This window comes from Rousettus aegyptiacus, unplaced genomic scaffold, assembly GCF_014176215.1.
Source record: "Rousettus aegyptiacus isolate mRouAeg1 unplaced genomic scaffold, mRouAeg1.p scaffold_m13_p_16, whole genome shotgun sequence".
NCBI lineage: Eukaryota > Metazoa > Chordata > Mammalia > Chiroptera > Pteropodidae > Rousettus > Rousettus aegyptiacus.
The window spans coordinates 11564618-11852344 of record NW_023416291.1 but is presented as its reverse complement, the minus strand read 5'-3'; the positions used below and the strand labels follow the sequence as shown (position 1 = coordinate 11852344).

Genomic DNA, 287727 nt, shown 5'->3' with positions numbered 1-287727 from the left:
AAACAACCCAGGTGTCCTCCAATGGATGAACGGCTAAAAAACTACAGTATATTCCGTACCATGAAATACTGCTCAGAAATGAAAAGGAATGAACACACATGCAATGACCCAGATGGATCTCCAGGGAATTATGAAGAATAAAATGAATGAAATAAATACTGGAGTAAGTATGACAAAATCAGCAGTATCCTACATTGCCGGTGGCTGTGTCCTTTGAGGAAGAAATCTGATGAACGAAAAAACTTTCTTCTCTTCAATTTTACTTTTACAAATATTTCCTAAGGAGTGATCCTAGATGAGGAAGTACAATTTGTATCAGAATCTAAAATGGCAAAAATTAACACAAGGTAATAGCATAGAAAAGGAGCGAGTCGGGAAACGACGGCTGTGTGTGCCAGATGCGGCCCACAGATTGTCCTTTATAAACAAAGTTTTATTGAAACACAGCTACACTCATTTGTTTACGTATGGTCTATGGCTGCCTTTGCACTACTAGGGCAGCTCTGAGAGGTTGTGAAAAAGATGTATGCCCCACAAAGCCTAAAATATGTGCCCTCTGGCCCTATATGAAGTTTACTGATGCCTAGTTTAGATTATAGCTGTTGGTTAGTAAATCAAGGTCCGGAAGTTTCCTAGACTATGTTGCAGCCATGAGAAAAGTTCCTGGGAGTTTGTAAAGAATGGGAAAATATTTCATGCTATAGGAAAATAAAAGAATACAGAACTATTGATACGATATACATACTATTGCAATTAAATGAAGAAAAACATTTCAAAGGGGAGTAGAAGGAAGCATAACAAAATGTCAACACGATTTATCTTTGAGTGATGGGCAATACATGTGATTTTAGTGTTCTCTTGACTCGGCTTTCCTTCGATTTATATTAATGACTATGTTTCGCTTTAAAGTGTAAAAATAAATACCAATTTAATAATGGAAACTAAAAAAATAAATCAAGCCTCCAGTGTACCGGGGTTTCACGGACTTAGATTATGTGTATGATTCTGAACTGAACTCTGGTGTCTTCATCAAGCACTCAAGTTCCTACCCACTGAGTTAGAGATTTTACTTCCATCCAGATTTATCTGGCGTCTAGTGTTTCTGCTCAAGTGTGGTTAATTCTGGTAACAAAGGACCTCAACCGTCCCTTTCCCTCCATTCGTTTATTATCCGCGTGTGCCCTGCAGTCACTCCCAAGGGAAGACCAGATGAATTGAAATGACTGAATGACAGCGCAGGCCCGAGAAGAAGCAGAAGTGAGCCCTGGAGGGTAGACGGAGAAGAGCGAAGAAGGGGAAGTAAAAGCGGAGGAGTCTCTGCTTCCTTGTGAAGTGAGCGCGGTGTGGACCGGGCCGCCGCAGGAGCCAGGAGCCAGGCGGAGTTCCGCCTTTAATCACCCTCTGGCAGCATGTGAACTTAGTTCAATTACGAAGTAAAACTTTGTAAGGGCCCCCCACCCATCGGAATGTTAAGGGCTTAGCTAAAGGATTAAGCTTAGTTCAAAACCGTCACGCCTGAAGGGCAGAAGGAGTCCCACGACTCAGAGGCAGGCGGGAACAAAGCTAAACCCAAAAGATGGGGTCAGCCGGGGTAACTTCACTTCCCATAATCACTTCCTCTTCTCCGCAAGGCCTGGAAAATCAGCTGCATTAAACCTTCTGAACTGCTTGGGGAACGCAATTGTCACAGCCCCGCACCTCCTCAGTCTCTAGGGGATCAAGGGTAAGGGCTGCCGACTGGGCTCCAATTAGTCACAACTCACTCCGCATCACCAGGCAACCCCAGGCTTTCCTCGCTCCGCCTGCTCGGCCGCTCGGCACAAGGACGCTTTGAGACCCAGTGAACACCAGGCAGCTGTGGGATTGACGACCAGGCAGAAAGAGTGGGCGGGAGAAAATGATGGCCGCACACCCAGCATTGGCCACCTTGGCACTGGCTAGTCACGTCTCATTTTTTAGCCTCGTGAGCAAATTAAGTCCGATTTCCTTCTTGGGCACCGACGGCCACAGTGACGAGCATCACGGCTTCTCTCTGCATCTCTCTTCCTTCACGACTGTCTCCCCCGACTGCCGCCTGCGGCCTAAAAAGGAAGCCGAACCTGGAGGGACTCGGTTCATTCATTCAACAAAATTCATTGAGTACCGACTATATATGCCAGGCGTGGTTCCGGACTTTCAGGATAGAGCAGAGGAAAAATGTTAACGAGTTCAGTCTGTTATAATGATATCGATGAACTTCTGGGCATATGCATCATACTATAATGATGGTATAATGAGGCTCAGGTGAGTTCAAGGTTGTTGGGGCCTTCACTGCGCAGGTGTGAGTGACTGGCTGAAACTGGTACCTTTCTTCGTGTGAGTTAAAAAAAAAATGCCTTCTGGCTTGCTTAATCGTGGGCGGGTTAGGGCAACACCCTTCTAAGATAGGATGACCTCGGTGTCTTTGCAGGCAGACCCAAAATCCCCCAACTAACTTTTCTGCCTACCTCTTTTCTAAGAGCCGTGAACCCCCTTACTAGTATGGATGTTGAGGTCTCTTCTTCCGTGTCCCCTTCCTGCTGAGAATGGCCTAGTCCCTGCCTACAGGGGTGTCATGGAGCTCTTTCCCTTTCTGCCTCAGTTTCCCACTGAAGTGCCACCTCAGTCCCTAGACAAGGAAAAGAAAATACAAACTGGTTATTTAAGTCACGCATCTTTTAATTTCTTTTACCGATCTGCCTATTAAGTGAGTAAAGAGAAACAGGTTTGGTTAATATAGTTCTTAAAGAGTTAAAAAGAAAGACCTTTGGTTTAAAGTTCCCTCCCCCCCTCAGGCTCTAAGGGCCTTGCCTGGTTTAACACCATTTCTACTCAACAATGGGCTGATGACCCTTATCAATAGCCAGAGGTTCTGAGTCACCATGGCAATTATCAGGATTTGAGGGACAGGGCCTTTTTCCCAAGAAAGGAGGGAAGAAAACCAGGTTTACTAAAAAGATTAACTCTGCAAGAGATGTCCCATTTCATTTCCTGCGAAAAGATTAAGCATTTTATAGGTGATGTCCCATCTCAGTACCAAGGTGGGTTTTAGTTTTGGTAAATGGACCTCGGTAATACAAGATGATAACATTAGGAAAGGCTGAACCAGGTGAGAGGTACTTAAGGGCTTACTGTATTACCTTGGCAACTTTTATCTAAATCTAAAAATGTTCCAAGATAAAAATTTTATTTTTAAAAATGACAGGTCAGTAGTAAAATCTAGATTATGGCTTATATGAAGCAATGCTTTGATTGGCTTCACCATTTGTAAATCGACTTTCAAATCCTGTATACACAGTCTCTTGGGTGAATCCTTTACATAAAAGGACAATTCTTTGAGGATTTTCCAAGAGTCCTAATTTAAATGTTACGTAAAAAGCAGGTTTTGCATGGGAGAGTAGCAAGCACTTATGATAGTCTTGCATAAACAGTTAATGAAAGAGAATATGGAAGAATTAAAGCCCACATGACAAGTGATGTCACCAGGCTCTAAGCAAGATGGGAGAACGTGTATTTGAGCATCTTCTCCTGGTCCCCAGTCTGTGACCTAAATTAGGACACATTCCAAATACATACATACATACATGCATGCATACTGAAAGCATTTACTACCTACAGACTCTCACTAAATTAACTTATAAAGGGAACAAAATCATGTGAATTGGGAGGGGAATGATCGAGGTGAAAATATTCGACAGTGTCGATTTATTTCAGGGTAAGGCGAAGATATTAACTCTACCTTCAGTTAAGGCAATGGTGCTAAATTCATTTTGCACAACGAATTGTCAACGTGACCTATAACATTCAAACTTCGACTGCAGAGGGAACTAGACCAAATGCAAGCTCCTCGCTTTCCTCTGTTCCTGTTTTTTGATTCTTCGGTTCTCCCGAGAAATAAAGAATTCTGAGGCCCATGAGAGGCACTCACTGTGCGGGGGGCCAAACACTACATAAAACAAATGAACAAACAAACAAACAAACAAACAAAAAACAGAGAAGAGTAGACACCGATCCAGTGAACAGAAGCTCCAGACGCAGCATTAACAAGACCGAGGCTGTCCCCTTAGGCCACTGCAAAGTCCTGGGGGAGATGTTTGTCAACGTGCTTTCTGCTCTGAGGGCACTGGCCCGCTGGCCGCCACTCCGGCTTGCTCGCCCAGAAATCTGTGGCTTCGCCATGCTCTTCCGTCAATGGCCCGCCTGGCAGGGACCAGAAGCCTGGAACAGACCCTTCTTCTCTCACGGCCCTCAGAGGAAACTGGAAAGTGCTTTGTTACAGATACAAACGTAAACACAGAGCTAGCAAGGAGTATGGCTGGAAGCCGCCTGCTGCTCAGGAAGGTTGTGTCCAGACAATGGCCTCAGCCGAGCGTCCTTTCCAGAAAGCGCACCTCCTACGGTGAGGAGGAAGGAAGCAGAAGGCCTTGAGGGCAGCAGGGTGGCAGGAGATGGTTTTTCACTTCCACATTCTGAAGGTTAATGCAAATGAGGGGAGGCTACAGAGCAGGCCTGCGATGCTGGGAAGAGCCACCTCACTCCTGGGTCCCCGCCTCCCCCATCCACCCGCTAGGCCAGCATAGAGCGGAACTGAAGTGTATGCCTCTCTTTGTCCTGAGAAGGGAGAGGGGACTAACCTTCCTTGGCACGACCCTCTGGGCCGGCACTTGGCAAGATTTTTCTCATTTCGTTCTCAAGGATCGCGTCATCACAGCAACTGGTCTGGAGCTTAAAATCCTGGGCTTGGTAACCATTATTAGCACAGAAGGAAAGCGTAAAACTGTGACATCTCTTTGAAGAGAGAAAAGCCGGTGAACGTAGTGTCGCGTGGCTGCAGAGAAGCGGGAAATGGCAACTGGAAAGGTTGGGGGATTCGAAGCGCATCGTGAACCAGGGCCCTGAACTCCATCTGTTCTCAGGTGCGGCGTGTAGGGGGTGAAGCCGTGGGCTTCGAAGTCAGATCGTCTGAGTCCACCTAGCTGTTTAAACGTCCCGTCGGTATTTATCGGGTACCTACTGTGTGCCAGACTCTACGTTCATAGTGGAGAAAGACAGGTAACGAACAGGCGAACCAGCAGATCTAGAATGAGTGCTATCGATCTGCTCCTTCTCCTAACAGACATTGCAGTTATCCATTCTGGTTATGCAGCAGATGAGGTCGTCGCGGTGATGGAGGAGAGAGCGGGGGTCTGCTGGCCCACCGCGAGGGTTCCGCCTCTCACTCTGAGCGAAAGGGGAAGCTACTGCGGGCTGTGAGCGGAGCAGTGACGTCATCCGACTGATATTTCGAGAGGACCACTGGCTGCTGTGATGAAGAGACCTAGGGCAGAGGCAGGGAGATCCGTGAGGAGATTATCACAATAATTTAGGCGAGAAGCAACAGTGATTAGGCCAGGAGGCTGCCAGAGCGGGGGCGAGGAGGGGTTGGGACCAGGATTGAAGCTGAAGGAAGGTAAAGAACACAGTTTGCTGACAGGTCGGGCGGGAGGTGTGAGAGGAGAGGCATGAAAAGTGACTCTGAGGTTTTGCTCCGAGGGACTGGAAGAACAGAGTTGCCAGGAACTGAAACGAGGAAGGAATAAGATTGCGGGGAAGGCGGGACGGGGAAGCTGAGCTCGCTTTTGGATGCGGCGCCTCTGAGTTCGAAGAGCCCCAGAGAGGAGACGTCAGGTTGGCAGCTGGTCCTCACAGCCTGGAGTCCGGGGCTGAGGTCCAGGCTGAAAATAAGAAACAATTCCTAAAAGGAAAAAGAAGGCAGGCGACTGGAGAGAAAGGTTGACGAGGGTGTGTGGGCGAGTGCCACTCTAGAGAGAGTTTAAAAAGACCTTGGTGAGAAGGTGATGTTCGAGCGGAGACCTGGGTGCAAGGGGGGAGAAGCTCACATGCCACCTGCAAGACGGGGCGTCCGGCCGAGGGAGCAGCCCGTGCGCGGGGTCGACGTGCAGCGTGCGTGGCTTTGCAGCAAGAGCCGCGAGCTCAGCACTGAGTTCGAGTCCGTGCCCCGCCACTTCTTAAGACGAATTACTTACCTTCTCTCGGCTCCACTTTCTTTACAAATCTGGGTAGCAGTGGAACCTCCCCACGGAGGGTCTCGAGAGGGTTAAATGAGATAATGTTGATGGAGTGTTGAACACAGTGTCTGTAACATACTTCACATTCACCGGGGGTTTACTGACTCGCCTGTTTAAACGTCCTGCAGTACTTCCCAGAGGCGCCCATGGTTTCTGGGCGAAGAATTGTGTCCCACCTGCAGTCGGGATGTTGCCATCGGCGGTCAGCTCCTCGGTCTCCGTGTCTGCCGGAGCGGCTGGTGGAGATGGCCACCTGGTAGCTCGTCCTCGATGGCCACAGCTGTGCACGGGCGCACCAGTGCAGGACGGAGACATCTGGAAGAGCCCCCGTCGCTGCCTGCATTGCGAATGGGAAACTGAATACGCCCCCCGACCTCCGGCCGCTCGGCCGTAACAATGGGTTTTCCTTCCTCAAGGGGCCGCAGGTGGGCTGGCAAGATATCCAGGCAGGTCCCCCAACTCCAGACAGGGTCTCACTTAGCTAGAAACCCCGTCACCTCTGGCCTCGACTGACGACATGAGCCCGAATCTCGAGCGGAGCGGCGTTCTCAGAAGTGCCCGCCCGGGCCTGGCTTCTGGTCTCCCGAGCTGCGTGGAAAGGGGCTGCTTGGGGTCCAGCTGTCTTCCTCGGGTTCAGCAGAGCCGTGTTGGGGAAAATGCGCTTCATTTCATACATCAAATAAGAGTTCAGGCCCCCGAAGTAATATTCTGGATACGCTCCGATGCAAAAATGGATAAGAAGAAAGAACAGGAAAGGCTGTGGAACGGAGAAAGAAAAGAGCCCAGAGAAAAGGAATCGATGAGTCTTACCCAACACTGGAATTGGTCGTTCAGAAAAAAAAATCAGAGAATATGCTAATGACCGTCACCTAGCCAAGGCGCCACCACACGCCCGGGTTCGTCCTTCATCGGGGGAGTCCCACCCTCGCACTTCCGTCCTCAGTGACAAAAAGATGAAGACGTGGGGGGAATGAGGACATGTCAAGGGCAGGCGGAGACCGGGAAACGCTGAATACACACAAAACCGACTGCCGAGGATGATCAAAGCTGCACCCCGGTTAAAGCAGTCGGGGCAGAGGGGATCCAGTAGTAACCACCGCGATGGACAGAGAAAGGCCAGCACGGAGGGAACTCAACGTGGCCGAAACAAAGTGGGGAGACCTTGACGTCGGGGGTGCCCGGGGAAAGGCACAGAGGGGCTTGGTCCGCGTGCCTGGGCCGGCTGCCGCTGTTCACCGGTGTTTACCAGGAGGAGAGACAAGCCTCTCTTCTGCTGTGTTTGCGAAGGCAGCAGTGGTATAAATTAGAGCACCGTGCCCCGTGGAGCAGCGTGACTTTATCTCTGAGAATGTTTGCATTCCAGAGAGACAGCTCTGGAGCCCTTGAAATGGCAGTTCCGGGTGGCAGAAAGTTATGTCTCAAAAGGGCAGAGAAAGGATTTCTAATTGCACGCTCTCTAAAGTAACTGCCCTGCTAAGGGGTTCGGCGGCCTATCTGTGACAGAGGGAGGACGGGACCCCCCTTCTGCTCCGTCCTTAGCACCGCAGGGCTCGGGACACGCTGCCACCGCCAGCGGCCTGTAGAAGCCATTTCATTTCATCTATTATTTGTATTTTCCTGATCTTTAGGGAATAATCTCACCTTATTTTACACGCTTTTATTTTACCGTTTTTATATTGATAGGATTTTTTTTTTTTTTAATGTCAGGAAACACTATTAAGGTAATGCCAGGTAACTAAACCATAAGCATATGGTTTAACTTAGTGGATAACTGTTATTCTTTAATGTTTGCACACACTATTCGATCATCCTTATCAGCTCATTTAAACATTTTTATCTGTTTTCACATTGGAAACAGAAAATGTCTTTAAAAAGGAACAGATACCAGTCTACGCTTCAAACCTGGGGATATGCCTTTTCTATACTTGTTGGCCTTTTATATTTCAAAGCAGATGACTATGGGGATGTCGACGAAGACTTAACTAGTCAGACAGGAGACACGGACCGCTGCACGTGGAACCGTTCAGGTTGCTTAGGAGATGGTCTGTCCAACATCTCTGGAGGAAATGCATGGAAACCGTCCCATGATGTGGCCATTTTGTTGTTCCCAAGACCACGCAGTCTCCATCGGGAGATTGTTCCAGGTAGTCAGCCCTGGAACAATCTCATAACAGGCTAGAGGTCAGGCCCGGAGAAGGGGGTGGTCTCGGGCAAAGGCAGAAGTGGTAACGTAGAAACAGAAATGCGGACGTGCATGCCTGAGGACGGATGGTCAGCGGCTTGCTCAGTCCAGGCGCTTGCAGGCCAGGACCTTGCTCTTCAGATGGTCAAAGTGGCAGAGGGCCCGGGCTGGTTCCGGGAGAGGTCTGTGGCATCCACGGCCATCATGGCTGACAGCTCTTCCAAAAGTAAAGTCTTAGAGCAGCAATTCACAAATGAAAAGCCTGCATGAAACTTTACTTATTTATTTTTTTTGAAAAAGATAACTGCCTTTATACTAGCTGTCTTCTCTTAGGATTCTTCAGTGGTTTGATAATTAAAGGTAATTTCTTTAACGTCTAAGAACTAGGATTGAAAATGAGCTTAAGCACAAACCCAATCATTTTATTGGGACTAAGAAGTCGTTCATGAATTTTTCATTGCGAGAAAGAGCTTCGTATTTTAAAACTAGTCTTTTTGCTCTATTCACAAATCTCAAAGGATCCTCTAACTATTATAAAATAAGATTCTGGAGCACAAACAAAAAGTCCCCCGAACAGAATTCTGCGTCAGTGAGGTTTATTTCTGTCAGGTGTGCTACGTGTCACAGATACCCGGCCCCCCTGTCAGGGTACTGGTGGCCTTTGACTTGGGCAAGGCATGGCACCCCGCCCTTTCCCACTCACCCTCATCTCAGCCCCAAAGGGGAACCGAAAGAGGAACCCACAGCCCGATGGATGGAGCCAGGCCAGAGAGTGTGTGCACAGATCTAAAGACCCACACACACACACGCCTCACGCTGTACACTGCTAACCTCAAACCAGTGTCCTGAACACAAGACACCTGTTCCCCTCCCTGGCTACGCAAAACCGAGCAGGAAATGGACCTCACAAACAGAGATACCGGCCACTCACTGCATCGCAATAACAGCTAACATTTACCGCGCTCCGCCCATGTGCCATCCACTGTTCAAAGTACATTACGCCTGTCTCAAGAGAGGTTAAATCATTCGCCTCAACTGACACAGGGCATAATCGACCTAGCTGGGAGGTAAACGCCAGCATCACTCTAGAACTAGATGCCTTTCATCTTTACATCCTTTTCCTTCCCTTCGCTTCTCTCTACCTCAACGTCTTTAAAATATAACAATGGTATCTCATGATAAGACTGTAATGAGAGTAATAAAAAAAAAATTTAAAACACTTGACACGCTGCCCAGTGCAGAGTAAACCTCCGTGAGCGTTAGTTGCTAGAACAGTAGGTAACTTGCCCAGAGTCACAGGTAAATGGCCAAACTGGTTCTCCCACCAGAGAGCCATCTGGAGCACTGCCTGCCCTGCTCCTCAGAGTCTCTGACCTCAGAGGCGAGGTGCCCAGCACTGTGCCCAGCATGCACCGGGCACTCGGGCCCTGTCAGTGGCGTTCCTTCCCACGTCTCCCTCCTCCTCCTCACCGAGGGATGAACCAACGCATAAAAACACTCTTATTTAAGGTAATGGCTTCTCTTTGGAAAAGAGAAGCTGAATTCAAATTCTACCTCATACTTCCTTCGCATGCTCACACACGAGACAAAAAGCAAAGCATGCGAAGCGGAAGACGCAGTTTTTAGAAATGCATCATGCGTTTGGCTTTCATCTTCCTTCCTTGTTGTCATCGTGCTCCACTGTATGAAAACCACCAGGAAGGCATGCATTGCTACTTAGTCACGATGTGCCCTGTGCCTCGTGCCCAACAATGCCTAGATTACTCACACACTCAGTCAGCGACACTAGGCACATCGCACACGAATTGTGCAATGACAGCGTCTGCCGTGACCATGAGCATTCAAGTTTCAGTTTTGAAGGAAGCTGGCCACCGCCTGATAGGTCTTTAGCAATATAATAGGGCACTTCTGCTTTTTTTCTCCTTAAGAAATCTTGTACTCTACCTATTATGGAACACAAGCCCCCTGACTCAGTCCTCTGATTTCCTCCCTCTTTAAAATCCTGAGGACATCACTCTGGCCTTCTCGGCTTACCTAGATCGCAAATCAAACCTTAAATCTACCCACAGGAAAGTGTCCACAGGCCAGAGTGTTTCCATAAGGAAAACAGCATGTGGTCAAGTCGACCAATTACCTAGTTGACGAGTGGAGCATGAGGGGCCTGGAAAGGTGCTAATATTTAACCGATATTTTAAAATGTCGGTTTAATTAATGAACTTCTTTAGTTGTGACCAACAAATACCAAACCAAGAAGGCTATGCGGCCTTCAAGTCAATTCAAAGACTAACATCAATCGAGCCAGTTTTTCATTTCAATTTGTTGTTAGATGAACAAGAACGAGTTTATCAGTCGCAACAGCCGATTTACGTGTAAACTCAAAAAGTTTTTTGAAAAAAGAATAATCTCATTCACTGCAAATATCCTTCCATAAATTGTTGACATACTTTCAGGGTAAATATGGGATTTGATGATAACGTGCAGATTAAGCTTCATTAAAAGGCATGAAATTGGCTGCACTCGGTTTTAGGAACAGAATTTTATTTTTCAAAGTATTAATTTTACAAAGAAAACAAGACTTACTGTTTGAATTATTCATGGAATCTGATTACCCAGACTCCATTTCATTTGATCAGTCTACCCTTTGGCTTCTGCTGAATGCGAGGACTATACAGACAAAATTTTTTTAAGCCAGGAGACCGTACCAGACTGAACTCAGTACTACCCGAGTCCATGGGATACGTTAGAGGGAAATCGGCTAGGACTCTTCTAATTAGAACGAGTAGAATTTACCAAAGTTGAGGCTGCCCTCTCTCAGTCTTAACAAAGTACACAAGCATGCCCGTTCTCAAACACTAAAAACGTTGAACATGCTGAAAAATGCTTGCCATACACGAAATTACATTCGCCGGGGGGTGGGGGGGCGGGGAATTTGAACTTTCACAGTTTCTGTAAGATTTCCCAGAGTTGCACAACTCAAACTCAGCGTTCAGTTTGCTGTATACTCACAAAGTGCCTAGTCGAAACCATTCAAAACATAGCATTTTCATTATGCTCTCATGGTATAGGAGGTCAAGGGCACTTTTTGTATGGTGCAAAGCAATGCTTTTATCTGTTCTTTATGTCAATACAACGTTCTCATACATACTTGGCTTAACATAAGGCGCGCACGCCGACGAAGGCAGTTCCCCTGCCCTTGTCATGGGGAAACATCTTAGACAGCGAGGACCCGGAAGCCTGGTCCAGGCTCTTCCCTCTACCTCAGCGCCCTTAGCCCTGGCTGCCAACGGGCCTTTTTTTTCTCTCTCTCTCAGCTGCACCACAGAGCTTTCCAGGGACCAGCGGCTACTCTAATAGTCTGGTTGGGTTACAATTTTTATTCTCTAGAGTCAAGAAGGAAGAAGGTGCGCCCTAGATTTTAGGGCCAGCCCTAAATCACACTCTGGAGAGAAAAGTCTCCACTTTAAGCACCAATATTTACATTCCCACGTCTCGTTAGGAGCCTGACCTTCTAGGACAAAGCAAAGGAAATGCTCTTTGTGCTGAAAATGGGATATTTGCTTTATTCATTATTTTCCTCACTCCAACCTCTACTACCTATCTACCTCTTCCCCTGGGAACAACCTTAAGACAGTAAATATGTACTTATCACAGTGCTTAGTAATTGCAGATGTTCCAAATCTTCTCTGCAAGTATCCAAATTCTCAAAAAATATGATAGAACATGTTTTAAATCCAATGCAATATAGTGAAGATTTTTAATTTACCACTTTTACTACGTTAACGTATTAAGCTATAGCAATCTCAATTTTGAGAAGAAAAAAATAAAGAAGATTATAGCCAGCATAGGCTTAGATGCTCGGTTGTTGGTTCAGCTGACTTACTAGCTAAGAGTTCATTTTCTCTGACAGACACTTGGGCCTCCTCAGAAAGACAAATCAGTACTTGCCACGTGCCTTCAGGTCAAAACAGAACATTATAAATGCTTGAGGGAAGGATCAGCTGGGTTTGTTTACATATCTGTCAGCCAGACAGGATTGTAAATTCCAGGAGAGCAAAAGTCTGTCTTGTTCCCTGCAGGTAGACCAAGCCTGCCTTCAGGTAAGGCTGAAATAAATGAATGAACAAGTGAGCATCACCCAGTTTCAAGGGTAAAGAACTCTTGGCTTTCCAACTGCTCCCACTGCTCATATTGTGAAGAAGTAGCATTTCTAGTTTTACTTATAGAAAGCAAGCAACCCATCAGGTAAGCAGGCAGGCACCATTGTGCAGTAAACTCCTAATGAGTGATCATATTTCATGTAGGAAGTCCGTTACTAATCCCGAGTCCAGTCTTCTCCAGTCACTAGTTTAACTAGGAGAAAGTTCTGGTTGCTGTGAACAAATACCAGACTCATTAGATAAATTAGTAAATTTGGACTGGTCAGTTCAAAATGTGCTTTTTAAAAATACCTACGGAGTGCCAGGCACTATGCCAGCTGATTAGGGTGCAAAAGTAAGTTAGAGAGACAGGGAGGAAGGGAGGGAAGGGGAGAGAGAGAGAGAGAAGAAAGGGAGAGAGAAAGGTAAAGAGAGGGAGGGAGAAGGAGGGACACCAGAACCAGGAAGCATAGAAAAGAGGTGCTTAGCTTCTGGCCCGAAAAGAGGCTTCCTGGAGGTGATGACTCTTACAGTGAATATTGATATCTTTGCTTTAATAACCCGGTCAAAGCAAAGACATATAGAAAGGAAACTTCAGGCTGGGAATACAGCCTGAATAGAGGCAAAGAATCCAGAGTCAGCATTAAAAGGGTGGATGTCAGCAACCCAGGAGCTCTGTACTGCCAGGGCTTAGAGCAGGAGAAGGGAAGCGTCAAGTGAGCTCCTTGTAGACCAGCTGAGACTTTTGGAAAGCTGTGGCGGCAGCCACTACGGGATCATGAGTAGGGCCAATTGCACCCACCTGAGTTGCCATGTGACCTCTGACTCTGCTTTGACTCTCTTTCTCTTCATCCTTTGCCTCCTGTATTTCTCATGCATGCCGGGTGTCCTTACCGTGCTTTGGGAAGCACTGGAAGCAAAAACATGACCAGTTTGGACAATCAAGTTTTCTCTCCCAGATAATGTAAAGTAGCACATGGGACAAGTCGCTTCCAATGCATCCAGAGGTTAGAAAGCTCTGACAAAAGCAGAGACATTCTCACGGAAGATGCTGAAGGCCTCAACTAGCACATGCAAATTTTGTGCTTAACAACTGACTTGATCCCGCTAAGATCCAAGGTCAGGACAAAGAAGTTCATTCAAAATTTAAAACTACTATGGTTGGAAAACCCACATTTGACAAGAAATATCTATCCTAACAAAGAGGTTAGGGGGAAAGCAATTAAAGTGGCATCACATGCTTTTGTTTTGAGCTGTGAGACATCAGTTTTCAAAACATGTTAGAGTCATCAAAACACTGCGAAGCAGCTGTGCTCGTAGGTGATCCTCTTCTGCGTGAGCCCGGCCTGCACTGTTCAGGAAACGTGGTGTCTTCCTTGGCAGCCGCCAGGAATGTTTACCACAGACTTTACAAAGAATCACGCACCCCTTTTCCAAGGGGAACTCCAGAGCCCTTCCCATCGTCCTTCTCACATTGGAGCAAGATGCTGGGGTCATCACCGACCTTTTCGTCCATGATCACGATTCTTTCCAGCGCCTCGTCTACACACATGTAAGAACGCGGAGATCTCTCCTCCCTGTGCCCAAACCTATCCTTGTAAATGGTGAGAGGAAGAGGCCGTAACTGCTACACGGGGAAAGCTCATCCGAGAAATCTTTGGGATCCAGCTGCAAAGCCATGTTATCTCAAGATAGCACTCAGCCACGGGAATAAAGGAAGTCTCTTTTTCCACATATGTTAATATGAACAGACTGATATTTGCCGATCTTCACCAAAAAGCCGATTGTTACCTCTAACTAGTGAGATCCCTTAACAATCTTGATTACAATCTCTCATAGTTACCTCTAAATGATCCTTGGGGACATTTTACTTTCTTATACTTCTCTATCATGTTCACTTTTTAATAACAAACATTTATTATTTTTATAATCTGAAAACTGAAATTATTTTAATCCTTGAAAAAAGTATTATTATGCGTGTGGAAAGACCTAAAAGGTAATAAAAATTGCACTAAAATGAAGAGTCACGTTACAATGTTCCACCCAAAATAAGAACCAGTGAAAGGTACTTTTGCACAAGTGTATCAGATGAGGTTGTGGAGAAGTAGGCAGCTGGGGGAAAGGCTGATATATGACTTTTCCGGGGAGTCCTCTGTTGATGTGCATCAAGAGCATTAAAAAGGTGCATTCCAGATGGCCTCAAAAGTCTATACGAAGAAAATAATTAGTATACAAAAGTATATGTTGAAACATGTTTGCCAGAAATTTCTTTATAATATTTTTGAGATGTAAATAAGTATGGCAGATGGGTTAAATTAAGGTATATCATATAATTCAATAGTATGCAGTCAATACAAATAATGATGCAAGCGTACATTTTTTAAAAATCTGGGGACATGTTCACAATATTGTTCTGCAACAAAGCAAGTTTCAAAAGTCTCTGTGTAATGTGAACTCATTTCTGTTTGAAAAGAGAAACACTCGCCCCTGTAAATTTAGACTCGTTTCTTGCTTATCTTATTTTTCTGCAACCAACAAGATTTACTTGTGTGATTAAAAATTAAACGTCAGGAGGAATATCGATTGGAGATGTTTAAATTTGTAATATTGTTTATGTGTCTCTCTCTTACACACACACACACACACACACACACACACACACACACACACACCCTTATAATATAGATGGTTATTTGCTCCAGAATCTGGGCTCCCTGCAACCATAAAAACAGGCACGTAGATTTGATTTATTCACAAGCAATCTCAAATCCAGCACTGTCCACTGACCCACCGGTCAGCTATTTTTACCTAGAACTCTGTCTTCTTCAACTGACACATCCGAGACAGATTTTCTCATTTTTCTCAAAAGGCTTCTTAATTGAGACTTCATGTTAAAAGCCGAAGGCCACGGTTCGTAGAGAAGGATGCATTCAATAGGTATTTATTTTTGTTTTCAAAATGTGCTTTCCAGTTCAGCATTCTTTAGGTAAGTAAGGATTGGCTCTGTGTAAACTATGTTTTAAAAAGTTTCATTCAGGGACGGAAGGTCTAAGTTTGCAGTTTGGTTGACTGAGTCATTATGTGAAAAGCAAACAAATTTTCATGGGGGACAGAAATCAGTGTGACTTAACACATCCTTTTTATATATATATATATAGAAGATGGAACTTCACAACCTATAAGAGGATCATGAGTGACAAAAAAAGCAAAACTCTCACTAGTACAATTTTATGAAGAAAATGTCTATTAAGGTCTGTATTTTATATGGGAAATAAAAGACTTGAGCAATATATTCTGTAAAGAAAACCTCAGTGACAAATGCCTGAGAGAAAGTTGAGAGCCTTAAGAATAAATATTGAGGCACTTTTTGCTCTTTTCTTAATTTTGATAAAGATAGCCCAACAGCCAACTCTCTACTTATCTTTCGGAAGTTCAGTGACCTGAACTCTGCTATTTCTCCTTTGATGCTATGAATTTTATTTTATTTTTTTCACTTAATGTTTTATATCTAAAAGTTTCCAAAGATTTGGGATCTTCAGATCGTATTCTGTTTTATGATCTGTAATCTTGTCTGGAAGCTCTGAGAAGCTGGAAATCAAGGGGTAAAGGGTTTAAATACAGCTGACAAATTAGAGGGTTGGAGTGGTAAGTTATTTCATATTAGTATTAAAGCTAAGATATTCTACCAGCTTTTAAATCATTTAGTCAAACACACCATAAAAATGTTTCAAAGATTTGAGATTCAAGATAGTGTTATTTTTCTAATGAGAGTGTCGTCAGTATAATAAAAAGCGCCAACTTGTCTTATTCTGAAAAGAAAACTAGGCAATTTTCCCCTAAAGTCTTGAATTAGAACATCTTTGTAAAATTAACCACCTTCTTTCATCAAAACATGGGTGTGAACAAAGTGTTATTTCACAAAGATCAAGAAAAGTTTTCGTTCTCATCCTCAGAGGAAAAAGACTGTATTCTTCCATTTAAGAGAAAATAAGTATTTATTAGACTTACAGGCACATGCACAATTCCGAGAAGACGCTGCTGTCACCTTGATGTCAATGTCCCAATCTGTTGTTTCACCCGCTACTAGTACTTGTGGTTATTAAGGAAATCCTATTGATGGTGTTTTTGTTTCTGTTTTTCATGAACAAACTGACAAATGAGTCACTAGCAGAAGAACAGCGTGACCACGGGAAACAAGTTCATCCTAAGAGGAACGAGGAGGCTATTTCATAATAGCCAGGTTGTAAAGTACACATGAAAGAGCTTTTGCCTTTATTGACATGTCTAATTGGCTTATGTAAAAAGGGGGAGACTTAAGACATTTCCCAACTAGCAGAATATTTGAAGTCCAAGTCATGGGCCAACTCTCAGAATGACTAATTTTGTAATAAAAACGAACTTTTAGTGAGAGTTTGTGAAGTATCACTTGTACAAAACCCTTACTGCGTAGCTGCCATGTCTTAGTGATCTGACCAGGTGGCAGCCAGCCGGTCACAGGCCAGACAGTAGCACAACCTGGTCCCTGGACAAAAAGATAAAGTGAGTCAATCAACTTCCCTCTTATGAATTCCAGCTAAGAAATACCTAGATAAAGTATTTGGTTAATGGTGGGATCTATAGCTTGAAAGCAACGCTAGAGAGGGAAACAGGCTCTCGTGATTTGTGTGCATGTTTAAGTTATGAAGAACGGAAACTATGCATAAGGAGACAAGGCGGGTCGATGAAGAATAAACGCCAGAACAAATTTATAGAGAAAAGCAGGGATTCAGAGAGAGAGAGGGAGAGGCAGAGACAGAGACAGACTGGTCCCAGAGCTTCTGGAATGTCTACGTCCCAGTTTAGTTTATGTAAGCTTTACAATAACCTCTTTATTTTGTTTTAAGGTAACTTAAATAACTTCTGACTCTCATTATCGAAAGGGTCAAACCACTAGGTTTGTTAGCATTAAACAAAACTAAGCATGTTATATTTTGTAATATAAAATCACACCCAAGAAGATATAATCATCAAAAAAAAAAATTGTCAAATGTAGATTGTCTAGTAGACTCTTGTGCAGGCCTGCCCACAACCCTGTCACCTTATTCTGATAACAGCTCCCTGATTTTCCTTTGGGGACTTTCCCACACCCACTACCTCTCCCCTCTGTCACTACCTCTCCAGGGTGGGACTCAGGTCGAGCCAGTCAGTGGATCCCAACGCCCAGACCACAGTGATAAATAATGGGCGTGGAAGTATTACATAAATAAGGACTCTTAATTCTGGAGAAAAAATTGTGACAAATAATGTGTGGAGAAAGAAGGCGAAGTGGCCATGAAGACCTGGGGCCGTGACAGTCTCCTAAGTAACAAGACCAGCTTCTGATTCTGCCGTAACTCCCCCAACGACTGAGTCCCTTCTGTTTCCTGAGCTTTAGTTTCCTCGTATATAAAATGAGGAGCTCAGTGTAACGGTAATCGGGGTCTCTTAAGGTCCTTTTCTTCCTAAATCGCTACTGCTTCTCAAAGTTAGAAGAATTTCTAAACAGTCATGTAAGCACGTCCTTGTTGGGCATGAGCAAAGAGAGGCTCTGAGCCTGGCTTGGCATTTTAACATGACCTTGTCATCGTCATGGCCCTCAAGGAACTTGAGCGGATGATTTGGAAGGAGGCAAAGTGCCCCCAACCCGTGTTCTAAGCTCTTTCCTAACCACTGAAATGTGCCCCTGTCACAACTGTTAATCAGAAAGTGAATCCCTGCTCATACCTTGCTTCACTTTTCCCTCTGCAGAGGCCGCTATCTTCTTTCCTTCCTTCATTCCAGGAACACAGATGCATCTCACAAAGGTCACCTGGTCACAGTTTCCCCTACATGGACAGAAATACTGTTTTATTCATTTTTGGTTTCCGGGGAATCTGAGTTTAAAAGGTCGCGGAGTGACCCACTGAACAGAGGCAAGGTCCTGGTACAGAGCAGAGCTACCTCAAAGGATCTCGTCCCTCTGATCACACTGTATGTAAGGATGGTCCTGGCTGCAGATCCGTTCAGCCACCTAAAGATGCAAGAACCAAACTGTGGCTTCTGTATCGTCAGCTCTATTAAGTGCAGAGGAGGCGTTGTAGCTGATCTAGTTTTTCCAGTTGGGTTAGCAGCTCAGATCCACTGTGCAGGTCTCTGTATCAGATATAAAAGCTACTGCAAAGTCTTGGATCGTTGAAACAATATTACTCTTGCCTATCCCAATGGCCACTCTCCTCTTTCTCCCTCAGTGGACACTAGACATTCCGAATACCCGCCTGGACAGGGAAGGTCCATGTTAACTAACGCGTTCTCTTTAGCTGGAAGGTGTCGCCTTTTCCCCAGGAAGCATTAGCACTTTGTTATTTTACTGGGTGAATCTTCTCTATAGAAACTAGAACTGAATTTTCCACTGGCCTTACCACTCCTGAGCCTCCTGGGCAATGGAATGCTTGGTAAGGCAGTATACTGTTTGGCAGCCTTCTTGCCCTTACTCCTGGGAGAACTGGGCCACAGAGTGGGCCCTGAAGTGGGAGATGGGTGGTGTGGGCAGAAATGAAGTTCCCAAAACTGCCTGATATTTCCAGGGCTGGGCAAGTCCCTAGAGGGCAAAGTAGAGGACTTATTGGTAGAGGGGTAAGGACAGGGGGAAAAATACACCACTGTGAAGGTAGAAAAGCAGAAAAGGTAGAAGCATTATAGAAAGGAGGGTGAGAGTTGCCAAAGACAAATTCACTATGTTCACGATTTTGCTTCAGTTAGATCTCTGCCCACCACGTAGTAAACCCACTGATCATTTTATGGCGGGACTATCCGAACCCTATGGGGGTTGACACTTGTCATTTGTGAGAGGGGAGAATGGGTGATCCCAGCAAGACACGAAGACCACATGACATCATTTACCCTTATCATATCTAGGCATCTGTTGAGGCTTTCCTCTTTAAATTGTTTTGAGATAATGCTTGGGCTTCGAACCAACAAGAATGAATTGAAAGTTAAAAATACGCACTTATTTCACCAAGAAACTGGTTGGATTAATTAGGTTCTCTTTGTGTTGTTTCTAATTCAGGTATATTTGATTTTTTTTTTAAAAAAAAAAAAACAAAGCCACATTTTAATAAGTGAGCAGTTCGCAGTATGGTAAGCAGCAAACTGCCATAAACTTGTAGTTTCTCTGATTCTTTGCAATGTGAGGTCTACTACTGGTTATCTACTACTGGAGAGAATGTTCCGTAATTCTTTCAAGGAATGAAAAAATAGCTAAGGATTCAAGATTTTCTTCTCTTCCTTCCCGGTGTCCGATCTTGTTCTCAAAAAAAGTTTTTGTAAATTGGTTTTGGTTTTTATTATTTATCTTACATTTTAATCTTCATAAAGGCAGTGATTTTGCGTGTTTTGTTCACTTGTTATTCCCTGGGTCTTGAGTGTAGCAGGCATTTAATAATTACATGTTGAATGAATGCATGCATGAATTACAAAAGTAGGCAGCATTTTCCCACAAAAATACTAATCTAATCTCACACTTCAGGGCTAGAGTGAAAGAGTCAATCCACAACAATTGAGCAATATAGGGATACTCCAAAAAATAGTATGAAGGCAGTAATTTCTTTAAAAATACTAATTACCTAAAATTAAAGAATATTGATGGAAACCCTTCAAAATATTAAGTTATATATAGTTAATACAATTTTTATATACGTATGATTTGCAATCTTATTGCTTATTGTTTTTTCTTTTCAAAACATCGTGACTGAAGGCTCTGTACCAAGACCGAAGGTGCCCAGTGACATTTTGCGGCTCTGTTAAATAAATGGCCAGAGGTCTCAAACGGTTTCTGAAGAGGCAGAAGATCAGTCAATGCCATAAGGGAGACTTTCATTCTTTGAGAACCTATGGGGTGGGAAACCAACAGGTGGAGAGGCCGCCTCACAGAAATGGCTCACCGGCAACCCAAGTGACAGCGACCTAAGTACAGAATGTGAAGTCCACCCAAGAAAGTCTTATTTCTTGAATGCGTCGCTCGTTGCAAAAAGAAGTCCCTAGGACTGTCCAACTTCCATGACAAAGCAGAGCCTAGTAAATTCCCATCATCTGGGAAGAGGAGCCCCTTTTTGCCAAGCTATCCGCAGATCTCCTGGGTGGAAACAGAGGCGTTAAAAGTAATCGGATATGTAGGTAGGTGGGCTGGGGTCACCACAAGAGATTCCAAGCATTGGTGGAGAAAGCAAAACTATCCAGGGATAAGACTGTCCTGGTTTGTGAGTCTCTGATTTCAATGATTTAAAAAACGTTGGTTTTTTGTTTTGTTTTGTTTTGTTTTTTACTCCATCTACTAAGTGTGGCTAAATCCCAGAATTCTGCCCTACCTGGTCCTTGAGGCTCCAAACGCTTGATATACGAACGGCTGTGGTGTGAGTTAGTCTGTCTAAGCTTCTGGGCTGCTTCCAACTTCGTCATTGCTCATGCCCTGCAGGTCAAGAAAAGAAGTGACGTAATGCACTTAGCCGGGCCACTTTAATACAAATGGAATGGAGAGAGGGAGGGGTTACAGGCGGTGACAAGTTAAGCGCATGACTTGCCCCAGGGATGCGGGAAACAAAAACATCGACAGCCATTGGCTGCGGCCACTTCCGACCCGGGTATCTAGCTCCAAGTGTGGAACCTTGAAACACACATTTCCTGGGAAGAGGGGTGGCGCTAAGCGGCCAGAGCGTCTACCACAAACACGCGCGGCTCACACCGCGCGCCCCCTGCCGCGGCCGGCGGCGTCCTCCCTGCTGGGGTGGGCGTGGGGCCGAGCGCCCGCCACACGGCGCCCCTGAGGTTCCCCCACAGCCAGCCGCAGCGGCGAGTGCCGGCGCGCGGAGCCCGCGGAGGACCCGCGCCCCGGAAAACTGGTGGCGCCCGGGCTGGCCGCGAGTGAGCCGCGCTGTCGTCATTCATTCGCAGTGTCCGGAGCGTCCCTGCAGCGAGGAGCCGGGCTTCGCCGCGGGCGCGAGTGGCCGCGACTCGGAGGCCGAGCGCGCAGAGACCTCCAGGGCCCGGAGCCTCGGGGGGGCGCCGCGCCCCGGCCCAGCGCGGCCCTGCGCGCCCGCGCGCCGGCTCCGGGCCTGAGCCGCGCCGCCCCCCGCCCCCCGCCTCCCGCGCGCTCCTCCCGCGCCGCCCGCCGCCCGCCGCCGGGGCCCGGGCGAGGATGCTGCTCGCGGCGCGCGCCGCCTCGCCGTGCTGCGCGGCCGCCCGCGGGGGCTCCGCCGGGGCCTGGGCGCCGCGGGCCGCCCGCAGGTGAAGCCGCTCCCCGCCGCCGCACCTAGCGGGGGGGCGGGCTCGCGTGTGGCCCGGGGCGCGCGCCCGTGCGCGCCGGTGTGTGCAGCCTCCGGCTCGCCGCCCCATTGTGCGTGCGCCCGCGCGCGGCGCCCGGGAACATGTGGGTGAACCCCGAGGAGGTGCTGCTGGCCAACGCGCTGTGGATCACCGAGAGGGCCAACCCCTACTTCATCCTGCAGCGGAGGAAGGGGCACGCGGGCGATGGAGGCGGCGGCGGCGGGCTGGCGGGTAAGGACCCGCGGCCGGCCCCCTGCGGGACGGGGTGGGGCGGGGGCAGCTCTGCGGCGCCGCCCGCGGCCCTGGGCTGCGGGCGCCCGAGACACCGCCCGGTCCCCTGGGGCCGGGCCGCCCTTCCGCGTCGGTGCCGGGCGGGCTAGGGGAGTCGTGATTTTCCGACTGTGACAGGGATACTTCTTTTCTGACCCTGTCGGGCTCTGTGACCCTGGGTGCGCCTGGCGCCCCGTAATGGGGTGATGTTGAGGGAGCGGAGATGAGTGAGTCTGGGGTGCAGGAGTGTCAGCCCTTAGGAATGGAATGCGGTACTTCCTACCCCCGCTCCCGCTTTCAAAGATGATCTCGCTTTGCAGATGGTCAAGAGAGGTTGGGGGCTTCGTTCCTTTTCCTGGTAATGGCAGGGTTCGATATAAAATGCTCTTTTGTTTTCAGAGTAGCAATCAGTAAGGAGCCGGTGTGGTCATTTCCTATGTTAGTTTCTACCACCAAAGAGAATGGATAAGGAGTTTTTTTGTTGCGCCGAATCAGTCGTAGCAAAGCAAGTTATCTGGTTGTAACTGTATTTTAACTTATTTTAACTCAATCACTACTTCCCTGAACCCCCTCACAAGGTATGATTAATATTGTAACTATTAATAAAACCATGCTGAATCATTCAAGATTATATTATCAGACCTATATCCCAAGTTGTACCATATTAGAATGGTATTTCTTTATTAACTATCTAGTTTGCCTGATGGGAGGTTACAAATAATCTTAAACACCTACCATATGGGAGAAATTGGACCTTCCCCCTCATTGCTCGTTAGAATGTACAGAACTAAAATACTTTTCCTAATGAAAAAGTTAGCAGAAGAAACAAGAGAGGTTTAACCAGGAAAGAGTCTGCAGAGAAGAGATGACCCTTGACCTCTCCAGCCTTCAGAATAGATCACCCTCCTCGGGAACTCATATGCTAGGTAAATTGTTGCTGTCAAAATGCCCTGCTATGAATGAAACATTCTTAATGTAGTATGTATTTAGTTGTGATTATAATTTATAAACTAGTTTTCTTAAGATTAAAATTCAGGTGTCAGTCACGTCTTACAGAATATACTGGTTTGAAAGATCTTGCTAGTGCATCAGATCACATATAAGTAACCGATTTTTCTGCACTTTTTCCATCATAAAGGAGAAAGGAATCTGCAGAGCCACAGAGCCTGTTCTGGAAATTCTGATTAGTGTCCTAGAATCAGCATTTTCCAGTTCGTTTTGTAGAAGTTGTCTACCTATATACGTTAATATGTAACTTGCATGAGTAACACGGGCATCAACTCAGATTGTCCTGCAATTCTAAAACAACACTGTGGAGTAGATAATTTATCTTATTTACAAAGAACATTCCCTGCCTGCAGGTAACCCTCCTACACCATGTGACTACTAAGTATTTATTTTCTAGAGTCATTTGCCGTGGGTTATGAAAAATTCAGAGATGCAGAGCCTTCTTTTTCTCGTCAACATTTTTATTGTATTTCTACTGACTCTTAAAGCTATAACTGACTGCAGTCCACTTGGAATCTCATCACCGATGACATTTCAAATAAAGTTACATCTTTTTAGTTGAGAAATCATAGCTATTACGCTTATTGCTAGAATAATTGAAATTACTGTCATGAGTAAAAATAGTCTTGCCAACAGAGTCTATTTTCAACCAACAGAGAAAAAATGTTTGCTCTCACAGATTGCTACCATGTCAAATGTAGCAGGAACATGTTATAAGCCCCTGTTACTGTGTATAGTATATCCTGATTCTAAAATGAATTCATTCATGCATTCATTAACTCACTAAATAAAATATTTGTTGGCACCTTCTGAGGTACCAGTGTCATGAAGGTCACACCCTAGTGGAAGAAGACAGATGTCGATAAAATAATCATATAAATAAGTTAATATAAAATTGCCACTCTGCAGTGTCCCAGCAGAAAATAGAATCCAGCCTAGTTCCAAAAAAGAGAGTTTAGTGAAAAGACAACTTAGAAAGAGGTGGGCAGGGTTACCAGAGCCAATGAAAGGCACTGCAGTGGGGCACTGTCACTACCCTAAGTGGCAGGAGCGATAGTACTGGAGGCTGTGTGAGCTGGCACCAGGCAGGAGGAGCTTGGGCCTCTGGAGATGGGGCCACCCCTAGGAACACGGACCACAGCACAGAGGGAGTGGGGAGGACATGCTGGACTTTTCCCATCCTTCCAGCATCTGCTGGACCGGTTGTCCTGGTGATCTAGTTCCTAGGTATTAATCAGCCTCTAAGGAGAGACCTGGGAGGTGAGTCACACCAAGAATGACCAGCACCAACTTCAAAAGGAGGACCACGAGGTTGTCAGTTAGCCCAGTCGGGAATGGGGATGGGGGCGAGGATGAGGAGAGAGTCTCTGAAGGAAGGACACTTGAGCTGAAAATTGAAGGAAGAAAAGATTAGCCTGTGGAGAGTGGAAAGGAGAGCAAGTGCGGAGTATTGCTTGTTGGAGATTTTCTGGAGGATCTCAGGACCTTTATGTAATGTGCATCATCTGGACCAATCCATCATGATGGATAGATGAGGGGCAAACCTGCTCACGGTGAACTGGCCAGGAGCGCTCAATGGTCCATGGTGCTTGGTGACATGTTTCTGCAAAAGCTATGAAAAATAATGGACCATAGCGAAAACACTTGCCCCCCCTTTTTAAAAAATAAGTTATTCTCTTCCTGATTCCAGACAATATGCATTAAGTATTGACATAATGGCATTTTTTATTGTAAATGCATTTGATTTGTTAGTTAATCCTCTTTAACCGAGGTTCCATAGATGTACAGAAAAGTGGACAAAATAAAGACATAGAATACAATGATTTATCAAAGTCACACCTTGCAACCAACTCCAGGATAAAAAGTAGAGCATTGCCAATGTTCTAGACGCACCCCCCGCCCCCCACCCCCCGACCTTCTCCCAAAGGTTAAAAAAAACTATCTCGATGTTTTTTGGTAAGCACTTCCTTGCCTTTCTTTACAGATTTTTAGACAAAGAACCAATCTCTAGACACAATATTTTGGTTTTGCCTGTTCTTTTTGAGCAAGGATGAATGGAATCAGAGTGTGTGTGTTCATGTGTCCGGCTTCTTTGCTCAGCTTTGTGTTTGTGATATTTATGAATGTTGTCGCTTGTGCCTGTAGTTTATTCGTTTCCGTGTTCTGTACAGAAAACTCTTGTGTGGATATATCCCAGTCATTTGTCCACGGTATTGTTGGTGGACCTCTGGATGATGTATCTGGGGGCATTATATATAAGGTGGCTACGATTGTTCTCGTTTCTTGGTGGCATATATTTCTGTTCGGTGTAGCCCCAGGACAGGAACTGCTGTCTCACAAGTTATGTGTATCATCAGCTTCAGCAGATAATACTGAACTGTTTTCCAAAGTATTTGTGCCAATACACTCCCGCCAGCAGCATTCCCCTTGTGCCACATCCTCGCCAGCATGGTAATTTTAACCATGCTGGGGGTTTTGTAGTAACAGCAAATTGTAGAGTCAGTTTGCTTTTTTCTCTGACTGATGATGTTGAACACTTTTGCATGTGTATCGGCCACTTGAGATATTTCGTGATTTGGTTGCTCAAGTCTCTTGCCCACTTTTCAATTGCGTTGTCTTTTTCTTACTGGTTTGTAAGTATTTTTAATATACGCTGAACATGAGTTCATTTGCCGATGATGTGTGTGGCAAAATATTCATTCTGTTGCTTGCTTGTGAACTCTCTTAAGAATGAACAGAGCTTCTTAATTTTAATGATCGAATCCTTTGTAGATTCTGTTTCTGTTGCGGTTAGTGTCTTATTGTGTCCTAGTCAATTAGTTTTCCTACTCTGAAGTTATAAAGGTATTCCTCTATATTGTCTTCTGTAAACTTTTCAGCTTTCACCCCCAAATTCGTATTTACAATTCAGTAGGAATTAATTTTTGCATATTGCGTGAGATAGGGGTCAGGTTTTATTTTTTAAACATTAAATGGACAGCCAGTTGCCCCAGTGTGATTTAATGCCTACTCCCACTGTTTTGTAGGGCTACCTTGGTTAGAAATCAAGTGCCCAAATGTGTGTCAGTTTGTTTGGGATCCTTAGCAATTTTTTTGTCTATTAGAATATTTTTACGCCAGTACCACACTTTAGCTTTATCATGAGTTTACATTCGTTAGATCAAGCTCCCTTCTCTTGTACTTTGTTCTTTAGGAGTTTCTTGGCGTTTTTTGTCTTTTACACCTATACATTCCAGAATTCACTTGTTAAGCTCCACCAGAACAAAACAACAGCAGCAATGAAGACTTTTAAACTGTTGGAATTTTGATTGAGATTGAAGTTTATAAATAAAGTTGGGCAAAATTGGTAACTTTATAATATTGAGTCTTCTGGTCCATGAACATGGTATGTTCCTCTATTCGTTTAGGTCTTTTAAAATTTCTCTCAAAGATGTATCATAGTTTTCAGTGTCTAGGTCTTACACATCTTTTATTAGATTTACTCCTAGGTATTTCATATTTTTTCACTCTACTGTATATCGTATCTTTTTAAAATTTTGTTTTCTAATTTTTTTTCCTGACCTATAGAAATATCAGTTTTTTTTAATTGTGGATTTTTTAAATATTGGCTTTGTATCCAGAACATTGCTAACCATGAAATGAATTCTAGTAATTTATCCATAGATTCTTTGATATTTTCTACATACACAATCATCATCTGTGTATATAGAATATTGATAGTTTTATTTTTTTTTTCTGATCTTTATGATTTAAATTTTTTTCTTTGCTTCTTTGCACAGGTAAATTGTTCTGTGTTGAATAGATTCGCTGATTGTACACATCTTTGTCCCTTTCTGGGTCTCAAAAGAAAGACTCTGAACATTTGTTCATCACCTATGGTGATTTTTGTAGATAATGTTTTTTTTTTTTTTTTCATTTTAAAGAGTTCTTATTCCTAGTGTGCCAATTATAGATAAATGCCGAATATTTTCCAACGTTTCTTCTAGGTCTCTTGATGTAATTATGATTCTTCTTTTTCGTTCTGTTAGTGTGGTGACTTATATTAACCGATTTTTCAAGTGATAAACTTGCATATATAAAATATTCCATCATGGCTATGATGTATTATTGTTTTTATATGTTTGTTAATATCACGTGCTAATATTTTATTTAGGATTTTTGCATCCTTATAATTGAGTGGGATTGGCTTGTAACTGTTCTTTCTCATAGTCTCCCATCTTGATTTGACCTGAGACTTGACCTTACCCTACGAGGAAGCTATAAGTATAATTCGTTTAGGATCTGAGATGGCCTTTCACATCTGGGTGTTCGTAAACTGGTCTCAAAAAAACAGGGAAGAGAAAGTGTTCTCCAGGCTTCCCTTTAGGAGTTGGAGGGATTGAGGCCAACTGGTCATTTTAGGGGCACTGCATATACTCTCTGCTTTCGTTGTCACGCACGGAGAGGACTCACTTTATGAAGAGATCTGACTCTAAACTGTGGACGGTTCCCAGGCCTGCACACGCAAGCCTGCTTTTTTTTTTTTTTGTAGTTGCATACAAATCAGGAATTTGTGTTTGGGACTAGGCGGTTGTAATTAATGCTAGCAGCTGTGGTAGGCGCCACCTCGAGGTCCGGGGCCCATGCGTGCTTCATGGCGCCATGGTGAGCAGGCAGTGCCACCAGCAAATTGCAAAGTCCCCAGAGCTGCTCTTCGCTCAGCTCTGTGTTCTCCACCCCTCACAGGGCTCTGGTCTTTTTCAGCCCTTCCCTTAGTAAGCGGACGACTGGATTCAAACTCCAGCCCATCTGTTACCAAGAGATACGATTTGGGACGTTTCTCTCCCTGAGCTTGATTTTGTGTTTGTTTGTTTATGTAACATGGTTTAACATCTTCTTAGTAACCATTGCGAGGATTCTCTGAGATAAGTTATATAAAATACAGGACACATGAAGAGCCAGTCATAGACGATGACATGCCATTTTTCTCCTCCCCTTGCTGATGAGCTCATGTAGGTGTCAGGAGACAGCTGGCTCTGATTCCCACCGATGTGTGAGCAGCTCAAGGAGCTCTGCAGTTTACAGACACATCGCATTTTTTTAAAAGGTGCTGTTAAGCAAATGAGTATTTGTATACAGGCAGCTTTAAAAAGTCAAGCCAAATCTTCAGGCTTTTGGGAGAAGGTAATTTTTGATCCGCAACTTTTAATCATTTCTACATACCAACCTTACTTCCTCCTTCCCTCCATCCTTCCCTTTCCTGGATATGCACATTTTGAAAACTCTGCCAGTTGGCACAGTACAGATGCTTCTCGACTTACCAGGGGGTTATATCCTGATAAACCCATACACATTGAAAATATCCTAAGTCAAAACTACATATAATACACCTAACCTACCAAACATAGCCTAGCCTACATCGAATGTGCTCAGAACGCTTGCATTAGCCTACAGGTGGGCAAAATCATCCAACACAAAGCCCATTTTATTTATTTGTTTGTTCGTTTATGTTGGGGTGCGGGGGCTGTCTACCCATATGGCAGGCTGGGCATGCTGGGCAATCAGTATCTCCCAGGAGCAGCCATGACTGATGACCGACCCTGCCAGCACCGTGGCCTCTAGTGCGGGGTGACTGGACGGGTGTTGTACACCTGTCTCTGGAGTTCCCCAGCGGGGCCCAATGTTCTAACGGTATCTCAAAGCCTATTTTATAATAAAGCGTCGAATGTCTCATCTAATGTATTATGCGAATCACTTTGGCACCGTCATATTTTGAAGCATCGTAAGTCGGGGACCCTCTGTACATCCCCTCTCCCCCTCTTCTTCTCCCTTCTCTCTCTCCTCCCCTCCCACCTTCTCCTTACGCAAATGACTCTGTGACAGCAGCAAATAGGACGACCAGGGAGAGGACTGAGGCAGAAGACAAGGGAGGGGCCGCCTTTTCTCTTTACATATAGATACGGATATAGATTTAATATAGATACAGATAGATGGAGATAGATAGATGGTTAATTAGGAATTTGTACCGCGGAAACATTGGTTCTAGGACAGCGGCCTTCCCTACGCGCGATTTTGCTTCCCATGGTTTTCGTTATCCGCGGTCAGCCATGGTCTGGAACCATTAAATGGAAAGTTCCAGAAATAAATAATCCCCGCGCTTTAAGCCGCGCGCCGTTCTGAGTAGCGTGAGGAAACGGCGCGCCGCCCCGCGCGGTCCTGCCCGCCACGCAGACCTTCCCTTGGCCCCGCGTTTCCACGCAGTGCGCGCCACGCACGCCCTAGTCACCTGGCGGCCGTCGCGGCGATCGGTCGCCTGTGGCCTGTCACAGCGCTCGTGTCCGAGTCACGCTTACTGTACTTCACAACGGCCCCGCAGCCATCACACAGCTGTTGTTACAGTGCGTCATTATAATTGTTTTATTTTGTCATTAGTCATGGTTCTTCATCTCTTACCGTGCCTGATTTACAAATTACGCTTGATCGTAAGTTTGTCTGCAGAGGAATAACGTAGAATCCATAGGGTTGGGCGCTAGCCACGCTTTTGGGCCCCTGCTGGGCAAGGGGACTGCTGCGGTCACACCAGAGAACTGCGGAGACGTCCTTAACCCTCTTCGCCCGTTTCTTCGTTTTCCTTTCATACCAAGCGTGTGTTCTAGAGAGCTCCAAGGATGGGCCAGTCGCTTTTTTAAGGCGTTCTGAAATCGCCGCTGGCTTCTGGTCTGCTTCCAATGGCAGTTCGCAGCATTGCTGCTGGGTCGTTTTCACACCCAGTCTGGGAGCTAGGTTTCCCAGCTGTGGGATCCATTTCAGAGATCCATTAAGGTTCTCCTAACTCTGCGTGGGAGATCTGGATGAGAGATTTTCATTGGCATGAGTCAACTCTTCTATTTTCTGCTTCGGTTTAAGTTGCACAAAGCTAGGTGAGTAACTCTCTAGCCTAAGAGGTGAGGTCCGTGAGATGCGCCTCTACCCTTTCAGCTCCCTAAGCCTTGCTGGGCAAGTGTTTGCTAGAGTGAAGGTCGAGTTGAACACTGAGGACTTGAGCTCTGTTTACACCCTAAACGGAGAGAGTGAACTCTCTCTATGTCATTTAGTTTTTTTTTTCTAGATTGCGTTTAATACTTCTGAAAAAGAAATGTATTTACATTTCAGGAGTACAAATGAATTTCTAAAATTTTTGTGAAACCAAGGTAGTCTCTAATAAAAATAAGCAGGACTTCATAAATTTACATTTGGGTCCTTTAATTCAAGCAGAAAGAGAAGAAATCATTAATTCATTTACTCTTGCGTTCCGTTCCGTTGGCATTTCATAACATTTACGTATCTAGTGCTGTAATGAAGAATGTGAGATACATTATTTCTAAAAGCATCTTTGTAGCAAATTTTCAAATCTATGGGGTCTAAAGCTGAATTTCAAGAAGTCATTGTTATTGTAGTGCTATTACATTATTGATGCTTGGTTAAATATTTTGTATTAGTTTACAGTTACCATGGAGAGAGCGTACAGGCCAAGGAGCTGACATTTGCAGAAATCCTTCGTGATGCAGGTGTTCTGCCAGGAACTTTCCGTGCATCTCTAATTTGATTTCCATAACAACTCTGTAGGTTAGACACCACGCCCTCTGTCCTGGATGCGAAAAGGAGTGCTTGGAGAATTTGTGTCTGCCTTGAGGACACCCTGCTAGTCACAGGCGGAGCTCGGATTTGTACTCAGGTTCAGGTTTGACTGGACTTTGGAAGGTGAAGGATAGAAGGCAAGATAAAAAGAAGGTGGGACGTGAAATCGGAACGCGTCCTTTCAGAAGCTGAGGGGAACCGAGGCAGGTAAGTCTCGGCCTCGGAAATGTCATTTTCAGAATGGGAGTGAAGAGAACAGGCAGACCAAGCCCACCTTCTCGTGTTGTGACAATCCGATGTCATGGATTGTGCTCACAGGCTAGGGAGGAAGTCTGAAAACCAATTCTGGACTTTCCTAAAACAGGTTTCCAAACTTTCCCCATTTCCGTCCTTCCAGTTAAAATATCTTCGAGACCACACTATGGAGCCATCCAACTGGTACAGTTAAGAGGCCCTGAACCTTTGGAGAGAGGACCAGACGAGGAAAGGCCTGTTTGTATGTCTTTTTCACAAAGAATAAATATCCACGTATTGCGAGAGAGGTCAGTCGAAAAAAGTTTTTGTCTGCCAAAGGAGGAAAAATGTTAAATTTGACGCACAGTATTGATTTTTATTCATGCGATTTGTGTGGAATGTCACAGAGATTTTCTTTCAGTATCTGCTGCTTTTCTCCTTGTGGATATAAAAATATTATTGAGCTTTTCATAGGATCATTGTAATAGTTTGGGTCCCCAAACTGCCTTTTCTTTTAGAGATTCTTAAAAGGGTAAGAATTTGAGGAGGTCCTGGAATGACATGTGCTCATATGCACGATTTACGGATTCGTTAGGGATGTGCGCTTTTCTGGAACTGAGGCTCGGCCACTTGCATCAGTTCCTTAAAGTGGGTTGTGAACCGAACACACTCAGAGCCAGCGCCCTAGAGTCTGACCTTTCTCAACTCTGAATTCCTCACCAAATGGTTTTCAGGAACTTGTCGCTTGCAGCAGGATTGCTGTAAATTGTGAGAAGTCTTATACCATTTCCAAGTAATTCTGTTAACCTTTACGCCAGTTAAAAAATGTCCAGTTTGCTACATAGTGTTCTAACGAGGGGAGCACAGTGCTGTCTTTGAACACAATGATACCGGTGTCTGCTTCTTTCTTGCTTTTATCCTGGTCCCCAGACGCAGGACCCTTCACTACAGTTCTCGATTTCTCATGGTCCCATTGTGGGGAGTACCCTACTGGTAGAGGTTGTGTGTGTGTGTGCGCATGCACGCGAAAGAGAGACAGAGAGACAGAGAGACAGAGAGAGACAGAGAGAGAGACAGACAGAGAGAGACAGAGACAGACAGAGACAGAGACAGAGAACGCATAGCGAGGGAGGGAGCAGAGGTCGTGGAGGAGGCTGGAGGAGGGGGTCTGAGGACTGATCTTGCCCTGGCTGCCCACTTCCCTGCAGATGGTCCTCTCGGGGTGTCCCGCGCCCCAGTCCAACATAGATCATGTGGTTCTGACAGGTAACTCCCCTGGTTCTCCCTTGTTAATTCTCCCTCCCTCCAGGCAAATGGAGAGAAAATTGGGGTCTGAATCGGGAACGGTGAGTTGGCAGGTTCCCTTCTGCACTCTGAAATTCAGCTCTCGGCCTGACAAGTGTGCAGTGTGATCGGGTGGCATGACTAATCATTACAGACCGTGCTCTCTGCTCCACTTTACAGTTCTCAAAATGCTGAGCCTCCGGATATGAACGGCAAACCCCTCTCTCTTCCTGTCCCCTGTCGTACACCTGGACCACCGCTAGACGCTCACACATGGCCCTGCCTGTGATCTTCAGGAAGAGGGTGCCGTATACCTCTCACCTATTCATCTGAGCGCACTGTGCTCTTCCTCTCCTTTCTCCTCAGAGAAGCTAGTTTTCCCCTTTTCTGACAACCCCCATCTTCAGGACAAATTCCATGGAGTCTTCGTAAGGGCATTATGTAGTTTTGTTTTTGAAAAGATTCGTAAATTTATGTGCTGGTTTTGTTTTGTTTTGTTTTATTTTGTTTTGTTTTTAGAGCCTTGCTAATCTTGTCCATACAATTCCAATTTTAGGTTGGATTTGACCAAGCAAGCACCCCATGACTCTCATAACTTAAATGATTTAGGTCATACCCTTAGTGGAATATCTCCAATCACTCGTGATCTGTCCCCCATTTCTTAGTGCCAGTAACAACCTAGGCTAGTGGAGGACACCTCTTTTTTGTTTTTTATGGACGTTTCCATTTGTCGCAGAGACTATGACTGGATGTCACAGCTGTACTAAACTTTAGCATGTGTGCTTTTAAAGGCCACTTACACATTTCTGTTGTGTCCTATTTCTGATGTGCTTATAACCCACTTTTTTAAAGGTTTAGATGAGCACAAGGATATTAGAAAGCCCTGAGATGAACACTTTTTATTCCCTTTCTCTTATCAGCTAGATCTTTGTCTTAGAGGATCCACCATCCTTACACAGAACAGGAGAGAATATTTTCATAAGGCTTCGTAAATAGGGGTAATCATTTTTGAAAAGGCCTTGGAAGTGTCCTTCTAATAAAATGTCAATGTCAATGAGAATATCTGTGTTTATTTGAGATTGTTTATGACATACAGAAAGAGTTTGATAAAAAGAAATTCTGTGTTTATCTTTCATTGTAAATTATATTTGCGGTTAAACATTTGGGTGGTTGCTATCTTAAAAGATTTTCTGGAATGGAAAGAGACCCAGCAGTGTTGTCTCCTAAATAAGTGACCGTGGTGTTTAACTTTTTTGAGACTGTTTTTCATCTGAAAATGGGGATGGTGGCCCCTTCCAACCTAACATGTTTATTATAAGGGTCAAACAAGATACTGAAAGTCCTTTGAAGGCCAGAAGAATCAGTTAGGTATTAGGATGCTGTTTTTTCCCCAAATGAAGTTCTCTCTTAAAGTACCCTCCATCTACTCAACAAATCAAGATCGACCGCAGTGGTAGTATCAGAAATCTACCTAGCAGCCATCAGTCCGGTGAGAGCAGATACCAGCATGATTTTAACTGGAGGCGGTGTGCCTGGTGCTGCCTAATCACAACCAGTAAAGTAAACATGTAAATGAAACAGCCTTGCCCACAAGGAGCAGGTGTTCATTAGAAAGAAGGAAGGAAAGGAGGGAAGGGTGGAGGAGGAAAGAAGAAAAAGAGAGAAGAAAGGAAAAGAAAAGTGTTTGGTTTTAGTAACTGGGGTAGTAAATTGTCAGGCCATCATTTGTTTTTTAAATCTGGACGCAACTGACTACTCCTTATTTCCTCGCAAGTGGAATAATGCATTTTCTTTACATCACACACAGTCGGACAGTTCCACGTACCTTTAGATTCTCTGTACTTGGTTGCAACTTCATTCTGGGACAGTCAAAGTAGAAACTGGAGCGAAAGCCTGCTTAACTGTTCTTGAGGGGCCTTTGGTCCACGTCCCCTGGGCATGACTGTGAAGGATCTGGGTTTGTGGAAACGAGCGTGTAAATGCATGTAATGAGAATTTAATGTTCTTTAGTTTAGTTGTAGGGTTATTTGCTGAAATTAACAGAAAATAAAGATCCAGGTGGTAGGAATGATCAAACTTACAGCCCCCCATAGTCCCCTGGAGGATCTGAAAACATCGCTCAGAAAGAGCAGTTTCTCTGCAAGGACTTTTCCTTGTTTTCTGGGCAAGTCCGGTCCTAACACCAGCTAAATAAAGGAGGGATTAGTACCTGGATATTTAATAACTCCTGGCATTGTAAACTCAAATAATTATTTTGGAAGGGGCGTGAGGAAGGAGGGAATAGAGAGAAAAGGGATTTGGCCAATATAGTAAAGGTCAAGGTTTTAAAATGTTAAGCACTTAGGAATATTCTTTCTCACACAAAGAAACATCTTTTCCCAAATATCTTAAAACATGTAGTCCCCTCAAATCTCTCTTCTCTGTTTCTCCAGCTTCGATAGAAACGCAGTCTACGGTTAGACATTTCATGACTATGAACAACGACCGTAGTTTGTTAAGAGTAGAAGGTGGTAAATGGAAACTGGCACTTGGCCCCAATGTCAGGGGGACAGGACCAGGGCAAACTGGGGAGCGCGTGCTCTATAGAAACAGCTGTTACTTACAGTGACAGCCATAAGTAACAATGTCAGCACGATGCACGTCGTCGTAACGGACAAATGCGTGCTCTTGACTGGGTCGTGTCAGGAGGAATGCTCAGCCCTTGACAAGCATTCAGTGTCTTCAAAATGAGCCCCAAAGTGTTACTGATTCAAATAGTTGCACTTTCCGCAGAAAACCTGCTTTCCGTGTAGCAGTGAGAGAATTCTGGGGCTTGGTGGAGTGTCGTGTGCCGTGTTTTAGGCGGCTCTGGAAAGACTATGTACTGTGTCTGGAGTCCTGTGTTCTAACTGATTTCAACTGGAGGCAGTGTGCCTGGTGCTACCTAATCACAAGCAGATTTCACTTCAATTAATCGAATAAACTTCATGAGATGAGATGAGAACTGAGCAGTGTTTTATTTAGAAGTTGAGGACGTGGCTCAATAAACAATAACGATGTCCTCATTGGGAAAGGCATTCTGATTTTCCAAAAAGTCTTCTTGTGTTTATACTTGAGACATTGTATATTAGTGTCTAGCTGCTAAGGCGGAATGCATTTGCAACTGTACAAAGTTAGTGTATGGTTTTCCTTCTTTCCAAACAAGACCTGTGACAAGCAATATGGAGATTTGCTGTCCTGGAATTCAGCTAGAGAAGATTATGGTATGATCTACCCCATACCTCAAAATCTCATTCCCTTTAATAACTTAGGACCCATTATATATTATATATTATTCATACATCGATACTCTTTCGAGTTTATATTTTCAACTGGTACTATGTCTAGGGATAGCAGACTAGTTGGTGTTTAAGAGCGTGGACCTATGGTTGAGAGCACGGCTTTGGAGCCGCTACCTGACCAGGTCCCACTCAGGGCATCGTGCACTTAGGAAAAGGGGTCCCTTCTGAGCTGTGCCAACAGGAAGGCACAGCGCCCCCTGCAGAGCTGGGCTAGATGTCAGCACCACCCACCCCTCTTGTCCAGGTACATTGATGCAAGGCACGCACTGCTCAGAAGTACAGAAGAGCTCTGTACTTGAGTTTGAAATCCACTTCTTACTTCCAAGCTGGTGTCATTTGGGGCAAATTGTCTTTCCTGCCTCCGTCTCCTCATCCTTAACATGAGAGTATAAGTAGTGCCTGTGTATTGGAGATGTTTGCATTTATACATACAAAGTGTTGAGAACAGCAGTCGGAAGCTAGCAAGAGCTCAGGAAGTCATGGCCATATTATGAAGGGTACAGAATGAGGAGTGAGAGGAGGATCGTGCACCCCAGGGCCTGAAGCTCCATTCATCTTAGAGGATAATTCCCATGATCTCATCGAAGTAGCCAGGCTTCTCACTGGCCTTGGCTTTGAGGTCCAAAGCAACAATTAAGAAATATTTCCACTTCGTAGTGTAATAGAACGAGAAGAGGATTTGAAGTAAGAAGGGCTGGCTTCGAGTTCCAGCTCTACCGATTTCAGTGATGAGGAAAATGACTGCTCCTTGGGATTTTTGCCGGGAGCAACTGAATAGTGGATCCGGCTGTTGGTTCGGTTTTACTATGAGGTTGCATAGGGTTTCAGACCAGGAATTCATTCCCCGAGACAGGAACCAGCTTGCAAACCATTTACCCTTTTGTGACTCAGTCATTTCGGTGGTTTCAAAAGCTTTTCTTTGTTAATGGCTTAGAAGAAAATTTCTGGATTTCGGCAGCGAGACTCCTCCTAATAATTAGCGATCCTAATAAGATGTGATTCTTGCCACTCGCTAACGCTGAGAGTTTGGGCTCCATCGAGGTCACAGCAAAATGTCTGGGCAAGTCGGTGGTGCCTTCCCTCCAAAACAAGAGTCCTTGCTCGGATCGGAATGAAATAATTTCTCAAGAAAGAGCTTTTACAAAGACATATGGCAAGGGAGAAAACCCTGGTACATCATTAGTTTTTATTCTACTTTGAAAACCAGGAGGAAGGAGAGTAGAGCCTGCTCTATGAGACCAGAGTTGTCACCTCTCTAAGTTCCTTCACTAGGCTCTTGACCGTTGCGATGGATAAGTTGAACTTGGGGAGTGTAGTTGAAGGCAATCCCATTTCAACATCATCGGAATCTTCTAGTATCTGTTAAGTTTCTTTCACACTGTGGGGGCTTGTTCAAAGCTTGCCTATTTCCGATATCTTCAATGAAACAGCTACTGTGCACCTCGACCGTCGTTACTTTTACGAGAGCTTCACGTTCCGAAATCCAGCAACCTCATTTCACTGCGTTGTCGCGTGAAAGATGACGTGTCGGTAGAAAGAGGGGGTGACTAGTGAATGGCAATTTCATGGCTATGGCGAATGAGGACTGTTGACGCAGAGAAAATCCAAAAAAGGGGAAAAAGTAAGAATTACTCAGAGGAACAAAGCAGCGCCAGAAGGATCTGCCATGGACCCCAAAATGCCACTGAATGCTTCCGTCTATTTGCATTTCATACGACTGCGTTTTCATCAGGAAGTAGTAGATTTTTACCTCTTCTAAAATGGCGAATAAATTAACCGAAAGCTTTGGCAGAATGGTTACTTTTCTACCATTTAAAACTATATGTAAAAGAAAACCACATAACTCAGAAACCGCCTGAACTTGAGAGGAGGGTTTCCTTTCCCCTTATGGTGGATGGCGGCCAGCATTCCTGCCTGGTATTGACCATGGTATCGAAAGAACGTGCCTGAAGTCTGTAGCCGGTGACCTTGATAATCACCGCGCACACGTGGCGGGGGAGCGTTTCCCCCGTCCCATTCTTCGGTGCCGTAGGATCTGCTTGTTTTCAGCTTTAGCCTTGGCGACAGGCCAGATCGCAGAGCGACTCCTGTACTGCACCCGCAGATGCTTTAAAAACACGTGCACATGAGAATTCCAGTATGTTTTTCTGGTAGTCTCTGGTGTTGTAAAGAACATTGTTTGTGGAGGAAGATCGCAGTGAGGAAAGGGTAATGCTGCTTCTGTGGAATCGTGGAGAGCTGTCAGAGACAGGAAGAGAGGCTGGCCGAGGTCTCAGGTGGGGTTTGCTGCCTGCGTGCAGTGGCTGGATGGGCTCTCTTTTTGCCTCTTCTCTATGTTTACTCTCTGGTCAATCCATCAGTCATTTCATTTATTCATCCATTCACTCACTCATTTGTCCGTCAAATCAATATTAGGTGCTTCTCACGTTTTTTTTTTTTTAACCGAAGATGCAAAAAGATATGACATCATCCCTATGTTTGAGAGATTGGATTCAGCAGGAATCTGCACAGATGTTTAAGGCTGAAATTATCTTCTTGGCTTTTGTTGAGGCTTAATGAGAGAGGCTTTGAAATGCAGATCGATATGTCCCTGCCCTCTGCGGAGAATTGTTATTTGTGCCGAATGGGGATTGAGTCATCATAGAGTTTTCACTTTCTCATCCTAGGGCCTGGGTGGTCCGAGACTGCCCTGGGCTGGGGTTTGAGAGCCTGGCAGTGAGCACCGGAATGACACCAGGCTGCTCCCCAGTGACAGGAAGAGTGTGCATTGAAGGTGAAGGCGGACTCGGGCCGAAGAGAGTTCCCCGCAGAGCCTTGAAAATCAGGTTCAAGGCAGAGTCTTCGACTGGGACGCCGAATAGAGGCACCGCCTCTCAAACGGATTAACTGCTTACAGCTGTGTTTTTCCAACCAGGCTCTGTTAACCGCCGGGGGCCAACGTACACACTCGGCCTGAGTCTCCACGACGTTTAAATTTGATGCTTCATGTTTGTTATGTTAACAATTAATAATATGAATAAGATAATCTTAGTACAAGTCACTCTGGGTTATCGGAATGACTGCCGCCCTATGGTGGACGCCCAGTGGTAGTGCTCGACTGAGCCCTTGCCTTTCGGACTGTGAAGACTCCTTGGCTCTTGTTTTTGAGCCCTTGAGAACCTGGCAGAGGCAGCCTGAATACACAAAAAGATGCATTTGGCCAAAAGGTCAGTTCGTCATAACACACTGCACAAAAGTTTCCTGAATCTGAGTAGAAGAAAATGGCAGTAGAGTCACCGCATTGCGTGACAAAAGGTAGCACGTAAGCTGAAATTCCTTTGGACCTGTACAGCGCTCCAGCTCCAAGTGGCAAATTTAGTGTCAACAAAACAGCCTCATCTTTCACAGTAAGTTAGTGAGGTGTCCCCCCCCGCCCAGACTATTATTGGTTTTATAATTTCGCTGTATTTTATTTAAAACTGTATTTGGGTTTTCTAATTGTAAGTGAGCTTCGAGCGTAAGAAGTGTAGACTTGGATTTATGTTTGTACGTATGTCACACCACTGTAGGAAAGGCAGTCCTGCGGGTCGTGAGAATGTTCCTCCCTTCAAGGTCCACATTTGGTGACGCTTAGCAGCTGTCCCTCAAGTCTCCTCTAATTGTTGAGGTTAATGATTTATCCATGTTCTCAGCAAAGAGCTCCTTCGGCACAGTCTTGAAGACACTCTTAAAAATATAAATAAGTTTTGGATAATGGTGCATTTACGTGGTTCGGAGATCCAGTGGTATTAAAAGGTGTATGGTGGCCAGTCCCTCAGCCCTGTCACCCGCTCCCCGTAGCCACTGTATCCCTTTGCGTATCTTCCCCAGATCCTTTTGCACATACAAGCAAATACCAGTGTGCGGCTTCATCCCAGCCTTCCCCCAACCCTTTGTACGGAAAGGTTTTGCTGCACCGCTCCCTTTCAGTATATCTTCCTGTATCAGGAGGTGGAGCGTCTTTTTCTTATTTTCTTTTTCTTTTTTATAGCTGCTGTGATCCCATTATTTTTCGGTGCCATATATTTAACCACGCCCCTCTTAACAGACATTTCTGTTATGTCCTATAAAACTGATGCCGCAGTAAATAACCTCATACATGTCCTTCAGCCAAGTGAAACACGTCTGTAGGATAAATACCGAGACGCGAAACTGCAGGGCCGTTGGGTACACGCGTCTGGAAATCCGATAGGCGTTGCCAAATTGCCCTTCTGGGGGTGTTTGAGTAAGTTACACTCTCAAAAGCAGGACGTGAGGAGGGGGCCTGTTTTCCCAGCCTCATTAGCGAGAACGTGCTGTTAAATGTTGGATTCTTTCCATTCCGATAAGTAAAAATGGTGTCTCAGTGTATTTTTAAGTTGCATTTCTCTGATAAGAGAGGTTGTGCCAACCCTTTCTGTTTCCTCGTCTGTAAACCATCTAGTATTGTTCTTTGCCCACTTTTTATTGGGTGGCTGTTCTTTTTCTTACCGGCATTTAGGAATTAATTATGCATCAATTGTGTATTGGGTGTATTAATTGTGTATGAATTATTGTGTATACACAATAATTAATTGTGTATATCCTTGTCTGTGATCTGAGGTCATTTCCTTTTCCTAGTTTGCTTTTGAGCTAACTGAGGGCATTTTTGCCCTGTAGAAATTTGGGGATTTTATTTAGAAGAGCGTATCTTTTTTTATGTAAATAGTTTCTGGTTTGTGAATCATAGTTAGAAAGCCTTCCCACTCCCGGACTCAAAGGGAATTTTGAAAAAGCCTTTCAAAAACATTTACTCACAGATGCTAAGTATGTTGCTTCCCTGGGCTGCCTCATAGCCATGTGACGTTGGAACTCACTGTGGCTCATCCTACATCATCCTTGTCTGTAGCACAGCTTCAGGGAGCTGAAGCTGGATGGGGCTATTTTCAGTTGCCTGTTGAACCAATAACAGACTAACTCTGTCCTTAGCCTATATCCTGTTTCTTTTCTTTTTTTTCTTTCTTTCTTTCTTTCTTTTTTTTTTTTTTTTTTTTTTTTGGCACTTATTGGGAGGATGGCAAGAGAGAAGGGTAAAGCAGAAATGATCAGCCGACCCTGGAAACTATGCGGCGGCCTTGCATTAATCAGGCCATTTCACGGATATCTCATCACTTGATATTTTTGTGACTTTTGTCATCTTAAATTTATTCGGGAGGTGATGCTACCTGTATAATTGAGAAGTAGCGCTTGGGTCATTAAACCTGACGTTTATATGGAGCCTATATTAATATTTTCCCATTTCAGTGATTCTAGGGGCCTGCCCAGATTAGAAGGAAGCTGTCCAAGACTGGGAAGCAGTAATATAAATCAGTTAGTTTGAGGCCAGGTCTGTTGGGGACGCCTCTCATGTTAAACCCTTCGAGGAAGGCCGCGCCGATGAACTTGTAGTCTGCGGAGACCCGTGTGATAGGGTCTTGGGAACAGAAGCGAGTGTATGCCGCATAGACAGGGTAATTACTGGGAGTTATTCGAGTTTGTAATTCGAGATGTCATAATCGCTCAGACACAATAAAGCCTTTCTCATTCGAAGGGACTCTAATGAGTAGGTAGATGTGATTCCTATCTACAGTGTAATCTGATAGCCTAAGAAAAAACGAAAAGCTCACCCCCTCCCCAAAGAAATACAAAAGAGGGAAGGAAAGAGGGGGACAAAAAGAGAGAGAATGAGAGAGAAATACCGAAGGGTAATTAGCCATAATTCAGTGAACAGGGAGGATCATTATTGGCAGAATCCAATATTCTGAGAAGGAATGAGAGGCTCTCCCAGGAAGCGACAAGAGTGACATTTCAGACAAAATGTTGATGGGAGTCTTTTCGAAATAGAATGAAAATAAATAAATAGCAGCATGGAACAGAAAATAATGGTAGAATCGTTTTAATAATAGTTGAGGAGCGAAAGGTTTAGAATGGTATCGTTTTTAAGAATTATCATGAGGCCGGAATCATAGTTTGGAGCATATTTAGACCTCTGACCTAAGTTGAGACTGAAGAAAGATACTTCTGGTCTGGGCTTTATTAGGACAGTGACTTACCTATCTGTAGAACCAGAGGGAAAGGATTTCAACAACCACACTTGGGCGCAGTTCACACTGTTACCATTCTTTCCCCATTGCTGAGCATCCCCCCGCCGCCCCCCATTGATGGGGAATAAATGAATGAGTCGAAAAATGATCGTTGATCCATGGAACTTCTCAAATAACCAAACGTCATTTTTAGTCATGGCATCCGTGCCGGTCCCTTTAATCGAACAATAATTGGTTCATATGCCCGTGTGATAACTATGTTCCCGCCCTTGCCTTCGGGACATCGGAGCTCTTCTGATTGTTGGAGGTGGGCCTGAGTCAACCTTCTCTCATCTGCCAAAGGCCCACCCCCCCCCCCCCCCCGCTGCGGTGGGTCGGGCATCTGTTGTTACTTCCACTGATTGATAAACAGGCTCCAGGGAAGGGAGATGTTGGCCAAGATGCCAGGACAGGCGTTCACCACTAGGAGAGAAACGCTAGACAGACACTGAGTCAAAACGACCCCACTATGAATAGGGCCAGCAAGAAAGTACCAGTATCTCATGTTCCTTCACGCTGGCATTTAGGAAGATGAAGAAACAGAGAAGATGAAGTAGTTCATTGGGGCCGCTGCAGACTCACAGGCTCGGGCAGCTAAACCAGGGTCAGAAACAGGCCAGGCGGTGCCCCCAGCCGGCTCGCCGTTTCCCAGGCGAGCTGTAATTCATCGTGACTCACACGAAGCGTCTTTATTTATGAAGACCTCTTAACAATTATACAAGTGGAGGTTAAGGAGAATGCAATTTTTGTAGATTATAAGTAAAAATAAATCATTAAAGGAAATGAGAAGGACAGTTTACGCTGTGGGATCTAAAGTAAATAAGGCCCGGAGTAAGGCTGAATTTTCTGGAAGCCAGAGCAGATCCGTATTATGACTCTTTTTATTTGTACCTTTTCCCTCTGAGTATCCGCGACGCCCTTAAAGACGTTATTTTAGAGGCCGACGCAGTGCAGTGACCGCAGGCTTTCGCGTCCTCCTGCCTTAAGTAGCCGTGTGCCCCTGGGTCAATGGCTTCACCTCTCTGAGCCCCTGTGTTCTCATCCATCCAGCGGGGGTACCAGTTGTACGGATGCCACAGGGTGGTGTGAGGATTAAGTTAGGAAGTGCCTGCGAAGCGATTAGGTTAGCCGCTGGCACGTGGTCGCTGCTGCCAGCCGTTATTGGTGATATTTGGTTCTCGTTTTAAGGGTCGATTGGAATAATATACGTAGGCTTGGCTTATGTAGTAGTACATTGTCGTTTCGTTTCTCCAGACAGAGTATAAACAAGGCTTTCGGTGGAAATGTGGGGACTCCGTTCCCGAGTCCCTTAAGAACTCTAGCATTGTCCCGCCCCCCCTTTGGGGACAACTCTAGTTAGGTGCCTGGGCAATTCTGGAAATTCCTTCGAGGCTGGCTGTGCTATAGTGAGGCCATTTATTGGGAGGGAAGGAGTGGCGTTTGCTGATTGGGCCACAGTGACCCCCCTCTGGATGCACACACGGAGCTGGAGTGTGGTCCCAGTGACAGGGGTCCTTCATTTTTTTTTTTTTGGAGAATAAACAGAAAATACTAAACTTGCTGAGGGTGGAACTTGCCACTGTTATTAGAAGTTTATAAGTCACCTCGGAAACAAACTCTTCAAAGCCTAGCCTCCTGGGAGAGAGCAGGTTGAAGAGGCTTCCCCTTAATGAAGTAAAAACAGCAGAGAATCTGTCACCTTCCCAGGGGTGGCTGATATCACTGCTCAGGTGATATGGTGGTATTCGGTTTCCTTTGCTGCACCTGGCAGTCCACGGCGCTTGTCACCTTGTGTGCGGGAAGCGATGTAGTGGACTCGCTTGGATAGCTAAATGCCGTCTATTATTATACGTATCCATGAGTAACTGAGCGAGTGATCACTTTAATGGATGCTGTTAGTGGGTGCGGAGTCTCTTCCCAACCAGATCCTATTCTCCTCCAAGACAGCAGAGATGGATTATATTTTCAGTGCCCAGCGAAGTGTCCCATTCGCGATGATAAGATAAAAACACGTGCCTCCCAAACTGAGACCGTCTTATTTCTTCACATCTTCTAGACACCGATAACCATGGTGACGACTTAAGATGCACCACGGAACCGAAGCAAGCACTTTTCATCCAACGTTCACTGCCCTTCTCGGTAGTGCAAGACGATGGAAGTGCCCAACCTAACGCTCCTTTCTTGCTCTACAATTAAGCATTATTTAAACAAACGCTGGAAGCATTATATGGGCAAGGGGCTCTACAGTTTACGGGGCACTTCCATACGCAGCACGCCCTCTGACTCTCCCAACCCTGGGAAACCGGCAGAGAAGCTCAGTTATCCCTGACTTAGTGGCAGACAGTTTCGGCTCAGGGAGGCTGAGTGACTTGTCTGAAGTCACGCAGCCCCCGAGTCCCCGGGGAAGCGGGAGCTTGAATTCACCGTGCCTGATTCCTTTGCGGGAGCCTGAATGTGCCCTGCTGTGTGCGAAACGTTCCCGTTTCATAGGACCCTGCAGACGCCTCAGCTTTTCCCTAGGTTGACTAGGTACTCTTGACTTTTAGTTAAAAGAGCTTAGTTTTTCTAGGGGTTTCCCTGATGATCATTTTGGAAATGAGTTGAAACAGGCACGCTGGGAAACCCCTATTCGCTGGGCTTGCTCATTGTGGTGATTTATTCATTGGATTGTTTGGGGAGGACCAGGTGGCCTGAGATCCTGGGCATAGATTACATTGGGTCCTGGCCCTGGCTCACTTTTCCTTGGGGTCCGTTCAGGGGAGCGAGGAATAAGGATGAGAGATCCTAAACCTTTTACCAAGAAGAGATTTTTGCTATCCTAATGAAAAGTTTCCAAGAACCAGCACAAACAGGAGCAAAGCTCAGGCAAATGGCACATGTACATATCTAGATGTATTTTATCTTATACAAATATGCATATTTCATTTAAATAAAGTAAAGCATCTTTAGTGTAACGATAGGGAAACTATAGGAGAACTCATAATGTCACCTCAACTGAAAGATGTCAGTGTGCGTTGAAATGAAATATATAGAAATTTTGTAGCATGCTGTTATCCGAAAGGCTTTTTGTGCTTTGTCTAATACAGAGCTTCCCACCTATTTTCACATCAGAGCGCAGTTTGAAAATGATAGTGTTTATAGGACCCGTGGGGTGAGGCTACCCAGCTGCCACCCAGAGCTGAGGAATCTGTTTGCTGCCACACTTGTCACCCTCTCCTGGTGTAGATCTGCGTAGCTGTGGCCCAGGAGACACAGAGGATGACGGGGGGAGCACCTGGGAGCTCCTGGAGCCCAGATTTCCTGCTCCTGCACCCCGACTGCACGGTGTCGCACCCCGTGGAGACCCCGCGTGTCGGAAGCACACGGCGCTTCCGCTCACGTAATCTTCCTACACGCGCTGGCTGAGCTATGGGAAGAGTCTGTTGTCCTGATCTGGGTTCTAGATTTCACAGAGGCCCTGGCCCTGGACTGGCGAAGGAAACGTCCTGAAGCCAGGAGGTGCCGGGATGAGAGGCCTCGGGCAGCCCGAGCCCGCTCTGTGGGGAGCGGCTGCGCCAGCATCCTCTGTCCAGCACCTTCCTGGCTCTCGGTGGTGATAGCCGACATGCTGCTGGGAGATTAGGTCGATAGCCGTGAATGCGATGGTGTCACCACAGGAAAAGGGGAGCTGCGTCTGAAAGGGCAAAGGACGGTAAATTAGCCATTAAGGAAAAATCGTCGCCTTTATGCCGTAGCCGTTGGACAGGAAAGGGTGGGCAGCTGGAAGAAGCATCTTCAGTATCGTTTTCTGGGGTGGATGTTGTCGCCTTAAACCAATCAGAGTGTTCACATAAGAAATGTCCAGACTTGTAGAAAAATTCGATAAGAGTTTATTTGAGCCAAGCTGATGACCTATGCCGGGGAGCAAGTCATCTGTCTGTATCTTCTGGACTCTGAGAACATGCTAATTGTCTACAGAACACAATCTTTAGGGAGGCAAAACAGGATCTGAGGGAGAGAGTAAAACTTTTGTTTATTCAAAGAGCATTGGTTGAGAAACATTGACTGAAAGGAATTTTTACATGTGACTGTCTTTTTAAAAAGCTTTTAAATATTTTGATAGAATCGTATGTATTTTGATGGAATTGTATTTTTTGTCTCATCATCCTTCATTAAGTCTAAAGATAAAAACCAAAATATGACAGTTTTTTAGAGCCACTCAGTTTAAGTGAGCTTCGTGTATTATAGTTTGTGTATGTGTGTATGTATGTGTATATCACACATGTGTGTATATATATGTATGTGTACGTGTTATTTTGCTCAGAGATTAAAGAGCTAGGTATAGAAAAGGTAATTCATGGTCCAGGAAATGGACCTTGAACTTCATTACTTTAATTTCCCCATGTATTAATAAAATGATAATATAAAAAATAATTTCCGCCACCTTTCATCTTTGTTCATCTTCCTTCACTCTCTAACTGAAGATCTGTGAGCCGGTGACAATGGTGGTGATATACTTGTGTCACAGCGTTGTTTAGAGCATGAGAAAAGAACAGTTTCTTGGAAATAACTTTGTAATCACTTCGCAAAGAAACAGCTCCTGCCCCAGTGTGTACCGCTCTCATTTCTGCCAGTGATCCTTTCTTTCCATTCATTATCGGTATTTTTCAGAATAGTTTACGAGGTATTTCTCGGCCATACCTGAGCTATTTCTTAGGAAACCTTGGTCGGAGCTAATATATTCCATAAGAGACTCATCTACGTTTGCACATTATTTACAGATATTGCAAGATACCTAACATTATAGTAGACAACTTGACAAATTACGGGCCTTACTTGCTACCGTACACCTGGCTTTGCGGTCAAACCGTCTTTGTCTTGTTTGGAGTCCCCCACTTGCTGGTGCCGTGATTCTTCTTTATTTCAGGTCCTCTCAGGTCAGTTTTCTCTTTAAAGGCTTTTTTTCTGGACCTTAGGTGAAGACTGCTCTCACTTGATCCATTACAAACTGAAATGCCTCCGAAATACCCCTTAGTCTGATCCAGGTACCTTAAGGCTAAGCTAGAACTGGAAATTCTTCTGAAGAAGGAAGGCAAGTGGAATTTCATGCCCTCCACATGATATAAAGCCAGACAGAACTCTCAGTCATCCAGCCGGGCTGCTACTGTATCTTTCCCTTGTAAATAGCAGGGTTGTTTTAATTACAGTTCTATAGCCGCTATTTTTATCTGTTCTGGAATATTTGAATGCAAGGCTAGAAAGCATATTATTAAATTGTTGTTAGTGCCTTGATACTTTGTTATATAACACTTATCTCCGTGTCCTGCGGAAGGGGCTGTTTACTCAGAATCCATCTGAGATGTTAGTTGGGAGCTTTTGGTTGCAAGGAGCGTAGTAGAATCAGGCTACCTGAAGCACCTGGTTTCGCGGCCAGGGTACATGGGAACTGGAGCAAGGCCTGGAAAGCTGACGAGAAGCAAGACAGCAGTAGGGACGGGGCTCCCCCTGTCCCCTCTCAGCTCCCGAGGGTTACGTTGTTGCTTGTCCGCCCTCCAATTTCTGTTCCCTTCTCTTCTTGCTGATGACTGGCTTTCTCAGGCTCCGCTTCCTGTCCTGGCCTCAGTGTGTCTGCTTCCGCATCATCTGGCATGGTTGCTACATCCCTTTCCGTGGAATCCTTTCAGCTTCTGCTTCTGCAGCTTCTTGCTTTTTCTCTTAGCATTTCTCAGCTCAGGTTCCCTTGATCTGCCTCATCTTTCATTCTAGGCTGCGTTTGAGCCCTGCGTGTTTGCCCTGACCATAGTCTGGTGAAAGGCACCCATATTTTGTACCGCGTGACATTCCTGCTCACCACCCCCTAACAGTGTGCTGAGGGTGACCGGTTCTTAGGGTAGCCAGAGCCCGTTACAGAAAGTAGCAGCAGGTTGCAGTCTTTCATCTTTTATGAAATCTTACAGCAGGATCTTCATTATGATATTTGTTATTCCTTCATTAGTTTTTTTATTATTTGTTATACTACATACATTGTAAATAATTGTGAGTACGAAGTTTTATAAAGTACAGTTTCAGCAGCATAATAATTACTTTGACAAATACAATTTTAGTAGTCAAAAGGGTCTGATTCCTTCCCCATGGGGTGTCCCCTATCCATGTCATTGCCTGGAGCTAACCTTAGCAGCTCATGTACATTCTTCCAGACATTACCCATGTAGATATAAGCACATGTAGCCTCTTTCTTTGCCTCGCTTATATCTAGCCAAAGGCAAAACCATAGGTACTTACAGATATGATGAAACTGATTTCATTTATTTAACTTTTGTAGTTTTTACTTGGGGACTGTAAACTTCCCAACTCAAAATATGTTCGTCATTAAGCACCCTGTCCCTACAGCTGGGTTAAGCAGTGTAGTGCTGTGTGTATGAGTATGTATCCATTTGTAGTATTTATGTACTTCGTATACTAGAGGGAAAAGGAACTAAAAACATTCTAAAAAGTAAAGGCCAGGTCCTTCTCCATCGAAGTGTGTTTTTGAGGATACCACTCATTTAGATATTGACCCCTAGCTGACATGTTGTGGCCTCACAGACGATTACTAATCTGTTTATCTGAAATGAGGTAACAGCTTTATTGTAAACACAGTAACCATCTGTTTCCCTGGTGGCATGACTTCTCTCTGAGTAAAGAAAGCCCAAAGCAGGAGGTTGGAAGTAATTGAGAAAAAAAGAAAAGTTTTCTTTTTTTTAACATCATAAATGTATTGAAGGTACATTTGAGAAATGTTCGAAAACACAGAAGAACACAAAATAAAGTAGAATTATCATTTGGGATTTTTGGATCCACTAAATATCATTTTGGATATACCAATATGTTGATTATTGTCATCTTTAAACTAATACATACATTATGATTTATAATGTAGATATACCCTACTTATATTTTGACAGATTGGAATCATATAGAACAAAAATGACAGTTTTGTGCTTTTTTTTCACATAACATACTAGATGCATTTTGCCATGTCATTAATTATTTGGGGACATGATTTTAAATGTCTCAGTATCATCATAGAGATATGCTATAATTTATTTAGACATTCTAGGTCATTTCCTAAATGTAATTTGAAGTTCATAATCGTCTCTATTTCATAATGTTATTTCATTGTGAAGAAGTTCCCATGAATTAGAAAAGTTAGCAGTCAGCCGTGGGCAGTAAGTGGCTCCTGCAAATTCTACCTGACAGAAGGGGACAGACAGGCGGCCATCACGCCTGTCCAGGTTTCCCTGAGCTGAGGTTGTGGGTGTGGCTTCTCTCCCAGAAATGGCTTCACAGTGACGTCCAGCTCCCGCCAGCCCCAGAAGGGCTCCTCCATCCTTGCCTTCGAGGCTGACCTTGGCCGGCCTTGAACTGTCAGTTTCAGGTTTTCAGACTTGTCTCTACAGCCAAGATAAAATCACACCCCTTCCTGCTGCATAAGTGGAAGCAGCCGTAAATGTAACAAAACCTGCATCTTCCTTCCTCCTACCGGACATTTGTTTGAGGAATTGGATCACACAGGTGCCTGGAGTGTTTTTTGAGTAAATTCAATCCATTGTCCTTATCGTTTCTTGTCAGAGCAGACGTGAATCCCTGACAAAGGGCTCAGAGCAGCAAGCTTGTCTGTGGGGATGAAGTCACCGGCCTCCTGGGCATGTGGCCTGTGCTACTACTGTACTGGGACCTGCACTTTCTAAAAGGACTCCAGACACTTAGCTTCATGTTCTGTCACTGTCTTGAAAGTCTTGAAAATTTTGAGCAACCGGTCTTTCATTTGCATTTTTCCTGGGGCCTTGCAAGATATGTTGCTGGTATCAAATAAGGTAGAAAGGAAATAGTTTCATGACTCTCAGACGCCACCTCAGAAAGGAGCAAAAATCAATTCCAACTGCCCTGCCTTTTTGCAGGAGGAGGTACCTGTGAATTTAAGTGACCGGCCTGCAGGGTTAAATGGGGCAGCAGCTGGGGTGCTGGGGCGATCTGAGCAGCACATACTAATTGGCTACGTGACAAAGACTCTGCAGACAAAATGCTCTTCAGATTTTAGTCATCCGCTCTGTTTGCTTAGTAAAAAACCAGCCTGTGCTTGATATTTTGTCGTGGAAAATAGGAAAGGCTTGGCTGCTTTCTCTCCTTTTGAGCCCCGACTTTCTGGGGCGTTTGGAAGCATACATTATTTCAAAGACACTGGGATCCAGACATGGTCTGAAATGCCACGGAAGGAGCGCTCCGCCTCCCTGAGCTTTGTCATCCTGCCCCCTGAGCCTGCTCCTTCTGGGGAAGGAATACCCGGGGCCTCGGGGATCTCTCATACCCGAGTCAGAGTCTCCTCCTCGCTTTAAACCCGCGCCCCTCGGGGTAATAGGCAATGAAAACCTCTCACCCCCTTATGTATGTCTTTCTTCCTGTCTTCCACTGAGGAATAATTGTGTTGAGTTTTATTTTAGTTCGTAGTGGGAAAAACAATAGATTTTTTTCACTTCCTGAATGAAGAGTTATATTATAGAGTTGAATGTTCTCTTTAAAGCTGTAGATATGATTCTGATAAACACAGGCCCCAGAAAAATCACTGCCCCTCGGCCTTCCCTTCTCTAACGTAGTGCTATTTAAAGTGTCATTTTGTCACCTGATTGTTCCCACTGCCTCGACCTGAAGAACAGAAATCAAGATCAAGCATTTAGAAACCTAAGTTAGAAAGAGCAATGTGCCTGTTGAGTTCAATGTAAAAAAACATTGGAGACTCATATTTTCTTTGTCTTTTTTCACATCCCGTAGATATTTTTTAGTATTTCATAAGCATCATATTTTACAAAAGCAGTCTGCAACAGACCAGAAACTCAAAAACCAACAGTAACTAATTCCTGACCACAGATAGTTTGAAAAGTACTGTCCTAATTGATCGAAGTGTATTTCCTATACTACTAGACCTCTCATTAATTTGTGTTTCTACAAAGAATAAGACCAGGAGAAAGAGAGGGACTGTGTGTGTGTGTGTGTGTGTGTGTGTGTGTGTGTGAGAGAGAGAGAGAGAGAGAGAGAGAGACAGAGAGAGAGACAGAGAGAGAGACAGAGAGAGAGAGAGGCTCCTTCCGCTCAAGTAGCTTGCCATATTTTAAGGCAGCCATGATATACTCCTGGTTGGCATGGTGTCACGAGAGGAGAGTGTTAGGGATGGTCTGTTGAAAGTTGAAACCAACAGCGGTTTGAATAAGTGGCTGAGAAACCCTTTTTACCAAAATACATTAGAGGTTGGAGACTATACAGTACTTAGGAGAATAACAACTCTCCCAGGCTGTTCTGCACTGAAGGTAGAATCCCACTATCGGGGTTGGTCTTCCCCTTCGCCCAATCCTGTCTGATTTCCGAAGCTAAGCAGAGTCGGGCCTGGTTAGTACTTGGATGGGAGACCACCTAGGAAGACCAGGTGCTGTAGGTGTAAAAAATAAAAAAAACAAGGGATCGTAAGCTGGCAAGGTCCTTGCAATCTGTGAGATCAACCAAGGGTTGCCTCGCCTTAAAAAACAAACAAAAAAACCCCACACAGGCCTGAAGGAGGTAAGGCCACGCGTTAAAGTCGGAGCGGTAATATCTCTGTTTGGCCATCTCCTGTACTGTTCTGTGGCTTAGAATCATTGTGTTAAAATGTTTAGCACATAGCAGGCCCTCTCCGAATGGGCACTATCACTGCTTCCTTGTCAGGAGCCAGGCCAGCACTGAGCCCAGGCCCCTGCCCTCTGCCTTTGTCTGTGCAGATCTCAGCCTCATCTCCGCCTGGCTGCAAGGCCGAGGGAATGCAGGGAGGCTGGGTAATCCTTTGGGATAACATGAATCATTCCAAGATCATCAGTAGAGGGATTGGTCATTGCCATGAGCACCTGCCTGTGTCCGGCTGTCCCCTGACACATCTCTGCTCCTGGAAGTGGGGGCTCCCCAGAAGTGGGGACATGACTCTGCATGTGTCACACACCCTCTAGTGCCCACAGCCACGTGGGAAGCCTGACGGCTTTGCAGAGTCTTTTCTGAATTTCCTTGAAAACAGCACTTTTATGTTGCAAGATGCTCCCAAACTGATGTAACAGGTAGATGCAGAGAAGAGTTATTTCGAGGGCCGTAATTTGATTCAGTTATCTCAGACGATGGAAGGTTGTTTAACACCAGAAATAGCTGACTAGAGCAGCTGCTAAAACAACGCTTTGTGTGGGAAATGATAAAAGGTTCAGTATTTTGACAGCTGTTTCAGAAGTATGAGTAATAAGACTTCTAAGTAAATCCTGATTGCTGCTGCTTTTTTTTTTGGATACTCTAGACCAGATTTTCCATCTTCTAATGTTCTGTAGGCACAGAGGGTATATAGAAATAGTTTCTCTCTCCCAAAGCCTTAACTCCTTGTATTCATAGAGCTTAGGCAGCACGGTGATAACTCATTATTCAGTTTTTTTCAAAAAACACACCATTTGCCCATTCATCAAACATGTGTGCAGAGCTTTCTGCACTGGCAAAGTGCAGGGCCTGGGAGTCCGAAAGAATCAATTAGACTCTGCCATCAGGGAGCCCCTAGTCTGGAGAGAGGGGGAGACGTGGAACAAAACAAAATGTGCAAATAACTTTAAATAAATCAAGTGAGTATTACAGAAGCAGAACTGTGAGGGAGATCGGGGTTAGGAAAAGGTGGCATTGAATAATTAGGAGTTTGTCATCTGAGGTGCTGGGAAGTAAGATGTTGACGAGTGCAGCATCCCAAAAGGAGGGAAAAGACTGGCCAGTGTTGCCAAGTACTTCCGGGTTAAAGTGGAAGCGTGTTGGTTGATTTGACTGGCCAACTGCGTATCTCAGGTCACAGCATTACTTTCTGTTTGGATATCCAGTTTTCCAAGAATTGCCACAAAATTTTTCTGATTTTATATGCACCTAACGTGGGTATTGCAATATCATAACGTTTATAACTTAACTTGAAAATAGTTTAGCATGGACCCCGTGGTCGGTATGTGTGTACCTGCTCGTTTCCATCTAAACCTTGGAGGAAGTTGGTGGTGCCCATTGTAAATGCACGCCCAGGTTTGGTGAGTGGGCATCTATCTCATCGGAAGCCCTCACTCCAAGGGGGTCTGCTTTAAGTCACCCAGTATTCTTTATCTCCGACACCAGAGGTTTTACTCATTAGGATAATGGACATTGGAGATGGATACGAGTTGGGGACATTTGTAGTGATCGAGACATGTGGATTGACTGGACAGTTCCGGAGGTCTTCCCTCCTTGGTGTTACTGAGTATGGAAGTCCAGAGAGACACTGAGGATGGAGAAACTGAGGCTCAGGGAGCCTGAGTCTGAGAGCAGAGCCAGGCGTGAAGAAATCCGGAACCGGGACGGCCTCTGCGGGCTGCTCTGGCCAGAGAGCGCCTGGAGGATCTTCGTCCCTGTGACCCTCGTAGAGGCACAGTGAGCCACCTAGGCCAGTCCTTGACTGCAGCGCCCTAATGCCAGACTGAAGTGTGTGCACCTCCAAACCAACAAGTGTCACACTTCCTGTGTTTGAGGCATTTTATTTCTCCTTTCGATTCAAGAAGAGGCAAGCGTCATAAGCATTCGGTTATCGTGGGTGACACGTTTGTATTTCTGGTTGAAGGAAACCCAGCTTAGCTGGCCCTCTGCTGCTTTTCCTATTAATATACTTTTCCATCTGCAGATGATTGAGAAGTAAATAGAAGTCTTTGCAGCAAATCCAAGTCACAGTAGAGGAAGGAAAAATGCTCACGCATGATATTGTGGACATTATGTGCAACTTTATCCCTTGGAAAATTCAGCAGATGCTAAGGATTTATTTTTAACATGCTTCATACAACCCAGAACAAACCAATGAATTAGTTTCCATTTTAGAGAAAGTTTGTTTTGTCTGGTGTGTTTGGGTCAGCTAATGGTCACTGTGGTTTGGAATGAACCTAAATGGATTCCGGTCCTTGGACAAAGACCAAGGACAGCTGTAGGACCTCCCCGTGTTAACCTCCTTTGGGCTTCCTGATTAATAACCCTGCTTCAGGAAGGCAGACGCTATTACGGTCACTTTACAACCGAGCTGTCAAAGCGATGAGAGGGTAAGTGGTCTGTCCACACCACGGAACTGGTTATAACAGATTCGGAGTCGTAACTGAGCTCTGCTGGGCTCTAGCTGACTCATGCATAACTCTTTCCGCGACCCTAGACTGCCAGGCCAGTGGGACGTGAATCGCGGTGGTATCGTGCATTTCAAGGCGTTATTCGGTCTGGTGAGAACCAGACCTCAAGCCATTATTGTAAGATGACACATCAAAAGATTCTGGGGGGTGATACTTTCAGAACTGGTGGTTCGGAATCAGCAGAACCTCATAAAAAGCCTGCGGGGGGCAGACACCGAGCTCGGGGTTCTCCGGTGAGCTGTCTTCCACAGTGGCAGAGCGAGGGAGGCTGGGGGCCTTTTGCGTGCCCTCCCCACCCTGTCCATCATCGGTTCCATCCCAGAGCCATCCTTAGTAAACACGCCGTCTAAGTAAACGTCACCTTGAAGTCCTCACACTGCCTCTGGGACGAGAACGCACCGAGGAGCCTCACACACGTGTCCCCTTTCCTGCCCTCAGGCCTGCTGGTGGGTACCCTCGACGTGGTGTTGGACTCCAGTGCCCGCGTGGCTCCCTACCGAATCCTGTACCAGACTCCAGACTCTCTGGTCTACTGGACCATCGCCTGTGGTAAGTAGCAGGATTTGGAAATCCGGAGAGGCATGTGTCAGACGGGAAGGAGTGTTTCTTTGTGGATTCAAATTGCTAGGTATTTGGGGGTAAGTAACCGTTGCCATTTCCAGCAGATGAACCCCAAATCCTGATGGCTTAGCACGGTGGTTTTCTTTCTCGCTCTGGTAAAATTTTGCTCGGATCCTGCAGTCTTCTCCAAAACTCTCTACGACAGTTTTTAAGTTGATCTCTGCTTGGTAGGAAGTCCTGTGCTGGGATCGGAAGATCTGAAGATAATCAGATCTGGTCTCTGCAACACAAGTAAATACTCAATGACAGCCCAGTGCGAGCAGGTACCATACAGAGCCATGTGATTGGGGGGCTGCCGACTAGTACAGGACACTTGCCTGGCCTTCTGCGTGAGTAGGGGAGGTTGTCCGGAGGTGACTTCAGGCTGCTGGAAGGTTCCTTGTCCCATAAGGATTTCGTAGCAGCGGAAATTCTAACCTGTAGTTGCATCCCTTTAAAGTTATTCCGGTTACGATGCAGAGAGCCCCAGGAGAAACGGGAACGAACAGCTGTTCATGCGTTCTGGAGAGTGAAGGGTTCGGGGCATGCAGAGCACCACCTAGGAGCGGAGGATGCGGATCGCAGGGAGGATGAAGGCGGAGGGAAGCTGGGGCCCCGAGGAAGACAGCCTTGCGCGTGTGGCCCAGGCTGAGCGGGGAGCACTCTGCCGTCTCTGCAGTTCAGTGCCAAGGGAAAGACTCGGTAGCTGCTGCAGAAGGGGAAGTGCCGGTTGGTTGGACAAGTGTCACATTTAGTTGGCAAACAGTCTAGAACAGTGTTAAAATAGACACTGCAGCCGGCGGGCGAAGAAGTAAAGAGCAAGGAAATTAGAAATCGGGCAGAGCCGCTAAACCACTCAATGAAGCGGGCTGTGGAAAGGGTGCTTGACACCCGGTCGCTCACCTTCCACCACTTGTGCCCAGAGACTTTGAAGCCCTCTGGAGCCTGGAGCTCCTCTGATCGCTCCGTGGCATTCTCGGCTCCCGGCCTCCCCGGGTCACCGTGCGTTTACCGTGCTGTGGGCAGCTGGTCCGTGCATCCGCGACTCCTCTATCTGTCCTCTCGGCCCTAACCTTGCTTTGCTGTTGCCTGACATTACTACTCGTCGGTCTGTTTCGGCAAGTGTGCCATTCTATGAAGAGGAGCCTACGAATGCCTGTGTGGGAAGGAGCCCAGAGTAACACGGCTGAATTATTCCTAAGTTATTTGCTGAGCCAACGCTGAGGAGCAGTAAACGCTGGTGACAAGACTTATACCACAAAGAGATGTGCTTTGTGATGCCCGTCACAGCTGTACGATCTCAGTGCAGTAAACCCAGAGCAGCTTCAGCTTTGTATCTATTGATTACCCATAGCGATAGCTCCAGAATTCCTTGTGGAAGACCCCACGGAAGTGACAACCATTGTGCAAGTCACACTCACCCATTAGTCCTGCTTATTGATTTCCGTTTAAACCCAAATTGCCGGCTTCCCGATATGGGAAGATTTTAAGAGCGGAAGCAGATGCCTTAAAGAGATTTCTTTGATATACTGACCCTTTGGTTTGTAATTTGAATGTTGTTTTTTCATAAACTGCAAAGTTGGTATTTGGTGGGACAGCATGTTGGGAGCTTCATTTTCTCGTATTTCACGAATCATTCATTGTTCTGAGAGAAGCTTCCGCAGAAAACTGGGTGGGTCCATCCCACTGCCCTGTACAATACATAGTCTTCTTAAACCTTGTTCTGTGCCACATGCTAGAGTTAATGTTTTCACACAGGCCACTTTCTACAGGAGGGCAGTGGTCGAAGTGGTAAACCCTGCTCACACGGTTTGCCTTCGGTTTGAGCCACATGGAACCAGGCAGGGGGGGCAGCAGTTCAGACCTAGTCTGACCCACCACCAATATACCAATCGCCTGGCCCTTGGCGATATGAAACATACAGGAAGGTGGGCGGGAAGCAAGTTCTAGGTAACCAAGCGTTATTTTCATATGCTTTTAAAAAAAGTTATCTCCTCACAGTCAGTATCAGGACTAGTTTGAAGAAATTGATACTTCACATTTCCTTGCCGTTGGCGCCTTTGATTGGGTAGGGGAGCCCACAACCTTCCTAAGTGGTGACCCTTCTCACTACTACCCCAAATGAAGTCACCGTTCCCTTGGGCCGATACGCCACTGTGCCATCAACCGCAGCCTTCTGAACTGCGCTCTGCTTGGCTGGTTGTCCGTAAGTGACGTTTTTTGCCATCTCTAAGAACGTGTGCCGTGGGAGTTCGCCCCGCTTCCTTGAGCTCGTTGTGTCCTACGATTCCGCCTCTCCTCCCACCCGTCGTTGACGGACGGTTTTGCGTGTGGCGCACCAGGGTCACCAGGGCACTAAGTAGCCTCAGGTCTTCCCTCAATAGCTTCTTGGCGACCCAGAGGCAGGATAGAGCCCAGTCTTTGCCCTCCTGGGCCTTCAGTGGACTTATGTAGACGGCAACCCGTTTGGTTCTCCCCATTAGAAGAATTAGAAGGTTCTAACAGGAAGTGGGTTATATAGCCTCTGCAGGAATAATATAGACACAAAGAAAGGAAGGTCATTCCAAGGACATCGTCTGACGAGGAGCTCTGGGACAGCTGCAGAGGAGAGTCGCAAATGGAAAGACGGGAGCTGTTGGCAGTTCCCTCTGGATACGTGGAACCTTCCAACAGGACAGATACAGGAAGTGGGTGGAGGGCATGTGTTTGATGGACACGGCCCTGCACAGCGCCTGGATTCAGCTGCCCGTCGACTTAGTTTCCCTCTTCTTTACCAACCCAGAATCTCCTCTGGGCCCAAACGGTCATTTGTTTTCAGAACTGAAAGCTGTATTAGCTACCATCTTGTTCAACACCTTTAATTTCATAGGATACAGAGGTAGAACGAATTGCCCAAGTTCACGGTGCTAGTCACAGCCAGTTAGTGCGGGGCCGAGGCCAAGTTCCCAGTCTCCCCAGCACCCAGCTCAGCGTTTTTTAAGCAGCACCATGCTGGCTTTGGGGATTAAACATTCTTTTGGTCGGCCGCTGGTAAGGCCCGGAATTTAATTAAAGGTTGCTAATTGGTTCCACTTCTGCTCTTCTTCTCCGGTAGATGGGGGGAAATGTCGGGTCATTCGGTTGCCTCCCACGTGAGACGCACGGGCCGTGGAAGCTGGTCGGTATTCAATAATCCTTTCTTGGTCTAAGGGCCTCAAGAATTAGTCTTGGATCCTTGGGCAGAGAGCAGTTTAAAAACAAAAAAAACCAAAAAACTTGCTCTTTTTTTTTTTCAACAATATATGGTTATTGTAGAAAATTAGAAAGTATAGATAAGGAAAAAGAATAACAATTTTAAAAGCATTAATACCACATCATAAATCACCTTCCAGACTTTATAAACATGTAAAATGTGTCTGTCCGTACACATACACGTATATGTGTGTGTATACATATATATATACACACTTTCCATGTCAATAAAATGTATTTCTGGAATGTCAGTTTTAATAGGTAGATAACATTTTGTGGTATATATAACATAATTTAACTAATCGATATGTTATTGTTGGAAATCTAGGGTTTTCCCCCTAATGTTAGCTGCCTTTTTGAAACAACCTTAGTGAGTATCCTAGGAACAGAATCTTTCCACATTCCCCTAGTTACCACCTTAGGACACACGCGTAGAAGTAGGTGTGCTGAGCCAAAGCACGTGCTCGTATGTAGGGCTTTTTGTGTCTCGCGCCCAATTGCCCTCCAGGAAGACAGCCGTTTACATAATTCTCTCCACCAGGGTAAGCGAGGACCTTGGCAGTGGGGTAAAATGACATCAACCACTGATTCTCGCCAGGGTTGGATAAGTAGTTACCTGGGCCTCTTTTTCCTACCAGTGACTGTAAAGCCACGAGCGCGTTGTCGTGACCTGTAAGAGGTTACGAGCAGAGCTATGTGAGAAGCTTGCAGTAGGTACAGAAGTGGCCGTTCTGGGCCTTCCCTCAGTCAGTCACATGCGCAGGAACCCGGAAGGAAGCGTGAGCAGTCCGAAGCACAGAGCGGTGCGGTGAGGCACCCACAGCCACGGAGCCAGGAGGCGGCGGGGTGGGGACTCGAAAGCAGGTGTGCTTTCTCGACGGAGTCTGTGGCACGAGCCATTATGCGACACTGTCCCCCCGATGACCAGGTTCCTTATCACTTCAGAGGGTCTAACCTCTAGTCCTACTTACCCCACTTCAAAACTATGTCAGAAGGTGGTAAAGGGTAGCCATTAAGAGTGTAGGTTTTGGAGCCGGAGAAATCTGGATTAAACTTTATAGAAATGTGAAAGAAAGCCTCCGATTCCTCCTCTATGAAAGGATTATCACCAGAATGCCTTAGACGGATGCTTTGGGATTACGTTCCATGACATATCTAACGTTAAGCATGCCACCTGCTAAGTACAAATAAGTAATAGATAACGTTACCATCATCGTTAACATGTTTATAATTATAGCTTTAATTAATTTAAATACATCTAATGTAAATCTTTGAAACACAAATCTCCGTTTTGTTTCTAAAAATGTTTTAAATCACTGCATTATTTTTGGGTTCTATCTCTTGCCCTCTCCAAATAAGTCATTTTTCTAGGTGTAGAGACCGCATGGTGGCTTTGTAGCTACTACAGAGACAGTCGATGTTACTCTAGTGTGTTGGGCATTACCCTTGTCTTCATTTGGTATTTAAACTTGAAAATTATCATCTTTGTGGCTAAGGTTATGTTTGGCGAAGGCTGGAAAATAGCCGATTCCTTCATTTGGTTCCCTTTCATTAGCTCCCAGTGCTCTTCACTTGAGGACTGGATCAGCTCCGGGATCCACACAGCCTGTTCTGGTATCTGAAAGTACCAGCTTGGCTGCTTTCTAATCCCTAGGAGGTCTACGGGGTTGGTTTGGCTTAATTTTATTTCCTGCTATGTCATGGGTGAGTTTCTTTTTGCAAACATATACCTACACACGTGTGTACACACAGTCTTGATCAGCGAGGATGTACCATCTAAGGTATCCTGGAATTCAGGTTTTTGAGTCAGCGCTGCAGTCTCGGAACCAAATGCATTATTATTAATCATTCATCACAAAGAAATATCCACCGAATATCTGTCAGGGGGCCGTAAACCTTTGTTCTTAATCCTCGGAGGCCAGATGTGATGGAATCAATCCGTGGTCCATCTCAATGCTTCTTCCTTTTTATTTCAAGTAGACTGTATGTGCTTTAAGATGCCTTTCAAACTAGATGACAGATTAGACTAGGATGACTTAGTATTTTTCATTGTCATAGATAATGCTGAAAATTCCCCCCAGATACAGGCACAGGGCCTATGGCTAGTATTCTCAAAAACAAACAAACGAACGAACAAACAAACAAAAAACAAAACCCACCCCCACACACACTCCACGTGGTATTTGGAGTCTCATTTTTCCAAAGTTCATTTCTAAATACCCTTAAGCCCATCAGGGGCCAATCTCCTTTGGGCCCCTGCGGAGGCTCTAACTTGGACTTCCTGAAGGCGTCTCCTGGCGGAACCAGCTTTGTGTTGTTCCGGCTGATTGCACAGTCAGGTCAGCTCATTTTTCCTGCTGCATCTTTGTATAAAGGAGGCCTTTCCAGAAAGTCGACAGGCGAGTCCTTCCCTTCTCTTCTGAGTGTTCAGTGCATTTTGCTCAAACTGCTGGGTAAATAGTCCCTTTCTGAAAGTCAGGGCAAAAAGAGCTTCATGTTATCTCACTTTAAGCAATGACAAAGAGCTCCAAGGTCTTAAATATTGCAGCATTTGTACTTACTTTCTTGAGAGACGAAAGAGCCCTTTGTAAGGTGCTTTTAGGATTATAACGTGTTTTCTGTGGCGTCTTCCCTGGTTCCTGTAGATTGGTCTGCCAAAAGTGACAGTTACTCTCAGACTGTTAACAGGACCTTTGCTCTGTGGTCGCTGAGAGGTGATGTGGCCCTTTGTATCTTCTGGGGCGAAAAGCAGACAGAAGTGGAACCTGCTTTCAGAAATAGCTTTTACTAAATTGACATCTTCGGAATTTGTCCCGTCTGCTCGGGGGGATGACTCAGCTCTGCCTTACAGGTGTCCTCATACTTTTAGACTCCAGAACCTGGAGCCATGGACACCTGTCCTTATTTATTCTTGGTGCCTTTAGGAAAGTGTTCAGAAGATGCGGTGCATTTGCACAGTAATATTAATGTAAAAAGGCACATTTCATTACTCTCCCTGGAATTATCTGTCGGGTGTAGCAATCCATAGTTAATTCCTGAAACTGCCATTGGCTGATGGCATTCGTGTCTTTTTCTTTCCTCAGAGAGTATATGGTTGCACATAATGGCATACAAAGTTCTTATCTAGAACCTGGCCTTCTGGAACTTTGGGATCTGAGATCTGGACGTAGCCAGAAGAGACCTCCAGGCCCGAGGATCTGAGACTTGCACTCCTGGCTCCTTTCCTATGTGTGGGAGCGATGAGTGGCCAGCGATAAACTCTAAAGGCCAGCCTTTTCACGTGGCCCTGACAGGCGTGCGAGATGCAACAGGCAATGGAGGACAGGCGAGAAAGAGCGCTCGCCGCTGCAGTAGGAGGGAGGACCAGGGGTGGTAATGGAAGACAGAGCTGTGGGGGTTCACACCCCAGGAGGCGAGAAGTCGGAGAGGACAGCCAGCGGGGCATATGGCGCTGGGTGGCGGAAGGTGGAGATTATGGAAATGGTGAGCCGCAGGACAGGGTGGGAGGGAGGGAGGTGGTCCTGGAGCCGAGGCAGTAATTAGGAAACCGTGGATAGTACACCTGAACTCCAGCGTGACAGCGCTCAGATGGCTGGTCGTGTGCGGGAGGTACGGGTGGATGTTGTGTGAACGCACGTGTGTGTGTACCTTCCCCACCCCCAGCTGTGTGTGTGTGTGGGGGGGGTGTGCTTACATGAACACGTGCATAAGGAAAGCCGAAGGTAGCGTGTGCCAAGCCGCAGGCAGTGCAGACAGTCCGTTCTTGAGCGTGTCCACGGGGCTTCCTCTGCACGCAGAAATATGCCTTTCGTCTTCTGCACAGACGTCCCCTGTAGGCAGTTTTGGTGTTTAGCTTAAAGGAAAAGAAAACGGACTTGGGTTTGGTTTGCTGTCGCCTCTCCTCACACAGTGGGTCCGAAGCCCCTAAAGTCTACCTTTTATTCTCTAGGAGATTTTCGTTCTGCTCCCACTGTTCTGAGTGTCACTGTAGACAGATTCATGTCTCCCACCTTTGTCAGGAGTCAGAGTGCGATTCTGAGATGTATCGAATTACTGGTGACAGAGAACAGAGAGAAGACATTTTAAAGAAATCCATGAAAAGATACCTTGGAAATCTATGGAGAGGACTGAAAGGTGCATCAGTGGAATCACTAAATCATTCTTTAATTCCGGAATGAGTAGTGCATACAATTTATATCTATGATAATGACGTATGACCTCTACATAATTTGTATCTGTGATACATGGATGATTTGTAAGACACCGTTTTTCCGCAAGATCATTAACAATCCCAGAGCAAGACAAAAAGGGGAAGGAATTTATTTCAATGTCCGTCCAGCCTCATCTGACGGCATCCTGGTTATGCCCACGCAGTCATGAGCAGAGAGCAGAGCCAGCTACAGATGCCGCAAGTCCGGGGTTGTTTCGCTTTGGAGGTTGCCAGGCGAGTTGACTTGAGCTTCTTTATAACTGGCCCGAGTGCTGTGATTTGGTCCACGGCTGTGAGGATGACCTCATCCCATTACTTCTCAAGGCAGCCGTGCTCGTGAAAGCCAGGCCGCTATTCCCCAGCGACGGTCCATTTTCACATCTCATTCATAATTGAAGTGAGTGGGGATCATTTTTTGCCCATGACAGGAGCGGTTACATCAGCTCTCCAGTGGCCTTCCAAAGCTCTCACAAGCCTTGCAGCTTAACAGCTGTAACCTACTATCCTAACAGGATCTATGTTACCCTGTGAGGTGCAGACTCTAGGAGGGAAAAAAGAGGAGGGAGGAGCTAAACGCCCAACCCAGAAAAGTGAATGGGAGAAATGTTGCCGCCTTCTAATCCGCAAGTATCCCAAAAGTTTCTGGACTCACCTCATCCGACTCAACTATAACACAGTACAGCAGATCCTCGAATAACGTTGTTTCATTATAACGTTGATGGGATGCTCTAGGAGCCCAACTCTTGCTTATATCAATTAGCCTATGGTAAAACTGGTATACAGCATTCAGCTTAAAGTCAAAGAACCTATCGATGACATTAAGTGAGGACATACTGCCCTCATTCTTGAGTTTCCACCTCCTTAAATGTCTTCTGTGTGTCTCTTCTGGAGGAGAAAGAGCATTTAAAGGTAGAGCTGTTGGGACAATCGTCTTCTTTAGTGGCATTAAATATTGATGACCTGAGCCTGATTTTTTCAGTAGCTTGTAAATGCTGACAATGATTACATCTTTACATTTGTCCAGGTGGTTCCAGAAAAGAAATCACCGAACACTGGGAATGGCTTGAGCAGAACCTACTGCAGACACTCTCCATCTTTGAAAATGAGAACGACATCACCACATTTGTGAGAGGAAAAATACAGGTAGAGGATTTTTTGTTGGTGGTGGTGGTGTTAAACTTTTTAATTGGAAATAAGGTAAAACTTACAGAAAAGTTGTAAAAATAGGCAGGAATGTGTGTTTTTTCTTACTTTAGTTCTTACACACGAGGCTTCCAGTATATATGCTCCTCTGCATTTGCTTAATGACGCCTGGGTAAGACTCCATATGAGTTCATAGAGATCGTCCACACATTTGTTCTTGTTGCTTAATTTAAATAGTTTTTTTTTTAATGATTTTTATATTTGCAGAAGAACTGCAAAGATAGAGCAGAGAATTCCCAGACTCAGCTTCCCCGAATGTTCACATCTTACATAACCATGGTGCATTTATCAGTACTAAGAAATTAACATTGACATGATGTTGTTAACTAAACTACAGACTTTATTTGAATTTTACCAGTTTTTCCACTTTATGCCCTTTTTTTTGTGTGTGTTCCATGGTCCAATCCAAGATCCCATGTTGCATTTATTTGTTTTAAGCTGCATATTCTGTGTGTCTGCTCCCTAGATAATTCAGCCACTCTCCTACGCAATATAAATAAGGCTATATATACTTGTACTGTTGGGGATGTGTCTTTAAGATAAGTTGGCAGAAGCGGGATTGCCAGGTCAAATGGTAAATACATGTTCCATTTTGCTTTAATGTTGCCAAATTCCCCATCCCTCGGAGCGGCACTGGTTTTGATTCTCACTTATGTCAGGGAGTGCCTGTTTCCTCATATGGTCATCAGCATGGTGGATTACCACGCTATTGAGTTTTCGCCATTCTGGTGGGGGAGAAATGTGTTCGTGTTTTTAGTGAAACCGAATATCTTTTCACATGTTTAAGAGCCATGTTTTTATCACTGTTTGTAGACTGTGCGCTCCTATCTTTTACCTATTTTTCTATGGGACTTTTGGTCTCATTATTACTTAACTTTTAAAAGTTCTTTTTATATAAAGGTCTTTTATCAGTTATGTATGTTGTAGATATTTTCTCTGTCATGTGTCTTTTGACTTTGCTCATAATAGTTTTTGCCATGCAAAGTTTAAATTTTTTATTTAGTCAAAATTATCAGTTTTTTCTATTATAATATCTGGAGTGTGAGTCACAGTAAGAAAGCTTTACTTTACATAGGTTAAGGAGGAATTCTAGAAAGTGATCTGACAGTGTGTTTCTTATTAAAATTCCACAGAATGGTCGATTTTATTTTATATTTTCTACTTTACTAAACTTTTACATGAACATGGAGTAATTTCATACTCAGAAAAAGAAGGAAAAAAATACAAATAGAATCTCATTGTTCTTTAGAGTCTGATTTTTTGTTTGGTTTGGTCTGGTTTTGGCTTTGGTTTTTTTGTCTATAAGTTGAAGGGAAAGAAAGCATTAATAGACCTAATGTTTTACTACTTAATTTCTACTGTATCCACTTGGACTGGTTAAAATTCCCAAATCCTGACTTCTCATCTTAGTGTTATTGGGGCCAAAGGAGGTAGCTGCTGCTTCTTCTTCTTCTTTTTTTTCTTTTTAAGTCTAAGGCACCCACCATCCCTCAGGAAGCTTTTCCCAAACTAGCACTGATGGCATTAACCCTTTCTTACGCTCCAGTAGCAATCTCTTTACACATAAATGTAATGTAAAAACAGATTTATTTTTATGCACAGCATTGAGGAGTAAGACACTAGATAAGGAGAGCTGTCTTCTGTCAAACGGAGAAGATTAAGATTCTCTGAGTAGCTGACTTTGTGACCTGCAGCGATGGGAAGACTTGCTGTGTTGCCTTCAGATGTTAAGTTTCTTCACCGGACAAGTCAGCAGGCTTTTAAAATGTGTCTTCCTCCTGAGCCTGCTTTTCTGATTTCTTATGCTATGCAGGCTGGTGTTCCAGACAGCTCGTGTTCCTCTTCTGTTTATCCAGGGACATGCCCGCGAAGTGTGAGAGATCATTTTCACTGCTCTCAGAGGCCAAGGTCGTCGGGTCTTGCAGGAGTTGGGTTAACTTGTTCAGAGCGGACTCTCGAGCTTGTGCGCCATTTCCTCAGTGACCCGGATCAGGCCTCTGAATCGGTGGAAGGCAGATTGTACCATCGTGGTTTCTTAGGTGTCTTAGGAACTGCTTTGCATGTTTCCTCTTCATCTCAGCTTGGTGTTTGAAGAATGCAACAAAAAGAGGTGCTCCCGTGTCTTCATTGTAATAATAGTCCTTGGGAATAAGCAGCAGTGACGTGTAAAGCCCATAAGATGCCACTTGGTTGATTGCAACCTTGCACTCTTCAGAGATGAGGATCTGGACCTCAGATGCCATCTCGGCTTTAGAGAAAACCAGGCATAAAAAGTACTCCAGATCTGACGTTTTCGAAGGAGAGAGCTGAATCTTAACTAGACCACAAAAGGACCACAAAAAATTAGTGAGGGCCAAGAAGAACAAAAAAGATACTCTGGAATAATCGAGAGTTGTTTTTTTGATACAACCAATCTGATTTTATGACATAACATCTTCATTTTGCTTCTAAGTCATGTCATCTGAATTTCTGGGAAGTGGTGTACATGGAGTGAGTCTGAAGATTCCTGATCTGATCACTGCGGGGGGCTGGGTGGAAGGCATATAGCTCATCCGTGTGGGGAAGCACAGGCCGAAGGCATCTTCTCTGTCCAGGGGCCATCCCGAGATGCTCGGGTGCCTTTTCATGTTACCGTCTTTGGAAACAGGTTCAAATAAAAGAGCTCTAGGAAGACGCTGACTCTTAGAGGTGACAATAGCCAGGAGGATAAGTAAATAAATAAACAAAACAAGGACCGATTCTGTCAAATAGCCATTCTTCTCATCATTTTCATTACACCAAAAATGTCAGATTTAATTCCCCTGAAACCAATTAGGAGGAATTGCTATTAATGCAATTATGTGTGAAAGAATGCCATTCATATGCAAATGAATAGTTTAAGCATGCACAGATTGTTCAGTAATTGAGAAAACCAACAAGTTTGTTTCGAGGTCTAATTAATTTTTATAAATTATAAATGTAATAATTAACTCCAGAGGCAATTCAGATACCATAGATAGTATTTTGTGTATTTCTTTCTAGATTTCTTATATGCATTTTACCATAATAGTAGTCTTACTGTACATATATTTTGTATTATGCCTTTTTTCTTTGACTGGTATGTACTATATTATCGTATAATTTTTGGTTGTTATTTTTATCTCATAACTGGCCTCACCATTCCTCTCTCCAGGTGTCTTCTTAGCGTCTAGACTAGTGGGGGGGGGGGGCTCAGCCACAAGCAACAACACAGCGATCACTTCTGTTCGTATAACTTTTCCTGTAATTTTTGCTTTTTTCCTTTGGGATAGATGACATGATGTTGGTTAATGGATTAAGCAGTTTAAACATTTTTAATGGACCTTAATAGAGTCCGCCGGCATATTGGAATCCCTCTGCGATGATGCCATTGCTCGCTTTCGGCGTTACAGTTGTTCAAATGGTTTTTCAGATTGAACAGGTCAAAGTTGCTGTCTTTTTATTTTAATTTGCTGCCTCAGATTATGAGGTCGAACATTTTTTCATGTTTGGTAAGTTCATTCTCCTCTTTTTGAGAATCACCTGTCAATGTCCCCTGTGCATTGGGTAATTTCCCTAAGTGGAGCTGTTGCCTGACACCGGGTGACCTATTTTATATCATGTAGAACCTGTAGAACATATAGGAGGGAGATATTCCATCCCTTTGTTCCATCCTTCAGTTCACCTGGCTAATAAACTACTGCAGACTAAGAAGAGGTTCTGCATTCTAGGCCCTCTTTTCTTAAATGTGGGAACCTTGGAAGTGGAGCCTCATAAGGCACTATTATCCTCACCGTTGAAACTAGTTAGAAGGTCTGGTCTGTTGCTATAAGTGTATTAGGCCCCAGAGTGTTTCAGAGTGATATTTCTCAGTTCTCTAGCCTCATAATTGCTTTCATATTTACATTTTTCTAGAATTTAAACGAGCATTCTAGAATGTGCTATTCAGTAGATCTTTAGATGGCATAGTCTGAACTTAAAGTTTTTCTGCTCAAAACATATGGATATCATTTGGTTTGTTATACACCACCCCCTTCTAGTCTAACATCATCCTTCCTCGGACTTCAGGTAAGAGTCTTCTCTGGTGGATCCAAAATGTGCCTGGTCTAGAATTTTCATAAGAATTTTTTAGTCAGAATTAGTGTCAAGGAAGATAACTTTGTAGGGAGCATTCAGGATGCACCGGAAGCAGAAGAACCAAAAGGCAGGGATTCTAGGTGCGAGGCCATTGCAATTTTCTGTCCTTGGAACACGGAGGGTTCGGTCACGTCAAGGAGAATCCGAGAGGTTGCCCAGCTACGCACAGCCGTGCGGTGATAGCGTTGGGATCTGGGCCCCAAGTGTTCGTGTTCGAAAGCTTGCGCCGTTCCAGGGCTACCTGATCCGAGGAAATAAAGATGAGACTAGAGGGATTTGGGGATTACAGAGTGAAAAGTGAAATCCGAGGCAGCATTTTCTGTCAAGAGATTTGTGTAGAAGCCAGTTTTCAGGGAATTACAAAGGAATTGGATAACAATGAAATGGCCTTTCAAGCTATTAAAATGATAAACAGTAGGTTAAGCCAGTCACTTGCTTCACGAATATTTCATTTTTTTGTCCAACTGACCAAAAATCGTGTATCTAATATAATTTTTGCTCTCACATTCTCCCTTTTCCATTCAAATAGTTGCTTAATCCTTTTCTCTAGGTCCCCTGATGTTATTTATGACCCTAAGACAGTAGCTTTGTGACCAAGTGTCAGTTACTGACATGCATTCTGGTCTTTCCTGAACCTTATCCATTCTTGAAGAATTTTTATTGATTTTTAAGAAAGGCAGACATTGACTTTTGGGATGACTCTGTCACGGTAATCTAGGAAAAGCAGTAGAACTAGTAAAATCTCTACATTTCCTCATGTGCAAAATAAAATGATGGGCTTTGTTCTGAGTGAGTTTAATAAAACGATTCGCACCAATAATAAACAGGTAATAAAAATCTATATCGTTATTCGAAAAATTTTTCATATGCAAATGCCACTTGGTAATTGGCTTAGAATTTGGGGGTTGCCTTTGGAAACAGTTCTTCAATTAAAAAAAAAAAATTCCGGCCTTCAACGTCGTTATTTTTTCCCTCCCCCTTTCTAATATGGACAGCGCACAGAGAAAAAGCGTGTCTCGGCGTGGTAACGCCAGTCGGCGCTTTGCGTTTCCTCCCTGCCCAGGGCATCATCGCGGAGTATAACAAAATCAACGACGTGAAGGAAGACGAGGACACGGAGAAGTTTAAGGAAGCCATCGTGAAGTTCCACAGGCTGTTCGGGATGCCCGAGGAAGAGAAGCTCGTCAACTACTACTCGTGCAGCTACTGGAAGGGCAAGGTCCCCCGCCAGGGTTGGATGTACCTCAGTATTAACCACCTTTGCTTTTATTCTTTTCTTATGGGAAGGGAAGGTGAGTCGTCGAGAATTTAGGAGAGTAGCTTTGGTTTTTAAAGTCTTTAGTGAATTTGATGATTTTCAGTTCGATACTTGTAAAAATTTTGGTCATCGTGTCATAAAGATTTGCCAAAGTTCTAATTAATTTGGTAGATACAGGCTTAAATTCATGCTAATTGTGAACCCAGACTCTGTGTGGTCTGCATTGGTCTCATAACTAACAAAACAGTGGTAAATACGGTCACATGGACTCAGAGGAGTTCAGCATGATCGGGGCTGGCGGTGTGAGACTGTGGTGTCTCGAAGGGGTTTTAAGGAGCCGGGCATTGACCCAGCCTTGTTCCCTGTGCCCAGCCAAGCTGGTGATCCGGTGGGTGGACATCACGCAGCTCGAGAAGAATGCCACGTTGCTTCTGCCCGACGTGATCAAAGTGAGCACGCGGTCCAGCGAACATTTCTTCTCTGTGTTTCTCAACATCAATGAGACCTTCAAGTTGATGGAGCAGCTCGCCAACATAGCCATGAGGCAGCTCCTAGACAACGAGGGGTTTGAGCAAGACCGGTCCCTGCCCAAACTGAAAAAGAAATCTCCTAAAAAAGTGTCTGCTCTCAAGCGGTAAGTAACCGAGGATGAGTCTTAACGACTTTAGAAACAAGAAACCCGTCCATTTGTTTATGGAAAGTTAATGTTTTCTGGACAACTTCAAGGGTTCTGGGTATAGGTCCAAAAGTGTGAAGGCTGCCCACGGCACTCCCAGCGCAGTCAGTGAGGCTCACACGGGCTGCCCCTCCGAGCCTGTGAGCAGAGCACGTCGGGCACCCGTGTGGGGAGATGGGGCTGAGGGCAGGAAAGGCCTCTCAGTGGTGCGCGCGGCTGGGGTCTCAGAGGCAGTAGAAGCTACTATGCTGGTTCAGTAGGGTGACTGTTCCAGGGACTAACGCGGTGGGGGAAACACAGGGGCAGAGCACAGAGGGAAGGCGTCCATCGCACATCTGGAAGGTGCCCGGGCCTTGGGAGAGGAGAGGCTGCCAAGGTCTGGAGGTCTGGATGTGGGAGTAGAGCTAGAGCGTAGGGGAGAGAAACGGCGCTCTGCCGTGTGACCGTACGCACGGAATGGTGCCCGAAACCGGATGGGGAGTGAGGGAGGGCGAGCAGGCCCAGGGATGTGGCAGCTCAGTTTTGGTCACGTCGAGCTGAGTTGCCTGCAGGACAGGTAGCTGGAGATTGAATCAATGACCTATGGGATTGGAAATCACTGGCATGCAGCTGGTGGTTGCTACCTGATGAGGTCATTGTGGAGGCAGAGGCAGAGAGAGGGACTCGGAGGGAGCTCCTGCTTCTTAGCCTCTGTCTGCTCTGTGAAGCCAGAAACCGCACCCTCAAGGAGGTAAGGTCAGGTAAAGCGTGAGGGGAAAGGTTTTAACAACCTGTATGATGAACAGGAAAAAGAAGGTTGTTAGGGAAAAGGTTGTGGTCAACAGAGGACCCAGCTGAGGTTGGAAATTCTAGCTGTCCAGGAGGTGGGTTTCTCCAGTATTTCAGGCGATTTGGTTGTCTGTGTAGGGTGGGCAGTGATAGCCAGCAAATTGATAAGGCTCATTTTTATCCTCATTTGGTCTTTCTTAAAAGACAAGGCCCCCAGAAGTGGCTCTGGATAAGTGTAAATGTAATAATCCCTTTAGAAATGATTGTATTTCTTTAGAAAGTGGATGAATTTCTTGTCCAGGCCTGGTTTCTATAAGATTCTTAAACATTTACAGATAATTGATTATGAAGTCACTATACAAGGAATCTAACTGTATTAAAATTACTTATTACGCTTTTGGGTCATAGGTTGACATGAGCCCCAATAGGAAGCCAAGAAAGTAGGGATAAGTCAGGCAAGATCGAGAGGGGGAAAGGTGGGCCGGGGAACGCCCGTGGTCGCATTGTTTCGAAGGGACCAAAACATTTCTTTTGCACGAGGTGGGTTATTATTATTGCCTTCCAGCGACCTTGATGCCAGGGCAAAGAGCGAGAGGTACCGCGCACTCTTCCGGCTGCCTAAAGATGAAAAATTAGACGGCCACACAGACTGCACTCTCTGGACGCCGTTTAACAAAATGCACATTTTGGGGCAGATGTTCGTGTCCACAAACTACATCTGCTTTACCAGCAAGGAGGAGAACTTGTGCAGCCTCATTATCCCTCTCCGGGAGGTAAGCGGCAGATGAAGAAAGGTATTTTAAGAGTTTTATTTGTAATACTTTTTCTTGGTGAACCAGGAATACTTTTTTTGCCAGCAGTTGGCTGGCCCGTAACCCGGCATGAATGAATGCTTATAATCTCCGGCGGCTCCTGCCATCCTTTCGCGTCATTGTTCTAAGTGACTGCGGGAGTTGTTCTTCCAGAGGCAGCCCAGTGTTTCACAGTGGAGATTTTATTATTATGCAGGTATCATGATGCTACCAGATCAGGAGATGACCGCCATTGGAAAGATAGTCTGTTCTAGTGGGAGGGGCCGTGGGGGCCACACGGGGAAGCACCAGAGTGGGTCAGCAGGCAGCGGAACGAGGGAAACCATTGGTGGGCGTCTCCAGGGAAGGAACAGGGGGAGCAGGGCACGCACTCTTAGTATTGGCTGGTTTGGGCAGTTTCAAGGGCTCTGTGGCGGGGAGGCTGCCCCTAGCCATCTGGTATCTATCTGGCCCTGGGGTGAGTAGGGCAGGTGACTAGTGACCCTGTATGTGAGAGAGATAAAAGGAGGAGGTTGGGGCATGGGCTCTGGATGCACTCATTTGCATATGAAAGACTTGTTCTCAAGAGAATCCTTTACTAGCTCTAGAAGTTCACTAACTCCTGAGGGATGATCTTACCAGGCTCAGCTAGGCCCCTGGATGGGATGTCAAACATCAAATACAGAAACTGGAAAATGTAATTATTACAGCTGGCTCAGAGCCTGAGGTTGGCTGGGTGGAAAGGAGCCATCCCAGGTTTTGATTCAGAAAGCCCAGTGTTTCTCAGATCTGGTCCTCAGATTCTCTGCATTGGGACCACCCAGACTGCTGGCCACGGCGGCCAGTTCCTGAGCCTACCCCAGATTGGCTGAGTCTGATTCTCTGCTAGTTTTGGAATTTGTATTTTAATAAAGTCCCAGACTGATCTCATGCACAGTAAAGACGAAGGAACATCGCTTTTGTGATCCGGGTGGAGGTAGGCTCTGTCGTATCTTCACCATGGTACTTCTGTGGAGGCCGTGTGATGAGCTTTGGGTTGAGGAGGAAGTCCAGGTCAGGGCACCATGTGATGAGCTTTGGGTTGAGGAGGAAGTCCAGGTCAGGGCTGGCGGGCCTGCAGTTTCTGTCCTGGGAACTTTCAACCTACCCCGGTCCTTCTTTAGAAGTGAGGGTGGTTAGAAGCTTCGGTTGTGAAGGCTGACCCTCTGTTAAGATTCTTTGTAGTAAAGCATTCAAGTTTCCCTTTTGCCTCTTTCCTTTAAAAAAAAAAAATCATTTATGTAAGCAAATATTCTTGTTTTTTTGTTTTTTGTTTTTTTTTAAAGAATACTGCATTGCTATTACAGAAAATTTGTAGTACAGACAAAAAATTAAAAGAAAACAAAATTCGCCCCTAGTCCCATCATTCAAAGACAACCACTGTTAACTTTCTATAGTGCCATTCACCAGGCTTTTACTATACTTTGCTGTGTATATGTCATTGATAGCATTTAGATATAAAACATAGGGAATTTTTATTTTTTGCTTATTTTTTTAACACCGAGTATATATTAAACTTTCCCTTATATCATTAACTATTCTTTGCCAATGTAATTTTTAATGACTACTCCCAATCATATATATAATTTTCCTTAAATTATAAATTATGAATTCATAGAAACTGATCAAAAAGAATGCGAAATGCCAGGCAATTGACAAATCTAGTTCTTATAGGAGGAGCTCACTGGTATCATAATATTTTCTTGAGGCTGGGATATTTTGTTGGTAATGAATTCTGAGATGGGTAATTCAACCATACTTACATTTGGCTCTGAAGCAGACTTCATAACTTTTCTAACAAATTTACCTTCTTTGCCATAAACTGTTACTCACTTCATTTCCCTTGGCAAGTACGACCTGAATGTAGAAAAGCAGAGTTGCCTGGAACAGCCATGGAAACCCATTCTGGGATGAAGAATGTGCCATGGATGTGCCTTTACGAATCTGAGCGAGTCATCACTGCGTTTGACCAGAGGGAAGTGAGGAGCAGGGAAGGGCTGGTAGCACTGTCTTCAGGACATCTGCTCCCCTGTTCACCAGCTGCCAAGGTTTTGGGTCCAGCTAGCTCTGTTTACCTTGAGTGCGATTTACAAGACAATAGTGAGAGCCAGGGGATTGAGAGAGTTGTCATTGATATTCTTAGCTCATCTTCTGCTTGCTAGTTTTCCTAATAGGTAATGCAGAGATAATGCAGTCCTATTTCAGGGTGAATCAGAGCAGGGACAGTAGTCGGGGTAGCATTTAGAAATAAAGCATGTTTTGGTTGGAGGATACAGCTTTAACGAAATGCTCAGTGAGACAGCTGTACCCTTCCCTTAACCTGACAAATTTCTGAGATAGATCGATGGCAGTGCCCTAACCCTAACTAATGGAAGAAGCAGAGGACTTAATGTAACTTTTATTACCTTTAGGTACCGATAATGACAGAAAAGCGAACGGGAGAAGCCCCTACCCTTTCTCCAGAATCTGTTTGAGTAGAAAGTGTTCTCTCTGTGCACTTGGGCACCTTTCAGAACTGAGTTAAGCTGATTGATCATCAGGGGTCCCCGTGGGAACCTTAAATCCTATTTGGAATGGCCAGTTTTAGCTCTAAATAGAGTAGAGGTGGTGGTTTTATTTGATTTTTTTTTAAATAAATAAACTGAAATATTGACTGGAGATTATTAACACGTATTCCACGTGTGGACTTAAGGCAGACCAAGTTGACAGATGTTCAGTGTTTACACAGAATCACGTTGCCATAGATTTTGAAAAAAATTACCAGGGCAGCAAAGCAGGAGGATAAAGTGAACTGATCAGGTTCCTCATTAGGAGTCCAGATGAAGCCTCTTCCTTTAATCATAAATTTCCTTGTAAATGTTCCATATTAAACTCCGAGACTTGATTAAATTCTGGTCTATTTTATAACCCGAGGTGGCAATGGAAGTGTGTGTCTCATTAAACGGAAGAATGATGCTCAAATGTAGCTGTGACCCCTTCCTGGGGCACAAAGCTTAAGGGGTAGAAATCTACTAGAACTTGTTTGCTAGTGAACAATACTCTGCGAGCATTCACATGTTTTATGTGGGGGCTTTCTGGTGGTTTCCGTGTTCGTGCTCCAGCCAGATAAAGGGCTTTTCACTTTGATTTCACCAAGATTCATATGCCATCTGAGTTGTAGGTACAGAATTTGAGCCTTTAACTCCTTTGGCCTCTGTCCTTTAGTCCGGACACCTGGTGGCCAAAAGAATCAGAAAGAAACTGGTTGTGAGAAAAGGAGCTTTTATAGGTCTTTTAAAAATAAGCGTTGCTTAACACATTTCCTAAGTGTCATGGAAAAATCCTTTTCGTGATAAGGTATTTTTCCTGTTTCTCTAGTGAGTTTTTTCTTTTTCTTTATTTATTTTCTTTATTTTCTTTTTTTCTTTTCCTATTCTTTTCCTTTTTTTTTTTTTTTTTGCATTAGGAAAAAAAAGAAAGCTCTTATGTGTAACTTTAGGTATCTCAGAGAATTCTTTTAAAAGTCTGTATCTAACCATATGAATTTATTACACCCGAGAGTAGAAGTTGGGTCGTACAGTTTGTTTCTTATGGATCCCGGTCGTGGCCACTTTGGACTTGTGGCCATGAACTTTTCAGGCAACTCCAGTAGGTTTCTTAGCTTGGAGGGAGAGAGAGTTTTTAAAGTTCTGCTCTGAAGGAAATGTATTTCACACGAAAATGCTGCTGCAGAGGTTAAAGTTGGACCTGTCTAAACTGCTTGCAGATAGAAAAGAGGAGGGGAAAAGAAACTTTAATTATCTAGTCAGAGCCACTGCAAATAAACAACCATTTATCTAGGGCTTGCCTTGAGGTTTCCTTGCCTAATGTGTGAAAAAAAAAGTTCTAGTGCATTTTTCCTGGTTTCCAGTTGATGAAAATCCTATTACAAACCACCAAATATATGTCTTCAGTTCAGAGCTAAAACAGATGTCTCCCTTTTGTACTTTTCTCCCAATGTGGTAGGCTTACTTCACCACACACACACACACACACACACGCACACACGCACATGCATGCACAGCCCGCCAGTGCAGATGGGAATGCAGTTAAACTGCTTACATCACGTCTGTTCAGAATCCAGCCTTTGCAGTGTCGATGTGGTAGGAGGTGAAAACGCAAAGCCCCAGAGTCCAAGTGAGAAGCTCGAAGGATGGCTGGTGCTTTGAAAACCATGCCCACGTTAAACTCGGTTAAAGGAGCCGCTATCGGGGGTGTTTTCTTCCTCTGGTGGATGATGCAGCAGCTAGGAATCTTCTCTTTTATGGCTCCATGAAATTTTAATGAAAATGAAAGCAGTCCTTCACAGTGAGGATTCTTAGCCTTGGCACTGTGGGTGTCCTGGCCTGGACTTTGCTGGGGTCAGGCTGTCCCGTGCACTGAGTGGGTGTTTAGCAGCACCCCCGACCTCTACCTACTAAATGCTAGGGGTACCCTCCGCTGTGACAGCCCAGAATGCCTCCAGATGTTGCCAGATGTCTCCTGAGGCATAAAGTCACTCCCAGTTTAGAACTAGAGATTTAGAAAAACCAGTAGGATGGTTCTAACTTCCGGTAAGAGCTCCGGTGTGATTCATTTTGCATTGTTTTATTTGATAAGAACAGTCAAAGAATCTCAATTTTGTCTCGGGAAAATGTGAGTGCTTTCCACAGACCATAAAAGTGCTGTGAGTGTTCTTCAGCGCTGCTCAGAGGCTGCCGTGGGTGGTCCCTGCAAAGCGATGCTCTGTGTCACGTTTCTTTTCAGGTGACGATTGTAGAGAAGGCGGACAGCTCCAGCGTACTCCCCAGTCCTTTATCTATCAGCACCAGGAACAGGATGACCTTCCTGTTTGCCAATTTGAAAGACAGAGACTTTCTAGTGCAGAGGATCTCTGATTTCCTGCAACAGACGACCTCCAAAATATACTTGGACAAAGAGTTTGCAGGGAGCTACAGCAGTTCAGATGATGAGGTCTGTGGATGACGCCTGCGGTATTTGGGTTTGTCCCGCTACTCTGCCTAACCCGTTCACCTCCTTGTCCGTTTTGTTTCCTCTTCAAGCTTTGCAGCTGTGCTAAGATAAACCACCTACCCTGATGCCCGAGCAGTATCTCTTTTAAATCTCATGGGGTTTGTACTTAGCACCATAGAGCTGGACAGAACCTGATAGATCATCTGATGTAACCCTCTTATTTTACAGTTGGAGAATTATTAAGGAATTTGTCCTGGTTACACAGCAAGTGACATTGTCGGGAATGGTACAGAGGTCACTAAATAAAGTCTCAACATCATTATGATGATTTTATTATGGTAAAATACGTATTGTGTCCCTGTCGAATTACACCTGGACGACCGTCCAGGAAGGCTGGAGCCCGTAAGATATGTGACTTGCTCAAGTAACGGAGCAAGTGACTGGCAGCTAAAACATGTCGTAAAGATGACGCGCTCATCAGTAACATCCCTACACACCTGTCCACCTGCCCCAAACTTAAGTGGGCATTTTGGAGGCACCAGAAACTAGAGAGGCGGTGAGGGACGTGGCCGCATACGCAGCCGATGCCACCGCGGCGCGCTTCGCGCACATGCTAACCAGAGAGACAAATGGCCAGCTAGTGTGCTGCTGAGATGCCGAGGAAAACCCATTTTGAAGACTGAAGCTCTGTAACTGCCTCATCCCCACCAGAATAAAACGTTGGCTTGCTGCCTCCCTCCCGTTTCCCCACATAGTGAGCGACGTCCCGGGAACCGTGGCACAGCCACTGTTCTCGGCCGAGGACGCCACAGGGCTGCCGCCCAGACCCTGCCAACGTCGTGTCCTCTCTGCATCGGCAGGTGTATTCTCGGCCCGGCAGCCTCGTCCCCTGCAGCCCCCAGAGGAGCGCGGGCTCTGACGCCGACGGAGAACGCCAGTTCAACCTCAACGGCAACAGCGCCCCCACGGCCACGCAGACCCTGATGACCATGTACCGGCGGCGGTCTCCGGAGGAATTCAACCCGAAATTGGTGGGTGCCTCCGGCTCGTCCCCCAGACTTCCTGCTGGAAAGGTGACATTTAAAATATTTCTTAGTAAAAGTAAACTCATATCCAATGCAAATAGATAGTTTCCTACAAGTCAACCAGATCCTGTCTACATGTGCCGTGAGGGTTCGGAGTGGCTTCTCATGGAAGGAGACAAGTGATAGAGGATATGGGTCCCATTTTTTGTCTCGGTTTACCTATTAAGTAAACTGATATTTACGGATATAATTTCACAGCACACATTAAAAAAAAAATCAGACTCACTTTAACTTGGAGGTATAGACATAAAGCCATTAATATAATTTGCATTCCGCTGACGGGTCTCAGAGCCGTGCGGTTACGACTTGAGGCCGAAAAGCTCCCGCGACCCGCCGGAGATGGTGGACGGGCCAGACTAGGGCAGGACCGCAGAGAGTCTGACCTCTGTGTTCTCCTGTGAGTTCTGCCCAGAACGCCCCTGCTCCACTCACTAGGGGGAAGAGCTCTGACCTCCCAGCGAACCCCTCCTCGCCATCCTCCGCATGCTCTGGGATGACGTCACTTGCCATTTATCCCTTTTTCAGGCCAAAGAGTTTCTGAAAGAGCGAGCCTGGAAGATTCACTTCGCTGAGTACGGGCAGGGCATCTGCATGTACCGCACGGAGAAGACGCGGGAGCTGGCGCTGAAGGGCATCCCGGAGAGCATGCGCGGCGAGCTCTGGCTGCTGCTGTCAGGTACGGCCGGCCGGGCCGGGCCGGGGACGCCGGGTCGGGAGCTGGGGGCTGCCCTTCGCCCTCCCCTGGGCAGAGCTAAATTTCCTTTCCTCGCCAGAGTGCTGACATCACTCGATTGAAATACAGGACACACGTTCCGCAGCCCAGATGTGAAAGCCACCACCTTGTGTCCTCATGGTTGTGATTTGGGGAGTCTTTTTTTTTTTTTTTTCCTTTCCCGGCCGTGTCAACTTCTTTGAAAGGCAGGACGTGGTCAGAGCATGCATTGGGGTGGAGAGAGGGGAGGACGGAGGGGGAATGAGAAAGCCCGGTCCCTGACTTTTGCCGCCATCGGCATTCACTGGTTGTCACTGGAGACGTGGAGGAGAGGCCGGAGTCTGCAGGGGAACCGGAAGCCCGCCCAGATCTTACGCGTTCCACCCTGGAGACTCCAGGAGGGACGGACGGGGCCGTGTCGTGGGTCTGGCGGGAGATGCGTCCGCCTGCACCGGCCCCGCACGGCAGGCTCACGCCCCAGCATAGAAGAGGCCTGCGTCAAACCAGAGGGCCTTCGCGCCGAGCCCACCATTCCTCCGTCCAGTCCCAGGGTGTCAGAGACATCAGGGCGTTCCTTGGGGTGTCTCTCTCTGGTCCTTCATACATCAGTCGATGGCTCTGCTTGGCTAGAGGCCGAAAATGTAATCATTCTCAATAGGCAGATGTGAATATTTTTATTGGACCCGAGATAGTGCCATTATTAAAACCTTTCATTTAAAAAATGACATTAAAATTAAAAGAGAGTTTCCAGACTTCACGGAAAGCCTTAAAAAAAAAAAAAAAAAAAAACCCTCGTAGCTCTTTCTAAAAGTAGATGTAAATAGTAATTGCCAATAATGAGGCACGTTAACATCTCGGAAGTAGGGTGATAGACTCCTGAAAATTTAATTGGCTTCGTCTGTTTAATATAAAACTAGTTGGTTCTGTCCTCATTTATATGTCTCATTTTCCTTATGCAGACCAGCCTTAGCTCTGCATTTAGAAACCCAGATTTGAGTCACATTGTCCCTGAATGCAAATCCAGCCCAAGGTAATTCTCACCGTCCAGTCTTGTCTCCCTAGTGTTTTGGAGAACCGGTCACTTTGATAACCTGATTCACGTTACTGGCAGAGGAAACAAGAAATTCCATTTTCATCTTCCTTATTCATACTAGAAGTTTTTTATAGCACATTTTAGATGAAAATGAAACTCAGAATGAACACCAGGAACTAGCAGAGCAGCACACTGTCCCGTCCAGAGATACCTAGAGTCAGACTCAGTGTGTTTTTGAACTGTGATGGGCTGCAGGGGGCAGAGGGGGAAGCGGACTGTACGCTGCTTTTGTTGTGTAGATACCTGAGCCTCTATTTCCAGACAGTTCACCGTGGGGTGGGGTGAGGTTCCTGTGGAGGCCAGCTTGTGGGGGAGGGGGGTGCCCTGCCTGGCCCTGCCCTGCTTCTCGGGGCCCTTGTGGCCCTTACGTCCTCTGCACCTCTGCACCGGGCCTGGCTCGGTGTAGCCGCTGAAGGTGAGAGTACAGGCCACATGGCAAGAATCCCTGCAAATCTCCCTTGATTGCAAAGCAAAAGCCAATGATAAGCTGTCACCACCCAGACTGTCTTTTCCAGGGCAAGTGTGAGTGGTAAGGCTGGCTCTCTGGGTGACCTTCGGGGACAAGGGTTAGGTCAGCCCAGGGGTTCCAAATTCTAAACGGTGAAATGCGAATAAGTAAATTAAAAACTACACGTTAAATAATATATACATATATGTGTATATAGTTTAGACTCATAAATTATGTAACGTAAGAATGTAGAATTCATACTTATACAAATTATATATAATTGTATTTAGATTTAGATGTTCGTATACAGGGTTTTTCTGTCTTCAAGAATCTTAAAACGTCATTGTCTCTAAGCAGTGATGCTCAGCCCCCCTCTCCATCCCCACGCCCACCCCTGAGGAGGCTGGTGACTGCTGGGAACGCCCTCCCCACCCCTGCAATTTAAAAAATCCCTCCACATAGCCTACTCTCTCCTCTTCATATGGCTTCCTACTCTTGAGTGTGGCTATTTAAGTCCTTCAGAGCGTACACGTTAGCTAGCAGTTTTCAGACTTGTTTTGAGAGGCAGACTCTCCTCGTTCCAGTGACCTCTTAAGGAAAACCCCAATGAAATCAGAGCAAAGCTGCCATGTGTGCAGGGAGGCTGAGGCCTCAGCCTGTGGGAAGCTCTTCAGCACACAGGTTTTCAGCGCAGAGACCTCCACTTTGCGAGGATTTAAAGAGCTGGCTTACTACGGAGCCGAGCGGGAAGGGGCGCACCACCTCACCCGTGGGGTTTCACTGTTGTGTCCCAGGTCCTTGGAGTGGTCGGGAAAGCGAAGAGCTTCGGCGGGTAAGCACAGGGCTTTCGCTTTTTGATGTCGCGCCCGTTGGCCGTTTCCCAGGTGCCATCAACGAGAAGGCCACACACCCGGGGTACTACGAGGACCTGGTGGAGAAGTCCATGGGGAAGTACAATCTCGCCACAGAGGAGATCGAGAGGGACTTACACCGCTCCCTCCCGGAGCACCCAGCCTTCCAGAATGAGATGGGCATCGCTGCTCTGAGGAGAGTCTTAACGGCGTACGCGTTTCGAAATCCTAACATAGGCTATTGCCAGGTAAACGTCACAGGTGGTTTATACTTAAAAAAAAAAAAAATTTAAAAAGTCTTAGTAGCCAGTGAGTAAGAAGAAAGGCTTATGGTTAGCAGAGTGATCACTGCACCAGGGTTTCTTGACCTTGGCACTATTGACGTTGTGCTGGGCTGTCCTGAGCTCTGTAGGATGCTTAAAAACTTTCCTGTTTAATTACATGTTTCATAGCAGCTGCCCACTAAATGGCCGTAGGACCTCCCAGTCATGACAGCCAAAATGTCTCTAGGCCTTTGCCAAATTTACCCTGCAGAGCAAACGCTCCCTGGTTGAGGACCGCTGCACCCGGCAGGAGCCAGGAGTGCCCTGTCCGGATCCACCCCTGCCTAGCCGGGTGACCTTGGAGAGTCACTTCCGGTCACTCTGGTCCACCCCTCGTCCCTCCCCGAGGTAACAGAGAGCATGCTTGGGCACCAGGCCTTCAGTTCTGTACCCTAGCTTCCACAGTGCACCTTCCGGGTGACCTTGGAGAGTCACTTCCGGTCACTCTGGTCCACCCCTCGTCCCTCCCCAAGGTAACAGAGAGCATGCTTGGGCACCAGGCCTTCAGTTCTGTACCCTAGCTTCCACAGTGCACCTGCTTTGCATCCTTCTATGCAGTAATGTCCTTGAGGGTATAACTTTTACATGCGGTGGTTATATTTTAATGGACATTAACATAAATGCTTAATTAACTATAAAAAATGTTGCCCACGTGCAGGCTAAAATTATCACTCGTACTAGTACATACACCACAACTGGGGACACTCCAAAATAATGTGACCTTTAGATTTAAAGGCCACATATTCAGAGAAGCCTTCCCCGAACATCTCGCTAAAAGCTGAAGCAGACTTAAGTCCTGCACGCGCGCACACACACACACACACACACACACACACACACGGTACAGGTCTCCCCGTACTGCGTTATTTTATCTTTTTGATAAATATTCCAAAAAGTTGATTCATGAAGCTTTCCACCTTTATTCCATCTCTGACGCCAGTATTTAAGCCCCGCAAGACCTGTCACCACTGTGTTCCCTCCTTCCCGTCCCCCATACCCGGTCCAGAGGCTGTTACAAAGCAGCCTCTTACAGAACTTATCTTGACTAGATGATGACTATGCTCGTGTGATGTACTCAGATTGGCTGCTTAATTCCCAGGTGGAATTTTAATAATGATTTTACCTGGGAAAATACTAAGACTTGCAAGAGAGAGCCTATTAGACAAGAATTCCTTTTTGACATTGATACTGCTGAAGTCTGATGAACAATTACTGGTTTCTAAAAGATCAAACAAGTACGGGAGTTAGTTGGCTTCTGATATAATAGAGTTCATATTTATCTTTTGATCTTCCCCTTTTTAATTTAAGAGGACTGTTAAATTAGTTAGTCCTGCGGTATCCTTGAGAGCTATCTGATAATATCTTTTAATAAAGAAGGTTAGAATTTAAGTCACTGGTACTTATCCCTACCTTCCTTTATCCAGACAGAAATAATGGGCTGGCTTCTAAGTGAAGCTCTAGGTTTCAAAGGGTTCATTGTTCTCGGAGGAGAGCCTTAACCATGTGTACTGCGTTATAGGAACCACCATTATGGTAGATTTAAAAAGATTTACTTCACTGAATTAAAGATTAAAACACTGAGAAGTTAGCAGGTTAGAACCTTGTCAAATAGCCTTTGGGCAGTGTTTTGAACAAGGGTTTGCTGGTCTCCGGCTTGGTAAATATTGGTGACCCAGGAGAGACCTTAACAGTTGCAGGCTCAAGGATCAAAGGTTTTTACATTTTTAAAGGGTTGTAAACAACCCTTCAAAAGAATACGTGTATAGCTTGTAAAGCATTTAAATGTTTTTTATCTACCTGTTTACAGAAAAAAGAAAAAAAAAAAAAAACACATGCCCGCCCCATGAGACTAGCTCAGTGATTCCTTAGGCTAATAAATTGCTTATTTGTTAACATGTGTTCGATGACATCCTTTTCATTCCTTTAGGCCATGAATATTGTCACATCAGTGCTGCTGCTTTATGCCAAAGAGGAGGAAGCTTTCTGGCTGCTGGTGGCTCTGTGCGAGCGCATGCTTCCGGATTACTACAACACCAGAGTTGTCGGTATGTGGGGGTGCAGTTAACGGTTTCATCCACCTCTAAACAAGCCCATGTTTCCAGAGCCATGATACCGGCTGGAACACCGTTTCCAGACACCGTTAGTCAGGAGTTTCGCACTACTCCAGTTTTCCAAAATGGGAATGAGAGCGCTCGAATCAGTGTAGACCGCATGCCGAGGAGCCCCGTGGGACTAAGGAGAACACACGCGTGTCGCTGTTACAGACATCCATTTAGAAAACGTTCGATTCGGGTGCCGCTCTGTGACATGCGAGAGCTACACCAAGCTCACCATCAACCTGAAAGGGTTTAACACAAAATTTATTTCACGGAGAGAGACTGGAGTCTGTGGAAAGCAGAAGTAGTCAGAAAAGAACTAACTGGAGTGGGCAAAAGAGCATTTACGAGTTTATCCAGAACTAAGTGTCTAAGGTATTTTTCAGAACCGGTTTCGTCGTAAAACAAACGACGATTGTGAGCATTTAAACAAATTACTGCCGTTACTTCATATTCTCCCCTCAAGTGTAAAAACATTCATTTTAGCAGGACAAAGCTTTGCCTTGCTTTTTTTTTTTTTTTTTTACATGGCTTTATACTTCCTTTTTGTGTTCCGTCTGCATTTCTAAACCTTCGCACCCTGCTTTGATTCATTGAAAATATCCTCCAGAAAACTCGGTAAATTGGTCATGAATGTGTGTGTACAGCTGGAATGCTTTAAGTTTTAAAAAGTCATTTAAGAAAACAATTCATGTGTGGGGACCACACATGCAGAAGAGTGATTTTTTAAAATAAGAATTTGCCAAGAAATGGAACCGAGATACATATTTCATGCCTAACCAAACATTGCCTTGCCAACAGAATAACTGACTGTATGTCATGCCGTCTTTGTAAACCGACGCTCTCAGCAACCCTCACGGTTGTAATATTATTGCTTTTTATGGTGTGGAAAGCAGGACAGGGAGACCCCAAAAAGGGAAGATGCAGCCAGAACTAATCCAGCGACACCTTGGTCTGGAAACGTAATGACAAGCAGAACAGTTTAGAGAAGGGAGCAGGGCTCCGTGTCAACTGGATTGTTTTAGTCGAGCCACGTGGCCGGGTGCCTTGGTGAGAAGGTGCGGGTGGTTCACGTGGGGCTCCGTGTCTTCCCTGCTGCAGGTGCCCTGGTGGACCAGGGCGTGTTCGAGGAACTGGCGCGAGATTACGTCCCGCAGCTGTACGACTGCATGCAGGACCTGGGCGTGATCTCCACCATCTCTCTGTCTTGGTTCCTCACGCTGTTCCTCAGCGTGATGCCTTTTGAGAGTGCGGTTGTGGTCGTCGACTGTTTCTTCTATGAAGGAATCAAGGTGATATTCCAGTTGGCCCTGGCCGTGCTGGATGCAAATGTGGACAAACTGTTGAACTGCAAGGACGACGGGGAGGCCATGACCGTTTTGGGAAGGTAGCGTACTAAGCTTCCTTGAAAACATCTCGGTTCTTCCCTGTACTTTCGTTTGTCTTATTTGGGAGTCTTATTCGGCCTGATGGTAACCATCGTGCCCACTTCTCTCTGCGGCTGAGAGTTTATTTTCATCCCTTTGTCTTCAGAAGTTAAGGGAGTCCATCCTCTTCTTAAGGAAATTCTAGTCTTTTGTTTTCACATGCAGAGTTTGCAGAGATCTGTAATGGGAGAATCCCAGATTAGCCTCCTAATGACTTGGGACTCATTTCTCTCCCAGGTATTTAGACAGTGTGACCAATAAGGACAGCACCCTGCCTCCCATTCCTCACCTGCACTCCCTGCTCAGTGATGATGTGGAGCCTTACCCCGAGGTGGACATCTTCAGACTCATCAGAACTTCCTACGAGGTAGGTCTTGTTTCCTAGCTGAGTGTCACGGTGCCCTGAGAGAGCGCTCTGAGGGTCTCAGCGGGAGATGTGCCACACACTTCCTTCGCTGACCCATGGCTGTACCTGCTTCCTTTTTTACCTTCTGAGAACTAGTTGCCGGATCAAGTAGCCACCTGTCAGTTGACAGATTTGAGCTCCAGAGAGGGACACTGACTAGAGCCCATGACTTCTGCTGGGTATAATACCATGGAGCAAATGGCATGACAAGCATGTGCCCTCTAGTGCTTTACTATACCCAGTCTGAAACCTAATCAAAAGGCTACTCATATTCAACTCTGGGCAGACCAAAGAGGAGCTGTTAAGAGCTGGCCAAGAGAGGTTGACCTGCACAAATCAGGCCACTTCCTACTCTCACGCCAAGTCCTTAGGTCTTTTCTGAGGTAGATAAGCCCATCCTCTTCAGTCCAAGACACGTAGAATATCTTGCACTGTCCTAGAGAAGAACCAGTCCTAGGATTCCTCTAGAATCTTGGCCTGGCAGGGCGGGGGGCCTTCTGGTCCATCATGACCCTGGATCTGGTCTTGAATCCCAAAGTAGATCTTCTAGGGTTAAGGACCCATGGTGCCACATGCCTCATAGCATTTGATGGTTTGTGGAGCCCCAGGGACAAATGTGCCCGTAACTCCTCACAGTTTCTTCATTTACTGACCATGACTCTGAAACTGTTACAGAAATGATCATTGAGAAAGAGCATGAATATTCTGCTGAGCACACTGTACCCTCTACAGACATTTTAGGATTATGTTACTGGTGATTGTCAGCATTCCAAGTCGCAATACTCTGGATAAGGGACAAATAGTGAGAGTCCGAGCAGAGTCAGAAAGTCCTTCGCAGGGTCAAGAAATTGGTGATTTTAAAAAAATTGGTATGGATCCAGAAACCTTTTCAGAAGTGATTGTCCTTAACTCATAATGAGGAAAGTCTGGTAATATTTAAAAATTCTTTCATCGAAACTCCACATATATTAAAAACAAAACATTTTAGTATGTTTTAGAATCATAAAAGTAATGTGAGCTTATTATTAAAAGCAAAAAATGGAGGAACTATGGGAAAAGAAAAAAATACTATACCCTATGAACATTTCACCATATTTTCCTTGATTATGTTTTTATATTTATAATATACACTAAAAAAATAAGTTCCCACCAAAAAGTGCTTGTGACATTTCATTTTTTACTTGAAATATACATGAGCGTTCTCTAATATATTAAATATTGTTTGAAGGTGTAGTTTTAATAAATTCTTCATAGTCTGCTTTAATGAGGTACCAAAATATATTTATCTAGTTACCTTTTATTGGACATTTACTTTGGCTACTTCCAAATTTTCAATATTTCATGACAACCATATGATATTATATGTTTTATATAATAAACTTCTACGCAAATGTCACTTCTCTGATTATTCTTAGGAATAGATTTAACAGCATTAGATAAAAAAATATAAATTATTTCCAAGCTCTTGGCACACATTAGCCAATTTTCGTAAAACTTGTCCCAACTTATATTTCCATAAATAGAGATTAAAAACGGCTTTTTTCATTCCACTCTCCAAAACTGGTTATTATCATAATGTGTTCTTTAAAAAGTCACTATTCCAGGACTTGTGGAGAGTACGCCATCAGAAATTTAGGATGATTTTTCTCCCACAAAAAGAGCCCATGCTCTTAAAGGTGATAGTTATTATACCTGTAGGCTGTTTTTATAAAGACATCTCCAGAAACCTTTATTAAGGGAATTCTAGACCAAAGGGGTAGAGCCTCGTATGCGCAGCTCGGCTTTGTTCTGGGCAGCAGATACGCTAACATCATGCTGAGATCAGCACTTGGCCCGTTTTTTAATGGGACAGGGAAGAGAATGGGGACAGGACCAGGGGCTGGTTTCCATTTACGTCCTGTCCGGCCGATCCTCACGGTGGCCCTTCGGCTGTCACACGTCCGATGCAGGACACGGCGGCAGTTTCCTTCCTCTGCCCCTTTTATTTATGTCGCCGTCTGCTTCGCCTGGCCCTTCAGGGCATGATGGATGCCTTTTTCTTTTCTCCTCTCTGCTCAGTGTCACCGTGCTGCTCCTAAATGTCCGGTGGCCCCCTAACGCTTTGTCACCCTAAAGAGACCACCACCTACTCTCGTCTACCTTTTTTCCTCCTCTTAACCATTAAATTGGTGGTTCTCAATCCTGCCTGTGCATTAAAATCACTTAAAATTTTTTTTTTTAGCTAATCTGTCCCCCTTTCCTTTTAAGAGACACCAGCATAAAATGTCTGCTCACATCCTATTGGCCAGAGTCTAGTCACCTAGACACAATAGGCTGCCAGGGAGGCTGGACACTTTGCTGAGCTTCCAAGCACTCAGCTGGAAATCCGAATTCCACAGATGAAGGGAGAGTGGGTGGGTGGGTATTGGTGAGACAAGTACCAGTCTAGGTGACAGCCATTAGGCATCCCTTAGCTAGATAATGCTAGTCCTCATCTCATAATTCCAGAAAGGCAGTGTGCTCTCTCCGTTTTCAGCACTGTTATTAAACCGAAACGTAATTTCTCAACTTCCTGATTGTCCTTCACTCTTCAGATTGCTTAATCACTTTCTGTCCTAAAATGTTACACCATAACTTTGAAACCACCTTTTAAAAAAAAGAAGACATTTTATTTGGAAATATTATAGATTCACAGGAGGTAGCAAAGAAACGTGCAGAGAAGTGACCTGCGCTTCCCCTCCGGGCCCCTCCTCGCCAGCGCCAACACCGCAGACAACTTTGGTGCAAAAGCAACACCAAGAAATGGACATCGGCCCAGTCCAAGGGGCTCATTCGGGGTCCGCCCGTTACACGCGCACTCGTGTGTGTGTCCGTGTGTACGTGGGGCTCTGTGCAGGTGTGTCACGTGCATAAGCGTGCATCACCACCGCCCCAGTCAAGACACTCAGCTGAATAATCACGGAAAACTGTTTCATGCGACCCTGGTATAGCCGCACCCACCCGCCCTCACCCCACGGCTAACCCTGGCACTGCCACTCTGCCCTCCAGCTCTACGATGACGTTGTTTCGTGATTGGTACATAAATAAAATCATGCAATACGTCCTTTTTTTTTTTTTTTGAGATTTGTCAGTTTTCATCAAGCATAATTTCTTTGAGGTTCATCCAAGTCATTGTGTATATCAATAGTTATTTTTTAAAGGTGGTCTTTTTAAACCTTTTGTTTAACGCACTCACGCAGCTGTTACCCAGGTCAATGCCAGCACCCCAGAAGTGGCCCCCGTGTCCCCTTCCTGTCACTGTTTATCCAGCCAAGGTTGCTGATTCTCCTGACTTTTAACATCATGGATGAGTTTTGCTTGTTTTTGAGCTTCCTATAAATGGAATTATGCAAAATGTTGTCTTGCGGTTCAGTCGTATTTTGCTCAGCATCATGATGGTGAAATCCATCCCCATGGCTCATCTTCACTGCCGCGTCGTAATTCATCGTGTGGCGGCACCGTACCACCACGTGGTCATTCTCACTGCCGTTAACGCACCTTTGAGTGGTTACTTGGTTTTGGCTAATGGTAGCACTAGGAATCTTCTAGTATATGTCTGTTGGTAAAAATATATATACTTTTGTTTAGGGTGTATACTTAGAAGAAGAGTTTCCTAGGTATATATGTGTTCAGATTTAGGAGACACTGCCAAACGGATTTCCAAAATGGTTGTATCGATTGATACCTTGAGCAGAAGCATAGGCGAGTTTTGGTTGTACCATACTCTTGCCAGCACTTGATACTGTCAGCTTTTTTCTTTTATCTTTTGAACATCTTTAGCCATGGCAGCCATTGCTTCCGTGGATTAAGCTTCATGCTTTAAGCAGAGTTTCTTTGTTTTTCTTTTGCACCATTAAGAGACAGGATGCCTTACAAATTCTTTCTCTGCCTTCAGATTAGAACTCATTTGGCTTTTTAAATTTGTTCAACATATATTCGAGCCATGCTGGGCATTTTGGAGTTTGAAAAGATAGCTAGCTCACCATGTCTGCCTCTCAGAGATAAACACTGAGAGCTCCGGGGCCAACTCATGAGTGGGGAGCCTTACACCAATGTTTCTTCCAACCTCCCCGTCTAATAGTTAGCTTTTAAATACTTCCTTTCTCCTTGTTAAGGAAATTCTTCCTTTAAAGCATTTTTTTCATACATAAATGGCCTTTGTATCCTTATTTAACCCCTTTCCTTCTCCGTAAATTATTGATTTGAGGAAGACTGATTTAGCTTTGAAATTCCATTCGATGGTCGAGAAGCATAGGAATTTCCTGTTATTTATTTCTAGTTTTTAAATGGCTTTAAAATAAATAAAGATAATATAGTAGAAGAAAAAGGTACAGTCTAGGATACCTGTGACGTGACAAAAAATTTCTAACGTATGTCAGGATCATGGCCCCTTCACTCCTGCAGACATGACTCTGTGTGCGTTCTCAGATTTCTCAGAAATACCAATATTGCTCCTTTCCAGAAATTTGGAACTATCCGAGCAGACTTGATTGAGCAGATGAGGTTCAAACAGAGACTGAAGGTGATCCAGACCCTGGAAGACACTACGAAACGGAACGTGGTACGTCCTTTGAGAAATAGCGTCTCTTCCTCCAGCCTTCGTCCCATTCCTACTGGCTCGTAAATTTCTGCTTGACACACTTTATGAGAAAGCCAAGAACTTTCCCGATGTGGCATTTTTTGAGTTTATAAATTCATCGTGTTTATTCTTTTTATAGGTACGAACCATTGTGACAGAAACTTCCTTTACTATTGATGAGCTAGAAGAACTTTATGCTCTTTTCAAGGTGAGTTTCAATGTAAATTTGAGTACATTCAGGGGAATAGAAAGTTCACTTTAATAATTCAGTTCCAGATTTTTCTGTTAAATTGTTAACAGATAGCATGAGTCTCAAGATGTATAAATGGGAAGATAGAGCTGAGAATATAAAAATCGAATACTTAATATGAAAAATAAGCATTCTTATAACTTAGTTATGTTTATGTTTTAGCTTTCTTCTACTCCATACATATTAGCTGTTTCTTTGGACTTCAGAAAACAGGGTATTACTTTATAATACTCATTAGAATAATGGCAATCAAGTTTAAATTCTGCCTGAAATTCTTGTAGATTGTAATTTTCTGCATTAAGCTACATTAAAGCACTCTTTAAAAAATATATGTAGCTAGAATAAGAATAAAGCTGTTCGAAGTCTAAGGAAAAGCCAAATTGGTTAAATTTCTGCGATTTCCATTTCATAATTCACCCCCTACCAGTCTTCATCCTGAATAAGAAAATATTATGTTAGTAAATAAAGCAATATAGAATTTTTCTTCTAGGAAAAATGTTTTAGTCATAACTATATTATCAACATCTCAGGTGAAAATGTGGCACTTGCCAGGAAACAAATTTTAAAAGATGCTTTTTATGCAGGTACCGGTTTTATCATGAGCTCTAATTGGGCAGTCTCTTAATATGTAGTGTCTTTTACTGCCAGGACTAAACTCAACAGTATTGAGGGCTGCAAAGATAGTATAGGAACGAACCAAAAAGGCCCAAGCGTGAAGATCTGAGCTGAACACTAATAGATCTCAGAACCAGAGAATGTGATAGCTGGGAATGTTGTTGATGATATTCCCACTTGTCTGTTAGCTCCTAGAGGGCACTCCCGTTTTATTTATTTTCGTTTCACTGGTGCCTAGTGCTGTGTCTGTACCCCATAAGTGTTCCAGATATGTGTGTTGAGCACATGGGTCAGTTAGCGATCAGCGATCTGTCTAGTCCACTCTCTGCGTGTTTCCGACGTGGGTGCAGAGTGAGGTTTCATGGCTGGCTGGCGATGTGCTTCGTCAGCCCAGCAGCATGACAAGCAGAGTGGACAACAGTGCCCCCGCCAGCCTCCAATCAGCACTTGATGGCGACGTCTCTACAGGGCGCCATCTCCTTCAAGTTTCATCCATACAGCTAAAGCCCTGTGGCTAATTGCTCAGTTTCAGTTGGTTCTCCATAAGGAAGGGATCCCTCTTTAATTTCATAAAGGAAAAATAAGATGATCCAACTTGGATCAAAACAACAAAAAAATAAGGATCCAATGGAGATTAGATTTTAAAGGGATGCTGAGGACCAGGAGAAATCTGCTTCACAGGGCAGTGGGGAGGCGGGGCCAGGATTTGGGGTAACTGAATGGAGGGGGAAGTGGCAGCTGGAGGCACCGAGGCCACAAACTGATAGTGAAAAGGGCTATGACCTTGGAAAGAGGAGGCCAGCTACGGGAGACACCAGGAAAAGACGGGCCAGGGCTGGTGTGCGGAAGTCCCGGATCCAGAGGTCGCCGAAGCCATGTCTTCTTACCTGGGCACCACGCAGCCCACTCTCGTCTGCGCCGCGAGGTCCCAGGTGTGTCATTCGTGCCCTGAGGATGCACTTCAAGAAAGTAACCTTTTCTTATGCTCAAAAAGTCTGCCCTATGAGTGCGTTGACAGGCACGAGTCCCCCATGTCTACCGAGCACCCCGAGAAAGAACCTGAAACACTTATTGGTGTCACCAGTGGGATGGAGTCCCTGGTACTATGGAACCAAGACAAAACCTTCAGTTATGGTCTCTCTCGAACACTTTCACTGTCTTTAATTCATTTAAACAAACACTTAGGGAAGCATTACTTACTATATGTCTGACGCCCGCCTTCCCAGACTTTTTGTTCTTTAAAAAGCCAGTTTCTGGGGGTTTCCTGCAGATACGAAGAAGGAAAGATGCAGTCCTGTTCCAAAGCACTTAATGTTGGGCTTTGGGTTAAAACTTGGAGGAAAACGTGAAAGGCTACCACCCTCAGGCTGATTTGTGGTCCAGGGCCCCTTCGCTCTAGTTTCTTTCCAAATTAGTCCTTTGGCTTAAGTTACAGATCCTTTTCAGGTGTACATTCTCCTTATTTCTTTTAAATTAAAAAAAAAAAAAAAGGTCTGTGGGAATTATTTCTTAGAACGTTTGTGAGTATATGTATAAGGGAGAAGGAAAGGGAGGGGCAGAGTCATTCCCCCTTTTTCCTTCTCTTGCTCTAGTAATTGATCCGGGTCTCTCGTGGCCAGTGTCAACTGCAGAGCCGGTTGCCATGGAGCTGGGGGGTGGCCAAGAGCAGATATGCGCAGAGCAAGAAGAGAGAGGGGCCCCGACCCCCGAGCACTGCCCCAGGAGGCGCGCCGGGGTTGACCAGAAGCAGCCGTTTTCCACAGTTGAGGACGAGCCCTTTCCCCGCGGTGTCTGCTGTGAGAGAGTCCCCAGTGTCCCCCTCTTTGCCGTTGTTTGTTATTTTCCAGGCAGAACATCTAACCAGCTGCTACTGGGGCGGGAGCAGCAACGTGCTGGACCGGCACGACCCCAGCCTGCCGTACCTCGAGCAGTACCGCATCGACTTTGAGCAGTTCAAGGGGATGTTCGCGCTGCTCTTCCCCTGGGCCTGCGGAGCCCACTCGGACGTGCTGGCCTCCCGCCTGTTCCAGTTATTGGATGAAAATGGAGACTCTCTGATTAACTTCCGAGAGTTTGTCTCTGGGCTAAGTAAGGATGCGGTGTGAGTGCATGAACCGGGAGGGAATGGGGTGCGGGGTGGGGGGCGGGCAGTGACCCCGAGGTGCTCAGTGCTGCCGTCAGGGCCAGAGGGCCACATTTGAAGCTTCGCAAACTGACTGTAAAATTCGTTTTTAGTTCATGGATATGTTATATGATTGAGTCATCGGCTTAAATACTCTCCGGCACTAGTTATAATACATTCTCAGAGAATTCACAAGACAATAAAATGACCACATAAACACTGAAACCACAGACACGATAACTATACCAGAGAAAAAGAAACGTTTGGGTGGATTACTTTTCTTTGACAAAAATATATAAACGTACATATGTGTACATATATATATACATATATATATGTATATGTGTATATATGTATACATATGTATATTTATATTATGTATGATATATTTCACAAAATTTCATAAAAGCATTTTGTGGTGTTTTTAACGAAGGGCTGAAAAAACCACAACAGCTCTGCAGTCGGAATGGACGTCTTTTTTTCTCTCCGTCTTGCCGGAGGCAGGACGGACCGTCGCGAGAATGCACACGCACACCCCACAAGCAGCGTGCGGTTTCTGCCTGTCGGCCTCACTGTCCGGCCTGGCCCCTGCCCTATGTGCCACTGGACTCGCGGTCCATTTATAATTGTTGGGTGGTGGGGATGGGGGAGCCACATCGTAGTTGTGCTTGAGCCACTGCTGTGAGGTTGCGGACGTAGCATTTTGTCAGGCTGCCAGAATATGATAAGAAAGAAAAAAAAATGTTTTTATTTTAATCGCGCCACTCTGTGACCTTGGGCCACGAACTTTAAAGTGACATGCTTAAGGAGAGATGAAGGCGTCGGGCACAGAGCCAACAATGTTTCCCAAAAAGTGCCCTAAATCTTTAAGAATAATGAATGACTGGAAGGTTTAAAGACAGAGGAAGCTGATGGTTTTTTAAAAGGCCAAGGGGTATAGTGTGCATCCTCTGATGTAAGAAAAAGTTACTCGTACAAAGTACTCATGGATATGCTTCGGGCGGGGGGGCGGCGCGTGGAGGAACTAACCCGCCTTCGCTAAGTGCAGGCTCTGTTCTGATGCTTTCGAGCCTGTACTTGCTCACCGAATCCGGACAGCAGCCCCTCGGGGTCGTCGCTGTAGTAAAAAGCGCATCCTTTCTCCCTGCTCTATGCTGAGAACCAGCAAATGGGATTTTTTTTTTTAAGGAAGAAAGAAGTATTAATTTTTAATTATACAAGTAATACATAAGTATATTCTGCTCAAAAAAAAAAAAAAAGTGTGAGACAATCCAGACAAGGCTATAGGACCCCTTTGGCCTTATCCTAATCTTTTCTGTCCCCAAGGTAACAACTCGTTATTATATTGATGTCTATCAGAAAGATTTTTTAAAAATTATCTTTGGACAAGAATAAGGAGGAGGAAAAGGGGGCAGGTTCTGCATGTAGAAAGTGATAGAAATAAATATTTAAGTTTAGTCAACTCCATCAAGAAAAATACTTTTCAAAATCTTTAAGAAAGGAAAGAGAGACTTGAAGTCCAAAATAGTGGAAACATGGAAAAAGAGTATTTGGGCTTCTTAAAATGCAATATTTTGAGCAAAGTAAGCTATACCCAGATGACTGTGAAAACTCAGCTGTTCTCAGGCGCGTGGGTCAGCCACGGTTCTGGAGACAGACAAGTAGACCAGAAAACAGAAATTCTGTTCGAGTTTTTAAAAGCTAAGAAACGAATTCTGATAAAGATGCATCAGTAATTTTAATGTCAATCCCCAGAAAGATCCCTCTAGAAATCAGTGAACGGATGGTCCACATGGATTAGCAATGAGAGGTTACCATCGGAAGCCACGGACGAGTTGTTCTCTCCTCTTCCGACCGTGCTGCTGAAAGGTGGAGCCTCTAAACATGTCCCAGATGTCACGATGCGGCTGGTCCTTTGCCAGATTGATAACTCATTACAGATGGGAAAGGTGGACGTGTATGGAGGTTGATGATTGCAGCACTGGCCAGACACGGCCCCCAAAGTGTGATGGTTAATGAATCAGTTTCAGCTGAGCGTCTCTAATACGTTGGGCTTGGTATTTCATCTCTGTGATTATTTCCTTATTTGCAAAATAGTGTTGTTGTCCAGACTAAGAGAGAGAACTCAAGTAAAGGATCTAAAACAGTGTCTGGCTCAAAAGAGGTTATGATCCCTAAGATTACTATTTATCCCTTTTTATTGGACTCAGCAATGTAATAAAGGTAGAGAAAGCCATACAAATGTGTGGGATACACAGAGCTGGGGGAGAGAGCCAATACGACAAAAAAAAAATTTAAAAATACATATATATGAGAGGAGGAAATGATTCAGAAAAAAATCGATAGGGCTAAATCAGGCATCCTAAATTTTAAGAAGTGCTTATAAAAGAACTAGCTAGGTGTCTGCCTATCATATAGTAGTTTCGAGCATGGCATCTAGAGTCAGACAAATCTGAGTTTAAATCATGGGCCTGCTACTTACTAGCTTATGATCTTGGACGAATTACTGAACATACTTTTCTCATCTATAATATCAGGATAATAATTGTGCTCATCTCTTAGAGAATTAATGTGAGAAAAGTGGAAAGTAGTTAGCATAGAGCGTCACACAAAGCGAATGGTTCATAAACATCTTTATTTCATGATTAGTATTAGTGTGCAGACATCGTAGGGTTCAGTTAACCCTGCGGTCAGTCTGAAACCCCTGAGTGAAGGAGTATAAAAAGTTGAATGCAGACTTAGGCTGTGTTAGCGTAAGACTCAAGAACAGTCCCACAGTTCTCTGAAGTGGCCAAGCAGCTTCTGGAACTTCCTGTCCAGAGAGATGTTGGTTGATAAGTTAACATGTAAGGCAACGTGGGCAAGAATAGGGAAGGGTATGCATACAAGCCTTGTCGTATGAGAAAGCTGGAAAGTTCAGAGAGGTGTATCCCAAGGGAGATAAATTTGCCTTGGAAAGGTAAGCTCGAGGGGGACAGGACAGTGCATGTGTGGGACTTGTACTGAGGAGGCAGTAGACCTGTTTGCCTTTGAAGAGGAGAATAAAGCAAAGGAGTGATGGGCTCTTCGAGATCTGATAAGGACTGTGGACATTTTCCTCTCCGAAAATGACACATGCGCATAGACACAAAATTTTACGTTTCATGGAGTTCATGGGCTTTATGAAGTTGAGTCTGCAGGTTAAGGATCCTGAGACTAAAGTAAAAATTACAGAACAATCTTCAGTATTTACAGAATACATCAGCGGAGTGCGATGCCTCTGGTTTTGACAAGCTCGGTGTCTCTGAGAATGTTCTAGCAGATGCTGACTTCCGTGGATGTGTGAGATTCCTGTGTTAAGTGGGAGGTCAGACAAGATAATCCCTGTTGTCTCTGCCAGCCCAAACGCTATGATTCCTTCTTCTTTTTCTAAGTCTGATTAATCTTCATCTAGGTGCCCTGAGAATAGATACTTAAAGGATTTTCTGATTCCTGATACACATATGGACTTTACAGGAAAAAAGTAACAGGATTCTTTAGATTGAAGTTATCATGCTATAATGTCAGACAGGTTAGAATAAGTTAAAATGCAGAAACGTTAAGGAGAACCCAAACTAACAACAAAAAAGGGATTTCTAACACAAGTAATTGGAAGCAATCCCAAATATATTTTGAGATTTTTCTGAACTCTTATTTTGAGTGTCGAGTTTCATTCACATGATCTTTCTTACTAATACACAGTTTATTATGTGCCAGGCACGATTCTAAGTGTTTTATATGTATGAACACATTTCTCATGTTTCATGGGTCCTGATGTCGAGACCACTGCTAGAATCTACAGTTTATCATCATGCCTTATAGAGGGGAAACTGAGTCAGAGCCAGGTTGACTCCAGGGGACACGTAGTAAATACAAAGGATTTCGAACCAGGAATCCTGGGTCCAGAGCTCTTCATTTAAATATGCCCCAGCCAGCTGTCCGTCACCTAGTGTCCTGTGAAAAGCAGAATGTTCAGGGAAATGCTAAGCCCAGAGGGCTTCCTAGCACTCGAGATGCATTTCACATGGTATTTCTGTGACTTCTAGGTGCCGCGTGCCATGGGGACCTCACAGAGAAACTCAAACTCCTGTACAAAATGCACGTTTTGCCTGGTAAGTATGTGTACCTGGAACCACGACCTGGCTTGAAATCTGTGTGTGTGTGCGTGTGTGTGTGTGATATGTTCACCTCTTTTTGATATACAAAGTCACTCACTCACTGGTCGCTGAGAATGAACTGAGTAATGACCGCATAAGTTCCTGAGTCGGCATGTGCGTGAGTCCCTTCCTTTACCTGTCTGAAGTGTGAGTTGTGTTAATAACAAAGAGCAGGCTTGTGCAAGAGAGAGAATAACTAGCGTTTGGTAACACGTGGGATTCCAGGGTGGTGAGAGAGAGAGGAGAGTGGAGGAGATTCTGAGGTTCCCGGTCCAGGGGTGGGCGCAGTTCTACCGTGGACAGAAACAAGTGAGAAAGATGGCGAGGATGTGAGTTAAGTTTTAAACAAGGGTGGCCTCCAGCCGGCATAGATCTAAGAAATACTTAAAAAAAAAAATGGAGGCAGGATTGGCACTAGGATAGAGATGGGGTGAAATTATGGATTTGAGAATGTATCTGTCGCATGTAATTTTCTAAAATTTGGTTCATAAAGGATCATAGGATTTAGGAACGTCTCCATAAAAAGGAAATGGTAAAGGGACACTTTGGTGTGCGGTCTTTAGAATGGAGGATGGAGTTAGAAATGGTGGGATCCCCTCTCCCGGCGAGATTTTAGGGGCGACGGGCATTCCAGGGGACCCTGCCTCACCTCGATAGCTCTAGCATCTCATCCTGCCCTGTATCCTTTCTTTAACGAGTAAAGCACACTGTCGTGAGTCTCGGCCCTGCCAGGATGAGAATTCTCTTTCCTCCCCTCCCTAGAGCCATCCTCTGATCAAGATGAGCCAGATTCCGCTTTCGAAGCCACTCAGTACTTCTTCGAAGACATCACCCCGGAATGCACGCACGGTAAGGGACGCTCCCCACCTGGGGTGCCCCGTTTCTCTTCCCCAAAGCCTTCTGTTGATCGGGAAAAGCGGCCTCCGAAGCTAGTCGGTCAAAGAAGCATGTGGATGTGGTTGCCCGAAATGCGACCTTTGAGATTTTTGAAGTTGGGTGGGACTCCCGGGGAGCAGGCCCTGCGTCCCTGACGGGCCGGTGGACGATGTGTCCCCCCGGCTGAGAAAACACATGTCCTGCAAAGCTGTGCGCTGCGCCCCCGTCTCCCCGCTCGGGTCAGGCTCATTGGGGGCGTCACCCTGTTAATACGCTACCACCCACCATCGGGACGAGCACTTATATCGGAAGGCATTGTCTTACATAACGGGCATCGGCAAACTCCCGCCCATGGGCCAGACCCGGCCCACTGCCTGTTTGTGTGGCCTGCGCACTCAGCATGGTGTTTACGTTTTTAAATGATTTTTTAAAATGAAAAATATTTTGCGACTTGGGAAAGTATATAAACTTTACACTTTAGTGCCTATAAAGTGTCACTGGGACAAGCTGTTACTCATTTACATGTTTTCTGCGACTGCCGTTAGCCACCGCGGTAGGGCTGAGGCGTTGAGACAGACTGTAGGGCCTGCAAAACCTAAAATCTTTACCCCCCGGCCCTTCGCAGGGCAAGTGTGCTGACTCTGGCTCTGCATGGCTGTTAGGTCCGTGCAGACAATATCCAGCCCCAGCTTACACCTGTGCATGTTGAGTTGTACTTCTTTCTCTCGGCCAATCTCGGCAGCGTCTCTCAGCTTGCCACTGCAGGGAGTTGTTACCTTCTCATTCGTCATTAGGGCAGCTCCATGACCTCACCCAAGTCTGAAAGTACACGTGGGTTGCTCCTGGGTCCTGGCGCCTCTTAAATCTCGCCATCCCCAGAGAAGCCCAGTTTAAACCTGCTTTTAAAGTGTGAGCACCTAAGTGAGTAGAGAGGAGTGAGCCAGACCCAGTCTTATTATTATTACTGGTAATATGAACTGGAAGTCAGAGCGTAGGACAGAATGCTACCTCTGGGTATTGTCATGTAGGTGACCTCAGGCAGGTGCCTGCATCTCTGGGCCTCAGTTGCCTTCTGCGGGAAAAAATGGAGATGATAGCTGTCATTTTGGGTGAATTAAGGACTTAATGAGATAATGTTGGGCGTTTAGCATCGTGCCTTAATACGTTCTACAATAGTCTTAACATCGTTAGCAATCATATTTTAGCTGCAAAACGTTAGCCATATCTCTTAGTGGATACTCATTTCAAAAAAGGATCCACTTTCTTCAGAATGCTTCAGGAATGGTTACATGCCAGTAACATTGAAAAATCATTAAAAGATGCTTTAAAAAAAAGGTTTTTCTAGTCTACGGCCATGCTACCCTGAACGAGCCCAGTCCTGTCTGATCTCAGAAGATAAGCAGCATCAGGCCTGGTTCGTACTTGGATGGGAGACCACCTAGGAAGACCAGGTGCTGTAGGTGTAAAAAATTAAAAAAATAAGGGATTGTAAACTGACAAGGTCCTTGCAATCTGTGAGTTCAAATAAGGGTTGCCTCACCTAAAAAAAAAAAAAAAGTAAAAAATGGTTATTCTGAAAATATTATTGCTTTGTTTTAAAATCTTAAAAATATAGATATATTGTATATATTTTTGAATATCTACTTCTTTTCTTAATTATTTTCAACATCGAGAGGAGAGGAATCTCTCAATGACATACAGCACATTGTCTCACTCTGTCTTAAAGGCCGCGGAGATTAATTCGACACTCAATACCGTCATGGTCACATGACTGGCGGAAGTAGCGCGGGAAGTCACCCTCGTGACTGGCACACCGAATGGGATCTGGGGCTGTTGTACATCCCTCGCTTTCAAAGTCCTTATATGTCTTGTAACGTCCTGTTTTAAGAAGGAAAAAAAAAACAGTTAAAAGTGGTTTCCCTGAAAGTCGTGTTTTTGAAATGCCAGATCATAAATCCGAGGGAATTTTGTGTCATATAACATTTGTTTTCTTGTATCAACACAGATGTTAGTTTCCTTTTAGAAAGGGAGTTTCCGATCCTTGGTGGGGCCTGACGGAAATCCTATCTCACGTATGCAGAGGTGGATAGACACTGTAACAGGGAGGGAGAGGCCTGAACATTCACTGGCGCAGGCACCGCCGTTTTTTTAAGTCCCGAAGACGATGTGGCATCATCTCTCTGTTTCCTGACCGCACACGAAACGTCCCTGTGACAAAGAATTCTGGGGAGTTACTTCTTCACCTAGAAGTAGGGTTGTCAGATGAAGTGTGGGACACCCAGGAAAATTTGATTTCAAATAAGCAAAAAGTAATTTGCTTAGCGTAGGTATGTCCCATGCACTAGCTGGGACACACTTATACTAAAAAGCGATTTGTCGTTGATCTTAAATTCAGATTTAACTCAGTGTGCTGGGTGTTGGGTTTCGTTTCGGTTTGGTCTTTGCTAAATCAGGCAACCCTACGTAATGGTTTCTCCGTTTTCGACTACAAATGCTAAATCTGTGGGTTTATTATATAACATTCTTCTTTTTTTCTTCTGAATATTTCTTGGTAGTGGTTGGCTTGGACAGCAGAAGCAAACACGGCACAGAGGATGGCTTTGTTACAGTGAGTCTGAAGACAGACAGAGGTATAGAGTTTCTTTTCTATGTGGTTGGCTTCCTGTCAATTGGACACTTGTTTCTTGATTTTTGAACACTTGCTTCTTGACATTTGGGTTTTAGGAAAGAGGTCAAATTCTCAAGAGAACCGTAATTACTTGAGACTCTGGACTCCAGAAAATAAGTCGAAATCAAAGAATGCAAAGGATTTACCCAAATTGAATCAGGTAAGGACTTGGCAGCTCAATTCATTCATTTCAAACCTTGAAGCTCTGTTTTCTCATCACAGATACTTGTAGAATAAATGCCTCTCAAAGATCATGGTAACTAGGGTTGCCTAGTTAATATCCATTTGTAGCTATTTTGTACATCAAAAATATGCTTGGTTGTGAGAAAATGACCTCTTCAAAGAAAATGTGAATCACAAAATAGCTAATTTTGAGAGTACACATATCTCGTCCCAATCATTAAAAATACCCTGAAATACTCCCAAAACAAGCTATGTTGTTTTTAAATCACTGCTCAGCTACGAAGATGTCTGATATATTTTTCCTTAAAAAGCTGAAATGTAACAAGAGAGAGAAAACAACATAATTATAACACAGGATAGAAATGCTGAGTTTCCTAACAGAAAACAGATAAATCACCTGGGGTGGGGGTGTGGAAGGCATTTTTTCTGTCCTGGGTCACCAACCCATGTGTCATGGGAGAGGGGATCTGAGCTCACCTTGAAAGATTAAGATGCGTACTAAAGTGAGTAGATGTTAAGTGAGATGAGGTCTGGGATTTACTCAAGGTCATTCAACAAAGGATAAAAGCATTAATGAAGCCGCTGTACAACAGGCACTCTTGACTCTAGTTGATGGGTACGCGAAGGCTCATTATTCTGTTCTTTCTTCTTTCATAGATTTTGTGAATATCTCAAATTTAAAAAAATGGTAGTGCATGCACATCTATAAAGAGACTTTAAACAGCACATCAGCCTGGCTTACATATAGGACTTTTCGGGGACCTTTTCATGGTCCTAATAGGAAAGGGCTTTGCAGCCCAGGTCAGTCCCGCCTCGGGGCTCCCCGTGAGGTGGTCACGTTCTCTGTGTTTTTCCACTTCACCTTTCAGGGGCAGTTTATCGAGCTGTGTAAGACCATGTATAACATGTTCAGCGAGGACCCCAACGAGCAGGAGCTGTACCACGCCACGGCCGCGGTGACCAGCCTCCTGCTGGAGATCGGGGAGGTGGGCAAGCTCTTCGCCACCCAGCCTGCCAAGGAGTGTGGCAGCGGGGGCGGCGGGTCGTCCTGCCACCAGAGCATCCCGGCAGGGCTCTTCGCCAAGAAAGGGCCCAGCCAGCCGTACGGGATGGAGCCGGCGGAGTCGCACCCGGCCAGCTCCGCGGGCGACAGCGAGGAACACTCCCTGGGGGGGCAGATGGAGGACATCAAGCTGGAGGACAACGGGGCCTGCTCCTCCATGCTGATCTCCGACGACGACACCAAGGACGACAGCTCCATGTCCTCGTACTCGGTGCTGAGCGCCGGCTCGCACGAGGAGGACAAGCTGCACTGCGAGGACGTCGGGGAGGACACGGTGCTGGTGCGCAGCGGCCAGGGCACGGCCGCGCTGCCCCGGAGCACCAGCCTGGACCGCGACTGGGCCATCACCTTCGAGCAGTTCCTGGCCTCCCTCCTCACGGAGCCCGCCCTCGTGAAGTACTTTGACAAGCCCGTGAGCATGATGGCCAGGATCACCAGCGCCAAGAACGTCCGGATGATGGGCAAGGCCCTGGCCTCGGCCAGCGACTACGAGATCTCCGCCATGTCCGGCTGACCCGCGCCGTCCCGGGGGAGGCGGGAGAGGCCGGGACAGCGTCTTTTTTATGTTCTTCTGCGTTGGGGTTTCTTTCTTTCTTTTAAATTAAATATTTATTAGTACCCGGCTTGAAGCCTAGTGTTTTCATAATATAACACAATGAAAACTGTTGGAGAAATATTTAAACACCTCGCCATGGGTACAGCACACTCTCTCGTTGGGGGGCTGGGGGGTTTACCAGAATGCAGTTTATGCAGTGAATTCCAAAAAAAGATAAAACCTGTCTGTGATATGTGTGTATTATAACTTCTTAATCTTGCCGTCGAGCTGTGTACATGGTTTAAAAACAAATAGTGCTGTTTAATGCTAGATAAAGCAGCAGCCATTTGTGTATTGGGGCTTTTTAAGTAAAATCAGAGCTATAAGGAAGATGAAGTGTTCTTAAATGGAATAGGCAACGTCGGCTGGGGTAAATCCTAGACCACTTTGGGGAGCATTAAAAATATTTTTTAAGATTTGAAATATATTTCGTACAAGTCCTCTATTCAAAAATCATGTTCCGTAGACTTTCCCCTTCAAGGGGAAAACATTTGAGATTCTAAACTATTATGAAAGTGTAAGTGATTTTTATGTGATGCCAGAATAACACTTCTATTTGGTCAATTCGGACAAAGACGAGCCAATTCTGCATTAAAAACCGGTTCTGATTATTTATGTCAGCTGCCAGAATTACTGAAAATGAACAGTCTTTAGTTACAGAGAAACTGAAAGTGGCAACAAAGATGACGGAGGGCTCAGGATTATTTTTTTTGTTTGTTTCGGAAAGAATTAAAAGTACCGATGCTTCTGATACTGTATTTTCAGCTTCATGTTACTCATTACAAATAAAGCAAAAAAATAATAAACAGACTTTACCCTTTCCATACTCTCCGTAGATTCAAGAAATTACACCATGTGTCACATATGACCCTCTTTCTGGTTAAATCAATGTAGAGATAATGTAAATGGGGCGGGGAGAACCCTGCAAGATAACGTAACTGAATGTTTTAAAAGCAGAACTTGTCACTTTATATAAAAGAATAATCGTACGCTCTATTTCTTGAATGGACGTGGGAATGGAAACTAGCACACCTGCACTTTGGAGCGTGCTCTTTTTTTTATTATTATTACTATTATCGTTTTGTCTTTTACAGATGTCGGAGGTTTTTCCCTCTTGTTGTCGAATTCATAATCACGGTCCCATTTTTTTTTTGCTTCAGAATATTCCTTTTGATGCTTTATTTTATTATACATTGTGTCCCTTCTTTAGCTGTTGCTGCCGTTTTTTATTTTGTTTACAGAATGATTTTTAAACTGTCAAACGAAGTAGTGTGTTAACCTCAAATAGGATAAATGTGAACAAATAAAATACATCAGATACTCAGATATGGCTTTTATCTCGGTGCTTGAATTCCTGCCTAAGGCAATAACATTATTCTTTTGAAATGTATTAGGCAACCATTTTGACTAAGTAAACATTTTTATAAACAAGTATTTTGAGATAAATATGGTATGTAGCGGTGTGCATATGAATGCATGTATTTAAAACAAAGAAGGGAATTTTTATCGGTTATCCAATTATTTAACTTATTCTACGTAAGTGATTAAAGGGTGAAAATCCCTCTGCTTCTTCCTTATTAGTGCACTGTAATACCATTTGGTATGTATTTAATCGAATCGTCATTTATTTGATTTGACTCTAAAATTGTTACATGTTATTTTATCATGAGTTTCTGTCTTTAAAGTCACTTAAAAGATGCCTCAAGAAATCTGTAAAATCTGATACCTCAACCTCACAAAAATCAGAGATGGGTTTGGAAGGGGAATAAGCATGTATTTAAATGTATAGCCCTCCATGAAACAGAGGAGCCAGAATTTCCATTATAGAGAAAGAGACTCTAACTCTGCAAACAAATGTCTCTCTTGATGCCATTGTAATATTGTCCTTATTTGTTCAAGCACACCATAATGCGAACATCACAGAGCCATATACTCTATAATGGCAAGTTTTTGTCTGCATTTACATCTAAAGGCTTCATATGAAGGAGCCCTGAGCCTCCAATTATTTCCAGCTTAGGCTATGAGACAAATAGGCTTGTCAGCTCATTCATCTTCAGCCTCCAGAAGCAGTCAGTGCATTTCAAAGAGCATTTCCTGAAAAAAAAAAAAAAAAAAAAGATTCAAGTTCCTGTCTAGTCTTTAATGGTTGGGTTATGTCTTTTTAGTATCTCTACGATCATTTTCTTTGATTTCAACTTACTGTGATTTACTTCCTTCTCTGAATGGTCACTTTTGATCTAGCTCTGTGATGATTCATTCCCCATGCTAATAGTCATTCCACCACCGCAGCGGGCAGGCTCGATGTCTCTATCCTGAGGGCCTTGAACTGGCATCCCCAGGGGCTTCCGGCCCCAGAGCACTGGCCATCAGCCTCAGTGGAGCTTCCAGATAGGAAAACTTGAGAGAGAAAAACTACAGCTGGGGAAAAGGAAGAATCCGTTTGGAGCCTGGATGCTGGGGAAGTGAGTAAGTGTGCCAGGAGACGTGAGCGTGCTCGAAAAGCCGCAGATCCGGCCGCGCCATCCATCCAGCGTGGCTTCCAGTCTGACCGGGGGCAGAAGGGGGATAAGCTACACGGAAGAGCCACAGGGCGGCCAGGGGCACCTAGAGGGCTTCTGCGCCAGCCTCGTCATGCTCCCGTCTGCCACCGCCACCACCCTCGCCCTTGGCACTTCTGGTCCTCCGTCAATCTTAACTCCATTTTCTCCACTACACTTCTCTGATCTCCACTCCATTTCCCCCGATCTGTGGCTGCCGTCTGTGGTGGCCACTCTATAACCCCCAGATCTGGAATCAGGATAAGCATCTGCCTTGTTCAATCACATCCGGGCTGCTGTTCTCACTCCTGTCAACAGCCAGTGCTCTCTTCTTACACACCTTCCCCGACGTGTAAAGTTAATGCTCTTAATTTTTACTAATCTGATAAGTGAAAGAAGGTGTTTCATTTTAATTTGAATTTCTGTCATAGTAGGTAGGTAGAACAGGTTTTGAAATGTCTACTGGTCCTTTGGATTTCTTTTTGGATTTGTCTTCTAACTTTGCTGTATTTCGTTCTCCAATAGTGTGTAATTTTCATGAGATCTTTTTATATATGGCTTCTGTTTTTTGTTTCTTTGGTTCTTAAATGCCATCACTATGGCAACAATGAGAGAATAAAATGTAATGGAATGAGGTTATTAAGTATAATGAATTGCTCCACCCTCACTGAAGACTTTCCAAGTGGAAGATGTATCTTGTAATGATATTTTTAATAGTCATTCGTGTTTGCCACAGAGCCGACCTGAAGGGGAGCCTCTGTTTAGACCTGTCCCACAGATCCTAATTAGTAGCGATTCTGTTGTATCCCCACTAGGGGGTGATGTTGAGCTAAAGACCATTCCCTGTGACTGACTTTGAGGCCCCCGTTCAATATATATTCTCAGTAAAGTTTTACTTCTTCACTCAAAACTGAAAGGATGCATTCTTCTATAACGCTCCAGACAATTGGGGCAGAAAAGAAGGGCAGCGCTTTGAATTCAAGGGTATCTGAAATAAAGAGCTTGGCAGAAGCACCTGCTTCAGGCAGCGCTGCGCAGAGACAATGCGCTTTATTCTCTTACGAACATGGGAAGCTGAAGGATCAAAGGAAGGAAAGATTGCATGGAAGCGTGGATGACGTCCTTCGTGACGCAAACGTTACCAACCGTTAAATATTTCCACAGGATCTCATTTCTGCTTAAAATGTAATCTTTCCTAGGTTCATGTCCCTAAGCTGGCAAAATTTCCCTCCACGGCCCTGCCAATGCCTCGCTCTGCCCGTGCCAGCCCATCATCTCACAGGGCTCGGAGCACTGGCCTCCGCGGCTGGTGCGCTTCGGGCCCCGCCCACCGCGGCGCTGGCCCGGGACACGGTCCCTGGTGGCCTCCGCTGACAGTCCAAAAAGCTCGTGACATGGGAGGAGGCCGGTTGTGTCCATTTCCTCCATACACATGTCCAAAAGCCTGATCAGGCAGCACCCCTCGACCTCTGAAAGGTCGACCTCTCCGAGGGCACTTCGTCCTATTGCGCACTTGGTTTCTCTGCAGAGATGGCAACCTCGGCGCCTCTTTGAAAAGCCACGGTCATGCCATTTTGCCTGTATGAGCCGCCTTGGGCACTTGAGAAGCATTGCTGGGCACCTGAGACCTATCCCAGTTCCAAGTTGACTTGACTCCAGCCCAGATGGCTGGAGTAAGATCAAAATGCCCAAGGGGCTAACGGCTAAATGGCCGTTACGTGGCAAATGGGGCAAACTTCTCCTACCCACAGTCTGGCAAAACCCATATTTATAGAATATTTTATTTTGTTTTATTTTATTTTATTTTTTAAATGTATTTTTATGTTGACATTGGTGAATGAAATCCAATAAGTTTCAGCTGTACACTTTAACAGGAAGGCGTATATATATATATATTATATATATATAATATATATATATATTTACACTGTGTCCACCTCCCATAGATTTCTTTCTGTCACCACATATTTGACCCCCTTTACCTCCTACCACCACCCCCCCGATAACCACTAGCCTATTGTCCACGTCCACGAGTTTCTGTTTGTTTGTCATGTTGCTTTTAGGTTTCTATCCCACATATAAGTGATATCATGAGATTTTCAACTTTTTCTGTCTGGCTTATTTCACTTAGCATGATTATCTAAAGGAGAATACTATTTTAATAAAGAAGAGGATCTCAAAGATCCTAATCCAAATGCCCCAACTTACAGGGGAAGAAACTGAGACTCAGAATGTCTTACTCAATTTGATGGAATAAATGTGAATCTGGCAATCTTTGGTTTCAGACTCGTCTGATTTCCAGACATCTCAAGAAACTCGGAGCTTCGAACGCTGGAATTTGTGGAAACACATGTTAGGCTCAAGCAGGCACATTCACGGTTTCTCTTTGGGCATCGCTGGTATTTCATGGTGCTTTTCTACACGGCCCTGACGGGAGGCTCCCCTGGGGATGTTTACGTCCTCAGTGCGCGTTCATGGCATGCGCTGGACAGACGGGGGTAGCTGTCCATCGCACTCCCTCTGTGACCACAGGCCCCCTCACCCCCAGGAAACACCAGAATTCACTTAGCAGAATCTAAAGTTCTGCTGCTGCTTTCCCTATTTACAGTAAAAAGAATCCCCTTTGTTTTTAAGTGGCGGTGAAAGTTGAACAAGTGGTACAAATGAAAATTATCTTTGATGATACTGTATTGAACACTGAAAATTTGCTAAGAGATTAGATTTCGGATGCTTTAACCACACACACATGCAAAGTGATAACTACGTGAGGAGAGAGACCTGTTAATTAGCTTGACTACAGTAATTGTTTAATTATGTTTATATATATCAAGTCATCTTGCTGCAGACCTTAAATATATACGATTTTAATAGATGAAAAAACAGAGAGGTCATTAGGGCCCACTGGTGCCCTTATGAAAAAGGGAAACACGGACACACATACATACGCATATCACATGAAGACCCCATGACTAACTCCACGACTGCCAGCAAACCACCGGGAGCTAAGGGGGAGGCAAGGAGCAGAGTCTTCCTCACCGTTCGCAAGACTTCCACCACAAAGCCACGTGAAACATAGAATCAGCGCGGTCACTTCTCAGCTTAAAGCCTCCTGGTTCCTGATGAGGTAGCAGAACCAAAGCCTCCCAGCCCTGCCCCGCCTCCGCAGGCTCAGGTCAGCCTCTGGCTTTCTCTTGCCTTGCCAGTAAGTGTGTATCCATCCAGCGCTGTCCCTTGGCTCCATGTCTTGGCTGTGCTGTCTCGTCTGCCTGGCACGACCTTACTCTCCACATCTCAGGGCCCTGTCTCTTGCCTGGGTTACACCTCCTCACTCTTCAAGACCTGGATCTGTGTGGACCTTGCTCAGGAAGCCTCCAAAATGCCCATGGTCTGGGGCGGTGCCCTTCTCTGCTCCCAGGTCACCTGGGTACATTTCTAACACTTAGCACGTTGTATCATAATCATCTATTCATTCACGTGTGTGTCTCCTCAGACCTTAGCACAGTGCATGCAGTGGGTGCTCAATAAGTGCATGTGGAATCAGACATTCATTGAATAAACAACGACTCCACAAATTTTAGAACAGCTCCAGCCCAGATGCAGATCCCTTTCATTCCCAACCAAGAAATGCTGAGCGGGAGAGTTTAGCAAAGGATCTAAATAGAGAGGGCGCACCTCAAAGGGACAAAGGCCCAGAAACCTGGAGTAGAGCATCCTGCCAGAGGACAGGCAGCTTGAAGTAAACTAGACTCCAAGCGAGCTGCCTCATTGTGAAACTCGTCTGGGCAAATCCTCCTGGAGAGTGAGCAGCAGGTCATCCTACAGATCCCGGGACAATATGAGAAGGAGGCTAATCTCTTGTCTGTAAGATTCGGGCATTTTAAAATTGGTCACATGGGTGTTTCCAAATAATCATATTAACTACACAAGTAAAATGTAAGAGAGCTTTTAAGGAATTTCAAGCACACAAATAGATATGCACATTATAAAGAGTGCCTGTACCCCGGGTATTTTTTTTCCCCCGTCCTTTCTCTTCAGAGACAGCACCCTGGGCACCTCGGACGCGGGACACACTGAGTGCCCTTGGGGAGGACCCTCATCCCCTGCTCCCGTAGCATTTGACTCACCATGCTCAAGCGACGAAGTGAAAACGGTTAAAGATAGAGATGTCTTTATTTTACCCTACTCCGTCACGCTATGGCTGAACCAAAATCCATCCTAGTCTTTATGTCATCAGAACTTCATCTTTCCCAGACACCTGGGACCAGCAGCTCACCACACACGTGCTGCAATAGGCCTGGCCACGGCCAGTGCACTGGCGAGGAGGCCTCTGGCACGTCCCTGGCTTGGACCTAGGCCAACAGCATCTGAAGCAACGGCCGCAGACATCACAGAGAACGTTTCCAATGTCACCTCGGATAGTCTTTGCTCCTTCCCCCACTGTCTGTGTCCCTTTCACGGCAGGGCTGCAATCCATGACCTTTAGCCAGATCCCCTCTGCCACAAAGGATGCGGGACTCTGAAATTTCCACTCGTCAGGGAGACTGGAAAGAGGAGGGATGATGGGAGGAGAGAGTCCTGAACCCGGACCGTGACCTCTAACCTGGCAACCATGTCCTCTCCCAGAGGCCCAGTGGCCCCCGCGCACCGAGCACCGGGAGCCTCAAGGCCTTTTCTCAGCCTGAATGTCCCGCATCTTATCCTCAAGCCCCTCCTGGCTGCTGTCAATAAAGAGATCTGGGGCCCAGTCCTGATTCTCCTACATGATAACTATATCCCTGGGTGGGTCCTAGAGTCAGGGACTCAGGACCTCAGAGTGTGAGGGACGTTTCACATCTTTTAACAAAACCTTGATAGTTCAATGCTTTCTTGGTACCCTACAAAAATATATGAGTATACCTAGCCATTATATGCCTTCAAAGCATAGGGAAGTATCTTGTCATAAGTATATAGAGAAGGTGAGTTGGGAATCCTACAGTGATAGAGGATATGGGGTCAGAAGTTACTAAACTCCTCTGAGCCTCTGAGTTTCCTCCACAAAGTAGAATAACAATAGAACAAACCTCACAGGAATGCAATGAGGACAAAATGTGTTAAACTGTGTAAAGACTTAGGACGGAGTCTAGCACTTACTAAATACTATGGAATATGAAGTGTGTGACGTGAACACATCTTTCACAGGGTTACGAGGCTTATATACATCAGTGCTAAGCACAAAGACTGATCTAGTAATAAGAATAATCTAATGATGCAGGAACACTCATTGTAAAAGCGAAGAATGTGAGGTTCAGAGAAGTTGAGGAATTTGTCCATGCTTACCCACCCAGTAAGTAATCACTATGCCATAACCCTACATCAGAATGGAATATTTTCTCCCTAGTGCAGAGCTTGATCGTTTCTCTGTTTGGGGTGGGCTGGACCAAGGAAGCCCCATCCTGCCTCTCCCCCCTCTCTCCACATTATCATTCCATTTTAATGTTCATAACTGATAACATCCATTATTTATACTTGTAGTATTACATTGAAAATGCATGTAAAATGTTCTAATAATTACAATTTTGGTAGGGACCAGCTATTAATTTATGAGGTGAAAGAGGTACATTTCTTCATTAGTAATATGAAATATATGCCCCCCCCCAATTTTAAAGCTTGCATTTCTTCTCTTATAAATTGTTTTCACACTTTTCTATAAAACTACAACATGATATTTCCTGCTGGTGGCTAATGAGAGAATTATGGGAAAGTACAGAACATTATTCAAATGCACGGCATTGCCATCTTTTTTATTTCCTAGGAAGACGTTTTGTTCAGCGGCTCCTGACTGATCGCACTTTGAGCAAGTGCACTTGCAAGCGTTGCTCTGAATGTTAAAAGAGGAAAACAGGAATTCAGCGCATCAGGAACTTGCCACGTCGCAAGAGGTCCGTTGCCCTTGCTCACACTGACCTCTTCTTTACCTCGCCACTTCTTTGTGCCAGAAGAGCAGAAGTCTGACCCTTTGGAGATGCCACCCTCTCCCCTACTGTTCTCTCCGACCTGAGGCACACTTTCTCCTACTTCTCAGAGCCTCTCGGAAGGGGTGAGCCAGCCTGCTCCTTGCAACCAGAACCTTTTCCAGATCCTTGAACTCCTGTGAACTCACATGAAGCTTTTGACCTCTCCTTCTCCTTGGACCCCCTAGAACTGGCATTGTGCCGAGCGTCTGTCAGGTGCCCCGTCTCCACCGAAAGGCTCTGTCTCCTAGAGGAGTCTCTAACTGCCCACATGTGTTGATAACCCAGAGAGTACTGTCCTAGAGGCTTTTGCTGCCATTCTTCCTTCCTGTCTCAAATAAATCCGCCTCTCTCTCCTGCCACGGGTCCCCTCTCCTTACCCATCCTTACGGGGTTTGGAAGACGACGTTTCCCATTTCTAACAGGTCTTCTTTCCCCTCACATCCCCTCTCCTTCTAACGGCTTTCATGTTACCCTCGCCTCTCACGTGTCATACTCTGCCTTTTAAAAACACACCAGCGCGTGCCTGTGGAAACACAACTGTTAGTTCACCCTGCTTCTCCTTCAGAAAATGGACTGTGATTTCAAAAATTCTGCAAATCCGAAAATTCTACACCCACACACTGCGTCCGACTCCCCGTCATGAAGGTGGTGGGGATACTGACAGAGGTTGCTTGGTGGTGGTCGGCTGGCAGGCGGGTTGGTATGAAGAGCCCAGGACAGCCGCGCGCTCGCGTCTGGTGCCCCAGTGGGGAGGGCTGGGGGCACCTACCTGGGGCCTGTCCAGCATGACAGCCTTGGAAAAGTTTCATCTCTCACAAGGTGGGCCAGGGCTCCACGTGCTCTAGTAAATAAAACAAAAGCTCAAAGGATGTTTTACGGTCCAGCCTCGGAAACTACGTAGCATCAGCTCTGCCTTATCCTATTGGTCAAGGCGTTTACAAGCCGGCCCAGATGCGAGGGGGAGGAACATGGACCCTCACCTTTGGGTGGAGCCTCCATGAAAGGTTCAGGGGTAGAGCTGGGCTGCGAGCTGGGGATTAACCAGTCGATAGCAGAAGTTCACTAGCGTTGGCAAGAAATGCTGGCCCTTCTCACACAGTCAGTCACACCGCAGCAAACATTCTGTCTCTGCTCAGTCACCAGCCTCACAGCCTGCCGACATCCCGCAGAGGCCCTCCCCAATCACCCATAGTGTTAGAGCCAAACGCGAAAGGCTTTTCTTTGTTTTGTCCTCTTTTGACATATCTTGTAAATTTCACACTGTCGACACCCAACCCTTCCTTGTTTATGGTCTCAAAACCATGGCTCTGTGGCTGTATACGCTGTTTCTTTTCCTAACCCCACCCCTGACAAGGCCGTTCTTCCCAGACCGTAACCGAGTACCCCTATGGCTTGGCCCTGGACCCCTTTCCTCGTCCCATTGTACTCACTCCCGTGTAAACTGTCCCCTCTTTCATCGCGTCCACATTGCTGACTCCCAAATACCTCCCGGCTCCGATTTCTCACTCTCTTAACACGCAATGTGCAGTTTCCTATGGCGCCTTCCTAAACATTATCGACACCCTTCTCTTCAATCATTCTAAGACTTTAAAAGCTGATCTTATCTCTTCGCCCCTAAAATCGCCTCCCTTTACCAACTGCCTCATGACAATCAGCTGGCACCATCGCCGAGCCTATTACCCATGTTCTTAAACTTGGAGTCATCTCTGATAAATCGCCGACGCTCTATCCGGTCGTTCATAAAGCTGTACTGTCTACCGGTTAAATGCTGTCATTTGTGCGGGAGCACTTTACAACCTGCAAAGTACGATGCAGGCATGAGATGGTTACTCCACACTCAGGAGAGACGTTCGGGGTCTGCTCTCACGGGGCCTTATTAGGCTTCTGCAGCTTCATGTCTTACCACCTTCTTTCCCCGTCTCTCCTTCTCCATCCAACTTCCCGGCCAGGCCAACAGGACGCATTCCCATATGTTCAGGATGCTCTCCCCAACATCTCTGCCTTCACGCCTGCCACTCACTTCCCAATAAGTGCTCTTGATTTCAACAGGTGTTTGGAGAGGAAACCCACAGTCTCCTCCTGTTTATCAGAGCCTCTGACCTTGGCTTCCTCCATCCCTGGAGCCTGAGCTCCCTTGGGAGAACTTTGGGACTGGCTTCTCATCCAGGACACACAGCTTGTTCTTAGAAGTTGGAAATTATGCTGCGGGGGCTTCAGACCTTATTTTCCCTGCTCTTGGACCAAAAAGGTTAAAAAACGCTCAAAGTGAACCTGTGCTCAAGGGCAGAAGTAGGACAAGCTCCTCCGCCAGCAGCAAGCACACTTTACAATGTCCCTCGCTATGGGCAAGTTAGCAGCAGGATGGCTCACCTTGGGTGGCTCTGGGACCAATTCTGCTCAGATGGAAGCAAAAGCAAGACAGGTGAGGGGCCCAGGGGGAGAGTAGGTAGCAGCAGACGCGCACTTGGAGCCTTTCTGCTGCGTGCCCTAAGAAATGAAATTAAAAGAAGCAAGCGACATCTCTCTTCGTAGCACTTAGGCGTTTACTGTTTGCTTTCTAGTATGTCTGTGACCTCATTCGACATCCCTTTACGAAAAGTGCTCACACGAAATCTTATTTCATTTAAAAGTTCAGAGCGTGCAAGGTTCTCGGGGAGTCAGAGGGAGGAGCGCCCCACTCTTGCTTTGAAGGGCTCTGGCTTGGCAGGACCTTGTGCCAGGATCACTGAGGTCGCGCTTGTTTGGGGGAGCCCCCGGCTTCTCCCTGCCCAGCCCAGGACGCAGCCGGGAGGGTGACAGAAGCCTGGGTGTGGGGGTGCTGGCCGCTGTGCGCCCTCCCTGATGCGCTGAGCGCAGGGCGCAGACGTCTAGGTGCGCAGCGAGTGCTTTTGGGGTGAAGGGCGGCTCCCCAGGCGCCAAGCGAGGATGCGGGTGGGAGGAACCCAGCGCCCAGGGCACGCCCCGGCAGGTCCCACGCCCGGCTCTTCCGAGACCTGGCGCGGCTCAGCCCCGACCGGCCAGCTACATAAGCGGCGCGCGGAGCGCAGGTAGCGCGGCGCTGCGGGCCTGGGCGCAGCGGGTGCTCCTGGAGCGCGCGTGGGGCAGGAGGCGCCGCCGCCACGCTCGGCCCCGCTCCCGCGCCCCTCCTGCCCAGCGGCCCCCGCCCCCTGCCCGGCGGAGAGAGCGGGTGTGCAGCTCCCGCCCGCAGGAGGGAGAAGAGGCAGAGAGAACCACCCCCCTGGGGGCTGCAAGTCCCTCTCCCTCGACGCCGGCGCTGCGCTCCGCACCCCGAGTGAGGATGATGGGCCCCACGACCTCGGACGTGCACCCGACCATGGCGGTCAAGCTCTTCTCCGCTGGAGTGGCGGCCTGCGTGGCGGATGCGATCACCTTCCCGCTGGACACAGCCAAAGTCCGGCTCCAGGTAGCCAGCGAGACTGGGGCGGAGGGCGGGCGGACTCCTGCGGTGGGCGCCGCTCCCGCTCCGGCTTTAGTATAACCGCCCTGTCTCAGGTAGGCAGAGCAGGTGGCCACCTTCAAAACCAGTCCGGCCTCACCGCATGCATGAGAGTGGACACTGGGACTTCCCCCAGATTGACAGAAGAGCCACAAGGGACACAGAGGATGGCTTCGACCAGGACTACTGCCAAACCTCCCAGAGTTAGGGTGCACGGAATGTCCTAAGAGCTGAGAATATCGGCCTCTCTCGATTTTGCAAGCCAGGCTGTTTCTCCTTCTATGAGTCAGCAGGGGCTCCTTCCCATCCTATTTACTGCTTTGGGGGTTCAGGAGAGTTCATGGGGGGGGGGGGCGTTCAAAATGCGCACTGTAGCTAGTCTCTCTCCACATATATGTAGCAATACATACATACATACATGGGGGAGATGTCGCTGAGAAAAGGAACTGAAAATAGGAACACAGTGGGAAAAATCTTGGCTCAAGGTTTCTCCACGGAGGACAGCCTGATACTATTTTTTTTTTCCTCACCAGGTAGGAGCTCCTACGCAATTTTCACTCCCCTCTGACCTGTATCTTTCTCCTTTCCAGATCCAAGGTGAAAGCAAGACCTCTAGTGCCATTAGGTATAAAGGCGTCCTGGGAACAGTCACCACTCTGGCCAGAACAGAAGGGCCCATGAAGCTCTACGGCGGGCTGCCCGCTGGCCTCCAGAGACAAATAAGCTCCGCCTCCCTTCGGATCGGGCTCTACGACACCTTCCAGGAATTCTTCACCACGGGGAGAGAAAGTAAGCCAGAGGGCTCCTGGAAGGGCCGGACAGTAGCGACATGCCCTGGGCCCAGCTCTGCTCAAAAAATGTGACACGCGAGGTCGTGGTCTTTCTAACAAATGAGCAGGCAAATATCAATACATGAACTGGTGCCCCCTCTCGGTTCGAAAATATTAAAAAAAAAAAAAGCGAAAAATAGGAAAGAACGAAGTCACTATTTAAATAGGCATTGTGTTTTCTTTTTCCTTGAAAGTCTTCATTTTAAAAAATTTCAGTCAGCTTTGTGGTCTAACCTTACTGTGACTTAGCACATATCCAGAACATGATCCACATGCACAAGCATAAATACTAACCACTAAAATTAAAAAGACATATAGATGCATTCTGGGTCTTGACTTTTATTTATTTATTTATTTATTTATTTATTTATTTATTTATTTATTTTCTTTTCTTCTCTGTGGATGGCAACAGGTAGTTTAGGAAGCAAGATCTCAGCTGGCCTGACGACCGGGGCAGTGGCAGTATTCATCGGGCAACCCACGGAGGTCGTGAAGGTCAGACTTCAAGCACAGAGCCATCTGCATGGCCTCAAACCTCGCTACACTGGGACCTACAATGCTTACAGAATTATAGCAACTACGGAAGGCTTGACGGGTCTTTGGAAAGGTAAGTAACTTCAAGATGGATTTTAAAGTCATTAAAATCCTTACATCCAATTAGCATTCTATCATAAAACAGAAGCTATTAGACATTTTCCTCCCCCCCACCCCCAGGGACTTCTCTCAATCTGGCCAGAAGTATCATCATCAATTGTACAGAGCTAGTAACGTACGACCTAATGAAGGAAGCCCTCGTGAAAAACAAAGTACTAGCAGGTAACTAATTTCCTATATCATATAACGGTCTGTGCATGTACAGTTTCGTTTTGGAGCTTGTCTAGAATCACTTAATTGTGATCGTTTTCCCTTCAAAAAAACTAAGCGATCTTGAATATTCGATATGGCTTTCGAGAAGCAAATTCTAGTTTCGCTGCAACACATTTTTTTTTTTTTTTTGCAACGAAAACAAACTGCAATCGTCTTCTTACGACAGCATTTTTCTCGTGTGATCCAAACACGTGGGACTCGTTACCCAGCAAGCTTCAGACGAGTCCGACCTGTGCTGTCTCCAAAGGAGCCAGTTAGAGTTCATCAGTGTTTCACCCACATGTAGTTCGAACAGATAAGTTCCTAAAACTACTGTTCTAACAGGTTCTAGAGACATTGAAATTCTCCTCGGACATTGAGTTTAATAAAACACAGTATTAGATGCCTACGCATCACGTGTCAGGCGTTTTGCCATACCCTAACGACAGAGAGAAAACTGACGGAATATTTTCCCAAAACACTTCCAATCCACTATGCCATGTACTATTTGCCATCTTTTTCAAGCGTAAGTATAATCCTGTATTATTTTAGCCGCGTTGGCCTCCTGTTACCAACAAGCTTACGAGGCTCTGCTAGATAACTAAGAGCTGGCAGCCCCTCCCCAGAGCCTGACGTTCCGCTGATCCATTGCAGACGGTGTGCCCTGCCACGCCGTGGCGGCCGTCATCGCCGGATTTTGCACGACCGTTCTGTCCTCTCCAGTGGACGTGGTGAAAACCCGATTCATCAACTCTCCGCCAGGACAGTACACGAGTGTGCCCAACTGCGCAATGACAATGCTCGCTAAGGAAGGACCGTCGGCGTTTTTCAAAGGGTAGGCCGAGATCGTCCGCGTCTAGTGTGTGCTCAGGGGTACGGTGTGCTTTGGGACGCTGTCTTATCTAAACGACTGACAGGTAGCTGGCCGGATATACTTAGAGATTCCTTGCCAAACATTTCTCCAATCCACCAGTTCCACTATGCAGGAGTATTGATTTTCTCAGCCTTGACCAGAGGCCCGTTCAAAATCAGTGACCTTTCCCTTGGTCCCAATCTATTAGAAATGGAACAGTATGCTAATTTCTCGGGGCAGGAGAACTACAAAGTGAATAGAAAGCATAATAGAAGGCTATTGGAAAACAAGAATTGCCTTTTACTATTTTAATGACTCGGTTTAGATTGTATTAAACCAAAACTAGGGGAAAATCATTGTCATCGATCTAGAAAAGTGATGCAGGAAATGATGTGGTTTGATTATCACACCCACCTAGAAACTAGTACTGTCTAGTGGATCACATTTTCCCACAAAGCAATATTATATTATGGTGGAAATTCCTCCCTAAAAAATATAATGTCAACTAATTTATGGATATGCTCAACAAGGATTCCACTAGCAGTAAACTAAGAAAATTCTATAACCCTTAAAAATTGTAAGGTAGTGTCTCAAACCTTATAAGCATAAATGCACCATGCCCATTATATAAAACAGTACAATTGACCATAACTTGCATTTATGACACATTAATAAAAGTGAAATATATTGTAAAATTAACTTGAAATAGATTATCAGTTATTAATCATTAGCCATTTAACAGTAACTTTTTTCAAAGTTAAAACCTTTTGGGTGGGTATGTGCTGTGACAAGGACGAACCCTGAAAATGTTATGCTAAATAAAATGAGCCAGGTACAGAAAGGCAGATATTGTATGATTCTGCTTATCTGAGGTACCGAGAGTAGTCAAATTCAGAGACAGAGGCTCAGTGGTGGTTATCAGGGGCCGAGGGGCGGGTGTAGTGGGGAGTTATTTTTTAATGGGTGCAGTTTGTTTAAACTGACAGTAAGATTCTGGGGATGCATAATAGTGGTGGTTGTACACAGTGAATTTAATACTACTGAATTACAACTTAAGATGGTTACCATGGTTAAGTTTATGTTATGTATATTTTACTCTAATTAAAATACACACACACACACACACACACACACACACACACACACACATCCAGGAGCCAGCAGAAATATGTTAAGAGTCCTCCCCAAAGATTCTTTGATTTTTACAGGACAGATCTCTTTAAAAAATATGTCCAAGGCAGATTTGACTGATGACATCTTTTTCTCCTGGAATATTTCATTGCTACAAAAAGGCATTCAAAATCAATCATTTGGTCTGTACAGTTTGGCAGAATTTTAAAAATAACAACAAAAACACCAAAAAAAAAAAACAACCAAAAATTACACTTAGACCCTTGACAATCTGAAAACAAGAATTGCCCAGAGCTAGACAGCACTAATTTGTTGACTCTGAAAAATGGTCTACTCATTTATTACTTCTTTGATTTCTCCTCTTCCTCTTTGAAGAGTTTCCTACTTCCTGTTCAGAAAGCAAAGCGAAACAAAACAAAAATATTCCCTACCCCCAAAAAAAGAAGGCGAGGCCATGAAACCCGAGGAGACCAGCTTTGGTTTGGCAGGAACGTGTTGTCTGGGTTTTGTTGTTTTGAAGCAGTGTAAGACATCTAGATGAAACCTCACTTTAGGCAGAGGAGGGATAGATGAAGAACAGGTATTTTTAAGCATCTTCGTCTGAGAAGAGTGGCTAAATTAAAAGCATAAAACTGCCTGTGCTGTAATTGCTTTGAGAATGGCAAGCAAACTAACAGAATGGTGATGCGCACTTTCCTAGATTAGTACCTGCCTTCCTGCGACTCGGATCCTGGAACGTCATCATGTTTGTGTGCTTTGAACAGCTGAAGAGAGAGCTGATGAGGTCACGGCAGACCGCCGTGGACTGTGCCACATAGTTACCTTCAGGAAAGGGATACAACATACCAGTGCGAGTCTGTGCCAACTGGATAATTAAAAACAAAAAACCAACCAACAAAAAACCCTTCACTTTATTTCACCCTAAAAAGATAAAGGAATTCTGGTAGAGTAGAGAATTTTGAACTATTCCTTCTTTTCCAAAGGAAAACTAAAACCTGTTGTTTCTTGTGACTTTTATTCCGTGTTTTAAGGAGGGGAAAGGGAGATATTCAGTATTATTCTGGCAAACATAACATCCAGATTAAGTTGTTGCATTTGATTGATGATTTTGTGTGTTTGGTGGTGGTACGGGGGTGGTCTGAATTGAGTTTGAAAAACTTTAACATGTCTTAATTATAACTCAAACTGACAGAAAAGGAAAACTGAGTGAAATGCGCTTTATAAATACTTTAAGATGAGCAGTTATCAAAGAAAATATTACTGTTTTTATTTACTAACCCAGATATCAGTTAAAATATATTCAATAAAGTATTGCTAATATCTTTTAAAGTTTGTCTTTTTGGATCTATGTCAAACACGAGCTGAAGTTCTCCTGGAGTACAGACCTGCCCGACAGCAAGAGCAAGTCTTTACAATTAATAGGCATAAACGTCCTTTAAATGCTATCGGTATGGATTTTTAACTTTCAGCCTATATTTTACAGCACCTATAACGAGTTCTAAGACACTACCTTCATTTGGGCTTTGCTGTTATTAGAATCATGGTATCTGTGCTAGAATCATAGAATTTTAGAGCTAGACGACAGAGGAACAGACTGAAATGAAAACGAATCTTCAAGGCCTCTGTCCAGCAAAGCCACGTTTGTCATTAACACCGGGAGTAATCTTTTTCATGCCTACAAACTGAGTGCAGAAGAAACTGGGAAAGAAGAAACAAGAGATCAACGGAAGTACAAGGAATGGCAGCTGAAAGGCCAGGAAGCCCAACTGTTCTTATCCAATAACATATTAAATAGGCAATTAGTAGATGAGCTAAAGACACACACAAAAGTTCTGTATATTCTGATTTACTCTATAGAAACACGATTAAAGGATTAAGTAAGAAAAGCACGGTTTCATGAACGTAAATGACTTAAACGAGGGATGGGGAGCATGGCAGAGAGCAGAAGTATTAACAGAAAGGCTTGGAACAGTTCGAACGTGTTTTTTATTTGCTCACAACATTCCCAACAAAATGACATCACATTTCAACTATTGCTTTTACAGAAGAAGTTAATTGCTTTATCCAAAGTAGACAAAAATCTATTTCTTTAAGTTGTCAACCAGCACTTTTTCCACCAGGAAAGCTATCGCTTAAATATTTTTTGAATACTTTAACAGTATTCAAACGGAATCATCCTCTCATAGTAATGCGGTAGTTGGGTCTTTATCTGCATTACACTGAAAATTTTTCTTGTCAAAAGCTGAAGCTCACTCATGATTTCTCTCAGATTCTTAACAATTCCATGAATTTTCATGAAAAAATTGCTGATGTGAAGAGGTTTATATATGTGAAAATTAAATTAAGCCTCCCCAGACTTATTCATAGAGAAGGTGGGTAGACCATTTATCCTGAGAAAATCACCATTGGTCCCCCATCAGTAATTCCGGAAGGACAATAAACGTCATTGCCCTCCGAGCCAAACTTCTTCTGGTCTGAGCCAGGACACTATGTGTAATCTCCTCTGCTCTGGCACGAGCATTCCACTTCACACGCTCGTGTAATGCTGCTCCTTTGAGCAAATATTTGACCAAGTTCTAATCGACTGAATGCAAAGGAGAGAAATAGCACATAAACAATTATGAACGTTGGAATAAGAATGAAGAGTACACATATTTTCACATAGAAAAATACATACAAATCCAAGTAGCTCTTACATAGAAAGAAAATCAGGACGGGCATTTTCAAGAAACAAGATTCTGTTTTCTAAAGCACAACTGGTGCCAGTAAGACATTGATTTTTATATCTAACTCTATCACCATATTGGTATCCCCTGATTTCTCCCATTCTTTAAAGATTGTCTTTCAGAACATATTTGAACCATAACCACTGTAATTATATTTTTAGACCATTCTTGTCGCTGGCACACTCCCTTCAATCTGGCACATACGAAAATTCATTTCAACACTGATTCACTTTTTTGATGCCAAAACAAAGATAATTTCCCCGCTACTTCAGTTCTATTGCTACTTTGGTAGTTTGTTATTATAGAAACAGGTAAGATTCTAAACATGGATTTTAAGACTACATAAAATTCTAACATACACATGTTGAAAGCAAGGAAAAGTAGAAGGGCAGATACAATTACCATATTTTTCTTTTCATCTATGTCGCTTATCACACAAAAGTCAGAAGGCTCACGTTACATTCTAATTTACAACGGGTGACACTTAACTTGGCTTCCAGGCTATCAACCCTTAGAATCTGTTGGTGGCTTTTAGACCAATTCACTATAGAACTATCTGAAATAGTTACTGATTGTTTTCAGCAAAAACAGAACAACATCTATATTGTACAAACAGAGGTGGGTTTAAAGTACATATTAGTGAGCAAACTTTCTAATGATATTTTAAAAATACTATTAAAAAAATTTTTCCTTCCTAGAAAGAGAAAAAATTATTTAAAAAGTGTCCCCTTCCGTACTTGAGCCATTGTTTTATTCAGCATACTGACAGAAGCTTAAAATCAGTTCAATATCTCAGCTGTTGAAAGATCAAAATATAAAGGTGAGTATTTATTTTCAGCACAAAAATTAAAAGACTAACAGAATTATTTTCCATGTAATAGTAAACACTTTGATGAAATGAACTTTAATAGTTAACACTTGATCTTTATCAGGATTTTGCTACTTCTCATAGAACTCCAGCTAGATGATAAAGCATTAAAAATACTTTTAAAAATTAGGCTAAGATACTCCCGAGGTTGCGAAATCCCCTACAAGAAACCAAAATCTTATAATACTGGATAGCTAAACTGCCACAATTGTAATAAAATGAACCCAATTTTAAAAATAGGTCTGTTATTGAGAAAATCATAATTTTAATGCAGGTGCTTTTAATGTATCAACACTGCATAACGACACTGCATCTGTTACTTTCCAATCAGATATTTTTTTTACCACTCTTTTCTTTGCAAGTTTGAAGAGAGAGCTTTGTCAACAAAAATGAACAAATACTTCAAAGTCTCAGGTCTCGATACATCACATAGGAGCTAGTCTTTAAACACCTGATACCTACTGTGTTAAAAGGTATACCAGCTATCTTCGCGTTTTAGATGAAATTATGTCTTTAACAGACTGGTTTCCGTGGGATTTAGAGAGAACTGAGTAATCAGATGAATCTATCTTCAAATACTCTTAATTCTGCCATGAGCACAAATGTCTAAAACACACAAAGAAGAAATTGCTCCCATTGGACTCTCATCACTATATAATCCTTGACATACTTGCTGCCTTCCTGAGACTTAGGGAGAATGAAACCATACAAAATGCACGATCATCACCCTCGGGCTGCTTCAGCATCCCATAGATTGTTAGCTCAGAGAATACCCACAAGGTCCACATAGCACCATCCGGAAACCCCGGGGAGGCAGGCGAGAGTTAATGGTAAGTAGAATAAACCAGTGATGTTTAACGGAGATTTTAAAAAAGCTTTACGTTTTCCTCTTGCTTGAGCTCAAAGACAGCTTTATTGAAACAACTGTCCTTTGAATACAATTGAGATCTTCTTAGCAAATACATCTCTTTCCATAAACATGCAGGTAGAGAAGCCCATAACAAGCTCTCACACCAAGCACTAACTAGGGTTCTTTTCTATAAGTGACAGAAAGCAAATATCGAAAATAAGAAAATGTTCTTAAGCTTTAAAATAACAAAAAAAGCTAGTCACCAATACTGTCATTCTCTCATTATCCATTATGCTAAATAATCGGAGAAATCCACAAGGCCACGGTTCCCCGATCTGTGACACACCTATGCTCTCACCGCTGCTCATGAAGCAACGGTGACGTGTGACCGAGACGTGAAGACAGTCACAAAGAACTACTCTCCCTGTTACTTAACTTACGCATAAAATAAGAGAAAGGAAATAAAGAGCGAGCATTTCTAAACTCGAAAACAAAAATACTTAAGAGCTTCGCAAAGATACCAACTTGATAGTTACAACACATAAAAGTGAAAACTGATTTTTACGCATTTTAATCAACCAATTTAATGCAAATACCTGATTTGTACTTTTACACTAAACGGGCTAAATCCCAAGTTCCAAACTGGAGTCCACACGACTCTCCCGAGGGCTCTTTGGAAGGTCACGGTGCCTTTGGAGGACAGTGTACAGACGACTGTAAACATACACTGATTGTCCACTAGCTTTCTTAAATAGAATTTCTGAAATATTTCTGTAGGAAAGAATATATAAGGAGTGTAATTGATCAGATAATTTCTATTACAACATATAAATTCTGTTGTGTGTGCAAAATGTGGTAGAAATAGAAGATTCGAGGCATGATTCATATGTTTAAAGTAAGTGATACATTACAATCCAGTAAGAGTCCTTTAATCTTTTCATGAAACTTCTCTCTATAGATGTTGAAATACATAATGCTTTCTGGCTTCTCTTCAAACCAAAACTTGTCAAACTCATAGACGAGGTAACCTGCAGTTAAAGAAAAATAAAATATAGTGTTCAACAGAGGTATCACATCCAAACCATCTCATTTTAAAAGCATATAACCATCCTTTAAATTCCATATTAGGATACGAGAATCAGACATCATTTTAAGCTCTGAGAAACCTGAGGAACTTTATGAGAAATATTTTTGTATGTTCAAAATAAACAGCAATTTTAATAAACTATTTAGTGTACATTTTCATCTCGAAAATCAATAAAATCCCTTAAACTGAAGAGATATAACACTGTCAAAAGATACCTTGAAACAAAGGAAAAAAAGTTATCCACAGAGATCCCTGAAACAAAAAATGGAACTAACAAGAAAGTTCTAGACAAGGATAAATTACAGAAAAGTTGTTTTTTATTTGATTTATAAATTTCTACTTTTCTCAGTGAACTATCAACACTTTTATTTTTTTAAAAGAACATATAAAACACTAAATAGACTTAACATTTTTATTTTTCAGTATCTTTATTACAGCAGCCAAATGAACTCTCAAAATGTTAAAAGTATTTGATGAACATAAACATTAAAATAGCTATATTTATAACCAAGAAAAGTGAATTTAACACCACTCCTGAACCCTCCTTGGATGCAAGGTATAATGACTTTTGTCACCTCAGCTGTTACTCTGACACTCTTCCTACACAGGAGCTAAAAAGACATTGGTGTTGGGGGCATGGGGCCGACAGCAGCCGAAGATGCTCAAGTAAGTGGCCGTCTTTAGGGGAACAGCCTAGGCCAGAGGTGATTTGCTTTCCTATTCATCACACTCCTGTATTTACTTAAGTGTGGCAAACTGCTGAATTTGGGAAGGGGTTGGCTGTTTCTTTTTACATTGATTTTATGTTCAAGGGGCGGCACTAAACAAGCATAATTCATAAAGAAAACAAATATCGGCGCAAGTTAGCAAAGTCCCAGGAGCTTGGACCCTATGCTAAGAGTCAATGAGAGATTTAAGAGAGGAAATTGAACAAGACTAGATGGGTGGGGTGCGGGGCGGGGGGAAGGAATGGTTCCCCAGCAATAAAATGAGAGAAAAGAACTGGAGAATAGGGAGGAGGAAGATGAGGATTTAGATGAAAACCTGTTCAAAATGCCTAACACCTAAAAAAGGAAACTGGCTGAGTCAGAGCTAAGGCAGGTTGAGGGCAAGGGGCTCTTGTCAGCTCACGGTAAAACAGAAACAGTCTCAGTCTCTAAGGGATAGACATGCTGGGGCTATTTTGACCCAGTTTTGTCATTTATATCCAGGAGCAGCCAGCCTCCAGTAAAGTCAGGAAGGGCTGGAAAGGTATCTAAGCAAAACACCAATGACAACTTTGGAACGATAATGGAAAAGTATCTCACACCCGCCAGGATCTTCAGCCTACCCAGGGAGAATCAACGGTAGTTCTGGGGACGTGAAAAACCTGTCCCTCCATCTGAAAACATGTCACATGGATCCTTGCTTTGTGTGACCATCCTCATAAGATCTTTTATCCTTATCCAATAAAAAAAGCAGTCTAGACGCACAAATGCCGGAGCTACAGAGGGAGGGTGGGCTGAAGACATACATTTTGGTATCGCTAGGACACAGATGGCATATCGAACAGGGAATGGGATCAGATGACTCAGGGAGAAAATGAAGGCTAGAGAGAAGTGGGCCCAGGGCTGGGCTCAGAGGGGTGGTAGATGGTAAGTCAGCAATAAAGTTTATGGAAAAGCCGGTGGGGGAGGAGAAAAGCCAGAGAGTGTGGCATCAGGAAAACTCAGATAATGTTTCAAGAAGAAAGGCATGGCCTTTTATGCCTAATGCTGTTAAAAGGATGGGGTAATACGAAGAACATGACAAGTAGATTAGGCAACAAAAAAAAGATTGCATCTTTGAAAAATCCAGTTTCAGCAGAGCAGTGAGGAGAGAAACAAGGTAGAAAAAAACTGAAGGTGAGAAAATGGAAACAGCACTTATTTAAAAAGTTCCATGTCGAAGGACTGTAAATAAAGTGGCATCTGGAAAGTTTTGTTTTTGAAAATAAAATCTCCCCAAATGCAGAGACTTTGTCGTATTCTCTGCTGTATCTCCAGTGCCTGCAACACAATCTGCCATGGAGCAAGAATGAATGGGAGCTAGAGAGCAGATCTGCAATATGACAGGAAGAGATGAAAAATAGAGAGAAAAATGGATAACTGAAGGAACAAAGTCTCTGATAAGACTTCCCAGAGAAGGTCACATCTAAACTGAGATTTGAAAGATGAGTAGGTGCCACCTGGAAAAAAACAGAGGAAGCGGGAATGGTGTTCCCGGCTGGGTGAAAGATCTAGAATAGAAAGAGACCATGATACATTTGTGCAACTAAAAGGAGACCAGTGAGCCTGAGTTTTAGACTGTGGGGAGCTGGTGTGTGGCAAAAGGTGAGTCTGGAGGGGTTTTCAAGGTATGGATTACACCGGGCCTTGTCATGGGAGCTTTCGGAGAATTCTAGGCAGTGGAGTAGAACGACTAGATTTTCATTTTAAATAACTACACCCTCAGTGCGGAGAAGTGGGAGGTCATCATAGAAAGACTGGTGAAAGGCCGATTACAGTAACCTAGCAACAAGGGCCCAAGGTCAGGCAGATAGAAGGGGGATGGGAAAAAGCAGATCAACACAAGAGAAATTTGGGAAGTAGACAAACCTGAAATTAAGGATTAAGTAAAAACGGGACAGAATGGGAAAAAGAGACCTGGATGACACCTTCGATCATGGAGTTGCAGAAGTTATGATTTGGCCATTTATTATCTAAGTAGTTTCCTGTATCCTGCCAACATGCAATTGACATTCTAAAGACAGAAACGGATCAAGAGAAGTAGAGTATAAAAGCTGAGCTAGATCTGAATTCTTTGCTTCGGAGCAGTAGCCTCAGAAAATGGGCTCGTCCAGTTAAAACTTCAGTGTTCGAACACCATCACAGGACAAGTTAATGGAATGGTGGTGGCAATGACCGGAACAGTTATCAAGTAGCCCCAACCCACCACAAGAAAACCTGGCCTTGAACTAAAAGGAGGGGTACAGACTTCCTCTAAATTAAATTTCCTTACAAGAGTGATAGAATAATCTCCAAATGCTCTGTCTTTGACTCAGCAGCATTCACTAACCAGTAGTCAAGAGAAAAAATTAATTTCATAGTTGAATGGAAGACGGATCCCTACAGAAAAACGGCATGCGTGACTGCTAAAATTGGATCAATGTTTAAAAAAATATTGCCTCATTGAATCTTTTTAATCAGCAAATACAGACACTGAAGTATGAAAAATTCTTGGGAACCCATCTTCCATTATTTTCCATTTTCCCAAAGATCCTAAATAATAAAATGACAAGCGTTAAGTCATATGCGTGATAGAGGCATCATATAATACACCTTCCTAATGATCTAAAAACTCTCTTAAAAATATCCAGCTTTAACTCCTTTTAATACTCACAGTAGAACTGGTGAAAGTGTTCTATGGTTGGGACGCCGGGAACAAAGTTGTAGAGATGAAACTTTAAAGCCTCACTCTTCAGCAAGCTATACGCCATCTCTGTCAGATTGATTCCAACTATTGCATAAGAATACCTATGTCAGAAACATTACCAGTTATAGCAGCTAGCCAAACAGCTCATAAAATAAACTTAAGACTATGCAAAGAATTAGTAAAAAGTTACTTTGATCCACTTCTAACACAACATTGAGTTTATAATCTTCTCTACATATTAAGAAAAATAAACCAGAATAGATTGTTAAAAAAATGTTCTTTAGAGGCTGATTTTCTGGATATAATCTAAGAAATAAAATCTAAGAAATAAAAATAAAACTCTGCTCACATGAGTGTCTAAATCCAAAATCCTTAAAAAAATTAAAAGTACTACATATGTTCTCAGCAACTTCTAAAATATATTGGCTAATTTGACATTTTCTCTTCCATTATGAGGGTATTGATTTTTATAACGTTATAATAGTTTTTCAAAGACAGGTATCATTGGAATATAGAAATAAAATAATTACAAATCTAATATTATTACCTCATTTGGCATTTCATGTCACAATTTTCAAAGCTATTTCTCATTTTCCCATTCCTATTTCAAAGCTATTTCCTACCCCTATTTTCAAAGCTCAAAAATTTTTATAAAGGCCCATACCCCCATTTTATAGATAAATTATATCTTGTGATGAAATTTACTGACATACAAAATTGGTTTATGATCACATTTAGCTTTAAAAATAATATAAAATTCAATATCCTTTATGTTCTTATTAAAATAATTTCATTTAAAAAATACCTTGAAATACTTTCAAATTCAGATCTTCTAATCAACTTAAATTAAACTCAAATTAGTTTCTTTAATACAAATACATCCAGCTTACCCTAGTTTTGGATGATTTGAACGGGAAAGAATCTGATGAGCTTCACTGGTATAATTTTCACTGAAATACCTTTAAAAGTTTAAGAAAAATACTTAAATTAACACATGTCATTCAAACTGAAGAGATCCAGAAGCAATTTACAAAGCTGTCAAAATGATAGTCCTGGTTCAAATATCCTGATCTTCATCTCAAATCATTTCAGTTACTCAGAAATGCTTCTGATCAAAATTTAATTCTGAGTTATCACGCCTATTTAGTATGAACCCTTGGTAAGACATAAAGTATTTTAACAAATAAATGATTTAACAAGAGACTTTCTACCCACCTTAAACAAACAAACAAACAAAACCCCAAACAAACTAGAGTTCTTTTGTTTATTTGCTCTAAATTCCTATAAAATAGTCAATGGGCACCCGCTGGACACTCTTCCTTTCAACTAGGCTTATTCCTTCTATTGCAACTCAAGTCTATATCGTTTAATGTCATTTTCAGTGCAATCAGAAGACCGTCAATAGCATTCCTTTTGCATTGAAAGAACCCTCTAGATCAGTGATATAACTAAAACACTGGCCACAAAACAGAGAGGTCTGCTAAAGCTATCTCTTTGTAGGCTCATACATTCTGTTGGCTTGTACTAATGCAACCTCTCTGAGTTCTCAAAGGCATCCAATCTGTTCAACCTTTGGATCACCTCATAATGTACTAGTTCAAATCTATATATATATGGCTGGATGTCTATGTGAAGATAAGAAATAGAATAAAAAATGGATTTGCATGGTTCATTTAAATTTTAGAGAGCATAATCACTGAAATTTTCATAAAGCATGCACATTTCTAACCAAATCTTCCTACTTTTTCTTTTGTAGATTCATTTTTCTTCCATTTTCCTTCACTGGCTCTGATTTTCAACTCATAAAATAGGGGTTGTTAACTTAGAAGTCCACGAATGAAAGAACATCCATGCATGAAAGGGGACCCACAAAGCACCTTAAGTTATGCAAAAATTATTCTGTGTGTACATTTTCTGGGGAGAAAATATACAAAGCTTTCATCAGATTCTCAAAAGAGATCTGTAAATCCCCAAACAGGAAAAAGTCCTGTTTTAGTACAGTGCTTTCCTTAAATACTCTAATGTGTCTACTTTATCCCTCTGTTGGCTCTAAAACGCCCTTACTATTTATATGTATACTTCATTTTTAACATAATACTCCTAATACAATTTGGTATTACATTAGTTTTTCAATAATCCAGCTACTCTCAAAATATTCAATCTGTTACATGGAGCAACTTTTAATTTCTTTGCTGAACTTATTCAGTCAGTCCCCATCTTAACAGTATCTAAGAAACATATTAACATCTATGCAAATAAGGGAAACTATTTCTTATTATATGCTGCACTGAGTTTCTCCTTTCCTTCCTCCCTCCCTCCGTCCCTCCGTCCCTCCGTCCCTCCATCACTCCCTTCCTTCCTTCCCTTCCCAGATACATTTTTGGCCTTAACGTGTACATTCTTCTACTTTTCTACTTCTGTTTCCTCATCTATGTAGATTTGTTTAGTCTCTGAATTCGTTCCCTGTACAATATCCTCTCTTCGTCTACACCTGCTTCGGTATTCATTTATCTAAAGCATCATTACCCATCAAAGGACCAGCTATCCTTCAAAGCAACAAAACATCTCAAGAGATTAGATGACAAAGGCCAAGAAAATCTTTTTAATTACATGAGGGTGTAAAACAGCTTACCTACTTCCTGACTGTTTGTTTATTTTGATCCTGAAGTGACATAGGTCCATACACAAGACAACAAACATGACTGTAGAGGAATTAGAGCTAATTTTGTTTTTAATCATTTCTAGTACATCAATGGCAATCAAATAATTATTAATACATATATGCGAATCTTGGTCATTTTTCAAATTAGTAGACACTAATCTAAGTAGAGTAAAAATATCTATAAATCATTTAAAGGTCTATCAGAATCCCTTACTACCATCTTCAATCAAATGCCATTAAATTATTTAAATTTTAAGCTTAATTAAATTCTCTTCTTGCAAATGCTGAAAAATCTTGAATTCTGAGGAAAAGAGTCAGAAGCAAGGTTACTCAGAAAAAGTTCAGGAAACACCAGAATAATGTATATCTGAGGGTGAGTCAGTTCACATATTTGTGTAGCTTACTAGTACCAAGAAGAAAGATGGTCTTTAAAGAATAAAAACAGAAAATTCGTGTGTTCTAAAATATAATAAATTTTAAAATATTTAATAATTTTTCCAAGTGGAGACAGAGTACATTTATTCTACGTAAATTCCAAATAGAAATTCCAAAGTGTTAAACTAGCAATTGCATTTTTTTTAATTATTATTATTTTTAGAACTACTGTGTTTTACTTATCTCTGAGAAGACTTATAGGTACTTTCATACTCATCAAATTTGAGTAATACAGAAAATTAAATATTTTGGTAACTGGAAAAAAATATACATATTAAAACCCTCTGTGTCTTCTATTTTCCCCCAAAATAGCCTTATCCATATTGACCTAGATATATTTTTCTTCAATATTAACATAATTTAGCCCAATTTCAGGACCAATTTTTTTCACAGTAGCTATCCAAACTTTTTTAATGGTTAAGTTTCCCAATCTAGGTATTTTATAGTCTATAAAACAATTCAAGGATAGACCTGAATGCTAGAATCTATTCATTTGATTATCCTTATAGAAGTAAAGCAATCTTCTCATTTACTTTCTAGAACGGCTGTGCTATCGATTCTGATTTTAGTTACATATTTTCCTATGTGTGCTCAAGAACAAGAAAAAGGAAAGAGTCCATATAACCTTTGAAAACTGAGGGATTTAGGTCACTTGCCACATATGGCAAAGTATGAAGGGACTTCATTATCATCTTATCTGGTTACATTTCCCAAATGGAATCAGAGAACCAAGAGAAAAGAGGCAAGAGGATAAAAAGAGTAAGAAAGGAGTGTAAGTAACTCCTTAAGAGTATCGGGAGGGAGGCCAGGGAGAGAAAGAAGAAAGGTAAAGAACTCACACACACATGCACACACAAGTATATCTCCCACATCATTATATTGTAAATTTAATAAATACCTTTAGCATCGCAGCTATTAAAATTCAGGAATAGTATGAAACTAGATTGGGGGTGACATGTAATTCTGTTCAGAGCGGAAAGTTTATTTTTACTTACACAAGGTTGATTAGTCCAAGTATGCCCATGCCTCGGAAGTCTGTTTTGGGATCATCCCCCTGGAAACCAATGTCAGCCCACTGCTTGGAGATTCTAGCCTTCAGCTTTTCCGTGGGCATCAGAAGATCCCAAAGCTGTACAAACATGCTTCCATATTACAAATAATAGTGACGTCCCTAATTTACAAAGACATTTTCCTTCTCATAGCCGATATGACTAGTAAGTTGAATGCTTTCAATTAAACGACTTGTGTAGACAAATCACAGGTTCAACAAACACTGTTTAGAAAATTTCACAATTATCCTTAAAAAAAGTAGTATACTTATTCCAATTTAAAAGAGTGAAACACATAAATTTTCCAATGGTAACAAATACACAGAAATCTAAAACAATGTGGTGGCTTTATTTTCTCAGTAGCACGTATAAATATACACCGGAACTGGGAAATTGCTCCCCCGAGAACAGTGTTATGCACTTGGCCCTTGCCACGGACACTACGGACTTAAGCAGGCTCTATTCTAAGAGTGAGTGATTAGCCCCTAATCAGAGCAGGAAAATAGGTCTCAGGGAGAGGAGCATGACGAAATAATACTGATAAGTATTTCAACCTATATGATCATCATTTTACAAATTTTCAGTTTTAAAAGAAAAAAAAATAATATGACTTAAGGTTTTAAGTAAATATATTCCTTAAGACTGCTAAAAAAAAAAAAGTGTCCTTCTACCTAAAATGAAAGGTGAAGACTTGTGACCTTGCTTGAAAACAGGGTCAGGCCTCTGGCCCTGAAGCTAAATCTAATAATTAGTTTGGGTTTTATCTGGTCCCTTCTTTTATTACTAACAGACCTACCTTTAAATGTTTATAACCTATTTCAGAATTAAAAGCATTAAAATAAAATGTATTTAATATATTTGGATGATGCTTATCACAAAATTATAAAAATAGTTAACTAAAAATCTTTTACCAATATCATAAAATTTTCCAAGGGGCAAAAAAACTGGGTGGCTGTATAAACCCTGAGAATTTGCATGCAGACCTTATCAGGTAAAGCTTGATTTCTTTTTCCCGTGTTCAATAACTCCAAATGCAGAAAATAAAACTTACCTTGAGAAGCAGCTTTTCATGTTGTAGGTTATCAGAATCATATGGCCTTTTCCTCACACTTTCTACATCCAAATAGAGCTGTTTATAACCGGATATCTGTAGTAAGCATGCCTTCATGCAGATTTTAAAACTAAAAATGATAAAATCATTATTTTTTAAAAATACCTTCTTATCATAATAAAGTAATGCCTTCCACAGCTTGCGGCTCATATGGGTATGTAGAAACCATTTCTTGGATTTCAGTTTAATACCATAGGCAACAACAGCCTCCTTAAACACAAAATGTAAAGTATCACATAGGATATGATATGTAAACAGGGCCTAGAAAGAGGACAAGACATTGTAGGAACAGCAAACTTTGCACTTGCAAGGATCTGTCCTCTTCTTTTCAAGCACTCTCTGAGAAATCTCATACATTCCCAAATCTTTATTGCCAGATATCACCTACGGACTTAATTTTTCAGGTACCTATATAACGAACAGCTCCAGGACAGGTTATCTCAGGTCTCCCCAGTACAACAGCTTGTCTTCCCTGAGCAAACGCTCTTATGGGAGTCTCTAAGCCCATTGATGACTTCACTAATCACAAGATCCCCAAACCAGAACCCTCCAAGTTCCGGCCTTCCTCTCCCCATCAATGACACATCAAAAGTCCCCCAAGTCTCCAAGATGTCCCTCAAAGCAATCATCATATATTCATTATTCCTGATGTATTTATGGCTTTGCAATCTCGTGCCTGAATGTTTCCAGAGTATCTTTATTCCTTTTACTAGACTTCTACATCTGCAAATTTACCCTCCATCTTCCATTTTCTTCAAAATACGTATCTGATAATGTAGCTTGTTTGCTAAAACAAAAACGAAAAACCCAAAGGACACCTATAACCCTCGGTGGGGCACGCATGACCTGCAGGGCACCTCCAGCGAGGCGCCCCATTCTCATCTCTGACCTCCGCTCTGCATGAACTCAATGCCCCAGGTACAAAGGACTCTCCATCACCCCCAGATATCCAAGCACTTTGTGACTTGTTGGCACTCCTCCTCTGCATGGAATGTCTTCCCCCACCCACTCGACAAGGTTCAGCTCAAATGTCACCTCTTCTGTGGAACTATCCTCACTCACAGTTCTCTCCTGTACCCTTCCCTGTTCCAGCCAAAATAAATTGCTCCTTCCTCTGTATTTACACAGAAAATGCTGAATAAAGAAAAAAAAAATCGCTAAGTACTAAGTCAATGTACTGGTACTAGGAACACAAATATGGAATAAGTCGACTCCTTCTCTTATGGAATTAAGAATTTAGAATTTTTTAGGGGAAGAACAAGAGCTAACCGATGAAAACGGTACAACGAGTTATGCTAGGACAGAGCTCTGAGAGAGGACAGAGCTTGGGCACCTAACTCACCCTGGAGGAGCCAGGGACGACCTTACTGGAGGACAGAGGAACCGAATTTTGAAAAACAAGCAGGATATAATAGCTGAAGAATTTTAACTTTAGGAAAGTCATGGCAAGTTACCTTAAAGAAGGCAGACGGTAAATTGGCGATAGCACTGGACTGGGAACGAAGAGATACAGGTTTTGGTTCTGCTCCCACCGCTCACCTCTCTGGACCTCAATTCCTCATCTACTGAAGTGAAAGGGCAGGCCCAGGTGATCCCCACGACCCCTTCCTGTCCGCTGTTTTACAACTGTGCGTGATCTCTAAAGTTCGCAGGATGTGGGCGCATAAATAAAAAGATTACCATGAAAACAGCATACCTGGTGTCCTTCTCAGGGCTGATATTCTTTTCCTTCATTATGTCATCTACACATTTGTCCACTTCACTCCGAACAACAAGTGTCGCTTTCTGTAAAACCTATTTATGTGACAAAAAGCTGATTGAGAAAAATTCCTTATAGCTGAAAAAGAATAGTAAGTGTTGAGGTATTTAGTCAACTCTTACAATGCAGATATTAAAATGTTAAATGAAACCAAATTTGTTTTAAATTCTCACTAGGGCTAAAAATCAATCAATTATTTAATTAATTAAAGGGGAGGCAGCATGATGTATTAGATGAAGGCTTCCTTAACTGAGAATCGACTGGTTCTCAGCTGATGAGTTCTTGGCCAATGAGCTACCACCACAGTGAGCTTATAAAGCGCTTCACATAAAATTGAAAAATTACATTATAAAAATATATGTTCAAAAAATTTTGATACACAAGTCAAAAAAAAATTAAATGCAGAAGAGCACAAAGAAGAAAATTCAAATAATCTTGTAATCTCACCACCAATGATAGCCACTGGTAACCGATTAGCAAATATCCTAGACTTTTTTCTAATCATATAAAACAGACTTCTTAAATAATATGTCCTGTAAATGACCACTGGGTCTTTCCTTTCAACAAACAAGCAAGTTCGGGCCTTCTTTACCCTTAAAGTTTCTTTAACTCTGTCTCTCTGTAAGTGACTATCCTTCACACTCTAGGCAAAATACTCTAATCATTTCTCTGCTTATCCTGTGCTTTCATCCAAAATGCTTCTTTCCTCAATCCCTGAATTTATTGAGCCCTCTCATTTTTAAGCTAGCTCACAGATCAGGTCCAGGAAGCTTTCTTTGATTCCATTCAAGCTAAAGTAACCTCTCTTCTCTTGGAATCCCCTTAGTAATTTATCTGTAATTCTTCTATGATACTCATCAATTTATTACATGTTAAGTAGAAAATTCTTTGAGGACAGATTGTATCTAGTTTATCTATTCATATCCTGTCCGTAAGAGATAACTGACAAATATATGTACATTTGTGTTCGTATATTCAGAGTAGGAATGTTTCTTTTCTCACAGGTCACTCTCCAGGTACTATCTTTCCAACAAGGGTCCCAGAATGAGACAATCAAACAGACCCAAACTTGGCACCAGCTTAAAGAGTCTCTCCAGCAGGTCCACGAACACATGAGCAAGAAATAAATAACATATTGCTATATGGCCCTGTGATTTTACATGTTTGTTACACAGCAAAAGCAGACTAATATATATCATGAGGTATAACTTACTTTGGATCAATAAATACATATGACTATCCAAAACTGCTTGCTTTTCTCTCACATGAGAACCTCTTTTAAGGACATAGTCCAAAAGAAGGTCCTGCTTTCCCAAAGCTATCCAGTCTTGAGACAAAATAAACAAGCAAAAAAACCCCAGGACAAATTACTCAAATATCTTCTTTGTGTATGAGTAGCACATGCCCATGTGCGTGCACGCGCACACACACACACACACAGACACACACACACACACACACACACACAGAAAATATTTTAAAAATAGAATATTACTTCTAAAGTGGGAAAATTTCACTTAATACTCTAGAGCAAAGACTCTTCTAGTAGGACATTAATAATTAATTCTAAGACTGAGGCATTCTTTTAAAGAAAAAGTATCTCCCAATTAAGTTTTCTAGAATTGTCACCTTGATGTGATCCTACCTTATTCTTGGAGTATGTCAAGGAATTTTCTGAAATGGGGGAGAAAAAAAAAAGCAAACATCATTAATTAAATGCTGCTTGTGAATTTACTCCATAGACAAAAAGTATAAATATCAAGCCAGTGATAAATTACTTAATAGTTCTAGAAGACACGATTTCTACATTAAATAGCAAACATCTTAAAATTTCATCTTTACAGTATGGAGAACTGGATACGATTCCAAAATCTTCAACCCAATACAACATACTATAATCCAAGAGGTGAAGTCAACCTAAGCTCCCCAGAGTCATCTGTTTCTGTGAAGATCCCCAAGTGTCCCATAACCACTGCAAACTCACCCATAGGTGCCTCAGAACTCAGGCTCCAGAAACTAATCTTAAGACGACAGTGAGAGAGCTGTCTTCAACACCTTAAGGAGTAAGCATTTAAACCTAAGGAGCGAGCAACTGAATCATACAACAACATGGGGGCAAAAAGGAAACAACTAGCTTATTTGCCCAACCATGCTATAATCAGACAAATAGCTTCTCCGTTCTCGTTTTAAGAACGAGTACATCGCTACTGGTTTATTTAAAATTTTTGGCACAGTCACTATGGTCTTTTTCTCTGCAATTTGAAAAATTTGAGAAAAATGCTTTTGCCACAAAGTAAGGCCTTAACATATGTTCTCCCCCACCCTCAGTATAAAACACCAACCAATACTGCCAAGATTTCTTATCAAGAGGTACTTTGTTCTTCTCAGAGCAGTCAAAAGGGCAAATGAAAAGAGTAGACAGTGATTTAAGTCAGCCACAAAATTGTGAGAAAACTAGGGGAGTAATTAACCTTCCATCATCCAGCTGCCCTGAGGCTTAAGTCTGTCATCCTTCCCACGTTACCTTGGATACCAACACACACTCCCTAAATGACACAGGGGTGGATTTCTTAGTTGTAGCATACTTGTTCAACACAAAGGAGAGTCTGATTAAGTCATGATTTTCTACTTAACATAGTGAGCATAAACTGCAGCTCATCCCTGGTCTTCCTTATCCTGAATAAAGAGAAATGACTTCTACCACAGTTCTCACTCATCTGTGTTCCAATTTAAAGCAAAATTTTCAACTACACATTGAAACTTAATTGAATTCCAGAAGGTAACAGAGTAGGATTGTTCAACAAAAATACAAGCCAAAATGTGAGCCACTTGTGTACTTTAAAATTTTCCAGTAGCTGTATTAGAATAAAACAAAATTAATTTTAATATTTTACCCGATATATCTAAAATATTTCAACATATAATGAATATGAACGGAGATATTTTTACATTCTTTATTCATATAGTCTTTGAAACCCAGGGTGTATTTTATACATCCAAACATCTCGATTCATACCAATCACATTTCAAGTACTCAACAGCCACACGTGGCTACTGGCTAGAGTATTGGACAGTGCAGAGTTTGAGTCTAATAATCTTTCCTAGGGATCACTGGATACCTATAACTGTCCTTTCATGATTATGTAAGGGATTAAAAGATTTATGAAGGATGCTAAGTATAAAAATTGATCTAGATCCAGACACTCACTTTCCCAGCACTTGAGTGAAACTTTCAAAGGGCTTATAGAAATACAGAGATTTTTCTCTAGAACATAAATTATAATTATTATCTAAGGAACAACTGATGAATTTCAGGAGCCAGAGAAGATAATTGTTTGCACAGATGAGGAATTAAATAATAATCCCTTTCTTTTTCTATAAAATCATAGTTTTAGAATTGGAAGGATTCAAAACTAGATTTCAAACATTATGAAAATCAGCTTAAGTGACTTAATCAGAACATACAATGAGTGCATCTGTGACTGAGAGTATTAAAAAAAATATTCAGTTAAAATTTTATTAGTTTTTAATTATTCTTTTTAGAATAACATTACCTATCCTGTGTGTCCTTTGTGCACCTACATAGGTATCAAAAATTCGTTGCAATTCACACTTTCCAGTCATCTGTCGTAAGAGCCATTTCATCCAAAATCGAAAAAAGTGCCCATAGAAGAACTCCCACAAAGAAATAAACATTTTTTTTCCTGGAAAAGGAAATATATGACAGGTTTAAAGACCTCAAATTGGATTTTAAGATGGAAAAAAATTAGTTCATCCAACTCATCAAATCCTAAATTAATGTTAATATTATACACTATCTATTTTGTAGTAGTGTTTAGGAATCTAAGAAAACAATCACAGGTGGAATACATACCATTTAATTAAATGATGGCTGGTCAAATGGTCAATTTATCACTTTTAAAAAATTAACGGTAAAAATCAGTTCCCTATTTTAATTTCTCACTCTTTGAGAATTGGAGCTCAAAGGAAGGAACCCAACTAAACAACAATTAAATCTAATATACCATATATAAGAATTGTTATTATAATGCATAAGCTCTTCTTAACTCCTAGGGATAACTCCAGTTACATCTGTCCTACAGTCAGATGATGACAGTAAATAAAAACATTACATATGGCCTAGAAATTGAAGTGTACAAATTGAACACTAAGTAGATCACGCCCTGGTTAATTCTTGATTTTCCATTCAACAGATGAAGGGGAGAAAGAAGAACAATAAACTACACCCTCAATAAAAAAAAAAAAAAACTGAAATTTACATCTTAAGAAAAATCTTCAGCTTCTAGATGAAGCGCAGTGGGGGCAATGCAAGCGAGGAATTAAAAACAAACAAAAATGTTCATCTCTTTCCTGCCTTAGACATTCCCACAGATACATCGTCTCTAGACTAGGGCCTCAGGGACTGTCAAATTTAAATCCCCGCAGGTCAGTGCAGAAAAAAGTGCACATCACAGATGAGTGGAACTGTAACTTTAAAATGAACCCAACTAGTCCGCGCTCATCATGACAAAAGAACTGCCAAGCGGAGGGAACGCAAGCGTGGCGGTGCCCGAGCTCCCCAGATCTCGGGGAGTCGCTGCACCGAGTCCCCTTTCCGGAGCCCAGCGGAGCCCAGATCGCGCGCTGCCAGCGAGTGGGAGGGAATGGCTTGCACAAAGCCCTGCGATCCCGGGCACCCCCCGGATTTTCCGTGGGACACCGCTGATCTCGCGCAGCCCGCACACGGAAGCAGCACGGGGCAAGAGGAAAAGAAACAGCAGCCACCTCACAGGAGCGGAAGAACTATAGGGAGCTGAAGTCTGCCTCGGTTTCCCCAACTGCAAACAGCCGGCAACGGAAACGACGCTACTCGCAGAGCGCTCCCTGCAAGCACCGCGACCCGGAAGTCAGGGAGCGAGCCCGCGGGAACGCCCTCCCCGCGACACGGCCCGCCCCGCGCCGGTCCCTCCCACCTCCTCCGATTGGTCCGTGCTCCACCAATTGCTAACGCAGAGTTGCCGCGGCGCGCGTGCTCGGATTCTAGAGCGCCGACGGTTTCCCTAGCAACGGCTACCTGGCGGCACGCCCTGCGCGCAAGGTTGTCTCTCCCCTCACGGCTCTAGAGACTTCTCTCGCGTTAAACCTCTCGTCTGCTGCGTAAGTTGAAGCCGTGTTCTCTTCTACACTCCTGCGAGGAGCGAGCAGTATGTTTTTGGTAATTGTCATAGCATCAAAGTTACAAAAGAGCTTTCCCCTAAATTTGTCTTAATTCTGTTTGTTTTCCGTCCGCGGTTGGGAATCCGCATATGCGGAAGGTCGACTTAAATTTTACGCGGGTTTTCTACTGCAGCGGGGATTGAACCCCTAACCCCCGCGTTGCTCAGGGGTCAACTGTAGTTATTAATAGTCCCACTTTATGGATGAGGAAACGGAATTTACAATCAATGACTTGCTCCTACTAGTGATGGGCTTTACCAACAGAAAGAAAGTTTAAGTTATTCAGAATTAAGCTACTGGGCTGCGGTGGAAATGGTAACCAGAACGAAGCAAGTAAACACTTAAGTAGGTAAAACCGTGTGATTTTTTCCTTTTTTTAAGTCAGAGGGTGACGGGGAATAGAGGAGCAGGGAACTTCACAGGATCCCTGCCATGGGTTTGGTGGCATCCACCTCGTCTGAGTTACCCTGTCGGGTCTGTTCCCATTATCCCAGACTGGATGGGTTTCAAGCCAATGATGCTCAAGGGAAATAAGCTGTGTTTAGCACAGGTAGTGATTTACATCCATCCTTTAATGTTGTGGGAGAAAAGCAAAATCATCTAGAGGGTCAAATCTTCATTTTTCCCCAGCTAAGAGGTCCCAGACAGTGTGATGTAGTCCATGGTGAGGGACAGAGGGTAGAAAACCCCTCTGGGATTACTGAATGAGGATGTAACGTGTGCCACGATCCCAGCAGGGGAATGGGAAGGCAACGTCAAGGTATGAAAATGGAAGTTTGGGGCACAGAAAAATGTTATGGCAGGTCACCCCAGAATCACTATGAAGCTAAAGATGGAGAGAAAAGAAAGATCTAGTTCTTGCCTTTACCTGAATATGTAATTAAAATAGATGTGATGAAGGCCTTCGTCACTACCAGCTTTAAGCCAAATGTCTTTAAGAGGCAGAGAAGTCCGCCCTTCATGTAGTTTTAATTGGACATGCATAATGGACGCCCTGAGAGTTGTTCAGACCCCCCTTTCTAGCAAATATCAGGCAGGGGCAGGTTCTGGAAGGACATCTCATGTTTCGCTAGGAAACAATGGTAGCGGAAGTGCTGATCCCACCCACGCTTTCTATCAGTCCTCTGTGGCCCTGGGAAGAGGAGAAGGCTCTTGGAAGAGCTGTTACCTGTCAGGCTTTAAACAAGGTAGTACCTTGGCTTAAACAAGTGTCTGTTGTTCCAGGCATTGTCAAAACTGTAGAAGAGGTTCGACAAGCTAACTGTGACTGGGATGTTTTTGTGATAGATTTGGCTGCTGCTCTGTTCTTGATCTCAATCTCAGAAGTCACGCACAGTTTGCTTGTACATGAAGGAATGTATTATATGTTTATGCTCCTTCCTCAAGGGTATCTTGGACCTCTCCACCTTACTGACATAATTTGGTGAGACTGGGTTTAGATATGATCCCCCTAAAATTTAAGTTAATTTATTATGTCGATGACATGATCATCACCCCCTTTGAGGGAGAAAGTCATATTTGAGAGCTGTAGTGGCACATATGACTAGCGGAGTGGTTAATCAGTCCAGCTAAGATTTGGAACTTAGTACAATCAGTGAAATTTCTAAACTAACTTTGGGTCGTCAGAGGTATTATTTACTATAAACGGTAAATAATAAAATACTCCCCCCCCAGGACCTTGCCAGTAAAAAGGAGGCACAACACCTCGAAGGGCTATTTGGCAAGCTGTGAAAAATATCTAAGGAGAAGTAGCTCAAGTATGCTGCTGAGACCCTACCATTCCAACACGTTCACACGTGTTTTACAAGTTTCTGACACCAAAGTACATGCAAACTGGAGGCTTTGACTGAAACGTAATACTGCCACCTTGTGGCGACCGTTGGGATTTTGGATTCAAAAAGTTCCTGGTGATGGCGCTGGAGAACCCGATTGCCAGCATGCTGTTAGGCTCTAATGAAAACGATTCCCATAATTTAAGAGTGGCAAATTATATTAAGATCTGATACGATATGGGTGATGGCAGAAAGAGGTTGTGATAAAGAGGAAGCTGCACAGCAAAATTCTCAAATAAAGCGGCATTTGTGTCGCGAGAGCTGTCTTTGAGGTGCTGGTTATCTCTCTCTCTCTCTCTCTCTCTCACACACACACACACACACACACACACACACACACACACACACACGAGCTGGTAGCATCTCTGCTTTAGGATTAACGAATTCGCAGTGCACTTCTGCTGCTGAACGAGATCTAAGCTTCATGACTCTTTCCAACAAAATATCCAGGAAAGGACATCCAGGAGCGCTTCTGTATGGTCGAAACTCCAATATCAAAGGCACTACTATTTGCTCCACGGACAGCAAAAACCCAGTCAAATAACGCAAAGGCAAGACCGTGCAACAGGCCGAGTTGGGAGCAGACTACATGACAGTGGAAGAGGAACTTAGTTCTTCACCACAGGGCAATGTTTGGACATTTCAGAGGCCGATATGAGAATCTTGGTGAGTGAACATCAAGAACACCCCCAGGGGAGGGGGTGCAACTGGGGAATTCCAGGGGGAGGTTGTGGGTCACAGAGATGCCCGCAGCAAGAGCCCTGCCTTTCCCTAGAAGTAGTCCCCTGGGTAATTTCAGTGGATCCAGCGGTGTCAAAGCCACGCAGTGACGAGGAATAATGACATATACTTCTATCACCTGTCTCTAACCAAAGCCACTAATGTGATAAGAGACTGTTGAATGCTAATAACAACAACAAAAAAGTAGCCATTTAAAAATGGCATTCGAAAAAATCTCCTGGGCACAGGTTCCAAGCGAATAAGCCAATGAGCTGTACAGGATTACTATTTGTAGCTCTAGAGGATCCAAATGAGTTTGAAATTATTCTCTCTTGGGCTAAAGCCCAAACCTTGTCAAAGGCTATTTGGTTCCCTATCATACATCTTTCTAGAACAAAGAGCAGATTCTACATTCTAGTGTACAGATATAAGCCCAGAAATCCCAACATGACGTGGATGTATTGTATTCCTTCCCATCTACAAAGCTGTTGTTAAATTGATACTAAAACTGGTAATTGAAATATTGAGACTACAGTGTAAAAATGAAGAGGACTCGCTGGGTCAGTTAGGCAAATGTGTTTTGTTCGAATATGAGGGGTAATAAAGGGGGAACAGTTTAAAAAGGGTTTTGGTGCTGGAGATGGACACATTGTTCCCAGTTTTGTGGCTGATGCAATTTCTTATGATGCTGTGTGTTGGCTGGCTTCAGCCGGGCGGCTCTGCCAGATTCCTGTGGTGTCCCCTAAACAGCTGCATCCAGCTGGAGCTTGGCTCCTACAAGATGACCTCTCATCCTAGTGTTCCTCTCCGTGTAGCCTGTTAGCATTCGGTAATTGGGGTTGGACTTCCTTACAACATGGCAGCTGGGCTCCAAGAGGGAGAAGGTAAAAGTTGGCTCTAAGCCTGGCTCCAGAGCCCCAGAACATTCTTTCTGCTAATTCCTATTGATCAGAATGAGATATCTGGTGGCCCAGAGGCTCCGTTTTGCATGTGAGGAGCAGCAACCACAGCTGAAAGAATTATTGACCAAATACCACAGTTCCCCCCAAGGAAAACTGAAGTGCTATTATCATAGGAAAGACAATTGGGGGGGGGGGCGGAGATCATTTCAGTCCTTGTTGATCTGTGTTGGACCCTCTGATTCTTACTACTTATCTATACCATATTTTTGTTTTTGTTCATTTAGTCATTGGATTGCAATCTCTGCTTGCTGGAAGGGACATCCCCATTTTTCTGCAGCTGGGCCTTCCAATTCAGAGCCCAATCCTAGAAGCTTGATAGCTCTTTTCCCACTAATCAGGCTAGTCTTGGTACATTCAGGGCTATGAGACAAATTTCTGTATGTATTGTTAACTTCTAGAATGTAACAGCCAAGAGATATAATGGAATCCCTTCTCACTGGTGCAAGAGGATGTGGCATCTTTATGAAGTAGGTATCTGGGGATGGTTTCAGTGAAGAGGATAAACTCGATAATCTATACATTTTCTAAGTTTAACTTATGTTTCCCTGAGATGCGATTATGCAGTGATTCTCAAGTGTAGTGCCTGGGACCAGCAGCATCAATATCATTTGGGACTTGGTAGAAATGCAGAGTTTGGGGTCCCAGCCTTGATCTACTGAATCAGAAACTCCAAGGATGGGCCCAGCAATCTGTGTTTAACAAGATTTCCAGGTGATTTTTTTGGGCATGCTGAAGTTTAAGAAGAAGCACTGTCATAGATGGCCCATAAAATTCCCTTTTCGGACGATCATTTTCCTGAGTGTGCTGAACAGATGGCACTCACCCTGGGTACAGAGGACTTATTTCTAAGTAACTTGAAACAGAAATAGGAGTCACGATAGCTGACATTTTATCCACAGTCATTATCTTTCAGATTATTTTACCCTTCAGGATTATATATGTACATAGCAAAAAATCTGTCTTTACTTTTCTGTGCTAATAATAGTCGTGAGACCAGTGTTTAGACTGCGGATAACTAAAGAAGCTTTGATAGATTTAATGCTGGTCATACCCGCAGAGGCTACTCTTCCCATTCCTATTATTTTAGCAAATATTTACCTTTAGCCTGGTAATTCTCTACTTCCTATGATCTGAAGGTGACACTAAAAACAAATCACGGAAGGGAAGTGTGAAGGTCGTTGAGGGTGCTACTGCATTCTTTACCTTCTGGGTTTCCTGGAGAGATGTTTGTTGTTGGCTTAAATGGTAGTAAGGGTAGTGACTGCTCTGGCTATATCCACAAACCACTGGCTTGTGTTTGAATCAATACCTTTGATCTGTAACATGACCTGAAATGCACAGTGGGGAATCTTATATAAAGACATAATCTGTATAAGACATGATCTTTGTCTTCTAGGAGCTCGTAACATGGCAGTTGAAATAAAATAAGTACAACTACTAAATAGGATGCAGATTGAGTGCCCTGAGAGAGGATCTAAGTGTTATAAGAGTTCAAAGAGGAGAGGGATTCCTCTACACATGAATGATCACTGAAGGCTTCATGGAGGAAGTGGCATTTCAGCTGCGTCTTGGAAACTTTTGATAGGATTATGAGTATGCGTGGGGTGCAGTCTGTATCCGAGCGTGAATACAAAAGTGGAGCCAAGAACCAGCAGGTGACTAATTCAGTGACTGGCACAGAGTAGGTGCTCAGTAAATATCATGTGTTCTGACTCGCAGACAAACCATGGACTGACTAGCACGTTTTTGGTTTTTCTTTTCTTTGGGAAAAAATACAAAAGAAGAAGAAATAATTATTTAAAATGCAAAAATCGATTGGAAAATGTGCTGATTTCAGAAACATTAAGATGTGAGCAAAGTGCTACTTTTAAAGGCAACTGAAAATGTGAAACTGGAGTTCAAGTAAGAGAACAATGAAATATTGATTTTGGAGGCATCTTTGTGCTGGGAGCTCCCCCCCCCCCCCCGCCCCCTTCAGCCGACTCTGCATCGGTGTCTACCCTGCGGCACACCCGCGAGGCAGGTTCGTATGATCCAGTGCATCAAACCAGATGCTCTTGCTTTCTGGCTTTCAGTGGAGCTTAGCCAAAGTGAAGACCGACAAGAGGTTGCTGGGATGAAGGAGAATAAAGTTGAGCTCTTTTTTCATCCCGGCTCCCTCTTTTGGAATCTGGCCGTGTCACTGCTCGACTGAAGGCCACAACTCCCGACCATTAGCTCGTGAGACAGCTTATGACATCCTCAGGCTGGCATGTGTTCAAATCTTTCTCCCTCTTAAAGGGCCAAAAACCAGCCCAGCCAGTGGTGCCCTGCTGATTTGAAGTAGAATGCTTATTACCGGGCACTGCCAGTGAGCCCCAAATAAAAGTGATCAGAGTGGAGAACCCAAATGGAAAACCACAGTTAAGGAGACCAGAGTGCTCCCCTGTTCTCCTAGTGTTTCCCAGCCTTCGCTAAAAGCTCGAGAAACTGATGCTTAATCTTGGCAGAGCAAATCTCCCTTCGGCAGCTGCTCATGAGTGTATCTAACAAAAGGTGACTCCCTGCTCCTTTCCCGGGGGAGGGGATACCAACAAATTAAAAAACAACAAACAGAAGGGGATTAAGCTAAAGTTCTGAGGTTGGTCACTTCCTCCTAGGTCATTTGGACATGTGATGGCTACCGTTTAAAGCTAATGATCTCCAAATAAAGGTATATTTTCTTTAGAAATTTCTTATCTTTAAAAAACTGGGATGGTGTGAGGATTTAACAAGATAATACGTGCAAACTGTTTAGCCCAGAGTCTGGCACAAAAGTGACTGGGACAGGAAAATAAGCCATGAAGCATTCGCCACGTGTCAGGCGGCGGGGCGCTTTCCCACGGTTTGTCGCTTGCACTGTCCCAGCGGCCCTAGCAAGCGGCTTGGATTCTAAGCGCTGAGCCATGTGCACAGGAGCGAGGCCTCCGCAGTTCTCCCAGGGCGGGAAGCTCCCGCAGGGCGGCCGTGCAGGGGGCCCGGCGACACCGTGCGGAGGGTGCGCAGGGCGCGCGTCGGGGGGCGCAGGCGCCGTGGCGCTCACCCTCCGCGACGTGGGTGTGGGCGCTGCTGGTCGCCTCCACCCGCCGTTCTGCCCGCTGCCCCACCCGGCCTGCTCCATGAGGGTCAAGCGCGTGAACTTGCTGTTCGCGCTCGTCGCTGTCATGCTCTTCAGCTTCTCCTGCTTCTGCATCTCCAGGATGACTCAAACCAGTAAGCGGCGGGTGACTTCGCCCGCCAGCTTTCCCGCCTTCCCGCCTTCGGGGCTCCAGGATTGCTGGGGCGGCCGGGTCAGAGAGGAGGAGGGCGACATGGGGACCTGGCGGGCCGCCTGCGCTTGCGTTAGGGGCTGTACAGGTGTAGTCCCCAGTGCCCTTGCCCGGCCGGCGGTTGAACCGTAACGGGCGTCCGGGTCTACCCCGGCGCCCTGGCCCCCGCCGGGTGCGCGCGCTCACGGGCCGGCCCGCGGGCGCCTCGGGCTGCATCTGCGGGCGCCGTTTCTCTCCAAAGATTCCAGGGGACCGATCCCTCCTCCGCCCCAGCGTTCCCAGAAACGCGGATGCCTGGCTCCAAGAACTCCTCTCTCACATCCAATGTCCCACCTCTTTCCTGTTCTGTGTTGTTACTGAGCCACACTTAAACGTTCCCCGAAGTACTTTGAAGCTGTGAAGGATGAGACGATGGAGAGAGACATAATCGACCAACTTAGAGCCTAGTTTAGCGTATGGACTTTCTTAAATGGACCATGTGGCTTGCGCTGCCACTTTGAAGCACATCAAGGTTTTAACTTATTGTTGTCTGCTGGTTTGCCAGTTTAGCAAATAAAAATAGAGGTTTCCCAGTTAAATTTGAATTTCGAGTAAACAGTAAGTTTTTACTATTAAAATTATGTGGGATATATTTATACTAAAAAGTTATTTATCTAAAATTCAAATTTAACTAGGTTTCCTGTATTTTATCTTTCAACTCTAGTCCATAGTGTAGCAGTTTAGCGTCCATATAGTTGAATTTCGAACTTAAGATCTAGGAATTCTGTAAAGATATTAAGCCAGACTTCCAGGATTGTCCTTAGGTTGTTTTAGGTTAAATTTTCATTTTTGTTCTTAAACACAGTTATGACTCAGGTGCACACAAGTAATTTTGGTAGTTATGTCAAGAATCAAATTCGCAAGTGGCTTTAGTCCTCTAATTAATGTTTATGTCCTCTAATACTAAATTTCGTCATGTACATACAATTACAAACATTGTACCCAATTCATTTCAAATATTAAAAACAGTAATTTATCTGATTTATACTAATCTTTAATAATAATTTTATACACTTTCCCTATTCTTCATTTTCTATAAAGAACATTATCCAAATGTGTTTTTACTTTAGACCAATAAACAGTGAGCACTTTTATAACAAAATATAGGCCATTACTCCTAATTAGAAAGCAAAATATAAAACCTTTTATAGTAATTTTGGAAGGCAATTTAGATTGGCAATCTCAGAAGTCATTTTATAGCTAATATTCATGTAATGAAACTAGGCTTTGAGATACATGCAACCATTTTAGTGTGTTTTCTAGTTACAAATAGAAAAAAAACCACACTTGCTTCTTCACAGTATTTATATTCCCATCATTCACATGTTCAAGTTCAGAAAATGAGATATCGTTCCTGAGAATGCACTACTCTCAAATGAGCAGATAAAAAAGGTTTTTCATTTTCTGTGTATCTATTTCTGTGGAACCTAGGTCTGAAATAATTAGGAAATCCTGGTACTATAATGAAATGTTCTTACATCAACAAAAGAAAACACAGACTACATTTATTTCTGAAGTAGTGATTTTTATAAAACACTGAAGATAGTCACAATATTTTAAAATTTCGATCTATAGTTGTGATTCTTATAAATGAAAATTTGGGAATATTTGTTAGAAAGATAAGATACCACCTATTTCATTATTTCTCCTTTTAAAAATAATTTTATGTGCATATAATTTTTTGTTTCTATAAATTCATAGTATTAATAATTCATTAATTTGTTGAACAAATATGTAAGCGCCCTGAGGAGAGGAATTTTTTTTGTCTTTTTTTGCCTGTTTGGTTCACCGCTGTGTCCCCGGCGTCTGGAAAAATGCCTGGCATATAATAGGTCTGGTCATATTTGAGTGAAGGAATGAGTGAATGTGTGAATGGATAAGCACCCATCCATGTTGTAGAAACTAGGTGAACAAAATTTTAGAAAGCCCTCACTGTTATGGAGCTTGCTTTTATGGGGTTAGGAGAAATAAACAACAAATGTGAATGATGAAAGTACTATTTTAGATAGGGATGTCAGAAAATAATTCTCTGAGAAAGTCACATCTGATGAGATTTCTGAATGAAGTAAGGAAGCATTTTGTGTGGGTAGCTGAGGGAGAGTCTTCGAGGCAATGAGAAAAGGACTTGCAAAGACCCTGTGCTGGAATCAGCTTGACATGTTTAAGAAACGGCCAGGAGGCCAAAGGCAGAAAGCAGCAAGGAAGCGAGCTGGACAGGACGAGATCATGGAGACGCCAGTAGGAACCATGACTTTTATTCCGATTGAGATAGGAAGCCATCTGTGTGAAAAGATGCTCGACCTCACTAATCGCCAGAGAAATGCAAATCAAAACCACAGTGAGTTATCGCCTCACACCCGGTAGATGGCGATTATAAAAAAGACTAGGAATAACAAGTGTTGGTGAGGATGCGGAGAAAGGGGAACCTTCGTGCACGGTTGGTGGCAATGCAAATGGGTGTGGCGCTGTGAAAAACAGCCTTGAGTTTCCTGGAAAACTCCGCTTCTGGGTATTTACCTGAAACCGAAACACCGTTCGGTTTGGGTGCGCCTCCGCAAACGCGCGGGTCGTGGCCACGCCCGGCAGTGCACCTGCGGGCCGCCTGGCAGAGCTTCACCGGGCTCCCTCGGCAGTGTGTCTCCCTCTGTCCCGCCCCTGGCCATCTGGCCGCATGAGACCCTTCATAGGGCCAGCACTTTTCAGGGTGGGAATGCCCCTCAGCCCCGGAGAGAGGGCTTGTTTCGGGGCACCCAGACTTTATCAGTGAATGTTTTGGGCTTTTCCCTTTCTCCCCATCCGAGTGGGAAACGATACATAATCACCAAGGTCTCCGACCCTGTGGGACTATGCCTGCAAAATCCCCAGGAGCAGAGCTAGCGAGGAGAGCAGCCCCTGGGTGCGGCTCTTAGTTGGAGTCCTGAATCCAAGGGCTCGTGGGCCGTTCATGGTTCCTGTCTCCCTTTGCTTGTAGCACTTTGAGGATAATTCTATTTGGACAGTTCCACTGTACCGACTTGTTTAAACATATGCTCCTTTCTCCCAGCCCTTGCAGCCTGATTGTCAGTTCATTTAGGTCAGGAACCTGACTTCATTCATGTTTGTTTACCTGCCACATGACACAGTGAGTGGCACGTGGTAACTATTAAATGGAAGGAAGAACGAATAGGTCAGTGTGCTTCTCCTTACCGGAGGTGTTTAGTGGATGAAATAAGGTAGAAAGGTTAGCATATGGCCATATCCCATAGGACCATATATACTAAGGTGAATCTTTTGGACTTTATTCAGTGAGCATTCGGGGAACTTTTTAAAGTCTTTGAACAAGGTTTCCAGAAAGTTGGAGGTGAGAGACCAATTAAGAGGCAGTTAACAGTAGTAGTGCAGCTAGAGGCGATATGTTCCCGAACTCTCTGGTGAAGTCAATAGTGAGAAAGATAAAACAATGATAGAAGTGTAGAGCAGAGCTTCTCCAGTTCTAACGGGCATACCACTGGCCTGCGAATCTTACTAAAATGCAGATTCCGACTCAGTAGGGCTGAGGGTGAAGACCAAGGTGACCGCATTTCAAATAAGCCCGCAGCCGGTGTCATGGCGTGGGCTGCCCGTTGTGGTGGCCCCTAGTCAGGTGGCTACTGCTGAGCACTTGAAATGGAGCTAGTCCAAATGAGGAACTGAATTTTTTAATTTAATTTTAAGTCATCTAAATTTGCTTCTCCATTAAGCAAAATTTCATTGTTTTGGTAGGACCGTATTTCACTATAACTATTAAAATTTAGCATCTGAATTAAGATGTACTGTAAGTATAAAATACAGAATTTACAATACTTAATATAAAAAATGGAGAATGTAAACAATTCCGTGAATTACTTTTTATGTTGATTACATGTTGATAAATCATTTTAGGTATATTGGATTAAATGAGATATATTATTTCCCAGTACTTTCCCTTGTTCCTTTTTACCTTTGTTAATGCGGCTACTAGAAAATTTAAACTTACAAACGTGGCTTGCATTTTATTTTTACTGGAGAGCAGTACCTTGGCCCCTTGACCTCATCTGGACCCTTGCTTGTGGGTGGAAGTCACATTGGCCCATTGCACACATGGACCGGTGTTTGTTCTCACAGTTTTAGCACAAGTGACTCAAAATATTGGATTCTTGTTTATTTCACACTTTTGCAAAATAATTTTATACCAATCCATACTCATGAAATACTGAGTGAATATGCAAGTAATATATTTTAAATAGTATATTTATGAATTGAATTATCAGGTAAGAATATATAAGAAGCAGATCTAAGACTAGAGATCATGTCCTCTAATATTTCTATATTGTTGTTTCTACAAATACTACTTCCTCTAGAGAAAACACTTTCTTTTCATGTTTACCAAATTGATCCCTCAAGGACTGACTTAACATTGTCGAAGCCCAGATATATTGCATCACCCATGGTATATCAACTGCAAACACTGCCCATTTTGCAGCGAGGCTGTTACCTGGGGAACCCCAGCAACATAGGTCGATGCTGGTTAAACTACATCCACATCTGAAATTTGTGAGCATCTTCAAGTAGTATCCACTATGTGGATATTTAAGCTTTCTTGGGGATAGTTGCAGTTCTTTTGATTAAGCATGATTCAGTTTTAGAATTGCTCAAATCAGTTTCTATGCTGACAAATCCATTCATTTGATAATAGCACCCTGCTGGATTTCAAAGACTGAGCCCTCTGCCCTAGCCTAAGGCTAGTGTGAGAGCCAAGGCAGGGATGAAGTACCTGTCCCTAGGTAAGACTGGGACAGTATTTCATCACTACATTTTCTTGCTTTATTTTACAAATGTATCTCAAGACTCTCAATACCAGCCTTAATCCCACGCGAACTTCAAGGTCATATAGCCAAATGTTTACCATGCATCTGGAAACCTCATAAGCATCACGATGACCTCCAGCCCTGTTACTTTTCCCGTTCCCAGTCCAGGCTGAGTACCTGGTTAGAAATCTAGTAGTCCTGTTGGAAACCCGGCAGGGGTTCTGGTCCCCACTCTCTCAATCAGTTACTAAGTCTTTCCTTAAAAGCTCTCAGGTATTTCTCGTATTCATCCCCATTTCCTAATCCTTTCTGCCTTGGCTTACCCTTTTATCATCTCCTGCATGAAAATGTTATCACTCTAGGTTCCTAAGTGGTGGTTTCTCTGCCTTTAGTTTTGCCTTCCTGAAACAATCTTCTGTACGGCCACGTGTTGTACCTAATGGTCCTCAGCTACACTCCTCCACTGAAATGGTGGTTCCCATGACAGTCTGTAGGGGTCTTCCAAGATATACAATTAGTCACCTGGAAAATGTTGGACCTGGAGGCACAACTCCATTATCTTTATATTAAAGCAGATGCATACTGCCAAATGGGCTATACAACTTGCAGACATTTTAAAGAAGCTTCTCAGAAATTCCACGAATGTGGCAGGCTATTTCAGGTCATGCCTTTGCCTGCACCCCTTCTGTTCAAATTCACTGCCAGTAGAGGTGTTTTAGGAGAAAGGTTTAGGAAACACGGGTCTATAGTAAAAGTTCAAGCTGCTCATCACAGCGCAACAGAAGGTGAGCTTAACCAGATCCCTGTTGAACCTTGCTGTGGATTCTCCCCATGTTGCCCCTGCAAGAACGAACAGCTTCTAGGTTTGCAGAGCCCCTTTTCCGAGCGTCTCAGAAGACATTCGAATGGGGGTGGTAGGCTCGACTTTCACAGGCCACACTGACGAGGCAGAGTCGCTTCCTTGGAAAGGCAACTTGGGCCGTCTCTGGCTCTTTCTCCTCCTCTTTCATGTGATCTCTGAAAGGGGGGCCTCCTGGCTCCCGCCGTACTTTCTCCTCCGAAGTCATGAGCACATGTGTGGCCCCTTCGTATCCATCTTCTTGCTCAATAATGGCGGAGGGAGGGGGGTGGTAAGTCAACCTGGGTGGGGAAGAAGGACATCCCGGTGCACTCTGTGGTATCCCCGTTGTCAGCCCCAAATAAAGCTGGCAACCCGTGTCTGGGGCCGGTGTGACCTGTGTGTGGGCTTCTTAGTTAAAAGCCAAGGAGAAGAGAAACTGTAAGTATCACGTAGATTTATGTAATCAGCTAGGTTAGTTCTACCAATTAGCCTTCCCGGAGGCCAAAGCTGACCGTGTCTTTTTTTATTTTTGTATTTCCATTGACCCGGAGTACCTGACAGATAAAAGGTGTTTACTTTTTCACTTGTTTTTTTGTGTGTGTGTGATTATAGAAGCAATGTGACATGATTATAGAAACAAAAAATGTAAAAATAGGAAATAAAAAGTTATACAACAAACCAAAGGTTATATATTAACAAAATATAAACTGTACACTTATTCTTTTTTTTACTATATGTGTATGTACTTCTTTTCAAAAAGTATTTTATGCATAGTTTTGTCTGTAAAAATACAGTTGTTTTTACAGCATTAAATATTCTCTAAGGTGGTTTTCATAGCTGCATAGTATTCCATGCATAAATGAATAAAGAGTAGTCCATTGATAAATCACTTTTATTAGACATTTGTCAAAGCTTTTTTAAAATGTGCTTTGTCATGTGGTTTGCATGCATTCTCGGATTATATCTTCCCAACAACTCTGAAACAAGCGTTCTTATAGATCCATTTACACGCGAAGGAATAGAGGCTAACAAAAATTAAACAGCTTGTCCAAGTCACACAAATGTCAAGTGGCAAAACTGGTCTTCGTTTATACATAATTGAACAGCACAGCCACCAGCACGCTTACTCTCTCAAGAGGATGTTCCGTAATTAGCATGTTTCCATTGTTGGGCGTTTCAGAGGTTTCTGATCTTCTTACCATGTTAAATAATGCTGTGTATGTTGAACAGCCTTGGAACCAAATCTGTGTACATATTTTGCTCATTTTCTTCAGATAAATCCTTCGGAGTGAATTTTTTGGCTCAATTTCTTTTTCCTTCTAATTACAAACCTGATACATGCACAAAATGGAAAAATTGGAAAACATAGAAAAGTACAACATACTAAAGCAATAACCATTGATAATCCCATCTTCCAGATTTTATTATTTTTAACATTTCATTCTTTTTCCAGTCTTTGGGGTGTGTGTGTGTGTGTGTGTGTGTGTGTATGCGTATGCGTGTATGCGTCTATATAATATATAGCACTGTATATACATATATAAACATAGTGCTATATATAGCTATATTGAAGCATATATTTTACATTTTTGTTATGTTTTAGAAAATTGTATGATACCATTGCTACATGTATGAACTTAAACATATATGTTTTCTTTGCAGGTAATCAACTATTCAATTGTAGAAAGCGTATTTTGGAGTTTAAGGAAAATATTCTACATTTGAAAAATCAAACTAAAAGAAATCACCAAGAGCTAATCAGAGTCTTGAGCAGAATAAAGTACGGTGTTAGAAAAAATCTATCAAGAAACTTAGGTTTGTGTCGCTTTTGCTTTTGTTTCTCGTTTTATAGTTTGTGTTTGGAAATTCAGATTTTACGCTTTCTGGTTTGAGGGCATTTCTCCCCAATAAATATAACTAAGTCAGTACTCATTCTTTTATTATGAGACACAGAAAAATCAGGTAAGAGGCTTTGATATACCTCCTCTCATCTCCACCTGGAACGTGGCCGTCCTGTGTTTTTTCTCTCTGTGAATCGTGCCACTATCCATGACCCACCCAAGAGACGCAGTCAGAACCCCGAGCATCAGCTCTGACTCCTCCCTCTCCCCACTGGGTACTTCCGTGCCGGTCACTAAGCAATCCTGCTGACTCGTGGACCCACACAGCTCACAAAGCTGTCTGTATTTTCCCACCACCATCTCGACTCCCCGAGTCAGGCCACCTTCACGCTTCATCTGAATGACGACCAACATGCTCTTATTTTTTCTCTCTCTCCATTCTGGTCCCCACCTATCCTCGCTGTAGCCAAAGTGAAGGCCACACTGTCCTGTACATCAACCTTTGTGGTTCCCTTTTTGTCCTGGATAAAAAGTCCTGTGTCGCACTTACTCCTTTGTAGTCAGATACCACCCCCACTCTTAACTCTTGGCAACCACTGATCGGTTCTCTGTTCCTATACTTTTCCATTTTCCCAATGCCACACAAAGGAGTCATACAGTGTGTGACCCTATGAGACTGGCTTCATTCACTAAGCATAGATTCATCCAAGTGGTTGTGTGGCCAATTTTCTGTTGCCTTTTTATTGCCAAGTAGCATGACACTGTATGGATGTATAATGGATAGTCTGTTTCACCAACTGAGGGACATTTGTGTTGTTTTCAGTTGTGTGTGTGTGTGTGTGTGTGTGTGTGTGTGTGTGTGTTTTGGTGATTACAAATACCTGTTGCTATAAGCACTCATGTACAGCTTTTTCATTTGAAGAGAGTCTTCATTTCTAGAATAGGTTATCTAGGATGGATGGGCATATGGTGAATGTATGTTTAACTTTATAAGAAACTGCCAAATTGTTTTCCAGAGAGGCCATACCGTTTTACGTTCCTTGCAGCGATTGTACGAGAGTTCCAGTCACTTCTGTTTGTTATAACATTCCAATGCCGTGGTATCTCATAGTTGGGAGTTGTATTTCTGTAGTGTAAAGATGTTAGACATTTTTATGTCCTTATTTGCCATCTGTATCTCTTCTTTGTGAAATGTCTGTTCAAGTCTTTTTTGCACATTTTTTTTTTTAATTGGGAGGTTTGTTTTCTTGTTGTTGAGTTTTGAGAGTTCTGTATGTATATCCTAAATACGTATTAGATGGATATGTGATTTGGAAATTATTCTCTCAGCCTGCAGCTTGTCTTTTCATTCTCCTGATGGTGTTTTTCCAGAAGCAAACATTTTTAATTTTGATGAAGTCCAATTTATCAATTTTTCTTTTTATGTAGTATACTTTCCATGTTGTATTTAAGAGCTCTTTACTTAGTTCATTAGAATTTTCTTTTTTTTTATTTTATAGTTTTAAGTTTTACATTTTAGGTCTGTGAAGCCTTTGAGTTGATTTTTATAAACAGTGTGAAGAATAAGTCAAGGTTCAATCTTTTTCCCGTAGATGTCCAAGTGTCTTAGCAGCATTTGTTAAAAAGGCTGTCCTTTCTGCATTGAATTGCCTTTAAACCTTTTTCATAAATTAATTGACCCTTTTGTGTGGATTAATTTCTCGATTCTCCATTCTCTTCAATTGATCCATGTATCGATTTTTTTTCCGTAATGGCGTGTCATCTTGATAGTATTGTGTATTATGAATTACACTGTATTGTGTGTTATGAATTAAAATTGAGTAATATGAGGCCTCCAACTTTGTTCTTTTTCAAAATTGTAGAGGCAAATTCAATAAATGGTACAATTGGAGTCATCAAATATTTTAGGGGGCTACAAAATGAAATTATAGAGATATAAACTTTAATGGTATGATATTAATCAAAGTAGCAAATCAGATTAATTATAGTATCTTTCGGTTATGCTTCCTTTATTTGGAATTGACAGTTTTACTAACCTCTGGATGTGGAGCTCACAGTGCGAGACTTAAATACAGGAAGTCTTCACTTAATACTGTTGGTTGGTTCTGTGACTTTAAGTGAAGTGATATATAAGGAAACCAATTTTACTGTATGCTAAGAGATATAAACGAGAGCTAAGTTCCTCTGGCAACTTAGCAACCTCAATAAAAGGACGTTGAACGAAATGATGCCATTTGAGGACCTGCTGTATTATTTTTAAAATGAATATGAGTCAGTAATCTTTTGAGTTATATTTTGTAGCCTTATGATTTTAATAATTTACAGTTAATGGTATTTCTCTTATATATAGATACTAAATTAATCATTGAATTAATTTATTAACCCTCATTTTTTAAAAAAAAATTATACCCGTGGGAGAAAAATTCCTAGAGTAGTGAACTCAGAAGCCCAATTATTTTTCTCTTTCAGCTGAGAAGACAGTGAGTACATTGGATGAGAACAAAACAGTGTCTAATACATTTGAAGTCTTAAAGTTCTTTTTCCCTCATCTAAGGAAAGCAGGCAGACTCTATCCTGATGTCATCATCGGCAAAGAGAAAACAGGCGGTAAGAAAGTTAGAATCGATACAGATATTTTGATCTTTGGGACATGCTTTTAAGTTTTAAAATGTAATCCATTAAAATGATACTCATTTGATATTTAGACTACCGGCCTATCTGACATTAGTTTGGATTACCAGAAATTATTTCACGGATTGTCTATGAGAAAAAAACTAGTTCAATAAATATTTAGAGACTTGAATTCAAATTTAATTTGAAAATAAGTCAATGTAAGATACTTTGAAAATAAGTCAATGTAAGTCAAACATATGTTAAGCATCTGCTAAGTACTTGGTAACTCTTTTCTCCCTTGGTTTTGATAAATCTATTCTTATTTGGTTACTTTCTTATTTCCTCATCCTTCTGGGGACCAAGGTCGGCAAAAGCTTTACCAGAGAAGTGATGCTTAAGTTAAGACTTGAAGAATGAGTTCAAGCTCACCAGGTAGAGAAGAAGGGAAAAAGCATTTGAGTTAGAAGCAGAGACATTAGGCCAGCTCTCCGAAGCTTGCTGTTCTCACAAACCTTGTTCATTCCAATGAGCGAGTCCCTCTGGGCCAGGGGTCAGCAAGCTACAGCCCAAGGCTCAATCTGCATTTTTTTAAAAAAATATGGACTTGTTGCTCATCACTTACTGTTGTCTGTGGCTGCTTTTGCACTTGAACGTGGAGTTGAAAGTTGAGTAGTTGTGACAGAGACAGTATGGCCTGAGAGCCAAAAATGTTTACTGTCTGGACATTTATAGAAAAAGGTTGCCGACCTCTGCTCCAGGCAGTTCCTTGGGAATCAGCGGTGGTGGTCTACATCACAGGCCTCTAACAAACCTATCGTGTTGGGTGGGATGTCTCTGAATTCTCACTGTTCCAAATACTGAGATACATGTTTGCTTTTATTGTCTCGTTTAGTCCACACAGCCCAGTGTAGTAGGGCCTATGATGAGCTCTTTTTCACACCTGAGAAAACTGAGCTTTAGAAAGATTAAGGAACTCGTGGAGATTATACTCGTAAAACTCTTTAACTGCATCAGCTTCCTTCGTAGGAGCATTTTAGATTGCGGCATATAAATATGCACATACACATGCATAAACATGTGTGTGGATGTATGAGAAAGTATGTCCTATACAAAAGCCAGAGTCAGAAGGAGGAGGAGTTGAAAGACACAGAAAAAAAAAAACCCATCGCATAGCGACTACGAAACGTTAGACGCCAACAAGAAGCACAGCCTTGGATAAACGTGAGCAAAGATCAGCAGAGTGGAAGGAAGGAGGGAGCGGGGTCTTGGTCATAGGGGTGTCGAGATCACACGGTTATCAGAGGAAAGAGCAGAATTAGGACAAGAATCATATGACGAGTGTTTTACGCAATAAAGGAACAGCATGCACAATAGTCCGCGGATGAGAGAGGCCTAGTTAGTGAATCCGAGAAGCTGAAAGGCTTTATGTTCTTAAAGACTGGTGTGGAGAGAGGGTAGTTGAAACAGAAGAGGTAGGTTGGAGTCAGGTCCCCAAGGGCCTCGTAAACTTTTATAAATGCATTCCTTATCCCAAGGCATGGGAAGCCATTCCAGGAACTGCATTAGAGTGGATCCTGCAGCTTGAAACTGGATTCCTGACTCACCTCGTCCATAAAAGTCAATTTCAGGTGGATTATGGATCTAAATATGAAATGCAAACAGTAAATCATCTAGAAGATATTCAGGAGACTATCCCTATGACCTGAAGATAGGCAAAGATTTCTCGACCGCAATCAAAAAACACTAACTATAAAGGAAATACCTGATAAATGATGCTATATTAAAATGAAGAACTTCTGTTCATCAAGAGGTAAAACACTGAGAAGGGAACCCAGAGTGGGAGATGATGTTTGTCGCACACATAACTGACAAAGGGCTCGTGTTCAGAATCTATAAAGGACATCAATCGATCCATGAGAAACCCGCAGACAGCTCCAGAGAGAGACAGGCAAGAGGTCAAACAGGATTTCACAAAAGAATATCTAGAGGTCACTAAACATAAACATATGTTTCCAGTAGTAATCAGGAAAATGCTGATTCTTACTGTTCTCATTGAAGTTCAAGTTTTCTAAAATAAATGCTTCTCGGTTTGTCGTATATCAGGGCCCTGACTGTTTTTGGTAATTTTACTATTGCTCTTTGGGGGGAGGGTTTTCCAAGTTCTCACTTAGCCATCCCGGAAGCCCTTCTCCCTGTCATAAAGGTGGGGAAACTGAGGCTGGAGATGCTGTGTATGTGGCCCAGCCTCACACAACCAGACGCTGGCATGGTCAGGACTGACTTTGTGCAGATGTCACTGAGAGATTCTTAATATCTACTTCGACGACATAGGTCCGTTCTCTCAGAGCTTCAGTCATTATTAGCAGTAAAAGTCCCTTAGGGACATGGATCCACTCCATCAAATCATTTTGGAGTTACTTGACTGACGCATGTTTTTTCACAGAGGAAAATATTTCATAGCATTTTTTCTATTTGGGGTTCCAGCATCTCCTTAAGCGTAGAGAATCAGCCGGTGTGTGACGTTTGGTACCCAGTTGGGTGAACACTGTGATAACTGGCCAGGGGTTAGTTTTCATTTTCGCTGCACCGAATCCCACCACCGTGAGAACTTCTTGGCGTCTGTTTAATGCATTTCCTGAAGGTCCACTGCACCTTGGAATTTCCTCAGGCAGAAAATAAAATACGTGATAAAAATGAAAAGCCATTTGGATCACTTCTGTAATGGTTCCAAACACTCTTCCTGTGACCATACAGCTGACCCAGACATAGAAATAAGCACATACACTAAGGCTGAATTGTGTTTTCTTCCGTGGTTCGGAATGGTGACTCCGTCCCGGTGTGTCCGCAGTTTCTTTGGCGCTGGGTATTTCCACCGTGAGGAGAGGAAGTCACAGTCACCTGAAGCAAGCGCTGACCTCTCTGGTCTCCAGGATGACTCTGGCGGAGGAGAAGGACTCCGTGGTGATCGTCTCTGTTGCAGATGTACGTACGTATGAAGAAGGAGAAGCTTATTTTACTCCCAACGTGTGTTCAACTGCCCCTCCTCCATGGTCGGCTCTGTGTCACTGCAAATGTTTTGCTTAAATTAAAAAAGTAATTCACAGATGCCTTTTTCGAGTAGCAGACAATATCTCTAATACCTGTTTAATACCACAGAGAAGGAATTATATATGTCAATCTAAAAAGTTTATTTCAATATCATGGTTCCATGTGGACAAATAAGATTGTGTTGTTAATTTTGTTACTAGGAGCCATGCGTACTATGTGATAGAGAAATCATATTTATGAACAGAGCATTAAAATTGATGCTGTAGTAATAAAACCTGCCCAGCCCAATAAAAGGTTGGTATACAAATCAAGAGACAATTTATATTAAGTAGTAACAATGACTACCATTAACTGAGGGGCTCCTTCCTATATCTGAAGGATTATGGACCGTTTTATATACATTATTTATAACCTGTGTTATACCCCTGTAGAAGAGGCAGTTCTATCCTGATTTTACAGATGAAGAAACGAGCTTGACCAAAGTAACTTGCCCAGTAATTAATAGAGCAGATTCAAATCTACATCTCTTGATGGCCCCAAAGTTTCTATCTTGCCTCTAGTGCTCATGTAAAATTATAGAGTTCTGTATAAATATTAATGCCATAAGGCCTTTTGGAGGGGAATTTGGCAAAATGTATCAGATTTAAAATGTGCATATCCTTTATCTCAGAAATCTCCATTCTCTGAAGTTATCCAAAGGAGGCAATCAGTCAGGAATTTAAAAAATAAAATACAATACAGTAGTTGGGAACACAGACTCCGGATCTAGATTGCCAACTTCTCCACTTCCTGGCTCGTCAGCTTGGACAAGTTACTTCTCTATGCTTCACTTTTCTTATCTGTAAAACAGTGATGATGCTATTACCTTTGTTATAGGGTTGTTTGGGCAGTTAAGTTAGCTAATATATTCACAGGATTTAGAATGATGGGTGGCACATAATACATGTTCGATAAGTAATTATTTCAAGGGTTTTCCATGCTAGAAAAACATAATATTAGAAACAACCAAAATATCTGCCAATAAGAGATTGATTAAATACCTATGTCTGCATTGCCATGATCTGTACCAATTGAAAGGCATATTCACGGACATAAAACAATGTCCATTTCATATTGTTTAGTGAAAAAAGCTGTAAAGCATCATGTTTAACATAATAATATCTGTATAAAATGTGATAGAAGGAAGGAGGGAAAAAAGATAATGCAGGCAGATGAAACACATAAGGACAAAAGAGACCGAGCAACCTCGGAATGATGGTCTCCGAAATGGAGACAATGGTTGTCTCTGGATGTGGGCATGAGAGGTACCGTTATTGTCCTTCTTATTTTCTCTATTGTTTGAATTTTCTATAATAGACATGTCTTTGAAGAAAGAAAAACCGTTAAACAAAATAGCGACAGAAGGACTAAGAGGAAAATAGAAATAAAAGATGAAATAATCTTGCTCTCCAAATTTGCTTTCTTCATATTGAAAGCATATACATAACCTCCAGAATGTTTTGTCACTTCTTTCTGTGTTACACATTACAGTCTTTATTTCTTTGCCGCTGACACAATGCACATCTGCCCAAAATGTTTAGATCAATAATAAAATAAGGGGGGACCAATTTTAAAAGGGAATGCAGAATGCTTAAGAAGTATAACTTACTACTATGTTTAAAATACAATATGTTTCGGTGTGTAACATACTGGTGACTCCATTTATGACTATCTTAAGAACAAGTACTGTCATAGAATTATCTGTGTCATCACTGGTATTTTTAACAAACAACCTGACAGATTCAGAGTTGACTTTCAGAGTACTCAGACTTGACAGTAGAACTGTCATTATTCAAAACAGTTTCAGAATTTTATTTTGGGAATGTTGTGGACCCTGAGGCTATATCTTGTAATGCTACTGGTTATGTTTTTAAAAAATCATCTGAGAGAATAAACCACCAAAAGCTATTTACTAATGAGTCTGTCATCTGATCTAGCACAGTGTTCAATGAAGAGTAGGTACGCAAAGTTTTTTGATAGAAGAAAATCTGAGAATTAGGCTGAATTTCGAAGTAAGCCTATTGTCATATAATACTCGTAAAATGACGATATTTTCAAAAAGAGCAGTTCTTTGAAATCAGCCATCCCATTTTTAGGGCAAAACTGTTGAGATGAGTAATTTTTGTATCCTTCTAATTTTCAAGTGTAAATAATGTGTAGTGATCTTTCATTTTGTGACCAAAAGGACAATGAAATATTTTCGGTATTCAAGTCATCTTTTAGACACATGTATATTTTAAATTCTTGTACAGAAAGTGAAAATGCTAGGAATGACGAGGGCATAATGGCATTCCACATATAAATAACTTTACACCTAGCGAACATGTATTAGTAAAACGATGAGGCATCCTCAGTTTCAGTAAATATTTTTCTCATTTTTAGAGTAATGAAGATTACGTAACATCTGTCGTTGACATGATTACAAAAAAGTGAGTACTGTTGGATAAATTTTTAAATGGCTTTTTCTTTTTCATTTTCCTATCCTGTTTTTTTCTGTCCAATTATTTTATCAGCGATCATATTCTTTTTAATGTGTAGCTGTCCAGAAAGTACCTGCAGTTCTTTCTGGGCTGGGATGAAGTGTAGCTTATAATTCTTCCCCAGTCTTGAGGCTATTTACTATTAAAATCTAGATCTTTCACATTATTGTTATGATATCTATTCTCCATGAAATCCATCGCCTCTGTGAGAAGCCCACTAGTTTATCTTTAAAGCATTCTTGTGTTCCTTGCCATGCCAAGTTACTTTCACTACCTCTGCTTACAGTCTCCTGCTGTGTGCAGCCCAAGGTATGCAAAACCACGCTGATGAACAAATACAAAATTATTTGTCAGGCAAGATGCTGACCCAGCCCACCAAATCTTTATGTTCAAGTGGGCGACAGAACTGGCAAAAACCAAGTCAAAAAGGAGGCTAAGCGTTATCACAGTGGTGTGGGGAGGGCAATGTGAGAACGTATAGAGTAGGAAGTGTTTCACCCTACCTAGAGATTGAAGGACTTCCTTGAGAAGTAACAACTGAGCTAAGTCTAAAGGTGTAAGTAGACATTCTTCAGGCAGACGAAAGGAAAAAGGGAATGCCTGGCAAAGAGAATGGCTTGAGAAGGCAGAAAGGCCAAAAAGGGAGCACGTTAGACTTTTGGAAATATAAGTAACTCTAGGAATGTGTAATCTGTGTATTTTAATTTTTTAATATGGCCATCTGTGATTTCGAAAATACTTTGGCTACAAAGTATTAGTTTTATGATGTTAATATGGATCAACATGTAAAAATAATTGAAATCAAAATATTATATGGATATGCATAAGGAAGTTCTTTTTGAGTATTTATGTTATTTTGGTAAAACAAATATTTAATTACGAGCTTCCATTTACTTCTATTTATAGATTCAAAAGACAACTGAAGTCTGGATCCTTAGAGGTGATTTCAATACCTGCCTTTTTTTATCCAGACATGTCACATGCCAGGCAATCAACTGAGGACTCACAAAAATTAGACAGGTATGACATTTAGAAAATTGTATCCTTAAAAAACTAGCTTCATTTGATGAAATGTTGGAATCGGCATCGAATAGATCCTATTTCAAACACAGCCAGCTCCCACTGGCTCGCAAGGGCTGACTATGTGCATTACTTCTCAACTCTGTGCTCAGTGGCATCAGTTGGTGGCATAAAATCAGGAGCATTTACACCACAGAAATGGGCCAAAGCTGTAAATCAGGGCTCGCCCCCTCTCCGCCGCAGACACAGTTGTTAAACTTTTGGCACCAGTATATCTCTGATTATCTCTGTTCATGTTTATGGATAATAATTAGCAAAAGCATAATGAAGAGGGAAAAAATGTCTAGGGTTATAAATCATTATGCCTGGATTCTAGTGCCAGTTTTTCCATTTCCTGATCATCCTAGGCAGGTAATTTCGCCTTTTTTTTTTCCCTTAGCTTCCTCAACTTTCCAGTGTACATAATAAACTCGACACTACATATTTGGAAGTCATTGTGAGAATAAAACATGATAGCATTTATGAAAGAATTTTGAAAAATTAAAAGTTCTTTACATATGAAGGATTATTATTATTTGGTTATAAATGTGTTGGGTATTATAAGAAATATAATAATTTTGTTCCTCAAAGCTTAAGAGAGCAGAAGACATGTCAGAATTCAGAAGAGGGTCTTATCCCAGGAAACTTATTAACTCAGTTTTGTTTTAACATAATAAATAGTATGTTAGAATCTGGAAATCTTTTAAGGGTTTTGTTTTACTGTTAATTGACGTCCCACATTATACACAATTTTTAGAGTCGATGCCAGGAGTCCTTCTAGATCCTTGTTTTTCCTTCTTCCCTTTATATCTCGATCATCATTTCTCTTTTTCAATTTTTGTCCACATCGTCCCCATTTCACTGCCTTGGACTTAGTTCAGGCCGTTCCAGATATATTTGCTTTTCCTAACCGTAGCCTAGCCTAGTCTCTCCCCCAGTTCATTCTCCACACTGGAGGCAGAAGAGTCCTTTCATAGGAGATCAAATCCAAAGTTTCCTGCAGGTCATAAGAGATCTTCCATGATCTGGTCTCTGCCAGCCTTCGTGGTCGGCTTCTTTGCCATCAGCTCTCTGTCCAGTCGGAGGCAGCTGCCCTTTCACACAGTCCATGCCCACTCAGCCCACTTCCTCTGCTCTGAACTCCCAGCCGCCTCCTCCTCCACCCTCCCCATCTCACTGTAAGTCCTCGCCGACACTATCTTTATATAGCGCTTATCTACATGTTCTAATTTTATTATTTTTCTGTCTTTCATGCTAGTTTAGGAGACCCAGAAGGGCAAGGACTACAAAGTGTATTGCTCTTTGTATCTTCAGGACCTGGCCTAGTATTCAGCTCAGTATTAAATTAGAATAAAGTTTCTTTAAACTTTTATTTGACATGACCTACTTAAAGAATATTAACCTTATTATATAGATCAAAATTTGACCCAAATATAAAATAAATTGATTATGCTTATCTTAGTTTAGCAATGACACTGTCCACTGAATAAAGATGGAAAATTTTTGAGTATAACTTTAGGATAACATCTTCAATTTTACTTAATGTAGATAGTGCTCTATGCTCACAAAGTATAACAATAGTTGATGTTTTTAATTACTGATGTGCTTGTAAATAAAAATTAAGTAATAATTACAAATATTAACAGATTTTATTACTTATCTTTAGTTGGAGAATCAAACAAGTGTTGGATTTTTGTTTTTTGATGCTGTATGCCCAGCCCAAGGCTATGTATTATTTACAGGTACGACCTTGGTATAAATAGAATTTAAAGTGGAAATTGTATGTTCCCCCGCTCTCCTTCGATTCCTTCTTTTCTCACTATTTTCCTCCACCTCACTTTACTCAGAAAATAGAAAATACTCATTACATTAGAATGCCAAAAGGAAGGTTAAAGTTGATTATCTGCTAGTCTTCTTGCCGGGGCCACTATTAACAGAAGAAATTACAGTTACCTGTAGCAAACTAAAAGGAATTTCTCAAGTTAGTAAAAAAATAGAAATGGTACTGCTTACACTTCTCTGCTCACAAGATTATTAGATTCAGCAAACGTAACGAGCACTTACTACGTGTAGTCCAACAGTGGGCTCCTCCCAGTTTAAAGCCACGCAATTCTGTTTCGTGCCTGGGGACTTCCACATTCTCCCAAATCCTTTAGGGGACCCTCTTAGTCTATAGATTATGCATTACATAGTAAATGAAAAAAAAGAAAGTCCTAGTTCCCCTTCTCCCCTCTCTCGCGTGGAGAACCGTTTTGGGCTTTCCGGCCCCGTCCTTGGAACCGGCTGTTCAAGAATGAGTCTGCCAGTTCCCTCCATCATCTCTTTGTCACCCACGATATTTGCTGGTAGAACACGGCACCTGTCACCTCAGCGTTAAAGCTCGTCAGTCTTAAACTAGAAACTGAAGTCTTTGCGAGGGTGAAAATGGATTCAGATAAGCTGACTCTTGCCAAGAGGACCTAGATTGAATGTTACGTATTAGTATTTAGGGAAGAAATGATCTCTGGTCTTAGAATCAAAAAATGAAAATCTACTAACAGTAAATAACCTCAGCAGATTGAACTAAAGATGAAATTATTACCCCGTACAAACATTTTCAGTGTAGTCCATTTAAAGTATTTTTAATTTTCAAGCTAATATAACTTATTCGATGGAAGCGTAAAGGTACTAATGCTTTTTTGTTTGTTTGTTTTTTCCAGCTAGAAGACGATATCATAGCTAAAAACATGTATTTTACAAAAATCACAGATTTTATACATAATATCAGTTCAAATAATTGGTTTTATATTGAGTTTTCAATTCTTGGATTCGTAGGTAAGCAATGGATATATTTTGCGGGGTCAAGTTTTGAGCGTACGGTAACCTTAAAAGTTCTTAAGTTGCTAAAAGGAAAGGAATGGCGTGATTTCTATAAAGATACCTTTTATTACTTTTGTAGTAAAATCAGATTCAAAGATCTGAATTACAGAAAATATATTTTAAACCAAATTTTCTTTCTCGACGGACAATAGAAATAAGCAGATTGACATGTATACACTTCTGTTATTAAAACACAAGATAGCCACTTCTTGTAAAATGCTTGCCCTGAGTCTGGCACACGTTAGCTCAGTGATTAAGATGTACTTCTCTATTTTACACAGAAAAATACTGAAACTCAAAGAAAATCAGTAGTAGAAAATGAAATTTTAACTGAGGGTTATTGTACTTTGAAGTTCCTGCAATTTCCAGTATTCCAAAACTGACTTGCTATAAAAAAAGTATGAAAAACATATGAATTATACTCACTAGAGAAAAGTTTCTAAACTGTGCTCATGATGAGATATCTTTTTTTTTTTTACAATTCTTCTACAGACGGTCCTTTTCCTTCTTGCCATTCTTCCCTCCCTTCCTAGCATCCTTTTTTCCTTTTTTGACTCAAGGCAGCAAGTCGAATCACCATATTTTTTTTCACAGTTCACGTCCTCCTTGTTTCGTGCAGGAGCCTCTCTTATTTTATTCTTCAGTTTTATGCCCCATCCCTACTCCCACTTCCTACCACCCCCTCCACAGGTTTTCACCCTAATATGTTTAAAATATACATATAAATATACATACATCCAGGTAAGATATTGGTGCTTATCATTGGTGCACTTATTTAAGATTTACACAATTGGCGATACAATAAGCCTATTCCTTTTGCTTAAATTTTTGTCCCCAAAACTAGATTTTAAAACTGTCAGCATGTTGACTCATGCTGATTTAGTTCACCGTTTCTTACTACTGTGTAAGCGCTACATAATAATCCATTTGAGTCATCCATTCCTGAAGTGGTGGACCTTGATGGCTTACAAGTCTGTGCCACCATAAATAAATGAAGTGGTGTGTATGTCCCCTGGAGCGGGATCAAATGAGGGCAAGTATAGCTGGGTGTCTAAGTCCTGACAGATGCTTTGCGGGTTGGCTGCAGAGTTCATACTCCCATAAGCAGTGTGTATGAGTTCCTGTTTCCCCACGTACTTGATAACATTTGCTTTTATCCATTTATATCTTTCTTTGCCATTGGGAGGGGTGTAAAGCATTACTCTGGTTGCTAGTAAAATCCATCCATTCTTTATATACTTACTTGACCACTTTCTTTCCCAAACTTTCTGTAAAGTGGTATGCAATCTCAGTTTTAAGGCCCTGAAGGTTTTTGCTCAGCTTTGGTTAAAATAAGAAGAAAAATTAGAGATAACAGTAACGCCTGATGAGAAGCTTGGAGAGAAAATAATATTGTTGATATATTTGAGAATTTTAAATTCTTTTTATCTTTCTCAGAGTTGAGTATGAGAAAAATAGGAGCATATTCATGTTCTGATCACCACAAGAGTACAACGAGCATAATAAAAGTTCTGTTATTCAGTATTTACCAAAATATGAGATTATTAAACAGAATTTTACATTATGCCGACAGCAGATAAGGAAAACATAAATATTAAGCCAACTATTTCTGTGATAAAATCATTTGCTTATAAATGGGTACCAAATGAACCTACACATGTGACCAAGTGACCTGTTTAGACTTAAGTGCTAGTGAAAAAATAAAGCATGCTTACATCCTACTGTCATGTTTATTAAATGGTTAGATGTGTTTTACACTATTTAAAGTGAACATTTACCTGAGTCTTATACCTTCATTTTAAAATTAAAGCTGCAACATCATGGAAAAAAATAGTTAATGTAATGAAACCGTACTTTAAAATATAGCAAATCTTTAAGAGTCATAAATATAGAAGAAAATAAAATTCTTATAAAAATAATGCTCAAATGTTGAAATAATACTGTATTTTAATCAAAATTCCGTACCCAAAATAATACTGTATTTTAATCAAAATTCAGTACCAAAATGTGGTAAATTGATAAAGTTATACAAAATTCAGGTTACAAATCACAGTTTCTGGAAAGTCACATAAAAAATTATAGCTCCTATACTTTCCATTTTATTTACATATCTTTCACTTGATTTAGATAATTTTCTTATTAGTTATTAACATTGATTACCTGAGAGTATTCACTATTTTAAACCTGCTTCTCACTCCCCCGTCAAAGTGGTAATCCTTAATACTTAAGCAGATATATTATTTTGCTTTATTATCCTCTAACTGTAGTAACACTTTAAACTTTATTTCCAAAGAATAGGATATATTTCATTTTTAATAATTTTTTGCTCTTTTCCCGTGCTAATGACATGAACCACTAACTACATGTAAGGTTTATGTAATGGTACATACTATAAATGCTCGAGAGTTATTTGGACTTGTTTACTTTTTCTCCACAGGAAAGCTATTTAAATCTGAGGACTTAACTGACTTCGTACGTTTTTTTTTAATGTTCTACAAAGATAAACCAATAGACTTGCTTTTGGGGGACATTTTTCGGGTAAAGAAGTGTAGCCCAGGAGAAACTCTTGTGAGTATTTTTTTAACTTTGCAAATACCAGATATTTTAGGAAAATACTATCTGATGTAATTACCTAAAAATCGTTTACCAAATTGCTGAGTGTATCAATTTTTTAACTCCTCACATCCTAAATTTTTACTGATACTGAAACCTACTAAATGAAGTAATCAGAGACCAAAAGTGCAGTGGAAAGTGGAAACAAAGGGGCAAAAAGCAGTGGACAAACAGAAAAAACCAACATGGTAGACATAAATCCAAACATGTCAATATTTACATCATTACTGGCCAAAATACGCCAATTAAGAGACACTTCACCAAAGTGGATTAAGAAACATTCTGCAGTTACTTGCTGTTTACACTCAGTTCAAATATAATGCTATAGAAAGTTTTAAAGTAAAAGATGGGTAAAGACACTAATCAAGGAAATCTGTAGTAACTATATTAATATCAAAGTAGACTTCAGAGCAAAAAAAAAAAATTGACTAGGGATCAAGAAAGATACTATACACCAATAAGAGAGTCGAATCACCAAAATGATATAACGATTCTCAAAGTGCATGCCTCTAACAACAGAGCCTCAAAATATATGAGGCAAAGATGACAGAGGTAAGAGGAGAAACAGGGTAGCCTGTATGTCAGTACTCAGCAGAAAGGCATTGAGATAAGCCTGCTATTTTAGAAATTATTATGTGCAGAAATTTGAGATGTATTTTAATGAGTTATCTATGAATATAGTGTATAAAATAATTTTCAGGTGGTGATCATAATAATTTCAAATATTTGTTTTTAATAGGAGTGGTGTCACGGGTCATCTTATTTTTTTTTTTAAAGAGATTATGCAAATCTTTTTCCATTAATTATAATATTGGCTCTTTGTTTTAAGCACATGCTTTTTACTATATAAGAAGAAATTGAGGAGGCTGTAGTTCAATATAGAATTAATGAATATGGAAAGAGAAAGAATAATATGAGAGAAATTAATAGATAAGAAAATCCTAAAAAATTCATTTATATTATTGGAATAAGGGAAAGGAGAGGAACATTATATAGTAGACCCCCTTATCCATGGTTTCAGTTTCCACAGTTCAGTTATCTGAGGTCAACTGCAGTCTGAAAATATTAAATAGAAAATTCCAAAAATAAACAATTTAAAAGTTTTCAATTACGTGCCCTTCTGAGTAGTGTGATGAAATCTCTTGCTGATTTCATGAGCTTCATCCCGCCCAGGATGTGACTCATCCCTTTGACCAGCATCTCCGTGTTGTATACGCTACCCGCCCATCAGTGCTTAGTAGTCCTCTCGGTTACCAGATCAACTGTCATACTATAGTGCTTGTGTTCAAGTAATCCTTATTTTACTCCATAACGTCACATTCGCATAACTTATTACAGTGTATTGTCATAATTGTTCTATTTTATTATCAGTTATTGTTACTCTCTTACTGTGCCTACTTTATAAAATAAACTTTATCATAGGTATGTATGTATAGAAAAAACCATAGTACAGTATATGTGGGGTTGAGTGCTAGCCACAGTTTCAAGCATCCACGGAGGGGTCTTGGACCTTAGTTGGTGCAGATGTGGGGGCTGCTGTAGCCGGTACAATAGTAGCCTGATTTTTTGAGACAGAGTTCCTGAAAATACGTGCCTTAACGAAAGCCCTTTTGTATCTCAACTCCTTTGTTCTATTATTCTTATGAAGGAAAAACTAAGAATAAAATGTTTTGTTTAAAGTTTAAGATAGAAAATTTAATCTAGAACTCTGGCAAAAACTAACATTATAAAAAGTTTCGCCATCAGTAAATGCAATAAAAGGGAGTATTTAGGTTTTAACCGAAGACCATTGTTTCTCTTACTGTTTCCCCAGGAGGAATGTACAGAGCGGAACAAGCAAATTCGTATTCAGTATAAACCTTCTCTTTTTCAGCATGTGGGTGACGTATGGTCATCATTTCCTATAACAGAACAGTATTACAAAGTAAGGTTTTGAAATATAATGAGTAATAGACAATGTTTCATGAACTTATATTATTTAGAAAGGGAGTGATTAGACATGGGAGAGACTGTGAAATATGGTTGTTTAAACACAATTCATCTTATGCCAGAACTATGTCGTGAAAACCAATCATCTTTCCAAGACCCAAGTTATCTGTCATGGTTACAAAAATCCAGCCTACATAAACTTCTCTGCCTTACTGTTCCAAGTTGTGAGATTCAAATCATAAGACCAAAAAGGTGTTTTGAAAATCATAATAGATTGTATTATTTTATTAATTTGCCTAATGTTCAAATTTACACAAGAATATTTCAAAAATAAAATGCCTTTATTATTGAATTCAAGTGTATTTTCATTCTTATTTCAGACCACTATTTATTACATGAACCAAAATTCAATATTGTTTGGTTTTCAGTCATTCTCAAATTTTCCATCATTTTCAGAAACAACATTATTTATAATCGACTTAGCATGTTGGTGGGATAGAAGAAGCAAAGACTTCGAGTCAAACACCTGGTTTTTAGTTTTGGCGACCCTCATAGGTGACATTGGGCAAGCCCTACCTTCCCTCTGAGCTTCTTCAGCTGTAAAACAAAGAGTTTAAATTAGATGATCCTTAAGATTTCTTCCACCTTTGAAATACTACTGACATCTTTACCATTCTTTGTTTCTTCACACAACAAAGCAAGTGATCACTTTAATCTTTCGTCAGTTGACATGAGAGAAATGCACTTCTGCATCCTCCCAACGTTTCATCCACTATTTACGACCCGCCCGCTCCCCACCTTTTCTTCTCCGTCTCTGTGTATTTATTGTACGGCACTCTCTGTGCTATGTTCCAGTGCTTGGAACATAGTGTGAACTCGGTAAATGTTAGTTAGCTGTCAGGCAAGGTGGAATCCAAGATGAAAAGTGATTCTTAAACAAGACAAAGAAACGTATGGAATAATGAAAAACTTAGCTGTAACAAATCTTTCTGCAAAAAGTAACACCATCAAAATACATGAAACACGGCCACCAATGATGCAGAAATTGGTCCATACCATTCCATTTGTTGGTGTCATTATAATGGGATTCTTTTCTTCCATTATGTTTTTTTGCCATAGATATTTTAACCTTATCTTTGTAAATTCACAACAGATTGAATAGAATGTACATCTAATCACTCATATTTTGAGGTTATAATCTTAGCTTTTTTCTTTTTTTTACTCAATACCACATAAAATAGAAATAAGTAACAATCTAATGATATGTTGAATGTGATTATATTTAAATTATCTTTTAAATTTCTAACATCATATCTATTATTAGGAGTTGCATAATTCTGACACCTTCTTTAAAAATGATTAGAATCGTTCTTTGGAAAAAATGATATAACAAGGATTAGACTACTTCTCAACCTTCTCCATAGTGGATAAGCGATTATATAATGTTTTTAAAAGTTAAGCCTACAATAATAAAATAGGAAGTATAGAAATTATATAAATAAATAGAAAATTATCAGATATTGGTTAATCTTATATTATTTTATATCCCTATGTTATATGTATTTTTAGTTTTATGCATATAACTTTCTGATACACGCTCTAATATTGTTTTAGAAAAACCAATCAGTATTTCCTTTTTCCTTTTTATCATGTACTGTGGATGTAGATATACAATGGATTTGGAGACAATAGATCTTATTTTGAAGCCTCATTCTTATAAATAGACATAACAATATGGATGAACCTCTGACACATTGTACTAAAGGAAAAAAGCCAGATGAAAAAGACTACATACTGTATGATTCTGTTTGTATGAAATTCTAGAAAAGGCAGATCCTGATATTGCCTTATGATTTTAATTCTCATTTCTTTAATGACCAATGATGTTGAACATCTTTTCATATACTTCTTATATATATCCACATATACGTGTGGATATAAGTGTACTAATGAAAAAAAATTTTATGAAATATAGATATTTGTGAAATGTCTATTTAAATATTTGCCAATTTAAAAAATTGGGTTGTTTGCCTTTTAAATTTTGAATTGAAATATTCCTGTATAAAGTCGGACCACAAATCTCACCTATGGCTCGTCCTTTCATTTTCTTAAGTGTCTGCTTCTTTATTTTTATCTTTCTCTGTCATATTTCATGCTTTCTAAATATTTAGTGATTCATGGTTGTCTGTTGAATCTTAATGAGCTTATTCAAAATATAATATCGGTCAGTTTTGAGTGGTGGCAGTTTGGGTAAGTTCTCTTCCTCTTCCCTGTCCCCTACACTGCATTTATCCTCATATTTCTTTATAAAAATGTAAGGAAGGAGGGAGGCTTCCTGGGAGGTTTTGGCACCTGGCAGAATTTCTTGGTTTGTAGACTATGTTTAAGAGTGTACAATGGCTAGGTTGCAATTGTTTTGTGTTTTGTGTTCGTTTCCCCCTAGTGGTTTGAGAGAAGGCGCCCCAACATGCCAGAATAGAGAGACCTTTGTCCCGGGCACTGGCGTGCTCTGGTTAGGTCCAGATGGCTCCTTCGGCTTTCCTTAGAGGCGACTGTGTATGTGAGCATCGTCTGGGCCATACAAGCCTGGCTGCTCAGGTGTGGGTTGTGGATGCCCCCAACACAAACTCTTATTTCATTTTCCAGGGCTGTCCTCATGTTTCTAATGTCGCCGGGAGACATGCCCCTGGTTCCCTTCCCCAACCCCACTGCTCCCCGACACTGGGCACTCGGAGAGTCTCACTCACCACCCACCATGTCTGGTCTGAAGTGTGAGGAAGGGGGGACTTGGAGAACCCTGGATTCCCATCTGGGGGACAGCAGAGCAGATAGTGCTCATTGGTTGGTTTTGGAATTGGTTGTAATAGCATTCATACTGATTTTGCTTTTTATAAATCACTTTTCTTCAACATACATATGAAAGCAAATGACATATTTAAGCCCCTGACTCAATACAGTAGGTAAATATGTAGAAACCACATTCGGACCAGATATACTGAAGTCTTTTTTTCTTAAACATTCTTTTTAAAGTGAATAATCTCTCAAGTATTGAGATAAACCACCAACATTATCACTGTTTACTAATGAAGTAAATAGTAATGTGGTAATACTACTAATAGTAGTAGTAATAGTAAGCGTGGCTACACTCGTGGTTAGAGGGGAAAGAGATACACTCTACTAACACGAATGTGTAAAAATATGTTGGGGTTTCTTATATACTCTTACATGGACCTGCCATCCTCTGGCAGAATTGTAATAATTAAGAACAAATAATTGGAGCTAAATCTGGGCAAGCATTTTCCCATAGAAACCATCATCTTATGTTTTTTTCCTTAATTACCTTGGCATTTTTAGATCTTGTGTCGATCTTAATAGCCAGTCAAAGGCAATGAACTATGAAGAAGTTTATAAGAGCTGATGGATATTTTTGCTCATGTTCATTTTCTTTCTTAAAACCCAGATAAAATGAGTGGCACACATATGAAAAATATACTGAAAATTATTTTATGAGATTAGACTCTCATTGGGTGGCCTTTTTTTTTAATTTGCTAAATCTGGGAATCATAGATAAAATGTACATGCCTCAATGCTAAAGATGGTTCTAATTTAATGGGAAAATACTGGAAGCATTTGCACTAAGATCAGGAACAGGCGAGAATTTTCAGTTTTCAGCTTTTTCATTGCAAACTTTGAATGGATCCTTCAGAAATTCTTTCCAGCAAGTCAGTGTATTTATAATCAGCCACAGAATTATGTGGAATAATAAAACTTGAAAAGATTGAAAAAAGAAATTAAGGGGATAATATTGTTACAAAATACCTGAAAGAAAACTTGTCTTTTTTTTTTTTTTTAACAAACACTATGCAAACATGCTCTAGATGGTGACATCAAAAATCTAGACATGGTGGCCTTATTGCTGATGCAGAGTGAAAAATGTTCAGTGATCTTGATCGCTAGCCCATAATTACATGTTGTGCGTGGATCACCATAAATCATTTTAATCGGAGACTCTTTAACATAGGTATCACAAGTCAAATATTTTATTCCAATAAAATTGAATCGTGATATACCAAATTCGAAGCCAAGGTTTGCTATTAAATATAAGTAGGAAACCCTGCATGATTCAACATCTACAAGGCAAAAACTTGTGATTCAGTAGTACATTTATGCTGCATTTTTTATTGTGTGTTGGTTAAAATACAGGTTCTGAAAGAGGCCTGGATTTGAAACCTAGTACTTCCACACTTACTAGTCAAAGGTTCTGGCAAGTAATTATCTTCAGTTTCTTCACCCGGGTTGTTCTGAGGGTGAAATAATTAATGTAAAACCCTTAAGAGTACAGTAAGCACAATAGATGTTAGCAATTCTTATTAATAGTATTTTGGAAAGATACATATATATTTATAATGTGTTTATCGTGTTAGCGGTTAATATATCTATATCGCACATACCCACGTGAAACAGAAAACCTCCCTGCTGACCACAATGACCTCTCAACACTGGCAGAACTCTAGGAAAAGCTTGGGGCACTAACTGGACACTGTTCAGCACCGCGATTTACAGAGAGTGAGTTCAGGAACCAATTAAACGTGCAACAGGAGGCAGGACCCCACTGTTTGCAGAGCCTGCAGGCGCGCGGCGGGAGGGAGACCGTGGGACTAAAACGAGGAAGTCCCCCCGCGCAACCCCGGAGCCGAGGGGCGCGCTCGCGGCGGGCGGTGGCGCCCCTCCCTCCACGGCCGTTGCCCCCTCCGAGCAGGTGCGCGCGGCTCGCGCCGCGGCCGCCGCCTCCTCCCGCCCGCGGCCGCACGCGCATGCGCGGTTAGCAGTAGCTGCCGGGCGGCCGCGGGCGGCATTGGTCTGGGGCGACGCCGGGACCAAGTGGCAGCGACTCGGACATCTGAGCTGCCACTGCGGAAAACGGGCCCCCAAGACAGGTGCGTGGAGCGTAGGCCACTTTCCCGCTGCTCTTTCCGCCGGGCCTGGGGCGAGGAATCGGGGTCGGTGCCCCTTCCCCCGAGGCGGGCGTTGCTCGGCCGCACCCCTCTCTTTGGCGACTCGCCAGGCGGAACAGGTTGGGCACAGGTGAGAGCGCGGATGTTGAGTCCGGGGATGGGGGTGCGACGGGAGGCTTCTCGGGCGAGCAGTCCCGGCCTCGGGGGCGGGAAGGCCAGCCCCGGTGGCGGGAGTCGATGCCGCCGCGGGTCCGTTGGGTCCCGCGGAACTGCCGTGTCCACCTGCTGCGCTGCGGCTGCGGCGGGCGCGGGGAGGCCAGCAGCCCGGGCTGTCCCGGGCTGTCCCGGGCTGTCCCGGGGGCTGGCGGGGCCCGTGGGGCAGCCGAGTCCGTTAGTCCAGCGGTTGCCATTTCAGCCCCGTTCCGCGCTCGCGCCCCCTGCGCGCCCCCGGGGGGTGCAGAGGGGGCTGGGACTGCGTCGCGACGCTGCTCATCTCGGTAGCGACTTCTCACAGAATCGCGAACGGACCCCAAACAGGCCCAGTTCGCTCAGTCCCCGTGTCTGTAAAGGCGGAGGGACCCTGTCCTCCCAGCGATGGTGACCTGTGACTCCTGGCCGCTCCCTAGATGTGCTGCTTGGAGCCCGGCGTGCGCCGCTGGGGACCGAGCCAGAGGGTTGGGTTAAATCCTCCGAAGCCCTAATTGCTAGAGACTCATTATCACCTGAAACCTGTTTATGATCAATCAGACGCTTCAGCTGGTTTTATTTATAACATCTCCCCAAGCAGCAAGGAGGAGGCATTTGTTCGGGATTTAAAAGCAAAGGGCAGCAAAGCTCGGAACGGGGAGAGAAGGCAACTCGAATGGCTGTGGGGAGAAGCCTCAGAAGAGAGTTAATTTATGTAGAAACTTTTTGATGCGTAAAGGTCATCAAAATCGTCATCTAATCTTAAAATTTTGGTTGCTTTAAAATTTTTACATCGCTATAGGTCATTTAGTCACTGTGGGTAACCCTTTTTTTGGTGACTGTAAGTTTGACCTCTTCAGGTTTACAGTTTTGCTTTCACATCTAATGGGTTCAATGGTCCAGTCGCATTTAGATCTCATCCCTGAATCTTTAGAACAAGGTATTCTGCATTCTTTAGTTAGTTGAAAAAGTTAATTACTTGTGTGAACAATGTATATTGATGAATCTGTAGAAATTGAACAGTGCTGGAAGTTAGCTTTACTGTTTATTTTCAATACCTAATAAGTTTTAGTGCTCTTAAATAGAAAGCTAGAATTGTCCACTTTAATGGACCTTTAGATCATCTAGTTTAACCTTTTCATTTGACAAATGATAAAACAGGCCCAGAACAGTTTTAACTCCTGGCTTTTTAAAAATAGAACTAGAAGCTCGTTACCATGGTGTCAGGTTCAGTATATTTTCTCTATATCATTCTGTAGTTGAGCTCCTGAAACTGTAGGACAAATAAAACTTCAAACACTGTTTCTGAAGTATACCAGTGTTGAGTGAGTCCCCAGTCAGCTATTAAAACTGAGTAGCAGAAAGGCATCTTGGTTATAAGAAATAGTATGTAGAAAAGACTAAAAGTGTTTGATAGGTGAGTACTGAAGAGAGTGAAAGAAAGGAGTCTTAAAGGGGGAGAATTTATGCTGAGAACTACAGAGAACTATTGACCATTTTTATAAACAGTAGTAAAATAAGTTTTGTATTTTTTAGAAAACTCATGCTAGAGAGAAGGTGGAGGATAGATTTGGAGATTGGCAAGACTGGAGCTGAAGAGGTAAAGTGGGAGTTTAGTAATCCTATTCAGAAAAGATGGGTTCCTAAATTAAGGCTGTGGCATGGGGATAGAGACATTTAAGAAATATCCAAACCTGTTTAGTTACCAATGACACAGGCACTCTGTGAGAAAGGGTAGTCTTAAGATAACGGTTGACTGGAGGTATAGTTAATGGGAGAGAGGAATGAGATAGAGAAGCAGGCTTGGGAGAAAAGACTCAAGCTCTAGTTAATGGAGGCTTCGGGACATCCTTGAAGATGGATAGTGATGAGAAACTAAAGAGTGAGTGACCTCTGAGCAGTGAATGAGATTTGGGAGTCCTTAGCCAGCTTTTATAGATAGAAGCTAAGAGTCTGTGTAATATAAGAAGGGAGGCTGGGGACAGAGCCCTAAGGAACAGCAGTATTTGCAGAAGAATAGAGAAAGTGCCCATGAGGGAGGCAGAGAAAAGGAAGACGATGAAGAATCAGGAATAATGGTACCATAGAAACCAAGGGAGAAGGGGCTCTGTAGGAGGCGGCAGTCGGCAAGGTCAGGCGGTGCAGTAGGCCGTGGGGCTGGAAAACGCTATTGTACTTACTGACTGAGGTTTGGTGGATAGGGACAGTTTCAGAGAAGCTAAAGTAAGGAATAATAAAGGTAGTGGTTTTTCATTGCTGCCATATTAAATTATCACATACTTATTAGCCTAAAGCAACACAAATTTATTTTCTCACAGTTCTATAGGTCAAAAGTCTGACACAGGAGTCAGTGAGCTAACATCAAGGTGTCGGCAGGACATCATTCCCTCCTAGAAGCTCTGGGGAGACTCTACTTCCTTGCTCCATCAGGTTGGTGGCAGAATCGAGTTTCTTGTGGTTGCAGACTGAAGTGTCTGGTTCCTTGTTGACTGCCAGCTAAGGGCTGTTTGCAGCTTCTAGAGACCGTCCACGTCCCTTGGCTCGTGGCCCCCTGACTCCATCTGCAAGGTCCTCATGGTGGCTGGAGTCCCTCTTGCTCTTCAGATCTCTTCTGCCCATCTCTCATTGACTTCCTGTTCCACTTTTAAGGGCCCATGTGGTTATAGTGGGCCTGCCTGGATAATCCAGGCTACTCTCCCTATTTCAGGGTCAGCTAATTTGCAACCTTAATTCCATCCACAAAGCCCCTTTTGCTGCATGAGCTGACAGTCACAGGACCCAAGGCTTGGGGTGCGGACATCTTTGTAGGGGTCATTATTCCGTCTACCATAGGAAGTTAGGAGTATTTATGCTTCTTTCTAGAAGCTTTTGTTAAGGAAAGGAAATACCCAAAAACATATTATTTAGCATATGATAATTATACTTCAGATAGCAAGCCTTACTGTTTATCCTTGAGACTGTTAATAAGAAATACAAGTATCTTCTTAAATATCCTGAAATTTGTGTGAAAACTATAAAATTTTAAAGTGTCATAAAAAGGTAAAGTATTATTATGAAGTTGTTCTTATATTTTTATATAGCCTCAGGCTGCTTTAAAAATGTTTGCTGGGAAGATTTTAAAGCCCATTTAACTAAATATATGTACATAAAATATAATTTAAATATATATTTGAAAAATGTGGATCTTAAATATAAAACAGAAATTGGAATATATGTCCAAAGCATGGAACATAATAAAATAGTTAATCTCGTATTATATTTTATAAGCCTAGAACTCTAATGCCATGTAGTCAAGACTAAATTAATAAACCTAACATTAGACTCTTCATGAAAGGAATGGTGAGCTTGAAGCAAGACCTAACTTTGAGTATTGCCTCTTCTTTTTGATAGCATTCTGTGTACTTGGGTAAGTTACATGTTTCCCTAAGCTTGACTTTCCTTATACGTGATGGGATACCAGTACCTCTGCCACAGTTCCGTAAAGATTGGAATTAATATGCTTGAATCACAGTACTCAAAACAGCACTGTTACCCTTCAGGCTTCCCCTTCATCACATGTTTGTATGCACTTAAGCCACATTGTAATAAAAGGAATTTAAGCAAGAGTTTAGGAATTGTCCTTTTTTCTTTCCTGTAATGAGGTTCACAGACTATTTGGTTCTCACTATTCCCTGTACCTTTTGGTTTTGTGCCATTGCTGTCTGTCTTCAAAGGCAGGCCTGTAGCTCTAGAACCTGTGCTCTGTGAGATTTCAAGTTTGTATTTTCACTTGTTCAAATAATAGTTTACGTAATTTTCTTAATGATTTGTTTTAAAAGCCATCATGGAGTAAAAGAGGTATTAAGGAGAGATTGTTTCTTTTTAAGTAAGCTTACACATATTTTTCACAATTTTGTTTTGTTTTCATTGATAACTTTTAATTCGCAGATAATCGATATGCATTTCCAAGGCTTCGGGCTGTGTTTGGGTCTTCTGTTCATCTCAGCTAATGCAGAATTTATGGATGACGGCTTTGAGACGGAAGACTTCAGCGACAATTCAGAAGAGATTGATATTAACGAAGTTGAACTCTCCTCAGAGGTGAGCATATTGAGGTGTCAATTGTTCATTGACATGCCACATAGCCATGACTAATCTCTTAAGATTTATTTTAGTCCTGATAGTCTTCATTTTATAAATAAATAGAAAAGCATTTCCCAATTATTTGTTGCTCTGTGTTTTAGAATGCCTGTAGACTACAGAAATGTGTGCATGGCACTTAGCATGTTTTATTACCAAATAAATATGGGGAAGGTTTTCGCTATCGAAATAGTTTATCACTGGTTAAAAAGGACTAAGTACTTCCAGCTTAGAGAGAGGTTTTCAGTCTTATTTCTGACACTGCCAGCTCTCCTCAGAGAAAAGAAAAGGTAATATAATTTGAAGTTCTCTCAAAAGTAAAATAAGTAGCTTTTCTTTATTTCTCCAAGGAAAGAAAATGCTAAGTAGGAGCTGAATTAGAAAGGGAAGTGACCATGACATCGGTTAGTAAAACCCGCTGTGTTTCTCTGTGTTGTTAAGATGTGCATCTTGACAATCCATGAGAGCTTTCACATTGAAGAAAATTCATATCTAATATTAGGACAGTCAGAACTTTTTTTCAGAAATATTTTTGATGGTGAGAAAGCATCAATTGTAGCAGCGACTGCCTAAAGGGCCAAGAAAATAACATATTGTTGTTTTAGACTTCTTTGCCTCACTTCCTTTCGGAGTTTCTTTGCAAATCCAAGTGTTCAGCTGTTTAAGGTGAATATTCATTCTCCTGTTAAATATTAAGCTCCACAGCACATTCTTTTAAAACCTAGTTCTATGAACCACGGAAAGTTGAGTAATCAAAATGCTAATGACCGAGTTAGATACAGCTACTGACAAGGGTCTTTGCAGGTTAATACTTCAAACGAATTGGCAGACACCCACCACTCTTTACTTGGTGATGATTTGAAAAGATGATAAGACGTGGGAAAGACCAGTTTTGATTTTTCACCCCTCTAATTTTATAGAATGAGTAATCTAGATATGGGAAGGAACAAGTAAAGTTCGAGGAAAGGGCAGGCTGCTGGTGATGTAAACGGTGGTCTGCCAGAAGACGGAGCCCCTCGTCATAACCACTGCCCACTTTCCATTCCGCCGGTCCCCAAAAACAGAACAGTGAAGTTGCAATTCAGTAAACTTCATGGAAGATGGACAATTTCGATAACAGAATCTAGTGAGATTTTGTTTAATTACTAATTTTTCCTCCCTTTAACAGGCAGGAAATGTACTATCTGGGCAAAGTAGGGATAGTAAAAATCGAAAAAGTACTTCTGCATCATTTCTCTAAAGGCTGAGAGAAGAAATCTCATAATCAATTATGCAAATAAAATCACAAAGGCTGATTCCGAAAGGACCCAGATCTGTTACCTTAAGCAAAATTTAATCAATTATCAATTCAAATTATTTTTTGATAATTTGTCAATAAATGATCTTTAATCTTTTATTTTCTTAGTACTTTTCATGTAGCATAGTGGTTAAGTATGTAAGCTTTGGAGCTGGGCAGCCTGGGCTCGTAGCTTTGAGTCCTGTAGTTATCTAACTGTGACACAGCGGGCAAGTTACTTGGCCTCTGTCCCAGGGTGTCCTCATACGTAAAACGGGTGCTTCCCTCAAAGAGGGGGGAAGAGGAGTAAAAGGGCCACCGTATCACCACCAGCACCACCAGCACCCTCATCACCCTCATCACTGACATGGCGCTTGACACAATCCTCTGCTAATAACTGCTTTGCGGTGCTTTCTTTCCTGGACGTTTTTCTTCTCTGGATTCCTAATCTCTCAAAACGATATTATCATCCTCTAGTCACATAACAGAGACATTTAAGAGTTCATTTTAAATTAGCCTACATGCTTCCCCAGTTTCTCCTTTTATATATTTTTGATCATGCTATTTCTTTTGCTGCTTATGATTTTTATCCCCGAATGTCGTCACCTGTTCGAACCCTTTTAAGGCCGTGTCAGCTGTATCGTGAGGCCGTCTCTAACCCTCCCCATTCCTCCGTGTTGGAAAGAATCAGTGCGTGCTCTGTTTGCACGTGTTTTTCCATCATCTTACTTCTTACATTCTTGGGTCTCACCACCACTAGGACATAAAGTTTTGAGGCCAGAGACCATGTTACTTTATATTACCCACACGTTCGTGACATACTCAGTTTTTAAACAGTGAGGTTACTTAATTAAAATATTTGTAAGGATGAGTAACTTCGGACTTTTAAACATTATTTTCTAGGTCAAATACAAGACACCTCAACCTGTAGGAGAAGTATATTTTACCGAAACTTTTGATAGTGGAAGGTTGGCTGGGTGAGTATTCATTCAAGAGAATATTTTCCTTGATTTGATTAGCTTTTTTGAAGTTATTGGTTGTTGCTTATGAAAATGGCCTCTCCTGTGGAACTGTAAAAAAAGGAGAAGTGCTTTAACAGTGTAAACCAGTGCCTTCACACATTTTTTGTTATCGATAGAGATGATTGATTTGAGTAGTCATTCATTTATGTAAAGAAAATTAATTATGAATAGAAAGTGAAAATTTGTAACAGTTCTTCATCCCTTAGGACAGGTATTAATAATCTCATTTCACATCACAAATTCAAGTTATTGTTCCATTCTAAGTAACGGTAAAACAATAAAAATTATGATTATTATATGCCACACACAGTTCTAAGTAGGCAGGTGAGTACTGTCTTTATCTCATTTCATAGGTGAGGAAGCAGGCTCAGTGTGTCATACAGCTGGTAAATTGCAGATTCCACATTTGATTTAACTCTAGCCTTGCAGTATTATGTATAGGCATCCTTATTTAGTATTTATTTATTTTTGAATGAGAAATGACTGTTGGGTAATTGTGTGTGTGTGTGTGTTTCTGATATCCATCGTATCTATAAATTGCTGGTCTTATTTTTAACGACATACATTTGCTTTTACCTTTATAGGTGGGTCTTATCAAAAGCAAAGAAAGATGATACAGACGAGGAGATTTCTATATACGATGGTAAAATATTTATTTAAATATTCAACATAACCAGTATGAACCAAAGTTCACCAGCTTTTGAGATTACATTTGTAATACATTGATATATGTATGCACACACATAGAGCCTGAGGCCCATCCCGCCTCACAATCTCCTTTCCAGTATCCCTGGAAATCCCCAGTAAGCCAGACTTCGGCCACCATCCAGTTTTCTAACTCTGATCAGTTGAATTTTCACTCCACTGCAGTTACTCATTGCATTTCCCGAAGCAATATTTCCCAGGCTACGGGTATCCTCACTGCTTCATCTCAAGCGTGGGCTCACCTAGATCAAGTTATAATTTACAGCAAAATTCCCCTAGCAAGTACAAAACAGGAGAATTTACGAGAGCTGCAAGATTTGTGTTCAGGCCTCACACCCTTTATCACTGGGTCTCTGACAGGGTTACATTCAGGCTTACCTATAGGAAGAAATGTCCCATATGCAAGGGTTTTCTTCCCGAACAGGACCTCCTGGAGTATGACAAAAGAATTTCTTCTTCCTTCTGGTCTAAAACCAGCCTCCTCAATTGTTATATCCTAAAGCAAGATCAGCCTCTTCTCAAGGTGACCGCTAGTGGGAATTTTCTCTCTCAGAAGACCTCATACCCAGAAAGATGGGACCTCACACTCAGACCCCGACAGGCAGTCAGTCACCTTCTTGGTTGAAAGTTCTGAGAGCTGATTGGCTTAGCCTGGGAAGGGCAACTGCCCGTTGTGTTCAATGGGCATACAGTTTTTGAAATAAAATTTAAATCTCCACAATAACTTTTGCAAAGAAAAGTAGCTGATGATTACCATGTATTTTAAAATAAATAAGACTGAGGCAAACTGCATTTTCTATTAAGGACACTCTTCGTGTCATGTAATTTAAAAATATCTCATTTTAAAAGTAAAGTGTTGATAGACCCTATGAGGCAAAGCATGTTTTGTAATTCCGTTGATTAAAAAGTCTTTCAGAGAAATCCAGAGTAAGCCAGCTTTAGAAGTGCTTTAGTCAAATACAGTAGTGTTTGTTATGTATTATTTCCCACAGTTTTAGCTAGGAAGATGAGACCCTTCTCTGCTAAGAGAAAAAAGAGCGAGCATGCATACCGTTGCAGGTATTATTTCTTGATTTGAAATTTTATTTTTCCCGCATCAGCCTTCACGGGAAGATCTTATTGGTCACCGCTGTTGATAATTCTGCAGTCAGCATTTTGGTGTCAGTTTAATTTGTTCTGTTTTGTATTTTAGGAAGATGGGAAATAGAAGAATTGAAAGAAAACCAAGTCCACGGTGACAGGGGACTGGTGTTGAAATCCAGAGCGAAGCATCATGCTATATCTGCTGTGCTGGCAAAACCTTTCATTTTTGCTGATAAACCTTTGATCGTTCAGTAAGTTTTATTGTTTCTGAATGTTTTCTGAACTGTACATTAGTTTTATATAATTTGGCTTCTGGATTTAGCCATACTGTATATAAAACGGGCCTAAAAATCCAGATTTACCTTGTCAGTTTCACTTACTTACACATACAACATAGGCGTACATACAAACACTCCGAGGTTTGGAGGGGAAAGCAGGTTAATTTCAAAATAATACATGTTGTAAAAATACAGTTTTGCCACCCTAAACTATACGCCTCCTAACATCACCACTTTCATTTTAACTCTTTTCCTAAAATTGCTTGCTGTTAAGATAGTAACCTCAATATATTCATAATGGAACCATAAATATTGCTGTTAAACCAGTGATAAGATTCAAAGGCAGAAAATTTATTTTAAAAAGGAAACGCTTATATAGATCCGTGTCTTTATCGAGCATGGACCCTTTTGATAAAGGGCGCACGTGTTCGCAGATAACCTTTCCCTGCCCCGTAAGCTGGTTTTGTTAGAATGGTGCTTGCTTTTATGTTTACTGCCACAAAGGTATACATTTCTCAGGTTTTTTTCATCTATACTGGTATAAAACCAAAATATATTTATATAGATACAATTACAAAACCAGTCAAATTTATATAAAAACAAAGGAAAGGCAATGAATGAATCGATGTTACTTTCTACCTTACATCAGAAGATTTGGCTGTCCAAAGCTAATTACAGCATAAGGAAATATCATTAGATATAAACGATATCACTCTAGAACTCCTTCAGTTTTTCATTACCATGTTGAACATGTTCCTGTGTGGTATAAGTAAAATGTCTTTTTGCAGTTTAGAAAAATTTGAAACTATGGCATTTGGTATAATTCGCTTAATTTTGCAGTTGCCGTGCTTTGGTTTAGTTGCATTGTCATTCCAATAAACTTAAAATATTAATTTTAAAGTCTACAACTATTTAAACAAAATATAGTAGTAAGTACTTACTGGGACTAATATTTGAGCTTGATATTATCATTATTCAGGGTTTGGTTTTTGTTTTCTCTTGAAAGTTTGAAAGTAATCTTATTCTGCGGAAACTTAAATGAACGTGCATTGCTAGGCAAGTAAGCAAAAGACAGCTTGCAAAATTAGAAGCAAAGTCTAAATAATTATTGAAGCAGTTGCGACATTATTATCCTGAAGAAAGAAAAGGAGGCCCAAGGGGGGGAGCTTCCTTCCGTGTTTGAAAAGAGTTCAGAGAAGCAGCTTGAAAGTTTGTCTTCTCTCAGTATCGATGACGTGAAATGGGATAAATACTGTGGATTTATGACATAACATTTCTCTAAAGCTGCTTTTTCCAAATCGTGTGCATGTCAATGGCATTATGTGGTCATGCAAGTTTTACAAACTAAGAATATCCTAACCTTAGAGATAAGGAAGCATATTTGCCCATTAAAGACTTCAAGAAGCTCTATGCATAAAAATTGGTTTTTAACTTTAATACTGTGTTTCTCAAACATATTTGACCACAGATTTTTTCCCCCTAACAATTACTGTTTCATGGAACAGTTTCGGAAATGACACTCTAAAGAAAATGGGGTTAACGTGTACTCTGCGTACATTGTCATTTTTCTGTGACTAATGATTAGCAGCAGTCAAGGTATGTGATGTACACGTCACTGATCTCTGACCCACTGTGAATTATTTATATTAGGCACAAGTTAATGATTTGAAAACTCAAAGTTTTCAGTATAAGAAATAGACATAGTGATTGAGTCTAGACACACTAGGACAACAAAATATGTTTACAGAGACAATTTACAAATTGTTCTTTTTCTTAGCTTTTCCGAGAACCTTTTGTCCTTAGATCATCCATAATAAAGCTATATATGTTTTTATTTTATTGTACCTAAAACAGTGAATACGTGCCTTTAAGTCACATTGCACACCATTTATTTTACTTTATAGTCTTCAAAGACTTGAATTTCTTCGTCGGCTACTACCTAAGATGAAAATATTGATAAGGCTTTAAGGAAAATAAGCTGTCCTTTACTTAAAAAATGAAAGAAAAATAATAAAACCCCTTCTGGCTGTGAGAGAAGCTCACATTTTTGAGCATTATGTGCCCATCGCTGTGCGTGGCATCCCTTAACCATCATGACAGCCTTTCGGGGTGTAGGCGTGGGCAGATGGAGACGTAGAGCCTGGATAACTTGGCTCTACCCTCAGCGTCACTAGAGTAAGTGGCTGAGTCAAGAATAAATCTCAGGTCGTTCTGACTCCCAAGTCCTTGCTTGTCACCCCGATCATAGAGATCTTGACAATAAAGCAGAGTGGAAAATAGTGGGTGGATGGGTGGGTGGAGCATCATACCCTGGCAACCCAGAGATAATCATTTAAAATTTTACTCTATTTCCTGTTTGTTTTTTTTTTCATACAAAATATATACACACCAATTGGGTGCAAACTGTCAAAGTTTTATATGCTTTCTTTTTTTACTTGTCACTACAGTTTCTTCAGAAACATTTCAAACAATAATTCTTCATTAAAAGTATCACTAGTTCCTGTTGCTTCTCTAGTTTTCATTTTTTATTTTACTCCATTAAACCAAATCATAACCTTTTTGGTTTTCACTGTTTTTCACTGATAGTCTTTTTTTCATTGGTCTTTGTCATGCATAATTCATCAGTTTACCAAAAATCTCTTCTAAATACTGTGCAGCAAACCTATATCTCATTGCCTAAAGAAGACTATGTCCTTAAAAAAATTTTTTTTTTTTTTTTGCTGAGAATTACTCAGTGTTGTTAATTCACACAGAGACTCTCGTGACAGTTCACTCTTTTAGCTGTGACACTATTTCCTGTATGTCCGGGCCAGTAAGGTCTGAAATACTCCAGGTTCTTGACTGAGATTATGAAACCTCTTCGCAGGAAGTATGAAACGTGCAGTTTATTTGACATGGTGGGTGTAATTGACCTAAAAGGCAAATGAGTAGTGAAGCTGACGTCTGCGATCATTAGCAGTTCGTTAGAGGCTTGTCGCTGTCGCTATGGTCCTTGTGGGCTTTGTTTTTCAGTCTATAAAGACACATGCCTCCTGTGTACCATATCTGGATTTGAAGTCTTCTATTGTAATTTTAGTCAAAGTATTGTATTAATTCAACAGTCTTGATGGAAAAACTATTTCAAAAATTATTTGGCTTTTTATAGTTGACAACAATCATTCTACTTTTAATATTTTAAAGTCATGCATAGAAAAAGCATTTCTGCTTGCTTCCTGTGGGTTGTGGACATGCTTCATATGGGCTCTCTGGCAATGTGACACATTTACGTTTATAAATGAATTGAGAGTAATACGTTAGATTTTGAAGAGCAATTGGTAATTTTTATTTATCAGCAGTATGATTCTTTTTCCCTTCATTTAGATATGAAGTAAATTTTCAAGATGGTATTGATTGTGGAGGTGCATACATTAAACTCCTAGCAGACACTGATGATTTGAATCTGGTATGATATTTTAATGTTTAAGAAAACCTTATTAAAGTTAATAAGTATTTTAAGGAGTAATTGATAAAACAAATTTTTATTTTCAAACTGAAATTGAAGATGACTTTGAAAACTTTCTATCCAGCGTGAGTTTATGTGGCTTTTACAGTGTGCCTTCAAGTTTCGTGTGTAGCCTTGTTACTTGGTGGCATTCAGTTTTAGAATCTGAAGCAACATAAAAAAGTTTGTCATGTTTATAAATAAAAAATAACACGGTGCTTATAAATGTCATTGAAAGATCAGCTTAGAGCTATTTTCTTTACAAAATAAGAATCATAAGTTTGTTCGGAGAAATAAAAGAACACAGCAAAGCAGTTAAATGAAATGGTCCAGGAACCAAACTTTTTTGGTTCTTGGGCCGAGAAAGGTAGGCCCGGCCAGTTCAGGAGTTGGCAGCCCACAAAAAATAACTGAAAATGTTTTTACAACGAAGCAGGGTGTGTTAGGACCATCTGAAGGCTGGGGACATTGCTTGCAGCATTCCCCTGCAGGAGGCTGTGTCGCGGTTTCCGCATGCAGCAGAAGTGACATAAAGAGATGCCAGTGAGATGCTTGTCAGAACACACGGCTACGCGAGGCCCGTGAAGCACAGATTACAGGGTTCACGGGCCACCGTTAGCCTCAGTAAAGGCGAGGCCGTTAGCAGTACTTGTGGAAGCTCCTGTTTTAGGTATTACAAGGTGATGATGACCTGAAGGTATAACGACAATAATAAAATGCCAAGTATTTTTCTGAGTGCTTTATCTGATTAACTCAGTTAATCCTCAGAGAAACCTTCTAAGGTAGGTACTATTATCTCTGTGCATCAGAGCCGATGAAACAGAACTACAGAGAGGTTAAAAATTTGCTCAGGCCACATCGCAATCAGCGAGTTTAAGTGGCAGTGATAGGATCGGAATCCTGGTATCTGACTCCGGATCCCATGCTCTTAACCAGTAGACCGTGCCAAAAAGAGAAAAATTACTAGTAGTAAAACAGAGGTAGAAACAGTCTTTTGTGTCTGAAATCTCTCTTCACTCTGCCCTCGGGAGGGTCATTTTCTAGTGTATTCCCGAATCATAGTGATAGATGTTCACTGTAGTCTTCAGGGCATAAGTATGCTTTTCTCTATGCTTAATTTTCTTAATAAAATATTAACGAAGATGTACGTAAAGTAATTAAAGCTTATTATGATGTTGCTAGGGTGGTTTCAGTTTCCCTCTTACATCTTCAGGTAGGAAGTTGTGTCCGCTTTTTAAAAAACATTATTTTGAAATAAAATTTGTGGTTTTTCTCCCATCCTTTATTGTCAACTGTATCAAATAACTCTTTGGTGAATTAGCATTTAATACATTTTTGTAAACTCTACCCAATTGGGTAGGACAGAGAAATTCATTAAATACTCTAATTCTGGACTAATCCTAGCACTCATCTCTCTTTGAAGGAAAACTTTTATGATAAAACATCCTATACCATTATGTTCGGACCAGATAAATGTGGAGAAGATTATAAACTACATTTTATCTTCAGACATAAACATCCCAAAACTGGAGTTTTTGAAGAGAAACACGCCAAACCTCCAGATGTAGACCTTAAAAAGTTCTTTACAGACAGGAAGACTCATCTTTATACCCTTGGTATATCTTTTTCATTCATTCATTCATTCTTTCAAAAATATTTGCTGACTACTTATATTTTCATGGCAGGTGCTTTGGGAGAAGCAAACATGGATCCTACCCTTAAGGAGCTTATCTTTTTAGGAAAATAGGATGGACATAATTCTAGCTCAGGTAGAAAGTAATGTGCTGTTTGAGAGGTACAGAGCAGCTACAGTTAAGATTTGAAAAGTGCATCTACACCCTGATCTTGTCTGATTTCGGAAGCTAAGCAGGGTCGGGCCTGGTTAGTACTTGGATGGGAGACCACCAAGGAAGACCAAGTGCTGTAGGTGAACAAAATAAATAAATAAAGGATTTTAAGCTGACAAGGTCCTTGTAATCTGTGAGATCAACCAAGGGTTGCCTTGCCTAAGAAAAAAAAAATTTGAAAAGCAATATTTTCTGCTCAAAGACTCTGAGAAACCCTAGAGAAGGAGGTTGTATTTGAAATAGTTTTGAAGTGTAGATAGAATGTAGAAGGTAGGATGTTTTAGGCACTAGGACGTTAGCGAGCTTAGACTTGATTCCGTAGGCAGTTGTGGTTATCGGTTATCATAAGTCCTACCTTGTGATGCTTGTGTCCTGTAGTTAAACCTTGAAAGGGAAACTATTGAGCAAACCACATATTAATACACATCCTTTATGTAGGTAGGGGTTTGCATAGACGTCGAGGGGGGAACCTCAATGCGAGGTTGTTTCTCTTCCCAAGTACGTGTGGTTGTGGAGCGTGGTCTTCCCACGATGACATAAAATCACAGCAGGTCAGAACCTACCAGGACAACTCCACCCAAGCTTTCTTCCCAAAAACTAGTTGCAGAGATACTCACCCGGTCTGCCAAGGCAATGACCAGTTTCATTTTTAATGTCACCGTTGACATCAAAGACCTTATATGAAATTGGAAAATTGTACTGGATGTTTTGGAGAACATAAAGTAAGTTGTAGAAATAATGAGAGATTGTAACTAACGCAGAAAAAATGAATTTAATCAGACTTTGTGTAAACCTAGTCAGAAGCAGTTTGGTGTAGTATCTGTTAAAGGCCAGGAGAGGTTTATGTCTTTTGAAACCACAGTTCCACTGTCAGTGATTTATCCAAAGAAAATGACCTGCGTGTGAAAATACCCTGTAAATTGGAAGCGCCCCAAATGTTACAGTAGGGGTTTTCTCTAAAAAATGATAACTGCAATGTTTAGCAATGCCAAAGAAACGCTTATAATATTAAAATGGGGAAGGAAAACAAGATTCAAAGTGGAGGCACATCGTGATGGCCACTAGGCAAATTAGGCAAGCACACAGAAAAAAAAGAGCTAATTGTCATTAACCATCTGCTAGGCACCATGCTGTGCGCTGGCTACTTTGTTTAGAACCGTCACGTGAGGTGAGCAGTTTCTCTCTCTGGCCTTGACTTAGGATGACTGACCTGCTCGGGGTAGGACTGGAACTAAAGTTAAGTCTGACTCTTAAACATTTGCTTTTTCTTACTCCTATACATAAAAACTTTGTCATGCTAAGATTATCGACTGACTTTTTCTTTTTAAAACTTTCTATATTATATTTTTATAACATTAATTTTATAATTATAAGAACCTTACAGTGTATCTTCATTGCCTTTTACTGTAGATTCATTTAAAATATTTAATGCAGTTTTCTAAGTGGACATTTTTTTTTTGTCCTGAGATTTTGGACAAAGATGCTTTTTCACATATGCCCAATTGTCATGTGCTTTTTGTTTTAACTGTAACTTTAAAAATTCAATTTCAGTTGCAAAATTTATTCAGAAAACATCTAAAATTTTTCTTGAGAAGCACCTTTTTTTTAATTAGGAAGGACTTAGTACATTTTGCATTTAAGGTCTTAGTTCTGCTTCAAGCTTGACTCTCTTCCTTTGTTGTAATATAATGTTATAATCTCAGCTATTAATAGAAAAAGAAATAGTGGAGAAAAAAGAAAAGGGAGTAAATATTGAGTGTTCGCATTATTCGAGCTTGTACATGAATTGCAGTATTTGATTTTGATGTAATTCGGCTTTGTCGTGACTGAAAGCTCTGGAGATTGTCGTTTCTTCAGGGAGTGAGAGCCCACTGAACTCGATGCGTCAGGGTGACCCTGACTTTCGTCAGTGGCTCCTACTTCTTTAGCTTATTGAAAACAAATGTTAGGCAGCTATTTAAACCTGTCATTCTTTCCAAAGATAACAGTTTACTGAGTGACCACCCCCCGTGTGTACAGGAGGACAAGAGAGCTTTTATCTTGTCATTACTAAGGATGAGAGAGTCCTTTATGACATTTTTGCCATGGAGACTTTTAGAGAGCTAGCATTTTAGATAAGTGTAAGCCTGAATAATTTTCAACTGTCCTGAAGATGTCTCACAGAGTGTATGAGTCATTAAATTTGAAATGCCAGTGAACTTGAAGGATGTCTAGAAAATGATAGTGACATGGAAGTTAATTTCCTGATTTGAGTGCCTAGGCTGGGGTGATGCATTGTAGGAGAATGTCCCTGTTTGTAGGAAATATACATGAAAACATTCTGGGATGAGGTATACGTGGTCAGTAACTTCTTTTCAAGGGGTTCAGGGAAAAATTAAGTTCTCTGTAGTATACTTTCTAAGTCTGAGATCATTTTGAAAAATTACTTTAAAATCCTGAAGAAGATTGTGTTATATTCTGTAACTATAAAAGTGTGAAGCTGACTGGTTGTGTAAGTCCTAAACAGAGCTATTTGAGAAATAATGGAGCATTTTATTATTATTTTTAATTAAAACAAAATTTTATCTTTGATTTTAGACAGCATTAAATCTTGCGATTTCAGCATATTTTAATTTAATACTTGAGAATCCCTCTATTTCTGGTTGAGAGAAAATTTTATCAATGAAGTTTTAGGGTGGTTTTCTTAAAGACTATTTTTAAATGTTTATCGACATGATACGTGTAATATATTTAAATTGGTCTTTAGTGATGAATCCAGATGACACATTCGAAGTATTAATTGACCAAATAGTCGTAAACAAAGGAAGCCTGCTGGAAGACGTGCTTCCTCCTATCAATCCTCCCAAAGACATCGAGGACCCCAGCGACGAGAAGCCCGACGAGTGGGACGAACGAGCAAAGATCCCGGATCCTGCTGCCGTCAAACCAGAGGACTGGTGAGCGAGGCGTCGGCAGGGAGGCCGCGTGTGGCGCGGTCGACGACACGTAATACACAGCGAAGTTTACAACTAAAGAAACATATTCTTCTGAACATCAAAACTAATTTTGAGTATTTGGGGTGAAATACTTTTCTAAAATGGATTTTACACTTCTCTGCCTTTTAATTATCTTAAAATTTCAATTTAATTTAATATTTTAATTTTGTTGCCTTTTTCAGTGTATTATTTTTTTTTATGCTTTCAGTGCTGCGGGTGGAAAATTCCACGACTCTAAAACACCAGCACTTTAATTGTAATTCCTAGTGTGATCTTTCTCATGTTGTGTGTGCATATTTTATATACTCGTCTTGTATATGTATATATAGTCTTTTCTGTTAACGATTACTTGGACTTAAAATAGAAATATCCTCAAGATCTTATAAAACTGTCTAGGATTCACTCACACCATTTTGCTTAAACATAACTTTTTTGCTACCTGAGTATTGGTATCATTTTTATTCTACAGGATTATGAATATTTTTCCTAAAAGAACTGTATTCACTTCCTGAGTTTCTGTAGCTTGAGTTCCAATGGTGAGAGATACCTGTGTGTCTGTCCATTTACCAAAGTATTCTTTGTCCTTCACACACCTTTTGTAATTCATTTCTCCATAAAGATCTTGTCACCTTTATTCCTAAGAACTTTTATTTTTCTGCTCATTGGTTAACAATTATGGTTTTGCTAAGTAGATTATCTGTCTTTTTGTTTTGAATGCACCATAATAGTAATCTATGGATGTGTAACAAATTACCTAAAAATACAGCAGCTGAAGACAAAAACATTAAGTCACCCATTTTCTTCGAGTGAGGCATCTGGGAGCGGCTAGCTGAGTGGGATGAAGACTTAAGTCCAAATTTAAAAAGTTTTACTTTTAGTTTACTAAGAGTTTTTTTTTTTTTTTCATGATTGGTGTTGGATTTTGTAAAATGCTTTTTGTGCATCTGTTGAGATAATTATATAGGTTTTCTCTCCTTTATTTCTTTAGTATGTTGCACTAAACTTATAATCCACTCGGTCAACAAATATTTTCCTTTGTATATTTGCTGGATTTTAGTTACATTTTTTTCAGTCAGTTATAGTGAAGCGTAATTTCATCAGTTAAATTCATTTATTTTAGATATATAGTTCATAGTTTTGATGAACGTATCCAGTGATATAACCATGACATAGAATAGTTACATCATCCCGAGAGGTCCTTTTGTAATCAGCTCCCTCCTCCCACTCAAAAACTCAGGTGCCACTGATCCGATTTCTGTCCCTTATAGTTTTGTCTTTTTTAGAAGTCACATAAAAGGGAATCACACAGTATACAGCTTTTTTTTTTTTGTTTCTCGCTTCTTTCACTTAGCAGAATACTTTTTGAGATCGTTATAATTGCTGATATGGTTGGATGTGAACACACCATCTCACTATTGTTTTCTCTTTGTTCCATACATTCTGTGGTATTTTATAAAAAAAAATTTTCCTGACTTCTTTTTGATTGAGTTATTTTATTTTAATCATCTTTTTTTCCTTCTCTGTTGGCTTATTAGCTTTTGCTCTGGTTTGTTTTGGTGACTACGCTAGGGTTTACAATATGCTTCTTTACCTTATTTCCGTCTACTTTCAAATAACGGTATACCACTTCATGCCCAAGTCAACACTGCGTCCCTTCCATTCCTCGTGCTTTACATATATTTACTTTTTCTTTTATAGGATAGACTCGAATGTGCATTTTTTAAAATGTATTTATTTTAATTAGTTTCAGGTATACAGTACATTGGTTAGACATTTATATAGTTTATAAAATGATCCCCCTAATTGCTCCTTCTCTGATTTTCCACCTGGCCATCATATTGATGCTAACTACATTCCCTGTGCCGTGCCCCCCATCCCCGTGACCATCTATCAACTGCTCATTTGTTCTTCTTTAACCCTTCACCCCATTCTTTCAGCAACCCAGCCTCACCTCCCCTCTGTCTGTCACCAAATTGTCCACTGTATTTGTGAGTCTGTTTTCGATTAGTTTGTTCTTTTTTTCTTTAGATTCCACATATAAGTGAAATCATATGGTATTTATCTTTCTCTGTCTGACTTATTTCACTCAGCATAATGACCTCTAGGCCCATCCAGGTCATTGCAAATGGTAGGATTTCATTTTTTTAATGGCTGAGTAATATTCCATTGTATATATGAACCATAACTTCTTTATCCAATTGTCTGTTGATGGGCATTTAGTAGTTCTGTACATACTATGATATGTTTATGTACTTTAGAATTTACTATTATTTTTTAAATGAAAACAAAATGACTAAAATTAAATATAGGGAGCTTATTTAAAAATATTGGAGTAGGGAAGACCTTTCCAAATATGACATAAAATTAAAATATAAAAGAAAATATTAACAAATTTTAATATATAAAAATAAATGATATGTATATGGCAAAAAAAAAACTACCATAAACTATAATAAAAAATACATGAGAAATTGGAAAAATATTTTAAATTCATAGAGCTGACAGGGCTAACTTTATTAATTTATAATATATTGCAAGATATTCATTCTAGCATTATTTGTAATAGTAAGTTTTGGAAACACTAATTGTCCCTCAAGAGTAGGTTAAATAAATTATGATATATCCACGAAATAGAAAACTATGCAACTGTTAAGAAGAATGAAGCAGATATATATGCACGTAAAACAGGGATTCTTGAACAGTCTCGACACATAGTCAACATGTGCTATGTATTTGTTGATGAATGACAGTTTGTTGACGAAGTGACGAAAGCAACATTAACATACTGTGTATAGAATGCTCTCATTTGTGTAAAAAGAACATACACATATGTGAATGTACATATATTGCACAACAGGGACTATTTACAAAACACTGGCAAGTTAGCAGGAGATTTAGATGGGTGAGAGCTGGGCAGGTAGTAGACGAAAAGAGAAGGGTAGGAAATACCTTTTGGTGCCTCCTGAATTTTGTAACATGCATTTTTAAACTTTCTGAATAATTAATAATTAACGTAAAATACTCTGTTTATAGGGATGAAAGTGAACCTGCCCAAATAGAAGATGTAAATGTTGTTAAACCTGATGGCTGGCTTGATGACGAACCGAAATTCATTCCAGATCCTAGTGCCGAAAAACCTGATGACTGGTAAACATCCTTCATCTTCAGATGCCAATTTCATATGTTTCTTACTCGCTTTTTTGTCACCAGTGTGTATGACTGACAGGAGAGACCTGAGCTTATCATATTTGCTCTGTTCTAACCCTCGAAGGAACGAAGACATGGATGGAGAGTGGGAGGCCCCTCGCATTTCTAACCCAGCGTGTCGGATCGGGTGTGGCGAGTGGAGGCCTCCCATGATAGATAACCCGAAGTACAAGGGAGTGTGGAGACCCCCAATGATAGATAACCCCAACTACCAGGTAACAACACCTCGTTCCCATCTCTCTGTAGCGTCAACAGTGTTACACTCTTTCCGTTATATGTCTAGTTACCGATAATGTGATGTTAACTTTGTACAATTGATTTATAATAGTGTGTCTAAGCTGTCTTGAGAAGTCAGAGATTAGATTCCAACTAATTTGTATTTAAAAAATAAATAATTCTTTAATTTTCTGGAAACAATTTTAAGAACTGGAGATCAGTGACTTCATGCTATATTTTCGCATAATAATCAATTGGTGATCACTTTGGAATAAGATTCTATTTTGGAATTAAATATAAGAAATGAGTTCTCATCAAGAGGTTTCACATTGTTCATTTCAGTGATTAATGTGTGTATGTACGCGTATACATATATGTATATGTATATGATGGCAGAGTGAGTCAGTGGGTCATGTTGTTGATTTTATTTGATTTGAATTTAATCATTTCAGATCCAATGGAATTTTGTGTTGAATAGTTGTTCTTGGGTTCAACCAAGATTCACTAACCCTGCCTGTCATGGTGCATGTTAGAAGAGGTGGCTCCATTATTGCCATACAGTGATCTGATTTCGGCAATTTTAATGATATCTTGCCTTACATAACTGTGCTAAGTGTAAAAAACTTGTCTAAAATAGTATCACTAACTTGTGAAGTTTAATTACTTCAGTTTCTATGTGTGTTGGATTTTCACTTTGCCTTTTTTTGTAGTTTAAAGTCAGTATTATTCATAGGAACATCATGGAGAGACTAAGAAGAAACATTTCCAGTGAATTACTAATGAATTAATATCCGTTAAAGTTTTCTCTTTTCTTCATTTAGTATAGCTGATTTCATTCCAAAGTAATTACTTCTTGAGTAGCATTTATAATAAACTTACTTTATTTGAAAACGCCTTCAAATTATTTTTCTTCCAGGGAATCTGGAGTCCTCGAAAAATTCCTAATCCAGATTACTTTGAAGATGATCACCCATTTCTTCTGACCTCGTTCCGTGCTCTTGGTTTAGAGCTTTGGTCTATGACCTCTGACATCTACTTCGATAATTTTATTATCTGTTCGGAAAAGGAAGTAGCAGATCGCTGGGCCGCAGACGGTTGGGGAGTGAAAATAACGGTGGCGAATGCTAATGAGGTACGGTGCCGGCCAGGTGCAGTCCTGGGACTTGGTCCTGGCTGTAGTTGCGCAGAGCTCCTCCCTTTTAAAGGTGAATCCATGTGCCATGGTTACAGGATGCCAAAGAAATGCTCTCACATTTATGTAGACATATTTGGCTTTGCCACATTATGATACAACCTCATTATAAACTATGTAATGAACTATAGATGTATATGTAAGTCCTTATTTCATTCCTTAAATTTTGATAGCTTTAATATAATTTAACGCCCATTTGCCATTTATAGAAATGAGACTAATTAATATTTATATTTGTAGTCTTCATCTACAAGTCTTTGTCACCTTGTTAATTCAAGGCCTACGTGGTGACGGTAATCCTCAGGTGGATTTTATTAATAAATCCCTTACAGGTACAGAGTGAGTTGTCAGACAGTTGTATACTTCTAAATGAAGCAGGTAATACATTCGTAAAGTCTATCATGAAATTTACCAAAAAAGAAAATTGTCATTATTCTTGCTGGTAGGTTAGCGGTTTCCACCTATACAGTAACATATTTTCTACTGCAGAGCCTCCCACAGCGATGCATGCGAATAATCAAAAAGTTTAGACTTTCCAAAGTATGATGTCGGAGAATTAAATATCTTTTAGCTTAACAAGGTCGTCATTCTTTAATGTAAAATGCCTAGGTAAAATAGGCGTTTTTTCCCCTTGGTAGGCTATATTTCCTAATGAAGGGTTGTAAAGTCTGAACTGCATTTTAATGCTTGTCCCTTCCCAGCCTGGCATAATTAAGCAGTTAATGGTGACGGCGGAAGAGCGCCCCTGGCTTTGGCTCGTTTACCTGGTGACGGCCGTGCTTCCAGTCGCACTGATTACTTCGTTTTGTTGGCCGAGAAAAGTGAAGGTAAAGAAAAGGAATTGCCATCGACTTAAAAAATAATCTCTTCATGTTTAAGAGTTCTACGAACTGAGCAAGCAGTTCTTAAAAGTAATAAACTAACTTTTGTATAATTTTTTACTGATAGTTCACTGTGCATGATGTCGGTTATTGCAAACATTTTTTTAAATAGTGCTTTGCTCTTAGTAAAAATAGCTTATGTTAAACTACCACAGAAAAAATACGAAGAGGCAGAGTATAAAAAAACTGACGTATGTAAACCACAAACGAAGGGAGCACTGGAGCAGGAAGTGAAGGACGAGAAAGCAGCCCTCGAGAAACCAGTAGACTTGGAAGAGGAAAAACAGCAGAGTGATGGTGAAATTCCTGAAAAAGGTAAGTCAATGGTAGTGATTTTAGTGCGGACCCGGGGCAAAGCTCATAAAAGCAGCGGCTTGTCTGGTAAACACTAGCGTTGTACTCCTAGTTGGATTTATGCCATCTGAATCCCCAAAATGCATGACGTGCAAAGCAGAATAATCGTCCCTGTCTGGGTGTAGTCCCCCTGAACAGCGATCACGCTGTCCACAGTTTTTGTCTTCTAGGAAGAAAGAGATTTAAATATTGTTCAGTTGCTGAAGAATCTAGCAACTAAGACTCCCATACACCGTGGCTTTTTGCAAGGACTTTTCTTGCCCCCGACTAGGCAGATGAGACGGATGGCGTAGACCGTGGGCTCTGTACAAGAGTAGTAGGCGCGAGGCAGGTGACCGCAGCGGCCACATCAGCACCGAGCCTTCCAAGGGCCGTTGTTTACCGTATCAAGTAAATAAGCCCCTGAAAGGATTGCCGAGTCAAATGAACCCTTCCCACCCTCTAATAAGCTCCTAAAGATGTTAGAAGTAAAGAACTGAGCGTTCGGGTGGCTCTCCATTGGGACCTTAGGCACATCTAGGTAGAAATGGAATGATTGGCACTCGCCAGGTGTCTCAAACCAAGTTACAGATGAAGCATTTTACAACTTCAACTATATCTTAAGCACTATTTTTAACTTAATAGTTGATGAAACAGTTGACTTAAAAACCATGATCTCAAAAAAAAAAAAACCCACACATACATATTTACATATATACACATACCTATATATTCTTTGGTATTCATATTACATACGGACTGCTTAAGAATTCTTTAAAACTGTCCCTTTCCTCAAATACGATTTATATATAAAATGTGGTAAAATAATGAGTCTTTGTAATTTTTTACAATTTCTAATGGAAGAAATAGCTTTTAGGTATTGGAATTTAAATAAACTCTCCTTATTGTATTTAACACTTTTCAGTAGCAAAATTCTAATTCATCAAGTCTTTGCCTGTAATAAAATCTGTTGCAGAAGAAGAAGGTGAACCTGAGGAAAAGAGCGAAGAAGAAGTCGAAGTCATAGAAGGACAAGAAGAAGGTAATAAATCGAATAAGTCTGGATCAGAGGATGAGGTAAGCAACTCTTTAACAGAAAATAAGCTCGTTTCTATGTGTGATCATTAGCCATAAAGAAAATATTTCAATAAAAGCAGCAATCTGGTTCGTGAAGGATTTTTACCATATTTCTCTCGGCTTTCATAAGAGCCTCCATATTGTTTTAAAATGTATCCATGAAGAAGGCAAGAAAATGTAATTTATATTATCTTAAGGCCTAATGCAACAGTATAAAGTAAGCCTGTGGTTTACAAAATATAAAGAAAGCCTCATCTATAAAAAATTGACTATTGCTAAAATATTCTGTTGAAAGGTATAATAAACAGACCATTTGAATATTTATAAGATAATTCTGTTTATTACAAGACAATTTTCTTTATAGCCATTGTGAAAACATATTATCTCAATAATTTACGTCCCACATGTTGAAATATTTCATTCCTTGAGTCGATCAGTACTATCTGCATGATACAGTGTTTTTCTCTTTAATAAACTAGTTTTTCATTAACTTGATAGATCTTACCCCTTTTTACATCCTGCTAATAATAGAACTTTCCACAATGCCTTTTTTCAGTCAGTCATTTTGGAATCAGAAACCATCCAGGGTGTAATTCAGAACGAGAGCTGTTTGTTTATCCGGCACATGTCCAAAGCCTGTGTCCTCCACTTCTCTGGTCCTTGCAGAGATGCCTCTCGTTACCCCACAGGGTCACCACTGTCATTCCTTAGTGTCAGACAGGGTAATGGTCCAGTTTTGCCTGGCCTCTTGCATGTGATGAAATAAACTCTCTGTTTTGTCTATTTGAAGTCTCTCTAATCAACTTGTTTTATTGTTTTTCTAAAGCTTATCAGTACATTTACCTGGTTAGTGGTCTTAACTGCCTTGCGAGGTTTTAAAGAGGCTTGGGGGATCATTATCTAGTATGAATATCCATATTTAGAGGGAGCTGGGTGAGGATCATTTCTTTCAGAACAGAGTTTTAAACAGTCATTCCCTAACTAATACTTGCAAACATTCATTTGAATATATATTCTAGTTATGTTTTGCTTCACAAAATATTGTGTACCTTTAAAAATATCTTAATTTTGCCTTATAGTGTTTTATTCTCATCTGTTTGTCAGTGAGCTAACGTAAGCCAATTTTTGTATAGTGTGTAACCTTGAGAATAATTATAACTTTTGTATAATCCCATGTAATACTTTCATTATTTAATATTGTTATACAAGTTGAATTTGTGTGTAAATGCTTATTCTAGAAGGGTAAGAATTAAAGGAAAGAAAAAACCCAAACCATAATTTGATATGCCAGAAATTTTCTGAAAAAAACTTCTATAAAACCAATACAACATTTCATTACTTACAGAAATAGCATGATGAATAGTTAGTGCTTAATATCTCGCATTGGAGATATCATATGACCTTTAGTTGTGACGTTGAGATTAGGTTCTAAATCATAAAATAAAATCGCGAATTGAGTTGTTAGCAGTATTCCTTGTCAGATGCCTATTTGGTAAGCAGTTATTCTAAAAATGTAATCATGCCAAAAGATGAAGAAATTAAAACATTAATTTATATACATATTTTTGATCAGCTGCATGAAGCAAAGGAATATACATAAGATAGCATCTGATCGTTAGAACATATATTTCAGAAAATAAGATGTATTACTACTATCCACTAAGTTATAGATCACATGAAAACAGACCTTTGCATAACTCTTTCTTCTAGATGAAGGAGGCAGACGAGAGCACAGGATCTGGAGACGGGCCCGTGAAGTCCGTGCGTAAAAGAAGAGTCCGGAAGGAGTGAACCATGTTCAGACTCTTAATTCCTGAAGAGCGAAACCTGGCATTCTAAAATCAGTGTGCCAGAGCTGACCGGAACCAGCCCGCACATCCCGCTTCTAATATCCACCAATGTTATTCTTTCAGATATCTATTTTAGTCTTTTCAGGAAAAAAAAAAACTTTGAAATTACCTGGTCTTTGAATTTAGAATAAAAGAAAAATGGCACTTACATACCAGATTTAAGAGGTTTGTATCATTAGAAGTTACACAGTTTTAATAGTTTGGAGAAAGTTTTGGGTTACACAGAGCAAAAGGACATGCAGCGGCTTCCCGGCTTGTTGGAAAGATGGGTTATTGCGACTTCCCCGAAAACAGCTCTCGCACAGGACGGTCGGCAGCTCTGCGGTGAAAAGGAACGTGTGTTCTGCACAGAGCCAGCTGCAATGAAGTTTCCGTGTGGTCGTGTACTTCTGCCAACAACTGAAAGTGGTGTATGTGACCCCTATTTTTGCCTAGTTTGTGTCAAAACACAGTTATGGTCCATTCACTTAAATTATAGATCCCTTTAAAGAGTTGCTCTGCTGACAGTCAACAGAAATGTCTGAAGTCATCCACAGAATCACTGGTTAATAGTGCAGCACATTTTTCATTCGAATACCAAGATGGCAGGCTTATCAAAACAACAGATTTTTTTCAGGCTTTTGCTTTTATGCCAGAATGGTTTACACTGCTCATATTGCTTATGTGTACATTGCTCTTGAAAATAGATTTTCTTCTTCTTTAATTTATACCCTCTTTAATAAGTATTGTTGGGGTGCTTTACATTATTTTTTCTGATCATTGAGAGATTCTAATGGCTAATAGATATCAAGCGTTGTGTTTTGTATTTCTGTATTTTACTTTAAATTGCTTTCTGATGAAGTCAAATCTAAGTCTGTTCTCCCAGCTAGCTTCAAAGCCACCTGAGGTAGATAGCAACTCTCACTATTGCTCCTCTTTTTAAAGTACAGTAATTACCAAAAGCCAGAGGATGACATTATAATGGAGCTGTATTGTTCCATTTAAAATATTTTAAGAAGTTTTTCTGTTTGGGTAACAGGTTAGACCCTTTGGAAGGTGATCTAAATCTTTGAGATCACAAAACTACTTGAAAATACTATCTAGAGAATTTTAAATTGGTTGTGCTATATTTTGGATTCCTTCCTGGACATTTACACCCCATCTCTGGGCAAGCACCAACTACATTCCCATACAACCCCCTTCCCAATAGTACATTTAGAGCTGATGTCTAAGGAAAATGAGTCTCTAACTTCCCCTTTTACTAATGGAAGCCTAACAGCGGGTAATACTGTTCACTCCAAGAGAGTGAACTGCAAATGAACAAGTTCTTCATTCCATTGCTGTGTTCTGAACTTACATAAATTGGCGGAGGCAATCTTAACACATCGTTGACCATACTTTGTATTTCTTTAATACTAACGGAACTTAACCCATCTTGCAAGGACTCCCTTTCTTGCTTTGTATTTGGAATGTCCAGATGAACTAGACATTGAATGATTCTACATGAAAATGTTTCCGAAAGTATACAACTTCAGGAGATAAATCCTGTAATTTTATGGAAACCTTCTTGCCTGACAGGTATCTTGTATGTGAACATTTTTTTTTTTTCCCTAAAGGTTTATTAAAGCTTTTTTTACTTCTCAATAGCAGATTCGATTTACCTTTAATGTTTAGTTAAACTCCCAAGGTCTTGCAGTGGTAAATTGAGCAGCCAATTTTGCCAGCTTACTGCTACTTCCTGTGGACGTGCCCTCTTAGATGTACCATGGCTGACAGGTGTAACCAAAACTTAAACTCATAGAAATGTGTTTACTAGATCCATGCGGTAGACAAAACATAATCTTCCTTAATAACAAGATGGCTTTTTTCCTTTACCACCCTAATCTGACTTTGTGGTTTAAAATGACTACAATTTTGTCTTTCTAACAAAGGAGAAAGATAAATGAATCTTGCTTTTATTTTAGTTGGCCTTTTTAGACACTTTCTAACTTGACCAGGCTAAAGTAGCTTCCTTTTTCTTGAATATTTTTTTTTAAAGATAGCCTCACTTCCACTGATTATTTCTTTAGGAAGACACACATTACTAGAATTAGTGGCCTTTTTGAAAATTTTGCATCTGTGCCCCACGCAACTTTCTGGTGATAATTAGCATGAGTTGGAAGCCGTGGCTGAAAACGGCAGAGCCATCTTCAAGTTTCTGAATGATTCTATGGAACAAAGTCCGCTAGCTTACAGACCCTCAGGAGAGAAACACCCATGTTATTTATCTTTATCGCGTCCCTTGTTACGGAAGACTAGCCTAACCTAAAAACTACAACCACCTCCCCCCCCTGGCAATTTCGGATCCTTTAAATCCCTTGCTTTTATTTTTAAAATTAATATATAATAACCTGTAATATTTGTTTTAATAAAAATATTATCCCCCTCAACATCCAGTAACTGGTACTTAAATAGGATATGCTACTTATCCTGTGGCTTTGAACACCCCCGGATATACCACTGTACCACTGTACACTCTAGTTACTTGGGCAACTGTATCAAAACACACTATTTCTGAAACAGCCTTTTATTATATTAAACGGGCAAAATAAAATTGCAACACATTTTAAACATTTGTAAATTATGTCACAAGAGATGCAAAATGTTTTACAATTTGACTTTACATACTCATACAGCTAGTCATTCATCAAATGTACACCAATACAAATAAGATTATTCCATGATTAAAAAGTAGGCCAAATCTATTAACTATAAGCTACATTAGTGATTCTCTTTTCCTATTTAACATTTTAACATTACTTCTGATTAATTTCCAGTAGCAAATGGAATCTACAAACTAAATTTTTTAAAAAACTGCTGAAGAACAATTAAAACTGCAAACCAAGAAGCTGGGTTTATAGAAAATTCTGGGAGACGTAGTGAGAACACTGAGAACCTTATCAATTAGTATACGTGTAAAACTCTCCCATTCATGATTCTGATACTAATACACTCAAGGGATTTTGCAGAAATTGATCTGCTCGGTACTACAAATATGCTTTGAGACCAAACGCTTTGAAACTGTTCTCTACTAGATGTAGTTGACTAATTTTAAACTTAATCCACTTTCATATATATATATCCCCAAATGTCTAATCTGTGCCAGAGATAACAGATCTGGAGTAAAAACATTTGGAGTTGGTGACTACTGTTTATCAAGTGCTTTTTCCATTCTATTTGTCTTTCCTCAAAATTTTCTATTTCAAACATACATGCATAACCAGAGCTCATCTTTTCCGATACCAAATTTAGTGTAAAAGTTTTCAACAACAAATTTCCCAATTTTACAATTCAGTTTCAAGGGAAAAATCTTCATTTTTATAGCCCCTATTTTCAGTTGATTAAAGGGAAACCAACAATCCTATCTTACTACTAAATACAGACTTGTACCACTTAACCAGAGGAATACGTTCTGAGAAAGGCATTGCGAGGCAACGTGGTGCAAACGTCATAGAGTGCACGTAACACAAACCTAGATGGTGGAGCCCACTAAAAGCCTCGGCTATACAGCACGCCACCTGTCACGTCTGCGGTCTGTCAGGGAATGAAACATTGTTACTGGGGGTAGGACTAACAAATAACAAGCCCTAACTGAGAAAGTATCTTATTTTGGTTAAGTTTCAACAATTAGAGTTCAGGTGACTCTCCAGACAATTAACTATTGAAATTACTTTTACAAGTGTGAAATCGGTTTTTTTCCTTTGGGGGAAGGGAAATGGGAAGGAAGTAGCAAACGGAGCGAGAGGCACAAGATGGTGGGCAGGGTACATAAAGCTGTGCATTTAGTACACGATTTTGGTCACTTTCACAACATGATTATTTCCTCGTATCTCCTAACTATGCCTATAATAAAAGACAGTGCTAAACCTATAACTCGAAGCGAATTTGATAAAACATCATCAAGTTTCATAAATATATGCATTTCTAATTATAAAGTCTCTACAATGCATTTTCACATTTTTCATAGACTAACATAATACACAGACTTGTAGAAATCTTCTGTTCTGCTCTTAATTTTGCCTAGATCTGACACCATCGTCATAGTCAATGAAGCCACAAACGAAAGAACTATAACGTCTGGAATCTACGCAACATTTAAAGAAGGAAAGGGCGGCGGCTCCGCGGCGGACGGAGGGGCAGGGGCCCCTCACTTTCTTTTGCTTTTCGTGTCCGTTGTTTGAAAAACACTAGAAGCCGACATGAGGTTTTCTATATATTGTCCAAGGACTTGGTTTTCCGATTTCAGCTTCAGATTTTCTTCCTTCACTGCATCTACTCTTGCAGAGAGATCTATGTTAAAAAAAAAAAAAAAACTGTTATCAATAAAATGGCGATGATTCTGTAGACAATCCTCGATTTTTCTGTTTTTAAATTCAGATTACTTTGGAAGTTAAGTAAAATGAGTGAAAATCAATACCAGAATTCCTAAAAAGAGACTTCACATTGGACTAAATGTTATTCTCTGTAAAACACCATTTATGTGGAGTAGTTAATTCTTAAAATGGTTATTTTTTTTTAAATATGGATTTTGTTTTTAAAATGTGAATTTGGGTTCATATCAACATAAAACCATAATGTCTTCACTAGAAATGTTTAAGAAAATGTGGCAGGTGCATACAACTGAATTCACATACTGGATAAAATCAGCTTCCAAGCAATTGAACATTTTATATTTTTACGTTAGCACGAAATGCAAAAGATGCAGTTCCCGGTGATCGAATAAAACATTACCTCTGCTCATTTATTTAATAACTAAGTACTGGGTGCCCTCTAGAGCCAGTCACTGTTCTTAGAGGCAAAAGTAACAACAACAACAACAAGGTCCCTGCCCTCACAGAGCTTACATTCTAAATGTGCATGTGGGCACACGTGCATTTAGGGGGCTCCAAGTGGGGGTGAGGAGAACAAGCCAGAGGGATAAGGATCATAGGAAGCAAAAGGGAAGGTGCCCTTTACCCAGTCTAGTCAGGGATAGCTCTTTCGATAAAGGGGGATCTGACCAGCAGCCTAAAGGAAATGAGGGAATGAACATATAGGTATGCAAATAACCCTGCAGAAAAGACCCCAGCAGAGAGGCGCGGCGACTGCTAAGACCCTGAGCAGAAGCAGCAAGGGGGTCAGAGTGTCTGAGGTGGAATGCAGGTGGCAGAGCGTCGTGACTCGGAGTCACGAAAAGTTAAAGGGAAACAATGAGACTGCAAGAGTCACCTGGCTTTTACTAAGTGTGAGATGGGAAGCCATCTCACACTGCTTGCCCTGATCTGCTTGCTCTGGCGTCAAAAAAAAAAATAACAGAACAAACAAAACAGAAACAAAAAATAACGGAAAACCCACAACCTATTAACTGCATTAAAAACCAAAAAATGTTTCAGTGTTAGTATTTTATGCAAGACATTTAGAAAATGAAAAAAAAAAAAAAAACTCAGATCAATTCCCTTTTAATCTGAGGCTAATACATTGTTTTTAGTATAAGTGGATTTAGTAACAATGTGGGGGCTTCAAAGGGGCTCTCATGTGGTAACATATGTCAGACCTTCAAGAGCAAGCTTAAGAACACTATGTGACTTTCTTATGAAGCATATCCATTCCAGAAAATCAGCCAAAGCTACGGCAGCCAGGGCAGGGGGAAAGGTATTGAAACGAACCTAAAATTTATACTTTTTTAAAAAATGTGAGTACTGACAAAAGTTAGCAACACAAAGGATAACAATTTAAATTAATCGATGCCGTTCAAGGAAAGTACAAAATGCAAGCTAACCTTCAAGTGTGTGTTGGAGTTCCAACACTTGATTAATAAGTCGCGTTTTTTCCTCCAGTTCCACCTGATTTTCAGCATCAACTGCTGTTAATAAAAAGGTTCAAATTTACTATTAATTAACATTAGGTACCATTTGTGTAGTGCAGCACTTAAACATCTGCAAGATGGTTTACATTTATTGTCTTGACTTATACAAGAGCCCTGTGAAGTAAAACGTTCTATCCCCACATTGCAGATAAGAACACCAAGGTGAAGATAAAGTGTTTTTTGCCAACCTCTCAGAGTTAAGGAACAGAAGCTCCCTTAAATCCTTTCCAGAAGCGACATAAACACGTAAGTAAATTAGCCAAATCCAAGCTTCTAAATATTGTTTTTTCCATTGCTAAATAAAGCAAAAGCATCCACAAACCCATACATAAAAAGGAAAAATACAAAAGGAACATAAAAAAAGAAAAATAGCATACCATCCATGTCAGCATTCATCATCTTGGGTAACAAGATTTTGGGCCTTGGATATTGGTCTGCAATAAGAAAAAGTTAGAAACATACATATATAACACTAAAATATAAGCTTACCTTTCAAAAGTAAATTATGTGACCCAGTAGGCCCCTTTCATGTGCCTTACTGTTTTTAAAGATAAAATAAACATCTAATACGTAAATAAATATAGGATATGTACAAGTTCTTTACAAAGAAGATTTAAGTAAACAAGAGAAAATGTTGAGATTTTTTTGGTAAGCAAATACATAATACTACTGTACATTATTTTTTAGAAGATAATAATCAATGCTAGCAAAGTTATAGAAAACTAAAATAAAGTCATTGTTTATATCTAAATGCTTTACACATTCAAATCAACAGGACATTGCAGTTTACAGACGTGGACACTATCTCAGAAAGGCTATGTATCTTGCCTTGGATTTCACAGCCATTCCATACCAAGAATTTGAACTTAGGTCTAACTATAAAGTCTCTTTTTCCATTATGCAATGGAAGTAACTTTCATATGGCCCTAATCTAAGTTTGCCAAATATTTTGCAACTCTCGAAGCCAAACTCCTTTGATATTTCTGCTAAGCAACTGAAGATAAATTTCATTCCCTTCAAGCTGAATTAACAGTCAACGTGTTTCGTTTGTTTGGGTCTGTCTGTTCAAGTTCTGACTATTTCTGGTTACATAAATCCACAAATTAAGGAACTGTTTGGCCAGACGAGGATCTGAACGTGAGCTGGGTCCCCAGAGAAGAGCTAGCTATCCTGAGCTTAATGAGCACATGCACGAAATACACCGGCACAGCCGTGGATCCCCACGAACGCAGACGGTGCTGAGAACATAACACAGCGCGTCCCCAATGTTACGTCATAGTACTGGAATCGATGTACTGTACGATAAGAGTCCGGCCTTTCAGGAATGTATCATCCCCTTTCTCCTTTCCAATCGTAACTCTCCAAAACTTGTTCAGCAGGACCCTTGAGAGACGCCCATGAAAAAAACTAAGCTGGGATCTGCTTTCGGCGCCTGGAAGGATGTCGCCGCCCTCCCCGCCTCAGCGCCCCCCACACCCCACCCCGCCCCGCCATCTGGGCTCGAGGCAGGGCAGCCACGGGCAAGTCCAGGCGGGCCAGGTCCCGTCGCACCCAGCGCCCCTCCCGTGGTCCCATTACAGGGCAGGGGGTGGGTGGACAGCAGCTTTCGACTCTGGCGCAGCAGGATGTCCGCGTCAGGGACCGCGAGCTGCCCCGTCCCTAAAGGACCCCCCGGGCCCAGAAACGAGCAGACGAGAGAGAGGTGGCGCAGGGGTGCTGCACGGAGCCAGGCCTCGCCCGCCCACCGAACGCCCGGGCCCGAGGATGCTCTTCCCGGGGCCCCGGGGCCCGGGCCGCGTCCAGCCCGCCCCGCCCCCCGGGCCCTCGGCGGTGCCGAGGCCGCAGGTGTAGCCGCTCAGGGCCAGGCCCTCCGCCGCCCAAGGCCGCCCTCACCTGCCACTGGGTGCGCCGGGCGGGGGAGGGAGCCGGAGGACGCCTCAGGCTCGAACCCTCGGACCAACTGACAGCCGCGGCCCCACCCTCTCCACGCACGGAGCGTGCGCCGCGGCGGGGGCCCCGCCCCGTCCCGCCCCGCCGCCCGCCAATCCGCGCTCAAGGAGGCACGCATGCGCATTAGCTGCCCGACGCCCCACTCATCCTCCCCGGACGCCCCGGGATGCGCTTTCTGCTCTAACAAAAGGACATGGGCGACCAATCAGGACGGAGGTCGTTGTGGGCGGGGCCGGGAGGCGCGCCAGCCGATGACAGTACAGAAGTGAAGTCGCGTGAGCAAGCCGGTGCCAGCCAAGCGTCTCTCCAGTTCAAGCCTGAGCATTGGAGTCAGAACTCCAGTACGGAAAATTCTGACAGCTGTCAGGAAGGAGGTTGGTAAAAACAAACTCTGGGCGAGAGAGAAAGCATTCAAATTTAAGAAAAGTGCATTTGTGGTTATAACAGATAAAGAAAGCCAATGCAATTCTGTGGTTCCTTGATTCTAACAGCAGACTTTTCCATGTTTTTTTTTTTTTGTTTTTTTAATTTCCAAAGTCGGAAAGCTCATAAGTGTACCTCTGGTGGATTATTCCTCTCCACACCCTCCCCAAACTATTATAAGATATAGAGTGGACCTGACCATTTAATGATACTTTAGATTTGAGAAAATACCTTATTAGTGCTTTGGTGTATAGCGCTTTCTCTCATCTTATTCCATGTTGGTCCTCACAGCAACCCACAGAAAGAAACTGAAGCCTAAGAGTAAACAAATGTTTTGCTCACGGTCATACGCGCAGTGTGAAGTGCTGTGTACCAGGCCTTGGGATGTAGCAGCTGACTAAAAGCACATCCTGATTGTTTTTAGTATTTGTTGGGTACAATGTAGTAATACTTCACTGTTTTGGCTTTCGCACATTCTCCTGAGTTGTAGAGGTGAGCCTTACGTTTACTCGTATCTTGACTTTTTTATTTTTTGACATGGTTTGCTGCCAAGTGGCCTTAATCCTTTTCGGGACTATATGAAAACAAATCTATGTAAAAAAAAGAAAGTGTACATTTCAGTAGTGTTAAGTATATTCATATCGTTCTTCAACCAATCACCAGCATTCTTTTCATCTTGCAAAACTTAAACTCTATACCCATTAAACAGTAATTCCCCATTTAGCTTTCACCCCCACCAGCCCCTGGCAACCACATTCTTTGTCTCTATGAATATTACTTTTCATGGAGACTACCTCGTGTAAGTGGAATCATACAGTATTCGTTTTTATTTGTGACTCACTTATTTCAATTAGCATAACATCCTCAAGGTTCATCCATGTTGTAGCATGTGTCAGAATTTCTTTTTAAGCCTGAATGATATTCCATTGTATGTATGTTTATACCATATTTTGTTTATCCATTCATCCGTCAATGCACACTTGGGTTGCTTTTACCTTTTAGATATTATGAATGTTGCTATGAACTTTGTGTGTAAATATCTCGTTGGGAACCTGCCTTTAGTGCTTTTATAGCCAGAAATGTAATTATTGGATAATACAGTAATTATTTGAAAAGCAATTTTTAAAAATATGCCATTGATACAAGAATAGACAAAAAAAAAAAAATTAGAAGGAGAGTTCCTGTACCTAGAAGTCTGTATGTAATAAAGGGGTCTAATAGGGAGTACATGTTAGTGACATTATGGGAAAGATCCGTTCATTACTTCCGGGACTGTGAATGGTAGTTGCTTTGTTAACTGGCTCTAGAAAAAAAAATTATGGTGGTTCTAGTTAAAGCACCTATTCATATGAAAAATACAGAATTAGATCCTGGTCTCACACCACAGATAAAACTAAATTCCAAGGAGGTAAATGTAAAATGTGAAAAACACAACTCTAAACTTTTAGAAATCAGGTGTCTTTATGACATCACCATAGGCAAAAATTTGTTAAACCAGAAAAAAACAGCACCATTCATTAAGGAAAAGATTTTAAACTTTGGGTTTTTTATAAGCAGAAGAGCTAAGAGTCATAAAAACAGACATTTTTAATCAACTTAAAAACAAACTGCAGGCTGGGAGAATATAGTAAAGCTCTGAACATATAAATAATTCTGACAATTTAAGATTAAAAATTCAAATAACATAAATAGGCATCTGACAGAAGAGGAAAACTGAATGGCCAGAAAGATTTTTATTAATGTTTATCTCCACTAGCAATCAGGGAAATTCATATTAAAACAAGATGAAAGGGTGAGTTCATTAAGAAGGTGCAAAATCCAAATGATGCTGTAAGATAGCAGTGAAGCAAAAACTGATAGAACTGGAATAAAACTAACCCACAACTACAGTTGTAGAGTTCATCACTCCCCTCTCTGTAATTTTTAAAACAAATATATGAAAAATCAGGATACAGAACATAGGTTCCAAGCTTAGCTGCTCATTGGAATCACCTGGGACTCTTTTAATTCCAAAGAGCAGGCTATTCCCCAGGTGTATTAAATTACAATCTCTCTTGTAATTTAATACACCTGGGGAATAGTTTTCCTCTTCTGTCAGATGCCTCTAGGGTTAGGATATAGGTATCAGTAGTTTTGGGAGATATGAAGGTCATTTCAGCAGAGTGCAGGCAAATTTGGGAACTATTGAAAAGAAGACCTGAACAATTCCATCAACTAATTTGACCTAACTGATATTTATAGAATATTCTACAAATAACTAGTGAACATACCTTCTTTTCAAATGCACATGAAATAGTCAACAAAATGGACCGTATTTTGTATTATAAAACAGACCTCAACAAATTTAAAATAATTAAAGTCATACGAAATATTTTCTCTGCCCACAAAGGTATTAAACTAGAAATCAATAACAGAAAGATATTTGTGAAAAATTTGGAAATCAAGATATGTACTTCTAAGCAAACTATGGGTCACAGGGGAAGTCACAGGAGAAATTTAAAAATATTTTTAAAATCTAATGTAAACATGTCAAAATTTGTGGGATGCAACTAAAACAATGCTTGGAGAATTTTTTTTTTTTACCATAAAATGCTTATACAAGAAAACAAGGAAGGTTTTAAATCAAGAATCTAGATGTTCACTTTAAGAAATTAGAAAAGGAAGGGTAAATGCAACTCAAAGCAAGCAAATGGAAGGAAAGAATATGGAGCAAAACCCGATTATATTGAAAAATAAAATAGAAAACAAAAACCCTAAATAATGTTTTTTTTCTTTTTAAAGAAAAAATAAAGTTAAAAGATTTAGGCAGACACCTAGAAACAAATGAGAGAAGACACCGTAAATTACAGATAGCAAGACTAAAAGAGGGGGCATCACTACAGATACTATGGACATTAAAAGGCTAATAAGGGAATATTATGAACAATCTTATGCCAATAAGTTTGACATTTTGGAAAAAATGAACGAGTCACTTGCAAGAAAAAAATAACCTCAAAAATAATAGATGATATGGATAGCTCTATATCTATATTTTAAAATGTCATTACTAGGTTAACCTTCCCACAAAGAATTCTCCAGATCCCAATGAATTTCCTGATAAAGTCTTCCAAAAATTTTGAGAAATATTATACCAATTTTACACAAACTTATCCAGAAAATAAAATAGAAAAGAACACTTTCCACCTCATTTTATCAGAAGAGCATTATTATCCTGATACGAAAACTAGGCACAGACATTAAGACATAGAATTGAACATAGGACACAAAAGTCCTTAATAAATTACTAGAATGTAATATAACAATTGCCCCTAGACAGAGGGCCTGGACAAATGTGGTTTTGGATCCATGAGTTTAACATCTCTCAGTGATTATTTCTAAAATTCATGTAGAAAACAATCTAGAATAGCCAAAGCAATTCTTTAAAAAACCACCAAGTTAGAGGACTTGTACTACCTTATTTCAAGTCTTATTATAAAGCTGTAAGTTTACAGATAGACACAAAGGTAAATGAAACAGAACAGAATCTAGGAATAAACCCACTTATAATATAATTAATTGATTTTTACAATGCTACCAAGGTAATTCCAGGAGAAAGGATAGATTTTTTTTTTCAACAAATGGTGCTGGAACAACTAGAAATCAGAATAGGGAAAAAATGAACCTCAGCACATACCTTATACACAAAAGTGTCATTTCCAAATGGATCATAGACTGAAACATAAAAGCTAAAAGATAAACTACCTAAAAAAGATAACATATAAAATAGTAATCATAAGTTTAGAGAGCATACCACATTCACAAAATGTTGCAGATTGGATAAAACAGTGTTGCTAATAATTAAGATCTGTCCTTGAATAGAGAAAAATTCTTGACTAACAAAAATGTGACAAAAAAGAACAATACAGTCATGTGAATATAAAGAAAGAGTTGAAATTTTGGCAAACTAGTCATGAAGCGAATATTCATTAAACTTTATTTTATATTTTATATTATATTTTCATTATATATTTTTCAATAAAAAATCATTTAAAAATAGCTTTCTTCTTTCAAATAAGGAAAACATGCAAGTACAAATAGAGACCACTGAAATTGCATAGAAATATTTGATTATCAATGAACATTTATGTGATCTGGAATATGCATATATTATTATTATAAATCACATTACTAAAAGCAGAAAATTAAAATATTCTTCAGAGAGAATGAGAAGCTCCAAGTTGAAAACAAAGCAATGAATACGTGAGGAAGAAATGATAAATAATAAAATAGAGACAGAACTTCCAAGATTATTTTGATCTCCCAGTCTGACAACTCTCATCATGCTCATAAAAACTTCTAACTTGTCTTAAGTAATTAGAGGGTTCTAAAATACTGTGGATATTTAAAGTGAAATATGCTAAATAGAGCCATTTTGATAACTTTCAAGTGTAACCAGGTGTGTTCCCTGATACTTTAAGCTCATTAATTTGCAAACTGTGTTTCATCTCATTCCTAAATAAGGACTCACATTTTCCTTTTTATTTATTTATTTTCCCCTTGAAAGGTTATTGAATTCATTGGAGGAGGAGTATTATTCGAATTTGGTGAGTAAAGGATATATTCTACTTTCTGAAACTTGCTTTCAGAACTAGACTTAATAGTACACCATACTGCTATTTGGTAAATTAAGTTGTTTGGGTGTAATTTTCTCAAGATTATAATTTTCTGATAAAAACCAGTGGTTGGCTAATTTGATCAGAGTCATTTTCATTCATTTGTTCAGTATAGGAAAAAATAAGAAAATAAACAGTGTATTTTAAGAGTTTCTCAAATGAGCTTTAGAAGGACATCAGGGCCTCCATGGAATCAAGCTTTAAACTTTACAAAAATGAAAATAATCAGGAATGATTATGGAGTCTTATCTTTCTCTAGACAAAGTCTCATCTAATCAATCAGTGTTTCCGAAAGTGTGCACCTCTGGTGATATGAGATGAGCTCTAAAAAATAGTTACACGTGTTATTGTAATTGAAAAATATAAATAATGCAACCAACCCTCAATTTGCAGATGGCGTTGCCTAGAACAAAGCCAAGTTCAAAATGACGTTAATTAAATGGTTACTCTAACGTGCCAACAGCTGTAGTATCGGTATGCACGTGACCTGTTTGGAAAACCGCGATCTGTCAGAAGTGCAACAGGCTCTGCTTTGAGGAGGAGGAAACCTGGGTTCAGTTATTATGAGTTAGAGACTGTGGAGGATCCAGATGTTTGAAACTGACCGTAAGGCTGTTGGGGATAAATCATCCAATGATGACAGACCCCTGTTTCCTCAAATGAGGGGTTGGGATAGAACTAATTCTGCTTCTCTAGTATTTTATAAAATAACATTGAGGAATTCATCCAATAACACCACCAGTGAGTTACAGTAGATGGTTCCCCATCATTCATATTTAGGAATGAATCTTTGGTCGCGTCTGATCATTGTGCCCTTAGCCGTAGGTTCCGAGTGCTTCCCTGAGTGCTCTGAGCCACTCGATTTGCAGCTTTTGGGATTTGAGGTTTCTGTGATTCTCTATACATGAATCCACCCTTCTCGATCATATCATCAGGGTACATGTTCCACTAAATTATTATAAAATAATCCGCTTTAAAATCAAGACTTAAGCGTTGGGTTCTGGGAGCATAAAGGAGGTTCTGTTTTAAATGACAGAGGGATTTTTCAAAGGGCACAGAAGGCAGTTACAGTGATAACTAATATTTTATGAAAGAATGCACATGAGTTGCTAGCAAGGCTCTAAAACGCTAGGCTGCTAATGGATTTTCCTACTTTCAATACACAAGTATAATCATCATAGTTTTCTGTTTCCCTGGTAACCGTTCACACCAATAAGAATCACCTTGAGAGAGTTCTCTGTCAGGCTGTGTCAGGATCTGAGATTTTGTATTAGAACAGGCTGACAGCTTAGCCCGCTGTGGTTTTGCGCGTGCCGTAAGTGGACGTGAGATGCTAATCGGAGTCCAAGGTCTCTCTTACACACTGCTGCCAGCCGCATGAGCTTTACGTGGGTTCGCTTCTGCTCCCCATGTCCCCCAAGCCCCACAGTGGGGAGCCAGCCATCCACGCAGTGGATTATGGTGCAGGAGACGCACGCCGAGCTCAGGGAAATCTGCTTTTACAGCACGTGGAAGCAAGTTCACTCTTCATCCTCATCCTTTAGAGGGGCTCTCTACAAACACACCCTAAGAAATGGCCCCAGGCAGGGCCTTATGCTCTTGCTGCCAGGACCAGCAAAAACCTCCAGTGACACCCAGGGCCCATGGTGGCCTCCTTCTCCCAAGAACCTCTAATTTGATTAATCTTTAGTTCTGTAACAAATTCCTATTTTTCTTCCTGCTTCCTCATACAATTATCTCAAGGGAAATACTACAAACTGTCTGACGAAGTGTTGGAGGGTGGCCTATAAGTCAAAAAGTAAGAGAACTACCTGCGCTGGCAATGGAAGAAGCATCAGCAGTCAATGGCGCCGTAATGATAGTGGGTTTTTTTGTAGCTCTCTCCCACTGTTTCTTTTTCACAAACCTTGCAGCCATCAGAGAGAAGGACAAGCCTGTCTGGTTTGTTTTCAAACAAATGGTTACAACATGAAACCAATAATAAGGAAGCATCACGCAGTCGTCATTTGGGCAGAGAACTGATGTACGGCCTTCGGCAGTGTCCTGGAGGCCATCCTTCTCATTCCCAGAAGTTTCTTCAGAGGAGCTCACATAGGCCTTCATGCTTCAGGGCACTAACTTCACCTAGAGCGTTGTGTCTCCCATCCAAGAGTTGTACGTTCAAAAACAATTTAATATCTTTTTTTCTAACAAGCATCATTTGGCCACAACCCAACTCAGCACTTGGACGTTTTCTCGCAAGTACCTCTGTGATTCGGTTTCAGATTTGTGGTTCAGGGGTACAGTCTACTCGTAGCATCGCCTCAGAAAAATGTCATCAACTTAAAAAGCCACTGGCCCTTGCTGTGCTGCAAGCGACCTCATCTGCAAAGATGGGATTTATGGTGCATGCCCTAAATGTCTGTTGGGACGATGAAATGAGAAAATCGGAGGGAAAGTCGCCGGGTGTGGTGGTCTGTAAGCACTAGTTGTATTTAAACAGAGACCTCCTAGCCCTGATCCCTTAGATATCTTGAGGACACCTACTCACGTTCATTAGCACAGCCTCGTCGCCAGGCGCATGTGTGTTCCTGAGTATCGGCCGAGCGAATGAACGTTCTGCTTGAATCTTACTTTTTCTATCTCATAGAAAGCAGGCGTGTCTGTGGACCTTTGGAGAATAAGTACTGGGTCTCCACAGTGTCTTTTCGCCTCAGAGCTCACATGACTTTCTATCAAATTCTCTTATGGCCACTCGTCACATCCCGGTGAGGAGTAACATTCCCCATGGTTCCCGTCGTGGCTCTTCACTCTCACAGCACGTTAGGCACACAAGGACTGTCACCGAGAGCGGCAACCGATGTCACCTCATCATAAAATACGTGTCTGAGAACTCTCAGGAGATAGTCAGAATACACTAAAAATCACTAAAAGACTAAAAGTAAAAGAAGCAAAATAAAAATAAACCATGAATGCCACTTAGAGGCCGTAGATAGTGAACTGCTGTGACTTGATCACTTTTGGGTATTCTCTGTGATATGGTACACTGGTGACCTCTAGTGGCGAAATGGAGTCAAAATAAATTTTCTCATAATGTGGAAGGAAGATATCAATCCCAGCGTGAGTGCTGATTTTGAGAGGCGTGTTGAAAACACCAGCGCGAAGATTAGGGACATCGATCAAAACATCGCTCCTGCCTTTTGCAGTTTCAGTGACGCATGCAAAAAGTTGCCCTAGAACAATAGAATAGAAAGGGGCACATTTAATCATCGTTCCATCCAGAGGCCCTGCCATAGGGGCCCAGCTCGCAGCTCAGAGCAGATACACTGAAGTTACAGCCTGATGAGTGGCTCTCACTCAATATTTGTTAAATAGTTGAATGAATAAAGGAATATTCTATTTTTTCCTTGTTGGTCATCTTTTCCTATCTCACTTTTGGAGACTAATTTATAAAAGAAGAAGAGCTTAAGTCAATATAAGAAAATTTTAATAACTCAGGGCCCTAGGAATAGAATCTCTACACGCTCGATTAAAGTACTACATAGAAAAGAGGTCAAGATACTATGTAGCTCTTCCTCTCCTTTTCTAAGGGTATACGGAGGTATAACCCACTCGATAAATTAGAAAACCATGAATCTATTCTTAAACAGACAACCGTTTTATAGAAAACACAGTCTCAAAATAGCTCTCCCCAAAGTACGTGATAAATATTAAAAGAAAAAGCACTACTCAGACACCACCATAATCAAGGCATCAAAGTTAACCTCACTAGCGAAGGGCTAGATGATGTTTCGGTGATCAGGGGCAGTGAGAAGGACACACGTCACTTCTGCGATATTCTTGCCAACTTATCGATGTTAAGACACATTTTACCAAATAGCTACCCCGCAGTCTTTAAAAGTGTCAAGGTCATCACAGTCAAGTAAAGATTGAGGAGTGGCTCCGGATTGAAGGAGGCTAACGCGATATGACAGGTAGACATGATGGGTAAATACAACGTATGGTTCTGGACCGGATGCTTTTCTGTAACGGATGCTGTCGAGACGACGGGTGAAACAAAAACGCACTTGGAAGATTAGGTGATAGTGATGTATGATGTCGTTTTCCTGATTTTGTTGCCTTTATTGTGATTGTGAGGGAGGACATCCTTGTTTGCAGGAAACACACACGCAGGTATCCAGAGGTGACAGGCCATTGGTTTGGCAACTTACTCTCAGATCACTCAGGAAGAAAAGAATCTCTTTGGCATCCTCGCCAATTTTCAGTAGTTGTGATTGTTTCAAACCAAAACTAGAGCTAAAACAAGTGAGAGATGACTGTGCCAGAGGGTGGCATTTACAATTTCTGCCCTGTCTCCCTTGCTTCCCACCCTCTGTGGCTTGTGTGTCCTATAACCGAATGTGCCACTTTCTAATTTATTTTTTCTAGGACAACTTTTTGCGTATGCATCACCGAAACTGCAAAAGGCAGGAGCGATGTTTTGATCGATGTCCCAATCTTCACTCTGGCGTTTACACACGCCTCTCAAAATCAGCGCTCGCGCTGGGATTGATATCTTCCTTTCACATATCAGAGAAACTCTAATGTTAATATTATTTTTTAAGGAAAAAAAATTATTGTATAACAATAACATGAAAATGTAATAACCTATTATCCCTTCACACTAATAAATACATTTTTCCAATTTCTCGCCCCATCCTAGTCCATATAAATTGCTTTCACATGGTCGTAATCACATCCTAGGTACCATTTTATATTCTACCTTTCTCGTCTAAACATATCCCAATATCGTCAGAGAGACTTCGGGGGCTCTCCTTGCCCTCTGAGTCTATGATTACATTTTTGAAACACTGACCTCATAACATAACCAGGGGACCGTATTTCATTTTTCAATACCTGCAATGCAGGCACCTTATTGCTCCTCCCTAGTCGGCATAAAGCAATTTTGTTATCTGTCTAGTAAATTCTCTCCTAATGCATTTCCATTCGACAAAGGCTTTGGAGCCACTCGGTCCTGGGCTGGAGTCCCGGCTCTGCTTTGTACAAGCTACCAAATCTTTCTGAGCCCCAGTTTTCAATCGGAAGGACAGGGATAATATTTATCACATGATGCTTGTGTGGGTTAAATGAGATAAGGAATGGGAAGTTCTTAGCGCAGTGCCTGGTATGTAATAAGTGCTCGATCAATGTTTGTCCTTATCATTATTCATCCAAGAGATGCATGAATAGTTCATAAAATGTGGGATTATTCCAAATATTTAATTTTGGATCTCTCTCGGTTTTATTTGTAATGAGTGATGGGTTACTTTTTAGATAGTATCAAGACTCTAAAGAGTTAACTAGGATTTCTAAAGAAACCAACTGATTTTCTAATCATCATCAGAGTTGAGAATCTATAGGAAAACCAGAGTGACAGCTGATTAATCATGTTTCTCCAACACCTGCTTTAGTTTTTCTACCTTTCAAAAAAAAAAAAGTTAAAATAACCCAAAACCCTTCAAGATGAAATCATTAGAACATGAAAGAAATATGACACACACAGTTTGCTGTTAAAAAATGATCAGTTTGATATGAATTGGATTGAAAGAAAAAGTGATCAACTTGCTATAAATTTGTCTAATTCTTTTCAGAGTCAATGATGACATATCATGGGAAAAGGATAATTTCCCAATTTACGAAATAGACCAATAGAGGAGTTACTGTTTGCGTTAGTAAACACATTTTGCAAAACTTGCTTTTTAATGATTCCTTGAAAGATAGGCTCTTCTTGGCCAGTTCTGTGCTTAGCGATCACTAAATACTTCACAGAAGGTCATTGGCTGAGGAATTCATTGTTTAGGGGCCGAGAATCACTGCCAACTGTGACTGGGCTCTCAAATCATGTATCAGTTGCATCGTATTGACAGATACTCTCTCGTTGCACTATTTTAACGCAGAAGGGACAGGATCTACTGTGTAAGTCGAGGAACAATTAAATATCATGACGCTCAAGTCATTTAAATTTTTTTAAATAAAAAAGGATAAGAAGCATTGTTGAAAAAAATCTCAGTGTTATTATAAATGAAGCTTCCTACATAGTTATCATGACACTAAAAAATGAAAAGCCAAAGAATCACATGGGTGAACAAATTATAATAGTCTTTCGTCTACTGGGAAAAGGTGGTGAAGATTCTGAGTGATAAGAAAAGAAGACTGTTTTGAAACGCAGACTTTCTCAAACAGCTTTTACCGATGCCCTCCATGCTACCAGCAGCGAGAGGACCGCGCAGGTGCACAGCCCAGGGCTCTGGGCCAGAGTCGTTCAGCTGACAAGGAACCTCCCGTGAGGAGAAAGAAACAAGGGAACGGTGATTCAGTGGGGACAGAAGGCGGCGAGGGCTGAAAGGCGGTGGCCGTTGGTGGCGTGCATGCGAGCAGGCCGGCGGTGCATTCACGCAGGCCGCCCCCCCAGAGACGAAAACGAACCCCAACCCCGCAGCGCCTGCCAAAGCGACACACGCCTTTCTGCATCGGCTTGCGCAGCCGCTGTGCGTCTGCAACTGGAGCTCGCGTGAGTCCCGGGAGGGTCGCTGCCAGCTTTCGGATCACTTAAAATTTCTATTTCTAGGTTTGAGGAGCACGGCTGAGGCCGGCTCCTCCAGCGTGCCCTGTTCTTTGAGAGTTCTCCTCCTCCTCTCTCCACTCCATCTTCTCTTTGAAGGTTCAAAGGGAACCCTGAAAGCATTTCTCAGGGGGACCCCAAGTGTTTCTAGGGAAACCAGGTTCTGACTCTCAAATTCTAAACGGGCCAGGCAAATAGGAGGCTTGTCTTTTGCGGTGGGGTGTCCAAAGCCAGCCCAACGCGACGGGGCCTTTATACAGTGAAGTGCCTGGTGTGGGGGTGTGGGGGTGCACCTGGCCCTCTTCCCAACAGGAAGAGGGCGCAGAAAGGGCAGCACCTCCTTGGCTCATGAGCTCAGGCAGATAAACTTCACCCTGAGTTTCTGGATCTCCCCTAGATTTTTTTTTTCTTTCTAGAAAAAAGAATTAGCACAATTATGATGATTTCATATACCTTTACCATAGAAAACTCTTCCTCCCTGTTTTTGGTTGATCTAACGAAGGAGGAAAAACACCTTGCTGATACAAAGCAACTGACGGATGGTTTGTCTCTTAAAGGGAGAGTCAAAATAGTAAGACTTTGATGAGGAAATTAGAGAACACCCTAGATTACCGAAAACATTTAGATATTGCCCTAACGCTCCATTCTTTGAGCTTGTTTAATAAAACTCGTTTTTGCATTACGCCAGACCCTTTATCTCACCTAAGTGGATTTCCTCTGATTGAGGACTCTTTCACAGATAGAACACGTATAATTTCTAGCAGCACGCTAGTGACCCTCAAGCCATTCCCCTCTCAGAAGCTACTAAGAAGCGGAGTTAATCTCCTTTTTTCTTATTGACTCTCTTATGTTAAGTCTCCGAGGCATTTTTCTGGGCCAAGGGAGGTGTTCTCGGTGCCGCCGTCCATATCATCTTCAGCTTACAGGAACAGATATTTCACTCAGCCGATATCATTATCTATACTTAGATGGATCCCAAGTGCCAATCAAGATTTGCTGAAATTTCCCGCCCTTGCTGGTGCAATGAATGTACCTGTTCAGTTGCACTGAAAAAGAAATTTCTACTACACTCGAGATGATCTATTTTGATATTCCTAAGGATGTTCGAATCACCTTTTAAATTAATATTCGTGGCCAAATTCGTTGGAGGGCACAAATCGAGGGGATGCGGGCAGAGTGCCACCTCTGCCGGCCGCCCCCACGGGGGACACTTGCCTCGTCCTCGTGCACTCAGTTAGCGACGCCCCCGCTCTGGGACTCTCATCTGCACAGCATCCTCCCAAGAGGTCCAGCGTAATCTGGCAAAGCCATTAACAGCCACTAGGGAGCTTGGTGCTGGCTGCAAACACTGGCTCCATTCACCAGCAGAAGAGAAAGGCCTGCTCGCTTTTCGTGGACAGGACTCCTGCTAGGGCTCAGTGTGTCTCCCAGCTGGGGAGCCACAAGTCTATTTCCTTCTTTAGCCCGTATTATAACGGAGGGGAAGATGAAAAGGCGTGCAGGCCCTTGATACCTTTTACTTGGAGTGCTAACTAATGCAGGGCCTCCCGTCTGATCTTCTGCTTGGCTGAGGGGATGGCAGATGGCCCTTCTGAAAGCTTTTCAAGCCCAGGCGGCTTTCAGCAAGGCATGAGGGGGGCATTGTTACATTCCCCGCGTAGTGGTAGGAAGCAGCACCAAATAAAAGCACACAACAATCGTGCCACTTCTCCGGGAAGCTTATTACAGCCTTACAATGAGGGCTAATTGGCTGAGGCCAAAAGCAGATGCAGAAGCAGCTTTGAATATTATTCAGGAGAGGTTTTAGAGAGCCGAGTCAGGAAGGGAGCCGAGGCATAAAGGAGAACGGCGATGGGAAGGACATCGACGGGGAAGGAGCGAGGGCCGGGATGAAGAGGGGAAAGAAGAGCTGTATTATTTTAACCAGAAGAGATTCACGCTTTTGTTTAAAGAGTTTCTTCACATCCACCTCCCCCTTCTTCCATAAGCCTCCTTATCGGGAGGACGTCAACCAGCAGTCCTGGCTTACAGAGCAGCGTCCACAGGACACTGCCGTTTCCATGACAACTGATGTGAACAAATCCTGGAGCCTTTGGAGAAACTTCTGTGTGAGCTCCTTGAAGTGAACAGAGGAGGAACTAAAATGTACTAAACACTTACTGTATGCCAGGCTAGTTCAAACAGCTTCCTTTATTATTTCATTTTAATTTTCAAAACAATTCTGAGACATATTCTTCGATCATTTTGCAACTAAGGGAACTCAGGCTTAGGGATGTAAAATAACTTGCTCAAAGTCTAACAGATTCACGGTCAGGCATTTCTGACTTGAAAGTCCAAGCCGTTCCTGCCACACCATCCTGAGTCAATTCTTCAAATAGCCAGGTCCTGCCTACTACCTGGCATGTGATAAATGTTTTCAATAAATGTTTTCAGATAGCACAACTAAAGTGAACAAGAAGTGGACATAGGAAAGAAACTGGAAGATGTAGAAATAATTTAGGAGAACTCACCCGGGGAGCCAATTCTCAGCTCGGGGATAGGCTGCCTAACTGGCCCTCACTCCAATATACACAAACACTCAGAGTTATTTGGCAAAAATGCATTGAGTGTCTGTAATGTGGCAGATGCTGTGCTAGGTGCGGACATTTAAAAACCCAGGCTCTGCCCTGTCGTAGCTCACCGTCTGTTGGGTAGGAAACATACAACCAGTACAATATGCTGTGAAAAACTAGAGGTAGAGATAAGCTTGGGGTTTTCAGGAAGGAGAAAGGAAACCGAGAAGGTCAAGGCAGGGTTCCTGGAGGAGGTAATGCCGCAGTGAGTTCTTAAAGGATGAGTAGGTATTAGCCAGGCAAGAGAAGGGCGAGCAATGCTACTCCAGGCAAAGAGAGCCGCGTGAGCAAAGTCAGAGCGTGAAACGGGCAGCGTGTGCCTGGAACATTAAGCGTTTCCTCCCGAGCCCAAACCGTGTGGCAGGAAATGACACCCAGGAGACGCGTAGAGCCATGAAGAGGGAGACTTTCAATAAATGCCGTGCTAAGTGTCTCAAACTTCATCCAGCAGAGGATGAGAGGCACTGATTTTTCTCTGCAAAGAGAGGGAGCGATATGGTCAGTGCGGAGGGAGAGTCTCGAAAAGATAAGAATTGAAATAGGAAGAAGAGTCGGGAGCTTGATGCTGTGGTTCGTGGGGGAGATAATGAGGGCCTTAATCAGGGAAGTGGCGGTGGGGATGGATAGAGGCTGCCAGGTTTATCTGAGAAACATTTTTCAAGGTCACGCCATCAGAAATCAATGAGTGATTAGATTGTGAGAGATGAGAACGGGACAACGAATTTCTAGCTTAAGGACCTGGGAGGATGACGGGATCATTCATTAAAATTATGAATCAGGAGTGGGAGCAGATCTGGGGGGAGAGGTGGGAAAGATGTGTTCATTTGACACCTGGGACGTATCTAGGTGGCGAGCAGGTGGGTTATGAATCAGAAATTCAAAAGAGAGATAAACGCAAGTGGAAAAGATTCAAGAACAGAAGTCTGAAAATAGTTTCTTCTTGCAGCCACGTTTATCCTGCAGACGTGTTTTGTTTGGACTTATGTGATATTGTTTTTAAATTAGAATTAGGTGGAAACCATGGAAAAATCAGGAAGTTGCATTAAAAAATTTGCATTTCTAGTATTTCTTGAAATATTTTCTTATTTTTATTTCCATTCTTTCATGACAGTAGTCAGCTAGGAGCGGGAAGCAGTTCTGCTCTCTGCACAGGGCAGATGCTGTCCAGGGAAACCTCAGTCCTCACCTGGCCAGACCCCTGGCCCCGGGTCTCAGCACAAGTTGTCATTTATCATAACAATTCCTCTGTTGCATTTCTTGAAAGTAATCTTTTCTTGTTCCCTTATCTCACTCAAAAGTAGAAAATGAATTCTAGTCCAAAGGACTGTGTGTTTCAAGAACAATGGTCATGAAGAGTGAACAAGTTCCCATGTATTTGATATGCACACAAAGCATATCCCTGTTGAAAGAATTAAACTTGAGACACCATTGTGAGATAAACCATGCTAAGAACAATTTCTGCTATATTTAAAAATGTATGAAGACCTTTCATTTGTATTTTCTTTAATTTCTTTCATAAATGTTTCATAGTGTTCATTGCATAAGTCTTCGATGTTATTAAAATGTTCATACTACTCAAAGCAATCTATAGATTCGATGTAATCCCTATCAAAATCTCAATGACATTTTTTTTTTACAAAAATAGAAAACAATTATAAAATCCATATAAAACTGCAGAAGACTCCAAAGAACCAAAACAATATTGAGGGGAATAAAAGAACAAAGCTGGAGGCATCACACTGCCAATTTTTTTGTGTAATAAAAATATATTGCAAAGCTATAGTAATTAAAACAGTGTGGTACTGGCATAAAGACAGACGTGTACACCAGTGGGACAGAATAAGGAGCCCAGAAATAAATCCACACACATGGGGCTAACTGACCTTCAACAAGGGTGCCAAGAATATACATTGGGAAAGGACAGTCTCATCAATAAATGGTATTATTGGGAAAATTGAATATCCACATCCAAAGGAAGGAAATTGGACCCTTATCTTACACCACACACACACAAAACAGCTCAAAGAGGGTTGAACATAAGACCAGAAGCTGTACAACTCCCAGAAGAAACTATAGAGAAAAAGCTTCATGACATTGGTGTTAGTTATAAGTTCACAAATATGACATCAAAAGCACAGGCAACAAAAGCAAAAATAAATGAGATCAAACTGAAAAGCTTCTGCACGGTAAAGGAAACAATACAGTAAAAAATCACCCCACGGAAAGGAAGAAAATATTTGCAAATCATATATCTGATGAAGAGTTAATTTCCAAGATATATAAGGACCTCTTACAACACAATAAAAACACTAAAAGCCCAATTAGAAATGGGCAAAGAACTTGACTGGACATCTCATCGAAGGCATACAAATGGCCAACGGGTTTGTGAAAAGGTGCTCGGTGTCACTAATCATGAGAAAAATGCAAATCAAAACCATAATGAGATGTCACCTCATGCCAAGTACTGGTGAGGATGAGGAGACATTGGAACCATCTTACAGTATTGCTGGGAATGTAAAATAGCACAGCCACTATGGAAAACAGTACGGAGGTTCCTCAGAAAGTTAAAAATAGAACTGCCGTATCACCCGGCAAGCCCACTTTGGGATATTTATCCAAAAGAATAAAAATCAAGCTCTCAAGATAGCACTCTCATGTTCATTGCTGCACTATGCACAATAGCTAAGATGTGGAAACAGCCTATATGGCCATCAACATATGACTGGATAAACAAAGATGTGGTATATACACACCATAGAATACGATGCAATATGCCACAACATGGACGAACCTTGTGGACATTATAGTAAGTGAAATAAGCCAGCCACAAAAGGACAAAGACTTTATGATTCCGCTTATATGAGGTGTCTAAAATACTCAGACTCATAGAAACAAAGAATACAGTGATGGTTGCACAGGCTGGGTGTGTGTGTCGGGGGGGCAGTGGCTAATCAATGGGTATAAAACTTTGGGTATGTAAAAAGAAAAAGTTCTAGAGATCCGATGTATAACATTGTGACTATAGGTAACAATACTGTATTATACACTTAAAAATCTGTTAAGAGGGTAGAGCTCATGTTAAGTGTCCTTACCACATTAAAATAAAATTTTTTAAAAAACTGAAAAAAGATTCACGATTAAAAACCCAATGAACTGAAAAAATAACTAAAATAACAATAGTCTGTTTTGGAAATCAATGATATACCATTTCCTCTATTCCACAAATACATTGCCTGGCCCTAAAGTTGTTTGAATTTGCAACCTCGATTTTAGAGTCACTGGTAAACAGCACGGACTGTGAGAATGGAAGTAGGAGTGGACCAGGTCATCCAGAGAGCGTGTCTAGAGAGAGAAAGTAGGCCCAGGGCAGAATCTTAGGGAAACACTCGAAGGAGTTCCCAGGAGAGTCTGAGAATGATGACATATTAAAAGAGAACCCCAAAAGTGTGCTTGCATCAGAGGCGGGGGAGCAGACGTACAGGAAGAAAGGAGAGATTGGTACTATCCAAGGCTCGGCTGCCGCCCAGAGGGGAGGCCCGTCCAGCCACGGTGTAGCCTGGACCAGAGGGTCCCAAGCTGCCTTGGTTCACAGTGCCCTTAAGTCTAAGTAATTTTTCAGTGCTCCAAGGCCAAGAGAAAGTACTACACAGTTCCATGACATAACTGTTTAGGTCCAACCATCTTAATAAGTACTTAGGTCCTTAAAACTGAGCAAGCAAACTTTTAAAAAAAAATATGTTACGCCTGAACTGAAAGAAATCTCATTTTTTAAAAAAAGTTTCATTCTTAAATAAACACAATGACTTATGAGATGCGTGCACCTCTTGGGCACATCACAACTTCTCCAACCTTCTCAAACGGAGGTCCACATTATCTGGTCTTCATTGATTTGTACGGCGAACTTCCTCTGTCACACAAGCACAGAAAACCCAGCATCGAAAGAGATGTCACTGAAAGAAACGCAGCTCAATCATTGTGAAATTGTGCACAGCCTCAAGCCAGTCTGTCTCACAGTGACTGATGGAGACGGAGACCCCCCCACCCCCACCCGCGGGCTTCTGTGGGTTTGCTGTGATCCCCTGGGCCGCCTTGGCACACAGTTTGGGAACCGTGGGGTTAAAGCCCATCTAGACTCCTGACTCTTTTATAACCTCGTTTCCATGGAGATATTTGGTCTGAAATCCATACAACTAACCTACAAATGACTGGTTTGTGATTCGAATGACTGCTGTCCCTGCCAGTTCCCCTGCCTCCACACAAACAGGAAGTAGGATTCCCTAAATAAATTAAATCCAAAGACATGCCAGAGGTTAACTAATGCCTTCGGTCCTCCTCCCAAACCTTTTTCCAGGGTTAGCAAATGTTTTCTTCGCCTTTCTCTTGCCATCGTCTGACTAAGGAAAGAAACCGTGTCCTGACTGGGGGTGGGGGGTGGGGTGGGGAGGGAGGGGACAGTGACTGGGTCTAAAACAGCCACACACGGAATCAGCAGCAGCAGCATTCTTGTATCCTGACTGTATATTCAGAAGTAAAAGTGAATCTTCTTGTGTGAGAGCCTCCATGTCTGGGAGGTTTAAATACAAAATGTGGCTAGCCAGTGTGTGCCTCAAGAAAGCGGCTTAACCTCTCTGGGTCTCCTTTTCATATATGTGTATATTTATATATATATGATGTATATGATATATATAAAGTATACATTATATAGTAATATATATTAAGACTAAACCTTTTATAATATATATTATATAGAGACTAAACTTTTTAATATAAGCCATCCCCTTTTAATGCTTTACTCTTTCTTAGACTCAAAGATGCTTACAAAACAGGCTGCATTTACTTCCTAATCATTTGTTTTCCTATTTATATTTATCAAAAACAATAGCAAACTAATCAAAAACTAATCGATTTTATCAAATCGATAAAATTATCTCCAAAGGCCAGAAACCAGGATGTTGCAGCTTATTCTTGTTACAAGTATGTGAACAATTTCTAGTTCAGCATTTTGGAATACCGAAACAGCACAAATAAGTACCAGTCCCTCAGGTGGCCTGTCATTACCGTGCTGGATCATCCGTTAAGCTCCTTTGTGCCATAAGTTTCTGTGACTCTAACCCAGGACAGGAGGAGGTGGCGCCCGCCCTCGGCTGCCGCCGAACAGAGGGCCGCTCAACAGCCCGGGTGCATTCCGCCCTCCAGCGGGGCCCCCTCCAAACCCCCAGCGGTGGACTGGACCCCTACCTTCAAGTCCCCTGCCCTCTTCTGCATGAGAAGGGAGTGGCGGGCGGGAGCGAGGTCCAAGCAGCACGCACCGCGCGCGCACCCCGCGCGCACCCCGCGCAAGCCGCAGCGCACCGCCTGCAGGCCTCCCCAGGCGCCGCTCGTCGGGCCTTCCAGAAGCCAAGAAATACGTTTCCCTCCCGTCTTTGTTTCCCTCCTTCGCTGCCTTCTGCAACTCTTGTCACTTTCTAAAACACCCTGGCGGGAGCATGTTAAGGCCAACGGGATCCCATGGCTCCAGCAGCCCAGAACCTTGTACCTTTTCTCCTTAGTCAAAGCTGGCAATTCTCCCTTTGATTTCCAAAGGCCCCAGCGTGTTTGCGCGGTGCCAGAAGAGGAAGCTTAGCTCCGGCTGGCTGGTGGTTTGTGCTAATTGTCTGGCCACACTTTAGGAAGAGGCTTTTTGAATCTGAGCATTTAGGGAGAAAGTGGAGAAGTGTGGCTGAATGAAAGAGCTATTGATGTTAAATATTCATGCTCTGCTCTCCGTTAATCAAAATCAGGAACCCCCGTTGCTTGGCTGCTGTCTTGCTGGCTTCTTACTAGGGTTGTGCTAAAGGAATTTGGATGCAAACCACCACCACCACCACGCCAACACACATACGCACACATGTGCATGCACACACACATGCGTACACACACGCGTGCGCGCGCACACACATGTATCCGCATCCAAGACGTAGGTACTTATAGGCTCGAAGTGTTTCCAAATAACATTGTGCAACTGAGCGTTGTTATCTTCTCCGGGATAATTATCTTCCCCTCAGCATTTGAGAATTTTTTCTTCTCTTGAGTTGAATTTAGCAAACTTTGCCCTTGCTTAAAAACCAGGCATTAACTGAAATAATTCTTAAAGCGAATTGCAATATATTCCAGTTCATTTTTCAGAAATGATCAAATTATTTTACAAAACAGAGAAGATGACTATAATTGAACAAAATATGGCAATATCATAGGTCGTTTTAGTAACAACTTTGAGGCCATGTTTCCCGAGCTTTTAGGAAATGAACATTTTATAATTTTATTTGTTGATTTATTTTTAAAGGTACGTGTAGTACGACCGCAGGAACTTTTCAAATAATCAGTTAAAAAGGAAAAAGAAAAATAACTCTTAAATAAAATCTTTTTGTCCTCTTTTTCTACCTGTGTTTTTTCAAGCCTTCTGCCATGAATATGTTTCCCCGGTATCATAAAAACAGGAGAAGTCGTCTTTCTAAAGAACCGCGGAGCGGTTGCTAAGTTTTCATGATTCGGACTTCATCTGGGTCGCCCTTAGCTACGTCGTCTGCAAGAGGGACGCTGGTGAAGGTCCCGTCCTCCTCTCGGCTGGGCCCGTCCATCTCGCTCGCTTTCCAGGTCTGTTAGAAAAATGAGGGCGGGGAAAGACAGTTGCCTCATGCGATCGCCCTTGGCAAATCATTAATAAGCGAGTGTCCGAGCAGGTGCTCTCTGATCCTTGCACTAGACACCCTTCTCTTGCTTTCCACCTGAGAAGTTCTTACTTAGTTAAGTTGCACGCTCAGCTAGAGATGGTTAGAGACCAGAGTGGAAGAGTCACAGCCCTTTGCCTGCGGGCGTCCGCCTGGCACTAATGCTGTACCCTGGTTAGAAGCCACAACTTGCCTTCGATCCAGCGACAGTTTCCTTGGGCTGAGTTGCCTACAGACATTGCCAAAAAAAAAAAAAAAAAAAGCACCAGGGTAAAGTCGGGGAAAGAAATCGAATTTTATATGATCAGCGTGTCATTTAGACGCCTACAATAAACTTCTCAAGGATTTTGGTCAGTGACCTAGCATCATGACTTGGTCAAACAGCCTCCATTTCCCGTCCTATACAAGGATACGTCCTGTGGTAAGGATTAAAAGTGAATAACGTGCACCGGATAAATGTCAGCCACAATAATGGCCGCAGACGATCAGGCGTTTGTGAGGAAATGTGATTCTCTACGTGTCGAGCTCATCAGCGCCCGCTCATGTTACTGCGTATATTCCTCGCCCTGTGAAGTTTCGTTAAAACACAGGACCACCCTTCTCTGTTTCTGGAGGAGCCCAAGGGAGAGGACTGTCAGCCTTGCTAGCCTATCGGGCAAGGGACCTTTTTGAAGGAGGAAGCGTTCTTTAACAACTCTTTTTTTTTGGTCCTCTAGTCCACATTTATATACATAGACAAACCCGAAACTATTTGAGAATTTCATGTCCTCCCTCTTTTTAAGGAAAAAAAATCAGCCAAATTTAATGAAGAATTTTAAGCAGGTATTAGAAGTGAGTTATTAGAGTCACATTCAGCCCTAAATGCTTTGATACAGTAGATTTTTTTTTTTTGAGTTCACTGTTGCTGTATCAAGCCAAATGGATATGAGCTGTTGGAAATCCTGAATGTTAAAAAATTAGATTCACTAGATTAGAATTTCTCCCCATTTTCCAATTATATTCTATAAATATTGAGTGCCTATTCTGTACAAGCTGGGGACTTTGGAGGGTTCAAAGTAAGAAATAGTTATTGCTGTTAATAAGCTTATAAAAAAGCTTGAAGGCAAAAGTCCTGGAGGTTTACAGGAGGGAAAATGTGTACCTGGCTGGCAGGTCCAGAAAATCCTAGGGAAGGTGACATTCGAGATGCATGATTAATGACAGATGCTATGCAGTCGGTGCAGATGGCCAGGTGGTGTGTGCTTTCTCAGTGAAGGGGCAAAGGCTCAGAGTTGAGAATCCACTGAGCACATTTAGGAACCAAGAGTGGAAGATACTTGTATCTTAGAGGTAGTAAATGTGGTGGAATATAGGTTGAGGCCATATCTAAGAGAACTTTGAAGGACAAAATGTGTCGGCCCAAGTCCTCTAAGAATCAGACACTAACAGTTTCATTGTTTTAGCTCTTATGTTTAGGTCATTGATTCATTTTGAGTTAATTTTTGTATATGAAATGAGGTAGGGGTACAGCTTCATTCTTTTGCATTGGGATATCCAGTTGTCCCAACACCATTTGTTGAAAAGAAAATTCTTTTTCCCATTGAACGATCTTGGCATCCTTGTCAAAAATCTTGGCCATCGACGTTTGGGTTTATTTCAGGAATCTCAGTTCTGTTCCATTGGTCTATATGTCTTTTCTTATGTCAGTATCACACTGTTTTGATTGCTATAGCTTTGTGGTAAATTTTGAAATAGGAATTATGCGTATTCGTTTTTATTTTTTAAATAACGTTTTGACTACTTGGGTTCCTTGCCGTTCCGTATGAATTTGAGGATTAGCATTCATTTGGCAATGGATTCTTAGATTTGATGCCAAAATCATGAGCAACAAAAGAAATAAATAAATTGGACTTTATACAAATTAAAACCATTTGTGCATTAAAGAACATTATCGCGAATGTGAAAGGGTGCCATATAGAATGAGAGAAAATATTTGCAAGTTACATATCTGATAAGGGTTTAATATCCAGAATATATGAAGAACTCTTACAACTCAACAACAAAAAGATAAAACAACCCAGGTGTTAAAATGGGCAAAGAACAGGAACAGCCATCTCTCCAAGAAGATACACAAATGATCAATAAGCACATGAAAAGATGTTTAATATCATTAATCACTAAGAAAATGAAAATCCAAGCAATGATGAGCTACCACTCCATACCTACTAGGATGGCTTTAATAAAAACAACGACAAAAATGTAAAACAAGCATTGGCAAGGATATGGAGAAATAAGAACCTTTGTACATTGCTGCCGGTGGTAATGTACCATGATGCAGCAACCGTGGGAAACATTTTGGCACTTCCTCCAAAAGCTAGACACATATGACTCAACAATTCCATTCCTAGGGGTATACCAAAGAGAAATGAAGATATATGTCCATACAGAGACTTGTTTATAAATGTTTATAGCAGTATTTTTCATAGAAGCCAAAAGGTGAAAACAACTTAAATGCCCATCGATGGATGAATGGAAAAAAAAAATTATGATATATAAGCATAATGGGGTTATTGTTCGACAGTAAACAGGAACATAGTATTGACACATGCTACAACTTAAGTAAAAGAAGCTAGACACAAAAAGTCACATTGTATACTATCCTTTCTATATGATAAATCCAAAATAGGCAGGTCCATAAAGGCAGAAAACAGGGTGGAGTGGAGGAGGGAATATGTAGTAAGTACTAGACGGACATGGGGTGTGTTTCTGAGATGACGATAGTTTTGAACTAGAAAGAGATGGTGGTTTAACCATATTGGGAATAGGCTAAATGCCACTGAATCATATACTTTATAATGGCTAATTGCATGTCATGTGAATTTTACTTCAATTAAAAAAAAGATTAAGAAAATCCAATTAGGAAAAAAAAATTATCCATAATAATGAATGAATGAATGAATTGAATGAATAACCTGAAATCTTAACATACTCTACAATTTCAAATTCAATATAAGACTAGTCTACCATGTATCATAAAATGAATAAGACTAGAATGGGCCTTGTATTATACCTACCATGTCTCAGAGAATTAATAAGGCTAGAAATGAGGTTAAGGTAAGAATACAAATCTTTAAATAATGTAATCTTCCCTAAAAGAGGATTCAAAAGCATACACACTAAGGTTAGTGTGCTTATGTAAGAAGTCATCTATTTTTCAAATGGGGAATATGAGTCATAAAAGTATGTGTGTGTGAGTGTGTATGTGTGCGTATTAATGGGTGTCAGGGTAATGGAGCTAAAGAAGGTATAAATGAAGAGAATTAGTAAACTAATTAGGATTCTCCTCATCCCTTTGTCTTGTCCTCGAAATATCAGTATCAATAATGAAGCATGTTAGAAGCCAGCGTTTGCTGTGGCTCATCTCAGAGCTTTTCCTAAGCATAACCCGGGACACACTGCTAAGGGCTCTGAGTACCAGTCGTGACATCGGAAGTGTGTGTAGTCGGTGGATTGCCGGAGAGAAACTGACATCTCTAACGAAGGTGTTAAGCATTCCTCTGCTGTGTGAAAGGTTCTCTTTCCTTAGGAGTAATTTCACGTGAAACTATTTGGATATTTTTGACAAATCTGTGCAAATTGGATTAATTCAGCCCATTAGCTACAAAGGTGGATGTTATGACAGAGCTTCATTTTCATTGTATGCAACCGATAATAATAGCTAGTATTTATTGAGTGATTATTCTATGCTTAACACTCTTCTAAGGGTTTTACCTAGAACCATTTCGTTATCCCTCAACGACAACCGTATAAGGAAACAGAAACGCATGGACAGAATGATTCACCCTTGGCTGGGGCTGATCCAGGGTTCGTGTAGGCAGGACAGGCCAAAGCCCACATTCCGCCCACCACGGTGCGTGGCCTCTGCCTGTGTACTAAGCAGTCTGATTACTGTCGTATCTTTACCTCTCCATGTTCATTTTAAAGTAAAGATCAAACAGTAAAATATGTTAGAAAGGAAATATCAGGACATTTTTTATTTGTATTCTTCTTCAGGCTACTAACCAGGTTAGCTATTAGTGAGGCTTTTTATGTAAAAGTTTTTTCTTAATCATACCCTATTTTACATTATCTATTCGATTTTCCCAAGTACCTATAAATTATATGTCATTGAAATCGCATTCCATTTCAGTAAATATACTGTAATACACTAACAGCTCACATCAAAGAATTTCTAAACAATTGACTTTGGCAATAGAACGATCAATAGAAAGACAATTCTGGACTTCGCTGATGGGTATTTCTTCTTAAGCCTCTGTAACGGTGAGCCGTGATATTCATAATACACTCATTTGAATGGCCACATAACACGTATGCAAATCTTATTTAGTAATAATAGCAGGTGATAGCAATTGGTAAAAACAAACAAACATGTAGTAAATATAATGTGTTGTGATTCAACACAAGGCCAAGGTGATGTTAGCCGCTCCCATGTTGCCCAGTTCCCTTTAGGAAATCTGCTCGCAGAGCACAAAGACGGCCGATTTCACTTTAGCGTTCATCAGACGTTAGGCGATTTCACTGTGTCTTGAGGGGAAATACTATACTTCCTTACGTGCCTTTCAAGATGCTCAGTTCTGCTTCAGCAACAGACAAATTTAAGGCACGCTTAAGATATTTTATTTTATATATTGCATATAACTTTTCGTCAGTAAACCGACTGCCTAGATTCATTCAACGAATATTTATTTAATACCTGCTATTTGCTAGGCATCTTCCTAGGCACCGGAGATATAATAATGAATGACACAAAATGCTTTCTATCATAGAGCTTACCTTCTTCGAGGGGAAGACCGACAATGATCAGTCACACATGCATACACGAATATATGTACTATACGTGTATGCACAAACACACGCACCCCAAAACGCACACATACAACGGAGAGAAGTGCGGTGAAGTTCCAGGAAGGAAAATGGTGCAGGGTGAGGGAGCCCGCGCGTGATGTGAGCGTGCTGGTATCTAATACAGCGCGTCGGGGAAGGCCTTTCTGATGGGGCGACCTGTGAGTCGAGACCGGAGGAGCTGAGGGAGCGAGCGTGAGGACATCTGAAGGAAGCGGGTTCCTGACGGACCCCAGCGAGTCCACAGACCTGCAGCCGGGGGCAGGCCTGGCACGTCCAAAGGAGGTGCATGGAGGACGGCGAGGCTCGAGCGACACCCAGAAGTGCGGCAGGGGGCTGGCCCCGGGGAGCTTAGAGACCTTTTCGAGCCTTGGGTTGCACTCTGTGAGGTGCGGCACACAGGCATGACCTTACTTAACTTCATGGCCTCACTTAGAGTCATCTGGAGTCACCCTGACTACAGTGAAGAAAATGGACTTTGGGTGGAGACGGGGAGGGGAGGAAGAATAGAATCAGGGGAGTGAATTAGAAGACTTGCAAGAATCCAGGCCACGAGGTGAGGCCGTACACCTCAGTGATAGCTGTGGAGGTTTAGTACGAAGTGATCCTATTACGGACATCTTTCAAATCTGGAGCCGTTGTCAGCTCAAATGAGGGAAGAACTGAGAAGGAGTCACATGCAAGGTGTTTAAGTCAATATCTAATTTCAATTTCCTGCTGAAAAAATTTTTAGCCCAGGAGAAAAACTCATGGTTACAAAAATTAGGAGCTGGGAAATGATCAGGAAATGGAAATTAAAAAGAAAAAGGCAAATTGGAAAATAGGAGGCCATTCCAGCTGGGTCGATGGAAGCAGACGAGAACAAGATAGAAAATGTTCCTTTCTGTAGCTTAATGCTGGATCCAGAATTTCACCATAGGAAAAACTTCGGGTCAGGATTCTGACTGGACCCCGGGGGCAGGTGGGCAACTTGTCTTGGAGCTGCATTTACATGAGGTTAAGTAAATATCATCATCCTTATCAAAGAATTAGGGGCAAGGAGGGTTATACCCCCCACCTCCAAGGCCACCACTGCCCAGAGCTGGGCCACCACATGCAGATGTGCAGTTGTCCCTGTACAGAGCTGCCTGGTGGGGAAAGTGGGGCCTGAAATCCACCCCATGCTGTGCACGCCACGCCATGCCCAGACCTGACAGGTGTGGCTTTTTCTAATTTGCATACACACTACTGGTGGTCCTACCTCCATGCAATGCAATGGAAACTAACAGGTATAAACTATATTTATAAATTCTTAGATTAAGGAGCAAAATTACCAACACTCGCTTCTCCACCTGAATATTCTTTCTAATCTGCAAAGTGATTTTCAAAGGTGAGCCGTCTTTATTTTTGTAACCACGACCTTACTAGGCGTCTATTAGTGGTAACACCTCCAAAGTCACTTGCCTCTTATTATTAAAACTTGTCTACTGTTGACGAGAAAAATAAAGCCATGAATTAACTCTGAGCTCAGTAAGTTTTCACATGTTCTCCTAGGACCCAAGAAATTGGACACCTGCTCGTGTGGAGTCTGCAGTCCCTGTCTGGAGAACTTGACCGCTGGCTTGCTAAGGTCAGTCTGTTCCTATTTTCCTGGCTATGTTGGCTCCCTCTGGTGGATAGATTTTGTGAACATGAATTTTGGGTGCTCCTTAACAAAAGGCTTCAGCGTTTGGAAGCCTCGAGGACTTTGACTGTTCAAAGCGAGTAACAAGAGGTTTTCCGTGATTACCTGCTCCGTACAGACAGGACGCCTTTGGGAGCAGGAGTCCGTAGGCACCAGGGAGAGGCCGGTGCTGGTAGCGCTGGTGATCTTGCGAACGTGCGTCAGAGAGGATTGCAAACGATGGGCAGAGGGCTTTGCGAATTTTGTTTTGAGGTATAACACTGTATAATAAAGTGTGCAAATTGCGAGGTTATAGACATATGATATAGATCCAAAACCCAGATCGAAAACATTCCCAGCACCTCAGGTAGGACTTTTTAAAAGTAGGTTTGCTTATTAGCATTCGGGTCTGTTTTGCAATCGCTACCAGTGGTCCATCCGGAGTAATGATGAGGAATGATTCGTTAAATGCATTTGAGATGAAAATGTGTCGGGTGCAGAGGTTTGGTCTAAGGTGGCGTACAGATATTAACTATCCTCCTCTCCAAAGAGAAAATAACTCATTTTTGTCCCTTTGCTTGGTGGTAATCTCTTTGCTCTCTCTTGAACAATTTTCCAATTCCATTCCCTCTCTTCAGTTCAAAAGCGCTTTGATTGAGGGTCGCGTGCTCAGGGCTGTGGGTACGGAGGGGAGGACGTGACCTTCCCTGCCCTCCAAGAGCTCATAGACCAGTTGAGCCTAAAGTAAAATAAGGAAATGAGTGATTCCGATCCAATGAGTTTAGTGTGACAATAATAACAGCTACCGTTTATAGCGTATGACTTAGGCAGCAGCTGCTGGCATCTTTCCCCTGGTAGCGTCTTTCAGGACATTTTCCTAGGATTCCCTCCCTGATCCTCCCTGTGAGCACCGTGTGGAGGACAGCTCAGAGGAGACACCCACAAGCGGGTGTGAACCCTCCTATGTCTGCAGCCCCCTGGGACTTCACACTCTCATTCCAGCTCACACTTGGCCTTTAGCAATACTTTAAACATTTTTAGTTTAATCTTCTTACCAGCTTTTATGGGGATTCGGCAGCATCTGTCTCAGGGCGGCAAAGGCTTGACTCCCATTTCTCCCTGCAGGCCTTTGTCCTCCTCTTAGTTTTAAGTTAGTTGTTTGCCTGCGATATTAGTTCTCTGGTAGGTTCAAGAAAAGTTCATTTGAAGTTTATCCTATTGTAAGGGTGGGAACGATGCTTCGATAAGTGCTTAATTCCCTGACCTTTAACCAAAACCTTGTTTATGTTTTAAAATTTAAATTTCGTCAGCATTAACTTGATCTGGAAAGTTTTGGAGGACTTTTGCAGCAGTCCAAAAACCTCTGAGTGTATCTGGGGACTCGAACTGGGAGTTGCCAATGCGAACGCATAAAACTGTGACAGCATAATATTTTGGGTCAGTTTATACATTTTCTTTTCTGTATGTTTCTCTTACTCAAATTTGGAGCCGATTCTGTGTTTCATCGCCTCAGGGGTGGTTTGTGGTAGGACAGGAAGAAGTTAATTTCCAAGAATTTCTGGGTTTTGTTTCCAGAAGCCTGAACCCCTAGAACTTAGAAGGTTTTCAGAGAAAGAAGAGCGTGAGGGTTGACAGGAAGAAGCAAAGAGGGTAACAGAGAGAAAAAGAACCTTTCCCAGACAGGTCTACGCCAGGACCAAAGTTTTAAGGGACGCTTCGGAAAGGAGCAGAGCGGAGCCGCGGCCCGCGCACCCGGCCAGACGGAACCCCTACGCCGCCTCACGGCAGGTTCCCATCTGCCGTGTGTCTTGGAAGCAGAAAGTGCCACCAGCCCTTAGGACCAAAGACCGTGGAAATCTTAGCAGAAACCCGTGGGGCAGATGGCAAGTGCCAGAGTTCTCCGCCTCCACAGATTACCTACCTTCACGTTGCAAAAGACGCTGGACACCTGACGTGACCTTCAGGGAGCAAGGGAATCCCCCCCCCACCCCGGAATGACGGAGATTATATTTCCTCGTGAGCCTGGAAAGAGTGGGGCACAAAGTCCAACAGACTAGTTTTCTAGAAAACAGAGGTTTAATGCTGCGTGCTCACCCTACCGTGCGGGCTGAGAGCTGTACCCGCTGCTGACGGACACCACTCCCAGCACCCTAGTTATCATTTCATTTTGCTTGCAAATGTTTTGGATTCTAGTGATTCAAGATCTTTTTTCCACTCCAAAGCGTCTGAGAATGTGCTCTCGCTTGTAATGATGCCTTCTTTCGGGGCGGGGTGGTAGACGCAGCAGGGCAAAGGCGCGTTGGATGAATTACCCAGGTGATTCTGGAAACTGAGCCTCCCCAGTACGAGCCCCCTTTGCCCACCCCTTTCCCTGACAACCCGTGGTTCTCTCCTGGTCTCTGTGTTAGCTTTTTCCATTAGGACGCTGAAACAAAGGCACAGTTTGACTCTTTTAAGCAGAAGATATGTTCTTGCAAAGGTGCGTGTAAAAGCAAACACATTTCTGTGAAAACATTTAGTTGGTCGTATATACATTACAAACAACTAAAGAATAAGTGTGTTTGTGAGTCTGTAGCTAGGTCCTGGGTTTCCTCCTTGGGAAGTGGTAATTGACTTGGGAAGCTGTCCTTCTCCTGACCCGGCCTCCCACTGAGGTTGTGAGAAGGATCTTGTGAAACACACATAAGCATCTGAATGAAAATGTCCCCAAAGTGAACAATTGAGAGAATTGCCGCAATTCTCCCATTCGGTTCCCTTGACTGAGGCCCGGTGCGGTGTGTGGATGAGAGGTCCCTGAAGTCCCTGAGGCTGCAGAGCAGAGAGGTGTGGGTTTCTCTGGTGTTTCTGCCAACGGGATGGCAACTTGCTGAGAATAAGCATTGTGGGGATAACACATTTTGCCTTGCGTTTTCCAGAGCGTCTGCCAGACGCCGTTGCGGAGAAACACAGGTAGAAAGCTGCTCGGGGGAACTCGCGTTCTGGGTTCTGTACATTTCTCACCAGCCCCGAAGGTCACAGCAACCTGCCGTCTTCAAGTTGCTGTGCATGTTACACCACCCTGATTTCTCTCATCTAATAAAATCATATTGTAGCATTTCTCCTCATCCGTGGGGTAAGGCAGGCCAGAAGCCAGGGCTCTCTTAGAAATTAAAGCAAAAAGCATGAGCCAGGTGGAGACCTGTAAAAGTCTAGGTTGAAGTGTTCGAAGAGCTCGGAGATGAGGATTATCCCTGGCGAGTGACTGGAGCCCTGGAAACACCAGACTGCGTGAGTGTCACTGGGAGGGCCTAGAGGCTGGCCGTGGGCCGCTGCCGCACCTGCTGGTGGAAGGCATGACTAGGGACAGACAGCATCCCATCTAGAGGCCGAGCCAAATGTCTTTTTTAAAGAATTTGCTCCTATTACAGCACACTGGTTCGGAGCTCAAGCTTTAGAGTTAAAACTGAGTTTGAATCCCACTTTCTAGTTGTGTGACTTCTGGTTAGTCACTGAAACTTAAAAAAAATGGGGGTGCAGGACGATAAGACCATGCTGATATCAAAGGGTTATTGTGAGGATTAGATTAGGTAGCGTGGTACAGAACCAGCCGGTGGTCAATGCTAGAAATTTCGTAGCCATGCTCTTTCTCCCTTTCAAATGTTGAAGCTACAGTCTGCCACTTTGTACCAATTCTCCAAGGTAACTTCCCCCTAGAAAAGGAATGTCTGTTGACATCCAGGAGAAGAATAGAGGTTTGCATTTTTATTATTTCACTCACTGAGAAAAAAAGAATATCACATTCTTTCCAGAAGGTTTGTTAGGTTCTCTTTTTCAGGAGTCCCCATAAATTATGGGAACTCGGAATTGCCACCTCGCCCTCAGATTCTTAGAGAAAGTGTGATCCAGTGTTTGATTCTCTTGGGTTTGAGGGCCTCAGACCCATCCGGCAGTAGGGAGTTACCGTAAGAATAGACGAAAGGGGGAAAAATGGCAATGGGGGGGACCATCTCAGCAGCCGCCGAGCCCGGGGAGTTGGAGGGGCCTTCAGGACTATGCAGCCCCGGTCATCTCGCTGCTCTCCAAGGCCAACTTCTCATTGCTCTCGATGCCAGTGTCTCTTCGACCAAACACCTGGCCAGCTTCTCTGTCAACCTCTACACCCGCTGCTCTTGCTCGCCTGTCTCCTTGAGATTTATACGCAAGAGAGAGGATCGCTGCTGATATTTCGTTCTCCAGCGTAGTATATGGCTCCTCTTACGGGCCGAGTTCTCTCACTCATGGGAAGCACTGGACTCCCAAACACACAGAAAGAATGGGGCCCAATTCTCTCATGAAATGATGACTCACTGCCTTTATCCTTGGCTTTACTTGAATTTGATGGCCTTGAACTTAATGGCTTCCCCTCAGGATACTAGCTGAGATCCTTGAATCTGAGACTCCTATCTCTCTGGTACTGAGGGAAGATTTGCAGTAAAAGAAATGAATTTTCTGTTCTTGTTACTCTCTACGCCAGCTCATATGCTAAGTTTAAAATCCACATTTCCAGTTTGATAACTTTTTACTTGCTGGGTGAACTTCGGGTTAGCGACTGTTAGTTTATTTGTTCAAGTTGAAATGCAACAATTGAGGACAAATGCATCAGATGACATGAGGATCCCTTGACATGAAGAGGTGGAGGGCTGACTTAGCGAGAGGTCCTCTAAGGAGCCCTTCACCTGACTATTCCGGCTGGAGGACAGGGACGGAACCTAAATGACTGTCATTTATTATGTCACCTTTACTTAGTTAACATATAAAATGTCATCTCAGTGTTGCGGAAAATTCATGCGAAGGCCGATGTGACCTTCAAATGAGTTTCTTTCTTGCTAGTTCTAGAGGTCGCAATATTTTGAGTTAAAAAAAAATCAGCAAAGAAGCTCTCTGTAGTAACAACTGCATGTATATGAAATAAGACAACAAAAATCCCTGGATTTAAGGATAATTTTACTTCAAAAGACCAATTAAATGTGTATTTATGCAATCACATATGCAAATCTGGGTTTCTCTTCACTCACCATGCCCCTAGTTCAAGCACAAATGGTATTTTTAGTTCCTGTTTTTCCTTTTTACCAAGCTTGATCAGTGAACGAGAAAGTCTCATCAATCATCTACTTGTTGGAGAGCATGGAGCTTTTGAACCACGTAGCTCACTTCAAAATTAGAAATGCCCCCACATAGGGGCCCACGTCAAGACTTTCAGGAGGCACTTGTCGCTAGATCTTAAGTCTGACATGTGTCTTTGGGCAGAAGCAGTTAAGAAATGTTCCTTCAGATGGCGTGGGTGCGGAATGCAATAAAAATGGCATTTCTATTTTTTAGCAAGTAAATTCCAATTCATATTTGCTAGAAAGCTATATAGCTTTTTCTCACATAAAGTGTTCCTACTAAAATGTTTGCCAAACAAAATTATTTTAAAAGAAAAGCATATTTTCTCATTGACACATTCTAAAGATGCATCCTTATGGGCTATTTTTGGTGACAGAAAAATATTTTATTACTATCGATGATGACCGCTAACATTTATTGAGGGCTTACTACCTGCCAGAGATTGTTCTAAGATCTTTACACAATTCTCTCGTTCCCACAGTGATATGGATATTGTCCCAATTTCCCAGATAAGGAATCTAAGAAAAAAAGACTGCTAGTGACCCACCCACCATTTTCCGGTTGAGGTGGAGAAAGGATGAACTCGTGTGCCGACCACGGGCCACCCCTTAACCACACCACAGAGCTGCTACCATCACATGCCGTGGGCCACCCGGAGGAGAGAGGAAGTTGCATAGTGCGTCCAACATTGAGACAAAATCCACTGTAAATTGGATCATGGAGCTCAAGGTCTCTATCCTAGGAACTTATCTAGGGTGGCCCTCCTGTTTCTCTTGGCTTTAGACTTCCTCGTGGTAGGCAGTTGGGAGATGTTAATTGCATGATATAGATTCATTCACTTATTATATGGGAATGAGTTAACTTGTTCTCCCCCTCAGGGTATTTATAGAGTAAGGAGTTGAATATTAGTTTAATTGAATTGAATGCAGATATGGTTTTCCAAGTGCTACTGGGAAACAGTTGCAGAAATCAAACAAATGATATTTTTAAAATACGTTTTATTAGTAATGAAGCTGCATTGAAGAGTAAGGCTGCATTGCGGCCACAGTCAGACTCCCTGGTGCTTTTCCCCAAGTCTAAAACTGTACACGTCGCCTAAGGGAAGTTGGCTCTGCAGACATGTGTACACGTACACACACATGTATGCTATACACGCGTAGCAAAACAACCGTGTCACCCTCATCTACCATGTCCCTCCATGGGAACAAAGTAAGAGCTAGGTCTTTAGACGTGGCCCTACCGGCAGGTAGGCTCTGGCCACCCAAGAGGCAGGAGGTGAGCACAGCACACCCATCCTCAGACAGGAAGTTCTAAAGGAAAAGAAAGGGAGAAAGGACTGAGTCCCTCATGCTCAGTCCGTCCATCTCCCCGAAGCAGATGTGGTGTTTCTTGGCCGGAAGAGGCGACAGGGTGAGAGAGGGCCCGCAGCTGCTTCCCGATGCTTCCGAAAGGGGGAAAGTTTCTATCACGTGGTCCCAGGCCTGAACGCTAGGATGGAGGGGGAGGGAAGAGCCCCTCCCATGCCACGACCTGGCCTGAACGCTCTGCGGCCGCGGGGTGCTGCTGCGGCGATGAATTCTTCCTCATGTAAAACAGGAACACAGATCTATTGCACATGAAGTGAAGATTCCTGAAGGATTTATCGTTCCTTGTGATTTATTTAAGATTGACCATAACCTTGTGAGATAGGAATCCAGCCAGCTGCAGGTAGGTAGCTGGGGGTGCACTCGCTACGGCATCCTGGGAACATTGCTGCCAAGGGGAGAGGCTGGGCATTTTCCATGTCTGAGAGGCAGGCACAGCCCATTTGAAATAGGGAAGCATCCGATTTAGGGATCCTGTAAGTAATACTGCATTGTTTCTAGTACTTTAGGAATTCCCTAATGGGGCAACCCAACCAAATACAACCAGTTGAAGATCACTTGGACTTGATTTTTCATGTGGCAGGGATGAAAAATTGTTACTATACAAGAGTTTATAACCGTTTCTTTCCCCGCATTTTAACGATGAGTGTTCTCAGTCGCTCTGTTCCTGTGGCCGTGGGTGTGCTGGTCAGGAAAACGGGTAGAAAGGAGAATTGGGAGAAGCGAGGCGAGGTCACTCGATCTACATAGGAAAAGGCACAGAGCCACCTAAGGAAGCAGAGAAAACATCCAGGACCCAAGAAGGCTGGCAGGAGGGAGGGAAGGAGAGGCGGCCTGGGCCAGGGGTCCCGGAAGAGAGGTGAAGAGAAATCCGAGTAACGACATGAGCTGTGGGATTTGGGGAGAAAGGAAAGGAGAAGGGGATTTGTAGCAAGTTTGCAGTAGACACTCAGCATAATTCTTTCTTTATTAAAACAAAGGAAATTTTAAGAAAGATCTTCGCACTCTTCAAGACTTTGGAATGGGATTAATTCTTCTCATGGGTAAATTATCATGAGGGGTTACACTCGAAGGAATGGCAAAGAAGCCCAGATCTGTTTGTATCTATCTATTCGGGTCTTTCTAGAGTGAGTCATGCTGTGGGTACTGGCGTCAGGCTTGTCCACGAAGTGAAAAGCGGTGATTATGAGAGGGTATGCCCAGGAGGTGACCAGAGTGCACAGCAGGACGCGGCAATGGCTTAAACGCAGAGCGGTGACGGGGATATGTCAGAAGGTGGTCCTTGGCGGAAGCCAGGGATGTGGGGTGCAATCATCTTTCTAGTCACTCCTTGCCAACACACTTCCTGTCACTCCCCTGGCTGGGACTTGCGAACGGTCCTTTGGCAAGCCGTGTTCGGGCCTTCCATTCAGAAGGATGTTTGCTGGGGAACGGCCTGTTGGTGAGGTGAGGTTCTGGTTGCTGGGTGCAGAGTTCTAGAAAGTCACCTCACGAGGATTTGGAAGCGCCGGCTGGGCTTCGGGATCAGTGCCAGCGCTGGATGACTCTTCGCCTGCTCGTTCTCAGCTTCCTCCCCCGTAAAACAATAGCCTTGGGAAGATGATGGCATCAATAAGTCGTGTTAGCGTGAACATCCCATGATACCTTTGCAGGTACTCCTTCCATACTGCAGCTACCAGGGCCAGCGCGCCCTGCCCCAGAGGCCCGCCAGCTCCCCTTCCGCACCCAGAGGCGATTCCACTCACTTCATGCCCCTCCCAGTCAGACATGTGTACAAGTACATACACAGCTCTGCACTAACTGGGGGAAGGAGTGGGTGTCTCGCCGGCGGTCCGGGCGCTCTGGGAGCCACGGCCCCTCTCCATGTGCACACACAGACCGAGACAGCAGAGCTTGTCTCTGGAGCTCAGGCCACTTGCGCAGCAAGAGGAGGCAGCCTCCTTTTTCTACAGGCGCTTCTCAGAGCCCCTGAAACAGCAGCCGGATAAGTATAGAAGGATGACGTGTTACCTCTGAGTGGGTGTGCGTGCAGGAGCGCGTGTGCGTGCAGGAGCGCGTGTGCATAAACACGCCGGCAAGCTGTAGACTGCCACGGGGCCCTCAGCCTCCGGGGATTAACACCGAGGCTCCCAGAGCCAGAAAGTCTGCACAGAACACAGCGTCATCGGAGAAGCCTGGCAGGAGAGAGAGATGAGGCCATGAGCGCAGTCATGCCCTCGGCTCCTTGGGACTTTCTCAGAGGTCACCCTCCGGTGGGCGCCAGCTCTATACAGCCCTGATCACGGCGGTGCACAAGCAGCCTTTCTGAATGAAATACCAGGCTCTGTGAAAGCATCCGCTAAGTGGCATTTGAAAACCCTAGAAAAGGAGTGGGAGAAACCGAGCAGGTGTTTTGCTCGTTGTGAAAGGCGAACGCCGATTTGGAAGGTTTCGAGGTAGGGACCGTGAGCCAAACTCGGGACTGCCAATTTTTAATTACCAGCACAATTAGCAGCCCGGCTTGACAACAGGCCTATTTTGTCGAGCTCTGTTTAAGAACCAGCGAATTGCAGCAGCAGCACCAAACAGATGAGCAGTGCAGCGACAATCACATCCCCCCCGGCAACACGCGATGCTCCATGCGCGCCGCCCGGGGCTCGGCGCGGCTCCTGCCTCCAGCGGGCATCTGACGCGCTCTTCCTGGCCGTGACTAAACTGGCATAAAGGCGGGGGTCACGTCTCCGTAAGGCCGTCTGCCCCGTGCCTGATCAGTCGTATTAAGTGAACTATATTAACTCAATGTGATATATGCATCAGCAGTAGCTTCTTGGGATAAGGAAGGAAGGAAGGAAGGAAGGAAGGAAGGAAGGAAGGAAGGAAGGAAGGAAGGAAGGAAGGAAGGAAGGAAAAGAAAAGAAAAGAAAAACAGTCTTCTTTCGTTTATCATCATTCCTAGTCATGACTGTCACTTGAAATCATTTCGAAGTGTTGAATGGAAAGGTGTACAGCCCCAAAAGTGTACTAAGCGGCATCTCCCTGGGGACAGGGCCTCCGTGGGACACCCGGAGTCAGGCGTTCGTCGGTATGCTTCGGCATGAGTCCCCTTGGTAAAACTTGGGTACGGTTCGATCTGTTCCTCGCATCAGGCCTGAGAGTCTCAGGCAGGCCAAGAATTCTCCTCTGGGGTGTGCAAGGTGTCTGAGGAGCAAAGAGGGACCCACGGACAGCACAGGGCTGGCTCTGGGCCTCTGGGCTCGAGTCAGAGAAGCCGCGACCACAGGCTCCGGTCAGTTCCTGCTCAGCTCCCCCTGAGCCGCACCCTCCCATCCCTGGGTCAGAGAGCTGTAGGCCGATTGGGCTCCAGCACTAACCTCGGGACAATCGTGGGAGAGGGCATCTCGAGCTCCTCAAGAGAGACCTGGCGACTCCCCATGATTCGCATTGCAGCAGCTCTACTGCAGGACAGGCAGTGGACCGGTGGCCGGTGGCGCCTGCAGAGTCACTGAGAAGATCTCGCCTCCAAATCGTGCCCCGCTGACGCCTAATTCCAGCACCGCCCACTTCCGAAAGGGAGGCTTGCTTTTCTTTGAAAGCCATCTGCAAATACTACATGAGGAGATGTTGATTGCCCCCTACCCTTCCCTCGCTGACGCCTATGGTGTCCAAACATTTCTTGGATTCCCTTACCCGCCGGCTTCCACTTCGGTTAGGCCAGAGGGAGGCGCTGGCAGGAAGCCAGAGGGCAGGAGAAGGGGAGAAGTTAGGGCGTGTCTGCCCCTCGCTCTGCCTAGGCGATGTCTCTTGCTGTGTCCGTGTTTGCTCTGTGGTCCCAGCGCCCCCCAGGAAGCCCGGCCGTGACCTCCGTGGCCCCCCAGGAAGCCCGGCCGTGACCTCCAGGGCCTCCCAGAGGTCCGGGCTCCTGTCCCTTGGCATTGCCGGCTCTAGCTGTTACTAGCCTCTGCCTCGCCATCTCTCCGTGTAGTGAGTTCCTCTAGGAATTGCCCTTAGTGAACCGCCCGACGTGTGCTGTTATCTTGTCCCAACTGATTTGTTCAGAGGGTCAGCGTATAAACGTATCAGAAGAGAGATTAATGATTGTTTCCCCTGCAAGACATATAAGAGCAGGGGAGTTCTAGGGAGCGCAGACTCAAAGGGAAGATAAGGTAGAGAATTTTCCCCAGGTCTTGTCTACCCTAAAAAGGGCCCCTTTGACTCTAACGTTGTGTTGGAAAGCCATAATCCAGCAGCCCGCTTCCACCATCTGGACTTGTCGTTACTCTCAGGCTTCACGCGAGGGACCCTCTGTCTGAGCTGAAGACTGTTTGCTGGCACCCATGGTTCGCGAGCTCCCGTAAGCAGACCTTTGCGCATCCCTCTGCCTCCCCTGCTCACAGCATCCTGCTCACTCGGCTGTCTGTACGGCCCTTCCTCCTTTGCAACCTTGCTCGACGCCTGAAATCCGAGCGTCCGTACTGTCATATGCCCTTCGGCAAGTCACAGATGCAGTCCGAGCTTCGATGCTCTGACGCGCCTTCGTCTGTTTGCTTTCGCCAGAGATCTTGTAGTTCTTGTCACACACGCTTTTCGATTTGACCAACAGACGTCTTTAAAGTCTACACAGCTATGGGACCATGTCCGCTATTTCTTACGCTGCCCGTTTCTACCCTTCCCTCGGCCCCTCCACCCTCTGGCTCCCCACCCCCCACCCCCCAGCTATTATAACATTTAGCAACTGCTCAAGGGTGTTCGACAAATATTGATATGCTGCCTGAACAAATTCCCTCGGCTAGGAAGATAGGCTTACAGCCGTTTGTCAGGACAGCAGGCCTTCCGTGGGAGCAAGGCTGGTCTGAAGAACCTCAGATCCATCTTCCCTTTGACAGACCCTCCCCTGCAGGATGCAGGCTCTGGGCATTGTTTTTACCTCTCCCTGGCCCTTGTGAGTTTGAGCTACATTCGTGAGGCAGTTGTTTTGTTTCCTCCTGGAAGGGGGATCCTGGACGATGGCATCTGTGGCAGAGACAAGCTCGTGCTTGAAGAGATAAATTATTTATGGTGGATTGTGCCCTAATGGATTGTGTGATCAATAATTCTTATAATAGTACAGCTTGGACAAATCACGAGGGCTGGAATGCGTGTCTACATCATTTTGACAAGACGGGGTCCACCAGACAGCAGGAAGAGAAGCGGGGTACTCATGATGTCAGCCTTAACCAGGAAAATACAGTGTTCTTTCTTTCTTTCTTTTTTTTTTTTAACTTAAAGGGACAGAACAGCTTTTATTCATAGAGATCATTGCACCAAAATGCCCCCCAAATTATTGACTACCAAAGGCCAACCTTACTTCTCTAACCTAGCCAGGGGTCTCCCCAAGTTTCCGAGTTTTCTCAGAAGCTCTGCAGAGAACAAGCGGAACTTCTGCCTGTGTTTTGGTCTGTGGCGGGTCGGCAGGTGCTGAAGACGCTGGTGTCTGTCGCCCGGAGTGTTCAGCGCCTCCCTGTAGCGCTCAGCTCCTGGGCCACGCGCAGTGTCCGGCAGGCCTCTGTGCAGATGTAGGACCCCAAGTTTCACCTTTCTCAAGCTCAACTTTTTGCCTGCTCAGAAAGCTCCACGGGGGTCTCCGACTCGAATTTCAAACTCAGAATGTCCAGCAACCTCACTGCCCGCTGCTCCCTATTTTTCCTCTTCATCTGTTGTCATTCTGTCGATGGCACCAACGCCTTGTGGGTCGCCACGCCAGGGTGTCATATTCTTCCCTTTCGAGGCCCAGCTCCAATGCCACTGCTCCCCTGAGGCCTCCTGCCAAACCCGGACGGCCGTGGCACGTGGCTTTTCTCGCAGCGCTCACCAGCGTGGCTGGCGTTACGCCCAGTACATGCGTCACCCCTCGGTCTGCACAGCGAGCTCCTCCAGGGTATGGGCGGCATTTTAATCATCCCTGAACGTCTCAAAGAGACCAGGACGGCACTGCGGTGGTCGGCCGGTTAGAGTTTGCGGAATCGTGATTGACCGAGCAGACCGTCAAGCAGCGAGTCGAGGTGGCGCGGGCCATGTTTTCCTTCATTGCAGATGGCGCGTGCAGCAGAGTGGGAAGGGATTGGCCACGTCAGAGACGTCTCTGTTTTACTAGCCTGAGCTCCGCCTCCCCTTCCCTGCGTTCTCGTGGGCATTTCACAGAGGCAGTCAGAGTTCCTGGTATTATGTCCACAGCTCCGGCTGAACTCGGGAACTCGGGGGACGAGCCCCCAGGGGGGAGGGAGGAACCTGGGCTCTTCTGGGCTGCTTTGGGCGTGGGCGAGCTATCCCGCACATTTCCAAGGCTCCAGAAGGCTCTAAAGGAAAGAAAACAGGCCAGCATCACGACCACGATCCCCGAATAGTCACCACGGCCCGTCAGTGGCTTCTCCGGTCACTCACGTGCTGATAAGCGGGCGGGGACCACAGGGCTCAGAGCGTCACTTCCACTCACACAGGCTTCGTCTCGTCTTTCTGAGTGGATGGGGTTGTCTTGGTAGACGAGACACAGGGACAAAATTATTTTTCCATCGCATTCGTACAAGCACCTAGCCAGGGGTAGGACATGGAATAAACGGTAATTTCTTTCCATCGCCTCCTTTACTCGGTGCGACCCGAGATGCGCACCTGTGTGTCGCTCTCAAGGTAAAGGCTCTTTGCGTGATCCCTGAACAAAGCTTTCCCTCGAGCTCTGGCAAAGGCAGAAATGGATTTGCAGGCATTTTCCCAGGCGAGGTTTCGGTGCCCGCAGAACATCGAGCTCCAGGATGTGGGGGGAAATCCCTCCTCGTTACGAGACGCTGGGAGGCTCCGTTGTCGCAGTGAGAACTTTAATGTCGTATTTTCTCACTTGGGTGCAATTAAGTTTTCAAACATAAAATTGAGCGAATGTCATCTTTGAACATTTCATTTACTTTTTTCTTGTAAAGGAAAACCGCCCTTGAATATATTTGGCTGTGTGATCGCGCAGTCAAATGAGGACACATTTAAATATTCAACCGGGTAACTGCGTCTGAAGTCTGTTTCCATTCCTGGCTTCCCGCGCCCCACACGGGTAGGGACACCTACCTCGACGTGGTCCCTCGATATTCACTTTGGTCTCTTGTGAATGACATAAGCTGATTTGTTTCCCCTTCTAATCTTAGCGGATCACCTGATTATCACTGAGGACAATATCCGTGCTGGAGACACAGTTTAGGATGACTCCAGGTCTAGAAATAGTGTCTGCCTTATTTTCAGTGCATTTTACCTAAGAATTTTACATATGAGTGGGGAAAGGAAAACTTTTGGATAGGCAGCTAACTCTCCACAGTCTTACACTGGTTCAGTGCCCATGCCAAAAATTCAGTCCAGAGTTCCTGATTATTTCTTAATTCTTTCAATTCTTTAAACACAAGACTCTCAAAGCACCATATTTCCTCCATACCTTTTGGCAAAAAGAATCTCTTTTCCTGTACAACTTATCCCCTGGTCTATAGTAGTCTTCAAAATAAATCATCGATGAGGGTATAAAAAAATGGAAAAAGAAACAATTGAAATGACAAAGACCCCATTGACCTCCCATGGTCAGGAGATGCAATAACCATGGCTCATAGTTTTGCAATCTAAAAAAAAAAAAAAAAACTGATCCAAATCAAGAGCATGTTCCGTGTGCTTTTGGCAATTAGGCTTCTTTTTAGAAATATAACTCCTCAGAAAAATGTGAATTTCCTGGCCAGCTGACAGTCTGGGAAAATGTGTACTTGGTGTATATCAAAGTTCCATTGTAGCTGTGACTTCACATCTGAGCCCCGAGCTCTCGTTTGATTTTCTAAGCGAGGCAGGATCTTACCCAAAGAAAGCTCTCAGGACCCCGACCTCCGGCCAGCAGAAGATGGTGCCAATGACAGAGTTCTGGGAGGCTCTCAGGGTCTCTCTGAAGCCGACATCCAGCACGACTGCCCTCCCCTCAGAAAGCTATGAGTAACGGCTTGACCTTCTCTGGCAAACACAAGGGTCAGGAGATGGTAGGTACCATGAAGAGTTGGTTGGCTGAAATATTTGTGAAGCTTATGAGCACAGAGGTGTTGGGGGAAGATACTTTCTGATTTCATATGCTCCAACTCCGAAGCCACAGAGCTGAACCGAAGGTGGATTCTTTTGCAGCCGAAAGGCCCTAGGAAGGAGAATTCAATGCCTTCCTGTTCTCAAACGTACTAGAAGTAAAACAGGAGAAACAATGGAGTTCTTTCTACCACACACCCCTCATCAGGTGCAATCATCTTCCTCCCCTACGACTCCGCCTACGCCCGCATCTGAAAAGCCCAGGTTACCTCTTCATCATTCTCCATCCCCAGCTCCACTCCCAGGTGTGACGACTGCCTTTCCACCTGGTCAGTAAGTAACCTACAGGCCCTTGCCGCTTTTCTGCGAGCGTGGCTTATTGCACAAATGTCCCTTCCTCAGGCCCCAGGTTTGTGAAGTGTGCGTAATGGAGGAAGATGGCTGCCTAAACCAGCCAGCTCCGCCAGCTTGATCCATTGACAGAAATGTCACAGCCATTCAGGAAGGAGGTGCCAGCCCTCTGTCCCGAGGCGGTGCCCGATCCGAAAGAAGCCGCCTTGCCCGTGCACACAATGAGTTTGAGAACAGGAAGCGAAGACAATTTCATCCGAAAACACCAAGCTAATCCGTTTCCTTAAAGCCACTTAGACGCTAACGAGCAAACGCAGAATTCCCACTGGCACCGTTGACATTTTCTGCCTCAGAACAATTCCCTTTCGATCAACAAAGTGAGTGCTTTACAGGGTCCGGGCTTGGCTTGAACAGCACAAGAGAGACCCAAATACCTTGCATCCCAACCCTCCCAGCACAGACAGCCCTCCATCCACACGCCCAGTGGGTCTCAGTTCCTTGCCCACCCCGCATCCCCATCAGAGCTGCCCGGCTTCCTCTCCGGCGCCGTCCTGAGCTCCGCCAGCATCCAGCGGTGAGGCCGACATTCATCAGCGGTGATTATTCACGTGCCGTGTTTTCTGAGCCGGGGCGGGGCGCCGCACGGCACCTGCAGGGGGAACCTGCCTCCGACGGCTCTCGCCTCTGCTCGCTAAAGACGTGCGTGTGCTGCCAGTGCGTGTGCAGGTACAGGCCTTGCCGTCCCCTCCTCCCGAGGAGAGCGGACTGAGATGCGGAAGCGGGAGCAGGAGGAAGGACAGAAGTCAGACGGAAGTGTCACGCCGCTCGGACACTCCGCTCTCTTTGTATCCGAGACGATTCTGGTTCTTTGTTAAAAGGTTCGTTTAGTCACCGGACGCCTTATGCAGTCAGAGGATGTCGCTCGCAGATACGGCAGAGAAGCTGCGATGTGCTGACCACACTGGTGCCTTTTTCTCCTGGACCCGCCTCTAAATGACATTTCCCAGCCTCTTCAGTTAGACGGAGCCATGCGACTAAGTTCTGGACGGAGACAGGTGAGAGGAAGTGACGCGTGTTACCCGAAAGGCCGGCCAGTGAGACCTCCCGCGTCGTCTTGCATTTTCTCATCCCTGCTATTGAGCTCAGTGTCACCCAGGGTGAACTTGGGACCCATGCATTAAAGGCAGAGGCCAGGTCCCCAGATGACTTTGGGGAACAATGCACTGTGAAGTGAGTAAAAAACCCACCTTCGCTGTGTTAGGGCTCGGAGTCTCTGGGGTCGTTGTAGCAGCTGGCTTTACTTACCCTGACTAAGTTACCCACACCAGGCCCCACATGGGGTGGCCTCTGCTCTCCGTTTCTTCACACTAGAAATAGAGTCTCCAACTTATAGTTCTTTTAAAAAGCAAATGACATTACAATTCTAAGAGAGGGCGTTTAAATCCTTCGGTCTTAGAATTCATTTGTTTCCAGTACGGCTCAAAGTAAATAAATTCCATGGCAAAACTTCGATATTTCTGGTTTAATCACAGACTCGAGCCGCAGTAATATTTGTCAATATAGAGTCTGACCAGTATTCTATTTAGCTTCTAACTTAGAAATTCTCACTGGCAGCGGAGGAGTTCCAGTTTTTTTAAAGAGAAAAATGAATAGAGGGAAAAAAAGTTTGGGCTGATTATGAACTGACTTCTCTTTCCTTATAAATTGATATGACTCCTGAGTTGGTAGTTGGCAATACATTTATGTGTGTAAGTGTCTTGCAGGCAGGCCCATGCTTTAGAATACTTTATAACTCTCCCAATGGCGAGCACGGCATTTTACGGTTTGATGAATATTTTAAAATAAAATCAATCTTTGTCCGCCCTTTTCTCACACTCTTCGGATCGTCCCTCTATTCAGTCATTTTGCGTTTTGGACCTCAAGAAAAGCGGAGCGAAGGATTAGCCGTGGGAGGAAGGGAGGTAGGAAAAATCCCCCAGAACGTCGAGGCTGGCGGGGGCCCCTTTCAGGCGTCCAGCCGGGGTCAGAAGCCCTTCTCGCCCGCCTTGGTCGGTGCTGCCTCGAGAAGGAAGAGGCCCTCATCCGGGTTCCCAGCTGGCGTCCTGGAAGCCACACAATCCCACGAAAGAATGCTCGTTATTCTGACACCAGCAGGGTGCCGGACTCATGTGAGTGGCGGAGAGATGGGGAAAGGTTTTGGACAGCCTCTTGGAGATTTCTGAGGCCTGAATCGTTCTGAGGTGGAAACGGTTAACACCTACATGCTGTAGAGGCCCTGGAAGTAGCTGAGAGAGCTGGATGTGTCTCGTGGTCAGAAGCAAGGATGAGTCAGCAGCCACCTGGAGAACCAATAACTGAAGACCAGATGGCAAGGTGGCCCCCTCGGGGGAGGCCAGCATGGATGGCGAAGGATCCTGAGGACCAGATGTCCCCTCCCAATGCCTGGCACTGTGCAAGCCTCCGAAATGTAGACGTGACCCAGGGCGAGGTGGGAGGCGCGAAGCCAAAACAATCTAAATGAAATTTCTGCCACTCCAGAGGAACACGGGCTTAAACAGAGAAAAAGGCAAAGAAAGAATTCTATTTGCGACAGCCTGGATACGTGGAAGGGGACCGACGCCTCTTACACGTGAGCCAGGGAACAGGGTTTTCTGTTAACTTTGAGTAAAAGGCAAAACGATCTAACTAGTACCGTGATTTCAGGAATGATGAAAACCCAACTTTCTCCCTCACCTCTGTGCTACTGTGTGAATTTCCGCAATTATAACACTCCCTCCCGCCCCGCCTCCCCTTAGATTTAAGATTCTCCTGTTAAAATTCACATGCTTGTTGAGGGATGTTAACCTCGCTCGTCACTTATGCCTTCACGTGCACCGGTGTAGCCTGTGTTTTTCTGATGGCAGGGTGCAAGCAAGGACTGTCTCCGAGATAAGAGGAGGAGAGAGGAAAAGGGTGAGGGATGGAGGGAAAGAGGGGGGCCGTGGGAGGACAGCAGAGAAGGAACGAATCAAGGCACAAAGTAACGTGCCAAAAAAGAGGAGAGTTGCGCCTCCGAATCCAAACTCTGCCCACATCGTAATTTCAGGTAAGAGTGGCCGTAAGCACAGAACCAGCTCTGTGTTATTAAAACGCACCCCACCTCTCCTCCAGGGGGCTGTCCTTTCCCGGGCGGCCCTGAACGTGTGTGTTTCATCTCTAAGAGCTGCGTCGGCTCCTGACAGCGGTGCCCGGTGTCCGGGTAGAGTCGCCACAGCCCCATTCCTTCTGCGAATCTCACAGAACCCGACAAACGAAGGAATCCATTAAGCCCGACAGTACACCTGCAAGGCAGGTGCCAGTAAATCAATTAAGCACCGATAAACATTATTCCAGTATAGAGATGGTGCTCCTAACAGCCAGCGAATATGATTCGCAGAAGTCCCAGAGCTCGTGAAATAATGGCTCTCTCCCGAGGAGTTAAATCAGCCTTTTGTGCGAAGAGGCTGTAGCAGGGCCAGAGCATATAAAGCAGGTGTTTGCTGTGACATGAATCTGAAAAGTTAAGCCAGGGGAGAAGCAGGTAAATGAAAGCGAATGTAAGACCTAAATCCCACAGCAAGGCCAGTGACAGGGAGAGAGTCACTCGGCAGCCACGGAAACATATTATTAAGAAGGAAGAAAAATAATACTCGGTCCTTTGTGTGCAAGGATAGTGAATTATTAGGGTTTTTTCTCATCATGACCTTGCGGTATTGAGTGGCCTCCCTCAGACAATCAGTGTTGACATCAGCTACGTGCTCAGATCAATAGACATTTCGTGGGATGTCGAGAAACCGTGTTCTCGGAGGCAGAGCAGACAACCTGCGGACCTCGGCTGCCCGCCATGTCACCTGCTCCGCCCGGAGATTAGGATGCAGAATTGGGTCAGCATCCTTCCGCGGCGTCGGCGAGGGAGGCTTCTCCACTGCACTTTGAGGACGAGCCGGTGTCGGGGTTATTTTCCACTAACCCAGGCACATGGCCATTCATTAAATCTGGGAAAAGAAAAAAAAAATCCTGCCCAAGGCCCCGGGGGAGCTGTATTTGTTTTGCATGGCTCTAATTCAGTACATCCAGCTAGAAAAGACAGCCACTCTACCTTTACCAGTTCTGAGAAAATAAATTGTAGCTTATTTTCAGCCTTTCTGCCTTAAGAGACACTGGCCCATTGCTGGTTTGGGATTTCTGAACAGCATTTCTCAAAAAGAACATGCTCATTAAACCCATTTTGGATTTGATCCTGGTGAATATTGATGCCGGTGGGGGTTGCGAGGAGCCCCCCGTGAGGACCTGCCATGGTCAGATGTCCATTCACACCCAGGCAGGTGGCACTCCGGATCGTGCACAATGTGCCCAGCGCCGTGAGTCTGAAATTTTCGTTACATAAGCATCACCCAGGGAACTTGTTAAAATCCGTGTTCCTGGGCCTGTGTCCCAGAGACGCTGATTAAACAGGTCTGTGGCAGGGAGCCAGGAATCTGCACCTTTATAAGCTCCTCAGGTGATCTTCTTGCAGGTGGCCCTATGAGCAGACTTGGAGCCAAGCGCAGCCGGCAGGCGAGGCGGCGACCAGGACGGAGCGACACTGTCTCTGGGCGTCTCCTTGTCTCCCCGCCGTTCGCACCCTCAGCCCTGACCCTCAGCATCCTCCCTGCCTGCCTGTGTTTACTCCGTTACTCCATTGCCAGATCCCGCGTGGCCAGCCCCACCCTGAGCACTGACTCCTGGAGGGCTTGCGTCTGTGTGGCTTCAGCCCAGTGTGGCAGTATGTGGCAGATGTCACATTCACATGGGGTGGTGGTATGTGGCGATAGAGCTTTTGTGATTTTTTTTTTCACGGTTCAGGCCACCAAGGTTATTTTTCCTAGTACTTTACCCTTTACTTGCCAACCAAAGGTACCAGACATAAGCTCTTACAAACTCCCGCCCGGTATAAACCATCGTGACATTATAAGCATTTTCTTCAAGAAGGAAGGAAATAATACTACTAAAATCTCCCAATTATCTGCATTAATGAAGAGAGCCATGGCTCAGATAATCCAATTATTTTTTCTCTGAAATTAATTGCATGGTTTCTTAACAGCAAGTACACTTCCTGACTGCGCCGCGTTTTTACTGGCATGTGGCTAACATTTCCTAGGCGACATGCTCGCTGATCGCATGGCGACATGGGAGTGTGTGGGCTGGCCGGGAAAAATTAGGATGCGATTTGATTTCAAATTTATTACGATAACTACATCGAGGCACAGTTGCGTAAGCTCTCAAGTCACAGGCCCCAGACCTGTGGACACAGAAAACCTTGGATAACAAATAATTTTAAGGGCCAGAAACTGGGCCAGTAACTACCTCTAGCTGCATCCGGGTGAGTGAAAGGAAAGCAAATATGATACCAGAGCTGATACGGACGGCATCGGGTCCGCCTGTCTACGTGACAGTGGCGTCAGCCTTCCAGGTCATGGGGGGTGTTGGTCATGATGGCCCCTCCTAACCTTAGAACTGCATCACCCTAGAACGGCGAGCCCAGTGGTCAGATGTGGTCTGGAGAGGACGAGGGTCTTTAATACATTCTCCACGAGTCCAAGAAACAGAACACAGCCACTGAAATCTGCTGCTATCGAATTTGGACTCCTTTTCCCCAAGTTTTTGAACAGGAGAATTCAGTCAGTTGGTCAGCCAGTGACAGGTACCCAGACGAATCTCCAGGGTCCAAGTCCCTTCCTGGCGAGGGGCTGGGTAATTAGGTAATTAGATTGAGAACTGCATTCAAGCGTGCAGGGAACTTTTCTGCTTAAGCTTACACTGAAGCAAGACACTCGTCAATCAGGAATCGCTTAGTTTTCACGTTGGCACTAGGCATTTCCACGGGAGGTCACCTGAGAATTGCCTCCTCCTCGGTACCGTTCCTAGGTATCGACGCTACCTTATTCTCCTGTTCATGGTTGGAGTCACTTGGAAGTTGGAGGGAGATGGGCATTCTTGGTGGGGTGACCTAGCCTGGCACATCTGGAGTGTATGCCCGGGACCCGTCCTCAGCATGACTTGGCGCTTTGGAGTAATTAATGGTGGTTACCGCACCTGCCGGTGTGGGTTCTAGGCCCAGGTTACAGGTGGGCCATAGTTCTGCCCACCCTCTCCTTTCTTCCCTCTCTTCTTTCCTAGATGTGAGACCTACATCGCTTTCTAAAGACTCTCCTTGCCTACTCCTGCTCCTCTTTTACTCTTCATGGGTTTTTGCTCCAACTAATACCTTGCACACCTCATCCTGTGTAGGTATCTACTAGACACAGGTGGCACCAGGAGCGGTCTGAGAAAGCTGGTGATGAGATGGGCTTTTGCGACCAGGTTACTCACAACCTGGCTGGCAAGGAGGACCCCTTCCCGAGCAGTATGTGTTAATAGTTACAGATGTTCCCTGGCACAAGATGGCGGCCCAGTTGTTGAGGATTTCATGTGTGGTTACCTGGGCAAACATTCCGGGGGGTGGAGGAGAATGCCTTTGCCTGCGCAATGACTGAGACGTTCAAAGGATATGGGGGGAACATGGCCTGCAAGGACAGTGGCATCCGCTTGTTGCTACTGACCTGGACTGGAGGCCTGCAGGGGAAGAGAGAGAGATGGAGCGCGGTTAACGGGCAGAGGAAAGCTAAGTGCGGAGGCCAGAGGGCCTTGCTGGTGGTTTGTAGAGAGGCTTTCGCCCCCTGCAGTGGAAGAGCTGACGCAGTTAAGGAGCAATCTCAAAATCCGACAGGATCGCGAAGCCCTGGCGATGTTTCAGGGCTGAGCCAAGGCAGCTCTGTTATGGGATCAGGGCCCTGGCTGGGAGAACCTGAGACCTTCAAAACTGAGATGAGGATATCTTGGGTATTCCCGAGGATTTGCTTCTTTAGACCCCCTGAACGCTCATAACTTTCCGAGGTGTCCCCCCCAGAGTAAGAGCTAGCTCTTTTCCAATTCCAGGGAGTCTTCACCTCAGCAAGGTCACAGGGACCTCCTTCGGGAGCCGTCCCACGTCTTGTCCTGGCTGTCAGGAATAAGATCCCTAAGATTAAACTTCAGCATAATCCAGCTGGGGATACATTGGCTTCGGAAAGGAAAGAGATTATATCCCAAAGGAGCTGCAAGATTTAGCCAGCAGGAGCCAGCAGGAGCCAGCAGGAGCCAGCAGGAGCCAGCAGAGTACCCCTAGAGTTGGACTTTGCGCATGCTCGGTCGAGGTGGCTGAACATAAGACTTGGGGCAAAGCAGACGGTCAGCCAGTGAGGATCAGAAGAAGGAATGAATGGAGGAACAGGAGCAGAGGGCGCTCAATCCCGTTAAAGTCGTCACCATTTACTCCGCGTCCTGGACCCGAGGAGATTGTCAGATCTGGACCCCACTGACTGAGGAGGTGGCTGGATTCCTAGGCGGAAGGGCACTGTGGCATGGTGACATGTCTGTGCCACGGGGATTCCCCAGTCGCTTCCCAGAGAGACTCACATACGCCGAGGGAAGGAAAATACCCAGATAGCCAGGTCTCAGTTGGAACTGATACCCGGAGACCCGAAGTGTGGTCACAGGCCCACTGTTAGAGTCGGGGCCCACAGGACCGGGACGTAAAGTCTTGGCTAAGGCCCGATTTACAGTGTGTCCTCTGGGTGGTCTGCGGATCCACCCTGTAGTCCTGTCTCCTGTCCCTGAGTGCGTTATTGGAATTGCTGCACCCGGCCTTTGGTGTCACCCCCACATTGGATCCTGGGTCTGTTAAGTAAGAGCCGTCACAGTGGGGAAGGCCAATCGGAAGCTTCTGAAGTTGCCCTCAGCCCCACCCTGTCTCCAGCTAAAACTAAATCAAAAGCAAGATCGTATTCCAGGGGTGACAATTCGTGTCCACTACAAACTTAAAGGATACAGGGATGGTGTAATTTGCCAGCCCCTGCAGAAACCAGGTGGGTCGTTGAGAATGGCCATTATCCCCTGCACACTTAGCCGAGTAGTAGTAACCCTGAGTGAAGCTGCTGTGCCAAACGTGAATTCATTGATAGAACTGATTAATAAGCCTCCAGTACATGGCAAATGTACAACACAAGACTAAGAAACAATATCATTATAATTCAAGAGCTTTTTTTTTTTTAACACTCACTTCCCTCTGTTACAATATAGTCCAAGAGATCTGGACCACATGGACTTTCTGTGGAATGTCACGGTGATCCAGTTGATGGATCATGTTGATCAGGAAAGATGAGAAAGAGGTTGCTATGCGCTGGAGGCCAGGAGAAGCCACACACCCTCCAGAGGGTGCGATATGCAGTCAGGCAGCGGCCACTGCGGGAAGTCTCTAGGGGTCCCGGATATGCTCTGCAGAGTGAAAGACCAACGCCTCGCATCCTCTATCACAGAAAAGGGAGCACAGCCCCTGGTAGGAGACGGCATACCCCACACCCAGGAACACCGTTCCAGCCCATTGACCAGGTGACCCAGAGGACTGCCAGCTCTCCCTGGGGCCCGGGGTAGGCGCAGGCTCCGCAGCGGCTCCTGGCTGCGGAGCCTGCTGCCCTGACACTTGGGCCATTGATTCAGCAGACCCGAGGCTGTTGGAAGTGTTGTTAGTATAAAAAGATATCATGTGGAGTTTATGGCAATTCCCAGTGAGAAAATAATTCAGGCCTCCAGATTCTGGAGGAAGGCCATGCCATCAACAGCAAAAATTATATATCGTCTGAGAAAGCTCCTGGCCTGTTTCTGGACATGTTTCTGAAAGAATGGTAGACCGTGGGGCATCACGTGACCGTGCATCCAGACCGTCCACTGCGACCTGCGTTCTGTTGCAACTGCAAAGTCGTGAAGTCAGACAGGCTCAGAAGTCATCTCCGATAAGACGGAAATGAGCGGAACCAGAAGCGTGAGGAAGTTGCATGAGCGGGGGGCCCAGACCTCCTCGTCACCCATTACGGTGGCGCCAGCGCCTACCCCCGGCCCTCCCCTCTTCCCAAAGCCGTGTCTCCTGTGACCAACTGAAGGTGGAGAAAGTCCAAGCTGGCTTTATGATGGATCGGCTTGCCAGGGACTGTGTGTGTGTGTGTAGTGGGGAGGGGGGGGCGTCCGAGATTTTAACCCGTAAGCTAGAGGTTACCCTGCCACACTGGCGTGGAGGCCGGCAGGAGACATAATGTCGGAGAAAAAGAACTTGTACCCAGCACAATAGCAGCAGCCAGGGGATCAGCATTTTTTTTTTTTTTGCACCAGATCCCTGAGCTCCAGCTCCTTCAAGGTCATGCAAAAAATGCTAGTGACAAATGCACATGTCGTAGGTTGCATTACAGGAGGGAAACCTTGAGCTTAGGAAACCCGAATCTTTTCCAGCAGGTCTGCTTTTCGCTCTGGAGAGTGACACTATCTCTGTCTTCCACGGTCATTCACTATACAAACATCCCTGAGAAGACGGTCTGGAACAAAGTCGGTCATTGCCTCTCCTTGTGAACGTGCGGAATCGATAGAGACCCATGGAGGACCGTCTCTCATAATAAGGGATGCAGGCCAAAAGGGAATGGTACCTACATTACAGCCGTACAGAAGGGGCGGCCTTGAAAGATGAAAAGGGAAGTCTTCCCAACAGGCAGAGCAATGCGCTGCGCATCTGGCCACCCACTTCGTGACCCGAGGTGAGGCTGTACAGAGATGCGCGGTCTCTTTCCTCCCAGGCTTCCTGGGCCGGCCAGAAGCCTGGGAGAGAAAGAACTGGAAGACCGGCGAGGAGTCCTGGGGTAGAGGTGTGTGGACGGACATTCGGGGTTGAGCGTTTGTGTCCGTATTGTTGCATCACGCGTTAATACGCACTAAAAAGGCATTCTCAGAGAAGAGGTACCGAACAGTCGAGTAGGCAAAAATGACTTGGCCCGTCGATGTCATCAGGCATGCTTCGGCATCCGCCGTCTCAGAACTGGCGTGATGCACACGTGAAAGGAACGGCCCCGGGGACAGGGACGGAGACGGCGGGTGGACCTAGCGGCAGTGGCTTCCACGTAACGAGGCTGATCTAGACGCTGCTGCCTTGCAAGGCCCCACCCGCTGGCAACGAGGCTCGATCCCGAGTCCCTGACGTGACGCTCCTCGAGGAGGCCAGCCGGCCGTTTGGTGACAAGCGGCTTACGTCGGGTCCCTCCCACCTCGGGAAGGTCAGCGGTTCCTCCTCACCGGGACGGACACCTATCCGTGCCGCCCACGGATCCTCAGCCAGCCTCACTCCCCAGGGGTTTACGGTGTGCTCGCTGCACAGCCTCAGAAGCCCTAACAGCACGGCACCCAACAAGGGACCCGCCTCAGTGCGAAGGAAACAGGGGAGTGGACCCGTGGGGTCCCTCACACCATCCCATACCCGCCGGCCTCAGAACCCGGGGACTATCCCCTAAGAGCACGGTGTCCACGTCCGCGGAGTGTGTGTGCGGGTGTGTGCGTGTTGGGGCATGTGACGTGTGCACATGTGTGTGATACCCGGCGCGTCACATGTGCCTACGGTCTGTGCGTGGCAGGCATGTGTGTGTGCTGGAGGCGTGTATGTGGTGTGCCTGCACGCACGCGTGTTTGGTGCATATGGCATGTGCACACGTGTGCCGCACGGCACACATACGTGTGTGGTATGCATGTGGGCGTGGTGTGCGTGGAGTGCGTGTGTGGTACGTGCTCGGGGTGCACGTGGCCTTCCAGCTGAGCAGTGAGCGCTTTGGGGGAACAGCCGGTGTCTCTTCTTCCTGTCACTTCCAGTACTGTGTCACTCGGCAAGATCTCGAGAGCACTGCTGAGAGTCCGCATCCCGAGGAGCTTGAAGGCTGCGTGACTCCCACAGTCGCCCCTGACAGCCGGCTCCAGCGCACGCCTCCTGCATGCATCACACCGCCCGGCAGTCACGCCCGTGGGCTCAAACCACCCGCCCGCGAGTGGCAGAGGGGCAGGCTCACAGCCGAGCGCGCCGCCCGGTCCGGGCCCCGAGCCGCACGGCATTGCCGATGACCAGGCTCGCTCGTCAGAGGGACATGTGCCCTGGGACTCCGTGCCGCATCGCCTTTTGGCTCGGCTTTGCCTCGCAGACACCAGACCTCACCTAGCGGAAGCTGCACGTGGCTCCTTACAGGGGCAGAGTGAGGGAGGGGCGAGAGCAGGGCCCACAGGCCAGAAGCCACAGTTCCATCCCTCCCTCCTTTAAAATGCTTTCCTTTCTTGGTTTAGCCTCCTCTCACCCACCCAGGAAAAACCATGGACCTGTAATAACGACCGTTTACCAAGTACCTGCTGTGTGCCAGGTATGAGTTTACATGATCTCAGATCCTCGTGACAGCTAGCAAGGTCAGCATTCTAATCGCACGGTGCAGCCAAGGAACCCTAGTTTGGGAGGTCAAGGGCCCTGCTGTGTGGAGCAGCCGGGCTCCCCCCGCTGCCCCCCGCATCACTGACACGTGGGGCCACCCTCACGGCAGTTAGTGCTTGGCACGGACTTGGCCCCCTGGAGCACGGAGGAGGCTTTTTCTTTCCCTAACCTTTATTACAAGGGAAATGCTGAGCTCCCATCTGAATTTCTCCTGAAATTTGGCAAAGCCCCATTTCCACATTATTTCTCTTGGCATCTCCATGGGTCAAAAGATAAAAAATTTAAATCCAGAAACACTCACGAAATGCCCCAGCTTTTTATGACCCCAACCGAGAATGCAGTGACCAAGAGCTCCTTCCCTGCTGCTCGGTCATCAGTCTGTGTCTTCGGGGGACCGGCCCCTGGCGCATTGCTGATCCACGACAGCAGTAAACCTTGCCTCGCATCAAATAAGTACACATTCTCCGTTTATTTCCATCCGGTCACCTGGGATTTTCAGAGGCCTGCCCGTGACAGAGGTGAGCTCTGCCACAATTTTTCTCCTGTCATCTAAATTGGCTTTTCTCTCCTCTGGATCCTTACGAAAAGCCCGCTCCTGATTGCAAGGAGGTGTCTGTCGCGGGAGGCAGGCGATGAGCACAACTTTGGGTGAGACCTCAGAGGGTCAAACGCTGTTCACACCGCAGACGAACTCCGAGGGGCGGCAGTGCGCTTCCTCCGAGCCTCAGTTTCCTCGTCTGGGGCTGTGAGGAAAAGGACGTGCGCAGAGCTGTCGGCGTGACGTCTGGCGCCTGGCGAAAGTTCAGGCTGGTCGCCATGCATTGTCGTTTGTTCGGAGTTGGAAGGAGTAGGAGACCATGCTAAATTTGCATGATTGTACTTTTATAGCAAGCCGTTAATGAGGTATCCGTTTACTTCTCCACTCTGAAAGAACATAGATTTGATTAATTATAAGGAGAATTTCAAATATTTCCATTATTCAGAAATAACCTACAGAGAGTCTAAGCGGGTCCCTTTTTTATCACCCTTCTTTCCCCATCTTATTTTTTTTCGAAGAAAGATAAATCGCAACCATGTAGTCAAGTTCACTGGCTCTTCTCTCTGGTAACAGGCTAAGGCTTCACCTGGATTAAGCAGTAATCACACCCTGGTCCAAGTTCTCCCCGCCTTCGACCCAGGCCCTGCTGCCCAGGCCCAACCCTGCACGAGACTCTCCACCCCCGTGTTCTTAGCATCAGAGCATCGCCAAGGCCAGGCATCCAAAACATTTTTCTTTTGTCTCCTTCCAGAAGTTGGACCATTACATCTCTGCAGCAGGACAGTCCTGCCTCTCAGAAGGTGCTTGAGCCTGTTGCTCGGAGATGCGCCTCAGGAGAAGGGCCCTGAAGCCAGACCATGCCCGGGTATTTTTCAGCCAAATCGCACTGGCATTGGTTCACAGCCCCAAAATGCTTTCCACTCGCCCTTCCTATAAATGCAAGTGAAGCAAAATCTCTCGATGCAAATTAAGAGTAACAAATGTTTTTTGTTTTTTGTTTTTTGGGGTTTTTTTGCATTTCCTGTGACTTGAAGCAAACCTATTTCTAGATTATAAAGTATGAAAAGAGAGAGAGATCAGATTGACACTGAGGAAAATTGAACATTGCTAAATGAATTGCTTTTACTCTATCTCTCAGGTTTTCTCTCTCTCTCTCTCTCTCTCTCTCTCTCTCTCTCTCTCTCTCTCTCTCACACACACACACACACCACACATTTAAAACATACCTGTTTCCTGAAGATCATACTTATGTTAATTTCACTTCAAACACAGATGCACATAGGGCCTTGGGGGTCATGCTCATTCACAAACCTTTAAATTCCACTCAATTATGAAAAGTGGACAATGGACTTTTAATTTTGTGCCCAGACGTACGCACTAATACAGTGACCTCCTTTGTTATGAGTGAGGGTATATTTGATGCTAAATTTGCCACAGATTTTAACAGCATTCAATCCTGAGGCCGTGAGGGACTGCATCCTATGTGTGTTGGTGCCTTACTTTGATTAAAAATGCGATAAATCAATGAGAGTCCTTTCACCCAAGGCCACGCTCCTTTCACATGGAGGTCAAATACACGCTAATTGGACAAAACATAAGTCGTGTTTCTTTCCACGTTCAGTTTTAGATCCTGACCTGTTTTGTGTCAAGAAATCATAGGGAGCCCGGCCTCTGTCATCAGAGTCAGCTCCGTTCAAAGATGATTTCCTTAAACCATAGGATATTAAACAGGATTCAAAATTAGGAATTAAAAAGTTCATAGGGGCTTTTTTTTTTTTTAAAGAAGCTTATAGTAGTATTGAAAATACAGTGAAAACCTTGACTCCTTTTACCTTCCCATGTCACACAAATTTGGACGACAGGAGAAAAATACGACTCCCATCAGGGGTGCCTGGTGTGTGCTTCCGGGACAGGTGATGTGGAGAGCGCGTCTGAGCAGCTGGGCACCTGCTTCCTCCTTGCCGTAGGAGTCCTTGGTCTGGTCTCTGATTTCTATGAAGTTTAGAAATTTTGACCTTTAGTAAAATGTGTAGATCCCATTTCTATTTGTCCTGTTAAGTATCTATTTTGAAGATTTTGGAGAAAATTGTGCTAGGATAGTTTCCATTCGAAGATGCCCAATTTCTAAACACAAGAGGCATACTCAGAGGGCAAGGAAATATACAAACCTGTTTTTTTTGAACACTGGGTGCAGTTTAGATGGACGTGAATAATAAAAGCACACTCAGCCCCCCCATCGCCCGAACACAGGTGCCCCCAATACGGGTGATCAGATCTAATGTAGGATGCCCTGTTACATGTGAATTTAAGATAAACAACAAACGATTTTTTTTTCGGTATAAGTTTTTCCCAAATAGTGTATATAGTTTTTCCTCTGCCGAAGCAGGCCATCCTACCCAAAAGCCTTTAAACAAATGCTCTACAGCTGCCCTGAGAAGTCAGCGCTAAATAGACTGATAATCACACGGTGTCAAGAGCAGGGAGGTACCTACACGTCGTTGCATCAATCTTTCATTTTACAGATGATCAAATAGAGGTCGAAGAGATAAAAGCCATTTTCTAAGAACACAGAGCTTCCTGGCCCTGTCTCCCAGGGCCGAGCGGCTGCCTCTGAGGAGCATGCCTCCTTGCGGAGTTGGTCTCTGACTTCAGAATTAGCACGTGGGCAAGCGCGCCCCATTTCTCTGTGCCTCTGTCTACTAAAGCAGTAGGAACACAGCACAAGTAAACTCCATCACCTCTCAGAGAAGGGAAATAGAACTGGCTACCTTCCTGGGGGCGGAGGGAGGGTGGAGGCAAATTACAGAGAACAAGGTGCAGATTAGCGCCTCAATAAATTATCCTGCCACAAGGCTTCCCAAGTCAGGTCTTCTTGAAGTAGGGGCACATTCCTGTTAGTAATTTGTGATTACCGTGGTTGGGTGCAGAATGCCCCTCCCACCCCCCAAGACCTTTCTGAATCATTTGTCTTTGTTAGCCAAGTCGATGCATCCCTGCCTAGAGACCCGTGGGAGGGTGCATTTAAATGACTTCCCCAGAACGCTTTTGAAACTGGGGATCTATGAAAAATTTAAACAACTAACATCATAATGTTCCAACCTAAGACTGGAATTAATGCAGAAGCAGCTCGGTGTTATTACAGGGCTTCGGAGTTATCAAGACTTTGCAGAATCAAGAAAAGTCCCTCCCGGGGCCGTGGGGAAGCCCCAGCCGCTTTCCTGAAACATCATAGGGAGGGCACACAGCACATCGGTTGATGATGATTAAAGATGCTATTTAAATGCATACGAGACACTCCATTTCCTCACCGTTTGCAAGCGATACAATCTAGGGAGCCTGCAAACAGGAAAACGCATTGTTCACCTGTAAACAGGGGTAACCGAGGTCAGAGACCAAGGAACTAACACCCGCCCCCAGTTTTCCCCAGACTCCCCAGTGGCTCCAGGGCCTCCACGTCCACCTCTGCCGTGGCCCGTTTCCTCTGCTCTTCCTAAGCAAGCTGATTAGGGAATCAGGGAGGGTGTTTGAGTAAGACCTCTGCGTTCTCCCAGCCCCAAGTGGTCCTGAGTTGGAGACATGGGGAAGGCCACCTGCTGCTCCCCAGCCCTGGCTAGCCGGACGAGGGACTCGTGAAGGAGAGAGGCCAGTTCCCTGGGACCCAGGTGACAAAGACTGAGCCTAAAAAGCAGGAAATGCAGCGCTGCCTAAGGAAGCTTCCCACGTAACCCAAATAACCAAAAACGTGGGCCATGAATATTACAGTTGAAACTATTTCACATGTTTGGGGCCTGGGAAAGGTTTCGGAGCTTACCTAGCGACGAAACGCGGACTCATCGCCAGAAACACTTTGTCAGCCTGTACAGTTAGGGGAGAACCTTTCTTCCCCACACCTGTGGAGGGAGACTCATTAGCATGAAACTCCTGGCCTTCCAGAACCTCCAACCCTTTACTTTGCCCCAGGGAAGAAAGAGTGACTTAATACGACGAGGACTTTTGGGAGAAGAAACTGCAAAAGTGCCACCCGGCCTCTTCCTCTTCTCTCTCTTGGGAACAAGTTGTCCACTGGACGCAGGTTCCACTCTCCTCCTTCAGGGACAGCCCTCACTTGTAGGGGGGCGGACAGGGCTGCTCAGGTACAGGGCTATCGACTAAGTTTGTTTAAACCTCCCGCTCGGTAGTTGGAAGGCCTCTTGTCTTTCAAAAAGTATAAGCCACATTCTTGAATATCGGCTTTCGTAGCAATACAAGGTGAAAATTTGGCCTCTATCCACCTTAGTCTTTTGTCTTATTTCTCAGTTCTGAACTCTGGCAAATTTATTTGGGCCCCTCAGACCCCCACCTCCACTTAAGGGTTTTCTCGTGGCCCATATAGTTGGCGATAGAGGTTGCTTAATTACGAAATGAGCGTGTGACCGTTTACTCGCACAAGTCTGCTTCACGGATCTAAGAGAATGCACCACAGAGGACTCGGACCTGGGCGAGGGTCGCTGGAGGGGCTTTCCTGGCGACACGCGCTTGAGCCGAACTCTGAAGGGATAAAAAGAGGTGACCGAGGGGAGAATGGGAGAGACAGGATGTTCCCGGCGGAAGCGGCGGCGTGTGCGGCGGCCCAGGGGCAGGTGTGAGGACCTGGACGGAGGTCTGGCTGAAGTGGAGGGAGACAGGGAGAGGGTGGTGCCCGATGGGATGGCAGGTAGGCATGCCAGGATGCACAGGGTCTCGAAGACCATGTCAGGGATCTTGGTCTTTGTCTTCAGAGTACTTCACGCCCAAGTAAAGATCCAAGCAGAATGGGGCGGGGTGGGGGCGACTCGATCATATACGTAGAGGGGACACTGATTTTGTCTGTGCTGTCAAGAACAGATGCTTTGGGGTGCAGCGTGGATGCAGGGAAACGATCGCTCTTGGCTAGGCAAGAAATGGCGACCATTAGGGCAAGAGTTGTTTCAGGGAGCAGAGGTAGTTGTTAGCTGGAAAGTCCGTTTCCTGGCTGAAAAGAGAATCACACCCTTAGCTGGCTTGACTTAGTTCACATAAGTGTCTCAAAAGAAGAAAAAAGGAAACCACGGAATTATGCGAATGGCGTGAATTACAATATGCCAAAGTTCCACAATTCACTGGGGCAAGAATTTCCTTTCACTAGACATTTAGTCATCTTTGATAAAATAAAGAGGGGCTCGTTGTTTTGTTTGTTTTGTTTTGATTTTTGTTTTACCTTCTCCCTCTCTTTAGAGACCCCGCCAATCTCTAATCATATAAGTTACATCCGGGACAATTCTCATTGGAGCCTTTGTCTAGATCTAAGTGTGCATTTGCTGTGGGTGGTATTTGTTAAGTGACTAATACAGAAATCAATAGCCATCACGTTCTCGGGATATGTCTTTACCGTTTTGTTTTGTTTCAGGCTTTGTTTGTTTTTACGCTGCTTTTCTACTAAAATGGGAAAATAATAATCTCTTTGTCTTAAAATATCTCTTTGTAAATATACTTCAAAAGCTCATAAGCTACATGAGTGAAATTTTTTCTCTCCCTTTTCTACCAAAAGCACCAAGATAAGTTATTCCTTGATGAAATTATTGACTATCTATCCCACATGACTTCCTTCAATAGCAAGTAAATATTTCCTCTATAACAAGGGATATGGAATGAAATAAAAATGGAACAGTGTGGAGAAAATGAAAATTTTTAGAGATTTAATGCAAGATTTCTGAGAGGGTCCAAGGAGGCTGGTCTCATACGAAAGGGACTCGGTGACTCACAGCAGTAGAAGGGGTCTGCAGCCTCGTGGGCTATGGCCTTGACCGGAAGGTGACAGACTCACTCGATTCCTCTTTGGCCAGGAATTCATAGACTCGAGTCTGTGTTGAGTTCTATCTCTTTAAACTCCCCACAGAAAACCGCTCGCTTTGAGAAATGAAATCTCCTAGTTACCTTTCGAGATCGTATTAATTTAGAGTTTGAGGGAGAGGGAGAATAACAAAACGTTTTTAAAATTGAATTCTGAAGAGTGTGGATCTTAGACTTCTCTTCAAAAAAACTTTTTAAAACCGCTTCCAGATAGACAGAGACTCAGGTTACGTTTTCAAAGGCGGTCCTTAGGTTCGTGTTGTCGGTATGTGTGGGAGACCTCCAGCTAGGCTGTCCCAGCTTACCGAGGACCGAGGGCAATTCCTAGATACGAAACTCTTTGTTTTAAAACCGGGACAGTTAGGGAAAGACCGGGAGAAGTTGGTCACCCACCCAGGATGTAGTGTTCATTAATTTTCTGAGAAGCTGAGACATCGAGCGATCAATCAGTGTTTACTGAGTACTGGCCTCTGCTCAGTGCTCTGCCGGGCACCGTGCAAGGTGCAGAAGGAACAGAAGGGGTGCGGTCCAGCCCTCGCCTGAAACTCTGCGTCCCTCTCATTGCCCCCCGGGCTCTTAACATCTAATGTTCCTGAAATGCTCGATAATTACTTGCTGAGCATTATTTTATCAGGCCTTATGGTTGGCACTTGGGATGTAAAGACGAATGAGAAACCGAGTCTGGCCTCAAGGAACTGACTCTCCTGCGGGGAAGACAGGCCCCGATAAGACGCACCACGAGCTGGGAAGGGAACTACGGAGCTGTGAGCGCCAGGCACACGCTATGCAGCAGGGCCCAGCAGGCCGCCCGCGATGTTTCGGGCCAGCGGTAGCCTCGACTCCAGCTTGTCTATACTGTGAGCATTCAGAGGAGAGAAAGAACCCTCTTAGCAGAGCGATCATCCCCATGCACCTAGCGGAAGACCTTCCCGAAGAGATAGGACTTCAGAGTAGGCTTGGGTAAAATTGTAACATGTATGAATAAATAGAAAAGAGGCTCTTGCACGGATTCATCGTACTAGTATGCTATGAACCAAAGATTATGATTTATTCGCTGCACCTGAGGCGCAAAAACTAACAAACCAACAGCAACCAAAGATTAACAGGCAGAGGTGGTCCAGAGAAAATTCTAGGTGAGCATAGTGGCATCACCAAAAACATAGACTAGAGGCAAGAAAGTTTAACACTCCTTGGCGAGCATTTCATGTAGAAGGAAAGGTTGGGAAAAATAGGTCCAGGTCAGATGATGAAAGATCGTGAGTTGCTGAGAAGTGTGAAACTCTTTTCCGTAGACACTGGGAGCCACGGACGGCTTTTGAGAAGGGAAGCTCCACTGTAAAAGTCATGTTTTAAAAAGCTTAATCTGGCAAAAGTCATTACCCAGGTCTTGCATGAATTAGAAAAGACTCTAAGTTAATACATTAAAACCAAGGGAGTTTTACCATGTGCGGAAGGGAACGTTAAAGAAAGCTCCCCTTGTTTACCACAGAATACAGCTGCTGGCTTGGTGGGAGGGGGAGGCTTTGACTTTTTCCTAAGGAGGGGGTGGGGGGAGTTGATGCACCTGCAGAGAGAGAAACTGGCATCTCTGCTGAGAGCATCATGGCAGCCATGGATGAACCTTGTCCTCCACTAAGAGCCATCTCATAAGTGGAGAAGGTCACCTGTAAGAGGAAACCAAAGGGACAAGGTCTTCCGGCTCCAACATCAAAATTACAAACAAAACGAGAAAAATGGTTACACCTATATGTGTCTAGACCGAATTAAACACAAGCGACGAGAAAAAGCATCTGCATTATTCCATATCACAGACTCTTGCAAATTGCTTTCTCATCGTCTATTTCCATTTCTAATTCTACCTGTACAAAATAGAATCATGCCTGCTTGTAATGACTTATGCATACATGAATACTAGTAAGCTAAAGCCGTTTACAAAGACAGTGTGATACATAGTAGCTTAGGAATTGCTTCTTTTCCCTGTGATTTTAAATGTGCAACGAGTTTCTTTCTAAAACACATATTTGCAGATGTCACTTTAAACACTATTTTCTGAGATTATATTTTCCATAGAAAACAGATGTCTGCAATTATCCCTTTTTTGACCTCTGAGACTTATCAAAGTCAAATAGGTAATCATCCAATCAGATGGGCTATCATTATCAGAAGAAAAGTAATTATAATCTGAATATGTTTGAACATGATTATTATAAGCTTTAAACTGTTACACTTTTGATTGGGGCAGAATTGGAAGACATTATCACTTCATAATTCAAATGATGTAACTTCACTTGTTTTTGTCATTTAGAATCTGGAGAGCTAAATTTATTTAACAATATAATTCTTTAAACATGAACAAATTATGCAATAATCTCTTTAAAACCATGAGAATGCTTCTCAAAATCTTGACAGTGAAATTAGGGGATTTTTTTTTTTTTCAACTAGAGCAAATCAGAGCTCAGCGCTGAGCCCATCAGAGCGGGAAGGTTGAGGCAGATGTGTTCATTTGACAGATATTTTGTTATCTGCTTGGTCCTGTGAGAGACCAGCTACCTTCCTGCCTACCTCTGGAGGCCGACCCTTTGCTGGCCACAAGCAAAAGCAGAATTAAGCCACATACAGAAATGACACGTGAGAAAGGAAAAAGGGAAAAAGTATACAAGAAAAAAAGTCCTTTCCAAAAAGATGTGTAAACAGAGGAGTGAATTAAATTCAAAACCAAAGCTGAGCATCTTTTAAAGGACTTAAGGGCTTGGAAGTGGAGGGAGAGCGTTGAAAACCTACGTGCTCATAGATACTGAGCAAAATGGCATGTTCCATTCAAAATGATTTTATAAAAATCCGATAAAATCTTTTCGTCCAGATATTTGATTTAAGTATTTTTCTCCGCCACCTTTTCCGAGACCCGTGGCTTTCGCACTGCGCTTTCCGGCCGGCCCGCACGTCTCCTCGGGCCGAGCTGCGGGTGTGGCAAGGCGGCCCGGGCTGAGGCAGGGGTCCGAGTTCGAGTTTGCACTGAACTGCCGGTCGTGGTCGTGGGTAACAAGGGCGCATGGAGCCATGAGGGAGAATTCGTATAGATCAGAAATGTTTGGGGTTGCGCTCTCTGAACACGGCAGAGCGGAGGGTTAGAAGTAGAAAGTCCAGGAGCCTCTCTAGGATTTGAAAAGGACCAAATGGGTTGTTTTTCCATACGCACGGCGTTTCTTAGGACAGTGGTTCGAGAGGTGCCGTTCAACATGTAATTCTAGTTCGGGAGACCTGAGGCGGCTCTCCAGATACGGCAGAACTTTGGTTAAAGCCAGGTTCACACTTCACACTCGTCCGCCTTCCTTATTAAAAACACTCCTCTTCTTGCTGTTTTTTCTTTACTTTTATTTTTTAAATTTTGTTTATTTACTTGTTTATTTATTGTTTTTTTTTTCAATTACAGTTGGCATTCAATATTATTTTATATTAATTTCAGGTGTAGAGCATAGTGGTTAGACTTTTACATAATTCACGAAGTGATGCCTCCCCGATTAGCCTAGTCCCCACCTGGCACCATACACAGTTATTATAGTATTATTGACTATATTCCCTGTGCTGTACTTTACATCCCTGTGATTATTTCATAACTGCCGATCTGTATTTCTTAATCTCTTTCACCCAGCCCCCCAACCCCCCTCCCATCTGGTGACCATCAGCTGTTCCTCGAGTCTACGGTTTGTTTCTGTTTTGCTTGTTTGTTTGTTTGTTTGTTTAGATTCCACATATGAGGGAAATCATATGGCATTTGTTGTTTCTTCTTGAGATGACTGACTCTTTCCCTTCCCCTGCCTCCACCATGCCTATGTATTCAATTCTTTCATTCAACCAAGACCTAGTAAGTACCGACTGTGGGCCAAGCACTGTAGCTCCAGCAGTACACACAGCGGATGGAGTTACCGAGGATTTAAGGTAGAGCTTGCTGCTTCGCCCCCGGACTCAGCATCTCCAGGGCTGGGGCCCAGTGATGCCGTGCACTGTTAAACTCCCCTGGTCACTCAGACCCTCTGACAGTGGCGTGACGGCTGGGATGAGGGTGCCCCGCCAGACACAGTGGGAGACTTGTAAGAGGGTCGATCCTGTGCCGCCAGGAACTTTCCAGGTGCCCCTTGAACTTTCGCCTCATGGACAGGCGCACCTTTCAAAGGCTGGGCTGATTGGGGCCTCGTCTGCTCTGTCTGATGCTGCAGAGGCTGGAGCTCACTGCTTGGTTAGTCCGTCCACGGCAGAGATCCTGTTTTATTAACATGACTAATGATTTGTGACTCCCGATCACCCGGCACAGGGCCCGGCGCGGCATGTTCACTAAGAAAGCTCTAAATGAATGAATGGCTGTCAACTTCACTTGCCAAAGCCTTTGACCCTGTTCGGTCCAAGTGGAAAGAACTTTCTTTGTCTGCATGCTCCCTATCGGTCACAGATTCCCAGCCTAACTTATTATCTTGCAAGATGTCAACGTGGACATTTCCCGTTCGATCCTTACTCGAAATGCCACCCAGCCCAGGCATTTAAGTTACGACGCTACTTTCAGAAGGGGCTCTTTCGTCCGTATTGAGTCCATTGTGCGGGACGTTCCGTACACCCGTGCGCTGCCTCTGATGGATTTAGCTTCTGGACGTGGGTGGCGCCCAGCGGCATCTTGCCTTTCCTCCCTTTCCTTCTGACCTACCATGAAGTAACCGAGGCAACCCGTTAATACTTGGTCTTTTCATCGGACCTTGCGCCTTGCTTACTGCCTTTGAGCCTTGTGATCACATCATTTCCCATCTTGTCAGAATGTCCTTTCTCCTCAGTTTTGCCTCATTCTGGCCAACTTTCAAGACCCGCCCAGCACGCGCGGTGGCCCTGGTACCTCCAGGTGGGGGGAACCAGCAGTCCGAATGACGCTTTCTTCCATGAAGGCTTTTCGACCACTACAAGTGACCTCTTCTCTCTCTCATGGCTTAGTGTAATTATTTTATGTACAAGTTATTCAGCATCCCCCTTTGCTCTGTCTGTCAATTATCTCTTTATATAGTTATAGATGCCCACACGTGTACTTAATTAGCCAGATGAACAGCAGGACAGCACATGGGAAGGGCATGATCTGAGGGGCTCGGCAGACCCAGGTTTCAACCCCGGTCCGCCGTCCTCCCCCCGGCCCCCGCCTTGGTGGGGATGTGACTTATGGCAGGTTACCTCTCTGGGGTTCAGCTTTGCTGTTTGTAAAACAGAGTAACTGTACCTGCCTGTATTAAGCGTGTCTTTTTATTCAGATGCTTTGACGTCTGGGGCCTTGCTGACTCTGGAGAGACTGCCCCTCCCAGGGCTGGCTGCTTTCTAGAACTGGCAAGGGACTGGCCTGCAGGCAGGCCTTTCAGAGGCAAACCGGCCGATCCAGAGCCCGTCCCCAACCACCTCTTTCATGGGCTCTCACATTTGGGCCACCAGACCCTGCACTCATCACCAGGGCAACTGTGTGCCATGCCCCCCCCCCTCATTTCCAGGGAACTATGACTAAAAACTTCTTCCTCTAGGACAGTCATTTCTATGTCTGCATATCTTACCACACCTGATTGAAACTTGATCCGGCATACATTTTTAAAATGCTATTTTTTTTTTTTTAATGGTTATGGGAGAAATTCTCCACCGGAGGCGATTTTTGACCCCCAAGGAACATTCGGCACTGTCCGGTGACTTTTGTGGCTGTCCCGTCTGGGGAAAGCAGTGCGACTGGCATTAGGTGGGCGGAGGCCAGGGACGCTGCCAAACGTCCTACGATGCACAGGACGGTCACCCTCAGTGCCCGATATGTCCGTCGCGGCAAGGCCGAGGGACCCTGGGACACAGTGAGGACTCAGTGAGGTGAAATGCTTGCTGAAGTGATTCTCAGACCACCGCGCGCCTCCGGACCCCCTGGAGGGTTTCTCGGAAGACCCATCGCTGGGCGCGCCCCCAGAGGTTCCGATTCGGTAAGCCCGGGATCGGACCTGAGGATGGGCACTTCTCACAGACCCCGAGGTGAGGCCAACGTGGCCCTTTCAGCACCGACTTGGAGACTCATCAGCCTCATTCGCACCGGACATTCGATGCATGCTCTCGCCTCATTACTATTGTATCAGATCCTTTAGGTCAGACACTGGAGCTTACGCCTCACACCCCACACGGCTCTGGGCGTTGCAACAGGCACTTCGTGAAAGATGCTGATGGCCGTTTGACACCGAAGCATTACTAAGTGGTGAACTCAACTTACTAAGATATGTGCGGAACTAGGTTAGAAACTTATCTGGCTGGGAATATGTTCTAGCTAGCTGTTACTCCGCAGCAAATGACTCCCAAACTTAGGGGCTTAAAATAGTAACCATTTTATTATAGCTCATGATCGTGAGGGTCAAGGCTGGGCTCAGCTGGCTGATCTGTTTCGTGGAAGCACTGATGAAATCTTCTCGAAGAAATTTATCTGGCCGCCGGGCCCGTTCATTCACACATCTAAAAGCTTGCTGGACTGTGTTGAAGACTGGGCTCCAGTGGGACTGTCAACTAGAGCGCCTCCAGGTGGCCTCTCCTTGGGGCGGCCTCAGGGTAGTCAGACTCATTACGGGGCAGCTTCGGGCTCTAGGAAAGAGTATTCCAGCTAACAGAGAGAAAGCTCCGTGGTTTTTTAAGATCCCGCCCCAGAAGTCCTATTTTGTTACTTCTGCTGTACCCTCCTGGTCAAAGCATGTGCAGCCTCCACCCCTGCCTCCCGTAAGTCAAGCTTAGAAGATGTGGAGCCCCCATCTGTTAATGGGAGGCGTGTCACGGAGTTTGTTGGCCGTGTTTTCAAACGACCACATAGTGTTTGATTATAGACCTGTTTCTGGTGAAGGCAGCAGAACAAATAAGTACATGACCCTAGGACTTTGTAATTTTACTCTGCTCTTCTCTCTTCTGCGCTTCTGACGTTAAATCTTCTCCCCAAATACATCTTCGCAAGCCAGGCAGCTTCCTCACCACCGTCTTCATCTTACGGCTGTGAGTTAGAATAAGTATCCATATACCTGTCAGAACTGCCTAGTGCAGTAAAACCCACAATGAAATGTCCTTCCCTATTGCAGGTTCATTACACTGCGTGAAAAATCACCTCCCCCCAAGGACACAGTCCCGGATGGCCTGCTCCTCCCTTACAAGGCCTGTGATACAGGTGTGCTGCTGTCCAGCACTGATGGGGTCCGTACAGCCACTGCGTTCCAGCCCGATGCTCCCGTTCTCTGAGCGACGCCTTCTCCCCTCTCTCCCTGGGCTGCCCTCCCTGGGAGAGCCTGGGCGCTCTGACCTGTTTCACATGTCAGCAGGAGCCAAGTGATGACCTCACCAGCAGCCAAGGATCATTGGGGCTGCATTACTCTCTGTGACTATCCGAAAAGGAAAACAAAAAGCCATTTTAAAAAGCATCCTGTGCTCTTCCAGTACACAAAGGATCTCCTGGAAATCTTTTATTTTTAAATGACATTATAATGTATGATTTGTTTTGTTTTATCACTTTTATCATTTCTTAGCAGAGGCCCAAGTGGCTTGGCTGGGGTAAGGGGGAAAAAATTATAATGATTCATTTGTATACATTCGTCCTAGTGGGAACTCGATGTGGTGGAAATATTATTGGAATATTAAATTAGAGGCACTCAACGTTATTCTCTGTTCTATTTGAAACCAGACACAAGGTACAAACATTATATGAGCCCAAGAGTGCCCCGGTAATTCAGTGATTCATGAGCCCCGCAGAGCACCTTGGCTATTTCTAAACTGAGCTGATATAAACATTCTCCTTCTGCCAGAGTCTAAGGTTCTCCTATTTTAGTGAGTTCTTTAGCTAGCCCCGTCTCCCCCAACTCAACTCCTCTGTGAAAGCCTCTGACCTTAGACAGTAGCTCATGTGGTCCTGGAGAGGATGGGATCAGGCAAGCACACGCCTAGCTACCCCGAGGACCCCTGGCTTTCCAACAAAGCTACCCCAGCAAGGTGTTCTCATGCTGGTCCTCAGCAGCTCACCCCCAATCAGAGCTGACCAGCTCAGAGACCAGTGCATCAGTGAGCATCTAACCAGGAAACAGAATCCAGTGGAGAATTTGAACAGAAGGGCTTCGATGTAGGGATTGATTACACAAGGATGGAAGAGCTGAGAGGCCAGCCAGGGGGCGGTGAGGGATCCGGAGACTGTGAAGACAGGAAGCCCACGGTGCCGCAGAGCTGATGGGTGAGAGGAAGGCGTTCCAGAGCTCAGGAGCGCTGTCACCAGGTGCAAGCTAGGACCACACGGCCCTGCCTGGCAATAACCGGAACCAGCAAGGTTATGCAGCTGCAGACAGGGAGGGGAAGAAGCACCTGCTTCTCCCTCCCTCCACCCGCTCTCCAGTGACCTGTCAGTGCCTTGGAAAAGCAACCCGCAGGGGTCACACCCCTTTGATCAGAACGGTAGGGCAGGGGCAAGAAAAAGACCCGAGGGAAACAACCAGGACAGGCTCCGCGGTGACCCTTCGAAGCTGTCCTCACTCAGCTCTCTGCGGTCTTTCAGAACCCAGCAGAAATCCATCCTGCAGCCCAAGGTCAATGTCAGCTGCTCAAAGGTCTCAGGCGCCGACATCTATTCTGACTGCACTGGCGTAATCTTATGCAATGACAGCCTTTCTCATGAACGCCCCAACCTGGTCAGACTCCTCACCCCTCCTCCCTGCTGACATCTTTGCTGCCTTCCAGCTCAGGTGGTTGCCACGGTCCCGCCCGTATCTTTACCAGTTTGTTTTCAGAGCTAAAGGGTACACATTTATTTTTCTACGTTGCTCTCTCGCTCCGAGTACGGTCTTGGTTCGGTAGCAAATAATCTTTCTCTTTGGGTTCCGAGTCCCTTGTGACAGGGGCCAATTCTGTAAACGGCCACAGTTAGGATTGTGCTGAGTGTGGTTCTAAAAACCTGTGGTTTTTGAACCCATCAGAGCTAATCCCTCTTTATTATAACGAGTGATTTGTAACGCCCCTTTAATTTCCTGAATACGATTAATAAACATAAGTCATCTTCACACATTTTGGAAACAAATCAACGTACTTCCTTAACCGATATAAAAGAAAGACACAACGTTATTTATAATATGTATTTCAAATAGATGGACAGTGTTATTGGCACAGTTATTATTTCCTTATCACGCATGAGGAAACTAAGGCACAAAGAGGCCAGGTGACCCCCAAGGTCACGGAACAAGGACGGAGGTCAAACGTTAGCAGTCCAGGACCCGTGTCAGTCTCCACTGCCCCCTTCTCGATTTGCTTCTCCATTAATGAGACGTTTTATTCCCGACCTGTTTCCTGCTGACAGGTGTAGGCTCCGATAACGTGAAAAAGACCTCCAGAGAGTCACAGAACCCTCTGTTTACTTATTCTGTCTTGTCTGTCTCTCTGAGCACCACTCGGGCCGGCCCTCGGAATGCGGGCAGAGCTCGGCCCTTAGCTGGCCCCTTCGACCCCTGCCGATCCTGCTTTTCTTTTCGTCTGTGAGTCGCTGACCCATTTCATCCATTCTTATGATATGATAACTAAACTAGGTAAAAGAGGCATAATTTACTGCCTTCCCTCTGCTTTTCCAATTATCCACTTGAGCCTCGCTAATTTTCTCTTCACCTCTCCTCACCTCACGGAGCTCTTCTGTTTGCTCTGTCAGACCACGGGGTATGGTGATGATAACCTGCTCTTCTCATTCTGGAAGTCAGCCCAAACAAAGGCCCGCCTCGCCGAACGGGGTGTTTCAGAAGCGATTAGCTCACCTCTCACCCACGGCTGCTCCTCCGTGCTGGCTCCTGAGAGTTTCTGAGAGCAGATCCGGAATGCAGAGCGCCCGCTCAGGGCTCACCCCGTCTTCAGGTCTTCAGCTCCACATTAGCATATTCTCGTTGGCTTCCTGGGCAGGTTGGATGAAGTCTCTGCAATACTGATGGTCCTAAATTAAGTTGTGGAAGATAAGGCCTCATTTTCCTCCAGGGAACTTGATGTCAAGTAAGTAAACATAATTCACAAGGTCTTTGAAAATAAACCAGTTACTCTGGCAAGGATCCCACTAGGACCTCCTCAAGGACCGTATCCAGCTGTATGTGATCTTTTGAAGAGACACAAATGCGTTCAAACAGGATTATGCACGTGGTTTTCATCTGCGTGTGCCTATAACAGTTACCCTGGGGGAATTTTCAAATCAACACTTTGGTGTTACTCTCTTAGGGCTGGTTCTTCCTCTTCCCTTTTCTCTGCTCCTATGCAAGCCGCCAATATCATTGAACCCAACTTTCTATGCCAGCAATGAGGAGAGAGGACAATAAAAAAAAAAAAAGACAAGAAAATATAGGAAGCAAAGCACACAAGGGCTGTGGAGCAGAGTTTTGGAAATGACGGTTCTAATCCAGTAGGCCAAGGGTAGGGGGTCGTCAACATCGAGACTTCTAGGAAGCACAGAATCCCAGCCAAGCCGCAAACAGAAGACAGGACATTTTCCTCTGTCATCGACAAATACAGGTGTCATGAAAAAAACATCCTGTTCTTGTTCTCTTCGTTCCTTCCTTCCATCTATGCTTCCTTCCATTTTCTTCTGAATAAAACAGACGCAGAGGCATTAATCCGATCCTACAAAGTCTCCCACGGATCTCGTAGAGACCATCGGTCAAGCTGTCTGGAAATAGTTTAAGCTCATCTCCCAAGAAAAGCAAGAGGGGAACATAAAATGCGTTTTATTAGTGACATCGGAAAATAAAACATATTAATTCATCTTTCAGAAAATAAAATATGTTAATTCATCTTTCAGCCTTTACGAGATCGACCTCTCAGCGATCGCAGCGCTGTCTAATCGGAAAACGCAGCGTTTCTGAGTCATCGCTCTGTTTCGACGCTCCTTCTGCTGCCAGCTACACTCTTTTGATGATAACACCTCCTATTCCAGTTTCATACGCCGCTGGTGTCTCTTGCCTTTACCTCTTTTCAAGCTCCGGGCACTCATTTTCTAACGACTCGCTGGCCATCTCCGCCCCTGCTCACTGCCCATCCCCCCAAACTCCCAGCCCGATCCCAGTCCTGGCTGGAAGGTTATCCCCTAGTAAATCTGCTGATAGTCTACTTTGCGATGGGGTAGCTATGTACTTGACATATCTCTACACTAGATGATAAGTTCCCTAAGAGGAGGGCCTGTGCCTCACTCATCTGAACATTCATCGCATTGTTTGTCAAGTGCCATGCACACCGTAGTGCTCACTAAATATTTAGTTCGTGAACAGAGAGAGGGCGTTCAGCCTCTAGCGTTAGCGGCGGTGTAATCAAAGAGATCTAAACGATGGGGAAGAACTCTAACGCTATTATGGCGAAGTCTAAGGCGGGAGGCGAGGGAACAATGTCCCCTCCAAATGCCTTATGCGCGCTCGTCATTCCGAACGTTGGACACGGCATGGGTGACTGACGGGCTAATGCTCATCTCTTTTGGAAAGCTGTTGGAGTGGCAGGGTGATGACATTTCCTTTTCATCAGCCCTAGAGGCACAAAGTCAGGATGCAGAGCAAGGGGACATGTTATACCCACTTCCTGCCCATTGTCATGGGCAATGGACCCCGAGTCCCTGCTTCTGCTAGGCTGCCACAAACACATACGACACCTACAAACTTCCGAGGAAAGATGACAGGTCAGCACCGTCGTTATCATTGTTGTCCATTTCCCTGCCATACTGTGAGCTTCTTGAAGATAAGGGTCTATCTAACCTTATTACTTAATTCATTCCTCTTTATAGCTATGACAGCGGCAGATTGGTGCTCAATGAATATGTATGGAATATCGAGTTTCTTAGAGCTTCGTAGGGATGAAGTTTAAAATACTCATGTAAGGACATGCAATTATTAAGAAAGCTATTAATCAGCCGTTTTTTAATGTTGACAGAAAACAGTCCTAGAATCAAGATGCCTAACAACAAAAAAAATTTTTTAATGCTAAATCGATGCACATTTTTTCCTCTCACAGTGTATTTGTTCTCCAGACCATGTGTATCAGAATTGCCTGAGAGATTATAGATTTCAGATTCATGTGCCTCCACCCAAGAATGCAATTCTTTGGGATGAACCTGGGAACCTACATTTTAAACATGCACTGTCGAAGTTGCTATGGCAAATGGAAATTTCAAGACATTGGCCCAGAGTGATGAGTGAGAAAACTGTCTCAGGGAGAGTTGACACAACTCTGAAATTATCCGAAAGACCCAAGGCTTCTATCTCGGGGTGCTTTAAGCATGTCACGGATCTCTTTTTGTCTTAGATGGCTTAGAGCCAGGAAATTGAACAAGATGACCTCACATGATTCTTTATAGATATATAATACTATAAAAAAAATCTTCTCTATCATCCCCCCAAATTCAACATGCACAAGAACAAAACTCTGGACCTGTCATTTCTCTGATAAAAATGGCTTGACTGGCTTATTGTCCTTTTCGGCTGCCTTTTCTTCTGTTACTTAAATCCAGTATTCCTTTGAGCGCCTACTTAGTGCAAGGCCTGGGCAAGATACTTTTTAAAAAACTTGGAATGCGAATCGGCCGTCTACGAGGAACTCACCACCTAGAACACGTTGGACATGTGACAAGAGATAAGCATGCGAGAGCTAGGGAGTAACTCGAAACGCTAGAAGAAAGGCCAGGAGTTTGTCGAGTGCCTGCAATTAACCATACAAATAATAACGTCTTGGGTGTTCCGAGGACAGCGGTCATTTCAAGCTGGGAGAGGCTTTTAGTCGAATCTCTAAGGATGGAGGAGGATTTGAAAGGCAAGAAGGACAAAGAAAGCCAGGAACTGGAGTGGCGTGAGCACACGTTAGTCGAAGAGGGGTAAAACCATTTGATAAGGATAAAATTTTAATCAGGAAAGTGGAGAAATAGATGAGTAAGTTGCAAATCTGCTTTGAAGGGATTCTAATATCATACTGAGAGAATTTTGGACATTTTCCTACAGAGAAGTTGGAGGATTGGAGGTCAATACAGTTTGGAGAAAGTCGTTGTTTTAATAAGACTAATCAGAAGGCAGTTTTAAGGTGATGTTCAGAGAGAAAAGATGCGAAGCAGACAGACCAGTTAGAAGGTGGATATTAACCGCCATGCCGCTGCCGCTGCTCGCAGGCACTTACTGAGTGCCCGCACTGTGCCAGGTGCTGGACTAAGCTCTTTACACATTCTTTTGCTTTAAATCCTCACGATGAACTTATGAGGCATTTATTATCCCCAAATGAGGAAACTGAGGCTCAGATGTTAAAAATTGTGTCTATATTTACACAGCCTGGATTTCTCACCACCGCCAGATACCTCAGATGGCTCTCCTCATTTTCTTTTTTTTTCTATTTTGGTCAAGGGAAGAACAGAGGCACAGATTAGCTGACTCTCCCCTAGGCTACAGGCCTGTCCCATAAGCGTTTGCACTCACAAACAGAGGTCTGGGACAAAGCCTGGGAACATCTTTACTTATCTTCCGGATGACACTCCGACGCAGGCAAAGAGAGAATTTACCAAGCTTCAGATGTCACCATTGTCCCCATCGTAAGCAAGAGCATCTCTGTAATGATGAAAAGCACTATAATTTTAACCTTGTTATTGGACTAACCACAATTTACGCTAGTGATAGAAACAAAAAAAAAAAAAAAAAAAGGAAAGGATTTATGAGATGTAAGATAGAAAGATAAACTCTCGTCCCTTAGGGGCTATTAGAAACATTGCCAAAAATACCATAAATGTGTGAAATGCAAAATGATTATTTTTGCATTTCCACTGGGCATGTCCTACATTGCAAGAATTTACAGGGCACAAGTCCTCGGTACAGATGGTTGAGCTGGAGGGGAATGGAGGAAGAGCCACCAGCAGCAGGCCCAGACCCTCCTCTGAGGAGGCCCCACTGACTGAATCCCAGTCTGGGACGGACGTAGGGCAGGTGGCTTTAGGCACAGGGAATATGCCCAGTCTCCTAAGGTGTCACACCTGTCAGTGTCTTCTTCATTTCCTGCCTCCAGCCACCTGCTCTTAGGGCAGCTTTGGGGGCAATACCCTATCCTGTGTCTCACCAGGTCTTGGTGTCAGATTTGCATCCGCCACAACATCTCGAACATGACAGGGCAGCCAAGACAGTCAAGAGGCACGAGGAGAGCCGGCTGACATCCATCTAGCCGCCCCCACAAAGCCCCACAAACATCAGCTTCCAAGAAGTTAGAGCCACCGACTTGGCCCCAAGGAACTACGAGAGGTTTTATAAGAGAGAAAGAGAATAGACGCCAGATTGTGGTCGAACTGAAACCAACCTAAAATCATCCCTGCAGCTGGCCAGCCTGGAGTGGCTGTCTCGGCGGAGACATCGCCAGTAACATCCGAAGGCCCAGTCACAGGAAGCCGGTCACGGCTCAGCCGCTGAGTCAGGCGCAGGATGCAGATCGTATAAAGGCCTGGGGTTAAGCCGAGTAATGGATCCAGAACTCCCCTGACCCAGCAGCCAGCCTCAGGAGCGGGAGGTAAAGCTGGGCTTCGACCCCTAGAGGAACTTTCTGGCAGGCTTGCTTGTAGTAAGGTCAACAACTCTTGGGAAAAATTGAGTTCCAAGATTTGCTCACCCTCCAGTAACATCGTTTCTTTTTGGGGCTCGATATAAGGTTATGCATCTCATGGGCCTGTGATATAGAAGTCAACTGACTGGAGTAGGTTTCACTGTCCACGATGGACCTACATTCCTGCAGTACAGATGTTAAGAGAATTAGTTATATAACATCTGCAAATCACTTGAGATGAATGAAAGAGGGTTGCTGAGTAAATAGGTGGTATAAAAATAATCTCGTACTTGTCAAGTTAGTGATGTGGGGTCGTTGCAGGTAGAGACATGAGGGCCACATGCCAGCAGTGCTGGATTGAATTATGGTGACTCTTGTATATGACCAAGAGAGTGCTTGAGTTGCTGCATTCCATATTTAGATGTAGGCTGCAAACGAAAAAAAAAAAAACCAGTTTTTACAACTCTAAATACACTTTCTACTACAGAGAATGGTGACTGAAGCAAAAGCAAAAATAGCTGCTCGCACCACAGTTTAAGAAAAACCTAAATCTGAAAAATGATCATTTTTATTTGCATGCTACCAAATAAGGACATTGGGGAAGCAGTGAGTCACCAGGATTCTAGCATCTACCAGATTCCAGCATGATGTGAGATGATATTCTCAAATTTACATTAAGCTTTCCTCCCGATGTGTAACCTTAAGTTCGTATCTGAAACATGGCCCAAATCACAACTGTACCGAACAGTGACAGCGCTGCTCCAATGAATGATTTCAACACTTTCAAAACCTCGAGTGACTGGGAATCATACCCCACACCTAAGGAGTACTTTAGGCTTGTAAAAGTACCTTTGCCTACATCATCCCGTTTGATCACATTTGATTCTCACAAAAATCCTTGAGGCGAAGTGTTTGTAAGTGTGTCGTTGTCATATTAAAACATCATTGAACTGTGGGTCTTTTTGTAGAGACAGGATAAATCACTATGGGTAGGAATAAAAGGAACGAACAAACGAAAACTAGGAAATTTAGAGATCTAAGCTCCCTGGTAACATGTCACATGGCCCCTGTTTAAACCCAAGCTCTGCAAGTATCAACACCCAGCAGAAAGGTTTAGGAATTGCTTGCAACCCAAGCGTGTTTTCTTCTTCTCTATGCTTTTAGAAGATGGTTTAAAGAGAGTCAGGGAATGTTCTGGCCTTTCGTCTGGAAACTCCCTCTGTTTGTTGTCTACAGCCTGTGAGATTGGGCTATTTGCTTTGAACGGACTGAACCACCTTGAATATAAGCAGTCTTCTGTGAGGGGTTGACTTACTTTGGATGTGCAAAAATGTTTCCTGAGCTTCTCATCTAAGGTTTGCAGGTTTTTCTGCCCCTGCGTGACACAGCGGAGGGTTCAGAGGGGAGTGTCTCTGTTTTCGCATGTTTTGGAAGGTGGCAGAGGAAAATCGTCTCCATTCCATAGCATAATAAGCTATCTGCATCTCCCCGAGGATTTTTTTTTTTTCATGAACCTTCGACTGATATCCGTATTATTCAAGTTCCCGAGGGCAAAGCACCTTTGCCAAGAGACCCGTGAGCACAGTTTCCAAGGATGGAGCGCATTTCTTCTTGAGTTCCCAGGATAGCCCTGGGCCAGAGGGGGAGCTCAAACACGGCGTCCCAGGAAATACATTTTTCTGGAGAGTTTTTGGATAGTTACAATAGGTTTTCATGTTCACTTCTAGCAAAATAACAAAATAAATAAACGAAGGTGACATTCACGTTGTGCCCTACTTAACTGTACCGAGGGGAAAGGATGAGTTGGGGTGAAAGGAACTGCCACCAGCAAAGATTCTTAAACTTCTGCCTACCCCCCCCCCACCACCCTAAGTTAGCAACCATTTTGGAGTAACACAGCTCACTGTGTGTCTCAGAAAGGGCCACCAGGCTGAGCAAGTGGAGGGAGGAGGGGTCATCAAACAACAGGTCATAATAGAAACCAGGGCTCAGAAAACAGGGTCCCCTGTGCTACCCCCATCTCTAATTATTTGTGTGACACGGAACAAGGCATTCTCTCTCTTTGGTCTATAAAACAAGGAGGTTGGGCTTAGTGTTTTGAAGGTTCCTAAGAGCTTCTAAAAATTAGGATCCTTTTGGTAAGCACCGTGTAGGGAGGTTGTGAAGCGAAGCATAATTATCGCTGTCAGCCGTAAAAGAACAGACCTTGGAGGTGGTGTGAAAATAATCCACAAGGAAGCCTTGTGATGGGCTGGAAAACTATCCAGAAACACCGGGTTATGTGTAGTGCATAATTTGAGGCAATATAAAATGGGGCTCATGCGAGAAAGCCCACATCTTAAGGAAGGAGAGTCAGGCTTTCGAACAGAAGCTCTGCCCTATTCCCTTCTACTCTCTCTCCCCAGGATAATGTAGCACCTTGTGCGCGCAATTAAATGTCAGCCACAGAAAACATTTCCCTTGGCTTTGTTGTTCCAGAACGGGATTCTTTTGTCTTCAATATAATGGATATGCAGAAACAATGATAGAACAGAGATTTTTTTTCTAAAGCGATGACAAACACACTGCTGCTTCCTCCCTCCCTCCTTCCTTCTTCTCCCTACTCCCCACCCCCAAATAAATCATTGTTCCAAAAAAAAAAAAAAATCCCATTGTCTATTGTCCACGGAGATCAAGCCCTGCCTCGGAGCAGCTCCGGCGGGCTCGCAGCGGCCCCGAGCGGCCGGGAGGTGGCGCACGAGGGCAGCGCAGGCGGCCGCGCGCCGGGCCGGGAGGGGTCCCGCCGCCCCCGCCGCGCCCGCCGCCGACTTCCCCTCCCGCCTCGCGTGCTAATTGCTGGATGCTCTACTGGGACCGCGGGTTAGGGGGAAGAAAGCGGGAATGGGAGGCGGGGAAGAGAGGTAGGGAATGCGGTTCCGAATACACAAAGCCTCCGGGGTCTCGTGGCCCAGGAGCAAGGCGCCCCCCCCGCCCGACCCTCGCTTCTCCTCCTTTTCCGTCCCCACCCCCAGGACCAGGGCGCTGACCAGACGAGCAGACGGATCACTGCGAGGAAAATGGTGATCCCGGTGCGGAGCCGCACGCGCTGCTGTGCCCGTCTCCCGCCGAAGCCTGGACACCTCCGTCCCCAATTCACCCATCCCGGCGGGCATCACGGCCCAGGGACCCCCAAACGCTGTCCAGCCGGGCGTGGGGCGCCTCCTGACGCAGGGATTGTGGAGGCCAGCAAAGGAGACAGGATCTGCCCGCGGGCCAGGTCCCCGAGCAGCAGGGCAGGTCCCATGTGGGTGCCTGGGCCCACTGGCGCCATCGGCCACCTCCCTCCAGGAGGGCCGGCGGCCACTCGGCCTCTTCAGTGTCGGGGCTGGCGCTGTCAGTTCGTTCCGCGACGAATGGGGTCACGCAGTCATCCGGACACCCAACCTCTGTCTGGTCGAACACGGTGTTAGGATTCCTGATGGCCCTAAGGCGGGAAGCCTGGGTGAACCCGCGAGCATTAACACCTCGGGCTTTGTGACCTTGGGGACGTTCCCACACCCCTCTACGCTCCATCCCCCCAGCTGTAAAATGTGGGGGTAATTCTTGCCGCTTAGGAATTTTGTGAAGATGTTTAAAAAGTGCTGCTTAACTTAGCAGGAGGCATGGCCAACGTCACTGTTATTATTAACCACCTGACTCTCCTTGGAGGGGGAAGCAGTTTGCCGCCCTTGAGACAGCTGGCACCGCTGTGGCGTAGACGGAGAGGAGTCCAACAGGGGAGCCAAGAGGACGTCCTCAGACTGGTCACGGCTGATCCAAGATCCACTCTGTCCCTCTGCTGCCCTCCCCCCATGCCTGCTCCTGCCCCGAGGCTGGGCTGTGGCTACATGAAAAGCCCCTCTTGTCCCTCCCCCCATTCTCACTCCTTTTATACACCGCCCCCTCATTTGGAGAATCCCGAGAGAGTATATTACCTGGGCTTTGGAGCCAGACACAGCCAGGTTGGCATATCCTGGCTCCCCCATTTGCTAGCTGAAAAATTGGACAAATCATTTAACCTCCTTGAGCTTCCGTTTGCTCTGCTATAGAAATAGTGGTCATGATTCTTACCTCATAGGATCCTCGCGAAGACTAATGGAGATAATGTATACAAATTACCTAGCCTGTACTACCTCTTCAGAAAATTTAAAATTTTCAGTTTTACAGATGAAATTAGGTTAGATTGTTATGCAGAAGATAATGGAAGTCCGCTGGAATTTCCACAGACATCATCCACCAAAGGCGAACCCAGCAACTGCTAACAATTAGCTTCTCTACTCCCTTCTGAATCAGCAAGGTTTATTTCCCCTCCAGGAAGAGAGCACAAATCCAGAGAGGGCACATTCTCCCTAGAGCCTCGCAGGTACACCTCAGACGCTTGAATAGGCTTATTAACTCCTCGAGGCCACCAGATGACCATTTTTAGAGCAATGCTCCTGCCGCAAGTTCCTCTGGGGCGGGTCTAGCTAGATGTTGCATTTCTAAGCCGCGGTGTGTGCCTTAATGACCCGTGACATGCCGACTCTGTCTTAGTACTTATCACGTGTGTGCTGCTACCTAAGCAGAAGTGTGGCGGCCGGGCGTGGCATCGGGCAACGCCGGTGTCAAGCAGGCAGGAGATCAGGAGCTGTTGACCCTTCTCTAAAAGGACACGGGCCATGTCCGCGAGCATCGGATTTGCACAGCTCTTGGGAGAAGCTTGGCCTTTGGGCGGACAGAGTCCCATGGGCGGGGCAGGGCCAATAGGCAGCTGTGATCGCCAGCCTCCCACGTGGCCCCCAACGACTCTTGCGTCCTGATGTGCACGTCCTGGGTAGTCTCCCATATTAAGGAAGGCCGAGTTGTATAACCAGGTGAATAATGTGAATTGACAGTGTGTGACGACTTCCAAAGCCAGCATATAAAAGACACCGTGACTTCCATTTGCCCTTTCTCGTATCACTGACTGTGCTGAAAGCTGGCCACCATGTCGTGAGAATGCTCAAGCAGTTCTGCGGAGTGGTCCCTGTATCAAGGTGCCAAGGCCTCTGCCCGCAGCCAGCCCCGTGAGCGAGCCCTCAGGCCGAGGTGGGTCCTCTCCCCCCAGCCCCGCCTGCGGGTGACCGCAGCCCTGGCTGGCATCTTGAGTTCATGAGAGACCCTGAACCGAAACCACAGTGAAGCCATCCCTGAATTCCTGACTCAGAAAACCCGTGTGAGATTAAAAAATAATAATAATAATAATAATAATAATAATAATAATTTAGGCCTACTTGAGGCCTACAGATGACTGATTCGGCAGCGCTCGGGAAGAGCCGTGGGGCTTCCATCGCCTGCAGGGCTGGTAGCCAGGGTCCCGCCCCCCCACTTGGTCAGCTCTGCTGGTTCCGCACTGTGTCTGGGGTGTAAAAGCCTGAAGGACCTGGGGGAAACCTCAAGCTAGCGTCACTCCCCCGCCCCGTCCCCCGTCCCCCGCAGCCCGGTGGTCATAGACACCCTAACCTTTATTTTCGAGCAGGGCTGAGAATAGGGCATTCTCCGCCTCCGCCTCCCCCCTGCCCCGGTTCC

The 287727-nt window shown here is 43.5% G+C and overlaps 6 protein-coding genes, 3 long non-coding RNA genes and 1 pseudogene across 20 annotated transcripts; 5 read left to right on the top strand and 5 right to left on the bottom strand.

The window, feature by feature from the left end:
- Nucleotides 1-2649: 2649 nt before the first annotated feature.
- Nucleotides 2650-21105, bottom strand: LOC107515359. Of its 2 annotated transcripts, XR_004954857.1 has the most exons (4): nucleotides 20765-21105; nucleotides 18147-18247; nucleotides 6045-6843; nucleotides 2650-5335 (listed from the first exon to the last, which is right to left on the bottom strand). It is a non-coding gene; the product is annotated as an uncharacterized LOC107515359 (long non-coding RNA). The 2 variants fall into 2 exon arrangements; XR_004954858.1 differs by lacking the exons at nucleotides 2650-5335; nucleotides 6045-6843 and adding an exon at nucleotides 11689-13314.
- A 479-nt stretch (nucleotides 21106-21584) lies between these two features.
- Nucleotides 21585-103294, top strand: TBC1D9 (TBC1 domain family member 9). 2 transcript variants are annotated; one of them, XM_016154082.2, is made up of 21 exons: nucleotides 21585-21950; nucleotides 54150-54260; nucleotides 62777-62895; nucleotides 68153-68381; nucleotides 68720-68981; nucleotides 70357-70564; nucleotides 75386-75592; nucleotides 76453-76623; nucleotides 77203-77353; nucleotides 79815-80029; nucleotides 82032-82149; nucleotides 83302-83587; nucleotides 83865-83994; nucleotides 88514-88612; nucleotides 88770-88838; nucleotides 91343-91583; nucleotides 95682-95747; nucleotides 96555-96641; nucleotides 99224-99298; nucleotides 99393-99496; nucleotides 100389-103294. In XM_016154082.2, the coding sequence occupies exons 1-21, from the start codon at nucleotides 21821-21823 to the stop codon at nucleotides 101094-101096; spliced, it is 3786 nt and encodes a 1261-aa protein (XP_016009568.1). In that variant the 5' UTR covers nucleotides 21585-21820; the 3' UTR covers nucleotides 101097-103294. The 2 variants fall into 2 exon arrangements, with proteins under 2 accessions (XP_016009568.1, XP_036089400.1); XM_036233507.1 differs by lacking the exons at nucleotides 21585-21950; nucleotides 54150-54260 and adding an exon at nucleotides 54267-61025.
- Nucleotides 64683-65198, bottom strand: LOC118612419 (annotated as a pseudogene).
- Nucleotides 103295-112878: 9584 nt separating the features above from the next.
- On the top strand, nucleotides 112879-117907 carry UCP1 (uncoupling protein 1). 2 transcript variants are annotated; one of them, XM_016154085.2, is made up of 6 exons: nucleotides 112879-113131; nucleotides 113755-113953; nucleotides 114407-114601; nucleotides 114709-114810; nucleotides 115495-115675; nucleotides 117530-117907. In XM_016154085.2, exons 1-6 carry the CDS (start codon nucleotides 113006-113008, stop codon nucleotides 117582-117584), a joined length of 858 nt encoding a protein of 285 aa, XP_016009571.1. In that variant the 5' UTR covers nucleotides 112879-113005; the 3' UTR covers nucleotides 117585-117907. The 2 variants fall into 2 exon arrangements, with proteins under 2 accessions (XP_016009571.1, XP_016009570.1); XM_016154084.2 differs by having other exon boundaries at nucleotides 117525-117906.
- Nucleotides 117908-118791: 884 nt separating this feature from the next.
- On the bottom strand, nucleotides 118792-137728 carry ELMOD2 (ELMO domain containing 2). 3 transcript variants are annotated; one of them, XM_016154086.2, is made up of 9 exons: nucleotides 137589-137728; nucleotides 136358-136507; nucleotides 134449-134477; nucleotides 132741-132838; nucleotides 130985-131114; nucleotides 129880-130013; nucleotides 126678-126746; nucleotides 125755-125888; nucleotides 118792-122296 (listed from the first exon to the last, which is right to left on the bottom strand). In XM_016154086.2, exons 2-9 carry the CDS (start codon nucleotides 136497-136499, stop codon nucleotides 122151-122153), a joined length of 882 nt encoding a protein of 293 aa, XP_016009572.1. In that variant the 5' UTR covers nucleotides 136500-136507; nucleotides 137589-137728; the 3' UTR covers nucleotides 118792-122150. The 3 variants fall into 3 exon arrangements, with proteins under 3 accessions (XP_016009572.1, XP_036089398.1, XP_036089399.1); XM_036233505.1 differs by lacking the exon at nucleotides 137589-137728 and adding an exon at nucleotides 136678-137582; XM_036233506.1 differs by lacking the exon at nucleotides 137589-137728 and adding an exon at nucleotides 136987-137582.
- Nucleotides 137729-137873: 145 nt separating this feature from the next.
- Nucleotides 137874-169278, top strand: MGAT4D (MGAT4 family member D). 3 transcript variants are annotated; one of them, XM_016154068.2, is made up of 11 exons: nucleotides 137874-137960; nucleotides 140303-140518; nucleotides 152169-152321; nucleotides 154817-154954; nucleotides 157809-157942; nucleotides 160430-160476; nucleotides 161434-161547; nucleotides 163253-163328; nucleotides 164286-164400; nucleotides 166883-167013; nucleotides 168872-169278. In XM_016154068.2, exons 2-11 carry the CDS (start codon nucleotides 140482-140484, stop codon nucleotides 168992-168994), a joined length of 1068 nt encoding a protein of 355 aa, XP_016009554.1. In that variant the 5' UTR covers nucleotides 137874-137960; nucleotides 140303-140481; the 3' UTR covers nucleotides 168995-169278. The 3 variants fall into 3 exon arrangements, with proteins under 3 accessions (XP_016009554.1, XP_036089397.1, XP_036089395.1); XM_036233504.1 differs by having other exon boundaries at nucleotides 137874-138018; XM_036233502.1 differs by lacking the exons at nucleotides 137874-137960; nucleotides 140303-140518 and adding an exon at nucleotides 144645-144765.
- Nucleotides 169279-173813: 4535 nt separating this feature from the next.
- Nucleotides 173814-201293, top strand: CLGN (calmegin). 4 transcript variants are annotated; one of them, XM_016154089.2, is made up of 17 exons: nucleotides 173814-173924; nucleotides 175665-175728; nucleotides 176447-176558; nucleotides 178056-178208; nucleotides 180427-180500; nucleotides 181130-181188; nucleotides 182443-182584; nucleotides 185972-186053; nucleotides 187516-187708; nucleotides 190686-190875; nucleotides 193948-194061; nucleotides 194186-194336; nucleotides 195254-195469; nucleotides 196231-196356; nucleotides 196566-196725; nucleotides 197720-197820; nucleotides 199531-201293. In XM_016154089.2, exons 4-17 carry the CDS (start codon nucleotides 178065-178067, stop codon nucleotides 199609-199611), a joined length of 1833 nt encoding a protein of 610 aa, XP_016009575.2. In that variant the 5' UTR covers nucleotides 173814-173924; nucleotides 175665-175728; nucleotides 176447-176558; nucleotides 178056-178064; the 3' UTR covers nucleotides 199612-201293. The 4 variants fall into 4 exon arrangements, with proteins under 4 accessions (XP_016009575.2, XP_016009576.2, XP_016009574.2 ...); XM_016154088.2 differs by having other exon boundaries at nucleotides 173821-174072; XM_016154090.2 differs by lacking the exon at nucleotides 175665-175728 and having other exon boundaries at nucleotides 173815-173924.
- A 1564-nt stretch (nucleotides 201294-202857) lies between these two features.
- SCOC (short coiled-coil protein) lies at nucleotides 202858-207537 on the bottom strand. Its single transcript, XM_036233501.1, has 4 exons — nucleotides 207427-207537; nucleotides 205911-205967; nucleotides 205447-205527; nucleotides 202858-203978 (listed from the first exon to the last, which is right to left on the bottom strand). The coding sequence occupies exons 2-4, from the start codon at nucleotides 205930-205932 to the stop codon at nucleotides 203836-203838; spliced, it is 246 nt and encodes an 81-aa protein (XP_036089394.1). The 5' UTR covers nucleotides 205933-205967; nucleotides 207427-207537; the 3' UTR covers nucleotides 202858-203835.
- A 161-nt stretch (nucleotides 207538-207698) lies between these two features.
- On the top strand, nucleotides 207699-276661 carry LOC107515364. 2 transcript variants are annotated; one of them, XR_004954855.1, is made up of 4 exons: nucleotides 207699-207857; nucleotides 212450-212489; nucleotides 234872-234947; nucleotides 274698-276661. It is a non-coding gene; the product is annotated as an uncharacterized LOC107515364 (long non-coding RNA). The 2 variants fall into 2 exon arrangements; XR_001597991.2 differs by lacking the exon at nucleotides 274698-276661 and having other exon boundaries at nucleotides 234872-238927.
- A 5460-nt stretch (nucleotides 276662-282121) lies between these two features.
- LOC107515366 lies at nucleotides 282122-285802 on the bottom strand. The gene is made up of 3 exons (XR_004954856.1): nucleotides 285189-285802; nucleotides 282453-282590; nucleotides 282122-282345 (listed from the first exon to the last, which is right to left on the bottom strand). It is a non-coding gene; the product is annotated as an uncharacterized LOC107515366 (long non-coding RNA).
- Between the last annotated feature and the right edge of the window lie 1925 nt (nucleotides 285803-287727).

Bases quoted from the DNA above. Each gene is read 5' to 3' on its own strand.
- TBC1D9 (XM_016154082.2), top strand. From the start codon at position 21,821: ATGTGGGTGAACCCCGAGGAGGTGCTGCTGGCCAACGCGCTGTGGATC. The intron at 75,593-76,452 runs GTCTGTGGATGA...CTGCATCGGCAG, and splicing joins ACAGCAGTTCAGATGATGAG to GTGTATTCTCGGCCCGGCAG. The intron at 99,497-100,388 runs GTAAGGACTTGG...TTCACCTTTCAG, and splicing joins ATTTACCCAAATTGAATCAG to GGGCAGTTTATCGAGCTGTG.
- UCP1 (XM_016154084.2), top strand. From the start codon at position 113,006: ATGATGGGCCCCACGACCTCGGACGTGCACCCGACCATGGCGGTCAAG. The intron at 113,132-113,754 runs GTAGCCAGCGAG...TCTCCTTTCCAG, and splicing joins CAGCCAAAGTCCGGCTCCAG to ATCCAAGGTGAAAGCAAGAC. The intron at 114,602-114,708 runs GTAAGTAACTTC...CCCCACCCCCAG, and splicing joins CTTGACGGGTCTTTGGAAAG to GGACTTCTCTCAATCTGGCC.
- ELMOD2 (XM_016154086.2), bottom strand. From the start codon at position 136,499: ATGTTTATTTCTTTGTGGGAGTTCTTCTATGGGCACTTTTTTCGATTT. The intron at 134,478-136,357 runs GTAATGTTATTC...CCCCCATTTCAG, and splicing joins ACAAAGGACACACAGGATAG to AAAATTCCTTGACATACTCC. The intron at 130,014-130,984 runs GTAAGTTTTATT...ATGTTTGTACAG, and splicing joins ATGAAAAGCTGCTTCTCAAG to CTTTGGGATCTTCTGATGCC.
- MGAT4D (XM_036233502.1), top strand. From the start codon at position 144,672: ATGAGGGTCAAGCGCGTGAACTTGCTGTTCGCGCTCGTCGCTGTCATG. The intron at 160,477-161,433 runs GTGAGTACTGTT...TTCTATTTATAG, and splicing joins GTTGACATGATTACAAAAAA to ATTCAAAAGACAACTGAAGT. The intron at 163,329-164,285 runs GTACGACCTTGG...TGTTTTTTCCAG, and splicing joins AGGCTATGTATTATTTACAG to CTAGAAGACGATATCATAGC.
- CLGN (XM_016154089.2), top strand. From the start codon at position 178,065: ATGCATTTCCAAGGCTTCGGGCTGTGTTTGGGTCTTCTGTTCATCTCA. The intron at 178,209-180,426 runs GTGAGCATATTG...ATTATTTTCTAG, and splicing joins AAGTTGAACTCTCCTCAGAG to GTCAAATACAAGACACCTCA. The intron at 196,357-196,565 runs GTAAAGAAAAGG...AAACTACCACAG, and splicing joins GTTGGCCGAGAAAAGTGAAG to AAAAAATACGAAGAGGCAGA.
- SCOC (XM_036233501.1), bottom strand. From the start codon at position 205,932: ATGATGAATGCTGACATGGATG. The intron at 205,528-205,910 runs GTATGCTATTTT...TATTAACAGCAG, and splicing joins GATGAATGCTGACATGGATG to TTGATGCTGAAAATCAGGTG. The intron at 203,979-205,446 runs GTTAGCTTGCAT...TTTTTAACATAG, and splicing joins ACTCCAACACACACTTGAAG to ATCTCTCTGCAAGAGTAGAT.